Source organism: Sciurus vulgaris, assembly GCF_902686455.1.
Source record: "Sciurus vulgaris genome assembly, chromosome: 12".
Lineage (NCBI taxonomy): Eukaryota > Metazoa > Chordata > Mammalia > Rodentia > Sciuridae > Sciurus > Sciurus vulgaris.
This window is the reverse complement of record NC_136473.1, coordinates 14,491,706-14,739,189: the sequence shown is the minus strand read 5'-3', so window position 1 is coordinate 14,739,189 and position 247,484 is coordinate 14,491,706. Positions and strand designations below refer to the sequence as shown.

At 43.3% G+C, this 247,484-nt stretch overlaps 2 protein-coding genes across 2 annotated transcripts; one reads left to right on the top strand and one right to left on the bottom strand.

Annotated features, from left to right (window-relative positions):
• Positions 1 to 4,771: 4,771 nt before the first annotated feature.
• On the bottom strand, positions 4,772 to 41,344 carry ITIH2 (inter-alpha-trypsin inhibitor heavy chain 2). Its single transcript, XM_079106995.1, has 21 exons — positions 41,079 to 41,344; positions 39,807 to 39,881; positions 35,799 to 35,831; positions 34,291 to 34,460; positions 31,220 to 31,324; positions 28,681 to 28,843; positions 23,312 to 23,419; positions 22,529 to 22,657; positions 20,503 to 20,619; positions 18,912 to 19,080; positions 17,622 to 17,747; positions 16,015 to 16,196; positions 14,998 to 15,183; positions 14,535 to 14,674; positions 12,749 to 12,918; positions 10,507 to 10,644; positions 9,267 to 9,380; positions 8,382 to 8,580; positions 7,650 to 7,822; positions 6,914 to 7,025; positions 4,772 to 5,064 (listed from the first exon to the last, which is right to left on the bottom strand). The coding sequence occupies exons 1-21, from the start codon at positions 41,160 to 41,162 to the stop codon at positions 4,917 to 4,919; spliced, it is 2,841 nt and encodes a 946-aa protein (XP_078963121.1). The 5' UTR covers positions 41,163 to 41,344; the 3' UTR covers positions 4,772 to 4,916.
• Positions 41,345 to 63,908: 22,564 nt separating this feature from the next.
• On the top strand, positions 63,909 to 145,651 carry ITIH5 (inter-alpha-trypsin inhibitor heavy chain 5). The gene is made up of 14 exons (XM_079106996.1): positions 63,909 to 64,114; positions 73,131 to 73,175; positions 84,317 to 84,480; positions 85,379 to 85,480; positions 88,405 to 88,655; positions 101,989 to 102,158; positions 102,966 to 103,082; positions 126,640 to 126,808; positions 130,137 to 130,446; positions 132,888 to 133,447; positions 135,711 to 135,764; positions 137,730 to 137,846; positions 139,811 to 140,188; positions 141,659 to 145,651. Exons 1-14 carry the CDS (start codon positions 64,025 to 64,027, stop codon positions 141,958 to 141,960), a joined length of 2,829 nt encoding a protein of 942 aa, XP_078963122.1. The 5' UTR covers positions 63,909 to 64,024; the 3' UTR covers positions 141,961 to 145,651.
• The last annotated feature ends 101,833 nt before the right edge of the window (positions 145,652 to 247,484 follow it).

Below are 247,484 nucleotides of genomic sequence, written 5' to 3'. Positions count from 1 at the left end.
ATGTTTTTTTTTTCCTTTAAGTTCTTAGGCCAATAGTGGTTATATTAAGCAGTAGAACAGCAGACATCCAAAATCAGGTCTTAGGTTGGCTTTTCTTTATGAAGCATCAGAGGATATTCTCTTCCTTTAAAAAAAAAAATAGACTTTAAAGCAATGTCTATAGATTTTGACAAATGTATAATATGTATCCACTGTTACAGTGCCATACATAATACTTTCACTGTCCTAGAAAGCCTCTGTGCTCTGCCTATTCATTCCTCCCCATCCTTCAAATCCCTGCTTTTTTTACTGTCTCCATACTTTTGCTTTTTCCAGAATGTCATATAGTCAGCGTCTCAGTCTGTAGCCTTTTCAGATTGGCTTCTTTCACTTAATACACATTTAAGATTCTTCCCTGTCTTTCCATGGCCTGATACCTCATTTCTTTTTAAGGCTGAATAATAATATCAGTTGTCTGGATGTTCCATAATTTATCCATTCAGCTATTGAGGGACACCTGGTTTCTCCCAAGTTTTGTCAGTTATGAAAAAAGCTGCTATAAACATCCTGGGTGCAAGTTTTTGTGCCTATACAGCTCGTTTTTCTATATTGCTAAGAGGCAAATACTTTCGGAAGCTAATCAGGTGGCAGCTAGTAGGATAGTTGTTTGTTTCCAACTGTTCCCATTAATTTCCTTTGCTTGAAATAGAAGTGTGTTTGGTTTGTAAGAGACTACCAAACTCTCTTTCAAAGCGGTTTTACTATTTTGCATTCCCACCAGGAATAAATGAAAATTCCTGCTTTCTGTATTTACCAGCATTTGGCATTGTCCGTGTTCTGGATTTCAGCTCTTCTAATGTATTTGTAGTGGTATCTCATTGTTTTGATTTGCTGTTCCCCAATGACGTAATGTTGAGCATCTTTTCATCTGCATTTTGCCATCTGTTTATCTTCTTTGGTGAAGTATCTTTTTAGGTCCTTTGCCCGTTTATAAACTGGACCATTCATTCTCCTGTTATACTTTAAGAATTTTTTATAAGGGTCTTTTATCAGATGTCTTTTTTTTTTTTTTTTTGGTGGTACTGGGAATCGAACTCAGGGCCTTGTGTTTGCGAGGCAGGCACTCTACCAGCTGAGCTATCTCACCAGCCCTTATCAGATGTCTTTTGTAAATACTTTCTTCAGTGGCTTCATTTTCTCATTTTTGGGGGAAAATATTTTTTTCATCAGTGTTTCTGAGATTATATAAAAGTATTAGCATTGTTGCTCTGGAAGACCAAATGCCAGAATTTTCTTTATTAGAATACCATTAAATTCCATTGCCTTATTTCCCCCATTGTCTTCTGGTGTTTTCTTCCAGCCCATCCACCTATCACTTTTTGCTGACATAACAGTCATATTCATTAATTAAAACATTTACTGAGTGCCTCTAGTCGGTATGCCACTGTACTAGGTGCTAGATGTATAAGAATGAGAAGCAGGTATCCACCCAAGATACATGTTGTATAGGAATTGAGAGTGTTCAGTGATACGCAAATGAAGTGATAAGCCAATAGTAAGAAACTCTATAAGGTGGAGTACTTAGTTAAAAATCTGCCATAACTTTGCTGGGCCTAAGAGACTATTCACTGATAAAAGAAAAGTGGAAGCACAGGGTTAGAGTATAAGTCAGCCTTGATCATAAATTAGTTATTAGGTTGACTCAAGTGACCCTAGAAATATTAGCTGTATAACTGAATCATGTAGGAAAAGGGAGTATCTGTGCTTTTTCTTTCTCTTATGTGTATATTGCAGAAAAAGTCACCAAATAAATTTGGCCAGTGAAAAAGTGCTAATAAAAATGTACTTGGGGAATGGATATTGGTCAAATTGTACTTATTGTGTGCATGTATGAATATGTAACAACAAACCCCACCATTATTACAACTATAATGTACCAATAAAAATATGGAAAAAAAACCTAAATTCTTAATAGCATATAAGCATCTGCATGTTTCTAGGCAATCAGGGAATTTTTTCTTTGATTTTTACTGAATCTTTGGAGACACTTGTATCTCCTTCCATTAGGATAAGGCTGATTAAAAGATGCAGCTTCATGTATTAAGTGATCCTTAGAGCATGTAAAGTGACTCAGGTAAACCAGCAGACACAAAAGTAACTCATTTTTAGCTCATTTTTACTACACCTTGACTGTGTTGTTTTTGTTTTGTTTTTATTTGTTGCAATGCTTTTTAATTCTGTTAATAGAGTCATTTCTTTGGATTGAGTTTCCAATCCTAAAAAAAAATAATAATTTTCAGTAATTAAAAAGTACAGTAATTTAAAACTAATTAAAAAAAAAAAAAAAAAAAAAAAAAACTTTTGACCAAGGCATGATCTAAACCAGTACCCTCCTTTTTTCTGGAACATAAGTCTTGCATTTTCCTGGCAGTAAGACATATTTATTTAATTGTTTTAATGGTGACTGTGTGATTCATAACTTAGGAAAAGCTTTGAACATAGGCTACATAAGTCCTAAAGATGGTTAATATAGCTCACAAATAGCTTTGTATTAACCCAGCTGAGATTGGATGCCATTTCCCTACATAAAACTACATACTGATCCACTATTGTGAGGTGCTCCAAAGAATACACATTCTTAGGTCATTGTCACCTTCTTTTTATGTATGGGCAAATACTTTCAGTAGCTAATAAGGAGATAGCCAGTGGGATAGTTGTTTCTTTCCAACTGTTCCCATTAATTTGGTTCCTTTGTTTGAAATAAAAAGTTGACTATTCACTTAAAGTTCAAAGTTAATTATGGAGAGCTTATTTCTGGTATCAAGAGGAATACATGTGAAGTCATTAATAGGTTACTTTTACAGGCAGTGAATTTGAAAACACCAGCTATTAATGAACGTGATAATTTACATCATATATAGATTCGATTTTAAATCTAGTTTGTTATTCAAAATTCTGCAAGTAAATGTACACCCCTAAATTTTTGTCATTTTTAAAACAGCACATGTAAAATACTAGGAATCAAACTACACTTTAATGGTACGTGTTTTAAAGTCAAGATTTTTACCCAGTAGCAGAATTAATTATAAGAACCCACTTTTGAAGTTTTTATTAAATATTAGCATTTTAAGATCACTGTTTTTGAAATTGGAAATGGAAAAGATATATTGACTTTTTAAAAATGTATCATAGTTGACCATTTTCCCATTTACTTCTTCAGCACTGCCATTGTCTTTTGATTATAGAAATAATCACATTTCTTTAATATTTTACAATTACTCTAAAGATTCTCAGTTGCTTTTTCAAATATGTCCAAAGGGAGTTTTGCTTATCTAAAGTGAAAAATGAATTTTACCAATTTTCGGTTTATTATGATTTCATAAATGTACCTTTAAAAAAAGTTTAGGTACAATTTCACCAATATGGCCTTCAAGTATATACCTACTTTAGGAATTGATTTTTTTAAGGAAAGTTATGAACAAAGGAAAGAGCAGAACGACACTTATCACCCAAATCTGCAATACTAATACAGGCATAAAAAAGGCATCTGATTTCACTTCAAATTTGTTGTGTATTTATTCTGCCTTCTAAACTTATTATCCTTTAGTAAGGACATAATTTACTTTGTTTTGAAATAAAGTCTAATATGAAATTTAGAAATGAGTGCTAAGGAAGAATGATAACACTATGTTCAATTTGTATGATTCTTGATTCACAGTCAGAGGGGGCTTTCAGAGAATTTGGTACTGTGATTCTCAGAATTCATTTAGCAATGGTAATACAGTGTGATTAGCCATCTGAGATAGTATCCCAAGCCATTTTAAGTATATGAAAAATTCAGGAGTAATAGAAACTCCAAGGTGATCTGGAGACAATACCAGGAGACTGTCAGGTGGTTGTCTAAGAAAGCAGAAACCTATCCAGTTGTATTAGATCCTACTTGGAGATAGCTGTGGACAGAAAGTGGTTGATCAACTAAGTCCTTCTGATGATTAATTTTATGTCAACTTGGCTTGGCCATGGGTTCCCAGATGGTTGGCCAAACATTATTCTGGATGTTTGTGTGAGATTAGCATTTAAAGTAGTGGACTAGAGTAAAACCAAGTGTCCTCTAGTGTCTGTGGGCTTAATTTAATCAGTTAAAGACGCGCATAGACCAAAAGAGCTAATCCTCCCTCAAGTAAAAGAGGATTCTCGGTGGGCTGCCCTCAGACTTCATCTGCAGCATTGGTTCTTCCTGCCTGATCACCTCTGAACTGGAACGTCAGCTCCCCTGAGTCTTTCGTGCTGTTGGCTTGCCCTGAAGATTTTGGACTTACCAGCCTCCATAATCATGTGAGATAATTTTTCAAAATAAATTTCCTAATGAGTTTAGAATGCTGACATATCCAGACCTCATGAACTGAAAAGGACACTCAGGGCCAATACTATGGAAGGAATCCTGACAAAGTGTATCAGGTCATCTTGGCTGCCTTGATAAGACTGTACCTACCGAGAGTGACAGGGTTTTAATATAAATCTCCACAAAGCAACTATGATCAAGCAACTCCCCTATTCATTTTCCATGTTCACAAATAACCTCATAATTGAACTTCCTATGTGATTAACAGTGTAAAAATGTGCTCCATTTGCAAGGTCAAGGACCTGACATTCAATAATAGTGAAATTATCACAGTAAATGCCAAATCTAGGGCTCTGTCTAGAAGCCAGCCTGACTTGCCAAAGCAGTTTTTTGCATCACTCAATTAATAGCATCTGAAAAATGCAACCGAATCATAAAGCTTCATTGCAAAATATTTATTTTCTTCAGATGTGTTGAACAGGTTTTATAAACCTCCATGGCACCTGAGGTTGTTAACTATTCAACTGAGGAATGACTGCACAGGTGGCAAGGAAAAATGTATATTTATATATAGAATTTTCAAAGTTATAAACCTTTAAGGCCATTTAAGAATGCTATAGAGATGAGGCACGAAGTAGTCCTTGTAATGTCCATCGATGAAACCTTTTCCACTGTTGTGCACAAACCAACAGGAAACATCTGTTCCAAACACTATATCTGTTCTGTAGTCTTTCTGGAATCCTCTGAAAGGAAAATGGTATATGCACAGTTAGGGAACAGACCAGGCATGGCCAACCAGGTATAGCAGGAAACAAGACACCTCTTTTCCTTGCTGAACTTTGTGCTTTTTTATTGCCATTATCCTCCCCACCCACCCCACCATATTCCTGCTCCCCAGGTTGTGTGAAATGTCAGAATCTGGAGATTGCTGTTAGAAGGACAGAGAATAAGTAGTGTGTCCTTATTATTCAAGTAATTCTTCTACAGGTGGACCCCTAGGAACCCTTCCAGCAAGGTAAAGAGCAGTCAGTTGGTTAATGCACGTGGAAAGACAGGAATACAATACTAATGCTGTAACCTGACCTCACACATTAACTCAAGAATGCATCTGAGGGACCTTGGACTTCATGATAAATGTTTTATTTAGGAGTGATACCTGCTGCTTGGGCAAATTCATGTCCTCCACTTGAAGGACGAAGAAGCCAATGATTTGGAAAGACATACAACACATTGCTAGTAATGAGCCTTAAAAGTATCTAACTGTGCAGCCCACAGGTCAACTTATTTCAGTTACGCATCCCGAGATACTTGTAGGAGATGAAGTTGAGGCCCAGCACCAGCCTCCTGTGGTAGGGTAGATGCTCTTTTACCAAACTTCATGTGACTGACTGCGGTTACCAACTGGGGCTCACCCCTTGGCCATCATGCTTGCTGCTGCCCACTGGTAACTCACTGTTCTCTATCTAGTGAACCAAAACCCGTTGCATGGTACTTACCAAGAATCCCTGTTTAATCTACAAACTTAGTTTTGTGGTGGCACTTATAGCTTTATGGCTTAATTATTGCAATGTTTTGATTTGATTAAGTATGTGAAAGCCAACAACATTCATGTGCAGTAAGAGTCTTTTTTTTCCCTTCCTTCTACTGGGGATTGAATCCAGGGGGTGCTCTCCTACTGAGCTACATCCCCAGCTCTTTCATTTTAATTTTTTAATTTTGAGACAGGGTCTGGCTAAGTTGCCCAGGTGTTAGTGAACTTGCCATCCTCCTGCCTCAGCCTCCCAGGTAACTGTGATCACAGGCATGTACCCACAAAACAGAAATAAAGAGTCATTTCTTTTTTTTTTTTTTCGGTGCTGGGGATTGAACCCAGGGCCTTGTGCATGCAAGGCAAGCACTCTACCAACTGAACTATATCCCCAACCCTAGGAAGAGTCATTTCTAATAAAGCAAAGTTGGCTGCTTTATAAAAGCTCTAAAATGACAAAAACTGCTTTAAAATAATATCAAATTAGGCATGGGTGAGACAACTGTTAAAGATTGGGGGAAAATTATAAAGATAAGAATTTTAACACTGAATGTTTTACATGTTTTATAACTTGTAGCACTCAGAATGTTTTATACGTTCTCACTTCAAATTGAAGCATATGGATATGATTTGTGTATGAATAGCCACGCAAAAGTGAATTCAGTAAATCCATATTCCAAAAGAAGGCTTTACATAAAAATATACTTCCGTTCTCTAGCACTGTGGTTCATGAGTATTTTTATGATTTCTTCCTTTGGGTAGGTAACTTTTTCAATTATCCAACTTGTGAGCAGAGGGCTTCTAATGTGTGATGAGATGAGAACAATAGAATAATTACTTTTGGCATTTCATACTGCACACTTATATAAATAGTCATTATTGACATTTAAGGTGGGCCATCGGAAGTGCCCTTATGTAAATGTCATGTATGTGTCTATTCCTGATGCATTGTTGAGCTTGACAGAGGTAGTACTTTAAACAGATTTTCTTGGTTCTCTTTTGCTGCATAAGTTCCATCCTACAGGGAACCCTTTTCGTCACAGTCTTAGGCATCTGGGGCCTACCTGGTGACAGTCAGCTTCTGTCCTTTCACGTCCATGCTTGCCTCTGGTTTCTCAGGATCCTTTCCTGGTCTCTCACTGAAGATGCTTATCTTTGGCTCGTGCATGAACTGGCCTAGCAAAGCAAAGTCCAGACAATTATTTACATGTAATCCAAAGTTAAATAAAAAGGCCAGTTATTGGATCCAAGTGACATTTTGGTCCTCCTCCCAGAATTTCTAGGGTAGAAAGACATTAAGGGGTAAAAGTGGGGGCAATGGGAGGGAAAGGTCTTTCCTGAAAGCTGATCTCCCAGGTTTGCTTTTTACATATGAGGCTGATCTACCGGAATGCCTGTGGATGGACCACCACCTGATGGCAGAGACAGGGGTGAGGTCAGCATGGGAGAGCCTAGGTCAAACCATAGGAACACGTCTGTGATGTCATGTGCTTACATTTGAACTCTTAAAATACCAGGGAATGTTGTCCTGGATGCTCTACTTGTTATCAAAGACTTCCTAAACCAGTTCACCTCTCTTCAGGTACAAAACAATCTTCTCTTAACTTGCCCAGTTTCTAATGCTGAAACTCTAGCCTTCGATGCCCTTGTCTGTCTGGAAGGGTGAATGGTCCTGGCCATCTTAGCTCCAATCTGTGGGTTCTCTGCTCCTGAGTCCACACCTGCTACCTTCCCAACTTCTAACTACCATCATCCAAATCACTAAAGACTTAGATGCCAGATGGTTGAGAAACACTTTACCTAAAAGTCCATGTGCATTAGGGGAAAACTTATTTGTGGGGGGAATGTAGATCCCTAGAAAGTCTACGTTGATCGGATGCTTCTTCCAAACACGATGCAGTAGAACAGAAAAGGACATCTCCTTATCCAGGGTGACTGTCACAGTTTTTTCTTTCTTCACAGAGACAAGCACCCTAGTGTGAAAATCAACAAGGAACAGAGAAGGTTCCAGAACAGGCTTCTTTAGCAAGTCATTCTCAACCCCAAAACACACTCTCCATTCCTCCCAGTATGATTCCATTCGTGTTCTAAGAGCTTTACCGTGTTTTTGCTACAGAATGTTTTTCTTTTAACTGCCAGCTCTAAAATCCTGTTAATTCGCATGTTTACAGGTGAACAATCAATTAACAGATATTAATTGGAAAGATATTCTGTGTAGGATACATAGTGCTTGGAGCAGGCTCCCTGACAGAGTCAGGGGATTTCAGTTGATGACTTTGTTCACTGATCCAATACATGTATTGTGTACTTACTGTATGTCACACATTAGGCTAGACACTGAGACACAATAGTGACAAAAAGCATGGTCCCTGCTACCTGGAAGAGTGTAGTAGGTAAGAACAACTTTCCTGAGCCTTGACTTCCTTATGCTTAAAATGATTATTTTACATTCTGTGTTGATGTTGCTGTTTGGATTTATTTGTGCAGTCATGTGTCAAGGACAGGAATGGATTCAGGTGGAGCAATACTTGCCTCTGATTAACGACATGAGCTGTGTCAGACCAGGACAAGATCGATGTACGAGAACCATGGCTCAGGGTGATGGTCTCAGTGCTGATTTCTATTTTCAGGTCTTCACTTTGGAAATAAAATCCCAGTTTTCCAAAATAGGTTCTTAATTTTCCATTCTGAGGTTTCTTTGCACCAATAAGCTGACCATTCACTGAAATCCCTGCAGAAGAAAAAACATTGTTTTTTTCTTGTGGGCCTTTTTTGGGGTATGTCTGGGCACCATAATTCAAATTTTTATAAAACTTGACTATTTGAGAAAATTATTATTATTATTTTGCTTCAGAATTTATGGTTTTTTTGTTTCATTTTTTTGGTTGGTTGGTTGGTTGGTTTGGGAGTTTTTTGTGAGTTTTTTAGGTACTGGGGGATTGAACCCAGGTGTGCTCTACCACTGAGCTACATCCCAGACTTCTTATGTTGTATTTTATTTAGAGACAGGGTCTCACTGAGTTGCTTAGCACCTCGGTTTTGCTGAGGCTGGCTTTGAACTCTCAATCCTTCTGCCTAAGCCTCCCAAGCCGCTGGGATTACAGGCATGCACCACTGCACCCAGCTCAGAATTTATGATTTTTATATATCTCATTTCATAACTGATGTGTTTATTATGAAGTAATTATATGACAATAAAATAAGCTAGTTTATCCTTACAGTATAGGTTTTGAATTATAATTGTTCCAAACTCTTAAGAATGTATTGGTAATTTAATTTTTCACTAATTATCAGAGTTCTAAAAATACAGAATTTCTGTTAAGAAGAGAAAGAGAAATCCCAGGTAGTGACAGAGAAGCATGCCAATTATCCAATTATCTAATTATCTAATTCAAACATAAGTTCTTTTTATCTTACCTGATTCTGGATCAGAAACCAGATTGAGGATTTTTCCAGGTTCTGAGTCAATATTGAAACAAATATTCTTCTGGCTTTTTGGCAAGTAAATGATGAAATGTGGGTCATTTTCAACTGGAAAATATACCAGGAAAATGAAAACACAAAATGATTAAAAGAAATGATTTTGAACAGTATTTTATTCCCAAACACCTCTAATTTAATCCAAATAACCATCTATTGTGCTTCTGTTATTTTTCTGGTTCTGTTATAGGAATCAGAGATCCAATGGTTCTTACCCCATTGTCCCTTTGTCTTGGAACATCTATCACTATTTATGTTATTTTATTTTATTTATTTATTTTTTTGGTGGTGCTGGAGATTGAACCTAAGGCCTTGTGCATGCTAGGCAAGCACTCTGCCAATTGAACTATATCCCTAGTCCAGTATGTTTTTTAATAAATACAGTGGATATTTATTTTGTTCCCATCACATATGTACTAGGCTAAATACTAGAGATGAAATTGAATATGCAAGATACAAGGAATAAGAAACACACGTATAAGAAACCCATACATGTAACACACACACACGCACTAGATGTATTTTTTAAGTAAAGTAGAGATGTATTTCAAGTTGGCATATACAGTAAAGAAAAATAAAGGAGACATAAAATAGATAAGCCACAGAAGTGAGATGAGATCACTTGAAATATCCACCAAAGCCCTGACTAAATTTCCTCTGTCATGGCACCATGTCTGGTGTGTGGGAGATAATGCTCTTGAGAAATTGGTTCTGAGGATTTCTTGATTGATAGAAGAGTCTGTATTCTAGGGAATCTAGACAGCTGCTCTTTCTAGGAACAATAGGAAACCCTTCCATGAACAATTCAAAAGGCCCACATTAGGCAGGTGCTTGGGACCATCCTCTGGAGAACAGATCACAAGAGCGCCCAGCAAGATGACAGCAAGGCACAATCCAAGAAAAGGCCTCAGAATGAAACCGACCTTGCTGTGCTTTGATCTTGGACTTCCAGCCACCAGAACTGAGATAAATGGATGTGTGATTTAAACACCCCAGTCTGGTATTTTGTTCCAACAGTTCTCGCAGGCAAATGCCTGGAGCTGTCTTCTTTCAACAGGAGGCAAAGATGCCTGTAAGTCACCTCCTTCCCCAGCACACAGTGATTTTACTCAGGTACAGAAATGCACCCCAGGATTGCAATAGGTTGAGAAGGTGGAAGCAATGTTGAAGCCATTACCTCTCATCACATGTGGGGGAGGTGTGGACTCAAGCACCTGTCCCCTTACGGCACGCATGGCAGTCACTGGTGTTGGAGAAGGTTTGGCCCAAGATGGGATGGAACCTGAAGCTACTTTGCTGCCATAATACAAGGCACCTGAGTAGGGGGGGAAAAAAAAAAAGTATCCATTAGAAGTTCTTGGTGAAACTTTTATCCCTCTATTTTTTTTTTTAAATTTTCAGTGCTAGGGATTGAACTGAAGGCCTAAAGCATGCTAGACGAGTGCTCTACCACTGAACAACATCCCCAGCTCCTTCCCCCATTTTATTCCAGATGTCTCTGCTGGTTCCCTCTGGCATCACAGGAGGGGAGGCTGTGGTAGAGTTCTCCCAGAAGCTGAGGGAGGGTCTGTGATTGGAGGAACTGCTTTGCAAGGCTGGGGAAGGTCCCACGCCTTCAGCATGGGCTGGGTAGATAATGTCCCAGATGACTATAGATCTTTCTAGAACTTGCCAAACAACAAGCTGAACCAATTTCATTTTCACTTCCCAAAGAGGTCCTCTATCCATGAGAGAGACTGCATTGCAAAAAAAAGGTTCTGATATTCTGTCATTGTCCCTGCTTTGAGAAACAGGCAGTTTCCCAGTCTTAGTTTTTCCCTAGCTCAATTTAGCTGTGGGGCTTCAATCTATTGTAATCAGGGATGTCAGAAGTCAGAGTTCCACACACTCTGGAACAGTGCAATAAACTTGGTGTCCCACTTGAACAAAATTAAAAATGCAGAAAGCAATCTCTCCAGTGAATGCAGCTCATTCTCAAGACAAGGTTATAATAGGACCAGCCAATCTCTAAGAAAGAGAGCAAGGACCTAGTAAACCAGAGCCCTTTGAGCCTTGGTTATATACTCCTCAGAACTACCTGGAGACTTTCGACCAAACACAGAATGCAAGGACAGTTTTTAAGGTCATTTGTAGATTCTGAGCTTCCACATAGGGAAGAAAGGGAGAAAGCAACCCTTTCTCCTATATTATGAATGGAAGGCAATCAATTCCCCTGCCTCCCCCCACTCAAAGTCCCCAGGAACCAAAGCCTCCATTTGAATGTTGGTATAGCACTTAAAACTCAATGACTCCAATGATTGGTGACAAGTCCTTTCCCAGTAAGATGGTTTCCCATTCTTTGCTTTTAGTAAAAGTGGAGAAGGGCTCACATCGTCTCCTGATGGATCACTGAAGTTTTTTGAATGCTTAATTTGTGTTTGGGCATATACATGTGGTAGAATTCAGACAAGTGAGTGATATTTCGATAAATAAGCTCTTTCTCTTTCCATTCCTATCTAACTTATCTATGTCAACAATGTTTATCAGCCCTTATGCTGTAAAGTTGTTTTTTTAAGTAGAATTGAAGCTGAATCCTGTCTCTTTCAGTCTATGCATAAACAATACTTGTCATGAATCCCCAAAGGAAGACTCAGCTACATTTTTCTCATTAGAGATAATTTCCATCAAATTTTACTTCATATATATTTCAACATTTATATCATATTTATTTCATTTTAATCAATGTCTACCAATACTATAGTAATTTTAATAAAATCCAATCCAGAAAAAAAATTTGAATGGTCAGAATCTTTTGGTACAACTTTTTAAGTTAAAAGTTGAACAAATATAAACAAAACAAAACAAAAAGAGCAAAATAAGCAAACTTTTTCTTTCAGGGGAGCAGGGTGATTAATAAGACTTTGATGCATAAAAATATATGTGTATTCTGGGAGGGGAAGTGGAATGGAAATACAAGTCCAACTAGCAAAAAGAACAACATAAACATATTAATAATTAAAATAGAATTTGTTCATGTATTTTTTAAATGGATGATGGTATCACAATAAGTATTCTGTTTCATTAGATACATTTAAAGTGATGACATACTTTTATTTTACAGAGACTATTTACAATATGCCAGGAAAATATTTGTTGCCACTATTTAAATACAATGAAAAAACATTGAAGCTTGATTTAAAAAATGAGTGTGGGGGTTCAGAGGTTTTCAAAATTCCTTTGGGAGATGTGTGAGTAAAAATGTTCAAAAGCCACAGTGATAAACCGTCCTTAAGTCAGCTTAATATGCAATCTCAGGCCTGTAGGGCCACAGGCTGGAAGCAAGAGATGGGTTAGGGATGGGACAGAGAAGAGGCCCTAGGACGTCAGCACAGGACAAGGAGACTGTCCTGACAGTTACCCCACCAGATGCAAACACCGACCTGAACAGCAAGTATGGTCCTGCGGAGGCGAGTCGGCCAGCATGCGCTCATCCCCAGCATCGTTCTCGATCACCATCGCAGTAAGTGGGGTCACAATATGATGTTCCAGAGACATCTGCAGGATTGTTTTTGTAATTTTCCTTTTGGCTGCAGCTGTAGGAGCCAGGCTTCTGCATTCAGGAAATAGAGGCATTATAAGACACGCTGCATTGAAGGGTGCTCTCAAGTCCCATCCCCACCTACCTCCCTTCCAGTGTCCAGCCAGGACCTGGGCAGGGGCCACGGTGCACAGGACAAGAGGGAAACGGAACCCAATGACTTCAGGAAGCGACATATTTTATCAAGCTATGCAGTCCCAAGGGATTGTTCAAAAAGACTGTTTTTCAGAGCAGCTTTAGGTTCGCAGTGAAATGGAGCAGAAGGTACTGGGTTATTTCCCATGGGCCCCCTGCACTGCTATGGACATCCACCACCAGAGTGGTACATTTGTTACAACTGAAGAACAATGAATGGCTATTCATCAATTGTAATTGATTAACTTAAGTCATAAGTCAATAGTTTACCTTAGGGCTTACCCTGGATGTTTATTCTATGGTTTGGACAAATGATCAGTATGTATCCACCATAGTAATATCATACAGAATCATTTTCACTGCCCTAAAAATGTTCTATGCTCCATATATTCTTTGCTTCCCTGAACAAAATAATCACTGATCTGGGATTTTTTTTTTAAACCAATACTTAACTTCCATAGCAATTTGCTCTATGACTTTAAATATATTCAGTGTGCTTCTATCCAAGGGGCAGGGATATTTCTCAAATAGCTTACAGCCTTGTTTATTTTTTTATAATCTTATCGACATCAGGAATTTTCTCTGCAAATCCAGCTATATAATGGCATTTCATTTTTCCAACCTAGTTTAGATCACCCAACTTCATCTTCCTGGGAATCTGATCTAATGGGTGGAATGGGCTTGGGAATGGTAATTTTTATCAAAACACCCATGTAATTCTGATGCAGATAGTCAAAGAGCTGTACACTACTCTACTGATAGATATGGTTTTTGTGTTGGAGGGTTAAGATGCAGCTGAACTGAAAAGCCAGGGGTTACATAGATAAACATTAGGGAGCACTTCCTGGGGAACATTGTAATCTCGTAATTGTACATTTCTCTTTAGACAACAACCTGTTTTCAAAAGCAAATGTAAATGAACTACTTAAATACACAGCAATATGGATGACTTTCATAGATATGATACTGAAGGAAAGAAGCTGGAAACAGATTGCATGGTTATGTAACACAATAGGCAAAACTAAATGAAGGTGACAGAAATCAGGATAGTGGATGTGGAGGAAGGAGAGTAAGGGACCCCTCACTGGTTCTATATCTGGATGATGACAGGGTGATATATATTTATAAATTCATTAAGCTGCACACTTCAAATGAATGTACTTCACATACTTTATGTATGTTATACCTTAATAAAAAAGAAAGTTAACCCAGCTTTAATTGAAGTGCTGGGAACCCATGGAAGTTAATAACACAATCCTATATTAATTTGCTGCCTTTCTTGGTTGCAAACTTTTTGTGCCCAATCTCAATTTTTTTTTTTTTTTTTTTTTTTTTTTTTTTTTTTGCGGTGCTGGGGATCGAACCCAGGGCCTTGTGCTTGCAAGGCAAGCACTCTACCAACTGAGCTATCTCCCCAGCCCTCCAATCTCAAATATTGTAGGTGAACATTTCTCTTTTACAAATCCCTGTCGTGCGGACTCTTCTCTCCTTACCGCTCTGCTAGCAGTTGATTGATTGTTAGATAGGCCCATAATTTCTTGGTGAAATCGGGATCTGCGTGCTTGTCTTTTGATAGAAAGTCCTCCAAGTCATCCATCTGGGCCAGGGTTTCCAAGACCAGCTCTGTGTTAGCCTAGAGGACCAAAGGTTCAGTTGAAGGACTCCAAGGGAGCAGAATTATAGTTAATAAATCATTTGGAGTGAATCAGGGCACTATGCCTTTTGGGGGTATGCAAAAGGCATCTGTTGGGAAGGTAAGTGCCCCCCTCAATGGGACTGGGCTTGGACTTGGGTGAAAATGTGAGGATTGACTGAATCGTTGGGAAGGTGGCAGAGATCTTCTCCTGACTTCTCTTTAGTTATTGCTGCTATTCTAGATTCTGGTTGTTAACACATAGAACTGACTGTCTCCAGGGGACCAGTTAGTATCTTAGAATAAGCAGCAAGCAGTAGTACCGAAGTCGCGGTGATAATGCTCTGTACTTGCTCCAACTTATCAGGGTCAAATTTTCCTGCCACCACAATCTCTGAACCTCCAAAATAGTTGTGGAAACTGTTCTGAGTGACATCTGTTACTGACGTGTGGGGATAGTTGAACTGAACGTTCCGGAGCAGGGGAGTTGAGACTTGATTGTAGAATTTCTACCATTTATAAAAACAGAAAGAATAAAAAAGAAAAAAAGACCAGAGAAATCATTATTTTTCTAACCACTTTATAACTCGACAGCATTTTTCTCTGAGGTTTGTCACATATTTAGCAGATACTTCTTAATTTATCTCATGGATCTCTGGGACAAGAAATACACTCATGATTATTGGGTGAAAAAAACTGAAATGTGGAGACAAGAAGACTTGTTAGAAATATCAATGTTTAAGATACCCAGCTTTCTCCCACTTTCTGGTATGATCAGCATGAAAAAGTCATGAACTCTTATAATAACAAATGTTAGCTGGGTCAATACTCCCAAATTAGAACCTTTTCCCTTTCCTATCTTTGGTTTTATATATGGTGCCTGACATTGATGTCATTTTCTTAACCATTTAGTAAAATAAACAAGTAATTTGTATCTTTTGTATTTAAGGAAACTTAGAGGCCATAGTTGGATCTATTTTACACTTTAAAGGACTGGTATTCGAGGTGACAAAGCACTTCAAAGGAAAATCAGGTGGCCACCATGATAGGAAGAGCCATTGTTCAGTGGGTCTAGAGAGCCAGCAGATGCTCCTGCCTGGTGCCTCAGGAGACCTTTCTGTTTAAGGGCAGGGAGTGTGCGCTCGCATCTCACCGTTAGGGCACCCACGGGTGGAGGGGAGCATTTGAACAAAGTGCTCAATTCCTGAAGGGATCCTTCTTTGATTCTTGCAACCAAATAATGACAGTTTTAAAGTAAGTGCAACTGTCTTCTTTTAGGCATCGGACATGGGTAGCTAGGTGATTTCCAGTTAGGAGGCAGGGATGGAAAACAACGTTACCTTGAGCTGGGAGGATGTGTCCTGGTTGCCATAAATTCTTTGAGCAATTCCACGGTTTTCATTGGATAATCTCTTCAAAAAATCATAGTCAACATCAAAGCCTATCCCCAAACTGAACAAGGAGATGTTGTCTTGTATGTTCTGCTTCACGTTTTTCTGAATTTTTGACAGTTTTACCTCACCTGAAGTTGGTGATGACGGAAAAGAGGAGGGAGGAACCAATGTTAAAAAAGGTTCTGGAAAATCTAGGGAAGGTAGTTTGGTGAAATTTACCCAAATTAAAAAATGCACTTACTCTTTGAGTTAGTAATTCAACTTCTAGGAATTTTTATTACAGATGCACCCATACATGTCAAAATGAAGTATGGGCAATGGTACATGGCAACATTATTTAGGAATAGCAAACATATCAGAAACAAACTAAATGTGCACCAATAAGGACAAGTGGTGATATCACGGTATACTTAAACAGTGAAATACTATGCAGCTATTAAAAAGAACATAGCAACTCTTTTTGAATTTATGTAGAAAATTTTTAAAGACAAATTTCTTAAAAGGGAAAAAATCAAGGTAAATATGGAGGTATGTAGGAAGCATTTATATATCTACATGCAGATATACATCTATGTGTGCAAATATGTATTTAGAGTAACACGATATGCATAAACTGTCTCTGGGAACTGGGAGCCCGTGACTGACTTCAGGACGGGAACTGGATGGGTAAGGGATAGGAGTAAGAAATAGAAATTTTTAAAAATTGCATTTCTTTTCCTTCCTTACGATTTTATTCAAAACTTGAATTTTAAAAGTTATGTGATCTGAGGTGGGGGGAAACAAGGAATCCATGACAAAGACATTAACTATATGTTAGTCTCATTGCTAGTAAAATGACTGCTATTTATTTTCCAAAACTCTGGTTGCCATTGTCGTTATTGCCTGGTGTATTTTCATTCAGTGTAGCTGTGTCAGGCCCAGGTTAGAAAGGGTCCTTGTTCACATGGCAACACACCCAAGCAAGCGCAATCTGCCATTCACTCTTCCTTATGTTTGTGGGTAGGGAGACACAAGTAAAACAAATAAAAATAAACATAGATAATAGAAGTTGGGAGATGGTGGAGCCTTCTTGTGGATAGGAAAAATGGTTAACTTAAAGGTTCCATCAGCGCCGTCATTACCCCAGTTGCAACTGGGAGGAATGCGGAGAATGGAGAATATGTGACTGTGGCCTTTGGAGGTACTATTGCAGGAGCTGGGGCCAGCACACATCAGTCACAACTCACCCGCCATCTTTCCAGATCTACAATTGAGGACACAAATGCCTTTCACTAGAATGCATCAGCAAATCTTCACAATAGACTATTAGAATTCCAACTCAACTCTCTCCCTAGCGTGGAGGGGAAACCGAGGCATTCAGGAGCACCACTAAGTGTGTCTGAGGACCAGCTTAGGGTGAGTGCTTCAGGGTCGGAGCCAATCTTGAGGAAGCTGGGCTTAACATATTTTAGAAACTCGGGCCCATGTCAGTAGACTTCCCGTGTAGGGCAAAACACATTCTCCAGCAACAGCAGTGAAAATGTCTGTCATGAGAAAACTGAAGTGATACTTACCGACTGTTGGATCTCCATCAGAAACCAGAATGATCAGAGAGACCGAGTTGGGGTCCAACAATCCCAAGTTATTGGCTTCATTCAAAATAAAGATGGCCCGCAAGAGGGCTTCATTGATATTTGTGCCTGTTAAAGTAATATAATGTGCCATTGTGAACACTTCCTCTTCACACGCACTCAAATCACCTTGGGGACTCCAGTTCACCTGTCTAGTGATTTCTTATGCATAATTTATTCAATACTAAAACAATTATTTAATAATTAATAATTATCGATCATCATTAGTTATTACAATAAGCATAATTAACAATTATTTAATAATGATCAATAACATAATATTTGAATAATTATTTGATAATTATTCAAAATTAAATCATAATTTGATTGCTTTCCAAGCAATTGCAAGGTTTAGGTCTGCCTGGTCAAGGTCCCATAGCGCAGTAAATTATTTACTTTAAAGTAAACTGTCCCCTGAAGGGAGATCAGCAGAGTAGAGGAAAGGGACCAGGGGGAGGGAGGAGGAGAGGGAAAGGGGAAATACTGGGCAATGATATTGGCCAAATTATAGTTATATTTTTTGTGTGCATGTACTAATATGTAACAACAAACTCCACCATTAGGTACAACTACAATGCTCCAATAGAAATATGAAAAAAAAAATAAACTATCCCCTTAGAGGTGGATAAGCTCTTCAAAGCACCAGTCTGGCATATTGTAAAACACCCAGTTAAAGGCATGCGTATTAGCCTGGCTGAGATACGCTGAAGACTTGCATTTTACCCTGTGCAATTAAACACAAAACCCAGCATTGCTTACTGAAACTTTTTTTTTTTTTTTTTTTTTTTTTTTTGTGGTGCTGGGGATTGAACCCAGGGCCTCTGAAACTTTTTTGTAAAAGGTTGGACTTTTAAAAAACTCATCAGGCTGGATTACATGTTATACTTTACCCAGAAACAGTATTCATCATTTACCAATAAATGTATTTTATTTAGGGTAGACGTTGCAAACTGGGCAGAGACCACTATTAGAGGATAATGAGTCTTATATAAAGCAAATGAAACCAAAATAGTTTTCCTATGTAATTATATGAGCACACCATAGTGAATTAACATGTACATCCAGAAGAATGGGGTCCTAACTAGATAAGATATATTCCATGCTTGTACAATTATCTCAAAATGAATTATACTATCATGTATAACCAAAAAAGATCCACCCCCCACCCCCGCCGGAAAAAAGACTTGAAACTTAGGGAGGTTTCCCAGTAGGCTTTAGGACAAACACACTCACCTCCATTGGGTTGAATTTTCTCAATGTATCTCTTGGCATCTGCAATCTGTGCTTTAGTAGCTGAAACTAAATCATTTCTCCAGGTTCGAACATTGTGATTAAAATCAATCACAGAGAATTGGTCTTCAGCTCTTAAATCATCCAGTATGGTCTTCATTGCTTCCACGGTCTATTCCAAAATAAAATAAAGAGGGGTCTTACTACTTGAACTCTAAGCCTAAGAAACTAGGAGACCAGTCATCGATCCCAGTTATCCTTCAAGTACTGACTCAAGCACAACTTCTCCAAGAAAACCTCTTTAACCCATCTCAGTTGACACAGGTCTAGACCTTGTGTATTTTGAACATGCATTTTTAATAAGTATTAAAGTTTGTGAATACTTGCATTTTTACTGTCTTATTTTGTTATGCACAACCAGTTTGACTAGTCCTAGTTTAAGGATCACAAACTTCACGTGCCCCTTTACTGGCATCTGAAAATCAATTATATTTCTCAAGTCCATCTGCTCTCCTAATCTTTTAAGTTTATATTTCTCATCTTTTTCTTAGAAACATCCACATCCGCCTCTTTTTCTATCTCAGCTGATGACCCGATTCTTGCTCCACTGACAGCTGAAGTAATCAGAGGAAAATTTCCATGGACTCCTACCACTGTTAAACCCCAATCAGTCATGTTTGTATCTATGCACTTTTCCATCCTGCCTGGTAGTGAAGAGCAACCCTCAGTATTTCTATCTACTGCAAATTCATCTACTGCAAACTAGATTTCCTTCCACGTCATCTGCTGAAGACCATGGCTCTAGCAACTTCCCTTTGCCTCTTGACTCCTTGACTCTCACTCCTCCATTGATACACTTCCAAAAAAAAAAAAAAAAAAAAAAAAAATGCACTTCTCACCCCTTTAAAAACCTCATCTGCACTTGCTTTCTCTTTCATCATCTTCCCTAAGTCCCTGGAAAGAACTGTCTAAGCACGCTGTCTCCAAATCTTCTCTCCCCATTTTCTCTTGCACGCACTCCATCCAATGCCCATCTCCATTACTCCACTGAAGCTGCCCTTCTCAAGGTGTTCAAACTAACCACCCACTCCCTCCTCAGAACGATTTCCTCGTTTGTCTTCCAGAGTTTTTCTCCCCCTCTCATGAGTGGCTTTTTATGAGTCTCCTCTTCTGACTCTCCTCTTTCCCCCAAGTCTTTGATGTTGGAATGCTCTACGGCTCCGCTATCTGCAGAAGAACTGAAAGATGGTGCAGAAGAGTGACCAGAGGCAGAAGAGGTGATACAGAGATGAAACTGCTCAAAGAGGTGAGTTTCAAGATAATTTTGCAAAGAAATACTGGACAATAAGTAAAGGGAAGAGGAAGCAGGAACAGGGAGATGGAAGAGAAATTTACAATGAAGGAATGACTGGGGGGGTGTCCAGGAAAAACACGACAATCTCACACCCTTGGGAAGAGCTGGCGCTCTCAGTTGTGAGAGTTCCTGAGTCTTAGCCCTAAGGACGGAGTGTGAGGGGCCAATGAACTATTGCATTCAGAGGGGATCAGAGAAGGTAGGCAGTTCTGCCTGGCACTGAGAACGAGGGGTACTTACTTGTTTCATCTTAATTCCCCACATGGAGCCACTAATGTCAATGACAAAAAGGATGTTTTTGGGAATTGGGTCCAGGTTCTCAGGAGCAAAGAAGTGAACAAAATATCCATTAAATACCTGCAAAATAGAACATAGGTGTGAATCAGCTCATGACCAATATTGAGAAGGTAGGGAATGGGGGGCCTGGGGACTAGAGAGGAGAGGTGGGTGATAGGAGAAGGTGGCTTGGCGCTCTTAAAGACCAGAACAGAGCTGGATTTTGTGCACATCCACCTCCTGCTTCTGCTGCTGTTCCTCTGTGGTCCTCTCCCGGGAGGGTCCAACCTTCTCAGCAGAGTTCCACTCTACAGCACTTCACTCTGGAGCCTGTTCCAGGCGCCCTGCTACCCGGTGGTGAGTCAAGCAGACAACTTGACCTTGGGACGTTCTCAGACAGCAGAGGATACAGAGAAGTGAAGACGATTTGCAGTGCAGCGTAAGTTGCCATGACTAGGAAAGTAAAGGGCACAGATGGGGGAGGCTTTTCCAAAGAATTGGCATCTTCACTGAGACCTGGAATGAGCTTGGAATTAGCCCTGCATTGTGGGAGTTGGGCTGGGTTGGGGTGGAAATTGGGGAGAAAAATTGCAGACAGTGGTGGAGAGCTGCACTTGGGGCTCAGTAAGTAGTCCAGCAAGATGGCGCCATAGCTTCAGGGATCCAAGAAATTAGGGAGAGAGTCAGCAGAATAGGTCACAAAGGACCTTCACGTACAACTTAAGAGAATTTTGATTTTTCTTGAAGTTAGTGGGAAGCAACGAGATTCTTGCCCACCTTCTTTGTCTTCTAGTGACTGCCTTGCCTAATTCTCTATCCCCTGCCATCTGGTTGTACAGTCCCCAGCTGCAGGGTATGTGGCTCTGGTCTCCAATACACTTCTCTACCCTCCAACTATAGAGAGACTCAGAGTCTTTCGGAGGTGCTCTGGGATTCCTACCCTTAGCATGAGAGAAATGGAGACACACATCTAAGACATGACAAAAGGAGTAAGGAAAGATTTCAAGGAATCTCACAATAAATACAGTCCCTAGAATTCACCATGAGCTCCAGAGCCTTCTCTGGGCTTTGGTTATGCTTTCCTCCTAACCCCAGAATCTCTGTGTTTCTTCGATCATCTAATTGCAAGTCATCAGAGGTATCCAAAATTCCCACTTTGTAATTTTCTAGTATTTTTGTTTTGTTTTGTTTTTTGAAATTTTATTTATTTTTATTTTTACAGACTGCATTTTGATTCATTGTACACAAATGTGGTACAACTTTTCATTTCTATGGTTGTGCACAATGTGGATTGACACCATTTGTGTATCTATCAGTTTTTATAGGAGGCCTGATCATGGCTTCCTGGACTAGTGCACAATACCTCTTACAACTTGAACATGGAGAGGTCCCCAAAGGCTGGTGTGTTAAAGGCTTGTCCCTTAAGGTGGTTCTATGGGGAGGTTCTGTGGACCTTTACAAGGTGGGGTCATATGGGAGGTCCTCCTTAGGTCATAAGGAGTGTAACCTCCAGGAGGATTGTGCGAACCTAGTCCTTCCCTCTTCCACTCTTTTGTTTCCTGACCATGAGGTGAGCATTTTCTCTACCGTGTGTACCCCCATTTGCATACACGCCCTCACCAGAGGTCTAAAACCAATGGGTCTGCCTGATCACAGTCTAGAACCTCCAAAATCATGAGCCAAAGTAACTCTTTTCTCTTTAAAAGTTAATTATCTCTGGTATTTTGTTATAGTAACAGAAAGCAGGCTAACACAAGACCCAATGAAACTTTAGTTTTATGACCTAAAACTAAATAAAAGACAAATGATAAATAACTAAAAGATTTTAAAAAGACTAAGTAAAAGATAATGCTTATGGCATTTTGGAGAAATAAGATTTCAGTCCTTGTCTGTAGCCTTGACATTTGCCTTGATAGCTAGAAACGACCCACAGGCCGAGGTGTGCCTTGACTTGGGATTGGAAGTCCCACTGGAATCTGTCTGCACTCACCTCAAGCTCGCCAGCCTTCTCTTCTCTGTTCACATCGTACATCACCACCAGCTCTCCATCCACTGCAGTCTCAGAACAGTTGGAGCATTTTCTTTGCTGTGCTACTGTGGGCTTGAAGGAAACATGTGCCTGGAAGGAACAGTGACATTAAAACCCAGTCTCTGTTCCCAACCCCTTCAAGGGGAGGGCTTGACGGCTGTACCTGCTTGTGCACATGGTGGTGGGGGGTGTTGCCCAGTGGCCACAGTGCATCCAGCATCAGCAGGCCTGCTACTGGTGGAAGGGACAGAGCCAGCACTTTTTGGGGGAGTGTCTGCTGACTGTGGTCCAGTTCCCCAGGTTTCTGGCCTTTTAAAAAGACATTCAAAGAATTTCCCTCACCCACCATAGAAAAGATGGTTACCAGCTCTGGAAAGAGTGTGTAAAGGTCCTTGGAAAGATTGACCTTTTTATAGTTGCTTATCATTGACCATTAAGACAGAATTAAGCTGAGCACTTCTTGCTCTGATTCATGAAAATCCACCATATATTAGATGAAAACTATCTTTTAGTTCCTGGTCAAGTAGATGATTTTGGAGAAATGAGGCCCAGAAAGCGACGGTCACCAGTCAAAATGAGAGTTGTGTTTGATATATTTGGAAGAAAATCCTAGGCTCATTGTTCCTCTCACAGTACCCTCAGCCCAGCACCAGACCACTTCTTGTTCTCTAGCACAAGAAGGAGGGTGGAACCCCAGAACTAGTGACCACTTAGATGGCTGGCAGCAGGCAGTGCTCATGTTACCTTCTGTTGTCCTTTAGATAAGACTGGAACACCATCAAAGTGGCCTTCAAATGTATCAGGAATATGAAGAAATTTAATTCCCTGAGGTTCAATAATCCATACATCCACCTAGAGATGAGAAAGAAATTGTAGCATTAAAAGTTTTTAAAGGCTTTTTAAGCAAGAGGTGAAATATTTAAATCCTCGAATTCTTTTGCCATTTCCAAGTTGATTCTGTTATCACTTCTGAAAGTTCTTCAAGTTCCCTGGGATGGGATTCATCTCACATTGAGGCTTAACCCCTTTTTAGCAACTCAGTATGCTTTCTATTGCTTCTTTCCTTCAGGATTGATTCCCCATTGCTACAGTTAGGATATGGTTTGAGTGTGTCCCCCACGGTTCACAAGCTGGACGCTTGGTCCCAAGTGTGGCGGTGTTGAAGTGGTGGAAACTTTGAGAGGTGGGGCCTACTGCAAGGTCATTAGGTGATTAATTCTCAGAAGGGATTAATGCTGGTCTGTGGTGTTGGGGGGGAGTAGTTGCTAGGTAGCAAGGCCACACCTTATGTTTTCACCCTCTGCCATGTTGTGATGCTTCCCTTCCATGTTGTGATGTAGCCAGGATGCTGGTACCATGTTGTTTGGAGCCTCCGGCCACCAGCAGCTGAACCAAATAACCCTCGTTGCTTATAGAGTATTTGTGTTTACCCCCACAAAATGTACAAATCTACCTTTCTTCATTCTATCCTATTTTTATTTAGACACTTTCACTTTGTCAGAGAAAAAGGAAGAAGGAAAGTCATTATTAAATTATTCTGCACTTACTCCATAGATCTGTCCAATAAAGACCATTTTCCCTGTATCCTGGGCCTTTTTATTCCTTCTCTTTCTTCTTCTTTGAAAGAACTCAATAGAGAGAAATGTTTTTGGTGATTCTTGACAAAACCATAGCCAGAGCTGTATTTCCTGAATGCTCATTATATTTTAAGCATTGTGTAAACCACTTCACATGTATTAATTCATTGCACTCTCACAAATATTATTATTGTTGATTATTATTATACTTAGTATTATTTCTTCTTTTACAGCTGAAGAAACAGAGACTCAAAATGATGCAGATGCTAAGTGGTAGAACCAGGCTTCTTCCAATCCTGGGCCTGAGCTCTTAACACATTGTATACTACTTCTTAACTTCTAACAGCTCGAGTTCCATCTTTTTATTTTTTTTATTTTTATTTTTTATTTTGGTACCAGTGATTAAACTTCGGGGTGCTTTACCCCTGAGCTACATCCCCAGTTCTTAATTTTTATTTTGTGACAGAATCTGGCTAAGTTGCTGAGACTGGCCTTGAACTTGCGATCCTCCTACCTTAGCCTCCCACTTGCTGGCATTACACCTCTGTGCACCACACCTGGCCCTAGCTCCACCTTTCAATTAAAATTGTTGCATTATTCTTTAGGCCCTGTGTTACACTATTCTATTTCTTTCTTTCTTTTTTTTTCATGAGCAGCCTCCATCTTTTATACATACCCATTGAGATTTGCAGTCATCAGACAGTGCCTGGTATGCACATTGCTTTTCTTACTACCTCTTTCTCATTTGGGATTTGCAAAAGCAATGAACTGCTTCCCTTTGGAAGTCCCTACACTGGAATTATGTCTGCTTTTTTTTCTCTCAAAAAAATTTTTTAAAATGTGCTTTCCTAAGCAGGGGAATGCAAATCAAGACTACACTGAGATTTCATCTCACTCCAGGCAGAATGGTAGCCATTAAGAATACCAATAATCATAAATGCTGAGGGCTGGGATTGTGGTTCAGCGGTTGAGCACTTGTCCAGCACGTGTGAGGCACTGAGTTCAATTCTCAGCACCACATGAAAAGTAAATAAATAAAATAAAGGTATCGTGTCCATCTACAATGACACAAAGGTATTGTGTTCATCTACAATTAAAATTTTTATTAAAATAATAATAAATGCTGGGGAGAATGTGAACAAAAAAGGAACACTGTTTTGGGGATTATAAATTAGTACAACCACTGTGGAAATCAGTATGGAGGTTCCTCAAAAGACTAGAATTGGAACAACCACATGACCCAGTTATGCCACTCCTTGGTATTTATCCTGAAGAATTAAAGGCATCATACTAAGTGATACATGCACACCCATGTTTATAGCAGCACAATTCAAAATAGCCTGTCTAGGTTTCCATCAGTGGATGAATGGATAAAGCATATGTGGTATAGACCCACGATGGAGTTTTATTCAGTCAAAAGAAAAATGAAATTATGTCATTTGCAGGAAAATGTATGGAACCAAAGACCATCATGTTAAGCAAAATAAGCCAAACTCAGAAGGTCACAGAATTTCTCTCATATGTGGAAATTAGAGAGGAAAAAGGAAAAGAAAGTTTGTGTGATGAAAATCAAAGGGAGATCTGTAGAAGAAATGGACCAAGGGGATGGAAAGGGGAAATACTGGTGAGTGATACTGACCACACTGTATTGTTATATTGTGCACATGCCTAAACATGTGATAACAAATCACAGCATCATGCACAACTATAATGTACCAATAAAAATATGGAAAAATTTGCTTTCCTAAAGTCATGGGAACCAGTGTGAGCAGTTTCAATATTTTCTTCCTCGCTAATTACAAATAAGTTGTGAACTTAACTTGCCCTCTAGATTCTTGTTACCTCCTAAAAATCAACTGGTTCTCCATGTTGGCATGAGCCTTCTAGCAGAATCATGGGACCAGATGGTTCAGGAGAGTCAGACCCAGCCATCGCTGGTGGATGATGGTGCAGCTCTTGGAGGAAAGAGGAAAATGTCCAGGAAGTTGCAGAGAATGGGGGCCTCTGTTTTATTCTTCCACAACTTCCTTTCTATAATCAAGCATGGGGTCCTCAGGACAAGGTTGCCTCTTTCCATGAGATGGGGGGAAATCTCTGAAGATTGCAGAAACTCTTAGCAAGCCTGTATCCCGTGTGCTGTAGACCCAGCTCTAAAATCTAGTAGGACCACTGGGCAACTGAGCATCTGGGGACATGTGTCTGAGGCCCTGCAGTTGGCTCTGCTAAGAGGTCGGGCCAGCCCATGGTGGCCTTGAGTCACTCATCGCATTTATTGGTCTTTCTCTAAGGAACCAAATGTTAGAATAAAACTATTCCCCAAATTTGATACATCAAGAGAGTGTTTTAAAAAAAGAGATTTTATTCTCCTTGATTTCTGTGAGGGGAGTGTATTTCTAGTTCAGTGGCCCTTCTGATGGTGATTGGAAAAGCTCTTCTGGATTCAAGAACAAGGAGAAGGTCTGTAGTTTTTGTTTTCTCCTTAGCTTATCTCTGTATAAGATTAAATCTCTTGGGAAATGGACAAATGCCATAGAATGTTAGAGCTGGAAAGTACCTTAAATATCTTCCAGTCTAACCCTCTTATGTCACAGATGATAAAATAAAGTCCAGAGAATTCTACATTAAATTAAATTAACTTACTGCCCAGATACCATACCTAGTTAGTACCAATTCTGGGCCAGAAATCAGAAAACTTGCCTCTTTACCTGACTTTTTCTAAATAGCAAACCCTGTATGTCCCATTTTAAAAGGGAAGAATTCCCAAAAGCATGGAAGATTTAAGAGTGACCAAAAATTCCAGAAATGTAAGAAATGTTTATGTGCTACTTGATATATTCAATAAAAATCATTATGTGCATGCAGTCCAACTTAGAAACTTAAATTTTTGGATTTATAGCATAGAATGCATTTAACTTGTTCTTAGCTCTGTGACCTTAGGCAAGGTATTCAACTGAATCTCAGTTTCCTCATGTGTAAATTAAGGATAATGACATTTCTCTCATAAATTGTGGTGAGGATTTTAATAATATCCTAAATACCTTCCCCTGAATATTAGAGAGGGCACATGTTTTCATATCACTTACAAAGTTGTTTGTTAATATTATTTTTATCATCAACAACTTCAACAATGGCCTCATTAGTGACTAGGTGCTCATCAGATATAAGTGCTGTTTGATACTATTTACCTTGAGATTCTTAGTATTGAGTTAAAAAATGTAGGTGATGGGTGCACCCGTCACCCTAATGGAAACATGATCAGGATCACACCTTTAGTTGGGCAGGACCTCCTGACATCCTGGTGCCAGGCCATATGCCCTGGTATGTAACTGCTTTTGCCAGGAGGATGGGCATCTTCTTTTAATTCTCGCAAGGTCTAGGAATAGCCCAGAAAATAACTCAGTATCACACACCCTGATACGGAGCTGAGAGCAAACTGTGGATATTGTTTATCAGATATGCAGATTTCCAAATTAGAATCAAAATTTCACCACTGTGAATTCTTCGCCTTTCATCTTGGATGTGTATGGGCAAGTCACAACCTGTGGGCTTCGCATTCCCATCTGTCAAGGGGAAACGTGTGTCTGTGCTCTCTTAGGTCTCTTCTTGCTTCACTGCCTCTCACACAAAATGTTCACATGATGTCACAGAGAATTAAGCAAAGAAAAGAGCAAGTTCAAGTGGATAGCCGTGCTATTCAACACCAAAGGCATGGCTCTCTTGAGGTGATGGCAGTCGGGGTGACGGGGCAAGACAACGTTCACTGAGCTCCTATTCCCATAAATTCACCTCACTTACAATCATGTCCATCAATTTTTGTAAGTTCATCTCACTTCTAACTAAGAAATGCAAGTGTATTCTAGCAGCCCTTTTAAATATGAGAAAGTGGAGACTCAAGATAACTTGACCATGCAGACCAGTGGTGGGGGTTTCAGGGCAGCCCCTGAAACCTGTGATCGTGGCTTATTTGGAAAAATGGGTTTTTAAGAATGCAATTAAGTTAAGGATCTTGAGGAGAGACGAATTTGTTCTACCTGGTGAGCTCTAAATCCAAAGACAAGTGTTCTTGTAAGAGGAAGGCAGAGGGAGATGTGAGATGCCCAGAGGAGAGAGTGAAGTGACCTTGGGGAAGAAATTAAGAGTGTTATGGCCACAGGGCCACAAGTCAGGAAATGTTAGCAGCTGCAGAAGAAGCAAGGAGCAGGATTTCCCAGAGCCTCCAGAGGGAGTGTAGCTCTGCTGACACCTTCATCTCAGACTCCTTTCTTCCAGGAGTGGGAGAGAGTACACTTCTGTCATTTCAGGTCACACAGTTTGTGATAATTTGTTACAGCACCCTAAAAATTTAATACAGTTACAAAGGAGCTTAGTCGCTTTCAAAATCTGGAAGGCAGTGGTGTGGTGATTCCAAACCCAAATCTTTTCAGCACACCACAATGTACTGCAGAGCCGAGGGCACTGAATGCAAAAGTAGTGACGGAAGTTTAAGTCAGCAATAGGCACCCTAGGAGAAGGCACTTGCCACCAGCCCCGGCTCACCTCCAGGTGTTTGGCCAGTCGTCCAGGCTGCAGATGAAGCCTATGCTCATAGGACCCCAGCTTCCTCCACTTCACCTCTTGGTACTGTAGTTCAAACTGCACCTTTGCTCCGGGGAGGACGTTTACTTCCGTTTTGAAGTTCTCCATGTCAACAGTTCTGCTCCTAAATGCAGAAGCCCCCAACATAAGTCATCGCACATATGATTGAACTGCAAGAACCAGAATCTAGCCAGAGGGCATCTAGTCTTTGTCCTGGGTGATCAGACCTGCTCAGTGGTTTATGAAATAGGTATGATAGAGAAAAGTGTAACTTCTGGATAAATTTAATCCTACCAAGCATTTCTGTCTCCTCTCCTCCCTGATCTGTTGCTTCTAGAACTTCTGATTTGAATTTTGTCTGCAAAAGTGACCCTAGTCCATGCCAGGAACTTGACATATATCATCTCTGACACAGCAGTTCTGCAGGATGGACAGCATTACCCTCAGTTTTTAGATGACATAAAGTGAGACTCATGCAGATAAGTAACCCACTCAAGATCCCACAGCTAGTCTATTGTAGCTCCAAGACTCAAAGCCAAGTTTAGTTACCTCCAAAGACAGCACTTATTTCCTACAATGCATTTTGAGACCTATTCTAGGGATTCTTTATATTTTTGAAGGTATTCAAGGAGAATTCCATTATTTCATCAAATTGAATATATACTTTCAGTGTAAGGCACGTAGTATATTTAGTCACTGTACATATTGAGTCTAATGTGATTATCAATCTTGAAGTGTTTATGGTTTTAAAGAACAAACAGCAGCTTATCCATGAGGGTGATTCCAATATTAGGATTAACAGCAAATGACTCTCCCCCCCTTTTTTTTTCTCTCTTTTTCAGGGGTGGGGTAATGGGGAGTGCTCTACCATTGAGCTAAGCCAACCCTTTTTATTTTGAAACAGAGTCATGCTAAGTTGCTGAGACTGACCTTAAACTTATGATCTTCCTGCCTCAGCCTCCTGAATTACTAGGATGATAGGAGTGGACCACTGGTCCCGGTAACAATAAATGGCTTTTAAAAATGAAATTACTAAATGAACAAGGTGAACTTTTGCATTTAGAATCAGGGATGTACTGAGGCAGCTTGGGATATTGGGTAGTGGAAGAAAAAGGTGGATGTGGCCTATCGCAAAATTTTGAGGCAGAATCAACCTGGCTGGAAGAGGCCATGATTATCTGAGGAGTGGGTTAGAAGTTAAGCTCTATGTTCTCTGCTGAATCTCTAGTATGTGGGAGGAATAAATGAATGGATGAGGTAGTCTAAATCATGGGCAAAGCTGGCAAAATGACTTGTGAAGACAAAGAGCTAATTAACCCGCAGCGAAGCTGGACGTGTTCCCTCTCCTTCAAATTTCTTCTCTCCTTTCTCTACCTGACTGAATTCCATGTATCTATTTGGACTCAGATGCAGCATCAGTCTCAAGATTTTCTGGACCATCCAAACAAAACTGCACACTTGGTACTCAGACTCCCCTCTGCACCAGTATTGTTCATTGTCCACAAGGACAGCCACTGTCCTTGTCTGTCTCTTCCACAGACTGACGGTGTTTGTTTTTGTGTTGCTGCTGCTTCTAACAGAACTGGGTACAGAGTTGACAATGGATGCATTTTTTTTTTTGCTGAATAAGCAAATGCATGAATGACATGAAAAGAACTTCAACTAGAGGTACATTTAAGAACGAAGAAGAGAAGATGAGGAAGAAAAAAACATGGCAGAAGATGAAGTACACAGTGTAAGGAGTGATATGTGGAAGACTCCTTTGGAGCTTGTTGCTTGAAAGCCTGCTTTTAAAATTTTGTGTGTGTGTGTGTGTGTGTGTGTGTGTGTGTGTGGATTGAACCCAGGGCCTTGTGCTTATGAGGCAAACACTCTACCAACTGAGCTATATCCCCAGCTAAACCCTGCTTTTTTGAGGTGATTTGGCATTTCCAGTGTCTCATGTAAGACTACAAAGAAAAAAAAAAAAATCCCCAGAATCAAAGTTTAGTCCTTGATGCTTTAAGAGGCCCTATGCTGGGCTGGGGAGATAGTTGGTAGAGTACTTGCCTTGTAAGAACAAGGCCCTGGGTTCGATCCCCAGCACCAAAAACAAAAAACAAAAAACAAACAAACAAACAAAAAGAGGCCCTATGCCTTAAACATAAGGCAGAAAAACCATTACAGCCAGTTCTAATATTTTCCTTTTGTATATACTGTAAGTTTTGCTAAGAAGATCATCACTGTATTGTTTCTGTAGTTCCCTCTCTGCTCTCTTTTGGAAAGAAAAAAAAATCAGGGATGATTTATGGGATATTCATGTAAGACAAGCAATATAAGCACAACCTAAGTGAGAGTCCCAAAAACCTGTAACAGAGGCCTGTAGGGAAATAGAAATTATGATGCCCAATTACACCCTCGGACTTCTAGAGTTTCCACGTGTTTAAGTTCGGTGCCTTTCTGGAGGCCAGCTGGCCTGGGGGAATGGGATGGGAGGGAAGCCCCGTGGACCAGGTCTCACCTCACCAGGCCCGCCGTCTTGCCCTTTGCTCTGGCCTGTGCGTAGAGAGCTCGGGCCACCGTTTTCTCCTTAATGGAACTGGTGAATGTCGTGCCATCTACAGACCTAGAAAATGACAGAAGGCACTGGGTTGATCCGAGTAGTAGTCTTAGCAAAGCTAACAAGCAGCAAGCAACCCATTTAATCAGGTTGATTTAATGAAGGGGGGAAACGATTGTTCAGTATCTGGAAGAAACGAGAAGAGAGAGATTCGAGGTATCCATAGGGGGGCTCCCTTTATCTGACTGTGATTTGAGAGGGGCTAGTTAACTCCCACCCTAAAACTTTTCCTTCGTGTACTATTGTTTGCCTTTAAACTTCTTCATAGTCAAATTTTGTCCCCCGATGAAGGGTTGCTCTCTGGGTATGCCTTTGGAATGACGAATGTGACTAGGAGAGGTGACTGATAAATTGCTAATTATCTGACTTCCGTTTGGTTCGTCAGATCATTCTTCTGGGAGTCAAGAATTGGGAAGAGCCTGGGGATATGCCATGAACAGAATATTTGTGTCCCACCAAAATTCATAGGTTGATCCTACCTCCCAATATGATGGTGTTAAAAAGTGGATCCTTTAAGAGATAATGAGGTCATGAGAGTGGAGCCCTCATGAATAGAATTAGTGCCCTCATAAAAGAGAGCCCCAAGAGCTCTCTTGCCCCTTTCCACCATGTGACAACAGCAAAAAGATGGCCATCTGTGAATCCGGAAGTGAATCTTCTCTAGACACTGAATCTGCTGCAGCCTTGATCTGAGACTTCACTGTCTCTAGAACTATGAGAAGGAAGTTTTTGTTGTCTGAGTCCACTCAGTCTATGGTACTTGGTTAAGGCAAGGCCTTATGGTACTTGGTTAAGGCTTTCTTGCAAGGGCAGAAGAGACTACAAAGAGATGCAGCAAAGTGTAGGCAAATCCCTTTGCAAAGTTTGTGTTTGTCTCTATAACATCTCCCTTGAGCACCTCTGCCTTCTCTTTGCATCTCTGTCTCTCCCCATCTTTTACCTGACTAGTGCCTAATTCCTGCCAAGTGAAGGTTGGTTAGAGGAGTAGAATTACAGAATTTGAGGAGCAAGTGAGACATTTACAGTATTTAAATGATCAGTTCTCTCCCAAGGAGACATTTAGGAGTGTGTGGAGAAGTTTCTGGTTGTTATGGTGACTGGAATGTGCTTCCGACATTTATTGGGGGAGACCGAGGACACCAGACATCCCATAATGTGCGGGATAGCTGAAGAACTTTCCGCCCCACGTGCCCGGAGCACATTTCTAGGTCTTCCCCTTTAGATGAGAGAACTCAGACCCAAGGTGACAAGTAGCATACTCAAGGTCACACAACCAGTCAGAACCAAAGTGAGAGGAGAATCCACACATCCAGGCCAGCGCTCTTCCACCATGTTGCAGTGAGGCTGAGAGTCCCAAGAGGTCTTCAAGGTGACGAGACCCATCTCCCAGGGTAGGCTATTCAGGCCCTTTCTGAGTAGAAGATGTGTTTTGGTTGATATGAGCTCATTTTAAATTGTGACAGTGAAGTAGCTATTTTCCCAAGTCTTATAAATTTAGCCTTAAGTAGAGGGGACCAAAATAAATGTACATTTCACAATTCTGTCTTGTCACCTCACATCTTTTATGGGATGAGAAGGGGAAGAAGAAACAAAAAGAATGAAGGAAAACAGAAGAGATAACTAGAATGAGTTCTGATTATGTGGCTTAAACATAGGAATGTATTTAAATAGTTTTAAATGGGATTTCTAGACATGGTGTCATATAATACTACCAAAAACCTCTCCCTTCCCTTTACTTTCTAGGGATGGTTGATTTAAAAAAAAAAAAAAAAAAAGTTGTAAACTTTTAAGCCAATCATCAAAGGGTACAGATTCACATAATGCTTTTTTCCCCACCTACATTTTTTCTTCAGAAAATACCCATGAATCTGCGGTTTTTAACAACCAAAGTACTTGCTAATTGTTCATTCACAATTAGCAATGATTAAATCTTGTGTATGAAGGACACAAGCAAATGAGAAGTAATTCAACCTAATGTCCTAATGAGAAAGTTGACCACATGCAGGTATGTTCCAGAGGGACACTGACCAGTGGGAGCATTCCCTGGGAGTGGTCACCTGAATGCCAGCGGATAGAAAGTCATTCCAGTCACCTCCAATGGGATAACAGGCCTTAACTCTTTGAAAGATATTGGTGTAGTTTAAATTGTTTTAATTATGGAAATTTTCAAATATATGAAAAATTGAGAGAAAAAATATGATCGACCTTCATGAAACCATCACCCAGCTACACCAATATCAATACTTGGCCAATCTTAATTCATCTATACTTCCACACTTTCCACCTCAGTTATTTTGAAGTCAATCTCAGACAGCATATCATTTCACCCATGAGCACCTTGAAATGTATTTTTAGAGAATTTGTAAAAAAAAATCTATGAGAGTAGCCTTAGAGTCATTGGGTAGAAAATGGAAAATATTTAAATTAAGTATAAGAAATAATTCTAACAGAGCTGTCAACCACTGAGTTGATTGCCTTGGGAAGTGGTGAGTTTATCATTAAGGAAAGAGTCAAGTCAAGCCCAGATAACCCACTTGTCAGTGATATAATGGAGGAATTCAAGCACTGGATAAATGATCTGGTTTAATCAGTAGTTCTCGACTATTTTTTCCCCCATAGAGACACATATGGCAGATGACACTGACTTATAGCACACATACTCATATGTGGTTTTCTATAAGTAAGGACATCTTCATATATGTTTCTCCTCCAAAAAAAGATATTAAAATGCAAGTAAGTGGGATGTTGTTGCCATAGAGATAGCCTGAAGTTTATTTTAATTCATTAGAATGAAAAGCAAATCCTTTTGATACTTTGGACACAAACAAATTATTGGAATCCACCCCATAATGATTCTCTCAACATCCAGCAGATCCAGGAACTGGAAACTTCCAGAAGAGTTACATTCTAACTAGGAAGGCTTTTGATTCTGTGAACCATGCAATACCTGGTTCTTCCCAGAAGCTACTCACATGGTGAAGTTAGAGATGAAGGCTCCTTTGGGAATCTGAACGTCAAACACGACGTTCTGAGGTTGTGGAGAGTTGTTCACCAATTTGCTCTGAATGATGGTATTGGCCATACGAGAAGTAATGGTGGACTGGACTTTATAGCTATAAAGAGTGACTTGATCAACATTCTCCTGAAATTGTCAAGAAGGCATCATAGAAAAATCACTCTAAATGGAACTATGTAGGCACCATGAACAGCAGTGTATTTTACTTGTTATGACCAATTCTAGAGCATTTGCAAATATGTAACTTTGCTACTGTTGAGCGGTCTCCTAACTTCCCAGAACATCCCACGAGAAGAAGGGCCTTTGTTCTGAGATACTTCACAACGCCTTTTAACTCTCCGGGTTTATGAATTTTTTAAATCCAAGTAAAAAACGGTTGTGGGAGCAAAATAGGATTGACAAAGTCCAGGGCATAACTGCAAATGCAGAAACAAAGCTAGTGAAAGGAGGCTGGATCCAGGGTTGAAAGGGGACTCTGAATGTACCCAGAGTGGGGTACATTCGGGGTGCTGTGGGGTGAAGGGCTCGTGCAGCCGTCTCCAAGTCCCATGTTGCCACAGGTCTTCTTTGATGTCATCTAGTATTATTTCACAGTCAGTCCTCATATTTCCCCCCAAAATAAAACTTTGAGAACAATAAATCACTGAGAACAATGACGGTGTAGGAAGTGCATAAATACCCTGGGCAGGAAATTTTGATATAGTTATTGGCCCAATACCCATCCTTCTCTATCGATTTATGGTAGCCTTGGTATAAAAATCACTGTATGTCAGTATGCAAATTTTTCCAGGGCCTTGGCAAGTATGTGACACAGTAGATTTTGCTTTTTACTCCGAGATGAGTTATTTATTTCAATACTTGGTCTCGTCCCCCAAACTTTACTGTCCAAGATACAACCCTGTTAACACTTAGTTCATCTCAAACTAAGATAAAATTCAGGCTAATTTATTTGCTCTTTCTTCCCCTTAAGTGTTATCTTCCCACAGTATCTGTCAGTTCAGAGCAGGAAGCACAACATGAATGACTTCCTTTGGGCCTCTTCTGACCACAGAGAGGTCTACTTTGAACTTTTCAGGGAACTGAGCCATTTCATGTCTGAGAGTTCCTTTCCAGGCCACTCTTTTACTCTCCAAAGCTGTCGGATGTGATTTTAAATCGAAATTGTTAAGTAGCAATAAATGCATGTGGTTAGATGAAACCTACGTTTTTGGTGAAACTCTAGAAAATAAAGATAAAGAACAGTTTCATTCCTTGGTGGCAACTGTCCTGTCTACAAATACTGGGCTGTCTAGTGAAGAATTTTGGAAAGATTTTTCAAACAGAATTGGGCAAGTGGGTATTTCAAAAGTCAGGTAAATACTCTCAGTGACGAAGACCAGGAAAACCTCTGGATTGACTTCCAGGTAATGGTTAACGGGAAAATCATTCACACTCCAACTTATAACAAAACCAAAGCAAACATACCATCACTTCTCCCGATTCCTCAGCAAGGCTTCTCTGTGGAAGGAAGTTAGACAAGCATCCTTCAATTTCATGGTACTTATTATCTCAAGGGCAAAAACAGGTTTCTCCATCAAAAACATTATTTTTTCCTTCAGTAGGGAGCTGTAGTTCATTCATTAGAGCTGAGACATAAATATCAAATATTCTGGAAATCTCTTTTCCCACTGGTGGGATTTTCTGAACAAGTTTCTCAGCCATTTTTGTTTTAGTGCACATCCCTGCTATGACATAATGCTAAAATGAATATTTTAATTTATTTTTATTTTTTAATTAAAAATCATAAATTTACATAGGGCAATGTTGTTTGATTCATTCTGTTATTTTTTCCCTTCCCCCCACCCCTCCCACCCCTCTTTTCCCTCTATACAGTCCTTCCTTCCTCCATTCTTACCACCCTCCTTATCCTTAACCCTAAACCTAACCCTAACCCTAATGCTAACCCCTCCCACCCCCATTATATGTCCTCATCCGCTTATCAGCGAGATCATTCATCCTTTAGTTTTTTGAGATTGGTTTATCTCACTTAGCATGATATCCTCCAATTTCTAAAATGAGTATTTTTAAATGAAAATGTCCAGCCAGACCTATCCTGGTCAGTCCATATTTTCTTCACTCTGATTTTTTTTTCCTTCAGTTGAGTGGTGCTTTGGGTGCTCCATTCTGCCCTAGGGCTCTGAACACACTGCTCCCACTGTTAAAAATATTCCTGCTGCCAGCCCCCCTCTATCTGCAACTCCCCACATAGTGACCCTCTACCAATCCTTCCCATTTCAGCTTTGGTGGAATTTCCTTTGAAATTTTCTGACCGCCCCCCCCCCCACAAGGTCACCTTCCTTCACTAAGTACTTTCCAAGGAGCACATTCCTACACTCACAGCATCTGCCTATGATCCCTTCCACTTGAGAGGTGAGTTTACTAGAGTCTGTTTCCTTTTAAACTAAGCTACATGCCAGGAGGGACTTAGATGTACTTCCTCCATGATTAACCCTGGAGTTGAACACAGTGACTGGCATCTGGAAACTTCTCTGCTCTCAACCACCATGCTAGGGGATTCACCACATGAACAACTGTCCGGTGGGCGTGGAAATCGCCTTGCCTTTGGAAGGTGAATGGCTTAAGAGTAATGGAGCTCCCATCCCTATTTGCTGATGACATGATTATATACTTAGAGGAACCAGGAAATTCCACCAGAAAACTCTTAGAACTCATAAGTGAATTCAGTAAAGTAGCAGGTTACAAGATCAATGCACATAAATCCAATGCATTTTTATACATAAGTGATGAATCTTTGGAAAGAATAATCAGGAAAACTGCCCCATTCACAATAGCCTCAAAAAAAATAAAATACTTGGGAATCAACCTCACAAAAGAGGTGAAAGACCTCTACAATGAGAACTATACAACACTAAAGAAAGAAATTAAAGAACACCTCAGAAGATGGAAAGATCTTCCATGTTCTTGAATAGGAAGAATTAATATTGCCAAAATGGCCATACTACTTAAAGTGCTATACAGATTCAATGCAATTCCAATTAAAATTCCAATTACGTACCTTACAGAAATAGAAAAAGCAATTATGAAATTCATCTGGAAGAATAAGAAACCCAGAATAGCTAAAGCAATCCTTAGCAGGAAGAGTGAAGCAGGGGGTATTGCAATACCAGATCTTCAACTCTACTACAAAGCAATAGTAACAAAAACGGCATGGTATTGGTACCAAAATAGACAGGTAGATCAATGGTACAGAATAGAGGACACGGACACAAACCCAAATAAATACAATTTTCTTATACTAGACAAAGGGGCCAAAAATATGCAATGGAGAAAAGATATCCTCTTCAACAAATGGTGCTGGGAGAATTGGAAATCCATATGCAACAGAATGAAACTAAACCCATATCTCTCACCATGCACGAAACTAAACTCAAAATGGATTAAGGACCTCGGAATCAGACCAGAGACCCTGCAAATTATAGAAGAAAAAGTAGGTCCAGATCTTCAACATGTCGGCTTAGGATCAGACTTCCTTAACAGGACTCCCATAGCACAAGAAATAAAAGCAAGAATCAATAACTGGGATAGATTCAAACTAAAAAGCTTTCTCTCAGCAAAGGAAACTATCAGCAATGTGAAGAAAGAGCCTACAGAGTGGGAGAAAATCTTTGCCAATCATACTTCAGATAGAGCACTAATCTCCAGAATCTATAAAGAACTCGAAAAACTCCACACCAAGAATGCAAATAACCCAGTCGACAAATGGGCTAAGGAAATGAATAGACACTTCACAGAAGAAGATCTACAAGCAATCAACAAACATATGGAAAAATGTTCAACATCTCTAGTAATCAGAGAAATGCAAATCAAAACCACCCTAAGATTCCATCTCACCCCAATTAGAATGGTGATTATCAAGAATACAAGCAACAACAGGTGTTGGCGAGGATGTGGGGAGAAAGGTACACTCATACATTGCTAGTGGGGCTGCAAATTAGTGCAGCCACTCTGGAAAGCAGTGTGGAGATTCCTTAGAAAACTTGGAATGGAACCACCATTTGACCCAGCTATCCCACTCCTTGGCCTATACCCAAAGGATCTAAAATCAGCATACTACAGAGATACAGCCACATCAATGTTCATAGCTGCTCAATTCACAATAGCCAGATTGTGGAACCAACCTAGATGTCCTTCAATTGATGAATGGATAAAGAAACTGTGGTATATATATACAATGGAATATTATTCAGCCATAAAGAATGATAAAATTATGGCATTTGCAGGCAAATGGATGAAATTGGAGAATATCATGCTAAGTGAGATAAGCCATTCTCAAAAAACCAAAGATAGAATGATATCGCTAGTAAGTGGATGAGGACACATAATGGGGGGAGGGAAGGGTTAGTGTTAGGGTTGGAGTTAGGGTTAGGGAGGGGGGCAAGAATGGAGGAAGGAAGGTCTGTATAGAGGGAAAAGAGGTGTGGGAGGGGTGGGGGGAAGGGAAAAAATAACAGAATTAATCAAACAACAATACCCTATGTAAATTTATGATTACACAAATGGTATGCCTTTACGCCATGTACAGAGAAACAACATGTATCCCATTTGTTTACAATAAAAAAAAAAGAGTAATGTAGCGATAGGTGGGCATTTACTATCTGATGGATTATAAATGGATTATAAAGGCAAGTTTTGGATGTAGGCTCAGCTTGCCTGATTTGGGGTGACTTGAGGTTTTAGCGGGTGTTACGTGACATGGTGAGGTCAATGATCGCCCTCTCTCAGACTCCTTGAATGGAAAGCCCAGTGACTAACTTTTCTCTCCTGGCTAGATGAAGTCTCACCAGTTGGGTTTTAATATTATTGATCTACAAAAAACCTGGACTTTAGAAAGTCAAACATACCCACACAAACTAACCCTGGTCTGCTCAGGGTTGTTTCTGTAAATACCTCCTTTCTTCGCAGTGGGTTCTGTGTGGGAAAAGCCGAACCTTCCTGGAAATGGCAAAGAACTCACCGCCATTAATTACAGGATTCCACCTAGACTGCGTCTGTGATCTCCATTGTGGCCATTTCTCCTCCCCTGGTGCTCTCTGAGCTGCTTCTCATGCCAGAGTGACCAGAGGAAGGAGAATGTGTGGTCACAATGAGAAATGTCACCACTGGATTAGGAAAACCCTTCCTAAGAGGCAAATATTTCTTATAAGGCAATAAGATCATTCTATAATCTTTAATTTTGAAGAAAACTCATAGCCATGTATCCTTTAGAGGACTAAGGGGACCCTTATGAGTGGCTGCTGGAGAGCTCTACCGAGGTCTCACTTTATTTAACCTTGACAGTGTTTCCTCCTAGGTGCAAAACCCCTAAACTCACTAAGAAATGAGATCTTGAGAAAATCGGGCAAGAGGCACTATCACTTCTTCACCTATGAGCTCCTTCACCTATTTTCCCTTCGAAAGTAAAGCTTACTGTACCTGATACCTCCGGTTCGCTGGCACAAATTGAAATTTCCCTGGGGCCAGTTCCACCAGATCGCCATATTCTGCAAACTTAAAAAAGGATTTAGGATGTTTATTTCTAGAGCAATAGAGGCAGCTGGAGTAGTCGTAATATTATTTCATATTCTTTTTCCTCTGCCTCTGGACCATCTCATTATTTTATACAATGATTTTTTTTCAATATATTTTGTTTGCTTGTTAGGTCTCAGAAGTGTGTAAAAGGTAATTAACTCTGTAAATTGGTTGGCAGTGGGACTTCATTTTTGAGTCTGTGTGGAGATGATGGGACACACATGTAGTGGCCAAAGTGACCCAGTGATTAAGTGGGTACTTGGGGAATATTTGGGTAGATCTGGGGGCCTTAGCAAATGTGGGCTAGCAGATGTGATCAATTCATCTTCCCAAGTTAAAAATGTAGGTAGGAAAGGAAGACCTGGTAGAAATGACTGAAAAGGCACAAACACATATGGGCGTCTTGACTTCAGTTAGAGATTCCTAGCACATTTGATGGTTTTCCGAGCGTTAGAAAATGCAATGATTTCTAGGCAGAGGGACTTTCCCCCTGCAAACACTCCATCATATTCTCTTAAAGCAAGACCTCTGTGTTTGCTAGGACAGTCCTGTAACACATTTTGCTTTTCTGGGAAAACAGTAGCTCCTATATGACTTTCAGAAAGATTCAGTTCAAGGCTTCCCTTACATTGGGATGATCAAGGGCCCAGAAAGGAGACCTTGACCTCCCTGGGAATTATTCCTGCACTCCGCCAGCACACTTGCCATCTTCCACTTTAATAGGAAAGTTTAAAGTGTCATTATACTAAAATCAAAGTTCAGTTAGTACAAAAAGCAATAGTGCTTTGATAATGACCCCTAGGGAAAGGAGCGATGGTGACATTTCTTAATAATTGTTAGCACTCGCCAGTCCATGCACTGCAGCAGATAGTTTATGTACATCATTTAATTCCCATAGCAATCTTTTGGGTTTTTTTTAGGTAGAGAGTCAGCGGCTGTGCTCCATAAACACTATACAGTGATGCCTGACCACTGAACTTGACTTATTTCTCATGCAAAACCCGCTAATGCTTTAAGAGGTAAACACATATTCCAGTAATTATAATGGTAAACGCTTGTACCCTGATGATTGTTCTACAAGTTTCCATTCTACACAGAGCGAGGTCATTGTATAGCAATTGCGATCTGCTATTTACTGTTCAGAATAACAGCAAGGAGTCCTCTAGAAGTACTTACTTCAGGAAGTCCATTTGTGGGGATCTCAAAGGCTGGTGCTTCCAAGAGAAATAACCAGATGAGAAAGCACGTGAGTCCTTTCATTTTGCTGGCCTGTTTTGCCAAGTTCTCCAGAGCAGATGGCCTGGAGAGACTTCCACTCCTTCCTCCTGAATCAAGTTCAAAGGAACAACAGAGGCACAAAGCCTGTGTTTCAAAAAAAAAAAAAAAAAAGAAAAAAAAAAAGGAGAAAGAGAAGGACGCTCTTTAACTGTGCTCAAAATCAGGACAAATATTTGTTCGGGAGCTCCAACTTGATCTGTGGGGGTGGAAGGGACACCCAGAGGTTATCCAAACAGCAAAACCAGAAGCAGTTGCTGGGCCATGGGACAAGTCAGGGTCAGGCTCAGGGTCAGACTTTTTTTAAATTTTTTTCTCTTTTGCTGATTTCTATTGATCTTAAAGTCAGAGAAACAAAAAGATAATTTTTATCTTCTTTAAAGGATCCAATTAGGAACAATACCAAGAAACAGAGCCAGAGAGAAGAGTTAGAGTAAACAGTTTCTCTTTTTTGGGGGGGGGGGAGGAAAAAGAAGGTTTATTGCTTTGCTAGCAAAGGAGAAACAGGGGACTCTGTCACAGAGGCTGCGATTCTGTCCATCAGCAGGAACTGGGAGGGGGGGGCTTTTATGATCTCTATCCTAATTGTAATTCACTTGTTAATTTGGAAGATAGTCATTTCTGAGATCTTCTGGTGCCATCCCCAAAGACTGGATTACTTCTTTCCTATGGTGGTTGTGTACTCAAGGACAGATAACTGCCTAGGATAGGGAAGAGAGGTAACCCTGTTTCCTCTGAGATGAAGGAGGGAGAGATTAGGAAGGAGCAGGGAGAGAGGAAGAGAAAGAAACATGTCCCTTTTAAAAATAAGTTGCATAGTGAACACAATAGTATAGTTAGTTACTAAGTAAATTTAAAATATTTCACTTTTCTGAAAACAAAATTCTTTCACTGAAATTAAAGCAGGAGAAATTTAGAAAAAGTAAGAGGGAGAAACACAATGGTTTTCTGGGAAGAGAATTCATGGTTAATGTTCTCCCCCTCCGGTTGATAACTGAATACCTATTACACATAAAGAACAGGGCAAGGTGACACAGGATGCGAGGGCTCGCTCTTCAGGACAAGTGACTTCCATGAAGGCAAGTGTCCATTCTTCCTGCCCCTGCTGGTGGCTTGCCAAGTGGCACTAGGAGTTGGTTCCATCATTCTGGTGAGCCATGTGGTAAAAATATAAATTAGGAACTTTAAAATTGTTACCACATTATTTTTACGTGGGGAACAAATTTCCAGGAAGTAATAGAGAAAGAAAAATGTATGGAAGAGTTGATAGCCACGAAAGACACAAGCCCATCAACAAATGGCTAAGCAAATATTTGAGTTGGTTAATGAATCAGTTCAGGTGCCATAAACATTGATGGAGATTTCATTCCATGGCACTAGGTGCTGAAGACATTAAAGTGGGTCACAAGGAGGGACCTGCCAGTGTCCCCGTAGAGGAGTGGAGAAGGATGGACCATTCACCAGGAAGAGGCATAATGAGTCATGTCGGGTGCAGAGGTGGTACAAAGAAGGTGGCTACACTCAATTGGAGAAATGCAGGGACATTCACAGGGAAGACAGAGTGTCATTCACTGGGTCTGGACAGAGGGTGGATTTCTCCAGACTGATGGCAGAGGCTATCACTCAGGGGGCAAAGCGAGAGAGTGCAGGGCTGGCGGGACATCCAGGGAAATGGAAGTAGGTCAGTATGACGGGCGTTGGAGGGAGTGTGGGGGGCGTGGGCAGAGGGACAGAGGGCCACAGAGTACCCCAGATGCCAGGTCAGAGCAGCCTGAGCTCTGCATTCTAGGTAGTGGGGACGGGAAGGGAAGAAGGCTGACGGACAGCACTCATATCGTGTGAAGATCACGTCAGGTGCAGCTTAGACGATGGAGGAGGCAAGACAAGAAACCACGGAACTATTTAAGAGACCCTGATAGTGCAGTAGGACAGCTTATGGTCCTAGACCCAGGCCCCGGCAGTGAGGATGGCTTGAGACAGCGGGGTCACGTGGTATTCATATAAAATGCCAGGTGTTAATGGAAAAAGCAAGTATTTACTTTTGACACATAGACGTGTATGTGCAGACTGTTGCTAAGGACTGATAGCAGCGTGCAGATCAATGAGGGCAGACATTTACAGCTGTAAGAAAAATATGCAGATTGGCAAATAACCAAGGAATCGCAGTGATGAAGATGCTGTCTGGGTGGCGGACTCACGGGCACCTCATGCTTTCTGCTTTGGGATGGTGGCTCAGCCACTGGACTTAGGAGTCGGTCATCATAGGTTCATCGTCCTGTTTCTTCCACTTACTAGCTGGGAGATTTCAGACGGTCTCCTTAATCTGAGTGCCTTATTTGTGCAATGAGAATGATCTCCCGTTGCTGGGGACTGAATCGTGCCCCTCCCAAATTTATTTGCTGAGGTCCAAACTCCCAGTGTGGATGCATTTGGAGTAAAGAAGCAGTTAAGGTTAAATGGGGTCAAAGGGTGGGGTCTTGATTTAATTAATGTGCAATGAGACACAAGCACACACACACACACACACACACACACACACACACACATTTTCTCTCTTATTTTCTTTCTGTAGTGTGAGGAAATGGTGAGAAGGCACAGTGGTCTACAAATCAAGAGAGGACCCTTACCAGAAACCAAACTGGCTAGTACCTCGATCTTGCCTGAATCTTGGACTTCCCAGCCTCCTGAACTGTAAGAAATGAATTTCTGTTGTTTTAGCTGCATAATCTGTGGTGTTGTGATACAGCAGCCCGAGCTGAGATGCCTACCTACTGTTGCAGGGGTTTTAGAAGCATTAAATACGGCAACGCGTGTAAAATATTTGGTGCACATTAAGTGCTCAATAAACATTAGTCACAATTACCTTTATTATTAAAAAAGAAAGCAGATTTCTATGTGAAAACATTGAGGGCACATTAAAATAGAGCTTAATACTTGTCAACCATTTTTATCCATACAATTACTTCTGTTTTTCAGATTTGTGACAGTGAATCTTAATTCAGGACCTACCAGCATATTGTTCTGCACATTGTAGATGGTGAATTAAAGTCTGCCTAATGACTTATTGTTTCCATCATAGATTATCTTGTTCTCTTCTCCTCCCCCTTTTTCTTTCTTTCAAACAGCTTAATCATTTTAGTAGATTTCATACCCCTTTGAGTTTGCATGTTGTTTACCATCAAACTCTCCCTGTAAGACTATTCCAACATTTCAGAACAAGGAGACAGATGCACTGAAGAAATTTTACCTATTAGCCAATTCCAGTGGAATTTTATTTTCCTTGCAACAAACAAGGCCTGGAGCCTCTAGGCATGGTATTACAATAGTCATCTCATGCCCTGGGAAGATTGTGACAAGGGGAAGTGGTCTCCTGCTCAGGGACAAGTAGTCTTGGCCACCTTCTGGTGTCCTGCTGCATTTAAAGTCCAATTCATGGGGCTTATAATTGAGACCTGTCTATTTTTCTACGGAGGTTTTGTCTTCAGCCTCTGAAATTGCACAGCAGTGAATCTGTGGGAAAACAGACCTTCTGGAATAATGGAAGGGAATAAATAGGCCTTCCCCTCCCCTGTTTGGGCTGGGCTGGGTGGGCTCTGCCCAAGCCAAGTGGGTTCCAAGCTCTTATGGAAAGATCTGGCCACAACTCAGCATCCTCTGCTGAGATGGTGCTTTGGGGCACATTTTTAGAAAAAATAACTGTGTTCTTCAACATTGTATCCCCTTCCACCGATCATCTCATCTTCAATGGTTTTAATCTGATATTCAGAATTACTATGAAAGAAACAAAATTAAGGGCAGCCTGGGTTATACTTCCCTTTACATGTTGACAGCCTGTCTGGAAATCCCAAGGTCTCAGGAAAAACACTCTGTTTGCTCTCTCTTGATGTTCAGAAGCACAGGGGCTCCCATCAGGGTAGGCTGTGTGTTCAGGTCACTGGGTCCTGAACCTGTGGCCCTTCCACTCCACTTTCCCCAGACCCAGGAAGCTGTAATGTGGACCAAAAGTAGTTGCTGCTTTAAATGTTCCCGATTTATAAGATGGAAGTCACTACTGCGAAGGTCACAAGAATATCTACCTTCATGAATGTGAACATCAGTAGAAAATCTACAAGAAAAAACGTTCACAATATTTCATGATGTTTGAACAAACTAATAAGTGATCGAGTATTCACTGAGTTTTCTGACAAATACCAATGAATTTGAGATTCAACACTCTGAATGTCATTGTGATTTAGCTAACTTAAAGCTGTAGCAAGCACCCATTTAAAAAGTTCAGTTCTAGTCCTAGCATTGTGAAAGAGTATGTTTTTAAAAGTTCAAAGTCAGGCTAAGCTAACATACATATAGTTATCACTGACCCTTCCCTCCCTGTTCATTGGGTCAGATGAAGCATAATATAGAGAGTATCTGTTTTCTACACATTATGGGCTCAGATGCCATTCTTCCCACGGTAAAGTGATTATAAGATCTTTAAAGACTGCCGGGCGTGTTTGCACATGCCTGTAATCCCAGCTACTCAGGAGGCTGAGATAGGAGGATTGCAAATTTGAGGTTAGCCTCAGCAACTTAGTCAAAATAAAAATAAAGACTGGGGATGTCCCACAGTGGTAGAGCATTTACCCAGCATGTAAAAGGCCCCAAGTTCAATGTCCAGAACCGCAAAGATTAAAAAAAAAAAAGTTAGAATTTTCAAGATGACATTCTATTGCTCTGCCACATCTCTTCTCCTCCCGTAGCCTCACATAGAGCTTATTGTTAGTTGTAGCTCGAACATAAAGATATTTGGGAAGAAAATGGTTTAAAATAGAATAGACATATCACAAGCCAAAACCGTGACATAAAGCGGGTGGAGCTGTCTCATTAGCTTTTGCGTTGTGATTGCGGTTCTTTTCTGTTCTGAGTTCTCATGTGTCTGAAGTTTGACTTCACACCCATGGCCTGAGTAGAGACACGCGGGCTCAGGGGTATAAGTGACCAGCCACAACCGGGATAGGTCAGTCTCAGAGTGGCAGTGCCCGTGTTCTTCCTGGCAAGGATGGGGTCAAACCTGGAGGCCCAACAGTAAGATCCAGCTCTGGTGTGTCTATTCCAGGTAGGAGGCAACTTCGCATGAGTTACTGGGGCCATCTCCAAGGTCAAAGAGCGCCAGGAGCGTATTTGGGTATTTGTACCATGAGGGGTGCTGGAGTCAGCTACTGAACTCTCTATGTTAGAAGATGGTGGAGTTACTTAGAGTGGGTACGTCATGTGGCCAGAGTCACCCAGCTGATGGGGATGGGTATAGAACACATAGAGGGGCACAGGGAGGCAGTGGCAGTGGGGTCTGAACTAACAGGTTCCAGAGTCTCACTCTCAGTCACAAGCCTGGCCTGTCCAACTCACTAATGCCTTTACTACGGGGGCACTTCTGTGTGCCTCGACGTCGTCATTTTGAAAGACGGGGATCACAAGAAGTGCTCACCTATAAAAGTGCACAATGGACTTCAAACACTGCCTGAAACACATCAGGTGCTTACTGATTACTAACTATCATTAGCAGTATTAAAGCAAGCAAGTCCAAGTCATTCTGATCTCTGGGTGCCAAGAGCTGTTTTGATGGCAGGTCTTCTCTCAGAGTGTCCTCAGGGCATGCAAACAGAATGGATGTAGCCAAGGAGAAAGGTGGTGCCCGTGAGCCTTTTATCCACATTTACTGACTCTCACACCTGTCCCTAACTGACCCCCTGCAATTCAGTGTCACACAGTAGAACCAACTCTGTCCCTTCCTTCTCATAAGAGGAAACTGACAGGGACCTGTGAGGAGAGGTGAAGGGGTCATCCCCAAGAAGAACAGTGCCACTTGTAGGCACAGTACTGGAAGTCCAGGAGAGGACATAGACCGAGGCTGGTGACAGACACATCAAATGCACTTTAGAAACTGTGTTGGGGACGTGTGGGACACAGTTAAGGAAAAAAAAAAAAAGTAGGTCTACAGCCAGGGAAAGCTGGGTTCATATGCGCTAATAGTTTATTTAGCTTCATTTTTCCTTAGAATACGGCCATCAACCTAGAAAGAATAACACAAGCAACAGAAGGAATAAAACCCTAGAGAAACACAGAGAGGGGAAGACAGTCCTGAAATAGTTTAAGTGAATCATTTCCCAGACTAATTACACCCCAGGGCACCAAAAGAAGTTCTGAATTAAAGCAAATTTTGGCTATTAGCTTACTTCCAGTGTTCAAAAAGGAGAACATTTACATTCTGTAAGTTATGGTTTTGGGAGCTTGAAGTCAACCTGATTTTGAAAAATAAATGATATGGAACTATTAAAAAGATGGTTCGAGAACCTTTTGAAAAGGAAGCAGTTTAACAAAGGTGTGTGTGTGGTATAGACTCTGATGACCATCTAGTGAGATGTGGGGTAGGGATGAGGGGGTGGCTGGGGGTGAGGATCAACGTGGGGTTGGAGTTAGAACAAGCAGTAGGAGGATTATTCTCAAGGGTCAGGAAGCAGGGGAACCAAACCATCTTCAGGGGAGCTGAGGCTGAGCTTGTGTCCAACCAGAGATGTGGCCCATCCCCACCAAACACTGATCGGCAAACTGACTTGTCAGCAGACCCAGGGGCTGGAGACACACACAGCCTGTAAGTACTGTCCATCTGTCAGAAACGAACACTGCCCTTTGATTATTGAACTTGCAGATGGCACAGAGGCATTTACCACCAGAAGAATTAGTGATCATAGTGTTCGATTGACTATCATGTCAAATTAATTTCACTTCTTTTTCCCATACTGTCTCTTAACTGGAAGACCTAGATTGATCACAAGCACAGATTGACTGCAACATGCTTATTACAAATGAGGTAGGAAATGATAATGGAATGAATTTTCATCTGGTTAATTGTGGAACCAGTTGTTTTGACCAAAGCTCACCAGAAAAACTTTCATAGGTAGATGGATGTTAACTTGAAGGAATGAATTTAGCGGTAAGATACAGGGTCCTGTTATTCACTGAACTTATTTGAATAAAATCTACTTGAAATATGCTTGAATGACAGACAAGGAAGGCAGGCCTAGCAAATTTGCGAAGCAGTAAACTCTCTGTGCAGACTTGGAATGTTGCATTCAATTCCAAATGAAATACTGTGAAGGATTTTGATAAATTAGAGGTAAACCACTGTAGGCTAGTAGGATAGTTAGAGATTTGAAAACTGTGTCTTATGAGGATATAAAATTAAATACACAGTTCAAGAAAAAATCTTTTGAAAATGAGAAGCTGGAGTGGATATGGCAACCATCCATGTATGAGGCCAAAGAGTAGGTTATTTCGGGAGTTATTATTCTGCAGAGACTCCATGCCAGAATGGAGGAACACAGTCAGAATCCAGGAAAGGAAAGCAAAAGTGGGAAGAAGCCGGGCAGGTGGCCAGTCCATGTGGCAGAAGAATGAGCAGGCTAACACCACACAGAGAAGGCTGAGAGCAGGGGAGATCAGTGGATGGAACCAGGCCCTCTGGAATGTGTCCCACGAACACTGAGCACCTGCCGGCACAGATCCCTGAGATGTGGTTCATGGGCCCGGACATGGTAGTCAGTAGGACCAAACTACACCAAGTGGGCTTACACCGAGTGGGCTCCTGTATTTCCAGAGGTGTTACCTGGAATGTTCCAGTTATCTACTGCTGTATAACTTAGTGTTTCAAAACATCAGTTAATCTCTCTCCTGAGTCTGTGGGCTGACTGGCTTCAGAGGTGTGGTTTTTTTGCTCCATGTGGTGTTGACCGGGCCCACAGTCAATGGGTGATAACATCCAAATCACTCACCAAAGCCTGGCGGTTGGCCCTGGCTGGGGGCTGGGAGCTCAGTTAGGGCTCTGGCTGAACTGTCCCCACCTGACTCACATGGCAAGTTGGGTCTCAAGACAGGTATTCCAAAGGTACAAACACAAAGGCTGTGAGGCCCATCCTCAGATTTTATGTAGTTACATTTCTTTGGTGTGCTATTGCATAAATTAATCTCAGGGACAATCCTGACGCAAGGGGAGGGGAAATAAATTCCATCTCTGATTAGAAACGTGGTAAGGAATGTGGAACCACCTTTAAACCATCACAAGAAAATGAGGAGATGGCTTAAGGGATCAGAGTTTCAGAGGTTTTGACTCAAAAATGGAAATGACTATTAATGGAGGTTAGTATCACATATTAACCAGGATGTAGCCAAGTCCCCTTAAATAGTAGCTGCTACTAATATCAATGCTATTCTTAATTCTGTGCCTGCCATCAAAGGGTCTAAACCAAATCAGTGGCAAGACCAGATTTTAGGAAGGGCACAGAGGATTCCTGCACTACTGAATTCCAAAGGACTGTGAAGATCCCATAACTCAACAGAAAGCTAGAAAAAAGCCACTCTCCCACTTCCCCCTTGCTTCAGAGCACCTTCCTCCTCCCATCTAACTTCTTCCTTGCTTTATTTTGAGAAGAATCCTTCAGAGATTAGTTCTGGAAAGAGTGTAGGCAGTACTAATGAAGACTTAAAAGAGAAGTATTTTGGGTTAGTGGAGTTCTGGCATTGTTCGAGTTAGAGCAAACAAATAAGAAATTGGCCTTTTGAAACATATTTACCGATAAGGGCCTGGAGATGTAGCTCAGTGATAGAGCACTTGCCTAGTATGCATGAGGCCTGGGTTCAATCCCCACGCCACTGAATGCACACACACACACACACACACACACACACACACACACACCTGTATGTATGGCCTTATTTTTATACAGGACCCGATCTATATAAACAAACCTGCTATAGCTTCACTTCTCCTAGGTGGAGAGGAGGTGGTCAGTTTGCTCATTGGTACAGGAGGCTCCTACTTCTCGAGTATTCATGTATATAGATAGGGGGAAAAGTGATCCTTAAAATTCCAACTGATTGGAGCCACTTTTATCTCCAAAGGAGTACCGTACTTTCTCTTTAGAAAATGTGATTGTGCATAAGGAATATCATAGACATTCCTTCTTTCCCACGCATGGATTTCAGTTGCCATGATTTAGTTAAGTAACACTAGCCCTTCGGCAGCATGGCCCAAATTTCAACATCAGAGCACATCAGTAGGAGGGGACCACACAAAGCATATGCTTGGCTGCCAGCTCCTCGGTCCATAAGTCACACGTAATGACGGATGATGGTGACGGGTGACCAATAGCAATGCTTCCTTGCCAGCCTTTCTGTGATGGTCACTGTGTGTCTGCCCTTGAGTTCACATTGCAGACAGAAAGTGTGTGCTGTTTCCTCCTTATCATGCAACGATAAATCCCATGATGCTTTCCAAAAGTGAATGACTGAAAGTCAGAATAGGTAACAAAGATGAAAGTGCAGCAAGGAAATGGGAATTGAATATGCTGGGAAATCTGAACTACAACATAGAGAAGCAATAACTGAGCGGGGCAAGGTGCTGCAGAACATGAGAAGTTACTTTTCCGATCTGACTGCCCCCTTGGAAGAACGCATAATGTTTAGTTTTAAAGTGTTTCCTATAGTTTCAGAAACTTTTAGGGAGTGGTATTTTGGAGAATTAAAGAGGGAGCCATATTCCATGGTCGGGTCAGTGCAGCAAGAGACAGAACCACACACACACACACACTGGGAGGTGTAGTCAGTATAGGCTAGGCTATGTTTAGGTAACAAACAATGCCCAAATCTGGTGGCTTAAAACAAACCAAAATTTGCATGCTTCTTGCACATATTAGCTGTCTATTGTGGTGGGTAGAAAGCACACCTTATTCAGAGGCCCAGGCTGTAGGAAGCATGGCACATGGAGGAGAGAATGTAACAATAGGAAGAAGACATTGGCTACATGTTTCCAAGTGGAAGTGCCATGCGTCATTTCCATTCAGGGTTCCTTGGCCACAGTAAGGCACATGGCCATGCTTGGGTGGGGGGAATTACTTCTCCTCTGCCTGGAAGTAGAAAGAAACTGGACCTTGGTGTAAAGGCTACCAGAAGAAATCTCCTACTGAGATTGGGAGTTGAACATGAAGGAAAGTCAAAGTGACCATGAGAACAAGTCCCAGAGTTTGCAAGAATCCTGGAGACCAAGCTGCCAAGCATGGAACGACATGTTCAACTAGCATTTACACTAGGCGCGGAGGTGAGAGAGGAGTCAAGGGAGGGTCCTGCAAGTCAAGAAGGCAGCCCTCGGGCTCACATCCAGCCAGCAACACGGATTCTGCCAGGAGCCCCTTCCTCATACTGGGGGGAACACAAACCTCTGTGGTCAACAGAGCAGCTGAGTGTTTTCAGTAGGAAGCACTTGAGCGGAACCAGGAACAAGGTGTCACAATCCAGGAGAGTTTGGAAGGATAATGTTAGAGCAGCTGTGGACTGGGGAAGGCTTCCAGTTTTATGCAAAGTGTCTGCTGTTTACATTCACAGATCTGTCCTGTGGCTTTTGAATGTAAACAGATTGGTGTTGACATTCACTTGAAATGTTTTTTAAAACACATCTCCACTAGGTGGCGCAAGGTGCTCATCCATTTAGAGCTGATGTAAAGGACTCGTGCCGGGGAGAGGAGGCTGAGGGATGTGCGATTGGTGAATATGAGGGGCCGTGTCATACTGAAATAATGGGATGAGGGCTTTACTACGGTGGCATTAAATAAATGCACACCTAATATCACTAGTCAATTACATAGTTTTTTTCTGCTCCAAAATGTATTTAAATAGTCACGTATTAAATCTATTAATGTAGATACTGACACATATGTGTGTGTGTGTGTGTGTGTGTGTGTGTACACACACATATATATTGAATATATAAGGGTCAATCATTTATAAAGTATTATTCAGAAACTCTACTTACAAAACAGATGTAGGTGATTATTTACCATAAACTTATGGGCCAATTAACTGATATTCACTGAATCTATATGCAAGGCACATTGTTAGATTTATATGGCACAAGAGGCTGTCTGCCTGTTGGTTGAGAACACAGTCTTGGGTCCAAACAGTCTGAGTTTATTTCCTGAGTTTCTAACCACCTATGAGATATGACCCACAGCATGTTCCTTCACTTGCGTCTCAGTTTCTTTATCTGTAAAATGGAGATAATAATGTCTACTTCACAGGCTATTGAGAGAATAGTCTTTGTAAGGCATTTGAAATACTGTCTATTACACAAGTGTAAGTCATTGTTATTACTATACCAAGATTCTTCATTCAGAAAGGAGCTCACTGTGGGGTTCAACTGGACAAAGATATCTCAAGTACCTCTTATGCCCTAGGTACCATGAAGGACACCAGGTAGAAGACGGAAACTAGAGATCATTATGTTAAAGAAAAGTCAGGCACAGGAAAATAAGGACTGCGAATCTCTCCTACGTGGAATTGAAAAGGTTGCTCTTCCCCACGTTGAGAGTCGAATGGTGTTGGCCCAAGGCTGGGGAGAATAGGGGAGGAAGGGTTGGCCATGGATGGAGGCTACCATGGGGAGCAAGAAGTTCCAGGGTGTAGCATGTTCACTATAGAGAACGATGATGTACCAACTAGTTCAAAAGAGAAAAAGAAAGAATTGAATGCTTTTGCAATAAACAAATAACGAATGTTCGAGGAGATATTCTCTGATTTGAACATTACACGTGTTTACAGATATCATGATGCCCCGTGCATATGCACATTTTTTATGTTTTCATGTGTCAATCAAAAATAAACTTAAATAATAAATAAAGAACCAAAGGGCTGTAAGAATGGGTAAGGTGTGGCTCCTGCCTCAAGAAATTGAGGAATTTCATGGAAGAAGTGAGGTCGACAGGTAAATGAACAATGAAAAAGCCCAGCGGGTGATGCTAGAAGAGTGGTGACCGATAATTTGGCCAAAAGGAAGGGACAGTTGAGCAGAACTGGCCAACACGGGGAGGGGTCATTGGTGGGCGTGGGGGAGACATTCTCTGTGGAAGGAGCCACATGACCCTCTAGAGGCTCAGAAGCAGGGCCATGTGCGTGGGCACGTGCGTGGGTCTGTGGAGGCTGGAAGAAGGAAGCATGGAGACACCAGGTGAAGTGTGACTGGACAGAGGGCTGGCCTGGCGGCTGTGCAGCCATGAATGCCCTGCTGGTTTGCTTCTCAGGCAGCAGGGAGCGTGGCAGACACGCTTCTCCTCATTCAGCAACCGTCTCTCCTTGCCTTGCTCCAGATTTGTTGAAGGAGACAGGTGCCCACCTGCAGGTGACGAATCACAACTGGCCAGTGCCTGTCACCTTCACTCCATAGCACTGGGCATACGTTGAACCTCTACCCCTTGTAGCCTGGAGCAAGCCTGTGGCCACTCTGCTGGGTGGCTGCAGAGGAAGGTTTTGCTTCCCTGATAAAATGGACAGATTGAGTTGGAGACCCTCCTTCCCATCTCCAACATGATGTGATGCCTGAAGCAAGAGCAACTTTCAGGGGACCTTCTTCCTGTGACAAGCAAGAGACTGAAAGGCCAACATGAATCCGGCAGAGGAGAAGAGCGTGGGCCCTAGACGGGTGAGTTGGATCAATGATGGCAACATTTGATGTCAGAATTCCTGCTATGTGAAGAATAAAGACCATAGTAGAGGTGGCCACTGTCACGAGTGTTCTCCATGTGGCTGAACATGTCACCCTCAGGGAGTCAGAGTTCCTTAACAGTATTCTTTTCTTTCTTTTTATTGGTGTGTTTTAATCAGGCTTGTTAGTGGATTTTTTCGTTTGTTTGTTTGTTTGTTTTGGTTGCTGTGACCAAAAGACCTGACAAGAACAACATAGAGGGGGAAAAGTTTATTTGGGGCTCACAGTTTCAGAGGTCTCAGTCCATAGTTCTCCAGTGCTATTTCATTTCTCGGTGCCCAAGGTGAGGCAGAAGAGCAAGGCAGAGGAAGAAGAAGGCAGCTCAGGACTTGACAACCCAGGAGAGAGAGGGGCTGGGAGGGGGAGAGAGAGAGAGAGAGAGAGAGAGAGAGAGAGAGAGAGAGAGAGAGAGAGAGAGAGAGAGAGAGAGAGAGAGAGAGGGAGAGAGAGAGAGCGCGCTCTGCTCACCAGGGACAAAATATATACCCCAAAGGCAGACCCCTAGTGACCCACCTCCTCCAGCCACACCCTACTTGCCCACAGTCACCATACGGTCAATCCATTCAAGTAGATTAATGCATTGATTAGGTTAAGGCTTTCCTAACCTGATCACTTCACCTCTAAGCTTTCTTGCATTGTCCCACACATGAGCCTTTGGGAGACACCTCACGTCTACACTATGACATGGTGTGTTATTAGTACATACACTTGACATGATCTGCTCAACCTCCTTCCTCAGGACCTTCCCTTCCTTCCTAAAATAATAACGAGGGAAGACAAAGTGTTGTTCCATGTTCTGTGTGCTAGTTATTTTTACTATAGAAAAATATAAAACACAAGTAAGAGAAAAAGAATTAGCAGGAGTCCCTATGATGACCACTTCAATGCTCAGCAAAGTTTTGTAAATTCTTTTTTTTTCATTTTTTTTCTGGAATATTTTAAAGCACATCCCAGATATTACACCTTTATACCCATTGATGCATCAGGAGACATCCCTACTGGGAGAGCATAAAGCTATTGTCATAGTTCACATAGAACTTCCTGAATGGCACCTATTTTAAATTGTTTTTATCTTGGTTTTATAAAAAGAAGATAATTCTGTGATTCTGTGAAAAGTAAATTAGGAGAAAAATCTGATGAGAGACTTGCAAGGAGTTTATTTGTTGTAGCTGTTGCTAAAAGGTTTAGTATGGACTTTGGCATGAGGCAAAAAAAAAATTGAAAAGTAGGGAGAAACCAGGATTGGGTGGGAGGGAGTATAAAGTGGAGATGCCGGACAACTGGATAGACTTTATTAGGAATTTTATTTTTTTTTTTTGTACTGGGGATTGAACCCAGGAGCACTTAAACTCTGAGCCACACACCCAACTCATATATATATTTCAATTTCTGTGTATATATTTTTTAAAAAAATTATTTAGAGAGACAGGGTCTCGCTAAATTGTTGAGGCTGGCTTTGAACTCATGATCCTCCTGCTTCAGCTTCCAGAGCTGCTGGGATTACAGGCGTGCGCCACTGCACCAGGCCTTTACTAGTTTACTAGGAATTTAATTATATAACCCTATTTATACAGAATCAACTGGCCCATGAATTATGAGGGACATAGTCATATAAAAAAAAGATGCAAAATTTCCTGACATTACACAAAAACATACCAGGATGTACTTGTTTGCAAATATATAATTCCCAAGTCACCTCAGGTGTCAGTTCACCGTATTGGTGCTGTTGGAGTAGGAGGAAGTGAATTTTCTTGTTTTTCTTAATTGAGGTAAAATTTGCATAATATAACATTAGCTTTTGAAAGTGAATGACATGTGGCCTTTAGAACTCCCCAGTGTGGGGCCACTTATTGTCCATGTTAGAATGGAGAAGTAGAACACTGAATTCCGAATAGGTCTTGGTGTCTCCCGCAGTCCCTGGGTTCATATCCTGAAGGGTACAGGGAGAACAAAGAATACTGAGGACCAGGAGGGATAAAGACATAACCCAGCAAAGGTGCTGGGACGGTTAATTTTGTGTGTCAACTTGACCATATTTTGTATGTCAATCTCCAACCATGGAGATTTCATGAGGATGTTTTGGGATGAGATTCACATTTAAATCAGTGCATATGTAAAGCAGATTGCCCTTCCACTGTGGGTGGGCCTCATCCAAGCAGTTGAAGATCTGAAAACCACAAAGGACTGACTTCCCCTACTCAAGAAAGTATTCCCAGCAGAGGACCTTGGGACTTGCAACATCAGCTCTTCTTGCTTCTCTAGCAGAGGGTCTTTGGACTCAAAATGTTGGCTTCCCTGCATCTCCCACCTGATGGTCAGTGTGAACAATTTCTTAAAGCAACACACACACACACACACACACACACACACCCCTGTTGGTTTGTTTCTCTGGAGAAACCTGACCCCTGCAGGTGCCCTGTGAGTGGAGCTGATTCTACTTCTCCCCAGTGCAGGAACCTATCTCTAACTGCCAATCCCTTCACCCAGCCTTGTCTGTCCTGCTGCTGCTCAGAGCACCATCCCTGGGCACTAGCCTCCTGCAATCTATGCCCTCCTTTGGGATCTCTTAGGGTCACATCAAGTGCTGTCATGCAGTTCTCCTAGGTGGACAGGAGTAGCCCCATACCAGCTCCCTCCCATGATAACCAGCCCATCTGGCAATGTTCAGTTCAAGGGCGGGGGTTGGGGAGAGACATCAGAGGACACTGAACAGCCTTTTCCAAAGTCCTTCCGGAGTCTACCCTTGAAAAGGGATGGATGAAGGGACACAGAAGTGGTTTGGGGACACGCCTTCCCACCACCTGTGTGGGCAGTGAGCATGGCACCCTTTGCGATAAGGAGTGTGCCGCTTTGTTCCTGATATTTGGGATCTACAGAAAGGGGCCCCAGAGAAGATGCTTCTCTGTTCTCTCTGCCCAGAAGTGCACAGTGCAGGCCTCAGGGCAGGATACCAAGCAAGCACTCAGAGGGCGCTAGGTCAAATGACTCCCACTGAAGATGCCACACCCTGATCCTGGGACCTGTGAGGATGCTACTTTACCTGGCCAAAGGGACTTTGCAGATGTGATGAAGTCAAGGACCTTGAGATAAGTGTCCTGGGTTATCTGGGTGACCCAATGTCATCACAGGGGCCCCTGTGAGAAAGACAGAGGGCAGGAGGAGCAGAGAGGAGGTGCGATGGTGGAAGCAGAGGCTGGAGAGATGGGGCAAGAGCCAAGAACGCTGGTGGCCTGCAGAAGCTGGGTAGGTAAGGAAAGGATCCTGCCCCAGAGCCTCCTGAAAGAGCCGATCGTGCTGACCGAGTAGCCTTTGGACCTCAGCACTGTGAGGTGGTGAGTTTGTGTTGCTCAAAGCTGCTGGGTTTGTGGGTCACTATATCCACAATAGGGGGCAAATGCCCATGAGGTCTTGGACCTTTTGGCACTAATAAACACATCATTTATATATAATAGAAACATGTCATAGAAAATATTTCCTGTTGACCAAAAAATTACGTTTGCAAGACCTTTTTTTGGTCCTGGGTATTGAACTCAGGACCTCACACATGCAGCCCTGGCCATTCAAGAATCTTGATATAACAGGGACATACACTGATGTTCCTATTTAAAAGGTGGTAAAACCATGGCAAAGTGAAATTTTAAAAAATTCCATTATAAATTTAAATTACAAAATCAGTGTCATTTTCTATGATGTATTTAGTGACTTTCAGGAATCCAGAGACACTAAAGACTTGAAATAAATTATAACACAGACCTAATATTCAACAAAAGAACATCAGTCTTATGAGGAAGTAAAAGTTCCAGAGCTTTTTTTAGGTTAGGATATTCACAAATTTATTAAATCCTAGGTCCTTTGTTTACAATTGTTTCCTGGGAGAAGGTACCGAACTTCTCGGAAGCCATGTTTTCATCTATTCTGTCCAAATTATCTTTAGGACTGAATAATACATGCATGTAAAACACTTAGCACAGTATTGACAGGTGATCATATGGAGACACACTGTCTTTCCCTCTTGTGCTTATAAGTTATTTTAGAAAGTCTCTTGATGGAAGGGAGGCATGTACCAGCATTCCTATTGAAATGGTGGTAAAATCCTGACAATGTTTAAGAAAAACAGAAATTCTATTACAAGGCAAATTACATACTCAGTGGCAGAGCTGAGCAACTCTATATGGTAGGATCTCCAAGATTGACAGTCTGCTCTGATAGATACATTGTGCCTAATTGATAGAGGAAGCCTAGAAGTAATAACTTTATTGCCTATTTTGGAATCAGACAGATCAAAAGTGAAACTGGTAGTTATGGTAGAGAGAAGGTAGAAAATAACCACACACACATGCAAACACACAATCAGGTAAGCACACACATACACAAATATAAACACATATGCAAGCACACACACAACCAGGTAAATGCATACCTACGAATGCAAACACACACAAACATACTTACACACATACAAATACACACAGCTGCTGGAGAATATCAGGCATAGCAGGAAAAGACCATCCCTCAAAAAGACCTGCTCCATTACCTAATGGCATCACAGATATTAGAAGCAATCCAACAGGTGGGAAGGCAAAGAACCCTAAATCAATGAAGAAAACAATAACTTGGCTTAAAAAAAAACTCCATACTAATGGTTTCTGTGAACTGGCAAGAGGAAAGCTTGTTCTCCCAGGGATTGGGAACCCAGCCTGGAGATACCCATGAGAATCAGTTAAAGGAAAGATGCATATTCTGCTCAGCGAGTCTGTACCTGCAATCTGAACCTGTGGCAGGTGCTGCATAGAGAAGCGGCTTCCTCCCTGCCAGGAAGCAAGCCTGTCAGCGCTGCCTGAAGGACCCGAGGACACTGAGCTGTCCCGTCCTGGTTTCAACAAATACCATATCTATCTATCTATCTTGGCATCAGTCGCAAAATTAACGCCAGCCTGCTTTAGCCAAAACCCTCTCAAAGACACACCTGTGGCTTTCAGGGCAAACTCCCTGGAGATCCCCCAACATCTGTCTGAAATGCATCTGGCGGATCTTCAGTTTGAAAGCGCTCCTTGTGGATCAGCTTCAGGTTTTTCTGTCTTCTCAGTCTTCATGCCCTGGAGCCAAAGAAAGAACTGGGTGGGGAATCAATACCGGGCCAGGAGGCAGGTAGAACTGATCGTTTATCTTATTCCACGTGCCAGCAAATGCTGTGCATGGGTCCAAGTCTTCTGTGAGCCTAGGTTAAAGCCCAGAAAAGTAGGCCACCATTGGTTTCTCTAGGCATCCTTCCAAAAGAAAATGAAACTCATTCTTAACTTTGGACTAAGATTTTTTTTTTCTTTCAGCATTTAATGAGCATTTCTGTAGGGACAAAAACATTGCTCAACTGATAAATATTTCTACAGAACTACTTGCCTGGCTTTGAATTACACGTTAATGCAAATGCAGAACAGCAGTTGTGGTTATCTGCAGTGAAGACCAAAGAGCAAAGTCCTGCCTTTATTCTATTTTTTGTTCATCTTTGGGAAATAAAACAATGTTAATGTTAATGGTGACTTGATGACCTAAGTCATTTATTAAAAATATATTACTACATATTATAACCTTAAAGTTTTTCAAGAGAGAGACATGTCTTTAGCATGTGTGTTTGGAGAAGGTTGTAATAATTTTCAAGAACAGATTTTTGGGGGGAGATCCTTGAAGGGATAGGGAAATAGATGTAGGTGTAAGGGAAATGGATGGATTTGAACTCGCTTCTCCACCACATAGAATTCAGTTCTATGCAGAATCAAATTCTCTAAGAGAAGATCAAGCTTCTGATGCAGTATTATATTGAGGGTCTAAAATTCAGTTGTCTTCTTCCAGTTCTTGTAATTATAACTCCCACAAAATGAATACATAATAAAGAGGGCTAATCATTTGCCGACATATTTTTGGCAATGGCGCTGTCAATATTATGCTCCTCTTTGAAAATATTTTCCTCCAGAGAAGTAAACACTTTGTATAGGGTCTTGCATGCAGTCAGTGGCTATGCAGTCTGGTGGTGTAGAAATTTCAAGTGAAATGCACAACATAAAAAGCACACATGCCAATTGAGTCTTCCTTATTCATTCAACAAATATTTCTTTATCTTGGGTTACAGACTAGGTGCTAACAAGGGACACAGAGATGAACAGAATACAGAGCCTGTCCCCTACTAGGTTTAGTGGGAGAGACATAAACACAGAGCTAAGGGCTCTGTTAGAGTCACAAATAGCACTCATGACCCTTATGAGATCTGGGAGACACCCTGAAGGGAGTGACATCAACAGGGTTGGATGGGGAGGGACAAATGGACATTTTGGAAAGAGAAGCAAGGGGGCCAGAGAGAACAAGAGTGATCAGGAGACCGGAAGTAGGTGAGCATGGCTACCTACGTGTGCCTGTGTATATGTGTATGTGTGTATGCATGTGTATGTGTGTGGCTATATGTATGCGTATATATGTAAGTGTGTCTGTGTGTATGTGTCTGTGTATGTGTGTGGGTATATGTGTATATGTATGTGTGTACATGAGTGTTTCTCTCTGTGTGTATATGTATGTGTGTGCATGTGTGTGTATGTGTATGTGTGTGGCTATATGTATGCGTGTATGTGTGTATATGTAAGTGTGTATGTGTGTGCATGTGTGTATGTGTATGTGTCTCTGTGTATGTGTGTATGTATGTGTACGTGTGTACACACATGTGTCTTTGTGTATGTGTGCATGTGTGTATGTGTATGCATGTGTGTGTATGTGTATGTATGTGTGTGTGTTGGAAGATGTCCAAGAGGTGACGTGGGAATGGGGAGGTATTTAGCCAACAAGTCCATGAGAGGTTGTCTCATGTGAAAGGTACCCCAGATGCTAGTTCTCTACCATCATCGTTATCCTTATTTTGGTGGCTGCAGTTTTACATTACATTCTTTAATCCTGAGCATGTAGAACATTCACAGTATTCAAAAATCAAACCATGAATGTATGCAGTAAGGAAAAAATAAAGTCTTTCCCTCCCTCAGCTTTGAACCTGCCCTCTTTCCATGCCCCTCCCATCACGTGCCCCCCCAAACTCTAATTCCTTGTTCACATTTCTTAGAATTTCTTTATGCAAAGACAGGTAAATATGAGTATGTTTTTATGTTTTCTTTCTTCTTGCACGGAAGACAGCATATGCTACATACTACTCTTTGCTCTTTTTCTTAATTCTGTAATTTTGGATAGCTTTCTATATGGATATTTAGAAAGCCACTTCGTTCTTTTGTATAGCCTCACAGTAACACATGATATTTAACTAGACGACTATTAAAGAACTTTCAGTTGTTTCCAGTCTCTGGGCATGACAAACAAATTCATGTTGTAATGAATAACCTTGGTTATGTGAGCAGGTTTGTTTGTACGATACATTCCCTGGAGTGGATTTGTAGATGTGTGCATAGATTTGATAGAGATTGCTGCCAGAGACTTACATTTCTTTGACTTTCCATAGTTAGGAATCTCACATACAGAGATGTTTACCTGTGGACTGGGGTCATGGTCAGTCATTATGAGTCCTGGGTGGGGAACCTTTAGCACTGAGGTGATTAAGAGTACTGGTGTTCCACTACTCACCGTAGAGTACTGATAGTGGGAGCCAGCAGGGGAACAGAAAGAGTGATAAATAATAGTCATTGTAAGTTGAAAATTTCAAGTTGGAAATTTTTTAACATGACTAATCTACTGAACATCACACTTCAGCCTAGTCTCCCTCAAACATGCTCAGAACACTGAGATGAGCTCCTATTGGGCAAAATCAACCAACACAAAGCCTATTTTATAATCAAGTGTCGAGCACCTCATGTATACACACATGGATGGGCATTTTGTAGACATGATGAGATGCAAACACACAGAACACAATAACACAATGTCAAGACCACTGGCAACACAACATACGGTACAGTATTGTTGACTTCCCCCCACTCCCACCCCCATGGAAGAGCTGACTGGGAGTTACCTCTTGCCACTACTGCTCAGCACCACAGGAGTATCGCACAACATATTATGCCTGGGAAAGATCAAAACTCACAATCTGAAGTATGTTTTCTATTGAATACACGTTGCTCTCACATCACTGTAAAGTAGAAACACTGTAAGTCAAACCATCACAAATTGAGTAAGATCTGTAACAGAAAGTTCTAAAAGTTTCCTAAGTCTTACAGCTTGTTAGCAGCTAAGGGGATGATAGCCCAGGCTGCCCCTTTTCAGCACAGCCAGCCTCTGCCCCCAAGTCCTATGCCACCTGTCACCTAATTCCATTCATCAAAAGGTCCTTGGGACTCACTATATATTTAGCACAGTGCTGTAGGTTGAGAAAGAGGCTGTTCTCAAAGAACTTCCCAACCCCTTGGAGATACTGGCCTTTAAGCACATAGAATGCACTAGTTCCATGGCCCAGAGTAGAATCAGGGTCGTCCAGGACAAAGAAAAGAAAACTCACATTTCTTAATGGTATTACTGCAAAACCCAGTTAGTATAAAACTGGAAAAAAAGATCAGATGCAAGGGAAAAAATAGTTGAGTATGGTTCCTCCCAGCACTGCTGGGCAGAGGGATGGTGGGAAAGAGAAGACCCGACGGGGCCCTTGATCAGCTGCTGCAGCCCTGAAATAACAAGCTGTTCCTGTCCCCTTCAAATAACCTGGCTTTGTCCAGTGCAACTTTCAGGTTCACAGATAGTTATTTTTCCCTCAGGAGAAGAAACGGGCAAACTGATTTGAGACGATTTGGGACTATTTTCTTCAGTTAAAAATGAGGACAATTTGTCTGCTATGAGGTCTAAGTAGAAACTTCAACTCCATCAGCAGCTGACAAAGCTCGTTGGTTATATGCTTTTTAATTAGTCAGTGGTTAGGTTATGAAACTATTATCTGGTAATGGCAAAGATTTTCCTTTCCTTTATTGCACAGTAGCAACAAGTTTGTTTGTTTTAACCTCTCTTAATTTCCCTGCTGTGTAAGCAGCGTTTCAACAAGAGTAAATAAAATGTTTAATGAGGAGATTCCAGCTCAAAGGAGCACACTGGCTGCTGTCTTTTTTCACTTGTTTTTAGTTATGTCCGCTCACGTGTATTTTTACCTAATTACAATCATAAAAGTTGATACAGTTTTGTGATCTGATTTTTTCCTTTAGATTACACCATGAGCATTTTCCATGTTTCCCTGACTTCCAGATTATAGCGGCCACCTAACATCCCACAGGTCTGAGACCCCATTAACTGTGGTAGCCATTTAGCTGTTCTTGGCCAGTGAGACCTATCATGCACCTACCTCATCTGGTTAGATGGCATTGTCAGAGACATAGAAAATGCCTTCGAGAAATGCCTTTTGGAAGATGAAATAAACAAGTAGCCCCAACTGTATTATGTATCTACTGGACAAAAAGATGGCCCCAGACACTAAAAGTTCAGGCAGATAATAATTCTGCCTATGGCAGGTTGGAAATATGACTAAAGTTTATAAGTAAACACATGGCATTCATTTTCATGATTAATAACCAAAAAATTAAAACTACTATCCCACCATGCCAATTCTACTTTCCTCTTTTCTGTCTCCTTATGCCAGAACAGCATAAAAGGGAACAATATTGCTACTGACCTGCATCCCTTAATCTTGACTTCTAAGTGTCAGTGGCAGACGCAGAATGTGCGGTTCCCTAAGAGGAAGAAGGCCTGTGACTAAGGCCAGCAGGTGAGTCAGTGGGCACTATGTTGAGGTCAGGGTAACCTCCCCTGTCCTTCGGCACAGAGAAGCAGCTCACATCTTGCAGAAAAGAAGGCAAGTGTTAGGGTAGAGTGCTAGCAGGTGAAAACGGAGAAGGTTCCATACAGAAGTCTGGTCCTTAAAAGGGCACCAGGCACAGAACGGGAGGGCAGCGGGGAGGATGCACTGGATGGAGCAGAGGTGGTCAGGGTGGGTGCTCAGCTAAGGAAGAGGGGACTGCCCTCAGGCAGAGGGTACCCTGCTTGGACCAGGGCCAGGGGAGGCGGGGCTCGCAAGTGGTGGCTCACGGGAGGCGGGGCCCCATGTCCACAGGGGCGCGCGGGCAGGCTGGACCAGAGGGGACGCTTGGGGAGGCGGGGCGCGAGGAGGGGTCAGCGGGCGAGCGGGAGGCGGGGCCAGAGTAGGGTCGGGGGCGGGGCCCGTGGTGTCCAGGCCCGGGTCAGAGCGAGTCCAGCAGCCGCTGGAACCCCGGGATCTCCCTGCGTGTCCCGCCGGGTCCCAGTGCGGTCCCCACGCTTTCGCCCCGCCATGCTCCTGCTCTGGGGGCTGTGCTTGGGGCTGTCTCTCTGCGCGGGGTCGCAGGAAGAGTCACGGAGCTGGAGTGACACTGCGGAGCAAGTAAGTGGGAGAGCTGGAGGGAGCCGCGGGGGCGGCGGTGGCCCGGGCGCGGCTGCGGTCCCCTCCCTTAGCTCGGGCCGCGTGGCTTCTGGACCGGATTCTTAGGGCAGCTCTGTGGGTCACTTGTGGGTCGCTTCTCCATCATCCGCGGTGCCGACCCGACCCTGAGGCTCCCGCAGAGCTGTGCCTGGGACCTCCCAGCCCTGCGGAACCCAGTTATCTTCGCGGCTTCTGTTTATCTGCGCTTATTTCAGCCGGTCCTTGCTAATTTCTGAGGCTGAAACTCCTGTCCCCAATTAATCACACGGTTTCATCTTCACTGAGGGCTTGTTGTTGTTGATCCAGGGAGAAGGGACAACCTGGGGAAAGTTCCAGATTCCTGGAAGCTCAGCCTTTCCCACGTGGAAACGGGGAGAACATGACTTACCCATTCGGGTCTCAGCAATGTGTTAGCAGCTTAAAAATCTCCCGGAAACAAAGCTTTGTTCCTTTAACTGATAGTCTGTGCGTTTGCTGGAGCTTGTGCTTTAACTGGCTTAACCTCACAGGGGAATAAAACCAGCAAATACGAAACCCCAGTCCGGTGTCCAAGGACCAGGAAAGCCCTTCGGAAAGTATGTAGCGGCTTCCCACAAGTGGCAGTGTAGAGACCTGTGGGAGAAGTGACTGTCACAGTAACGTGGACCAGCTGCTCGCACACACATCATTTAAGTGACAGTCGGTCCCGCTCAAAACCTGTTTTTGCAGCATGGGGAGGCAGATGCAGGGGTACCTCTTCTCCCTTGTTCCAACCCCTCCTTTTGAAGGGCAGATCTGAAAGAGGAATCTGCCCAGTCGGTGCTAAATTTCAAGCAGACTGTCTTATGGATGCGTTTATTAATCAAGTGGAGATGTCAGTAGTTCTCTCTGCGGGTCGGGTCGTCAGGCGGAATAACCAATACAAATCCCAGGAGGCTTTGTGGTGGTGTGGGACAGGTGCAGACTTTGGATCCAGAGACAGGCTGGTCCCCTCTCTGCCATCTGCAGTGCAGTTCCTTTTGGGCATTTTGCCAAGGACTCAGCTCGTGGTAGGGACCTGGTATATAGATTCAGTATAAGGAAGATGTTTTAGTAAACGGTTAAGGGCATGTTTGCTGGGGTTTGAGTCTTGATTCCATCACTTACCATCTCTGTGACCTTGGGCAGATTACTTAGTGCCTCAATTACCACAGTAAAATGTGGGAAAATAATAGTTGTGCGTTTAAAACAGGTTTGGCACTGCATGTCAGCAATTGCTCTTGTGCAGCAGGCGAGTGGAAGCAAGGAATTTATGGTAAAGATCCTGTAACTTTTTTGTGGGGTGGAGGGAGGACAGTGGGGGAAGTACTGAGGTGGAGATTGTTTATGAACTAGGAGGACCAATTAACCCTCTAACACCCACAAGTCCAAGCAGGCTTAACATACTCTAAACTTTCCTTCTTAGGAAAACATGCATTCAGCTCATTTAGTGGTCTTTAATACATGGTAATAATTTGTCTTGAAAACGACTGAATAAAACAAATGAAAATAAAAATAAAACCTTTCAAGGTATGAAGCTCTACGAAAATTTGCAAATGTACCTTTGAGTGAAGCTCAAAAATGAGTAAGTTCTCTACATTTTTTTAATTTAGTGTTTTTTTGTTTGTTTGTTTGTTTTTTTTTTTTTAAGCAAATTTAAGAGACAGGCTCTGGCCCCAGGCTTCCTGGTTTCACATTCTGACTGTGCACTTGCTAGGGGGTTATTTAACATTTCTGAGCCTTTATGTCTCAATGAGGATGACAAAACTACTTAATTACATGGATTTCAAAGAGTGAAAGAACTGATCTACTTAAACCTTAGAACAGAACCTGGAAATGTAGTCAGTGCTCTAGACTCAGTAATTATTCTCTTCACTATTATATGTAAACAATGTTAAAGATGTATCCAGGTATGTAAATTTTATGCAAATCTTGATGTAACCGAATATGTCCATTAACCTGAATTCTTATTTGTCATTTACCTTTAATTGGAAATACACTAATAACACCTGAGATTTAAGTTCCTGCCTCCATTCCCCTCCACCCTTCTCTAAACAGTATTATTTATAGTGGAGGGATTAAGATACTACTGCTTTAACAGAATCTTGCAGAAGATTAATCTTAAAAAGGAAGTCTCTTGCTTAAAATCAGTCTGCTGATTTATTTGTTTTTTTAAGTTTTAAATTTAAATAAAGATTGGCTCTATTCCTATGATTAGAAAAGCAGTTTTAACTTTACAGAATAATAGTAGCCACCAGTTATCAAGTGTCTTCAGTCTCTCAGAGAGTTTGTTAAAGAGTTTTATGTAAAAGAAATAAGAAGCTGGGTGTGGTGGCTCACGACTGTAATCCCAGCAGCTCGGTGGCTGAGGCAGGAGGATGGCAAGTTCCAAACCAGCCTCAACAATTTAGTGAGGCCCTAAGCAAGTTAATGAGATTCTGTCTCAAAAGTTTTAAAAAGATCTGGGAGTGTGGCTTAGTGGTTAAGTGCCCCTGGGTTTAATCCCGAGTATTGACCTCCCCAAAAGAAGCAATAAAGTATTATGATTAATCCCCTTTCAGATATAATCAGACAGCATGGGTTCAAATCTGTGCACCAGTATTTCTTGACTGTGTATACTTGGGCAAGTAACTTAATCTCTCTGGGTCTCAGTTTCATCATCTGTAAGAAAGAGTTGATAATAGTTCTTGCCTCATTGGCAGGGCTGGATCTAGGTTTGGGGATGACAGTAAAGTTAGCACAATTGGCAGAGCTAATTATGAAAGAGAAAGAATATCAAATTATGACTACAAAATTAGGTGCTAAAGCGACCACTTGGAGTGACCCATCGGAACAGATCATACCTGAAAAACACCACAAATATCATCCAGTTTTAGGGGCCTCTTACAAAGGGAGGGAGCTCCAAACTTACAGTCTAAAAGTAATAATGTGTTAATAAATTGTGGTTGCCTAGCATGTCTGAGACCCTGCGTTTGATAATAAATGCACTTATATGCTTTTATGGTTGTTGGGAGGATAGTTAATTCAGGCAAAGCATTTGCCTATTATAGGCGCTAAGGTAATAGTAGCAGTTTTTAGCATTTATGTCCAGCCCCGTTAAATCTCCAGAAATTCCACTGCAAAGTCTCAGTGACCTGCTTTACCAAGGACAACCAGGAAAGGCTGCCCCAGGAGAAGTGATGCACCCAAGCTACCCAGACAGTGCCCACACCAGAACCCAGCTCTGCTGAGGACAAGGCTAGAGCTGGCCTTGACTCCTCTAGGTAGCAGCCCACTGTCATATTGACCACTGGATTTGTTTAAAAGTGATATTTGTTTGTAACTCCTGGCATATCAATAGTGTTCAATGAATGCTGATCAGAATTCCAGTATCTATTGTGATGTATTTCCTGTTCCCTGAATTTGGAAATTTCTTATAAATTTTCATTTAGGGACACATCTTTGGGCCACATTGTATTGGGGGAAAAAACAGAGAAGACAAATACACATATACATGTGGCATGTATGTGAGTATGTGTGAGTGTGCGTGTGTGTGTATACCAGTCCCAGATTGTGCAAACTGCAGGTCCCTCAATCATGCCTTGCTCATGTGCATGAATGTGATTGCTGAAATGGAATCACAGAACTGAACATGGAAGGAGGATACTGTGGGAAAAATTCCAAAGATTTGCTCACCCTCCCCCTCCCCAGCCAGCCTTATCTTGTTTCTTGGAGGTGGAAAAGAGGGTCCCGAACACTGTGTGATGAGTTGTCTGTGACTGTGTTTCTAACTAGCACTTTCTCAAAGACATGTGTGCCCAGGTTTGAGGACTCTTGCTCAGTGTGCTGTTGGAGATGCTGTTGGGAATGTGAGCGATGTTTCTGTATCCCTGGAGCTTATTCCTTATTTTTCACAAGGAAAGAAAACAGGGTGACTTGCCTTAAGGTCACTTAATTTTTTTTTCCAAATCTACCTGGAAATTGTTTGGAATTTCAGCTTACATTTGAAGTTTCTTCTTTCATTGCTGAAGTTATAGACACCCAAATTGCAAGTGACTAGTAGCTGAACAACTTGCAGCACCTTTACCCCAAAAGAAGAGTAGTTTTGTGCAGGTGACATAGAATTACCCAGCAGGGAATGCTCCCACGCCGGCTGTTCTCATACTGGTGACAAACAGCATCTCAAGTGACTTTCCATGTCTGACTTTTGTTTTGGTCCAGGTTCTATAGCAGACCTCTAAGGTCTCTAAGCTTGCCTCTTCAGTTGCTGGGTCTTAGTTTCAGTATTTTAGAAAGCCCTCAGAAGGGTGGAGACCAGCTGCTAGATGAATTCCTCACACTTATCCCTCTATGACTTTGGTTGGGGTATCTTTTGAGGCTGGCCTAAATTGGCATCTCTTAGATGTGTTAATGAGACCTAGAGTCATGGATCCAGAGATAAAGCTCAAAATAAAGGGTAGAGGATATAATCCCACCTTTGTGCTCTGTTGATTAGCCTGGGTCAGTCAAGCATCCAAACCCAAAGGGAGTGGATAGACTCTAGGTTTACGCTTTGCCTGCACTGCCCATCTGATATTCTTTCCCACTGATGGACTGTATTAATCAGCTTTGTGGTACTATAACAAATACCTGAGACAATCAATTTATCAAGATAAAAGATTTATTTTGGTCACAGTTTCAGAGGTTCCAGTCCATAATCAGTTAGGCCCATTGCTTTCAGGCCTATGGTGAGGCAGCAACATTATGGGGGAGTCACATGGCAGAGTAGAACCATTTACGACCTTGCTGGGAAATGAAATAGAGAAAGGAAGAGACCGGGGTCCTACAATCCCTTTCAAGGGCATGCGCCCAATGGCACAAAGAACTCCCACCAGGTCCTACCTTCCTAAAGTTTCTGCCACATCCAAACACCACCAAGGGTAACACGTTGGCCTTCGGGGGACACTGAAGTTCCAAAATACAGCATGAACTTGTGGAATGTTTGTTTGTTTGTTTTATGGGACTGGAGACTGAACCTGGGAAGCTTCACCACTAAACTACACCCCCATCCCTTTATTTTTTATTTTGAGACTGTGTCTCCCTAAGTTGCTTAGGCTGGCCTTGAACTTGTGATCCCTCTACCTCAGTCTCCTGGATTTCTGGCATGCACCATCACACCTGGGTCTTGGAATGTTTTAAGGACATTCTCCTTTTTTCCCTTAGCTGTGATTCAACACTGTGATAGATCCTGGAAGAAAACAGACACTCTATTATTCAAATTATAAACATGTAAGAAGCACCTGCAATTTTAAAAAATAATTATAGTTGAACTTATATTTGCACTAATTGATGATGAATGGTGCAGAGATTTTCAACTCCCCTGCCCCGATAGTGTAATACTACATGCTTGAACCTTTACCTACCCTTCAGTTTCCTGGGAGTGATGGTCTGTACAAGTTCAAGAGTCAGTGACAAATCCATGAAGCTGATTATTTCTGAGCATAGTTCCTGTATTGAACTTTAAATTCCTTTTCCCCTTTCATCCTACTCCAATTAACAAAGCTGGATCTAGCCATACCTCCATCATAAAGCCCTCCATAGTCATAGAACAGAATAATCTTCACCTTTTTCCATTCATGTTTATTTTTTTCCTTTTGTGGGGCTGGGGATTGAATCCAGGGCCTCACACATGCTTGGCAAGTGTTCTACCACTGAGCTCCATCCCCACCCCTTTTCCATTCCTTTGTATCTTATAAGCTTACCTCATGCTTATATTTTCATGGGTATAATTTTTCATTTTGGTTAGATAGTACGCCCTTGATGGTAGAGACCATGGCTTATATTATGGTCTGAACATCAGATCCTGAAGAAGTATGCTTCACTTGCTAGAACCAAAGAATCCTACTAGAACTATCTTTTTGGGGTTGCACGCAAGTTGGTGGGAACTGAGGTTACTATTTCTGGAAGTTCTTTCCATGAAGCTGAAAACCAGCAACTTCTTTGTTCCCAAGTCCTACCCCCAAATTCTTATAAGACAATGGAGAAATAAATAAGTCAAACAATAAAAAGGATCAGAAATTCCTAATTCAAAACAATATGATGGTTTTGGTGCCATTTGTACTTCCAGTCCCAGCTGGCACCAGGAATCTGTCTGTACTGGGATGTTTTGGTTCTGGGTCAATCTGAGTTGAAACTTGGACTGAACTGTAGCCATCATGATCCCCTGAGACATCAGATAGTCATCTCAAAAATGAAAAACCCACTTCTCTTGTTCTCCTTAAAGCTTGCTTATTTTCTTGAAAAACCTATTTTCAAAAGGAGGAGACTTCAAAGAAAATACTTTAGGTCAATCAGAGAACTTAATACCTGCGGGGGTGCTGGGCTTTCCTTTTGACCATAGTTATTTTAAGTGGTCCCCAGTCTATTTTGCAATTTTAGGGAGGAGAAGGCCTGAAATGAACCTGCAGAACTAGCAAATAACTTGCCCAGGATCCTCCGTATGCTCTCTTATACATCTCACCTCTTTTCAAAATCAGACACCAGCATTGTTTGGTTCCCATTTGGATTCAGGGTGGCTGTCAACCTAAATCCTGTCTTGTTTCCTCTGTATTTATGTTCTTTTGAGTAAGAAGGTGTATAGTGGCTTCTAGTGTTAATTTACAACACCACACACACACACACACACACACACACACACACACACACACTTGGGATAAAAGAGAGGATGGGGTTAAACCATTTCTGTAAAACACTCAGTTTTCAAAATGGAAATACCTTCATTGTTTTTTCTACTATGGATGGCATACCTGCTAGTTTGTCAAAACTGAAGAGATATGGAAAAGTGTTAAGAGAAAGAATTTAACCATCTCAAAGTATTCACCATTCGCATTTTGGTGCAGGTTCCATGCATAAAAACACTTAGACTTGCGAAAATGGATCTTGTTAAATGTAGTGTTCTGTTGCCTGATACAATGCTTTAAAACGTGTCATGAATAAATGTGTCAGGATAAGCTGGGTTGTGCGTGGTAGCAAGCCCCTGGTTCATTTCTTGCTTGTTCACCTTGTCTATCCTTGGTAGGCAGTAGAGTGCGTGTGTACATTGTCGCCCTTGTGAACTTGGGCCTGGTGAGCTCCTGATCCAAACACTGATAACTACTATACTGGAGGATAGAGTGTAATTTAATTCTTGGCCCAGAAGTGACAAACATTACTTGCCTTCACAACTTGTTGGTCACGGCTAGTCATGTGGGCCCACCTACCTGCAGGGGGAGAGCTAGAAAAATATTTGATGAACAGCGTTAAAGTTTAGTAACAAGAGGATTTGTTGATGCTGGTAAATATAGATCCACATTATCATTTTCAACAACTCTGTTGTAATTAGTGTATCGTGTGTGTGTGTGTGTGTGTGTGTGTGTGTGTGTTTATTTATTTATTTATTTAGATACTGGTCAGGGACACTTGACCTCTGAGCCCTATCTCTCAGGGCCTTGCTAAGTTGCTGAAGCTGGCTTTGAATTCACAATCCTCCTGCCTCAGCCTCCTGAGTTACTGGAATAACAGGTGTGCGCCGCCATGCTCGGCTCTAATTGAACCCCTTTTAAAGGATATTTTGGACAATTTCCAATTATGAACAATTGTTTTAAAAGTTGGAAAGAATTTTCTTGTGTATCTATTTTTTTCTACTGATGTGTCCCCCTTATGATAACTTTTCTATAAGTGGAATTTTCAAAGTAAAAGACATGCATTCAGGTGAGAATATAAAATGCTGTAGTCACTTTGGAAAAAACATTTTGGCAGTTTCTTAAAAGTTAAATTTGCCAGGAATTTAAGTCCTAGGAAAACAAAAGCATATCTCCAGCACAAAGGATTGGCTGTGAAAGTTCATTTAGGTTCTGAATTATTCACGATAGCCACGGGGTAGAACAACCCAAATATCCATTAGCTGGTGAGCAAATAAAATGTAGAATGTCCATACAACAGAATATCATTCAAACATAGAAAGGGATCAAGTACTGGTTGCTGCAGTGTGGACAAACCTTGAAGAAAAGTATGCTAAATGAAAAATGTCAGACACAAAAGTCTACATATTGTAAGTTTCCATTTATATGAAATGACTGAAATGAGCAAAATCACAGAGACAAATTTGGTGGTTGCAAAGGAGTGGAGACAGGGAAGTTTGAGAGGTGATGGCTAACGGAGCAGAGTTTGTTTTTAGAATAATAAAAATGTTCAAATTGATTGTGGTGGCGGTTGCACAGCCCTGTATATGGTAAAAAACATTTACTTGTGCACAAAAGGGAATTAATTTCATTTTATGTAAATTACACTTCATACAGTTTAAAGAATATGCAGCCAATCCCTGGCATATTTTTCAAGATTCGGGTCTACATTGTCAAATTGCCCTCCAGAAAGAAAACTTTATTACTCTCAGCATTTACACTGCTACTATTGAGACAGGAATTTGTCATGAGTAATGTTTGACGCTCAGCTATAATTTTCAAATCAGTCTGAAGGGCCTGTTGATTATGACTGTGATTTTTAAAGAAGGTAATTTGATTACTTTTCCACTTCCCTCTGATGCACATGAGAAAGCATGGCAAATCATCCAGAGAAAACACAGTAAGAAAATTCAGGGTAAGTTCAGTTCTCCAGAGTTTCCAGGAGTTTTAAGTTGCATAATGAGCCCCTCAGAATAAGACTGAGTAGCTTCACTCATCATAATAGGGTACAACAGCAAGGAACTCAATGTCAATGTCAAGCCCAAGGTAAAAATGAATCAGAGTACAAATATTCTAATATCATCTCTCCTCTTACAGGAAAGATCACCCAGGTGACCTGGCAGGTTAAGAGCCAACTAGATCTGTTGGCTCCAGTTCTGGCCTGGAAACAAACTGATATAGAGTCAAAACTACCTTTCCAGATGAATAGTCCTTTCGGTGAATTTGAGCGAATTTGACTTTTAACCCTCATATTTAAGGACACCCTCACAATCTTGCTCTTCCATTTCTTTTCTCTCATGCAGGTTGGACTCAGGGTCCCACGACAACTCAGGCTGCTGCAGAGGCTGGTATGTATACCCACGGCACACCTCACAAGTCACTTCTCTTTCTCTGCTGGTTCTTTTGAACCAGGTACTCACTTTGCATGCAGGTCCTCTATAGCGTCTGGGGTTGCTCATAGAAGAATTCTGACACGAGGCTGCATAGCTGAGTTCTTTATAAGTTTTCTAATTTAAGTGGATTTTTCTTTCTTGAAAGAGACTTGATTATTTCAGTAGGACTACAACAACAAAGCCTGGAGTTTCAAAGGCTTTCTTTTAAAAAGAATCTGAACATAACATTTACTTATTTCTTTTATGGCATCCTTGCCCAGGAAAGAAACACTTTGTTGTGCAGTCAACAGCTAAGGCAACCAGAGAATTCGCATTTGTAGATGAAGGCAAACTGGTAAGAATGGGCAGACTCTCACTGCATGTTGGAGGCTGGTAGGTTGGACCTTGAACAAACGTTCAGAAACTCCGAGAGTTTGTTTGAAGCAATTTCAGTTCTTCCTTATTACTGGGTATGCGGTGTGAGGACATGTCTTTAGGCTTTCCTTTTTCTGGCTGGTATTTGAATCGATTTAGATTTTCTCTTTATTAACAGTGTCACATTCCTTACCATCTTTGGACTGGGATTTTGTCTGTCTTTCTCTTTCTCAATATTTGGGGATTAAACCCAGGGGCATTCTACCACTTAGCTACTTCCTCAGCCCTTTTTATTTTATTTTGAGACAAGGTCTCACCAAGTTGTTTGGGTTGGCCTTCAACTGGTGATCCTCCTGACTCAGCCTCCCGAGTTGCTGGAAGTAATGTCATGATCCACCACACTTGGCATTCTCCTCTTTTTTTATTTTTTTGCTTGTCTTCCTCTACCTCCTTCCTTCCCATGGCCCTCCCTATTCTGCCTTCTCGTATTCCCAAATTTGTTAGTCTAGTCTTTATTTTTTTCAAGTTTTTATTAGTGTTCACATTTCATAGATTAAAGTATGTATACATAAGTATGTCCAGGATTGTGAAGTATCTGAGATTTTGCCCTGGCTTCAGGTTGGTAAGTTTGTAACTGTTTCATGGATGCTGGTAGAAAACAGGAGACTCCTGGATCAAAGACACAGGACTGTTTCTTACTCCCAGTAATGGTAATAGCTAGGGTATAGCGTTGCTCTATTCCTTGACCCCAGCCCCCAGACAAGGTGATGCAGAGAGGACCGAATGACCTCTCTGCATCACCTTGGTTACATGACAGTTGGTTACATGACAGCAAACTTAAGTTTAGGGAACATGAACTGATAATGAACTTTGAGCATTCCTGATTTTTGCCCTTGCAAGAAAATATTCTCTTTATTAATCTGGACATTAAGCCAACTTGCCCTCTGTTTTGATAGGAGATACCACCTGTCTCCCAAGGCTGTTTGCTAGACAAATATCCTTGAAAAGATAGTTCAGAACAAAGGCAGCTAGTGTCTCAGCTTTGTAAAAGTTCAGAAATTCCAGCGACTCAGGGGGAATAGTATCCCAATATTACAAACATACACATATTCATTCATCCCACAAATATTTTTTGAGTGCCTGCTACCTGCCCAACACTATTGTAGGCATAAAATTTCTTTCCTTTCACAGAGCTTGAGTTCTAAAAGTGGACAGAAATAGACAAAAAAATTGAAATGAAAATAACACCATATTAGTAATTGGGAAGATGACAAGTACCACTGACAAGACATAGCAGTGGAAGATAGAGGACCTTATTATACACTTGCCCATGAGATTTATGCTCATTGCTTTAAAACAGTGGGGACCACTGATGTTTACCAACTGCTTCCTATGTGCCAGGCATTCCTCTTAAGTTCTTTGTGTCCTGTCTCAATTATTCTCATCACGTTTCTTTTTTTTTGGGGGGGGGGGGAGGGGACAGCATTTTACAGATGAGAAAACAGAGTCCGAGAGATTAACTTTTTCAAGATGACATAACTGAGAAGAGGTGGTAGAACCAGGATTGAGTCCCAGTGATCCAGAAGCTTCTAAGTCCATGCTCTTAACTAATGCACCAAGTGCCCTCTGAATCATACATATTTTTCTATTCCTTATTATTTTAACTCCACAGTACTTTATCTGGCATAGCTCTATTCATTTTTAAATGGTGAACAATGTCGCATGTCATCGGCACATTATGATTTATTAATCGGTCTAATATTGATGAACTTTCAATTTGTTTTTAGTTTCTTCCCCCAAACAGTGCTACAAAAAACCCTCTTTTTATATTCTACTATTCACAGTGCTTTAATTCTGTGGCTTAGATATTCAGTAGAAGGATTGCTGATTCAAAGTCATATATGTTGATTTTGATAGATGTCGGATCATTTTTTGGATTCTATTACTCTTAATCCTACCTGTATTCATTCCGTTCCTGTCACCAGTGATGAATGTACACATTTCTGTCAGCAGTCAATACATCTGCTCTTTTTGATTTGCCAGTCTCTTAGATATAAGGTGATATCTCATTGTTCCTGTAACTTTCATTTCCCCGAGTATGTACACATGTGGAAATTTAAAAATAGGTTTGCTAGCCATTCAGAGTAGCTCTCTGAATTGTTTCTTTCAAGTCCTTTGCCCCATCTTTCTATTGCATTTTTATCCCGTTAATCGTCAGTGTCTCTGAGATCTTTGTATGCTATAGATATCCACTGTTTTCTGAATCTTTCCCCCATAAAGCTATTATTTGTCTATTCATTTTGCTTAGGGCATATTTACCATAGAAAAGTTTTAAGTCCCAAAGTAATAAATAAATTTATCTTTTCCTTTTAGCCTCTAGGTTTTGTTCTTGGTAACAAAGACTTGCTCGATTGGTTGGCTTAGACTCTTTGTAAAATCTCTTAGATTTTCTTGGAGACCTCTTAGAATTTCCAGTCTTATTTTTACATGTTTTATAAATTTTTAACATGAACTCTACCCATCCAACTGAAACCGGAATGATCATCTTTGCAGCAGCAGACCTGGCATATCATGCTCTTGTGTGAATGTCCTCAATGGCTCCACATCACCTGTAGGATAAACTCCAAGGACACAGGAGACCCTGCAAGGTCTGGCTCCTGCCTGTGTCTGGAGTCTCAGTTCCCTCTCTGAGTGAGTCTCCTTGTAGTCTGCACACTAGCCACCTCATACTAATTATAGTCCCCAATGTTCCACACTTTAATTAATGAATAGAATGTAGATGGCAACAGCTGGTCTTCTCCCACCCATGGCTGGGCTGCAAAGATTTACTTGATTTCTATTCTGAATTAATTAGGTACCCTTTTTATGAAGCTCCCTGGCAACGCCCTGCAACACACCCAGATTTTGAAAAGCAGGGGTTATCTTTGTGTCTGAGTTTCCACGGTGCTTTGGGATACTGGCCTAGTTTTCCTGTAATGATTCTCTGGTGTCATTTAACCCTCAGACAGCAGGGGCCCTGCCTTCATGGATCTTTGTAGCAGGGGTTCTAAAATTTGTAGCCAGGAGCTGTGTCGTTCAGGTATGGTAAGACCTGAAGAGTCAGAGTTGATTTGCTTGGAGGAAGACCTGTACTCACAGGTCTCTAGAAACAGGAACTGCTGCACCAAGGCAGGGCCATAGGTGGAAGCAGGAGGCAGGAGAGGCCGGGACAGCATGGCTCAGTGTTTATTAGGGTTTCCATGGGAAGGGGTGGGCGTGGCTGGGTGGGTCTGCTGAATAAGCTCAGGCCAGGAGAGTCTGAGTGACTCGGGGCTGTAACAGTTGTCCTGAGTTGTCCAGTACCTGGCTCTGAGTGATTTAGGGTATGCAGAGTGTTGGTGTGAGCATTTGATAGCGGAGGTGGTTGGGGCGAGGGCCCAGGATTGTTTGGTTTGTGTGCGGAAGGTGTGCTAGCAGGGCAGTCATCTGCCCTCTCTAGGAATGAGAGGAACAGTCCCTCCAGGATCAAAGCCCCAGCTGCCAGAGCATCGGGAACACAGAAACTGGCTATTGACTAGAACGCCATACGGAGTGTGATTCTGGGCCTCACTGCCTCAGGGAGGCTATCTAGGCATCTGAGTCCCTACTTCTCACTCTGGCCTTCGGGGCATATCGTTTTCAGCAGATGTATAGAATGGGTTTTTCCCCAGGTAAGATGATAATTACCCATTACGTTTCTTCTCTCAAATAAAAGGAAATACTGCTGAGTAGGATGTCTTACTGCATGTAGGCGGCTCAGAGCTGAGGCCCCTTGTATCTGCACAAGGGTGAAATTATTTCCCCAAGGTGCATTCTGGGAAGGGCCATTGCCCTGAACTTCATGTAGTAACACACGCGCTTTACTGTTTCCCTCAAAGAGGAGAGGCATGCGGGTGTAGTGAAGGTCTTCGGGCCCAGAGCGAGCCAGCTGCCATAGCCAGCCTCCTCTTCTAGGAGACGAGAGAGAATGGAGTGAGAAGATTTCTGGGGAGTCAGAGAACCCCTCAGATCGTTTCTCCTCATGGACTCTGAAGAAGGGCTAGACCAGAAGAAAACAGCAAAAGGTTAATCTAGGAAAAGGCACTGGGTCCTGGGTGTTGGCAATTGCCACACCTTCCCGTTACATTTCCAGAGGGCAGCCTGGGTAATTCAGGACATCCTCTGGGTGGCTTGATTTTGAGTGACTCACATGAGTCATATGAAAACCTTTGGTCCCGTAGGCAGCTAACTAAGACACTCCCTGCCTCAAACTACTTTTCCATCTGTTTTGATTTTGAAGGAAAAAATAATGAAGAAATTATGCTATGTCACAGGAAGATTTTTTTTTTTTTTTTTGGCTTCCAATTTTCCAGTCGACATCCCCAAACAAAATTAACTATAAATATGGAAAACATATTAGATTTTTAAAAACTGTGAACTGGGAAAACTTGAGGCAACTGTTTTATATCTTTCCTTTTATGACAAATTTTTCATGAACCTCTGCCACTCCACGTTCTGTGTTTGGTTTTAGTGTCATTTCCTATGTCACCTGCCCGGCCAACACACTTTCCACAGTGCACCCACAGCTTCTTTCAACTTCCATGTCTTGTGTTCTTAGAATTTTCTTTTGGTCCTGTTTCCTCACATACAAGTTCTTCATCTATTTTAATACTTTTTATTTTTATAAGTTTTTGTTTATTTGCAATGCTGGGATCAAACCCAGGACCTTGTGCATGGTAAGCAAGTACTCTACCATGAAGCTACACCCTGTACACTACAGCTTATCTTTCTTCAAACTCTTGAATATTTTATAGTCAAGACTCTCTCTCTGTGTGTCTGAAAATACATATATACAATCTTTTTCCCTATATCTTCCTATGTTGCTTTCCTCCCATCTCATGCCTTGAGAGAAGGAACATGTGGTATTTCTTCTCAGACCTTCATAGAGTTCATTCAATAGCAGTGCTTAATACACACTAGTTTATTACATTTCATTTTTTAGTGGCTATATATTTTTCTTTTTAATTGTTCAGAAAATTCAACTTGGTTTCATAAACATTTTTTTTCCAAGTTGTCCCCTCTGCTGAGAGCTGTGGATTGAAAAAGAAAGAAGTCATGGTTTCTGTTCTCATGCATTTACAATGTAGTAGGGGTGGGGTAAGGATTGGCTGTTAAAGACTTGCACATAATTGATTCCTGCAGATTCTAGAGCGAGCGTGCTCACTAGGGCAAGGCTGTATGGGGTGTAAGTGACAGCAGGGACTCCTGGGAAATTGGTAACTGGGCAGAGGCAGCAAGACTAAAATAGTTTCTTAAACTCTTGTCAGCTTGTCTCTTGGGCCCATAAACTATGCCTCATATTCTTGATGGAATATTGTGGAACATTACACTTCATCCATAATCTTAATTTAAGGCACGAGAAGTTATTGCAATAAACAATGTTTGTCAGGTATCTTCTAATTTTCACATTTTAAATTCAACAAAATTAAGAACAAATAAATAAGAACAAATCAACATGACATCAAAAATAGTCACAGTGTATCAAGGGAAGCAGATTTTCAATTATTTTAAAAATAGCACTGGGTAAGAATTCCCCTGAAGGAGCTAAATTTTATTCAGAATGCCTTGCAGCTAGAGTTACAAGCTTCTGTTGAACTAAGGTGTAAACCCAGTAAGTCCTCTGTACCCATGAGTATCCAACTTTTATGAAAAAGAGTTAAGTGATGAGTTGATATAGAATTTTTGGAAAATGTCAGAATATGTCAGCAGTGCAGCATGGATTCAGCCTAAAGTCCTCTCTCCAGTGTTTATAATTTAATGGATGGTAATTGAGGGTCACAAGCAACTTTTGGATCAGCAACAGAGACCAAGTTATATTTAACATATTTTGGAGTTCTGTATTTTATTGGTTATCTAACAACTATGAGTGTGAAAGCCTTAGGCAGCCAGGCAGCGGTCTGGAATCCTTTCTTCAGGGAGGCAGGATTGGAAATCAGAGGCTTTTGACTGTCTTCCTGGTGGGCTACCTCCTACCTGGGTGGCCTGGTAAAGCCACACAGTAAATGACTTTGGCCTGTATGGGAAAAGTGAAGGGATTGAGGTGACAGTCTTTTTCTGTATATTTTGTCTTTATAATTTATATAATCAACTCTTCCAAAAATATTTCAAGGGTGTTGTTGATCTGTATAAAACATGGCAAACGAAATGCCTACAGGTCAGAAACAGCTTCGAGTTTGAGGTCACTAATAAGATGACCCATTCACTAGCATGTCACACTGAAGTAGGGCGGTACATTGAAATGTCTTTAGAACCTGGTAAAGTGCTCCTGTTTTCTGTTGCTGCATAAAAATCTGCAAAACTCAGTGGTTCAAAGCATCGGCCATTGTATTTTTTGGTTCGTGGGGCAGAAATTTGGGCACGCGTGGAAGTGATTGTTTTGGCCAGTGACATTGGTGGAGGTTGCTCAGTGGTATTCAGCTGCCAGATGGGCTGATCTGGAGGGTCCTGTCCAACTTCACTCAATGCTGGGCTTGGTGGCAGGGGAGGCTGAAGCTGGGCTTGCTGCCATTGTTCACTGCATGCCTGCATGTGGCCTTGTAGTATGCATGCGTCAGGGTGGCTGGGCTTCTTACATGGTCATTCAGGACCTCAAGAGAGCGTTCCAGAAGACCTGGATTGATGTGGCTTCTTATGACCTGGCCTTGCAGCCCCAGAACATCACTTCTAGAGTGCTCTATGGGTAATGTAAATTGCTAAGGCCCAGATTCAAGGGACCTCTTTGAAGGAGGAGAAAGAATTTGTGATCATTTATTATTTTTATTGATTTTTTTTTTGTGGTGCTGGGGATCAAACCCAGAGCCTTATGTATGCCAGGCTCGGGCTGTACCACTGAGCTAGTCCATGACCCCAGTCCATGACCATTAAAATTTTTTTTTTCATTTTAATTTTTTTCTTGTGGTAAAATGCATACAATTAACATCTTAGCTCTTTTTAAGTATGTAGGTCTTTTAAGTATGTAGGTCAGCATTCATACCATTGTTCACCTATCACCACATCCAGCTCCAGAACTCTTTTTATCCTGAAAAATTGATACTCTGTCCCTATGAAGCAGTAAATCCCCATTGATTGCTTTAGCTTTCTCATGTGGGGGGAATCACATAATATTTGTCTCTCTGTGTCTGGCATGTTTCACTTAACATAGTGGCTTCAGACATTAAACATGAAGTATCTAACAGGATTTCCTTTCTTTTTTTAAGGGTGACTATTACATTGTATCATATACTACATTTTGTTTATTCATTCATCTGGTGATAGACACTTGGGTTGTTTTCACCCTGTTGTGAGTAATGCTGCTCTAAACATGGGTGTGTAGATCTTGGCCATTTTTAATCCATTTAAAATGAGTGAACTAGGATGGGGATTAAAAAAAAAAATCCTAGTGAAAACACTACAGTCTCAGCCTCAGAGTCAATGGGGCTATTGGGATTGGAGGTCTTGTGGTGAGTGGGGAAGGTGGGATATTGAATATGGGGCTGGTCTGCAAGGGTAGCACCATTACTACTGGCAGATTATGGTGCTATGGGAATGACAGCCAGAGTTTCCCCGCTATCTGTTCCAAATGAAATAGACATTCTAGATTTTTATTTAAATTTCCCAATTTTTAGATGTTGTTTTCTAAATGTGAAAATATTTTAAAAGATCACAAGTCAAATAAAATGTCTACCAGGTATATAGTTTGAGATCTCTTCTTACTAAAGCACACTGATCAATAAAGATATGTAAATGACTGATAGCAGGGCCTTATCTGTTCCAAAAGTAGAGATGAGGGTTGACAAACTTTTTCTTAAGGGAACAGATACTATTTTAGGTCTCGTAGGATCCATGGTCTCTGTTACAACAACATGGCTACTCAACTACAGGGCCATTGTAGCCCCCAAATAGCCAGAGATAATATGTAAATGAGTGGATGTGGCTGTGTCCCAATAAAGTTTTATTTACAAAAGCATGTGGCCCACCTTCCATAGTCTGCCTACCCCTGGTGTGGGCAAATTAGAGAGGAGGGGCATCCGAAGAGAGGTTCCCACTGTAATGAAAAATAATTACAAAGGATTGGTGGATGATGGGGGGATAGATAACTAAATCTAATGCATTCAGAAAATGTGATGCAACTATTTAGAAAACAATGAGTTAGATCTTTTTGTTCAGCAACAGATGGCATTTTAAAAAAATGCAGCCCTTTGACTTGCCACTTCTCATGTTAAGATAGGATGTGTTTTCCTTGCCATTGAAATTATGTTTTTGTGACTGTCTTGGCCAACAGTCTGACAGAAGTCATCCTCTGTGATTTTTGAGGCTGAAGCATACAATGGTGAGGGTACAGAGTCCACCCTCGGGAACACTACCGCGTGATCAGTGAAGCCTCTAGCTCCTACATGATCATTCCGAGGGAGCCCCTGGTCTGAGTGGGCCCATACTTAGCTCATTAGGAAGGATCACGTGGAGGGGCCCCGGGATAACATACAACAGATGCCAACCATCATGTTTTCATAACCCCAGCCACCATTTGAGTGTGCATGAGCCAGGGCCCAGCCTAGTCCTTCTGGGATCTGTGACCCACAGAAACCAGGTGAGAAAATACTGATTGCTGTTGTTTTAAGCCACCATTTTAGAGTGGTTTGTTAGGCATAATGAGATAACTGGAACGTAGGTGAAGAAAGATGAACAAACTCCTATGCCATCAGGTGAGATTAAAACAAATGAGTACAGTATATGTATAAAAGGATATACCTCACACTGTTAAATACGGCCTCTGGGGAGCAGAAATGTGAATCCAGGGTGGGAGGGAGATTCATACTTTTCATTTCACATTCAGTCTAATTTGAAGTTTTTACCATGTGCATGTGCGACTTGGTATTTTTAAAGAACTAGTTTAAATTTTAAATAAAGTGGAGAACGATAAAACTAAAATTTTCTTAGTTCACAGGATTTTTTTAAAGCACTGATTCCCATTTACTTTGCATCTACAGAAATCAGAACTATGTGCAGTATATTTTTAGACACTTTACAAATTCACAGGGTGCAGCCGGGGATCATTTTTTTTTAACACCAGCTCAGATTTAGAGATAAAAGAATAATCATGAATAATTAGAAAGAAAATCTATTTCCAGAAATAACACAGATCAAAGTCAATACTTCATCTCAATTCATGGTTTTAATTCACCTTAGGGTTTTTTTTTTTTTTTAAATGATCAGATACAAATTTTAATTTTAAAAAACCCAACAGGTTGTTAAGCTGTGGAGATCATCATCATTGTCACCCCCAGCCTGATACCCATCGTCTGAAATGCAGTGAGTGTTTTAATGACATCATTGAATAGAAACATTTGGTTAAACTTAATGGAATCTCTTTTTAATCCAAATCACTTCTGTCCTAGAGACTCTGTCCTAAAGAGACTGGATTTTCATAAAAGAGTATTGTACAATCCAATTATTTCTTAATTCAGGAGTTATTTCCTAAATCCCAAGGTTTTGCCCCACACTTTTGGCTTTGTCTTAGTTCTGTGGATCTCAGAAGTGGATGTGATTCTAGTGACATACTCAAGCCTTCTCAAGTTATAGATGAAAAACTATACAAAGAAGGTCACCTCGTTATATTACTGTATAACAGTGGTTCTCAAACTTGAGAATACACCAGGATCTCGTGGCCCCATCCTCTGGGTTTCTGATTCTGTGGCTTGGGATGGAATCTAAGAATCTACCTTTCTGTCACATTTTTCGATGCTGCTGCAGCTGGTCCGGATGCCACACTTTGAGAACCAGTTTTTAACTCACTCCTTGTTAGAACAGAACCTAGGGAGTTTCTTTTCCTGTTCTAGGTAAAATTCTTTCAAACAGGCTTTTTTTTTTTTTTTTAAACTTGATTCTTTCTTAAATGTCCTCTTCATAAATGTTTATCTTCTCTAACTTTCTAAGACACACAAGTACCCCCAATATTTTCCCTAAGCTGCTCCAATTTTGTCTCTGCATTCTCTAAGACTGGAAGTTCTGCCATAAACCATCACAGACACGAATGTTCCTGACTCTCCAACGGAGTGCTCGCCACTGCTCTGTTCTTGCTGGTGATCTTGGCTCTGATCCTTGGAGTTTACCCTCCTGGGGGTGTTTGAGTATCTTCCCGGATGGCTTTATCTGTATACCCACTTCTCTAATGCATTGTAGAAAACATCTCTTGAGCTCTTTGTCATTTGCTGGACTGACCATGGTTTTCCTCAAAGGTTTCAAGTAACTTGTTTTTAATGGAATAACCTGTGGTGACCCTTTAGAACAGGTTTGGGATGGCCCTTCCATGATGGCATCAACAGGTCATAACCTTGTATGTATTTTGAAAATGAGCCTTGGGCTATAAATAAAGCAGGTGAGGATTTAACTGCCCAGATGTTGCCCAGTAGCAGAGAGTACAACCCCATCAGGGTAAACCGACTCCATTCAACAGTTACTGGGGACCTGCTGTGTGTCACAGTCGGGGCTAGGATTTAAGCACACAAAGGTGAGTAGGCCTGTTGTCACAGAGCTCCCAGGCAGCCTCACCTAATGGTGGCAGGTGTGCACCTTGGAGCAGGTGGGATTGGGCTCAAGTCCCATCTCCATTATTTGTTGGTCCGGACAAATACGTTCCCTCACTAAGCTTGATTTTTTGCCATAAAAGCAAAAGTGAAGTACCTTCTTTGCATGTCTGTTTTCAACAGAAAACCAAGCCCTTGATGACAGAATTCTCGGTCAAGTCCACCATTATTTCTCGTTACGCCTTCACTACAGTTTCCTGCAGGATGCTGAACAGGGCTTCTGAGGACCAGGATGCTGAGTTCCAGATGCAGATTCCAGCTGCAGCTTTTATCACCAACTTCACCATGTAGGTGACACACTGGTCAGAGATGGAGGTGTCTGTGTGGGTGGTCCAGGTGAGCCTGACGTGATGTGGACCTCCCGTCAGCTCAGGCTCACCGGGGAGGAGTTGCGTCCCATTAGATGACATGTGGATCAGAAGATCAGCTCCCTTTCTTCTTTCCTTCCTGGCTTCCTGCCTGCTTGCCTTCCTCCTGTCCATTTTCCTTTCCTTTCCTCTCTGCTTCCCTCCTTCCTTTTCTTCCACTTCCTCTTTCTTTCCTTCCCTTCTTTCCTCCTGGTCCACTCTGGGCCAGGCTTTCTGGGTCAGGTGATTGATATCTTTCTATGAAAAAGACCATATTGCTCTGTTCCAGAAATTCCAGCAGGAAGAAACAGTCCACTAACAAGTAAATAGTAAATGAGATCATTTGGGGCAGTAGTGAATGTTGTAGTTTAAAGATGGCAAACAGGATCGAGAGGTGCTTCCTTAGGAAGGGAAATCAGGGAGTTAGGTGAGAGGGGCCATGGTTAGGTTGAGACCCCAGCATGAAACCTCTGATATATTGGCTGGGGTTTTTTCTGACTCAAGAAGTAAAGATAGGCAAAATAGGGGAAGTGTTGGGTTTAATTTTTGGTCTGGGCAAGATGTGAGTTGGTGAATCTTCATGGAAGTTTGAACAGACATGATTTTCTCCTGGAGAATCAGAAGCACCCTTGGTTGGGTCTGACCATTTGGACCTGTTGAAAATTGCCCCAGATTGAAATGAATGGTTTAAGGCTGGTGCCCTAGTTTGGAATGCATTCAATATGCATTTCCAAGAGGCAAATAAAAATATTTTCCAGGGTTGTCATGGTTCTAAGGACCATGTTTGGGTCTGTCTTGGAACTGCAAGCTGGTAACACAGCTGTCTCTGGTGTTTCAGGCTTATTGGAGACAAGGTGTATCAGGGTGAAATTACAGAGAAAGAGAAGAGGAATGGTGATGGGGTAAAAGAGAAAAGGAATAAAACCACAGAAGAAAATGAGTAAGTATTGTTTAATTAGGAATTTAAAATCCTGTTCTGCAAAGTATCATGTTTTCTACCCCTTGGCCTCTTTCTCTCCCATCCGCCAAATATTTTTTTTTTATTGAAGTAATAAATATATGTGATTAACAATATGGTAGATAAACATTGGTAATAAAAAAGATAACTTTGCTCCGCGATTCCTTAGTTCTTACTTCATAGAAACATCTGCTTCTCGTATTTCTGCACTGAGTTTTCTTGGTAGTTATCTCCTAACTCTAAATTGTATGATGTGTTGCCGTTTCTTGATTTCTTAATAAAAGTAAGACACTTATTTGCTGACTGTTGTGAAGAAAGGATTTAGCAAATTTACCTCAGGCCTACTTTCTCCTTGCATTCAAATATTTTATATTATTATCTTATATCTTCTTCCACTCACGAGGTGTTTCAACTACCCTAGATTATCCCTCCTATCTTTGTGTGGGGATAGACCCCAGGACCTCATGCATCCCAGGGGAGCACTGAGCGCCACTCCTGTCCCTGTTGCTGCTTCTTAAATGATAATATCCTTCTCTTACCCTTCAGTCTACCTCTCCTCATTCATTTCTTGGACTCATCTTTTGTCATGTAATCATTGGCTTTTTACATTTTCAAGGTTATTAACATTTAAATTCTGGTCCATAATGATACTTGTATGTCTATAAACTTGAAAACCAAGTATTTATTGAAAAATCAGCTATTTATTGAAAGCCAATAAATAGCCTTTGCCTTTTGATGACTATGTAAATAACATTAATAGAAGAACCACCTAGGATACACTAAAATTATATTTCCCCCTCAACCAGCCAAGCGTGAAGGCCTCTGTTCCCTTTGCAGAGAAGTGATCCAAATACCTCGATAAAATGGTATAAACTTGTAAGCCTGATTTTTTCATTAATAAAAGGACACGGCTTTGAGAAAGCTAGTTCTTTAAAATGATAAACTGTCAGAAACTTTGTTGTCATCTTGCTCTGGTCTAGAAGACCTGAGTCACTTTGATACAGAAAGCAGATGAGGTCCAGAGCTTCAGATAAGGCATTTGCACGCACGGAATTCCACATTTATCTTAAAGCTACAGTTTCCAAGGACACAGAACCTTGGGTCTCCTTCAAGTCCAGGAGGCTGACATTAATGGCTTTACAAGCACCCCCTGCTTTGCTTGGCTCCTGTCCAAATAGGGCTTCACTGACTTTTCACCTACACTCTGCCCTTCCCCCAATCCCATAATAACCTAGTTTCTGCCTTTTTTGGTGAGGTGCCTCCCAGTGCCTCTGGTATCTGGTCTCTCTTGCTGCAGCAAATTATTAAAACCTCACTTTGTGTTCTGCAGCTGTGTCCCAGGTTGTCCTTATCAAAATTGTTCAGAGTCATGCCACAGTTGACTTCAGCTGGATCATAACATAGAAGTTTCTGTTTTTCCTGGAGTTTCTAATCGCCTTCCTCTTATGAGATAGAATTTAATTTTGTTACTATTAATGTTGAGCAAGACACATCATTCATTTGAAATGAGGACAAAACGAATAACAATAACCAAGTTTATGGAAGCAGTTGTATGTATGTCACCCAGAAGACTGGCCAACAGTATTTGGAACACATTGCTGATTGGGAGGCATTCGGATTTCAGAGCCATTAAAGCATTCTGTGAAAACATGGCTGTCTCCAGATTCATGAAATATTGTTATTCCTTTGCAGCCGTCTTATAAAACATTTACCCTGGAATCACTTTTCATTTTCTTCTGGGTTAGTTTTGTTATTTCTTGTATTCCATATTTTACTCTTTCTTGGTTTTCACCTTTACTTTGCTGAAATATATTCTGAAGTGACTTCCTCAGAATGGGTGTGTGAGGGATAGAGCTTCTGAGATCCTTATCATATTGTATAACATTGTATGGAATTAAGGACAAAATGATTTTCCTTTTGCTCTTTGAGGTATTGCTTCAAGGTCTTATCACATCCAGTATCATTGCTGGTCTCTGATGTACTCCAGTATCATTCCTCTTACATGTTTTCTGTATCTGGTACTCTGATGTTTTACCATAATGGGTTTAGCTGTCAATCCTTTTTCCTTCTGCCCAGTACTCAGTGGAACTTTTCCATCTCCACAGAGCTGTCTCTTTTCACCTCTGGGAAAGAGGAGTACAAGAGGCCTATCTGCTTATTAATTCATTCATACATGTATTAGAATTATTTCCCCTTTATTTGGTCCCCTTTCTCACTCTTATTCTGTTGTGTCCTTTGGAACTCAAATTCAGCAGTCTCTCTGAGATTATTCCAAACTGATCTTTGTTTCTTTCCTTTGCTGCAGCCCCTTCCAGTATGTTCTGAGCTATATTGAATCGCCCAAGTCTTCTGGAACCTTGTTGAAATGTGTTACTACTCACCCTCCCACTCTTCATCCTTTGGTGGTCAGCCCGCCATCTTGAATCTGAGAACCCTCACTCAGAGTACTGAAAGGATTTGGAATAGTTTGTATTTTTTATAAGTTTTACAGTTCTCTATTTCACTCTAAACACATCCACCAAACTTTACCAAAGTGAAAAAACCTAATTATGAATTCATTTGTGCAATTCACAACTTGACCCCAAGGCTCCTTCTTGTAGTGGTTTGCCTACTTAAAGGTCCCCTTTCTCTTTTCGCCCTTAGGTCTGTCTCTGGGAAAGGGAAGAAAGGCCAGTTTTTGAATTCCCTCCTATTCAGCATTTGTCTTTGGTAAACTTCCTTTGGGCAGGTCTTTCCTTCTTCCAAGACTCGTTTTTATTTTTCCAGTCGAAGGACTCACCCGCCGTGCCCCCTGGTCTTCCTGGCATCCTGGTTAAGAGAGTATGGCAGGTGTCCTGAGGGCATCAGGGAAGCCTGGCTTTTTCTACTCTGAGCTCTACCTGTGGCCTCATTTTCCTTCCTGACAGGGAGCAGGGGACTGGCATATTCAGAGCCTCTCTGGTGATTCCCAGCAAGGACAAAGCCGCCTTCCTCCTGAGTTATGAAGAACTGCTGCAGAGACGACTTGGGAAGTACGAGCACGTCATCAGCGTGCGGCCCCAGCAGCTGGTTGGGAGGCTGACGGTGGAAGTGAATGTTCTGGAGAAGTCAGGCCTCACGTCCTTGGAGGTGCCACCACTTCACAACAGCAGGCAGAAGGGCAGTGGGAGGGGGGAAGGTGAGTACCGAGTGCTGCTTGTGCTCAGATCTTCTGGTCAACTCAAAGCTGCCACTTGGCACCAGAGAAGTCTGTAGAAGGAACGGCACCCCTTCCTCCAAGGCTTGAATTTTTGTGGAAATTGGAAAGATAGCAACAAAACAAAGACAATGCCGTGTACATCTTTTTTTTTTTTTTTTCTTAAAGATCTGGTCTCTATCAGGAAATTAAAAGATGTTTAAGTTATTTTTTTTGACACAATAATCCCACTCTTGGGAATCTATCCTAAGTAAAATATCCAGGATATTATTGGGCCTATCACATGCAGGAATCTGTCTGGTAACATTTATTGTAACCAAAGCATACCATCAGCCTAACTATTCAATGATAAGGAAACAATTTGTAAAATACAGTGACAGCCACAATTCAGCATGTGACGGGGGAAATGTATAAATTTGTACATGCCTCCAGGCATGGTGATGTGGGCCTTAATCCCAGAAACTCTGGAGACTAAGGCAGGAGGATCACAAGTTCAAGGCCAGCCTCAGCAATTTAGCGAGATCCTAAGCAGCTTAGTGAGATCCTGTCACATACTTAAAAGGGCTGGGGATGTGGCTCAATGATAAAGTGCCTCTGGGTTCAGTCCCTAGCACCAAAAAAAAAAAAAAGAGGAAAATTGTGCGTACTGTTAAATATGCTTTGTTAAATACAAAGTTGACTAGAAAGTTTTATAAAAAAATAGTTTTATATTAGGGACATGGGATTGTAGGGTCATTTCAAAAATCTATTTTTAAATATTCAATGATATATTATAGTTTTAAAAGATTAAATAATGAAAAATGTGTTCTGTAGATTTGGATTAAGATACAGACATGTAGGTTCATTAGCAGGACCATTCAGTTTAGGTTTTTCTCAAATTATTATTTTTTAAAATGTAGTTATTGAATTCATTATGAAAATCATTATAGTCTAGTTTTAATGACTATTAATTACAACTAATAGCTCATAAGATATTTACTGGTGTTGAGCTCTATAGTTAATATGCCAGTAACATTTAACATCAAATTGGATGATGAGACAGATATATTAAAAAAAAAATTTGCCAGGTTTGGAAAGGCAAAATTTCAGGCAACTGGGACATTGAAAATTGTGAATGTGGACTAAGAGAAGGTGGGTGTTTAACATATTGCCAAATTATTTAAGGCCTAGAGCTGGTGTGTGGAAAAACAAATAGGAAGCATGTTCCCCACCCTAGCACACAGTTTAAAGACTTTCCACTGACACATCATCCAACCTGGGGGACTGCATGCTCCCTGGCTCCGGGGAGACCTGAGTCTTTGTTGTGTGTTGACTCCAAACCCTGACCTTGACACCCCAGATCTGAGGCAGCAAAGCCATTGCCAAGGGCTCTAGCGTTCTGAAATGGATTGAGATATGACAGTCATTCACATGTCAAATGGGCAGGAGTCATGCGGCTAGTGGATTTCAGCTCAGTTTTTGACTACTCGTGGCAAAATTACTACACTTCTGTAAGCCAGCTTGCACAACTGTGCAGGGGGCCACGGTGAGGTATGAGAGCTTGTGAAGCCCCTGGTCCAGAGGAAGAGCTTGATAATTGCTCAGGATTGTTTTACTGTTGTTATTATGATCACCTTCTACTTACTGTCATTCTCTGCACCTCTTACCTCCCTGTTAAAGCTCATAGGTGGCTTTGAAGCAGGTCTGTGCGTCTCCTTGGGGGATTTAACCCAGGGCCTTGTACATAGCACATTGCTGAGTGTTCAAATCAGAGAAGAAAAACCAAGCACAAATAGCCAGGAATGGAAATCTCATTTCTCCAATCATACTTTAGAGGGAGGGACATTTTCCTTTGTACAGCCAAATGAAAGAAGCGTTTTTTTTGAGGGGGAAGAAAAATCTCTGAGTCGGTAGGATCGTGTACAGGGGGTGGAGTATCTGAAGTGCTCTGGGTGACACACAGGGTCAGTGAATGCGTCTGTAGGAGTTTCTGAGGGCAGCTGGCTGCAGTCAGGAATGTGTGTGTTTTGCCTGATTTTCTGAACCACTGTGATTCTCTATAGCTGTGTACACGTTGTAATGTATAGGTGTATGTGTGTACGTGTGTGTATGAATGTGGTAAGTGTATGTATGTGTTGTGTATATGTGCATGCATGTGTGTGTGCATTTGTTGTGTGTGTACATGTTGTGTGTGTGCGTGCATGTTGTGGTATTTGTGTGTGTTATTCTTGGAGGGGGTAATGAATTATAATTGTTGGTTAAAACGCTGCTCACTGTTTATATTCAGGCCCTGTTAGTATCTCAGAGTAGTTTTTCCAGACCACTGATCTCTTGGGATCTGTTTATTTTTAAGAAAATTGTTTTCCTAGCTCTTTGTACCCAAGCAGATACTTGGCCTTCCAGAACGTGGAGATTTCACAAGTGCATCCCAGAGCCAGGTGCAGTGGACTGATTCCCGTGTTGCTGTTGCTCATTCCCATCTTTTTGAGCTCAGCTGTTATTTTTCCCGCAAAATGGTAGCCTCAGCAGTGTGAAACACAGGATGTTGTGATTTTGTCTGGACAGCGTTGCATGTTTCCAAAATAAATCTAGGGTAGAGATCAAACTGGGGTTGGGCTGCACCAGATCATGAGCTAGCTGTAACTGTGTGAATGTGGTCCAAGCCAGGACATGACTCTTGTAGATCTGGCCATGGTTAAGAAATCAGACTCCTGCAATTTGTCTAAGCAAATCTCTGAGGGCTGCACTTTGGATGGGGATTACTGTGTGTGAGGTACTAGATTAAGCTCTTCACATATAGTGTTAGCTCATTTGGTCTTTATAAGGACCCTATTAGGTCAGGTTCTTTTAATCCTCACTTGATTTATGAAGAAATTAAGGATTAACGAGGTTCCACAATATGGACAACATCTCATATCTGATTATTCATGGAGACAGAATGTAAGCATAAATTCATCTGACTTCAGGTTCCTGCCCTTAGCCATTGTACTGTACTACCTTCTCACTGAACAGAACATTTTAAACTGCTGGGGTGTGACTCCAAATTCCAAATCTCTTCCCAGTTAAATTTTTTTAAAAAGGTTAAAAGCAAGATGATCTACTTTTGCTCAGTTTCCTTGCCAGGTAAATTGGACCCACATCTATTGAATTATATTAACAGACCCCCTTCTCAATGTAAACGTCAATTGTGTGAGATAACTTAGAAGTTAAAGCATTACAGGATTATTAAAAGAGTTAATACATGTATAAATTTTCACTTAGACAGGATCCTTAATGACTAGTGATAAAATAAATAAAGTGAAACGTAAGAGACCTTACCTGTTTTAGTCCCCATTTGGCTTTACATCAGTGATTCTCAAACCTGACTTTTTCTGGTAGTAACCTGGAGAGGTTGAAACATAAATCCAGATGGCCAAGTTCACCCCAGGCAGGTGAATTAGAGATTGATGTGCCATGGGGTGGGGGTTGCCTAGGGCACTGTATTTTTAGGTTGATAGTCTGTATGTTTGCACAAAAAACTTGAAGAATTTATACATGCTTTTAAAATTTTTAGTTATTCTTAAAGTAAAAGAATAATGCTGAATATTTTTTTTTCTGCTATTATGCAGGTATGGTCCTAATGACTTTGTCCTTTATATGCCTTCCTGTAAAATTTGTCCATTTTAAATGTAGAGTTCAGTGCTTTTTAGTACATTTGCAGGTGCATCAGCAGGTGTACAGATAAATGAAATGTGGAATGTGGACACGAGGAATATTATCCAGACATTAAAAAACGAAGAACAAATTCATGTTACAATATGGACCTTGAAAACATTATGCAGAGTGAAAGAAGCAAGATTCAAAAGGTCACAGACTGTACTATTCTGGTTATTTGAAATGTCCAGAGTAGGCAAATCCATGCACACAGAAAGCAGATGGGTGGTTGCCAGGGCTGCAGGAGGAAGGAAGGGGAACGATGGCTTAATGGCTGCAGAATTTCCTTGGTGGTGGTGGAAATGTTTGAGAACTTAATAGAGGTGGTGGATGTGTGATCTTGTGAATGTACTAAATGTCACCAAATTGTACACTTTAAAATCATTAATATTTTGTTCTGTGTGCTTCACCTGAGTTTAAATGAAAAAGTCACACTCTAGATTGTACTAACCCTGCTCTCTCCCTGCCCTGGAAGCCAGTTTCCTGTGCTCCTGGGCACTTAGCTGTGCGTCTGTTACATGCCTAGGAAAGCAAATGACCAGAGTAGGTGGAACTGGATTTGTAGCTTGCGTTTTAATTGTATCACCTCTATGTATACTTTCTATAAAATTTTGGCTTTCACACAGTCCTTAACACTGAGGAAGCTTAATTAGCAAGAAGAGAAGCACTGGAGACAGCTTCATTACTCTTTAGGTTGGAAGGTGAATGTAGACTCTACATCTGTCCCTAAGAACAGGTTCATGGCCATACTCGCTGCAAGATCAAGTCACCTCTGACCCGAGATGAAGGGTGTCTTATACTTCATAGATGCTTAATGAGGAGTTGAATAGAATCTGTTTTGAATTTTTACTTATATCTCTCTTTAATCCCTTCACATCATGACTCTGTCTTCTGCTGTCAGGGGTCTTTCAGGTCTGTATTCTTAGGTCCTTAAGTTAGCGTCTGGCATAGAATGGGTGCTTAGTAAATATTTGTTCAGTGAACTAAGGACTAAATAATTGTTGACTGTGAAAGTATTACTGGTTCTTCAACACTTTCCTGGTTTACCCTGGTGAATTTTGCCTCCTCTTAAGTCTAACTCTTATTTTGTTTTGAAGGAGGAATTAGAGGAGGGAATTAATAATTCACCTTTGGTTCTAGGAGATTCTGGTTCCAAAAATATAGATACATACTGCTTTGCTAGGATTGCCAGATAAAATGCAGGGTGCCTTGTTACATTTGAATTTCGGATAAGTAATTATGTACCATGCAGTATTCGGGACATACTGAAAAGTTACTCATTATTTGAAATTCAAATGTGACTGAACATCCTGTATTTTGATTTTCTAAATCTGGCCTCTCTCCCTTATTAAAGGGCTGCATTGTGATTCACCATTAAGGCCCTCATTCTGCGTTCCTCCCCTGGATGCAGTCTCCATGCAGCAGCTGGAAGGGCATGGCCCTGTTTGGCCTCTGAAATCTCTGTATATTTGCCAGGAAACAATCTGGTTGTTATGTGAGAGTTTCCAACATTGTTCAGCACAGAAATTATTCAGGTATGAATCATTTGGCTCCAGAGTTGGTTTTGTTTTGTTTCTCAATGTAAGTGTGCAAACCCACATTGTCTTGTGTGTTCTGACATCCACTGTGAGCACCTGTGAGCAGGATAGACCTGAGAGATTGGCACAGGGCTTTTGGCCTGATAGAGGGGAGCAGTCCTGTGAGGCTGCAGTTTTTGCTTCTTCCTGTTTCCTGTTGTCTTGACCTGGTGTATGAGGTGGATACTGTCTACCGCAGCTGTGGCTGGAGCCAGAGGTGGTCCAGGGGACATGACATGTCACCGAGAGCATCGCTATCATGGGGCTTCCATTCTCTTGAGGGGCTCCCCTGACATCTTTCCAGCTGCTTGCTGATGTGGTGGTCCCTTTCATGCTAACTGTCCAACAGGCCTGTCTTGAGCGCTTGCTGCATTCCCAGCACTGAGTCAGATGCCTGGAATCCAAGGGTGACTACGACATTGTCACTGACCTTGAAGAACGTAAAGTCAGCAATAGTATTTTTTTCCTTTTTAAGTTTCAAATTGTTATTAAAAAGCACATAACATAAAATGTGTCATCGTCACCCTTTCTCAGCGTACAATTCATTGGCACTAAGTACATTCCCATTGCTGTGCAACCAATCTCCTGAACGTCTTCATTTTTCCCAACCGAACTCTGTGTGTCTTAAACAACTCATCTCCCTGCCCTCCAGCCCCCAGTGGCCACCACTGTGCTTTCTCTCTGAATCTGACAACTTTAGATGCCTCTTCTCAGTGGAACCTCACAGTATCTGTCTTACTGTGGTTGATTTATTTCACTTGGCATGTCCTTGGTATTCATGCATGTTGTGTCAAAATTTCTTTCCTTTTAAAACATGAATTACATTTTGTTTATCCATTTGTGTTAACAGACACTTGGATTTGCTTCCATTTCTTGGATTTTTTTTTTTACTCAGGATCCAGCCCAGGGCTTCATGCATACTAGGAAAGTTCTCTACACTGAGCTACATCCCCAGCCAGCCAATAGGTCTTAGGAATAATACTGCAGTGGATGTGGGCATGCAGACATCTTTTGGAGATCCTGCTTTCAATTCTTTTGGACATACCCATAAGTGGAATTGCTAGATCGTATGGTAATTCTACCATAGGAACTGCCATACCATTTTCAATAGCAACTGCGCCTTTTTTCATTCCCATGAATAATGTACAAGTGTTCTCGTTTCTTCATATCCTCAACTCTGGTTCATTTCTGGTTTTTTTTTTTTTTTTTTTTGATAATGGCCATCCTAATGGGTGTGTAGAGTTTGCAATTTTGAATATATATATATATAAAAAAAAACCACTGTAAGATTGAATCTACAAAATGTCACCCAGTTTTTCTCAATTACTAAGTCCTGTTCTGCCTGTTTGCGAGAGGACATTGTAAAGGAATTTAACAGAAATCGCTTACATCTCATATTTCTTTGTGCTGCAGCACAGCTTTTGGGGGATTTCATCTGGCTCCACTTGAAATCCTTTGAGCAGGTACTAGGTCTTTGGTGGACATAAGATGCTCTAAGCCTGGGACAGTGCTTATTTCAGGAGTTAGCTGCCATTAGGACAGGTGCATCTGAAAAATTCGCACATGTTTTCATGCAGAGTCTGGCTTGGGAAGTTGATCAAATATGAAAGCTGAAACTTGGTAATGTATTATTTAGAAAGAAAGTACATTGAATGAATAGTGAAGAAAGCTAATATGCTAAGACATCTGGGCAAACATCACTTAATTATAAGAGTCAAATTTGAATCCTGTCAGCTATAAAATTGCATATTTATTCTACGCTATGTATGTTGCTATCATATCTACATTGATACTCCTTTCCCCAAAGCATTTAAAATACCAATAATCAATATCGGGGAGAGGTCCTTTCCAATAAGAGAACTGTATATAATAGACTTATGAAATAACCAATTTTTTTTCTCTTCTTCATTGCCTCAGTTTTACCAGTGTCTCTTCCAATATTGTGCTGGTTTGCACGAATTTTGTCTTTATTGCCTCTACCAAAGGATAGTTGCATAATTATTCACAGTACTTTTGACTGCCCTAAATTTAAGAAATTGCCTCATTGGATTCCAAGTGAGCTGGTACAAAAAACAAACATAAACAATTTAGCCTCTTTCCAAGGGGAAATGAGCAGGCACTGTTTGTTTGGAAATCCTTTTGTAAACGCCCCAGGTGTTGGCTGCCTTTCACGGAGAGTAGCCAAACTCAAGCCCACAGGAAACAGAGGCCAGGAAATCCCTCTGTCTGTCGACCCAAAGGCGCGTAGCTTCCAGCTGATGTCCTTGAGCGTGGTTCTCTGCTCCGGAATCTTTTCCCCTTCAGATATTTCACGTAGCAACTGTCTTCCTTTTATTTCCCCATCATTATCTAAGAAGAAAATATTTGTTTGTGTACAACATCCATGCTCCAGGATAAAACTAGGCTTAAACTTGTTCTCTCCAAGCCTTGTATACTATACACACACACACACACACATATATATATGCTTTGTCATTACAAGATAGAATCACAGAGATGAGTATTTAATAGCACTTATAGTTGTGATTTCTTTGGACTCCTTGGAAGATGTAGTGAAAGCTACAGAGCCTCTATTCAGAAAAAAAAAATTGCACATATGCTTCTACATGAAACATTCAGCATATCATTTCAGTTGTCTCTTGGGCAGATCTGACTCTATTAAGACCATTCTTCATGCAAACAGTATTGAATTCCCTGTCACAAATGTTTGTTATGATGTGTATGACCTGACGGATTGCTTTTACCGAGTTCTCAGTGATGTAGAGAAAACTGTTATGGTAAAACATAAACTGTGTGTCATCGAAGAGTATTTTTTCCCCGTAAGTTGCTTTTTTATGATAGACAAAGAGTACAAGAAGTGACTTCTAGGGGGTGGGATGGGACGTGTGTGTAGTGAGCAGCCATTATGTGGGGGCACCCTACTTAGCCCCTTTCCTGTGTGATCTCACTAAAACCTGACAGTGATCCCATGATTGTGGCACAACTCCAGTTAGCAGATGTGGAACAGAGGCTTGGAAGGATTAAGCCGCTCATTTGGAGTCTGTAAACTCGCAAGCCCACTTTGGTATGATGTGGTTTCCAAAGGTGACACCTCACTTCTTTCCGGAAGACTCAGCTGTCAACAGGAAGAGACCCTCACAGGACCCTGATGGCCTGAGAGTCTGAGAGGAACCAGTGGGTGGAGAAATTGGGGGTTATCTCGCATGAATCCCCAACGTCTGAATTAAAACTGGAAGATGATGTGAGACTCATCCTCCCCAAGTGGGAGCAGGGTCCATAGTTGGCTCCTTCCCCCTCAGCAAGTGGGCAAGAAGGAAAGGAAACAAAGAGAAGGGAAGAGACAGGGCACTCATTAGAAAAGTAGGTCAGAGGCTCCCCTTCTCTGGTCAGCTCTCACACTCTTACCCCCACTCCTCATTGTCTGTGGAACACGTCCCATGATGCCAAGTGCCCTGCTAACACAGCTTACTGTACCCAGGAAACGCTGTGTGGCCAACAGCAGTGTGGACCCCGTACCCACTAAGGAAGGCTAAGCAGTAGTGTTCTGCTTTGGGATTTTGGTCAGTAGCTATCAGAAGAACCTATACTAACATAATTAGCAGATTCCGACACACACACAAAGGGGGATTTTTATTTTCTAGAGATAGGACTCTGGAATTGTTCTCTGTAGATTGTTTTTAAGAGGTAATGGAAAATTCATTTGGTCACTTTTACTCACTGGGGCTTAATGGGTGGAAGCATCAGGAGCTCAGCTTCTTGGTGCGTAATCAGATCGAGAATCAACCCACTCTTCACGTAAAATAAGCCCATTGAGATGAATCTCATGAATTTTCATCATGAACGAGCAAACACCGAGGTCAATAGGAAACGAAAATAATAATACACTATCCTTTCTCACGGTCCATATCAAAGAGCCTAGTCAAATGAATTATGAAGAGAGAAATTATACTTTTTAATCCCAGTACTTTCATTGGACCATGAATGTATTAATTCAGGGCACTTGTAAGAAGCATTTTCATGAGAGATCTGAAGCAAGACAAAGTAGGTACATGCCGGCAGCATAAAGAAGAATCAAATCTAATTATTGCAGAATCTTAGAGATAATCTAACCACTGCCTAATTACATACAACAAATTTTATTGGCAATTTTTTATATGTAAGGCACACCAACTGGGTGTAAGGAACATGTCTATTTTCTAGGCAGAAACCAGAATCACTTGGAGGTCTTGTTAAAAACACACATTGCTGAGTCCCATTCCCAGCTTCTGACTCACGGTTCCCGGGGTGGGCCAAGAATTGGCACTTCTAGCAAGCTCCAGGTGGTGTGGCTGTTGCTGGTGCAAGGCTACACTGTGAGGTCCACTCTACACTGTCCTCACAGGTGATTACTGCGGGGTTTTCTTGAACACCTCTAATGAATTGAGTGGTGAGAGCTGTCTGTACCAATAGGACATCTTAGAGTTGGCCAACGCCACGCTGAAAAGTGCTGCCCTTCAAGTCGGTGCCTGGACCAATTTGTACCAGCTGGAATTACTCAGGATACACCTAGTCCCCATTTAAAGGCCTACACTAACACATTTATCCCAAGGAAAAGAGCAGATAGGGGTTTATTTGACCAATTATAATAGGTTCCATGCCTGTTCAGTCTATTCTGCTGTCCAGTTCCCAAGTTCAATTCTTAAGAAATTTGTGTTTACATAAAGTATGCAGATAGTTTGTGTACAGCTTGATGAGTGGGTGCAGGTATACATACCCATACAACTAACTCCCTTCCACATTGAGATTCAGGACACTTTCACCACCCCAGAATTTCCTTTGTGTTCTTTCCAGTTAGTATCAACCCACCAAAGGAACAACTGCTGTTCTTCAGTTGCTGTGAGTGAGCAAGCAAGTTGTGTTTGCTCTTAAACTTCATGTAAATGGAAGTGGAGAGAACACTCTGTTTTATATCTGATGCTTTCAATCAACATAACCATGAGATTCAACCCTGTTGTAAATAGCAATAATGAGCCTTTCATTTTAATTGCTGGGTAGTATCCCAAGTTTGACGTACTTTACAGTCTTATATTTAATTCCTTCTATTTTGTGTATGTTTAAGGTTGGTAATAATATTAGCTAGTGTGACTGCTTATCATGAACCAAATATGTTATGTCACTTCATCTTGTCAGTAATGTTACATGGGTGCTGCTGTTAATCCACTGTACACAGGAGAAACCAAGGCTCAGTAATGTAGAAGTAGAATCGGTATTTGAATGGGTCCTCTTGACTCATGACCCTGAGTTCTTAACTGACGTGTTGCTATGCCTCTCATTCTTGGTGTTTTACCAGTAGTCACCATTGCAACATTGACCCCAGAGAATTATAGTTTCCTATCTTCAAGGACCTTTCCATTTTCAGCCCCCTTTTTTTCAGTTGTGTGATGGTTCTGAGGCTTCTTCAGCTATGCCAGTAAAGTGAACAGGGACACTTGTCAATGTGCCATCTTGATTTTTTTTCCAACTCCTTCAAATGAGAGATTTGTTGAAAGCAGTTTCTTCTTTGTTTTTCTAAAACAAAATAATTTTTCTATTTTGCAAGCTCTCTGATCACTTCCAAAATCCCTGCCCTTGTTAAGTGCAAATAATAGAAGAATCAGTTTAATCCTGAGGTTCCTGTTAAGGTTACACCTAAATTGTCCCTGAAAAATAACTGTCTGTTCTGATGAAGGAAGTGTTTAAACTTCCTTTGACTTTGGTATTTAAAAAAGCTGTTAGCAGAAGGAAGTTTATTCTTAAATACAAATTACTGGGGCCATTTATACTTCATTTCCTTTTTTATTCTGCTAATTGCAGATGGGAAATTAGTGGTCAGCCTATTCCATGGTATCAACTTGAATAGATTTTTAAAAATAATCAGACACTTTATATCAATTTAAGCCTGTTTTGGAGTCAGTATATGGATTTAAACATAAAAAAATCTTCTGTGTGTAATTATGATTAAGAATTCTTATTTTAATTTTGACTAATAAGTCTCATTTTTATTTTCATACTACTTATGATGCATTCAGATTTCAAAATATGGATTTTTATTACTAAGTACATTGACCAGTGTTGTTTACACTTATAACTGTGGTAGTCTGCTAAGTAATTCTCATGTTCTAGTAGGAAATGAACTCAGAAGTTCAGAAGTAAAATGAAGCTCAGAAGTAAAAATGAAATTCTCCTCGTTTAGTGTCTCATTACACTAGTTTTTCATAAATTACATAAAATCCAGTCATTGATAATCTTTCTGTAGTTCTAATTTGTATCCTAAGAATCACATTAGGGAAAACTTTGGGGATTCTTTCTTAAAGAGCCATATGCCTCCTGACAAAGTGTGTATTAGGGCAACCGGTTGATTGATGAGGGGAAGGTTTTCTTTATGGACTAATTCCATATGGAAGGAATGATAGAATTTGAAGTCATCATTCTGCAGTTCTAATGAATTGGTGGACCTAGCTTTCATCAGTCATTGGTAAAAGTATCAAGTGAAATACCACTAGGGAACTTTTTAATAGGAATGAGGGGTCAGGTCAACAACACCTGCACACTGTCTTTATTAGTGCCACTAAAAGTAGACAGGGAGACATTGCTTACCTTCTAATGTGATGGAGTAGAAAGAACTTGGCATTACTTATAAGGTGTTCCCATGAAGATACTTCAGCTATGATATCTTCATCTCCTATGAAGTAGTTCAATAGCATCAAGCCTGAATCTAATCAAGCTTCCAGCTCTGACTTCCAGAACACCAGTGAACACATGGGATTGAGCTGTGGTGCTCAGACCTAACTGCACATGAGAATCACACAGGCAGTTTTTCAAAGACATAATGCCTAGTCTGCATCTCAGAATAATTCAGTGAGAGTCTCTGGGCCTAGGCATCAATATTTTTTTATAGCTCCTCCAAATATTACAATGTCAGCAGATGAGAGGAGCAAGTTCAGTGACCAAGGTATGTATGTATGTATATATGTATGTGTGTGTGTATAGTTTTAGTTAGGTTTGGCATCACTGTTATCAAAATACCCAACTAGAACAACTTAAGAAGAAGTTTATTTGGGGCTCATAGTTTCAGAGGTCTCAGTCCATAGATGTCCAACTCCATTGTTCTGGGCCTGAGGTGGGGCAGCACATCATGGTGGAAGGACATGCTGGAGGGAAGCTGCTCACCTGTCATTGCAGCAAGGAAGCAGAGAGGTGGGGTGAAGGACAGGGAAGATGCACCTTTCCTTCTAGGGCATGACCCCAGTGGCCCACCTCTGTCAGCCACGTCCCAGCTGCCTATAATTATCACTCCATCCTTTCACACTAGGATGGACTGATTAGGTTACAGCTCTGATAATCCAATCATTTACCTCTGACTATTCCTCATATCCACACCATAACACATACGTACACGCACACACATATTTAGAAAAGAAGAGGTGTAGAGGGAAGGACACTTGAGATTTAAAGATACTTTAAGAAACAAATCAAATGTGATGTGGAGATTTTGTGTTGATCCTGATTCAAACAAATCAACCATACCATGACATTTTTAAGAGAATTTTAAGACTGAGTATTAGACGATAATAAGACATCAAGCATTAACTTTGTTACTTGTGATAATGTTTTGTAATTAAGATAGAAAAATGTTCTTATGCTAGAATGCATACTGAAATATTTATGGATGGATGATGATGTCTGAGATTTGTAATGCAATAATCTAGAAAAAAGTGAAATGGAAGTAGATACAAATAATTGGCAGCATGTTGGTAATTGTTACAGTTAAGGGATAGCTATATGGGGGTTCATGTTGCTTTTCTTTCTACTTTTGTGCATTTTAACACTTTGCATAAAAGGTTAAGAAAAGAGCCATAATGGTGAAAGATGGGATAGCATATCTCATACATTGTGGTATGTTAATAACACAAAGACTCAGAAGGTTATGTGAACTGCAAACGTGTGATAAGATCAAGTCTAACCCTCTTTGTCTATACAAAAATGGTTCTTCTTTTTAAGGAAATATTTATATATTGTTATTAACGATGTTTATGTGTTATCTGCAGATGATTTGGGACCACCTCCTTCTACTGTTATCAACCAAAATGAAACTTTTGCCAAGGTCATTTTTAAGCCCAGTGTGGTCCAACAAGCCAAGATTGCCCAGAATGGAATTTTGGGAGATTTCATCATTCGATATGATGTCAATAGAGAACAGAGCATTGGGGACATCCAGGTACCAGGTTTTATGTTGCTATTTCCTATTGGTAGCTTGATACTTTTTGCTAGGCTCAGAACTGTAATTTTGACACATTAGCTAAGGGCAAAAGTTCTTTCTGGTTCTTTGTAAATTTGTTTTACCCCAGAATATGTCTTCAAAGAAACTGGAGATGATCCTTGCTGGAAGCTGAGGGTACCTATTTCCTGCTCCAGTAATCTGGACAGCTAATGAAATCTAAAATGTAATTTTCCCTGTGGTGTTTTAGATGAGGTTAGAATTTTAGTTCATCTTCAATTTTAATTAAAGGAGACTGTTCCACAGCTTATTTCCCTTTAGGTTTTATTGCTCCAGAGACAGGGTAGGAATATTAAAATATATTAATGTGCATCCAGAATGTTGACAACCTTGATGTCTCAATGCGTAAAATGCTTGGTAAAAAACAGATAATGAAAGAAGTAGGATTCTGAAGTAGCAAGGTCAGATGGGATGGATAGTTAAAGTTGAGTGGCTTGTCAGGATCAATACTTCTGTTTTTCAATGCTGGGGATTAAACCCAGGTCTCACTCATGCTAGACAAGCACTCCGTCCTTACATCCCCCCCACCCCATCAATACATTTTAAAGGGATGATTCTATCCTTATACGGATTAATTAGCAACTGGTTTCTTTGGGGCAACCACAGATAATTTTGCTCTGAGTGTGGAATGTGACCCTAGACTGTTTCATGCCGTCTCAGATCTAAAAGCTCCACAGATGAACTATTTTGGATAATTTTCTTCCCTGCGCTGGGTACTACCATTTTTACTTTGTTTACCCTTACCAGGTTCTAAATGGCTATTTTGTGCACTACTTTGCTCCTAAAGACCTTCCCCCTTTGCCCAAGAATGTGGTCTTTGTGCTTGACACCAGCGCCTCCATGGTGGGAACCAAACTCCGGCAGGTGAGTGCGTGCCGACTGCCTATTTTTTCCTGTCTCACTTTTTTCCCTGGGACAGTGATCTGCCTTGTGGATAAAATTCAGTTGCTTCCAGATGTTCACTTTATCATCCAGCTACTCCTAAGCACAGAGAACATTCCTGAATTGAAGCCATTGATATAAACCATTGTTCTAGCGTGTTGGTTTTAAGAGAGCAGAGGGACATGTTAGAGAAACACCTTGACACCGGGCACTGGCAGAGCAGATGACATGAGAGAGAAAGGAAAGACCACTCAACCACGTACCCATGGTCCACAGAATAATTCTGCTCAGCCATGATTCCTTGGAGAGTAACAGTAGGATCATTGGAAGTCCCCTTGGCATATCCTTAGAACAAAGAATTCAGGTCTCAGTAATTCAGGACTGATATTTTCACAGAATTTGCAATGAATCTTAAAATTTCAGGACTGGAAGGGATTAAGGGGACATGTAGTCTGCTGAGAAATGAAGTTATCCTGAAAATACATTTCTTTTTACAAATCATTATAAAAGGTGATTCCTTATCTTACTTTGGTATCATAAATATCATTTTGGGGATTTGTAATATATTCACAACTTTCATAAGGTGAATTGAGAACCTTAATAACTCTACATTCATTGAAAACTGAGGTCTTTATCTTTTCTTTTTAAATTCATTATGTGTGTTTTTTTTTTTTCAATCAATCATATATACACAGCTTAATGAGTAAAATAGTACCTCGAAGCTCTTAAGAATCCATATCTAGGGGCTGGGTTTGTGACTCAGCAGTAGAGCGCTTGCCTAGCCTGTGTGATGCATTGGCTTTGAGTCTCAGCACCACATATAAATAAATGAATAAAATAAAGATCTATCAAAATCTAAAAAATATTTAAGAAAAGAATCCATATCTACCTGTTTCCACCAAAGGTTCATATGCAGCTGACTCTAGTACTAGCTAATAATGTATTGCAAATATTTTCCTCAGTTGATTATTACTTTATGAATGGTTTCTTGGATCATTTGTATTCTTTGGAATCATGTAGTAAAATCTGTCAATCTTTTTTATGGCATTCAGTTTTCCTCTACCCCAGGATTGCTTAAATATTTTTTCACCAGAGTATAGCTAAATATTATTTCTAATTAAAATAGGGAGAAGATAACCTCACCCTGTAAAATAGCTCCTTATACCCCTTCAGCATCACACCTCATCCAAGTTCATTTTGCTAACTCTTCCATTTTTATTGCTTTTCCTTCTTTCCCTGAATTTTTAAAAATTTGTTCTATTAGTTATATATGACAGTAGAATGTGTTTTGACACATCATATGTAAATGGGGTATAACTTCTCATTCTTGATGTTCTGTCTCAAAGTACTTTTCTTTTTCCTGAAGGACATCCATTAATAGTGTTAAAGTCAGTTGTGGGTTTTTGTGAAGAATTCTCTCAATTTTTGTTGGCCAAAAAATTATTTACTTCACTTTATTTTTAAGTATACTTTTACTGGATATGGAATTTTAGGTTGGCCACTATTGTCTTCTGTCTTCCACATTTGCTATTGAAAAGTCAGTAAAAATTTAAACTATTTTTCCTCTGAGGGAATTTTAATTGTTGACTACTTTTAAGATTTTCCTTTGTCTTTAATTTTGTATTATTTTAACATGGTGGTTCTAGGGTGAATTTCTTTCTATTTATTCTGCCTACATTCATAGAACCTCCTGAACTTGTGGATTCATGGGTAGTTTCTTAGTCATTATCTCTGAAGTTCACTTTTCCATGTGTAACTCCAATGTCAAAACCTTTTCTTTATTCCTCTCTCTTTTCAACATTCTCTTCTCTATATTACGACTTTGCTTTTCCATGCTTCATTTTATACCTATTTTCTAGTTTGCAAATATGTTTTTCAGGTATGTCTAAGCAGTTGTTAGACTCATCCTTTGAGTTATTTTGGTTATTGTAATTTTTAGCTCTAGAAATCCCATTGTTTTCAGATCTTTCTCAAATCTGTTTAGTCATTTTTTAAAGAATTTTCAGTTATTTTACAAAGTTTTTTATAATGTTTTTAAAAATTTCCCAAATACAGTAATGTCATTAAAGTCTGTCTAATAAATCCAAATTTTGGAACCTCTTAGGGGCTGTTTTGATTGTCTCCCATCTTCTTGTCTTGTGTGACTGGATATCTTTGATTGAATGACAGACATTAAATTTTAGAAACTGTGAAAATATGTTGAAGCCTGGTATGATTGTGTGTTCTTCCACAGAAAGTTTTGGCTTATTTCTGTCAAGTTCTTAATCTGGGATTCTTTAGACCATATGCAGGGCTCAAGATTTTTCTGGGCACCCAAGTGACTCAAAGTTGGATTGCTGAGATTACTTGAAATATTTTCAAGATTAAAAAAAATACATTTTCTCTGCCTTGAGTTGTTCTCAAGATTGGGGCCAAATTGCCTATAGTTTTCTCAAGTTTTCCACAAAGTTTCAATCACACCATAGTGAAGTATTCTTTCATAGTGTGTGATTATTTATCAATGATGTATGCACTCTGTAAGGTTTTTTGCTTTTTATAATATAAGTTCTTTGCTGACCAAGTTGTTTTTGTGACTTTTGTGGGTGCATAATAAATGTGGACAGACTTCTTTTTTTTTTTTTTTTTAATTTTGTTTAGTTGTCAATGGACCTGTCTTTTACTTGTTTATTTATATGCAGGATTGAGAATTGAACCCAGTGCCTCACACGTGCTAGGCAAGTGCTCTACCTCTGAGCTACAACCCCAGCCCAACCATGGTTCCTTTTGAGGCCACTGTTGGCCACAGAATACTGTGCTAATTAGGTCTTTTGTATAATCTAGCATGACAGTCCCCACTTGTATCTTCAATCAATAAATAGTTATTAAGTAGGTGTCGTATGGTAGATTTCTCTGAGTATTTCACTTATTTCTTGTGCATTGTGTGTCTTCAGACTTTCTTTCCTCTCTCTCTTTCTGTTTAAAATATGAGTATCATGAGGACAGGTTTGAGTTTTCTCTGACCTCGTTTAACTTAATGAAGAAAGTCACTATAGTCAATCTGAATTCGTTTGCCACCATATATTTTGTATTCTGATACTTTTGTTTATCATCATATCATGAATATATCTTGTTATTAAATATTCTTTAAAAACCTCATTTTTTAATGGCCAGGGAGCAGTACTACCTAACAGAAGCTTCTGTGAGAATGGAAATACTTCACGCCTGTGCTGCCAAATATGGTAGCCACTTGTCACAGTGGCTATTGAATATGTGAGATGTGGCTACTGCAACCAAGGAACTGAATTTTTTGTTTTATTTAATTTTAATAAGTTTTAATTTGAATACCTAATGGTTACCACATGGGATAGTGTAGTTGTATAATATTACCCACCCCACACATGAGAGGCTTTTCAATTATTCTTTTTTTTTTTTTTTTTTTTTTTGCTATTACAGACACCATTGGGATGTGTCTTTGTTTAGAAATCCTTGACCACATGCCCAGTCATTTTCTTGTTAGATTCTTAGAAGTGGAATTACTGGGGCAAAGAATGCCAGCTCCTTAGTGAGTCTTGATACATATTACAAAGATGTTTTCTGTAAAGGCTGTACGAATTTATGACATTGAAACCTGTTATCAGAATAGTGATTCCAAATGGACTAAGGAGTCAAAGGTCATCAATGAACCATGCCCAAAGATATGTCTAAAAATATAGGGACATGTTTAACTGATTTTAAAGTGGTGGGGAGGCTGTTAAGCCTAAAAACAATGAAAATAATTACAAGGGGAAAAACCAAATAATTTGAGTTACGTGAAATATTAAACTGTTGTAAATTTTTTAAAAAGTCAATGAAAGATCAGGAAATTGTTATAAATTAAAAGAATAAAAGTCAATAAAAATTGGTAAGCCATATGCAGGAAAAAGACAGGAGTTGATCATTCATATAAATGAGCTGTTCTGGATCAAAAACAGGTAATCCTACATATGAAAATAAGCAAAGGGTATGAGACGATCCACGAAGAAGAAATGAGAGGATTCAGTAAGATCATGAAAAAAGGGTCAAGTGTATTACTATTTAGATCAATGCAAATGAAAAGAAGCACTATTTTTATCTTCATCATTTCTAACTGTGAATAATGTAAATTTTTAATAATGACCCTTTCAATAGTATGCATTTGTAGAATCAACACAATTATATTTGGATTATTTCTCAATAAAGCATTAAGCAATACCAAAGTGGGATGTTCCTGATGGCTGGGAGACCGTTAGTCACCCACAGGCTGAAGCCGCTGGAAGCATTCACGGCCCCCATGCCTGAGTCATTTCAGGGTCTGATCCCAAACCCAGTCCATTCCAGTGCACAAGCGTCTTCCTCCCCTTCTGACAGGACAATGATCAAGAATCTTCTTACCAAGTAACCTCCCCCCCAAAAGATAAATCCTGCCTCAAATTGTACAGAGAAAACCTATGAGCCAGGTGTGGTGGTGTATGCCTGTAATCCAAGCAACTGGGGAGGGTGAGGCAGGAGAATTGCAAGTTTGAGGCCAGCCTCAACAACTTAGTGAGCCCCTAAGCAATTTAGTCATTCTGTCTCAAAATAAAAAAATAAAAAAAGCTGGGCATGTTGCTCAGTCCTAGGTGTCCCTGGGTTTAATCCCTGGTACAGAAGCAAGCAAGCAACCAACCAACCACATCCATGAGCTAAATCAGCACCAACTAAATTTATCTCCAATCATAAAATAGTTCCAACACCTCTTACAAATAAAGCCTGGAGCATTTTCGACATGGTATTTATTATGCTGTGGTTTCACATGAATTATGTAATAAGGGAATATTTAATTTTTGTAACCATTTGCATCCCCATTGATCCTCTGGTGAAACTGAGGTTCTGCGTGGTATATGATGGGCAGCGAGCGGCAGAGTCAGGCCTCATTCCCAGGTCTGACTCTGGAGCCCATGAATCAAACCCTGATGCTGTGGGGCCTCTGGACCAGCAACGCGTCGTATGGGAGCCCTGTTGTGTGCAGCGAGAAGTGCACGTAGGTCCGAGGCCAGGCACTGTCCCCTTTCAAGACCCGGCTAAGAAGGCTGCAGTGGGCAGGAATTTCCTCGCTTTCTGTAACAGCAATGTGATGACACATACCAGATCGTTTGTCATCCTCCCCCTTCCTTCATTCCTGGATGTTAAAACCCTGCTCCCTGCTAGTCCCTGACAGTCTGGCATGTGCTGTGCTGGCTCTGAGCTGCCTGGTGGCCTCTTTCCAGGAGAACCACCCTGGGCCAGCCAAACACATGTCTGAGCGATTTCTAAAGCCCCTTGCTGCACTGAGTGGTTTTGAAAACTACCACTTTCCCAATTCTCAGCTTCTCTAAGTCCACCGCACTAAGTGAAAAGCCACCGCTGGCTCTTGGTAGAATCTTGCATGTGATGCTGTGTCTTCGGTGAAGAGGGCAGTTGCCCCAAGCACAGGGCTTTCGCACTGTGTCAGCGAACTTGGCAATGGGTGACATTTGTCACAGTCCTCCTGGATTGTATTAAGAATCATTCACTGTGATTCTGGATGTGTCGGTCCATCATCTTTGATGGGCTCGAAGGACTTTAAAGTGCTTATCACAATCTAGGCCACACAGTTGGTGTTTAATAACTACTTGAGCAATTGATTTATAAGTTGAAAGCTCGCTTAACCTTGAGGTATCCACTCGCTAAGGGCCATAGCAGCCCTGAGGAGCCCCTGAAGCCACGCACATCTGGCACTTTCTGGTTCCTGTCCTAATCCAGTGGAATGTGAGTCTGGAAGCCAGGGCTTCCCCAGCTGGGGAGCAGCGACAGTGTGCCGTGGTGGGGTTGCTGGCTCTTGGCTTTTCTTTTTCTCTCCCATGTTTTTCCAGATGACTCTGTTGAGAGGTTATGGCTCTGGCGCTGGGTCAGGTGAGATTTCTGCCTCCCTATTTGTAAAACTCAGCGGGAGCAGGAACTGAGAAGACCAGCAAAAAAGTGGGCAGGTGTGGCCAGGCAGGCTTTTCCCCTTGTTAGTTGCAGGCTGAAGGCACGGGCATTTGTAAATATGCGTGGCCTTGGGAACATCAGGAGGGACATCTTGTCTGTTAAATACATTTTTTATTGACCAAAGGCCACACTTTCTTCTCTTTTCTTTCCCTAGTCTGTGTACTTAGATCTACTACTCATGGCTTGGTATTAAGGAGCTTGGCGAAGGGACCTTTGGTAACCGTACAGTGACTGATGGATCATGTACTACGCATTGTTCATGTTATAACTTTCTCCAAGCCTGTTCCACACTCTGCCGTTCTGTACCCACCCTAGTAGCTTTGGGAAGTTCCTCTTTCTCCATTTGACTTAGTTGACAATATCAAAGGATAGAGCACAAGCACAGTGTTTCTTATCTGTCCTTGCCAAATTAAAATGAGGGCAAGTGGGAGCCAATGGATTGGAGGACGGTGATCCGTGTGCTGCCTGTACTTCATTCATGGATTCACTTTATCCTCTAGTACAGTTTCTACTTTACTGTTCAAATTTGGGATCCTAAGAGCTATCTGGATATTTTACTTGTACCGTTACAGGTGACTAGTCTGCAAGCTGCTTGGGTCTGGGAGCATCACGTGTTTGATCATTGCAGCACATTTTCCCAGCCCGTAGCACAGCACCTAACATATAGTAGGTCATGATATTTGCTGCAACTGTACCAGCACATGAACTTTAAATTTACCTTGCAATTTTTAAGGAGCAGTAAATATAATTGAGCAATCAGTACATACGAAGCACTATGAGGGTTATATACATACATACATATATATATGTGTGTGTGTGTGTGTATAATTTTTTTTTTGTAAACTCTTGGCATCCCAGTGAAGTGGTCATTGCTACCTCCATTCTCTAGGTGATGGTCAGGAAGTTGTAGCTATGCTGAAATACACAAAGTTATATGAAGTAGAAAGCCAGGATTCAGGCACAGGTCGACCCCACCCTAACGCTCTTCCCCATACTTTAGACTGGACCGTTACTTAACCTCAGACCATCTCTCAAGCTCCAAGGCTCCGCCTGCTCTTGTTGTCAAGGAACGTGAGGGAGAATGCTGTGCATCTCAGGCTTTTGCCAGCAGCTGGGTGTTACACAAAAACTAGTGGAACCGTTCTGCTCTGATCCATAGAATCAGTGAGTAGCATTTTATTATTTAATGGTGAGCACACCTGGACATTTTCAGGCTTCTTTCTCATTCACAATTTGGATGGTACAAATTGAGTCCAAGGGTGCAGACAGCAGAGATACAGAGTGAGGCTACGGGGGTGACTGCGAAGTCCAGTGATGTCCCACAGTGTGGATCATTCTAGCTATCCTCTTCAAGAATGTGTGGGCCTACCACAAGTTGAAAGGGGAGATTCTTGATGATACCAGGATGTGACAAAGTAGCTTTCATGTAGTGGTGAGTGTCCCTTAGCAGCAGGAAGAATGCTTAGCACGGGCAGTGGAATCCAGTAGGGCCTCTGGTCAGGAGGGGAGAGTTCCCAGAACAAATCGAGGCTCTCAGAAGGGGCCTGAGGGGTGTGAGTGTATACCAAATGAGATCGCTCCTCAAACACTGGAAGGCATTGAAGGCAAGCACTACGTGACTGTCCTACAAATGCAAGTCACTAGGAAGCTGCATTGCCTGTCCAGGTCCGGGACCCCGTTTTAAGCGTCTATAAACATGGCCTCAGGCAATAAAAAGAGTCTGGCTTACCTCTTTCTGGTTTGACAAACTTGCTATAAAGTAACAAATAGTAAGTCTCTTAGGGCTCTACTGGACTCAACTCCACTCTTGTACTACAAGGGCATCCATAGGTAATTTGCAAAGAAATAGCTGTGACTGTGTGCCAATAAAACTTTATTTGTTAAACATAGCAGCAGCCTGGATTCTGCTTCTGGACTATAGCTGGCTCAACCCTCGTCCAGAGCAGAGACTAATTGGCACGTGAGTAGTTTGTTTCAGTTGAAAGTACTTATTCTATTTATCAAGTGACCTTGTCAAAATATCACCACTAGGAGATGACTGTTTTAGAAATATATTACATATAGAGATCTGAGGCCTGGGGTGAGGTGCAGAAGATGGTGGGAAAACTGGTGATTTTTGTCTTTGACTCAGAACATGAAGTAATACATGTTGATCAGGGGCAAAATATTGTTTCCCCAGGTTACCAGGGAGAACTTGGATTTTTGGCTTCAAGGAAAAATTGCCCTCCCACAATACAGATAATCTCAATACATCGGAGGTACCTGATCTTGTTTAAAATAATGGTCAAGGTAATTACGATGTACCTAAATGAGATCATGCTTAGAAAGCCTTGAGTGCCTCTAAACACACGCCCTGGGTGAGCTCTCGTGTGGAGCATTAAAGGCTGCAGCCCTTCACCTGCTCATGTTGCAGGCTCCTTGAAGTCATCTGAAAGCATGGTGAAAGTGCCAGAAAAGCCTGGCTTCTCCCTTTCTCGTTTCCTGATTTTACAGTCTCCTCTCAAATTGGGATTGCCAAAATTTTCTGTAAAAGACTAGATAGAGACCGAAAGGAAACTTTGCTACAAGTAGAGATGAGATAAACTCTATGAGTCAGAGAGAATCGAATGAGATAACAAACCTGGAAGGCTTATCAGAGTGTTGGAAAGCTTGGTCATCCGGGGATTGCATAGCCTTGGCCGGCTGAAATTTCAACTGGGTAAAATTCCCAGGAGCTAACGATGCCAGAAAGCACAGCCACCGCTTCTCTTGTCCAGGACACTGGACTCTCCCCCTGATTCTTAGCTTGGCTTTGACTCTGGACTTAAGATTTTCCAAGATGAAACAAATATTGACTGTGTACTGTAGGCAAGGTGGGAGGCATAGGGGAATCAAGGATAAATAACACAGAGCCTTTGTCTCGAGGAGACCAGAGAAGAGTCAGACAAACATTATACATAAAGTACTGCATATAGTGGAGGTAAATGGAAGGCCCAGTCATTGTGCAGTGAGGTGGTGACCAGTTCTTAGGGGTGGGAGGGGGGATGCCTGTCTCTCCAGGGACATAGTTGAGCGAGTCTCAAAGGACTCTCAGAAGTTAGTCAAGTGGATGGGATGAGAGGGTGGAGAAAGGATCCACGCAGACAGAGGGATCGTATGTAATAAAAACACAGGCAGTATATTCAAGACAGGTGAGTCGCTTTAACAAAGGACTGTGGAATTTTGCTGGGGAAAACACAGAACAGTCACAATTATTCAAACGTGCTCTGCATGTAGGTAGTGGAAAGAATTTTAGGGAAGAGGAAAAGCCAAGATATCAAAAGATAGATGATGGATGCCGAATAGGCAGGAGCTGGTCTAGTCCTTGGAGATGAGATTCGGATTTCTTGTCAGAAAGGGAACAAGTGAACTTTTGGTTGAGGAAATACATGAAGAAAGATCCGAAACGAGAATGAATGTTAGAATCTGAAGGTTTGGGTAATATTTTGGATTAGATAATGTGAAAAATTGAATGAGGAAAATTCCTTGTTCCTTGAAAGGAGTCTTTTAAGAGGAGAGCTGAGCTGTAAGCAAATGAAGAACATCAGAGTCTAAGACTGGAAAGCAGTGGTGAAGAGCAGTGGTGAGCACCTTAGTTAGCGGTGTCCCCCCAGGACAGTGTCAGTCTCCACATCCCAGGCCTGGGGCGTTAAGCCCATGTGGGAACAGCAGATGAGGCCCTGGGCCTTCTGAGGTGGGAGTTGAGCCCCAGTCCCTTGCCTGGAGCTGGTTCCTTTGAAGGACCACACCCTCAGTGAAATAGTAGGCAGAAGAAACTTCACTCACTGCTGGGAGAAGGAAGAGAACCTAGCAGTTTGCCCAACTCTCTATGGGCTTAAGTGGGATGTGGGGAAAAGGACTTTCCTAAAAAAACATGGGACTCAAATTAAGTAGAACAGAACATATTCAGGGTAGTGATTGGATTTATACAATCATATAATCAAAAACCTGTCCCATAAAGGAGTGTGAGCCAGTGCTAACCCAGAGGCGCTTGTCAGAAGCTCCTGGAGGGACATGGCAGGAGTCAGGCTGCACAGGATCCCTGCCTCTCTGAGGAGGTCCTCACAGCCCCTTAGTTGGACACGTGCTGGGTGTAGAGGAACAGGAGGGTAGTGAGAAAGATTCTTTCGATTTCAGAACTGCGGATGGAAGTACAGAGTTCTAAAGGAGGAGCAGTTTTTTTTTTAAGTTTATTTTTATTGTGAACAAATGGGATACATGTTGTTTCAGTTTGTACATGGAGTAACAGCATACCATTTGCATATTCATACATTTACATCGAGTAATGATGTTTGATTCATTCCATTATTTTTTTCCTTCCCCCCCACCCCTCCCACCTCTCTTTTCCCTCTATTCAGTCCCTCCTTCCTCCATTCTTGCCCTCCTCCCACCCCCCATTAAGTGTCATCATCTGCTTATCAGTGAGATCATTCCTCTTTTGGATTTTTGAGATTGGCTTATCTCACTTAACATGATATTCTCCAATTTCATCCATTTGCCTGCAAATGCCATAATTTTATTATTCTTTATAGCTGAGGCATATTCCATTATATATATATATATATATATATATATATATATCACAGTTTCTTTATCCATTCATCAATTGAAGGACATCTAGGTTGGTTCCATAGTCTGGCTATTGTGAATTGAGCAGCTATGAACATTGATGTGGCTGTATCCCTGTAGTATGCTGATTTTAAGTCCTTTGGGTATAGGCCAAGGAGTGGGATAGCTGGGTCAAATGGTGGTTCCATTCCAAGTTTTCTGAGGATTCTCCACACTGCTTTCCAGAGTGGCTGCACTAATTTGCAGTCCCACCAACAATGTATGAGTGTACCTTTTTCCCCACATCCTCGCCAACACCTGTTGTTGCTTGTATTCTTGATAATCGCCATTCTAATTGGGGTGAGAGGAGGAGCAGATTTGAGGTGAAGAATATTATGCCCTGGGGTTTCTGCAGATCTCAATGCAAGTGATGGTACTGCAGGACGGCTGGAGAAGGAAAGCCTGGGGAGAAGTCAGTCCTGGAGACGTGAACATGGAAAAGTCCTGAATGGAAGTTGTAGCTGCCGGATGGATGAGATTCCTATAGGAAGGGAGAGGAGACTGGGCCTCGTAGGAGGAGGTCAGGAGAGGGGGAGGAGGGAGAGAGAGAGATGACGAGAAGGCAAGGATTCATGTACTGGAGGTGGAAGGGGATCACGAGCTTGTGACAGATCAGGTCTCATTAATTATGAAAAGAGATTCCAGTAAGGGTTGGAAAACCAAAGTCCCTTTGACCAGTTGAAACCGCTCCTCAGCAGTGGTGGCCTGCCTGTTGGGTGGCATTCCTCATTTGGGGATGACCATTCATGTGATCACCTGCCAGGACCTCAGGAACAGCTTCTGCATCTTGCAGAGAGTTTGGAGCATGAGGCCTGCTTGATGCTGCCTGTCTACTGTAGTGTAGTGTAGAGACCCAGAGGGAGAAAACATTAGAGGTCAGCACTACAGAGGGTCTTTGAGTTCCAGACAGCAGACCTGTATCTTCAAGCCAGCAATCCAGGGAGGACCAAGGCAAGGTCTCAGCCAGTTCCTTGGGCAGTTGTGTTATGATTTAGCAGTTGTTGGGCTCTTCTTGAGTCTGACTCAGGCAGATCTGCTTTTTAAAGCCATTGCTCCTCTGAATGAACACTTGGATTTGGCATCCTGGACTTCCAAGGATCCTCTGGGACTAGCCATCTCTCTGAGTTAGTGTGAAAAGAGAGGAAGTTCTCATATTTGTTGATTTAGACACTTTCTCTAATTCTCTGAAATTTTGCTTGGATGCAGTCATAATACAAGTTCCAACAGTCTGCCTAATGACATCAGTTGCTAATTCCTCAACAGAGGTTAGAAAGATGAATGGATGTATTTAATAGTGTTAGCGTCTGTCACAGCCTGTCCCAGTAGCTAAAAAGTACCATGGATTAGATGGTTGTAAACAATGGAAATTTATTTCCCACGGTTTGGGAGCCTGGAAGTCCAAGATCAAAGTGGCAGCAATTAGTGTCTGGTGAGGGCCCTCTTCCTGGTTCATAGACAGCACCTTCCCACTGTGGGCTCATGTGGTGGAAGAGACTAGCTTGCTGCCTGGGCTTTCTTATAAGGTCACCAGTCTGAATCATGAGGGCTCTTTTCTCATGATCTGACCACCCCCAGTACCTCCTAATACTGTCACCCTGGTATGTTGGATTTCAACATGTGGATTTGGAGGGATATGGTATGCCATTTCAAATTCTTAACTTATAGCAGTAGCATCTGGTGACCCAAACGTAAGTCAGCAAGTGCGTGGTTTACCTCTCCTTAGCACATTTGTTACTTGTAGGCCCCAAGTCTGAGTGAACAGATGACAACCAGGAGGAGGGACTGAGCTCATTTCTGGTGTGCCATGCCTGGGCTTGGCTGATAGGAGTAGGGAGCTATAGGACTGAAGACTCTGAGCTATGCAGAAGATAGGGTAGTTTGGGGGAGGTGCTGGACTGGAAGGAAATACCTGGAACAAAACAGAACCAAGTTTGTGGGGTCAGGTTGGAAAATGGAATTTCAGAGGTCAGATTAAGTCAGAGATATTGGAATTATTCCCCCCTTTGCACTTTGTCCACAGCTCAGCTTTGTGAGATGTAGAATATCTGAAACTTCCACCAACATATGGTCTAATAATTGGACGGAACTTTGTCCTGATACCCATTTTACTTTTCTTCCCCAGAGAGCTAAGCCAGATAACACAGGAAAGGATGGTTGTTTTCTCTTAGTCCTCCTTCCCCATCCACCTAAAGAAACCCCTGCCTCCTCCCCTCTGGATCCTCTAGCTCCACATCCAATCTCCTCACACAAATAAGAAAACAAGAAAAAGTAACCAGTGCCCCCAAATTAGTTTCATCTGGTTTTAAAATCCCTTCCCTCCTGCAACAAAAATTTCACTGTCCAACCTCATGATGACTTTACAGTTATGGGAAAATGAGAAGAGAAGCAGGAATACCATCACTCTCCCCGTCTGGGGGAGGGCAACTCCACTTCCTCTAAATATTTTCTTCTGTATACAATCTACATTTGCTGGTAAACTGTGTTTACTTCTTGCATAATTGTTCCACAGTTTTGCATCTATAGTGGCTTTTTCACAGTCTGTCCACATCTTTGTGTTTTATGTTCTTGATATTTGTCAGGCCATGTCCTGGGAATTCATACTGAGAGTCATGGGGTGAATGTAAGCTAGGGAGACATTAATCATGAGAACTCAGACTTAAGGGAAGGTTGAATGGGTCAAAGGGACCAAGAACTCAATCACATAGTCGGTCACTAGCATTGTCAGAACACAGGAGAGAGGACACGAGTTAAAAAGGAGATGAGTACATTGAGGTGAGCTTCCCTTGGTCAGCACCCTCTTATTTATTTACTGTAAGTGCAGGAAGCCATACCCAGGGATGACCTACAGAGAGAGGTAGGTTCTTGGTAAGGCAACCAAGTCTGTAGGGTAAGGTTATGTTCTTGATTAGAGTGAGAATTATGGGATCAACAATGATTGTAATTTCCCATAATACTAACCTACCACCATGTGAAAAGAAGTGTAAAAACAAATGAGTTTTGAGCTTTGAATTATTGATACATCAAGTATGAAAAATGGATGCGGCCAGGCACATTGTGTCTGCAATCCCAGTGACTTGGGCAGCTGAGGCAGGAGGATCTCAAGTTCAAGCCAGCTGCAGCAACTTAGTGAGACTCTGTCTGAAAATAAAGAATAAAAAGGACTGGGGATAACTCAGTCGTAAAGTGCCCCTGGGTCTAATCCTTAGCACATAAAAAAGAAAGAAAAGGGGAAGGGAAACAAAATGAATGGAAGGGAAAGGAAGGAAGAAAAATGAATGTGCCTAATATGTCATGAAGAATGAGAAATATTATTGGCAATTTTTTTTAGAAAATGTCCAGTGACATTATTAATAAATAATAAAGTAACAATAAGGTAAATGTTTGGTGGGTCAGGTATGACAAGATTTTAGAATACTTTCCTTGAAGTTGTTGAAAGATCTGAAGAGTGTAATATAAGTTGATGTATCTTTTACAGGTTAAGTTTTTGTGGTCTTGGAATACTCCAACTGAAGCATATTTTACACCCATGGACCAGTGACATTGCATGTCAAGTCATGGCTACTCTGCCATGACCCTGACCCTAAGATGTCTTGGGGCAGTGCTCTGTAAGGGTCCCTGTGGGTTGCAGGGAGGGTGATAGCTCTACCGAGATGGTGGACATTTCCTTTCTCCTCATTGTAGTCACAGACAAGTAGTTTAAGGTTGCAGTGAGAATCACAAACGTTGATGGAATCACAGGCTATTTTTTTAATTTTTGTCTGTCCCTTCTAATGGCATGAGTACAGGGCCTTCCCCACTCCAAGAGCAGGATGTCCAGGGGACTAAGGACCTCTGTTATGGTTTGGATGTGATATGTCCCCCAAAAGCTCATGTGTGAGACAATGCAGGAAGGTTTGGAGGAGAAATGAATGGGTTGTAAGAGTCTTAACCCAATCAGCAAATTAATCCCAGATGGGATTAATTGAAGTGGTAGGGTGTGGCTGAGGAGATTGGAATTGGGGCGTGGCTATGGGGTATATATTTTGTATTCTGGGGAGTGGAGTCTCTCTGCTTCCTGATGATGTGAGCTGCTTCCCTCTGCCACGCTCTTCCGCCATGATGTTCTGCCTCACCTGGAGCCCTGAGGAATGGATTTGGCCTTCTATGGACTAAGACCTCTGAAACTGAAGCCTCAGATAAACCTTTCCTCCTCTACAGTTGTGCTTGTCAGATCATTTATTCACGGCAGTGAAAAAGCTGACTAAAACAACCTCCTACCTGGAGGAAGAGGAAGGATTAATAGGCCACCAAGAGGACAATACAGACTTGCTTTCCCTCTCCACTCTGGAGTCTGCAATCACTGCCCTGCTGTGAAAGGTGAAGCCTGACCTGCAGCCACAGTTTGTCTTGGTTATATTGTTTTCTGATATTAATTCTCAGAATCTGAGGGCTCTTTTCAAGTATTTGCTGACACTATTCTCTTCCATAGCCAACAGAACTTTTAGAATGTCTTTGGTCTCTCTGTAAGATAATTTTAAGCTATGCATCTTAGAAAATCTTTCTCTCAGGCACATTCAAAAGGACCGTGTGGACTAATGAGAGGGAAAATCTCAACTCCTTGGTAAATATTTTAGAATGAGGCAAGTGATGGGACTAGGTAGGAGAACAGCACCGTCATTGTGCTGAGAATGTGGAATGGCCGATTACTAATTCCCTTGAACTTGGGTTCATCTGTGATATCATGGTCTCCCGTTGTCTCATGCCCAGCAACCTAGGGTTTGTGGTACAAAAGCCTTCTGTGTCAGAGCTGGTTTCCATCACATGTGGTTTGACGGAGACACTGAGATACTTGAGAAGAACTGCATCAATGGGTACCCTGAAGGAGGTAGGAGGGAGGAGTGGGCAGCAGCTGGGTTTGTCGTGGGCTCCACTGACTTCTGTCTCTGAGAGGCTTATTAGTACTTCGCTCCATGGGAGCTGTTCACTTGTCATTCATGACATGGTAGTTACCACAGTGGAATGCTCACTTCTTTGAGGGCTATGCCAAGAGCCTGCAGCTGCTTGGGCACAGTTTTATAGGAAAGATGGAGGAAAAGGCAAAGGAAGGGTCAGCTCAATGCAGGGCACACAGTGCTTAGGACAGAACTGTCCCTGGACATTGCCTTCCTGGGATTTGAAGAATGGAAAGGGATTGAGTGCCCAAGAGTCCAGTTCTGCATTCTACGGGCACCATCAGAGGGGACTAATTTTCTTCCCTGAGGACCCACTGGAACAAGATGGACCATTGTTAGCCAGATTGAATCGTGAAGATTCTGAAGCAGAGTTCGCTTTTATTTATTTATGTCCTGCCTTGTGCTTGGAAGAATTTAAACAGGGACTTTTAAAAGACTTACTTAAGAGTAAACCTTAAGGCAGAGCTGGAATGAACTTCTAAGACATTGCTTGTAAAGAAAATACTTTTTTCTCTTTTTAATCCAAGAAAAGTACATATAAGAAGAGAAATTCATCACCATAGAAGAGTTTTAAGCAGAGAGTAATCCCTATCCTTTGTGATTCTAAATAGCTAGGGTAGGAAGGAATCTCATCTAATGCCAATGTCCAGGCTAAGTTACGTCTTCACAGTACAAATTGTAAGAAATATATATGTCCTTTTCATTTATTAATTGCACTTGTACGTCTCTATAGTTCCCTTTATCCAAACACAATCTGGAATTTTAAAGAACTCTTCTGATTACATGGACATACCAGTGTTCACAGATCGTTTGTACATAGGGGTGTCTGTTCCATGCAGATTGATGCTCTCAGGGAAGATCTGCTGACCCTCTGGCTGATTGATCTAAAGATCCCTGTTTCCTCTTCAGCAGATTCTTAAGAGTCCCTTCTTTCTCTAAGTGCTGGCCTCTGTTTCTTGCCTCTTTGCCATCGCCTCCTGCCCCCACATCACAGGCTCAGCCCCCAGCAGTTGCTGTGCATGAGCTGAGCCTCCCTCCCTTCTGTTTTCACTCCGAACAAGCCCTTGTTCTGTCTGGGAGCACATGATGAATGAGCATGGCAGCTTGTTGGAAACGATTTTTATGACCCCAAAGAGCAAATGTAACTTTCTGATGTCAGACAGTCACCCCCCTCGCACTCATCATCCTTGGACCCCCAACTGTATTCATCTCCATGGAAACTCTATGCAATACATGAAAACATCAGTTCCATATGCCTATTTCAGAAGATCACTAAGGAAGACATCTCTTCAGTCTCCTGTGGTCACCTATTAATAAATTAATTTGGGGACATCATTATTCCAAATCACGTATTTTGGGGTTTCTCAGTGACTCTCCCATCTGTAAGGTCAGTAGAGGGAGTTCAAGGATTCCGGGGGTATCCAGGATCTTCATTCAGCCAGCTTAGCTGGAAAGGGGATGGGGAGGAGGAGGCACCTGCCTTGTTATACACCTGTGCTGCCAGTCTACAGTTCTTAGTTTTCATCTGACTGTCTCAGGTCTGGGAGGGAGTTCAGGCCCTCAGACAAGCCAGGATTACACATTCTCTGCCTCTCTGGGTTTCGTTGGTCTTTCTGGAATGTGCTAACAGAAGTATAACCCTGTTCTCTGGGCTATACTCTTAGACAGAGCCTGACTAGGTTTCTGTTCATCTTTGGCATGTAAACACTGTGCAGAAAGATCAGCGTAAGCCCACTCGCATTAACTCTGCTATGCGGCCCTCACCTTCTCCTCCCTCCCAAGCCTTGTATGGAAGGCAGAGCTGGCCAGGGATGGGGGGCAGTGGGCAATCAAAGGCAGGGAAGGAGCCTGTAAAGGGTTGAGGGAGGATGGAGGCAGGTAGCAGGGTGGCTTCTGCCTAGGCTCCTCTGGAATGAGGGCGGAAGGCCATCCAGAAAGCTCTAATGCAACTGGAAATGGAGCAACTGTGAGCCACTGGCCGCCTTCCCTGGGAGCACGCAAGGATACACTGTAGCCGAGGCCTTACAAGGTCATAAGGCATCTGCAGTCAGAGCGGAGGGGAGGAGGGTGGAGAGACTGAACAACCATTCCTACAGCAGGATATCCATCAAGACGAAAGTACTGGCATAGGAGCTAGGCCAGTCCCTCTGGGTCCCTCTTGAGGTCTTTGGCATGCTATTTTAGGATCCCAAGGGAGGCCAGCAGCTAAACAAACAGCACTCTCTGACAAGCATGCCCTCCCCCACCCTCCCTGTGCAGCCTAGCCAGCTCTGGGCCCCCGGGGCCCTGTAGGTGGGCTCCAGCAGTGCTACCTCACAGACAGGCCGCCCTCAGCCCTGGACCTTCAGACCTTCCAGAGGTCTAATGCCAAGACCATCTGATGCTCCTGCTGTGTGCACTGGATCTAAGTAGGAGGAAGAGTGAGGAGCCAGTGTGGCCAGCTCCCTGTTGATGCAGGATCACTGCACTTGATCATCAGGCCACTCTGAGCTTCCCACACATCAGCCCTCCTGGTATCAGTATTGATATCTGTCTTGAGGAGTCTGCAGTCTCTCGCATCCTTTGATTTGCTAATAGAGCTAAGACCCCTGCTATCTCTTTTCCCCCTTCTGTTTCTTTTTCTCCTCCTTGTCTCTCATTTGCTTACCAATACAAACAAAAAAAAAATAGTCATAAAATTCTAACACAACAGATATTAGTACTTTACTAAAATCCTACCCTGGGCACAATGCCATGTTGGGGAAGGGAGAGCTGTTTTGAGGAGCTTCCTATCTAGTGTGACAGGCAATTTATCAACCAGTCACTTGCTCAGGAAGCAGTTCTCAAGCATTACTTATGTGCCAGGTGTTCCTGGGTATTAAATATAGAATGAAAAAAAAAATCCAAAAAGTTCTAGCATTCAAAGGCATGGAATTGAGATGGACAGGTAATCAATGTGCAGAGAAGTGCGTTCTCCTTCGAGGGAGGGAAAGGACAGGAGCCACGCCTTAGGGAGCAGCAGGGTGGGGAGGCGAAGGAGGGCTCTCTTGGGAAGAGAATTTGTACAGAAGTGGAGGGACTAGCCACTGTGTGGACTGTGAGGAAGAGCATTCCAGGGAAGGAACAGCAGGTGCAGAGGCCCTGAAGTGGGCAGGAGCAAGAGGAAGCAATGGAGCCATGACATGGAAGGGCCACAGTGTACCTGAGAATCAGGGGTGGAGGGTCAGGGGAGGGAGTCATTGCCCCTCTCCATGGCCAGTTAGGAATGGCTTCACCAGGACGGGGCACAGGGGTGGGTCCTGAAGGAGGACCCTGGTTCCAAGGGCAGAGAAGGGGAAAGGGGAGGGAGGAGTCTGTGCAGCAGCAGGAAGTCTTGGAAGTGCCTGGCGTGGTAGGGAAGTTGTGTGCAGGGGCCTGGTGGTTGGGGCGGAGCGGGCCTCAGTGTTTATAGTGGGCGTGGTCAGCAGGAGATAAAATTAGAAGCTGGGGGGGACCATCCACTGTACGGAGGATCTCGTATCCAAAAAAAAAAGAGTTTAAACTTTGTGCTGAGGGCAGTGAAGAACCATCGAAGGGTTTTAACAGAGGGCTGAAAACCTAACTCCACAGCAAGATGTGGACATGCTCAGTCTTTCCAAAGTGCAAATCCTTTGTCACTCCAAGTTCACGTTTGGAAATTTATCCTAAGGAAGTAGTCACGGACACGAAGTCGTGAATAATGAGCTTCATAACAACAACAACAACAACAATAATACTAATATTGCTTAAATACTCAGAAATATTAAAGTATGGGTATGCATAGAGCAGAGTATGATGCTGCTGTTAAAATGATGTGACTTTCATTCATTATTGACATGAAAACTGTATATGATATAGTGAATAAAAACTTTAGTGTAATATACATATTATATGATCCTATTTTCTTTAAAATCAAATATATACATACACACATGTGCACACATGTAGATTCACACAAAAACCCCTGAAGAACATGTGGTGTACCAGTATTTTGAAAGTGGTTATCTCTAGGTGGTGAGATAATGTGAATTTTATTTTTTTCTGATCTTTTAAAAAATAATTTTTTTTTTAAATTAAGAAGAACAACAAAAGATGTACAATACTCAGATTGTGATCCTGGGGATATTTGGGGAGGGGTTGGAATTTGGGGATTGGGTGCTGAAGGAGATGAGGGTCAGGGATGGGGTGGAGAGAAGATTTGACATGATGTCCAGGTTTCTGACTTGGACCTTTGAGTGGCCAGAGGTGCCATTCACTAGGAGAGGGCAGCAGAGGGGACACAGGCTAGAGTCAGAAGGTGAAGTTCCTGTCTTTGTGGTGTTGAGTCTGAGCTGCTGGTGGACCATGCTGGGAGAAAGGCTCTAACGAGAGAAGCAAGCTCTGGAAGTGAGTCTGGAAGTTGGCAGGACAAGGACTGAAGCCCAGCAGAGCCCAGGGGAGCACTGGTCAGCTGGGGGAGACCCAGGGTATGCAGGGAAAGCCAGAGCAAGAGAAGTTTTAAGAAGGAGGGAAGGAGGGAGCCGACATCTTGGTAGAGCATCTGACAGGCACTTACATGTCTTCCAGAGAGTGCTGGCCCATTTGACGTGTGGATTTTGTTTATTGTCCCAAGACACTTGGACCCATTTCCTGAGAACGGGAGTCAGGACTGGGAGGGACCAGGGATTTCTGCTGCCAGTGAGTCCCTCGTCAGAGGAAAGCCCACGCCAGAAGGAGTGCAGAGAGAATGGAAGAGGCTTGCTAGCCCCAGGAGAGAAAAGAGCACTTCCACGACCCTCTTCTCCTGGAAGAACGGGGAGTGGGAGGCTGTCCTCTGCAGGATGAGAAGACGGATTTAATGAAATGCATTCATTGTTCTTGTCCCTGGGTGGAGGTGGAATTCATGCAGAGCCTTCTGTAAGGATGTTATAGGAGATGAATCCATTAATTGCTGCCAGAAATGAAATGAAAGAAACAAAGAAATAAACAGTGCCCAGAAACAGAACTGGAAGGAGTCCCAAAATGAGCTGCAGACTGTGAGGGCTGTAAGTCAGAGAGCGTTCACAGCCCCAGCAGGGTTGGGGCTGCAGATGCCACTGCCGTGGGTTGGCGTGTTGGTCCTGAGGTCAGTCTTCCTGTGTTCCAGTCCGGGCTCCCACGGGGCATGGTGTTGATCCCCTCGGTGCCTCAGTTGCCTCATCTGTAGAATGGGAACACTAACAGTCGCTTTACCTGAGGTGGGCTGTGAGTGTTAGAAGAGTCAGTCCCCCAACACAGGGAAGCATTTGCCCTCAGCATGACACTTGGGGAGTAGAATACCATCCTCATCATCATGTCACCGTCATCGTCATCTTCGCGCTTGTGATGGTGTCACTCACTCCACTGCTTTCTCCATCTGGGAATGAAGAAGCCATAGAGGTTGAGGAACATGACTCCAGCAGTCCCCAGGGAACATTAGGTGAGCTTTGCTCAGGCTAGACCCTCCTGGTCTGCTCGGCCCTACGGGATGGAATGGAATGTACAGTTTTAAAAGTAGACACATCCAGAATACTTTTCTAAAGTGGACCTGGAGGCTCCTATGAAATTCGAGAGTCGGGCCCTGGGATATTAGTGAGCAGGTGGCTACAGGATTGAAGGGGAAGGCAGACAAGTGAGGAAGAGGGGAAATTCAGAAGGGGAAACATAAACAGGCAGTGGTCACTGGACAAAGAGGTGGCTGCCGTAATCATGCCTGCCTGCATCTGGGGAATGAAGCACAGCCAGGAAGTCAGGGGAAAGGCCTGCGGATAGTTCACTGTCATATTGCTCTTTACTGCCAGTCATTCTGGAAATAGCCGCTCCACACTTCCTGCTTCCCTAAATTCTCCTTCCCACCAGCTGGCAAGTCACAGCAAACTTGAGGTCCCTTTCACTGTCTGCCTGACCCCGTTCTGAGCACCTTTCATCTCGCACCTGATTTGACCTTTGAGGCAAGCTGAGAGGTGGGCTCTGTCACTGTCCCAATGGGGCAACTCAGGCACAGCGAGATAGGAAAGAGTAAGAAGGAAAGATGGCGCTCACTGAATAGGGCCGCGAGAGATGATGGGGCCAGTGTCAAGGGCACACTGTCACCAGAAAGGGGTCCAGGAGGTCTCCCAGAATGGAGGAGGGTACCTCAGCTCAGCCTGGGCAGCGTCTTGACTTACACCACAGAAAGGAATCTCAGGATACATGAAAAGAGGCACAAAGATTTATCTCAGAAAGCCAAGAGCTTTATTAGGAAAGCAAGCCATGGAGCAGGGTGCTCACTCAAAAGGAGTGTGGTCCCTGAGAGAGATTTGGTGCCTTGGGCTCTTGTGTGTGTGTGTGTGTGTGTGTGTGTGTGTGTGTGTGTGTGTGTGTGTTGCTGGGACTGAACCCAGGGCCTCCTGCGTGCCAGGCAGACCCTCTACCACTGCACTCATCCCGGTCCTGGGCTTCTTCTTTGTAAAGGAATCTTCGTGAGTAGTGAACTTGAGAGGTGGGTGGGTGAGGCGGTCGCGGGCGGGGCTGGTTCTCTCAGGACTGCTTGGTGCATCACCCAATCCGTCGACAGCGTTTAGAATGCGTCCACATCATGAGATTTAAGACTGTTTCCCTTGGCTTGCTTGCTTTATTTTTTGGCAGTGGCAGGGTCAGAACCTGGGGCCATGCGCAGGCCAGCCAAGCTCTCTACCACTGAGCCATACCCCCTGCCCTCCTTTGGCTTTATTTAGTCTAAAGAAAATATATTATTTGAACCAGCCGTGTACCTGGGCATTAATCGTCTGGACTGAGAACACGCTGAGATTCAAGAGTTCTTTAAATATTCAGGCCTGGGGGAAAGCAGGGTGGGCGGCAGTGACCAGGGTGTTGGTGGAGCTTCATAGACTTAAAGTCACAGCTTCCTTTCCCCCTCCCTGTTTGTCTCCTCCTGGTCTGACCTTATTTCTTCCATCCCCCGTCTTGACCACCTGGCTCTGAAGTCTGTGACCTTCACCGCTGTAGAAAGGTGCTGGGTGTCACTGTGTAATGAAAGCCCCTAACCCGAGCTGCTGCGTCTCTCTAAGCGCCAGCAGCCTGCTGTCTGGGGAAGGTGATGTCCTTCACGGTATCTGGTGGCCTATTCCGGAAACGCCTGTCCGGGCTCTTAGAGATTTTGTGTTCGCTTCCTGAGGTTCCTTTCTGCTTTGCACGGGTCACGTCTGACCTGAGTGCGCACCTTTGCTGCCGCCAGCGTCTCCCCCATGTGCCTCTGTCCTCTTTGCTTGGCTTCCCTGCTCTTCACAGCCCCCTCCTGCTCCTCGGGGCCATCCCATCCCCTGAGCCCCATTGCTCAGATTCCATTTCTTTATAGAACCTTCTCATGTTGTTCCAGTCCATGGCCATTTCCTCATCTTTTCCATTTTGGTGGCACTTGTTGTGTATGCCTTTAACTTGGGGGTTCATTAATCATCCCTTCCGGCATTCATTCATCCACTCCTCACACCTCCCATGTTACTGGGTGAGTGAGACCACCTGCCAACAGCTTCCAATCCAGTAAGGGACAGAGGCACAGGACAAGTCATCTTCACTGTGTGGTAGGCGTTTTGTGACAGGAGTGTTCTGGGGACGGTGCCAGTCTCGAGGAGGGAATGATCAGCTCTCTGTGGACAATTTTCAAATAAAGAATTCAGCACATTTATCTGGGCCTGGAATACTGAGTAGGGGCTTGTTAGGTGAAAGACAGGAACAAAGCAGCAGGGAAGAATATTCTGGGTCAAGAGAATGGCAATTGTCACGATACCGGGGCCTGATAGACCTTGGCTGGTCACAGCATGTGACCCGTTACAGGTTAAACACGTCCTCATGTCTCGTATGCAGGGTGCCAGTGTTTAGCTAGCGACAGTTCCTTCTATTTAGCCAAGACCCCTTTACATGGCAGGTGCAATCTGAACCTGGGATGGTTCCTCATGGGCAGTGTCCAAGCCAGGGTACAAGGGGACTAATGCCATCGAGTGACTGGCTTGGCTTCTGTTTCCTAGACCAAGGATGCCCTCTTCACCATTCTGCATGACCTCCGGCCCCAGGATCGCTTCAGCATCATCGGGTTTTCCAACCGGATCAAAGTGTGGAAGGACCACCTGCTGTCAGTCACTCCCCTCAACATCAGGGACGGCAAGATTCACATTCACCACATGTCACCCAGTGGAGGTGAGAACGGCTCCTGTCTGTCACAGGGAGCTGCAGCATGCTCTAAGCTAGTTTTCTGCCTAGCAAAGAGGATTTGAGAGGTAAAGGTTCGACAGGACAGAGGGTAGCTGGTGAGGACTTTCTCAGGAGCTTGTGGTTCTCAGAACAACAGATTTGTGCATTTTCCTCCCTTAGTCCCCAAACCAAGTTGGTCAGCTCACAGGGGGAAAGTACCTGAAAGGTGGTAGGAGGGTTTCCTGACTTCTCTCTCGGATCCTGGACAAGGAAGCTCTTTCTCTACATTGTTCTTAGTGGAGAGTTAAAGCCTTCGCTTTAACTTGGTCCATTTGGATGTGGGCACCTCAAGCAGCAAGATGGCACTGCCCTGCAGAACTGGTGGACTTCAAGACAGGGCTGCTGTGCAGGGAGCAAAGTGGATCTCTGTGGCCTGGGACGTGCTGTGACTGTGAATGGGCCAGGGAGGATGCTGGGCTCTGAGTCACTGCATGGTGGCCCTGAGCATGGTGCATGTGCAGAATGTTCAGAGAGAATTCTGAGCCTGGTTTGGAGGTGCACATCTGTAATCCAGTGGCTCGAGAGGCTGAGGCAGGAGGACAGCATGTTCAAGTGCAGCCTCAACAACTCTGAGACCCCCGTCTCAATATAAAAAATAACAAAGTGCTAGGGATATGGTGCAGTAATTAGGTGCCCATAAGTTCAATCCCCAATATTAAAAAAGAAATAGAAATTTAAAAAATAAAATAAGTAGATATTTCAGAGATCAGAGACTCAGAACAGTGTCTTACTGGCCTGTGCTACATGTAAGTTTTTTCATCTCCAGACAGGGGCCTGACTCTTGCTGTGTCATGAATACTGTGGACACATGAAGAGGTGTTCAGTGCTGGAGCGTTTGGTGGGACCAAGCCGCCCCTGCTCCCTTTCTTAGAGGCCCTTTACAGAGACCCATCTTCTGAAGTCGTCACCCGGGTTAGCTCCACTTTGGTTATCTAGAAACGTACGAAACAGCTCAGTCTTCTCTCTGTGTTCATGTCTTCCTTCCATCAAAGACCAAGCCCCGATTTTCCAAACAAGCCTCTTCTGGAACTTGGCCTTGCTTGGCCAGTATCTGACTTAGCGTGGTATTTCCTACCAGCCTCCACAGCAGCGTAGTCTAGAACTGTTCTCATGTTTGATGGCAGAGGTGTAAGATTAGATTTAATCTGATGGTTTTTGTCCACAGAAGGAAATTGACAAGGTTGCGAAGTCTTTGTAGCCCTAGTACCCCGCGTGATTCCTGACCTGTACTGCATCCTCAGTGATATTTGTTAAATGAAATTCCTTTAATGGTACCTCTTACTGTTCAGATGACGTGTGTGTGTGAGAGAGGAAGGTGATAAACAATTTGGGATAACAGCTGATCTGTGGACTATGTTCCTTTCGAATCTGACCCTTAGAACCCAGTTGGTTTCCTCTACTTATTCTTTTTTTGAGGGGCGGGGAATTGAACCCAGAGGCGCTTACCCATTGAGCCACATTCCAGCCCTTTTTTGTATTTCATTTAGGGACAGGGTCTCACTAAGTTGCTTAGGGCCTTGCTAAGTTGCTAAGAGGCTGGCTTTGAATTCGCAATCCTCCTGCCTCAGCCTCCCAAGCCTCTGGGATTACAGGCATGCGTCACCCCGCCTGGCTCCTCTGCCTATTCTTGACGCTGCATTGCCCCAGACTCTTCTCATCCACAGTGGATTAATCTGTTCCTCTCTGAGAATATCCCACTCAGGACTGAGAGTGTAGATTCTGAAGCCATATAACTGTCTGGATTTGAATCCAGCTCCACTCCCTACTACCCATAGGATGTCCCTCTGCCTCAGTTTCTTTGTAATTACAGTGGGGATAATAATGGGGTTGTTATTGGGATGAGGTAAGATATTTAAGGTGCACAGAAGAGGACTGGCATGCAGGAGTCTTCTTCAAGCATCAGACGTGGCCATGAATTTTACCCACCTGAATAGCCCCCTTGCTGGTGCCCTTGGGTGCTGTGAGTTCTTTGTTGCTGAGTGAACAAGGAAGAGATGCCCCGTTTTAATGTAGATTTGATTGTGAGCCCTGCGGTTTCTTTGGCACCCAAGTGCAATCAGGAAGCCTAAATCCATGCCTTGGCCCTAGCTTTCTTTGGCTTTAAAGTGGAGAGGGAGACTTGGCATCATTGCTAAGTACAGATTAAAGCGCACACAAACACCTGCCAGTCAGTCCATGCCCACACGCCCCGAGGCCATATGAAATTACATGGACGTTACAATAGGCAAATTAGCGATCCCAAAGAGGTGTTGAAGACGGTTTCAGCTGTAACTCTCCCTTCTGTTTGGACTCTGTGTGCATCTTAGCAAGAATTATAAACGTGATTGTCATGGGCATAGACTTACCATTTTTGCCAGAAATTCTGGAGGGTATAAAGCAGTGGGAGAAGTGATCTGGTCCTTTCCAACATGGTCCATTTTGCAGGATGTTTGGAAGGTGGTTGCAGAAATTCATGACTACAAATGAGGAATTGGGTGCTTAGAATAGGAAATTTCTTTGGTATGTAAATTTTATCTCAAGCCATTCAAAAAACATCAACTAAAGGAAGTAGATGTTCATGCTACAATAAGAAATCCGTTTTCCCTGATGGTTAAACAGTGGTAGCTCAGTTGAGTGAACTTCCTGGCTAATCCGGAAACCTCATTTTAGATGATAGCTCTAACCTTAACCAACCAACCACCCATCTCTCTGCATCCACCAAGCAATTATATGTTGGGACCTACCACAGACACAGCCCCACAACTTTAATCAGACCTGTTGATGACGGGCGTCTTTCTAAAGGAGTGTTAGCAGGATCAAGAGGTACATATATGCATCGGTGCCTCTTTCCTTTGTGGCTTCTAACGAGCAGAGGTAGTCCTGAAGAGGCAGCAGGCAAGGAAAGCGAGAATGAAGCTGCCCCTTCAGCCATCTGAGGTGGTCTCCAGTTGTCCCCCACCTTCTCATTCTGTGCTCCTTTCTTCCTTCTGTGACTTTCTTCCTTCAAATCTCTGCATCTGATACCTTCTACTTCTTTGGGATGCTATTCTCAGGAATATGGAAGCCATTCATGCTGAGATAAGGACTTCTGAGCCCAGGTCTCATTGGGTACCTTAGGAAAAAGGTTTTGATGGTGGGTAACTCTGTGCTCATCTGAAGCATGGTCTCCCCACATTTGCAGGCGACTCTCCTCCCCACAGCTCAGTCCTGCGTGGCTGATTCTCTGCAGCTCTGCACGTGGGTCAGGGCCAGGGTGGATGCAGAGGTGTGAGCTGTCCTGTGTTGATCCCTACAGGCACAGACATCAACGGGGCCCTTCAGACGGCCATCGGGCTGCTCAACAACTACGTGGCCCACAACGACATCGAGGACCGGAGCGTATCCCTCATCATCTTCCTGACAGACGGGAAACCCACTGTTGGGGAGACCCACACCCTCAAGATTCTCAACAACACCAAGGAGGCCGCCCGAGGTCGGATCTGCATCTTCACCATCGGCATTGGGAACGATGTGGACTTCAAACTGCTGGAGAAACTGTCACTGGAGAACTGTGGCCTCACCCGGCGTGTGCATGAGGAGGAGGACGCCGGCTCGCAGCTCATCGGGTCAGTTGCTGGTCTTCTTGGGACAAGGAGAGGCTGAGGGAGCCCAGGGTTGGGTTCAGTGTGAAATCCAAGATGAGGGTGATCTCACACCGACTGGAAGCACTGACAGCTCCTTGCACTGGCAGATGCTGTGTGTTTTGAAATCAGGCAGGTCGAGGTCCTGTTTTGGGATCTTAGGGAAGACTTTTACGACTGGGGGTCATGGCTGGCTGACAGTTGAATGTGTAAAGTGTTAGCACAGTGTCAGATATTAGGTGTCCAGTGAGCTCCCAGGGTTATAATTACCTTCTTGATATTTTGTCTTTATTTTATAAATGGCTGTATTTTAATTTTGAAGCAAAGGACCAATTAAAACTGGTGAATATTCAGATTATTATATTGAGGTGGAAAAGAAACTAGATCTTAGGTCTTGTAACACAGAAGTACCTTCGCTCAGGCCATGTTGCCAAGCCTGGCATGTGACTTTGCTAACTGCAGTTTGAAGATGCCAACTTCAGCATCCAGTACCCTTGTCTGCATTGTGGCATATGTGATAAAGGCAAATGAGGTTGAGGTGGACGTGTGGATGTTCAGTAGCCAAAGCCAAAGAAATGTATTCATTATCAATCCTGCTGAAGGTCTCTAAGGTATGCAATAAAAACAGGTGGTTGGTGGGGACTGGCCACCATTTTTCTCCCAACATTTTTATGAAAGATTTAAATGAAAACCCAGATTGATTTCCACCATTATAAAAAATTATTCGAACAATTAGGTTCGAAGAAGGAGAATCTCATGCTCTGATGACAACTGGGATTCAGGAAGAGTTCATAGGCAAAAGCCAAAGCATTGAAGCAAGTCAACTGCACTGTCACAATTCTAAAAGTATTATTGATACCGAACATTTATGGAGAGCTCAGAACATGCCAGGCATTTCTATGTGCCTTGTTTCATGTGATCCTCACAGAAGTTCTAGGAGATAGGTATATTAGGCAGAAGCTAAGCTGCTGCACAGAGATGACAAAATGCAGAGACTCAACTCAGAAAGCTGCTCATTTCCCCCACCTCTCTGTTGGGCCAGGCGTGATTCTGCTCCATGAAGGCTTTCAGGGACCCAGGCTCCTTCCGTTTCCCGGCTTCGTTCCCCGTAGGTGTCCTAAACTGTCAGGTTGAAATGAAGTCACTATTACTTGTTTTTCCTTCCCAGAAAAGGAGAAAGAAAGGAAAGCCAACACAAGCCATTTTGTTTTTAGCCAGTGTCTTTGAAGTTTTCACAAATCACTTGTATTTATATTCCATTGATGAGATCATGGTCACATAGTCATAACTGGCCCCAGTGGAGGTTAGGATATGTTTTTTGTAGGAGGATTAACAAATGCCTAGTTAGAGCTCAATTAACACAAAAGAAGGGGAGAATGGACTTGGGGAGACAGCTGGTAGACTACCAAAGTAGTACTGTTAACATTTCAATTTTGTGGCTGAAGAAACTGAAGTTTGGAGAGGTTGAGTCACATGTCCTAAGACACACAGTAAGGAACACGTGTCCTAAGACACACAGACGGAACTTGAACTCCACAGCCTATTCTCTCTACACCTAGGGGAAAGGGATTTTAATTGTGTCCTTAGCAAAAAGCAACCATATAACAGACCCACAAGAAAAACGAATAGAAACAAATGTCACATCACACAAAAGCACCATGTTAAAAGTCAAGGTCAGATTTCTCAAGTATAACATGCTGCTTAAAATTCATCTGGAATGTGTATTTGGTTTTAAGAGCAATATTTTAAGTGACTCTTTGAGAAGCTTAGGTATATTCAAGGAAATATATCAGGAGTGCTTAGGATCTTGGAGTTGAATCACAGGAAGAATAGCCCACGAGAACTGCTCGCTTTGACAGCCCATAAGCTAAGCTTGGCACAATACAGAGTTCAGCACAACCCTTGTGCCAGGATGATACCCCAAATGGTGAAGTGTTCCATGTTCTTCAGATTATATTTTCTGCATGAGTATGCCACAGTGAAACTCACCGTTCTGTATAATTAATATGCGCCAGTTAAAAAATTGGGTGGTTGATTAGGGAGCATGAAGAGAAGACCCCAGGGAACCCTGGGCAGAGTCACTGGAGCATCTAAATGGCTTTCACGTTGAGGACAGTTGACCCTAATTCTGTCTTGCTCTAGAGGCAACACTGAGGCCTCTGGCTGGAAGTTCCAGGGGGTCTGTCTTGACCTGGTCTAAGGAGGGCTCCTCATCGTCAGAGTTGGTAAAGGGGCCAGGAAGCCTTGAGAGGGAGCGAGTGCTCTCTTGCCAGTGGTGCGCAAGCTCCCGCTGAATGGCCTCCTGGGGTCTGCTGTGCTGGGTCCAGTGTTGGACCCAGATTGCTTTTGGAGTCAGATCCTCCCCTCTGGGGTGTGGACTCCTCGCCAGGGTCAGGGCCCTGATTCTCTGTCTTCTTGGACTGCAGGTTCTACGATGAGATCAGGACACCCCTCCTTTCCGACATCCGCGTCGACTATCCTCCTGGCATAGTGGAGCATGCCACCAAAACCCTGTTCCCCAACTATTTCAATGGCTCGGAGATCATCATTGCTGGGAAGCTGGCAGACAGGAGGCTGGAGCATTTGCATGTGGAGGTCACGGCCAGCAACAGTAAGAAATTTGTTGTGCTGAAGACAGAGGTGCCTGTGGAGCCCCAGCAGGTGGGGAACGATGTCCCAGGAAGCCCCAGACCTAAAGGTGACGGCGAGGGGGACCCCAACCACGTTGAGCGTCTCTGGAGCTACCTAACCGTGAAGGAGCTGCTGAGCTCCTGGGTGCAGAGCAACGATGAGCTGGAGAAGGAGCAGCTGAGGCAGAGGGCCCAGGCTCTGGCCGTGAACTATCACTTCCTCACCCCCTTCACGTCCATGAAGCTCAAGAGGCTGGCACTCCACACAGGTGGGCTGGAGGACGTCCGTGGCATGTCTGCCGCCACCGGCCCTGAGACAGTGATGCAGAGCCTGCGAGGAGCTGGTCCACAGCCAGGTAAGGCAGCTCTGGAAATGTGAGTCCTGGCTCCTAGCGAGGCCGTGGTGACCTCAGCAAGTTTATTTTATTTTATCACACTGTAGAGTTTTATAATCAAGACCCTTGCATGTAGAGTAGTCCTCAAAGAGTATCTTTTTGATTGTCGTATTTGTGTTATAAACTGTGGCTCTCGAGAAATGAGACATAGACAACGGCGTGAGGCTGGGAAAGCTTGCCCAGTGATGTCAGCCCATCAGTCAACCATCGGTAAGTCGAGGACCACCACACACAGCCTTTCCTGGAGGCCCCGAGATGAACACACAGTCAAATGTGTTCCGTCTGAGTGCCTTCCTATGTTCTGAAACACATCAGAGTTGTGTTATTGTGTGCGAGTGATCGATTTCGTTTTCTTGAGAGTTTGTGAACAACCAAGCTATGGAGTCTTGAGAGAATTCACCCCGGACACACCTGCCACTCAGAATCCAGCAGAAGCTGTCATGCTCGGTCAGCACACCAGTGGACAAAGGGGACTTAGCAGAGATGGTCACTGGAGAAAGAAAAAGCAGTAAAACCAAATCTTAGGGTGATCGTCTGGGTCCTGTCCACTGGTGGAAAGTGAAGCATGGGTTGCGGGTGGCATTGTCATTAGGCCCCTGTGGAGTTGCCCTGTCCTTGGAAAGGGGGCTGAAGTTAACCAGCCCTGGTTGACTGCTGTCTCAGTGCTTCCTCACACTCTGAGCTCTGAGAAGCACCTGGGTGTGGTGAGAGAAGGAAGCCAGGATCCACCGACCTCCTGACCTGCTGTGAGATCCCCAGGCAGGTTCCAGACGCGCTGAGCCTCCCTTTCCTTGTTGGGAATTCGGGGTGGTAACAGGTTCCCTGAGGGCTGCCGTGAGGATCACGCACAGAGTCTTGGGCACGTGACTGGTGTTGTGCAGATCTTAGCCCTCCTCTCCACAAGGCCCGTCGGGCGAGAGACTCCTGGAGAAGTTCAGACCCTGACAGGCAGGCGACACCCAGCTGTGGCCGTGTTCGAAAGACTGGCGCCTGGGCCGTTTTCATTCTGATAAAAGGCAAGCTGCAGGACACTGTTCCTTCACATGCACAAGACCTGTCCCATGTCCAGGAAAAATGGTTATTTGAGTAATAAAGATCTTACATTAACCACTCAAATCTCAGTGGCTTCAGGAGAGATCAGAGACAGATGACACAAGACCCAGAGGACCAGGAACACAGACGAGGAAATAACCAACTGATGGTTCAAAAGAGAGTTTTGGAATAAGCTTTTCCTGAAGCGTCAGTGATTTTGTAAGACAATCTTCCTGTCCTTAAAGCTCTGATGATGTTTTAATATTAACTTTTTTAAGTGCCTGTGGCAATCATCAGGGCCTAAGAACTTCCCCCTCCTTCCTGGTCCATCTGTGCTCTGCCCACATCATGCTCTCCAGGGACCAGAATTAGGAAGGGGTTCTTAAAACCCATGTAGATATTTTGATCTTTAATTTCCTTTTCCTTTTTGTGTACTGGGGATGGAACCCAGGGCCTTAGGCATGCTAGGCAAGTCCTCTGCCACTGAACTACTTCCCCAACACTGTTGACCTTTAATTTCTATGAGGGGCAAAAATGAGCAGAGGATCATAATTTTGCTAATGTGCCATATGATGTTGGTTTATTTATAGAAATTAATTTACTTTTAGGTTATCATTTAATTGAATATTTTTTCCAAGGTACACTTTGAATCCTTGGTGTTTCAAAATGCTTTCTGAACTATGCTTATACACATAGCTCTGGACCCTGGAAAATAACTCTCTCCTTTATTTTTATTGCAGTAAAAACTACATAACATAAAATTTACCATCTTAACCATTTTATGTGTACAGTTCAGTAGTGTTGGCTACATTCTCATTGTACTGAAATACAGCTCCAGAAAGTGTTTCATCTTGCGGAACTGAAACTCTGTATTCCCTGAACAATTACCCCCTCTCTCCCTTTCCCCAGAACCGTATGGTAAGTGGGGTAGACTGTTTCCCCCTATGATGTAAACAGAGATCACCGAAAAGAAAAATCCTGGTTGCTTAGACAATAACACCATCAACCATCCTCACTTGTCTTTTGAGGCCAGGCTTCCCCTTTCAAATAGATGATGTTTGGAAGTTTCTATTCTTTGTTAAAAATGTATCTGAAACCTCAGTATTTCTCATCTCAGCCTGCTTCTTGGGGACCTCTCCCGGCCTCCTCTTTGATGAATAATGGCAGTATTCTCTTCCCTCTTCTTTTTTAGGGCCTACTCTGAAGAAACTGTATGACCCAAGAATCAAAATCTCTAAAACATCAGGTAAAGAGAAGGAGGGGGTTTGGTGGCTGAGTTGGGAGCAAGGGAAGTTTGAACAGGGCCACCAGGAATTCTCTGAAGCCAGTTAAATTAGCAGCTCATAGGACAAGGCATCTGACCATATTTATTTAGCTCAGGCCAGCAGAGTGAGTGCCGAGAACCAGGACCATCATGAAGCCATTACATCAACACCTGCCAACACAGCCCCCAGGAAGCCTGGCAAGCACTCTGGTGGAAGAAGAGACGCATAACAAAGACACCTTCTGAACCTCGTTGGGTTTTAAGGGGTCTGAAGTGTGTGTCCTTCCAGCCTCTGATGCCATGAATACAGAAACGTCTGTAGAGGCAGGTGGGATTGTGCTGTTATTGTGGTCTTGTAATTCTAAACTTTAGAAGGAAAACAGATTAAAGACGTCATACGGTTTCCTTTTGGCAGCTTTTGGAATTATGATAAAAATGGAAAAGCAGCCTTAGGGGCACTGGTTTTGTTTTCCAGCGTACACATCTTCCCTTCTGAGTCTCCTGATCGCCTCTGCTGATGTGCTGTACGTGCAGGTTCATAAAGCCAGGGACATCCTAGGGATTAGCTATGGGGATGAAATGCGTAGTCTCTCATGGACGGAATGCAGTTCCTTGACGACATGTGCTTTGTGGAATGCAAGAAAACCTTCCTCTTGGATGCTGCCTGCGTACTGATTTTTGGACTCCTCTCCTCTTTATTTGCAACAACCAATATCTTTTCTTGTAAAGGGATTTGAATGGTTTGAGTAGAACTGATGTTGTAGGTGTGTACAGAAAGTCTCAAAGTACTATCAGATAAGTCATATTCATATCCAAGAGTGCCAAAAAATGTGGATGAGAACTTTTGTTTCCTCTGGGTGTCATTTTTACTCCCCCCACCATCCAAAGACAGATTCTTTGTATTTCTTTATATATTGCCATTCACAGGGGACTTGAGGCGCTTCACAGTGAGAGTAGCTCTCCAGAGCTCTTCTGAGCGATGCTGGAGGCAGCGAGGAGTTTTTCTGTAGGTATAAGGAGGACAGGAAGTTGCCTGCAGCTTGAAAAGACAGGACTCCTCCTGACCCAGGCTCCCCTGTATCCAGGCACATTCTCATACACGTACACATGCGTGAGAAGCACAGAGGTGTAATGAAACATGCTGTATCTGGCGTGTAAGTTAGAAAGTACATCTCCAGTCCAGTGAAAGGAGAGGATTCATGCAGACTCTTGAGAAACATTTGGTCTGTACAGCAAGAAACAAGGCTGCTTATTTGGCAGAGGTGAAAAGGGATAGAAATGGATAAGGAACAGGGCCAGCTAAACTTCATCTGTGGACAAAAATTTGAGAGCAGTCAAGTCAATATGACCCCTAGGAGTGATTTCTGCCCTCTTCACTGTCACTGCCCAACTTAGTGACTCTGCTTCATTTGTCACTGCCCATAAATTGGACTTGGCCGTTAGGGCTTGCATGCTAGGGTTGCATACAGCTGGTACTGGGAGTGTGTGAGTCAGGCTGGGCTTCCGGGAGAAGTGCCAGGGAACTCTGGCCGTAGACAGGAATGGTCCGCGTTCTTCATATGGGCAGTGAGAGGACAGCACGTGACCCGGGGAAACCCACCCAGGACTTTGAGGACTATGCAGGTGGTTGTTGAGAGGGGGTGGTGACATCTCTCCACCCCCTGCTGCCTCTCAAAGCCTAGTTGTCCGCACTTAACTAGGCCTGGCGAACGGAGCGCTGGATTTGGGTTTGGGAGACCTGAAGTCAGTATTTACTTTACCATGAACTCACTGGGAGACTTCGGAGAGTCTCTTCTCCCCCTTGTTTAGACATTGAGGAAAATTCTTCCAGCACTGTCGTTGGGAGTAAATAAATGATTCGTGAGAAAATATAAAGTAGTACTTAGCACATGGAAGACAGCCAGTAAACATCTGTCTTTCTCTCTCCTTTTTCTCCCATCTTGGCAGTGGATGGTGACCCCCATTTTGTTGTGGATTTCCCCCTGAGCAAACTCACCGTCTGCTTCAACATTGATGGGCAACCCGGGGACATCCTCCGGCTAGTCTCTGATCACATGGACTCTGGTGAGTACTGCTCTCCCTGGTGGCATCAAGGCAAGGGCCTGGGAGGGGCTGCATCCTTCTCTGTTCTTCAGGTGAATGGCCAGTTAAGTAAGGAACACATGGTGCATGCTCAGCGGGAGCTACTGATAGATGACGGGAAGTGGACATTGTTCCTGGACTTGGCCAGACATTCAGACCCACGCTTAATGACTTGTGTGGCCTTGGACTGCAGTTGTCTCCCTTGGGAAATAGAGACTGTGATGCTCTGCTGGCCCTTCAGGGCAGTTATGAAATGGATCAACTAAATAGTGGACATGAAGTGACTTCATAAATGCTCCAGTGCTGCAGAAACTCATGATGTTGTCATTGTCACAATGTCTTTTCATGGAAAAACCGTGATGGTGGAAAGGCCAGTGGCCTAAACTCATCTATCTCAGTTCCATGGTGACTCAGATGAGAAGCCCAGAGGTTAACCACACAGCCCTGTGTGCCGCGAGCAGGGATGTAAAGGGAACTCTGGTCTCCTGGGCTGGGTAGAGGTACTGGGTAAAAGAAGTTGGCACAGAAAAAGCTTTTGGAGTTCAGTGCAGGTAGCCATGCTTGGGGACAACCATGTGGACAGCCACACAGCATGGCTTTGTGAGGAAGCTTGGGAGTGGACTTTCTGGTATTTGTCAGTGGTGAGAAAATGAAAGTTTTGTAAGGTCAGAGTACAGAGGTCCTTGCTGGGTGATAGGCATGCGCAATTAAGTAGTTCGATCCTGAGTCTCCTTGATCACATTGTTCTCTTGCAGGTCTTTCTAGTCTCAGAGCTAAATTTCTAATGTTTTCCATTTCAAAGGATGCAGGAGTAAGATCAGGGCCTAACTGCAGCCCTTCCTGGAAGTGTTCCCTCTCTTTGGAACAATTCCATGGTTTCTGTATTCTGCCCAAGACGGGAACTCAGCCTGAAGATGTTTAAAGTATGGAGGCCAAAGATCAGGGGCTCTGCTCAGGCAGGGATTTCTGTGCCCCCAGACCCCACAAACCCCCCACCCCAACACACACACACACACACACACACACACACACTCCTTGTCCCAGGGAAAACACTTTTCTCCTTTAGTACCTAAGAAGTTACAGTCAAAATTTACTGGGAAGATGATCCCCAAAGTAGAGAACACAAGTTAATTATATAGAAATCTTTTATTATTGAAAATTGCCTCTTTGCATGAAGGCAAAGCCCATGTAGCACACCTCACTTAATTCATTCCAAGCATCTTCTGTGCAATTGCATCTGTTTGTTATTCAGCCAGACAACAGGGAGTCCTGGGAGCTGGCTGCCAGCCTAGCTCAAGTCCAGAAAAGCTTGCGTTCGTAGAGGCAAGGAATAAACACAGGATCTATATTTGATGGCCACTGACAACTTACACATATGCTTCCTTTGCAACCCTTGCAAAACTTCAGTTAGTGTCTGTATCTTCCCCATTTTACATGATGAGGGAATTGAGGTTGAACTTTTTCAATGGCTTATCTAAGGACGAACACCTTGGACATGGAAGAACTTGAGTTTTTGGACTGAAAAACATTCTAGCTTTGCATTCTACCAACTGCTCAGAAGCATCAGGGGTCTCAGAATTAGGATCTGTGGCTACTGGTGGACACAAAATATGCATCAGAACCACAGAACCTTTCTGTCCTACACCCAGGCTGGTATGAAGGCACACGAACACGCAATCCCCTTCTGTGATCTTGACCCTGTCCTGCATCCTTCTTCCCTTGCTCCAAGATGCTGGTCAGATGTGGGGGAGGAAGCTCGCCCATAGCTGCCTGCCGTCCATCTGCACCCATTCACTCATTCAGCCAGCACTGAGCAGCCCCTAAGGGGAGTCAGCTGCGGGAGCTAGAGATACAAAGACCAGGAGGAGGAAGGAAATTCTGACCAAGAGGCCTTTAGGGATGGGGATCCTGTTTCTAACCATTGTCCTCTTCCCCTGGACTTCCAGGTGTGACGGTGAATGGAGAGTTAATCGGGGCCCCCGCGCCACCCAGTGGTCACAAGAAACAGCGCACCTACTTTCGCACCATCACCATCCTCATCAACAAGCCCAAGAGATCGTACCTGGAGATCACGCCCAACAGGGTCATCCTGGACGGCGGAGACAGACTGGTCCTCCCCTGCAACCAGAGCGTGGTGGTGGGCAGCCGGGGGCTGGAGGTGTCGGTGTCCGCCAACGCCAACGTCACTGTCACCATCCAGGGCACCATTGCCTTTGTTATCCTCATTCACCTCTACAAAAAGCCGGCGCCCTTCCAGAGAAACCACCTGGGCTTCTACATCGCCAACAGCCGGGGCCTTTCCAGCAACTGCCATGGCCTCTTAGGTGGGCAGCCGCTCAGCTGTATGTGGGGTTTGTAGGATGGAATTAGATTCTCAAAGAGCAGCCCGTGATGCCAATCTCTTCAGCTTGATTGGGAAATTCAATGGGAATGTGGTTCTCATGTATATAGCTGTCCCTTGGCATCCACCAGGCACTGGTTCCAGGATCCCATGAGGATACCAAAATCTGAGGCTGCTCAAGTCCCTTATATAAAATGTCCCACCTAAGCCAGTAGAGGTGGCACCCACCTGTAATCCCAGCCACTCAGGAAGCTAAGGCAGGGAGGATGGCAAGTTCAAGGTCAGCTTGGGCAACCTAGTGAGGGACTGAAGATATCACTCAATGGTATTCACAGTACAGCAATAAAATAAAATAGCTTAGTACTTGTGTAAAACCAACACCCATCCTTCCATGTGCTTTCGATCATTTCTAGATTACTTATCATACTTCATAGAAAGCCAATGCAGTATGAATAGCTGATATGCTGAATTGGGTAAGGAATAATATCGAGGAAAAAGTAGGTATATGCCCAATACAGATGCATTTTTTTCCAAATATGTTTGGTCCACAGTTGATTGAATCCAAAGGTGTACAATCTGTGGCTATGGAGTGCTGACTGTTTATAATATGAAAACTGTATTGTTGGCTTCTGATGAATAGGAGTAGGTGTTGCAAACCAGCTCTCACTAGTCTCTGGGAGAGCAAAGCAGTGAAGGGTAATCGTCTAAGGTCTGAGTCCTTGTTTCTCTGCAAGGAGACACAGAAAAGTGGCCCACCGCCCTCCCAGCACAAGACAGTTGCTTTTCAAAGGAGTTACCCCATTGCTGCCGTGAGCAGCAGGCAGGCCGCTCTGGCCAGCATCCTTCAACGTGCAATTTCATGTGGGCTCCTGGCCCAAAAATGAAGGGTGAGTCATTGCCAGGGCTCAGTTTAGAAAGCAGGATTTCCTGGCACTTGAGCTGGACGTGTTTTGCCATACCTGGCTGCCAAGCATGCACCCCGTCTCACAGATGCAGATCGGTGTCCAACGGGCCTGAGCAGTGCCCTCGCCTGACCTGGAGAATTCTGAGAACAAGTGTCAGGAGTGAAGTAACTGCTTTCCATACCCCACCCGGGTGCACCGGCTACTTGCCTTGTCTGGAGGGGGACCTATAACAGGCAGGCAAGGGAAGACCTGACCCTTTGCCCAAATTCCTTGTCTTGTCCTCACAGTTCAGAGACTGTTGTTGTCTCCAGTTGTTGTTTAGGCAACATCTCGATGTTTAGCAACTGGGCAGCTTCCACATGTGGCAGGTCACTATGAGCAGCAGCTCAGCTCTCTCTTATTATGCTCCCGAACACTGGGCTGGACAATGTATGCACGCAGTCCACCTGGGGACATAACCTGCCCCCATATCATTGACTTATATCTATTGTGCCTGTTGTCTGCATTCAGCATACAGTGATGCTTTTTATTTATTTTTGTCTTCTCAGGTCAGTTCCTGAACCAGGATGCCAAACTCACGGAGGAACCTGCAGGGCACGGCAAGAATCTTACCAATTCTCCACTCCTGCCCGCAGGAGCAACTTCTGAGACCATCCTAAAGGTGAAAGGGCACCGAGTCCCAGTGGTGTGGAAACAAAGGAAGATTTACAATGGGGAGGAGCAGATAGACTGCTGGTTTGCCAGGAACAATGCTGCCAAACTGATTGATGGGGAGTATAAAGATTACCTGGCATCTCATCCGTTTGACACAGAGACGACATTGGGATCTGAATCCAGCCGCCTTAATTAAGAAAAGCGCATGAAAGGAAAGTGACTCTGGGGGACTCGGTGGGGCAGCCCTTCTTGATGCTTGTGCATGCTGCCTCTTGCAATGAGCTGCGCTCCAGAGCCTAGGCCTGCTGGAGTCGAGGTCTGGTGTCTGCTTGGGCAAAGGGTAGGGCCAGGAAGCTCTAGAGAAAATACTGTTTGCTTCTCTTTCCTCTTCCTCCCCCACCCCCACCCTCATCTACAGTAGAGAAAAATGGTAGCAACAAGGGGAGGAAGGTCATATTCAAAAGCAAGAAAGTTTGTATGGTATATCATCTGGCTTGTCCAACTTGTAGCTGACCATAAAGTAACCTTTTCTGATGATGCAAGGTTGCTGTGAAACCGTGTTCTCTGTAGAAGCAGCCAAGCATGGGCCCTCTGCTTTTAGCCTTATATTATTCATGCTTAGAAATCTCTTCCCTGGGGGGCCCCCCGTTGACCTTGGGCCACAGGCCATACAGACAGCACATACGTTGGATCATTATAAATAATTAAATCTTGTTTTAGGAGGGGATTTTCCTCTGCTATGGAATCTTGCCCTTACAAATTAATTTTTGTTTTTAACATTATTTTTTAAAATTAAAAAAAATATATTTTTAAAATGTAGAAACATGTACATCCCAGATACTGATCTCTTTCCTCATAGGCTTTCCAGATCACTTGATTTTGCTGGTGGATATTGTGCAATTTATTCCAATAAGCTAAGTGCTTTTAATAAACAGGGCAGCCCCCACATGGATGGTGTTTATTGGCCTGTCTTGGTGCTGGGGAGTTGGCCAGTTGAAAGGCAAATTGTTAGCTTGGAACTCTTCAGTCTTGGTCAGGATTTCTGGGCCATTTCACCCTCCAGGAGCTGATGGAGGACTCTGGCATGGTGCTAGCCTGCAAGGTAGAGTAGCCTCAGAGTGAGCCCACAGCCTGTGTGTAGGAAGAAGCAGCTTGCATGCTGTCGGCAGGAAGGGCATACACGCTTAGAAAATCTGAAAGGACTTCCCACTTCTTACATGGGCAAAAGCCAGGAAACCAGCCTGAGTAGCCGGTATTGGTTCCGGAACTTGGGCAAACCTGATTCCCTAAGGAAGGTGTTAAAATCAGAGGGGCTGCAAAAAGTCACTGCATGTTACCTTTTCCTTCTGAAGGTGTAAGCCTGGTCATATCACCAAGGGCCACCAGGTGTGATGGCCCGAGAGCCTTTGCCCCTCCCCACGACAGCACTCTGCTGGGCTTGGTCTTCTCGGAGCCACTGGTTGGAAGCAGATGGACGCAGGGGGCAATGGAGCCCAACAGCAGAGAGAGAAAGACTGTGGTCAGGGAAACAGCATGTTTTGATGTGGGCCAGAGCGAAAGGCTTTGTGTGGGCTTACATGGGGTTTCCTCCGACCGGCCTGGTGCCAGGGCAGCCTCTGCATGGACCGGGAAGGCATGCGCAGCACTTGAGAGCCAGCGCTGAGAAAATCGTTGATCATATTTACCTTCCCGTGGGAAACATCGGAGCAGTAAAATGACATCCGCATGTTCCTGTCAGAGGCTGTGGCTTCAGGGGCCAGTTAGCACTGACTATACTGTCCCTCTCATGGCCCGCTTCCCTCTGCACTTGACCATGGCCTGACAGCTGTGCTATTTATCTGGCTCCCATCTTCCCAAACTCAGCTGCCTGTTTTCCTGCCAGAGGTGCAAAGAGGAGCAGCCCATATGGCTGACAGATGCTTCCACCTTTTAGAGCTCAGAAAGAGAGGAGGAACTCCAGCCAGGGCTGGCCAGTGCCGTCCTGGTCAGACTCCCCGGGACCTTCCATTATGTAAATCCCAGCTGAGCAGACAGCCCTGGTGCCAAGAGGCCCAGGCCCCTGCTCTGCACGTGGAGCAATGGCATGTTGTTCCAGGTGTTGGCCTCACACTGGGGAGAGGAGGATGTTACTAGGCAAGCCCGGTCACTACTATTCAGTGGACACCTTGTCTAAAAGCAGAGAATCATATTCCAATGAGAGACCTGTCACTAACCGTCCTGCTCAGGAAAAAAAAAAAATTTTTTTTTTTACAGCTTTTAAAGTTATGTTTTTACTTTAGACAAACCCACTCTTCTTTCTCTTAGTTGTAGATCACTTTTTATTTGCAGAAGGCATTGATCATTAAATTTTCTGTTGGACCTGGAAATTCGTATCTGTGAGTCCAAAACCTCACACCAGTATACTATGGAGGACCTTTAAATTTGGTTGAAAAATGTGTGTGTGTATGTGTGTGTGTGTGTGTGTGTGTGTGTGTGTGTGTGTGTGTTATTGGCCACATGTGTTGTAAATGACGAGCTCTTTAAAACAAATGCAGGGCTGGGGGGAATTCTCAGACAGGGAAACTGAGGCAGGGTGCTGTTGAGTGATTTCTGCCAAGTTAAATAAAAGACTTAGAGCAGGGGTAAGCTGAACTGCCTGAGTTCACTTTGTTAGCTTTGACATTTTTTTCACCATCTGGTCAATCGTTTTTCCTAAAACTTTTTTAAAAAAATAGTGGGAGGTTATTAAATGAGTAATTGAATGGGACTGAGAAAAATGTTGAAGTTAGAGGAGATAAATCTCACTGTTATCGTAACAGCTAATGTTAATGAGTCATAATGGGCTAACTGGGATCTTGAGCAAGTCCACATCTCTGGATTCCAATCTCTTCCTCCTCTGACAGAAGACCCCGAGTGGGTCATCTTTAGGGGTCTACTAACTTAGAGTTTCATATTCCTCACATAAAACGGGCTGAGCCTTCCTTGCTTGCCCATGCCTGGTGCCTTATCTTCCTGTATGACTTGGTTATGATTTTCCCCTCCAGACCAGAGGGTGGGGGTGTTGGGAGGAAAAAGCATTGCAACACTCCATCAGAGCCAGCCAGCTGTGATGGACGATGCTGGGGACTGAGGATGCAGGGGACTTGGGGAGATCTCCTCTGTGGTCCCATCAGAAGGGACCACGATATTTACTTGAATCGTGTGTCTTTGTAGGTGGATTAAGAACAGGATTCTTTATCTTTTGGCTTAACTGAATCCTGTAAACCAAATGCCTGTGTTTTTCCAAAATTCATATGTTAAAGCCAAAATTCTCAATGTGATGGTCCTCGAGGGTGGGTTCTTTCAGAAGTGATCAGGTCCTGAGGACAGAGCCCGCATGAATGGGATTAAAGCCTTTCTAAGAAGAGACAGGAGGGATCATCTCTCTTGCCTCCACCGTGTATGAATAGAATGTTTGTAGACCAGGAAGAGAACCCTCACCAGACACCAAATCTGCTGACACCTTGATCTTGGCCTTCCCAACCTCCAGACCTGGGAGAAATAAATGCTTATTGTGTAAACCACCCAGTCTAGGGTATTCTTGTTATAGCAGTCCAGGCTGAGGAAGACACTAAATCATTATGCATTCTTTTTCCTTTCTCTGCGCTACCCAGAATGTACACAAACAGTGCTATTATTAAAATTTGAAAGACTCTTAGAACCATAAGAATACCATCTAGCTAAAATAGACAGAAAATAAAATAACACAGCTAAGTAAATACTTAGAAGTATAATTTTAAATATTTATTTTAACCCATTTTAAATAATAAGGAGGGTACAAGATAGTTCACATTTCAAGAAACATTTTTCTTAAACAAAAATTTGTGAAAAAAAATGATGTCTAGAAATAAGTAATCAGGTGTTTTGTTTTTTAAGGGAAAATGGAATCAGGGCTATTGGGGATAAAGCAATCATCCTGACTGTGCTGCTTGTACGTAGGACTTTCTGAATTGCAGTCATGAGCTGCATAATGAAGTTTTGGTCTACAGTGGATGGCATGTTAGGACAGTGGTCCCATCAGAGTTTAATGGAGCTGAGAATTTTCTGCTGTCTAATATTTTTACTGTACCTTTTAGATGTGTTTATATCCATAAGTACTTTCCATTTTATTTGCTGACAGAATCCAGTACAGTAACGTGTTGTTCAGGCTGGTAGCCCAGGACCATGGGATATACCATACAGTAGGAGCATAATAAACTAGGCCATCCGGGCGTCTGTGAGTGTACTTTATGATGCTCTCACAATGGCAGAGTAGCCTGTGGCACATTTCTCAGAACGTATTCCTGTCATTAAGCAATGCGTGACTGTACGTAATGATATGAGAATGGAAGTAACACACTATCGCACAGCAATACACAGCGAATTTATGGTGGCCATTCCTGTGTTCTTGTAAAACTGTCCAATACTTGAGGTGTCTTAACCGCCCCGCTGCCCACCCCCACAGTGCACTATTGTGGGGGGACTCTGGCATCCCAAGCTCTTATCACTCATTTGCATACCATTTGCCCACCATCTTGCAGGATGCTTCTTCCGTTTGGCTCGTGGTCATTGCCAAGCTAGGTACCATTTCTAGCTTTTTCTGACATCTTACCTCCAGTTCTCCTGTGCTCCTGTCACATCTTGATTAGATTTTTTTTTTTTTTTTTTTTTTTTGGAGGTGCTGGGGATTGAACCCAGGGCCTTGTGCTTGCAAGGCAAGCACTCTACCAACTGAGCTGTCTCCCCAGCCCTCGATTAGATTTAGATTGAACCATGTTGAATTCTGAATAAAACGACACCTGACTAAACCAAAACAACCGTGAAACACAAGGGAGACATCACTGGCAGACTGCGTTAAATAGAAAACAAGCAAACAATCCATTATCAAGGACTTCAAGTCAACCTCTTTGGGCTTTGGCTACTTTAGCTAGATGAAGAAGGAACTGGAGGAGATAACTTCTGAGATCCTCTGATCTTTATCTTTTACCTTCAGCTGAAAACACTTCCTGAACCACCACATGATAAGAAAGTATTCATTCAGGGACCCCAGTGAATTTTGAGTTGCAGCGTACCAGGCCCAGGGATCCAGAGAACAAAGTTCCTGCCTTCACAGAGATCACAGGAATGGAGGGCGTGCAAAGGTGGAAGGAGAGTGTGATGAATACTACAGGAGAACTTTGCAGAGGGGCTGTTATCTGAGCATAGTAGAAGGGCAACTCTGAAGGTAAGAGGGAGGTCAGGAAAACTGTTCTGGGGACAGAGCTTTGGCCTAAGCTGCAAGGAAGGAGAGGATATAAAAAAGCAACCCCACAAGACATGTTTTCTATAATGTTAGGCAACTGGTAGCACCTTCCAAATGGAAGCAAGCTTCTCATTGCATTCAGGTGCAAATAAAGCACTGTTTTTTCTTTATTTTTATTATTATTTTTTTGTGGTGCTGGGGATTGAACCCAGGGCCTTGTGCTTGCAAGGCAAGCACTCTACCAACTGAGCTATCTCCCCAGCCTGAAGCACTGTTGATTGCATGGTTTCTGAGAACTCACACTAGAGAAGATGCTTGGTGGAATCCTAGGTTCCTTGCTCCCTGGACCCCATCCCCGTGCATGGGTCTCCAACCACGTCCACATCATCTGTTTCCTTCACTCCCACTCCTGGGATACAGGTAACACCTAGGGAAGGTTCCAGAACTCTACCGTGGGTCCATGTAGTCAATGGGCTCCTGCTGGCTTGATTTTTTCTTTAAGTATATTGACCTTAATGACCTTCCTATTTTCAGTTTCAGCCGTCACAATACCCTGCAGCTTTCCATGGCCCTTCTGCCTCCAGTGCTGATGAGATAACTGAGGAGGGACTCAGCACCCCTTCATTTACTCCCTCTTACCAAAGGGATTCTCTCTTCACATGGCTTCGTCATCTTGGTACCGCCCTTCATTCCAAGTGTGACCGTCCACCTGTGTTCCAGATCCCTTCTCACTTCCTCTGGGTGGTCGCCTTAGCCATTCCCTTCAACTCTTGTTCCCCACCAGGTCCCTCCCTCCTGATTTCAAATGCAAGCGGGCTATCCCTTCTCCAAAATGCTTGGGACCAGAAAGATTTTGGATTTCTGAGTTTTTTGGATTTCAGCATCTTTGCATAGACTTTACAATCATGTCAGTATTCAAGAAGTTTCACATTTCAAGCATTTCGGGTTTTGGATTTTCTGATCAAGGACGCTCAACCTGTATCATCCCAAAATAGTTTCATTTTACTCTGAAATGATTGTCCCTGGATTGGGTTCCCTGGCAGCTTCTATTTTGTTTTACATATCTGTCAACTTTGCTCTAGTGGATGGTATTTGACTCCTCTTTTTTCTCACCTCCTAGTCAGTTGCTTAAATCTCAGATTCAGTGTCTGCCTTCATCATGTTCATGGAAACTGTATCTCAGACATCCTGTTACATTTTCTGCTTCCAATTCCAACATTCAGCATCTTCAGCATGATTCTGGTGGCCTCTTCCCCTTTTTTTAAAATGCTGGATCCATTTGCTTCTTTTATGTGAATCTTTTCTAGCCTCGTTTGATGAAATTTCTGTCCTTCTATCAACCTATGGACTTACCCTGAGGTTCTTCCATGGTCCCTGTCATGGATTGAGTCTGAAATGTCCCCCAGAGTCTCGTGTTGAAAGCATGGGCCCCCAATGCAGCAAGTTTCAGAGGCAGGGCTTAGGCAGTGACTGGACAATGAGATCTCTGACCTCATCAGTTTGCTTCAGATTAATCCATTCATGACGGAATGAACTACTGGCAGGTGGGACCTAGTCAGGGAAGTAGGTCACTGGGGCTATGCCCTGGAAGAGATTTTCTTTTCTTCTCCCCAGTCCCTTCCATATTCGTATTCTCTCTCTCTCTCTCTCTCTCTCTCTCTCTCTCTCTCTCTCTCTCTCTCTCTCTCTCTCTCTCTCTCTCTCTCCTTTCTGGCTATCAAGAGCTGAGCAATCTGCGTGCCCTTCCACCATGCTGTCTCACCTCAGGCCCAGAGCAGTGGAACCAGCTGATCATGGACAGAATCCTCTAAAACCTTGAGCCAAAATAAATCTTTCCTCCTCTGAGTTGTTCTTTGTCAGTGTTTTGGTCAGTGACCAAAAGCAGAGTAATGTAGTCCCCTACACTCCCTCTGTTAGTGACCTCATGCACTTCACAGTTTCCACAGGTGGCTTTGCATACATGGATGGCTCCACATATAAATCTGCAGTGTGAACTTTTCTCTTCTGACTTCACTTCCCTTCGGTTATTCTCCAGCTAAACTAAATTCCATCTTCAAAGTGTCTACATTCATAATGTGGGTTGGTATTTGGGGTTGGAGACCGAGAAGAAAAGGAAGGAAAAATTCCAGTCCCATCCTTTGCTATTTTTGATATTGCAAATAAAGGTAGAAATATATGTTTATGTGCTGGGTGAATTTCATAGAAGCAACCCCAAATTAATTTTTATTGACACAGCATTCTTCCTGAAAATTCTTGGTTAATCATATTATTTTCTCAAAACAACAGCTGTGTTTGTGTAAGAAAAGATCCAATGTTCTGTGGCTCACTGGGAATTTCTGGTTATATAAATTGAAAATCACATGTGTGAAGTTTATTGACATGCCCATTACATGACTTCATTGAACTATGAGTGTAAAATTTGTTGTAAATACATTTTAGTATGCTTTTCTAAAATAAATTTTACTTGAAATATATAAGAGCAATGTATAAAATATAATGCTCCAGATTCTTGAGTGTGAATGAAGGCCTGAATGCTACACAAATATACATTCATCCTGTTAAATTTCCATCTGGAAGTCTGCCTCATTTTTCTATGATCTTTCAGCCATGAAGTTAGCATACGCACTATAAATGTTAAAAACAAGAGATCACACAGTGCTGAAGTCCAGCTTCTATTCTGAAGGCCAACAGGGAAGGTTACAGAGGAAACAGACCTTCCACTGGAGGGCAAAAAAAGTGAGTCAGTTCCAAGGTGAAATGTATTTGATTTTGAAGAAGGCTAGTGCCCAGGAATATTCTAGAAACTGAAAGTTCTAGAACTTGTAGGTAACTACTTATCCTTTCAATCTCTTCACATGTGTGCCTAGAAAACTAAAGTAGATACTTAGAGAATGTATAATGAAGAAAATAGGATAAAACTTTGTATATTATTGAATGACAATAATGTTCTAAATTATTCATGAAATTTGTCCAGCAGATAGAGGAAATGCTTCAAAACAGATGCATGCACTTGTTCTTTCATTCAGAAATAATGTTTAGTGAACCCTAAGTATGTGTAGGGCTACAGCCTCCCTCCCATGCAGCCCTTGTGATAATGTTTCATGTAATTAGTATGAAAGATAGACAGCAGTCTGTCTTTCAGAGATTCAGAGAAAACAGGGCTAAAAAGAGGGATCCATAGGGACTTAAAAGGTTTTCCACCTGGGATAAAAGAAGAGCCGGCATTTGATTTAGATCTGACAGAACTGGTCAGGTTCAGAGGGGCAAAAAGATACTGGTCACATTTTATATAACAATTGATGTGTTCTAAATAAAACACTATAAGTAAGAGGGAAATATATTGTTTAGAAGTAAAATTTCTGGGAGATATTATGACTTGCTCTTGCCACAGGGCCGGTTCTGGGGGTCAGGCTGGCCTGGCTGCAATGTTCTTCCTCCTTTTGGGACTCTGGAATTCTGTGGACAAAACAAAAGCAGCTTCCACTGCCATGCCATGAGTTGCTGGGCCCCAAGACCAGGAGGCCACCTGTATCCAGCCAATGCATCACAGGCCTGAGGGGATGAGAAAGATGGCGGGGGTCTTGCTTATGCCTCCCAACGTCAGAGATTTCAAAATCATATTGCCTTTTTCATCTAAGAGCAGTGTCCATTGTACAGAGTGTTCTGCTGCCTTTGCCACTGGCCAGGGTGGCAGTGGACAGGGAGTTCTGAGGGATGGTTCTGATGGGTGGGCATGATTCCAGGTTTCCTTTGTCATCAGCAGCCTTCTGAACCAAATCACTGTTGGAAGGATGTTGAGAAGGGGAAGGGAGTTGAGCAGGGAGCATGGAGAGCCAACTGGGGTTTAGATACACAGAACTTGAAAGACAGAACTCCTATGTATATGGAGTGGCCCTTAAAAGGTCACTTGTCTTCTTGGGAGAGGCCTATACAAGGCAGCTATTGACATGATTAATGAGCAGGATGGGCAGGCAGAGCGCTTCCGGCTGAGAAGGTGGAAGCAGCAGGAACTTCTGCCAGACTCCTAGTGGCAGTGCTGGGGCGGCGCCCTAGTTTCTGCTGAGGAGGTCAGCAAGCCCCAGGAGTTCTGCAGAGAGCAAGAAAGGAAGGAGGTCAACAAGGACTTGAGATGGGAGCCACAGGCAAATGAGAGCATGAGTTCCTAATAACCGGTGAGAGGGGAGCCGGGCAGGACCTGAATACTACAACCCAAAGGTAAAACCCTAAATAAAAAGTTGCCTGTGTCGTTGCCCAATCTCCTTGAACATCCTTGCTCACCAAAGCTTACTAAGATGAATGATGCAAAATCAAAGTGGAAATCCACCTGTCGGAAGGTAACAGGTTCCTGAGGATCTGCTGGAAAGTCCTTGAACTTGGTTTCCTGTTTAGGTCAGTGCTTTCTCCATCTGTCCCCTCCGCCTTCCTTTTATACCCCTGGGCTGGGAGACAGTTCCAGCTCAATCCGCATTGGGTCTGGTTTGCTCATTCACATCCAGCAGGTCTGGCTATTTCCACTCCTGGCACCACAGCCCTGGAGTTTGGAGGGAAAGGAGAAGGGCAAAGAAGTAAGAAGCTATTTTCTGGGAGGTAGGGAGAGGAGCTCAAAGGGACTTTGACAGATCACCAGGTGATGCTTAATGCCTTTCTGTCCTGTGTGCTTGGATCAGGTGATGAAATATGAAATCTAGGGACTCTCTCCAAGAAGAAAGGAGGAGGAAAAAGCAGAAGCTATTAGCTCTGAGATCTCTCAGTAAAGCTATCCCAGTAGAAAGTGCTTTGTCGCCAATCTGGGGGCGGCCAAAGCACACCATGTCCCTGGGCTGTGATTTCAGCGTCATTCACTCTGGAGGGTCCCTGAATGATCTCTCTATTCTGTTTACTCCCAACTGCCAACCCTTTCAGCAAACAGCGTCTAATTCCAGGCACAGCACCTAGGACAGTTTGGGTTTGGGTCGTCTGTCCCCTGCAGTTCTTCCACCCGCCAGCTGCCCCCAAGCCTGCGCTTCAACATTTAGACCAAGGCTGTTTCCAAGACCTCCCAGTGAGGTCAGGGCGAGGAGAGCCTATTCTTTCTGGCTTATGGGGTCACAGCGGGGCTCACACCCCGTGACCTGCAGATGACCACACAGTGAGTGCAAAGCGAGGTCTGAGTCCCCGCCCGCTCCCAGCTCGCCTCGCTTAGTGCCTCCCCGGGCGGCAAACGCCTCGGCGCCCCTCTTTGGCCAAGTCTGCTAGGATTACAGCTGAATGCCCTGGTTAGCAAGGAAGAAAGAAAATCCCGCCAGTTCAGGAGAGTCAATTCCTGTCCCCACACGGTGGGTCCCGGGCGGCTGTCGCTGGCGAGCTTGCCGGGGGAAGAAAGGAGCTTATTATGTGCGGGCGGGGAGGGGGGCCGGGAGGTGTTAAGCAGAGAAAACGGGTTGAAATTCAAGTCCAGGCGATGCTGGCAGCCCGGCGCCTGCTGTTAGACAGTCCGATGAACTCTGATAAACCCAGAGGCGCTTTCCCGCACCCCTGATGCAGCCCGGAAACTTTAGCACCCGTGGAGGGGAGGCCCGGGAGGAGGGTGCGGGCGGCGCAGGAGCGGGAGAGGCCAGCTGCGCTTGGGGCCCCCAGGTCGGCCCGTCGGCTCCTGGCTCTCGCTTGACAGGGTCTGCACGCGAGGGCCCTGCGGCAGCAGCAGGGACCCGCGTCTAAGAGGCTGCGGATGGAGCCACTTAAGGGCGACACCAGGGCCTGGAGACGGACCCCTTTCTGGGACACTGTGGTCTGCACGATCCTCCCAGAGCAGCTGGAGAGGAGCCCAGCCAGCCTCACACATACCCCACATTTCCCCTTGCAGTCCCGGATACGGGGGTTGGGGGTGGGGGCAACCACCCTTCTCGGCCAAATTCGGACTTCTGTGGTTAATCTCAGGCCACAGTGTCCCTGCACAACAATATGAATGTGCTTAACGCCACCAAATCACGTGCTTAACGACAGTTGAATCAGGGTCTTGAAGAGAGATCTGCACATCCAAGTCCGTAGCAGCATTATTCCAATAACCAAAGGTGGAAGCAGCCCCAAGTCCATGGAAGGATGATTACAATGTGTATATATGTACAGTCTCAGGAAGGAAGGACACGGACACAGACACCTGCGTGAACCCAGAGGACTTGACCCCAGGTGAAATGAGCCACACAGAAAGACCAAGATGGTAGACTCCACTCACATGAGGTACCAGGGTAGGACCAGACACAGGGGATGGAGTGGTTGGAGGAATGGGGAAGCTCAGCCAGGACGGACTTCAGGGCTTCAAGATGAAAAGGTTCTGGAGCTCTGTGGCACAGCTGTCCTGAATGTGCTCAATGCCACAGAATTGTGTGCTGGAAAATGGCTAAAATGGTAAATTTTACATTATGTGGTTTTTACCATAACAAAATAGTGGTGGGACAATAAGCACAGTCGTGACAATAAAGCTTGACAGATTGCACAGTGAGAGAAAAATATAGATAAAACTAATTTATGAATATTTATACAACATTTTTAGATATTTTTAGCAGAATCTCACTACTAAAGAATAACGCACAAAAATAGTTAAAATGCTAAATTTTATGTTATGTATATTTTGCTACAATTTTTAAAAAATCTTCTGAGTCCTTTACCTTCTACCCAAAATCCTTAAGGGCTGATCAGGACTTGAGAGTGAAGAAGGTGATCTGGCCGTGGGGACCAAGCCAAAGGCCACAGGCTGCCTTAGAACCTGAGACGTCCCAGGCAGGACTGCCAGAACCATCCAGAACCTTCCATCAGTGGGGTGGCAGGGTGAGGGGACCCCAGAACTTCACATGCTACTAGGATGTTGGTGACTCACGGTTTGGCTTGGCATGGGCAGAGACCATCTGCCCAGGCTGTCTGTGAGCAAAAGGGGACTCTAGGTTCCTTAGAGCCTTAGACAGAAAAATATTATAGACGAAGTTCCTTGAGGGGCAGGGGGCAAAGTAAAAATGCAGAAATGGACCGCAGAGCAAATACACTTTGCAATTCTAAAAGGAAATGTTTGCTCCTCTGCAGGGCGGGTAGGGGAGCTCCTCTCCTTCTCGTCCTCATAGGCGATGCTCCTTATGAAATGCTCACAGGCAGCATCTGCTCCTGTCCTTCTTAAGTTACTCAACTGCTGGTGCAGAAGCCCTATAGCATCATGTTTCAAATTTCCGCTTTTCTGATCTAGTCCGAGGGGCACAACTGGGTAGGCACACTGGGGTGAAAGCACAGTTTCCATGAGTTTGTGTTGATGTGAACAAGACCTGGTGTCCCTGAGACCTCCTCTTACTGCCTACAACCCAGGACACTATGACCTATCTCTTGGACAGAAAGATGAAAAGCTTTTAATGATTGGTGTTTGTCATAATTCAAAATCATCAAAATGAACCACTGTTCACATCATTGTTGTAACTATTTTTATCTTATTTTTTTTCCAAGCTAGGAGGGTCCTGGGTCAACATGGGTCTGTGAAATGAGAATCACAAGATACTGCTGCTTCTCAAGTTGCTCCTGAAGTAATACTAGAAATGTTTTCTGCTTTCCATTCTAATATTTCGATTTACTGACTATCGAAAAGGACTTCGGTTTCATTTGTGAGTAAGCAACAAGAGATAATATCTGTGAAAGTGCTTTGTTCCTTGTTTGGAAGAAATGCCATTAATGTTAGCATCCTACCTGAGCATTTCATAAAGTAGCTGTCCCAAGAAATGTAGCAGGTGGGGAGCCAATTCTGAAATGCTGCTTCTTTCCCACTGGAGGCTGGGCTGATAGCCCTCCAGTTTTAGTTACAAACAAAACAGTTTGTATCTGATGGCAAATTAATACATATTCATTGTTGAAGAAAATAAAACCTTGGAAAATACAGAAGACCACAAAGAATTGATTTCTTTTTAATTTGATCTTTTTTTTCCTCTCTCTTCAAGGAAAAAAAAAAAAAAGTTTCAGTAGAGCCTATTTCCAGAAGATTATCTATCTGAAATAGAACACCTCACTTTATAGTTTGAGTAAGCCACGCCAGTAAACTTCAAGAAATGGATTCTCAAAAGTGAGATTGCAGGCTGGGGGTGTAGTTCATGACTTGCCTAGCATGCACAGGCCCTGGGTTTGATCTCCAAGGCCAGGAAAAAGAGAGGGAGGGAGGGAGGGAAGAAGAAAGAATGGAAGGAAGGAAGGGAAGGAGAAAACCAGCTCGGTTGATTCAGGACATTCGCCAAAATGGAGAAAAATAATTTTTTCCCAACCATCCAGTAATATTGGATTTTCTGTTTGTCACAAAAAGTTGGATTCTGTTCTTCACTGTGAATATCTGTCTGACCTCAGGAGAGACAATATGGCCTTATATTGACAAGAGTACTCAATGAGCATAAAGGACCAGCATCCTAATCCTACCTGGGCAATATCCCACCATGTGTCCGGGGAAGGTGACTTAATAACTCAAAAGCATCCGCATCTGAAAATTAGAGTTGCTCATGATTATGCCCCATTGAGGAGAAAAATCAATAAGTTAATTGAAGAAAGAAATTGGTGCTGTATCTAGCATATACTAAGCACTCAAAAAAAAAAAAAAAAAAATCCGCCTTTTCAACACATGTCCAAGAAGTCAAATTTCTCTTCAAAGCAAACTGTGTCAAATACTCCTTGAGTGATCACTAAAGCCTCTGGGTAATTCTGAAAAATGTGGCATTATAAAAGGGTGATCAGTTCACTTCTGGACGCTCCTTTTCCCCCCACCCCTCTGATGCCATGAGCCTGCCTCAAGCTCTATCAGACTCTTGGGACACCAGGACAGAGTGACTTGTGGGTATGTGAAGGGAACCTCATGAGGTTTCCATCTTTCTGTCCTGCTGGGCGGGAAGTGCATGACTCCCTGGACCATATGCCAGGAAGAGTGAGGATGTGCCTCTTGTAAGGTTGGGAATGACTGTTTCCCTGCTGCACTGCGTTCTGTGAAAGATACTTTATCCCCACACTTTGTTCCAAATGATACTGCTGTCAGCAGGAGACAGCAAGATCCAGTGACAGGACTGAATAGACTCTGTCTGCCAATCGGCAAGGAAGGAACCAATCTAGCCTGACACTTGCTGTAACTGAAGGAATGGCTAGGAAGCAGAGCACGGAGAGATGAACTGCAACCTAATTTTGGAAAGCAGGACTCATTATTTGGGCAAACATTCCTTCCTCATCATTACTAAGCCTCTTCCATCTCACCCTGGGCTCCATAGTGCAGCACCCACTAGACAGAATCATACCCAGCAAAATGGACACTCTATGCACTGACAGTGGGAGGGAAAATTGGCACCATCTGTCTGAACATGTGTGTACTTACGCCCTGCCTCAAGGAATGCAGTCTCCAAGAATCCTCAAAATGAGGGCCAAAGGCTTATGTACAGGGATTTAGCCAGAGCAGAAACAGCTCAAGTAACTAACCAAAGAGGACTGGACCCTTTAATGATAGTGTATGCATACGGAGGTATCTGGTTATGTGAGAATATTTAACAACACGGGAAAATGTTCATATATGCTGATTGGAAAGAAAGTGACATGAAAATGATAGAAGACTGGAAAAAGTGTGCCAAAATACTAATAGTGATTACCTCTGGGTGGTAGGGTTATAGATGACTTTTATTTCCTTTTTTTTTTTATATTTAGCAGTATCCAAATTTTCTACCATCAGCTTAGAGTACTCTTATAAGTGGAGATACACACATGCAAATACATGTATGTATCTCTTCTGTAATAAGTGATACAGATATAATTGTACCCCTTTTGTACCCAGATGTACAACTTAATACATATTGACTCAGCCTAAGGCATCATGATTCAAGTAGCTAGTCTACCTGATAGTCTTCTTGGTTGGTGACTTCTAGACTGTCCACTCTTACTTGCACTGAAGATTGTCACCACTGTCTCAATTCTGTTTGCATTTCCTCTTGATCAAGTTATCTATTACTTAGAACATGATGGGCTCAAGAAGGTAATAAGACATGCAAATTATTATTATTATTATTATTATTATTATTATTATTAGAGGGAAAATGATCTTGTTAAAACCTTGAACGGTACTGTGAAAAACAGTGAAGCACATTTTCTATCCTAAAGTCTTGGTAAGGGCAGGAGGTACAAAGGGGGATTTTGTTGGGTGTGTCTCTAGGGCTCTATCATATCACCAGACTGATTTCTCAGCCCCCAACCACTTGTTCCTGTCCATCTGATGATGTATCTCTGCTGAAGGAAGAGCCTAGTAGCTAGAGGAGGTGAGGACATCACTTGGGGAGCAATATTTATGATGAAAACTACTTGTGAATACAGGGGATGATGGCAGGCAAAGATCATGAACCAAAAATATCTCAATGTTCTGAGAAACTAAGGGATCATTCCATTTCCTACAATTGACGCATTTGGGGTTTAAATACAGACAGACTGTTTTCCATTTCCTGTCCATTGACTGAACTAAGCCAATGACAGTAACTAGCCTTCTAGTCTAAACTTCCCTTCATGCCTCTTTTATTTTATTTGGAGGCTGAGTCTGACAGGAAGTATCAGGACAGCCGTCAGAGTCATTTGTTCTCATATTATTCACAGAAAACTGAGACAAACCTATAACCCAAAAAGAATACTCTAAAAAAGAAGCAAAGCAAAGCTCAGGTATGGAGGTGTGAGGGGCGCACCCCTCCTGGGCTCTACCTTGTGGACGTGTCCAGCGGTCCTCTTTTAATTTGAAGTATATATTATTTTATTGCTTCAAGGATTTCTTGAAGAAAGTCAAATCCTTGAGAGAACTGGTCTTTGCAAAGGACACGTGGGGATTCTTTTGCCCCCACACATGCTGAGCTTCTGAGAGAACTCCAAGCCCAGTTTCCAGCCCTGGCTCACGTGCCTGGCTCTGTCCTCCATTTTGTTCTCAGAAACCGCTTTCAATGCACTCACAGGGATAGCGAGGGGCATGCTACACATCCCTAGGGTCAGCTCCAACTGAGGGTCTAGGATGTAGTCCAACAAAACCTCCTGAAGCAATGAGGAATGGGGACAATCATCACTCAACAGAATAGAATCAATCCTGGGCTCTTGGTTCTCAACAGCTGGTAGTCTCTCACTGTGGACTTCAGGTCCCCTTGTCAGGAAATACCAGGGACATAACTTTTAAGCATGGAGCTCAAAATTAAGTTTGGTGGATGGAAGAACCAAATGGTGGATGGCGCTTTGGGACAGTTAATGAAATGAAGTAGAAGGAATTCTCAATTATTGACAGCCATGGAAGTACAGAGGTAAGTCTTGAAGCCCATGGATCCCCCTAGCCCCAGGGAGCATTAGTGAGGTCTCATTTCCTGCCCTAATATGTGTCTAGCCAATGGCTTCACGAAGAACAATGTAAGTTGGCTTATGTTCCCCTATAGGGCAAGAGAAATGGTTCAAATGTCAGCACCAGGTTAAACGCATGTAACCTGTGCTTGCATCGCCAGAGTTGGCCAGATCCAAGCCTTCTCCTGGCTCTGAACCTCACCGCCCTCTTGAACATGGACCTACAGAACCGGCAGAAATGTTATCCACATTCTTGCTGTGCCATGGCGTGGGATAAGCATGGTAGCCATGGGATAAGGCTAGTGGACATCTTCTCAAACCCTGCTTAACTCAACTTGCAGTCACGGAGCGGGAGTCACCGGTGAATGTCCACTCTGTGGCCACCCATCGGCATCATAGTGGCTTATTCAGTGAAACTGGAGAGTCAAAGCTCAGCTTGTCATTGAAACTCCACTGCTTCTGGGCTGCGGGACCTGAGCCATCAATACCATCTTGTGCTGAGCATGGTCCCTTCCAATGGTTGACAACACACAATGAGATTGGGAACAATGCTTTGTCTAGAAAGTTAGCGTTGCTGTGACATTGTATGCTATTCCCCAAACGTGCTGCTTCGATTGTCATTAATTTCCCTTCACCCCGAAATAAGAAGATTCCATTATGGTGAGAACCACTTTCTCCAAGAAGCCTCCACTACTGCTTCAGAAGTTGATTCAAGTGACTTCCTCTCGGGCCCCGGCTCACCACCTGCTGGCTGTTTCCTGACTCATAAACTAGACAAGGACCTCAAGGACAGCAATTATTTGCTCATGGCTCTAGGGTAGTGCAGAGTCTCTAATGGATCTAATGGATGAAATCACCTTGGATGATTAAGAGACTGGCGTCGGGCTGACTTTTGCTCTCATTATTTTTCTTTTCAAAACCATCTTGGACAATAGAGAAGTCCTACTTCAATTCGCAGCCTGCTTGCTCTTTCTTCTTTGTCTCCTGCTTACTCCACCTTCCACAAACCTCCCTTTACATAATCTTTCAGCACAATCCCCACATAGTTTTAGGCACAGATTATATTATTGCTTTCCAAATAGTGAAGCATATAGCACCATTTCTTAAGTCGCATACAGACACAGAATTCAATAATGTGGATCTTGCAGTGTTAACCTTATTCCCTGTTCAAATCTTTTTCAATCCTTTAGATTCTGATAAGGAAAAAGAGAAGGTCCCAGATCATGCGTCTGTGCCTTAGCATCTCTTGAAGATCCACTTAAAGAAATCACAGAGTCCACACTTCAAAACCATCAGCAGGCAACAAAATTCATCGCAACTGAAAGATGGTCTGTTTTCAAAACAGTAGGATTAATCGGTTTACTATAGTGATTTAAGTCTCCTTTGCAAAATAAACTTACGAAGTTACCCAAGTCAGCTTTGAGGAAAATAGTAAGCAAATAATTGCCAAGGTAGTATAAATTTGTGGCGAGAAGAAGAGGAAGAGTAGGGGGAGGAATAGGCATGATTTAAGTTTGGGAACACATACAGAATCAGGCAGACATCTTCTGGGTCTCCGCCCTGCCCACTGCACACCCACGCTGGCTTGCTGCTCTTGGACTTGCTTGACCAACAGAGAAAGGTCAAAGCGGAGCTGGGCATTGCTCCTTCAGATCCTTCTCCCGTCAACCCACTATATCTGCATCGTATCTTTGCGCTGACAAGGCCAATCTGTGGACCTCAGTGAAAATCTCAAGCCCTAATTAGTTTTCCCTGGGGCTTCCTCACTTTGCAATGAAATTCATGAGCCCAGCTCGGCTCCATGGAATCTCATTCATCAGAAATCCCTTCAAGGCTAAGAGGGCCTCTGCCCAGGCCACATGTGGGCAGATCAGATATCTGGTGGCTGCTGATGTGGGGGAGCATCAGCACAGAGAGACATGTGGTGACTAAAGGTCTCGGGAAAGAACCAGGGCTTTCCATTATCCTCGGCTTCCTGGGTAATGCAATCTGAAAATCAATTCTCATTAAACACAAGTGATACTAATACCTCTGACAGGTTACATCTTAAGTAATAATTAAAAGCACATTTCCTGACGCTTAGCTGCTATGAAATGCATCCCTAGTTACACCACAGAGGAGGTCTCATGCTAGGGCCCAGCGGATTGCCATTGTCTCCCCCAGGAAGCCTCAGAGTTCCTGGGTTGTCATTCATTATTTTAATCTGATTTTCTTTGCTCAAGTGAAATGGAACCTGGCATTGGCACTTTCCCTTTCCAACTCCAAGGAACGAAGACTTCATTTTAAACCAGCACAGTGTACAGTTCTTTCTGGGGATGGAGTTTATTAATCATCAAACACATCCCATTACGTTTTATGAAATTCCATCATTCAGGGAGAGACATGGTAGCTAAGAGGTCACATTCTTCATTTGGGTGTCATGGTGGAAGGAACCTCAGTGGTAGGGCCATGAAGTGGGAAGTGGGCAGTGGGAGCTTCCAGGACACAGACTTGCAGAAAAGGAGGAGGATATTTACAACAGTGACAGTTACTGATGTGGCACCTTCAGTATCAAGATCTCAATTTTTTTTTTTTTTTTTTTTTTGCGGTGCTGGGGATTGAACTCAGGGCCTTGTGCTTGCAAGGCAAGCACTCTACCAACTGAGCTATCTCCCCAGCCCAAGATGTCAATTTTTAATCTCAAAAACACTTTGTTGGGAATAAGGGAAATATTTAACACCTCCTTTTTACTAAACTGGATTTACTGATGGTTAAAACCCATCATTAAAACGCAGGAATAAGCAACCAGAGCAAAAGAACAAACAAGCGTCCATTATATATTCACTTTGCTGCCGTAAAAGTACCACAGACAGGGCAGCTTACCATAAAAGAAACGGGCGGCCTCACGGTTCTGGAGGCCAGACGTCTGAGACCGAGGTGTGACAGGGCCAGGCTCCTTCTGAAGCCTCTGGGAGGGACCCTCCCTGCCTCCCCGGAGTCATAGGCCACTGCTGCTTCTGCCTTCTGGTGGCTGACCTTCCTGTGTGTTCCTGTCTCTTCTTACAAAGCCACTGTAGTTACACCATGTTAGGGGTCTACCTCACTGCTGTATGACTTCATCTTACCAAGTACATTATAACAATGCGGTTTTAAATAAAGTCATATTGTGAGGTATTGGAGGTTAAGACATCAGTACATCTGCTGGGGTGACACAATTCAATATTTAAGACACGTGAGAAGAGATTAGCCAAAAAATGATTTTGGTACAAGTGACTCTTTAATTAGTGGGGGAATGAATGTTTAATTCCTGACCCCAGTCTTTCCCGATCAAGTTATTTTTTTTTTCTATTAGAGCATTATAATTATACACAGCAGTCGTATGTATTATAAAAATCATCATGCAGGGAATTTTATTTCAATCCCTTTTCCCCTGCCCCACTTTCCTCCTTCCTCCCTCTATTCTCCCCCCTCTACTAGGGATCTTCCTTTCACTCTTTTATTTATTTTTGATTGGTACTTTCTACAAATACATAAAGGTGAAATTCCCTTAGATACTTTTATATATGCATATAATGTGATTTTGTTAAATCCATTCCATATCTCCTCCCCTTTCCTGTCTCTCCTCCTTCCCTAACCCACATTCTCCTTCCTCGATTCCACTGATCTATCTTTTATCTTTTCATCTGATCTCCGACCCACATCCTTTCTCTCTTTTGCTCTAGCTTCCAAATTCGAGAGAAAACATTCAGTGCTGCGTATTCTGAGTCTGGCTTATTTCACTTAACACGATGTTCCCCATTTCCATCCATTTGCCAGCAAATGCCATTATTTCATTCATCTTTATGACTGAATAAGACTCCATTGTGTATATGTACCACATTTTCTTGGACCAAGATTTTAAATATGAAAAATCATTAACAGAAAGTTAAATCATTAAACACAAACATGAAAAATCATTAACTTATTAGAGTATTGGCCAAGACATAAAACTTATTTGCAGTCATGATTTGAAAGTGATTCATACAACTCAAAATTGAATCCTCACAATGACCCCATTGTTATCTCCATTTTACAGTCAAGGAAACTGAAGCAGGGAGAAGTTAAGTAATTTTTCCAAGATCACACAGCTAGTAAGTGCAAGAGCTGGGGTTCAGACTCTGAAGTGTTTTTTTTTTTTTTTTTTTTTCCAGATTCTGTGCCTGTAATCAGTTTTCTGTGATTATTACAAACTTGGAGGAAGATTCATGTCCAAGATTTACTTTATTTTCTTATGCGCCATTTGTCATTTTATAATGGATGTGGATTATTTTAAAATTAGCAAGAAAACAATTGATAGCCTCTTTCTTTCCTCTGGCTCCCACCCACCACTGCCCTCCTTGCACATGTCCCCCACCAGGCCAGGGTCTAATCAGATTTAGAATTTCTACAGTGAAATTCTGCATTGGAATTACAAACTTATTTCTACATCCTTCTGGAATTTTCTGTCTTTGGTGGGATGAGCCAGGTAACTGGCTCTGATTTAGTCAAGTACATACCTCCTCATGGTTCTGAGACTGCTGCTTGGGCTTTTCTGCAAACCAGTCCTCTCAAAATTTGAAGCACTTACATCACATGGGGAACAGGTTAAAGTTGGGGGCAGGGAGGGATGGAACAGAGAGTCTCCACTTACAGGAAGCTGCCCGGTAAGGACCACACTTTGAGTGGAAACGGCTAGACCTGGTCCTCTCCATAAACTGTATCACATGCTTCTATGTCCCCCTGACAATTGAGACTGCAGAAGTCCAACCGAAAGACCAAAAAGGACCAAGGCCGAATCCTCTCCTACATCTAAATTCACCAAAACCCTTCTCTGAGGGTGTTCCCTGGGGGTGAAGAAAAATGAGGACGGAACAGGGAGCTTTCTGATTCAACTCTTCCTGAGAAATAAACTCTCTACCACAAGGGAAGCAGGACACAGAAAGTGGGGAAGTGCCCCAAAGTTGGCCATGTGCCCCAAGGGCCAGATGTCCAATAAAATGACATGCTGCTAGACTGCTTGTTGGGGACTTTGTCTGGTTTGTTCACTCGGGCCTGCTGAGTGTGAGTCCCTGCACCAGACAAACATTTGCTGGTAACGGAGAAATGGTCTAGGGGCTTCAAGCTCGCTATCTTCCTGAGATCACAGAGTGATTTAAAAATAGTGTCTGAACTCTCTGAAAGAAATAGCTGATCACTTCCTCATAATAGATAAAAGAAACTGGCAGATTTCCTGATGACCCCCTAAGTGAGGTGGCAATAACCAAGGATCCAGGCTTCCAGTGCTTGGTGCTATGTGCTCACTGGAGGGAGAGGAGAGGTGGGGCACTTACGGAACCCCCACCACGCTCCAAGCTCTTGGTCAGCCCTTGGTTAGGGATCACTTCAGGGCAAGTAGGTGACCACGATCAAGCTGTTCATCAGATCTACAAACTCTCCAGGTAAGCATAGATCACAGATTTTAAAAAGCATTGTCCTAGATATCATATGAAGTAAGTTGAGTGTTGTGGCAGAAAGATATCATCTATATGGTCACCACAAAATTCCTGGCAGGTTAAGGAATTCCAAAATGGCATTGTTGCCTGGTGGCTGATACTTGGTGGGTATATATCCACTGTGCAAACACTGAGAGATTTAATTCACGCTATTGAAATAGATTCTTGCTGTGTACTCATTATGTAAGCATAAAACCTGGTAGGGGATACAAAGGCAGACAGGAATGATGTCTGTCCTCAAGGAACTTAGTGCTGGAGAGAGGACAAGAAAGGCAAATACATAATTGTTTCAGACTCTATTAGATGGAAACATTTGAAAAAAAAATGAATATCCTCTCTGTTTTAAGAATCAGGATAGATGGCAGAGTCAACCTGGATGAGGGAGGAGTAGTGAGAGGGTTCTGCTGGGGAATAGGTCACCTCTCACCCAGGAGAAGGGAGAGCATACCTGAGACAGCAACCGTGGGATACTGGCCACACCCTGACCTGGGCTTGGAGAAGCCCTGTCCCTGCGAGTGGACCCGCAGGCAGCCAGAAGACTCCTCTGTGTTTTCTGGTTCTAAGTAAAGCCCAGTAGTAAACCTTGTTCCCTGGTGATTTGGGGCTCCAAGAACTGCTGGTTAACTTGAGGCATCAGCTCAGTGTGGATGATAAGCCAGGCTTACCCCACTGGGCTCATGGCAGGAGGGGACACTCTTAGAAGATGTTTATATGACCCAGATGGTGGAGTGATGTGCCCCTGCCAAGAAATAAAAGATCCCCTTAAACTCAAGTTCAAGTTAAGTTGCCCAATTCTTTTGTGCCTTTGGGACTCAGGGAGAGAAAGAAAATTTGCAAATCACTTTCTAAGTCTTGAACTACAAAGGTCAGCCTGTCCCCTGTCCACTGGTCATGAGCTCACTGCCTCCTCTCTTCCATTCCACTCCCGACAGCTACTCAGACCTCAGAGACACTAGAGTCTGCAGGGCCCAGACACGCAGAACACCCGGCCCCTCACCACAGCCCAACGGAAAGGAAAGGAGGTAGAGCACATTCGGTACTTGTCTTTTTAGATCTTGGGTCTGTGCTGTGCACATGCCTGGTTTCAGCCAGAGTTAAACTTTCACACACAAAAAACAGAATGTCAATCCCAAAGGGTCCTTGATCACTTTCCAGCCCGACTAGCATCATGCAGGCCACCAGTCCAAGTTGGCTCGGGAGCATGTGGGAAGGCCGTGTTATGGAAACACTGCATGGTGCCATAGCAACGGCACTGAGCACACCCCACCTCCACAGCTGGCAGAACCATGCACCCAGGACCCGACCGCAGAGGACCGACCACAGGCAGAATCCACCTTATGTTATCAAGGAGCGATCCTCCGTGTCCTCTGGGCAGTGGATGGACGCTGCAGATTCCAAGAGAAGTAAGGACAAGAGCCATGGCTGGTTTCAGTTCCCTCTCCACCTGAACAAAATACGTATTTACATTTCTTGAATGAGCAAGAGAAGCTATGTCAAACTTTCATCTTGTTCTTTGTATGTAACTTTATTGACTCCTTGCCACCCGCACACCTGCTATAGGCATGGTGCTGTGTGACATGCCTTGGAATTTTCTTCTGAGAGTCTGAATGTCTCTGCTTTCGAGGACTTTACCTTCAAAAGTGAAGAGTACCAAATGAGGCTTCTTCTTGTTCTTCAAATCTTTGTTTTAACAGTATGGAGGGAGGGAAGTGGTGTACCTAATGTGCCAGAATAAAAATTTTGCCCCTTCAAATCAATCACATCGTGCTTATTTGCCAACTAAGTCTACAAAAAAAAAAAAAAAAAAAAAAAGTAAAATAAAATAAAATCTGTAATCTGTGAATGGATTCCTAACGACCAATCGCTGGTGGTATAAACTGGCATCTCTCCTAAACCTAACATACGTCCAAAGTGCATCTCCTTGCTACAAATCGGCATGTACTTTAGACAATGCAAATAAATTGTAATATCAAATGACGAAAACACAGATTGAAAAGGAAAACTTGGCATGAAATTAGCTTGCCACATTCTAAACCATTTATCCCTGGGGCCACAGCTGCTGAGCACACCTCATGGTCTGCTTCACCCCTCCTATCGGGGTACATTCTTCAACTTCGGAGAGTAGTGTTCTTAACCAAAGAAAGAGGAGGAGAACAAATCCTCTTCACATTGGGCTGTTCAGAGTAAGAAAGACACATACTCTTCAATCCACAGAGAAAACAGAGCCTTAGTAAGTCAAAGGAAATTGCCCGTGACATATCAGAGGAATTGCATTAGACGGAGCTGGAGGACTTTGTTGGAAGGACTTTTAAACTCCTTCCAAGAAATAAATGCCAAGGTCAAGGTTCACCCTCATTCACTTTGCTAACTCCAACCAGTATTAACTTGACCTGATAGTGACTTTATTCCCACCCATTCCAAGTGTTTGGAGCAAATTGAAATAGCTATTCTGTCTACCCTCCCACCATCTGTTTTTCTCCCACACAAAGGAGAAAATGAGGAGCACACCAACCAGATTCCATCAATTCTGACCCTTCCCTGTTTCTTTCCTTTCTACCACCCCCAGAGCTAAATATCACCATGTGTTTTATGCTTAACTCTAAGCAATTATTAAATGATCCAATTTTTCCCCTCCCCAGAGGTACAAAGCCCTGATTGCACAAGATCAAAAACCAAGAAGACAAAATTTGGTGTTTATTTTCCTGTCCTTGAAAGGCGACTGAGCACGCAAGTGAGATGCCACACTTTTCTAATAAGTCACGGCGGAACTGCCGTTTTCTTCCGTGTTGTTATGTAACCCAGGGAGGCTAACTTCACGATGCTGTAATGAATGTATTCTCCAACCAACAACCACGGACTGAATGCCCACTCTGTGCAAGGCATTGTGGGGGATGCCGAGGCCTTATTATTTAATCAAGAGGTGAAGTTGTGTGCAAGAAAATTGCCTTATAATAGAAGGAAGCATAGTAGGGCTCTGTCAGTGGTACAGAGAGTGAATGTTCAGAGAAGGGAAGGGAATTTGTGAACTAGTACAGCCAGAGGAGGCATGGCGGGTGGTGTGATTGAGCCTTGAAAGATGTTGGATAGCAGAAGAGAGGGGAGCCAGGGATGCCCCACCACTGTGAGATGTGAGAAGATAGCCTTTCCTGAAACAGACAGAGGGTTGATGTTGGAAGGTGGTGGGATATTATATCATGGTGCCAAAGGTTATCTGGTATTCAGAGTGCCCCACTTTACCAAGGAATAAGGCCCTTCCATACAGGTTTTATTTCCCCAAAATGGGCACAGCAGTATTTCTACACCTACATGTTTTTCTAGAACCTTTTTTACTGCTTTCATCAAGAGGTCGAGTCTACTTTCCCTTGAATTTGAGTGGACCATCATGGTTGCCTTACTGAAGAGAGTGTGGTGGAAATGATGCTGTGTGACCCCTGAGGCTGGGTCATGAACAGGGATATCAGGATATGACTTCTATCTCCCTCCGAGGGCACTCGCCTCTGGAAACCACCTGCCATGTTGTGAGGAAGGCCAACCCTCATGGCGAGGCCACGTGTGGTTGTTAAGCAGACAAGCCAGCTTATGCTCCATCCAACAGCCAGGATGGATCACCATCCGTATGAGTGAATGAGCTTCCAGGTGATTCCAGCCCCAGCCTTTAAGTGCCCCAGTTGACACTGAGTGAAGCAGAGATGGGGTATGCCTGCTGACCCCTGCCTGAACTGCAGAGCCAAGAGCAACATGAATGTTTTTGTTTGTTTGTTTTTGTTTGAGCCTCTATGTTTTGGAGTACTTGATAAATGGATAAACAGAACAGCTCCTTAACTGCCTTGGTCCAACTAAAATTCAGCAGGAATTTTCAGAGTATCTAAAAATTCAGCTAGAGTGACATTATGAGTACATATCACCTTTCATTTCAATGATACCAATAAACTTATCTTTCAGGTTAAATTTTCCACTTATGCTGCATTAAGAACAGTGGTCTACATCCTCATCTAAATTGTCCTTCCTCTTCCTGCAGCTCCCAGGATGAGTGGTGAGATTAGAACTTGCTCTGATAAGCCAATCTCAAAAAGACAAGGGACGAATGATATCCCTAATAAGTGGAGGATGACACATAATGGGGGGGAGGAAAGGGTTAGTGTTAGGGTTAGAGTTAGGGTTAGGGAGGGGGGGCAAGTATGGAGGAAGAAAGTACTGTATAGAGGGTAAAGAGGGGTGGGAGGGGTGGGGGGAAGGGGAAAAATAACAGAATGAATCAAACAACATTACTGTATGTGGATTTATGATTACACAAATGGTATGCCTTTGAGCCATGTACAAACAGAGAGGCAACATGTATCCCATTTGTTTACAATAAAAAAAAAAAAAAGAGACAGTTTTCCTAAAAAAAAGAAAAAAAAAAAAAAGAACTTGCTCTGCATTTCTGTTATGAACTGTCCAACAAGCCAGTTGTGTTAGACATGTCTTGGGAGGAAAAGACAGGAGTCTTCATTTAAAAACAGAACCAGAAAGTTCTTCCAGTTCTTATCTAAGCCTCCATGTGTTCTTCCATTTTTCTGATAGCTGATGTCGTGACCAGTTGCAAATAGTTATTACCTTGCTTGCTTCATGTAAGTAAAGCTGTCATTTAAAAAAAATCAGCAAGGTCAAAACTGGGGACATGGCAAAGTGTCCTAGAACTATTCATGATTGTTAATGCCTGCAAGGGGCTGGACATTAACTCACATTCAGTGCTCACCTAACATAATGGCCAGAATTATGGTCAGATTCTCCTTCCCTTTGGACAGACTTCCCAGCATGCAATTCACTGAGGGACCTGGTGGGTCTCCTGTGTTTTTAGAGTACTACAATTGTGTGTGTGTGCATGTGTGAGTGTGTGTGTGTGTGTGTGTGTGTGTGTGGTGGTGGGGGGGCGTCATTCTGTTCTCTTGACTTCATAACTGAAAGGGTAACACACTCCAAAAGAAAGTTAAAGGAAACTTGAATGACTTGAATGAATACCCTCAAGTTGGGTATGGCCAGAGCTGAGGCCCTAGGCTACAGACCCCTCAGCTTTAGCCTGCTCTCCTTAACCACTGGGCCATCCCAGCCCTTATCTAGAAATTGACTTGAAGGTGTTCATTCAAGTTTTCTTTAGCTTTCTTTTGGAGTATGTTGCCCCTTTCTGTTAGTGAAGAGGATGAAAAGACCACACCAAAAAAAAAAAAAAAAAAAAAAGTAGGAGACTTACCAAGTCCCTCAATGAATTGCATGCTGGGAAGTCTATCCAAATGGAAGGGGATTCTGGCCATTATATTAGGTGAGTACTGAATGTGAACCCATTCCAGCCCCACACAGGCACTAACAATCATGAATCGTTCCATGACACTTTGCCGTGTCTCCAGGTTCAACCTTGCTGACTTTGTAAAATGATAGTTTTATTTACACGATGCAAGGTAACGACTGTTTGCATTTGGTCACGACATCAGCCATCAGTACCCCCTGGCCTGGGAAAACCCACCTGCCTTCACCATTAGATGGGGAATAAGGCAACTGGCCCCACTGGACTGTGGGCAGCTTAAATGAGAAAACAGGGCATGGCAGTCACGAGGTCTGGCAGTGGAGGTCAGCACGGATCATTTCTAACTGGAAAGAAGCCACTGGGATTTTTTTAAGTCTTTTGTAACTTTCCAGAAACTCATTTTAATATTCAGAAAAACCAGTGCAATGAGGGGTGAGAGGGCACTGTTGTACCTCAGGACTCCATCACAGCTTAGATGAGTCCCAGTCAGCGGGCAGAGTTGGAAATACTCTCCGAAAGTTCTTTCTAGGGCAAGTAGGGTGGCAGTGCTCCCCTGGAGGGGACTGAAGTGAAGAATAGACTCGTCTTTCTCTCTTAGTGCAAAGCTTATTGCCAGGAAGAACAACAGCCAAGAAAACTCAAGCGATTTTCAAGCCCTTGAAACTGAGTAGTATGGGTCTCTTGGCCTCCAGGCTTAGGAAAGGCCCTTGGTGTTTCACCAAGGGGACGCCTGGCCCCACTTGAGAGCCGCTGGATCCAGCCACGAGGCCCAGACATTAACATTATCTTAGACTCCAGAGACGACCCACGCTGCTGATGGCTGTTTCAGGATCTCTAAGAAGGTTCGTAGAGGCGGTAAGATAGGAAACGAGTCTGCGCCCAGCACCAAAGGGAAAGGTAAGGCTTTGAGAGATAAGCGTTCCTTCCTGGGGTGAAAAGAAATGGCCGCTGGGCTCAAGGGCCAGGTTCCTTCTGCTTCGTCTCCCCTGGAGAGTATCCTCATTCATTCATCTATGTTCCACAAGTGTTTGAGCAACTACTTTGAGGACAACTCCTCTATCACATAGGCACTAAGATGATCCCATTCTACAGTATTTACGTGGAATGCAAAGAAATATATGGCATGGTCCCTTCCTCAAAGGAGACTTCCACATTAAATAAACATTATTCTGTCCTTAGCCATCAGGTTGTTCTGCCCCGGATGCCATGAGGCGTAGCTGTGGGCTATGTTAAAATTTGTGAAGGATCTGATGAACATCGAAGGGACCGAACTATAATACAATACCAGAAAACCCCAACAACAGGACAGACTCGAGAAATCAGGGGTGAGGGAATAAACTTGAACATCTAGCAAATACTCTTCATGGGAAAACAGTTCAAACTAAAGGGTTATGGAATTTTTACCAAGCTATAGCAAATTCTCTTGAATTTTTATTATAAAAATCATAAATATTAAGTCTGGTTATGAATAAAGAATGTTTAATGAAGTCCTGAGAAAGATGGTGCTGAACTTTGAAGCCATTCCGAGAACTCTTGTTGCCCCCTTGTGGGACTCTGAGAAACATGAAAACAGAACGAGGTTTTATCTCAAATATATTTTCAATAAGAATCCATTGAAATGAACTTTTGGTTAAGTTCACAACCCATTTGAGTTACCGCAAAGGGAATGCCACAAACTAAGTCAGAGAACTGTGGAAGACGTGGTGTCTTACTGGTAATCTTGTAACCTAAAATTATGCAACTTTTGTAGGAACAAAATCTAGGGAATGTGAGCTGTGGAAGGAAAGAGATCAAACTGGGCTTGAGAGAGGAAAATGAGCTTGACTGATCTCCAGGTCTCGCAGGTGGTAGGTGAGCACCCTACCACAGAGATGCCTCCCTAGTCCTTTTTATTTTATTTTGAGACAAGGTTTCACTAAGGCACATAGGCTTTGAACCTGTGATCCTCCTGCCTCAGCCTCCGAGGCCCTGGGATTACAGGTGGGCTCCACCAAGCCTGGCTATCTTGTATATTGAAATTAGTGCCTAAAGAGCCTGAAGCTATTCAATGGTTAAGATGGAAGCATTTACAGTTGGTTTACTCAGTTCTAGTAGGAGGGTTTGTGGTCCTCTCTCAAATGGCTTTTGGCTGACATTTGGAGAGAAAGTTGGAAGTTGATCACTTTATACTACTATTGGAAAATGGACATAAGTGAGAGTTTTGCATTATTTATAAGGAAAGATAGGAATATAGAATCATAGTCTTGATTAGCCTCTGATCTTGCTTTTGTAATACTAAGCAGTCATGTTCACGATGAAGATATTCTTTCCCCACACCTAGAATAGAACTTTAAATGGAATGGTTTGCCTTCCGTTAAGGCTACATACTAGCTGGGCATGGTAGTGTATGCCTGTAATCCCAGCTACTGGGGAGGCTGAGGTAGGAGGATCTCAAGTTTAAAGTCAGCCTCAGCAACTTAGAGAAACCCTATCTCAAAATAAAAGTTTTAAAGAAAGAACTGGGGCAGGCTGGGGATATAGTAGAGCCCTGGCCTAGCTTGGGCAAGGCCCTGGGTTGGATCCCTAGCACCACAAACACAAAACAAAAACATCAACAACCAAAAACGGTAATAATGGGAGAGACCAAAACTACAAGTGATACTTTGATCTTCAATCTTCAAGAAGATTCCATGAATAAATGTTTCTAGAAGAATTATTCTAATTCCACCAGGATGTCTCCGTAGACATTTGGCAGAAACTGCACGTCTGCCATGGCTCAGTGCACCATCTGCAGATGCTGTCCAGGGTGACATCCCATACTGTGTGTGTGTTTGGGGAGGGGCATTGAGACATTTGCTAGACTCCCTTGTTGCTGGGCATGTGGCAGTTAGTTTTATGAGTCAGTTTGGCTGGGCCACAGTGCCTGACATGTGGTCGATCATCATTTGGGATATTTCTGGGAGGGCGTTTCTGGATGAGATTGACATATAAATCAGTGGACTCTGAGGGAAGCAGATTGCCTTCCAAATGGTGGGTAGACTTCATCCATCAGTTGAAGACCCGAATAGACAAGAGACTGGTTCCTCCAAGTAAGAAAGGCCTCTGCCAGCAGATGGCCTTGGGATTGGAACAGACCATCAGCTCTCCAGTTCTCCAGACTGCCCATCCACTCTGCAAGATTTTGGACTTGCCAAGCCAATATAGCTCCTTCTGATAAAAATATATGTCCCTCCCCCATTGGCTATATTTTTCTGGAGAACCCTAATAGAGGGTATTTAACATGATTTATATTCCATCCTCAAAAGCAGTTGCTTTCAATTTGCATTCTGAACTGACTTAGAGAAGAGAGAGGCAGGGAGCAAGCCATCCATTGTGTGGGTATAGACAGCAGAAATAGTGGCATCTGAGAGCACCTGCAATGGCAGGTCACGTTCTGATGGTGACAGTCACAGTGCTTTGGTGGCCCATTTCTGTAGTGCTGAATTTCTCCAGTTTTCTCCCTCCCAAGGGTGGTCCTGGAGTTTTGGAGTTTGGAGCGCCTGTAGTCAACCCTTCTCTGCTTAAACCAGCAGAGCGGACTCCACTCTCCGCAAGTGAACCAGGATGAGCCCAGGACGCTGGCCATTTTAGCTCCTGAAGCTCCTATTGTGAGCCGAACATGGGGGTGGCAGCGTTCCCACAAAGGACCTTTTGTGAAGGCCGGCCCGCCATGTGAGAAATGAAGCGGAAGCCCCAAGTCAACAGAAACTCCACACCACTCCCTCCTGTGACACAAAGACTACCGTCACCCATCCTGGATTTCCTGTTGCTGCCCGTGCTGGCCACACCAGGAAGGAATCATTCCAACGCCCCCTACCCAGGACACTGACTTCACTCCAGGTGTGTGGGTAGCATTCCTGAAGTCACAGGCAAGACAGAAGTCACCCAGTGACTAAGCTAAGAACCTCCTCGGGCAAGGCGTCCTTTTAGGTGTCCCTTGCCTGGCAGCCAGAGAGATTTTTCAATTGAAGTCAGGGCATGTGGCCACGTCACCCGCTGCAACTCCAGCTCCTCTTTCTTCTCCTGTCCCAGCTCTCGCCCCAGCTCCCTACCTCATTCTCAGCTGAGGGGTGGGGAGTGCTTCCCTCCCTCTCCTTTTCCCTTCCAGGAGTGTCCCCTGCCCCGGCACCACCACTGGACACATGGCCCCCACCCGTGTCTCGTCATGGTGCCATTTCACATGTGGCCATGAGGACTCCTTGATTGTGGCAGGAACCAGGTGTGGTTTTGCTCCCTGTTTTACACCAGCTGGAATCCCGCACCCTGCCCGGCACATAGGAGGTACTAAGTACAGATTTACTGAAGGACTTAATTCATAAATTTTAAAAGGCAAGAGTGTTGAGGAATTAACTCTTTGTACAAATACACAGAAAAGGATGGAGCCCAGCCTCCAACAGGACAGAAGAATCGACATCTGTATTTTGCTCAAAGCTGGAAGACCGGGCAGAGACTATAACTTTTATCCCAGCGAGGATTTGCTAAAGAGTGGCAGTTACCACCCATATATGTTGAATCCAATGCCAGGGTGCCACCTCATCTCATTTCTGAAAAAGACCCTCTCTCCAATCACCTCACAAGAAAGTGGCCCATCGATTTTCACAGATCAAAGGCAAAACGGAACGCAGCATAAGCAGTGAAAACAAATTGAGCTGTTTTCCCAAAGACACGTTCATTTAATATTAAATGCTATTAGTCAAATAAGGGTCGAAGAGAAGGAAAAGCTTATCACTGTGACATCAGAGTGTCCAACTTCAAAAATGCCACGGTGCCAAGGAAAGACTGAATTTCAATCGCAGATTCACTCAGTACTGCTAACTGCTGCCTTGAGCCAATTTTCTGCTCTAGAGTAATGAATGAAGATTAAATCGATTACACATGTTTACGTACATGGAAATTACACTTAATTTTGGTTACAGAGCAATGGATGTTTTAGAAAGAGATTATATACACGGTTCCATAAGAGGTGACAGGTGGATGCTAGTGAAGTTTCAAGGTCTCATAGAACCTAGAAATAGGTTTCTCAGTACTTTAATTTTATGACTTTATCAAATATCTGCAAATGCATTCAATTCAGTACCACTCACAGGGGCAAGCATTCAGAGATGAATGAGACAGCCGTAAAACATACACCTTACAGTTCTCTACCTGGTAAGAATTTTGTCTATCAAAATGACTTCTCTGGAGAAAGTTAATTGAGGTATTTATATTTTATTCAATTTTTTATAACAACTTTGATCATAATGCCATTTTATTTTCACAAAATGAGGAAACTGAGGTGGAGAAGGTTTAAGAAACCTTTTAGATGAACCAGAAACATTCATGTACCCAAAGCAATGACATAAAAAAAAAAAAAAAAAACAAGCTGAAGCTAAAGACAATAAGTAAATATTTTGGAAATCATTTTATACTTTTGTAAATACCAGGTTTATCCCATTTGACCTTCATGTGTGGTGTGTAACAGGAAACAGAACAATTTATTTGTGTGTTAAGGGTATTTTATAATCTAAAAAAAAAAAAAAAAAGCACTTCCTCCCCCAAGGTGTCATGCTGGGGACAGTCATTGGACTACAATTGGACCCAAGTCATCACTGGGAAAGAAATTCTGGAAACTGGTAAAGCCTTTCCATTTTCTTCAGTTCCAGATATTGAAAAAGTGGTCAAATCTAACCAGATTCTCCAAGGATATCTTTCTTCCTTTGGTCCCTTAATACATTTTACTACAAGAGGAGGAAAAAGATAAATCAGAATCTCACAAGTATGTTTTCAGATTTATTGCAGAGGAAAAAGTCGCAGTGAAGGGTGTAAAAAAAGAAAGAGCCGAGCCCAAGCCCTGGACCTCTGTGGAGCCGTTCCCCCTCCGTAAGCACGAGGCTGAACCTTTGAAGCCATCTCCCTTTCCTCCCGAGGGACTTCTCCACAGCCTCCCTTGTTGCCGGCTCACCCTGTGGCCTGATCGGTTTCAGTAAAAATATTTGAAGCATGTGGCATTGTAATCAAGTGAGCCCATTGTGTTTAAACAAATCCATGAAGCAACAAATCGGTTGTTGGGGGTCCTTTTCAAAGAGCAGAGGGGCTGAGTGGACCTAGTCTTAATTAATCATCATTTTTGAAGTGGCTTATTGGGGGCAAGTTCAGGAAACTTAGGGCAACATAAATGACAGCAAGGCCGAAGACCTTGAGGAAAATTTACCCAGAGTATTTTCTAATGTGACTTTAGGTAGAGTATATTAACTTGTGCACCAAAAGGCCCAGGCTCCATCAGCAGAGCCCTTGGGGGTCAGCATTGCTGAAAGGGGGTCCTTGGAGTTATGCTGACATTAAACTTGTCTCTCCAAGGATCCCTTGGACGGGAGACACACAGTGGCCCAGGAGGTCTCTTAGGACAGACTCTGCCATTTAAAAGCAGAATAAGCGCTGCCGTTATCTTTCCCTAAATTCCTACTCTGCTTTGTCCAAATAGTTGGCAGAGAAAAGCCAGTTGCTCCCCTCAGCCACGGACTTCTCCCACGGGCTGCTCTGGTGGCGGGCACCAGGCTTCCACCAGGGCCTAGCACCTGGCCGGTGAGCTCACTTTCCGAAAAGATACTTCTCTATGAAATAAACGTATAAATTACATTTGCCTTTCTTCAAGTTGTTCTTACAGTTGTAGTTATAAAACTGGAGTGTAAAGCCTAGCTGCTCATTACTATCATCCATTAGCTTTACCATCCGTCTCATTATGTACCTATTGTGCATCTGTATCACCTACTTATTATCCTGATCTCTCATCTATTATCTTCTATCAATCGGCTATCAATCTATCATCATCTACCTGTCATCAGGCTGTCTATGACCCTATATGCATCATCCATCTGTCCATCATCTATCTATCTATCTATCTATCTATCTATCTATCTATCTATCTATCTATCTATCTGTTCTATCTACCTATCAATCATTTGTTTTGTTAAATAAAAAGAGCACACTTGTCTCTTCCCATGACTCAGACTGGAAAATGGCACCCTGTGTTTCAGAGGCTGCACACACTCGTTCCTACTTCTCCACCCCTTTCCATCTTCTACAACCTAAAAAAAAGTGAAGCCAACTTGGGAAAGCAACCTAAAGATGCCCTCAGGAGCTTGAGGCAATCTGCCTCAGGAACGTAACCCACCTTCAAAGGCGCCTCTCCCAGATGCAAGAAGGGAGCGCGAGGAGCCGCCACAGGCATGGGGCCGGCTTCTTGTGGGGGCCACACAGGAAGAGGGGTGGGTGGATTCCTCTCCTCCATGTGCCCGAGTCCCTTTCCCAAGGGACCATCGCCACCATAACGTTGACGTTAATCCAAGTTGACACGCGTCGGGGTGGTCTGGGGAAAGTCGTCACCTGCATCTCATCAGCCTGGTATAGAGCATGAGGGTGGCCCCCTTCCTCAGCCTCGGTGGCGTCCCCGTCCCCACATCCAGGTTAAAGGTGGTCACAGGCACCAAAGGCTGGGAACAAGCAGGGTCTCCCTGAATCAGAAATAACTATTCTCTGTCTTTTTCTCTCTATTATATATATAAGATATAATATATAAGATTTAAACAAATTATATATATATAGAATACATATATACATATAATTTGTTAAGATCTTAGAGGAAAATTTGATAGGCACAAAACGAAGACTATAAAATCTTCATTTATGAAGTGCCAGGCTGTCCTGGGCAGAGGTCAGAAGATGGGTGTTAGTGAGGACCCGATGCAGAGGAAGGGGACAAAGGTGCCGGCAGACGCGCATGGAGAGCAGCCGGGGTCCAGCAGGAGGGCGCCAACAGCAGGGCCACACTTGTCATGAGGCCAAAGCTGCCCGGACAGCAAACACGACTCTGTGCCAGCCCCAGCCCTCGAGTTCAGACCCCCAGGAGAGACCTGGAAACATGACCACGGGTCACCAGAAGTGACAGCAAATGCTTCCGAGAGGGGCTTTTATGACTTCCAGATGACAGATGACGAATTTCTCCCAGACTCGCAGAAGTAGGTCTTCCCTCTGCTCTGGCCCACAGAGGGAAGGCAGGAGATGCCCCTACTCGGGGGAACCCTCTCTTCACTAAAGGTCACCGGGGAAGATCCAAGGCGCGTTTCCCAGGCAACAGCAAAACAATGAAAACTGCGGGGGGTTTTCCACGGAAACTTCTTTCCTTGATGATTTCTAACTCACCTGGACAAATCATTGCCCGTGAATTTCGCAAAATCGTCTCTCATCTCTGGTTTCCTTGCTGCAAGCCAAGCCTTGCCCCTCATTTCATAAATGTTTTTTTTTTTTTTCTTCAAAGAGACTTACAAAGACTTTTTTCGTTTAAATTTGATAAGTTATTTCTAAGGAAATCTTGCCCTCTAGCTTTCAAGTCTCAAAATTGAGTTTAAAAGAGCCCAAGAGCGTCTGAGTGGCAGATTAGCGGATGGATAGCACCATCTAGTGGACAATTGTGAAAGGGCACCCTCACGAACAGAAAAACTAAGCACCAAAGGATTCTTTTCATGTCCTAATGCTGAGGGACAGATTTTTTTCACCATGTGTAAGATCTTCCATTACACTTACTTGTTTCATGTACATTTACAATCTCTCTCCATAAAAGAGGAGGGCTCAGAGTGCATCCCATTACCAGACATTCAGATTACATGATAGAGCTCTAACTGATTTTTAAGAACCATACATTTGTGATAAAATTACAAAGCAGCAAATTTACATCCTCAATTCCCACTAGAAGTACAGAAGACCAGAGATTGCAGAGAGGGCACCTGCTTCAGATATGGGCCAAGTTTAGTTAACCAGTTTCCCAACCAGTGGGGGTAGCAGAAGCAGAAACAGGCTGTTAGGAACAATGACTGCCAGGCTGCGGGCAGTGGATGGAAAGGCAAGCAAGCAGCTCAGCCTCAGAAAGACTGTCCTGCCCACTGTGGATTTGACTCGCCCTGGCTCAATCATTGACTAATAATTCAGAGGCTGCAGGGCAGGAGTTGGAAAACTGCAACAATTTTATAGCCCAGCTGGGAAGTGCTGTGGTTTGAAGTTCCCCTCTGAAGATTGTTGAAGTTTAATTGCAACTGTAGCAGTACAAAGAGGTGGGGCTTTTAAGAAGTGGTCAATGGGGCTGGCTCTGGTTTGGGACTGACTCTGGTTTGATCCCAGCACCTGGGAACAGGGAGGAAGTCATTAGGGCCTGGGTGTCATGGTATATGCCTGTAATCCCAGTGACCCAGGAGGCTGAGACAGGAGGATTACAAATTGGAGGCCAGCCTCAGCAATTTAGTGAAAGCCTAAGCAAATTAGTGAGATCTTGTCTCAAAATAAAATGGGTTGAAGATGTATTACAGTGGCAAAGCAGCCCTGGGTTCCATCACCAGAACCAATGGGGAGAAATGTGCTTAGGCTATGGGTTAGGGGCTCTGCTCTCATACATGGATTGCTGCTGTTTGGGGAGCAGGCTGTTGTAGAGTCTGGACCCTCGTGTTTTGCTCTTTTGCTGCTCTTGATTGCCTGTCTACCCTTCTTCCACAGGAAGACACAGCACAAAGGTCCTACCTGATGTGGCCCCTTGATTTTGGACTTCCCAGCCTCCAGAGCCATGAGGGAAAAGTCCTTCCATCATTATAAACTACCCAGTCTGGGCTGTTGTTATAGCAACAGAAACAGCCAAGACAGGGATGAACCGTGAAGATGAGTGGAACCTGCTCTCCTTCAAAACTGAAGAACAGCGCCTACTAATGGGGGAAGCCTAGTTGATACCCTCTTATCTACTGTAGAAAGTTGAGTCATGTAAATGTGTCACTGGGGATTGAACTCAGCGGCACTCGGCTACTGAGCCACCTCCCCAGCCCTATTTTGTACTTTATTTAGAGACAGGGTCTCACTGAGTTGCTTAGTGCCTTGCTTCTGCTGAGACTGGCTTCGAACTCATGATCCTCCTGCCTCAGCCTCCGGAGACGCTGGGATGACAGGCTTGCGCCACCGCGCTCACCCGGCTGTATTATGGATTTTTAAAAAGAAGAAAGATACTGCCATATGACAGGGGCTTGGCATCCTTTGTTGGAAAAAAGAGGATTAAGGAATAAACATTTGAATTCAGTAAGAAGGACCCGCGGCTGCCTGTGTTGAAGAGGCCATGCTGGCTGTTGAGGGAGGAACTCGGCCAAGGACCTGAGATCTCTCACCCTGAATGGAGGACCTGCTGGGTGTGGAAGAAAGTCAAGGAGGTGCCCAGCACCAGGCACTCAGGGAAGGGGCTGCTAAGCCCTGCTCATTCAGTGCAGAGATCTGTGCTAAGTGTCACCTGGTGCCAGGTGCCATGCTGAGCACTGTGGATTACAGGAGAAGGGGACACAAGGGGCTCCGGTCACCAGGGAGTCAACCACAGAAGGTACAGCGTTCCTGGGAATCTCCTCAGGCAGCACTTCTCAACTGATCGGCTCTCCTTAGGTGAGTGTCCTGGGGACAGGGTGTAAATTAATCAATTATAATACTAACTTTGGGCTCCGTGGTTTCGATCCGAAGTGGTGAGCAGAGAAACAGAGCTCCTGTACTCAACGCCAGGGAGAACGCCAGGCCTGGTGGCGCACGCCCATCATCCCAGCTTCTCAGGAGGCTGAGGCAAGAGGCTTGCCAAGTTTGAGGTCAGCTTCAGCAATTTAGCTACACCTGTTTGAAGAAACATCAGGGGAACAGGGCAGGCAGCTCACCTCTCACTTTCCTCATCAATGGGGAACAGAAAATTCCAGGTCAGAGGGAAACAGACAAGAAACTAAGCACTCCAGGAAAACAGCTGGGTACTTTTTGTGGCAATGAAAAAAACAAAAACAAAAACAAAACAAAACAGATGTGGCTTTTCTGGGGAGCCCAGCAACACTCTTCATTGTGTTTTCAACGGTTTACAAAGCACTCAGTTCCTGTGCATGACCCTCTCCCCGGGGCCTCTCTCTGAGATAAGAAAGGGAGTTTGGTGATTCTAATCCAGTGATCTTCCCAGTTCTTGAGGCACGGTTTATGAATATCTATTATAAACTGATTGGAACTCACCAGATGATAATCTGAAAAAGAGATGACAAATGATTTGACCTTATATTTTCCAAAAGCAAAGAGGTCTGTGGTGCTCAGATTGAAATTGACCTGTTAAAAATACATGCTTGAGATTTATTTCCTTTTTTCATCTCTCTCTCTCCCCCTCCATCTCCCTCTCTCACAGGACAGGACTGAACCCAGGGGTGCTCTACCACTGATCTACATTCTCTCCCCTTTAATTTTACTTTTATTTTCCTTTTGAGACAAGTTCTTCCAAGTTGCCTAGGTTGGCCTTGAACTCGGGATCCTCCTGCCCCAGCCTCCCAGGTCGCTGTGATTATAGGTGTGCGCCACCACACCTGGCTTAAGATCAATTCCAAACCTTTAGCAGTGATCCTAATGCAATGGAAGACTTGACTGTGATTTACTTCTGAATTTCATTTACAGGAACAGCCATCGCTATGCACTTGGCTATGAGGGAGGAAGCAAAGGTGTGAAAGGGGGCAGAGGAAGGGATGGGTCTTGCATGAAATTGCGGCTTTCCTCGTCATTCAGACAGAAAAGAACTTTTTTTTTTTTCCATTTAGAACACCTCTTCCTATTACAAGCAATTCTCCTGGGAAATTGAACCAAAATCAGTATTGATATTTCCAATAGCAATGTTCCAGTCAGTGTTTAGAGGTCTCATTTATGTCTTCCTCAGGCCCCTCTGAGTTAGAGATGGGCCACAGGTCTATGTTTGGCTGAGTGGCGATGCTGACAAAGGAACTTGAACTTGAACTCGGGCTTCTGGCCCAGATCTGCGCTCGTAGCCCGCCACACCCTGTTCTCAGGTGGACCCCAGTGGTGATTCTCTTCCTCGCTGTTCGTACCCGTTCCCGGTAAGGGCCCCCTGAATTTAGAACTTGACCTTGACCCCACGGTGACGTGCCAGGCTCTGTCCTGGGTGCTGAGAACACAGAAGGAAGAGGGGGTTGCTTCTGTCTCCTTCCCCTTGCACCAAGCCACAGTCCCGGGTCATTCCACACAGGTGCTGATGGCTGCCTCCCTCTTTGGGCTGGGCGCTCCTCCAGGACAGAGGCTGTCCCAGGCCACAGGCCACCAAGCTGGCTGCTGGAACATGGGCAGATACCAAAGCATAAGTCCTAAAGACGCTTGAAAGTCTTGGGGCAATACAACAGGAAGTGCTATAGTTGCACAGAGCGTGGGGGAAAGAAGAGACTTAAAGAAACTGATTTTTAAATAATACCTTGACCCTGTGTTACTTATACCCTGACTCATCCCCAAAATAGACTAGAGGGAATGACCTTACCTTTAGTGTGAGGGCAATGTGAATGGTAACACAGGTAGCAATTACCTATCTTAACTCTCAAGAGTTACCCTTAGAAATACATCGGTACTCCTGCCGTTTTGGATAAAGCGATAGGTCCAGAGAGGTTAACTGGTTTGCCCAAAGCCACACAGGTGCTGAAGAGCGCGCTCGACTGACCCAGGGTCTTCTGACTACACTCAGTGCTCATGGCGTTTCTTCTCCTCCGCTGTGTAGACAGGGACTTCTGAGGCACAACACTGCCACCCCCAAGTGACCAGATCCACAGGCAGGGGAAGAGAAAGCAGTGACAATGGAGCTCATCACTAAACAGAAAGTGGGAAACTCAGTGAATCGAGAGGTCCCTTTAACCGGGACGGTGGGCAGGATTAAACGCAGGTGGCGAGTGGCCCTTGGACATTTATTAAGTACCGACGCTAACTGGCCCGACAGCGGGTCACCTCACATGGCTCTGTGTGGCAAGTGACAGGTTGTGTCTCTGGCGGGTGATAGAGTAATTGAGTGTGATAAGATGACAAATAAAGAGGCAAGAAGTTAATGACGTGTCACCGTGTCAGGCATTGCTTGCCACGCCTCATTAGATCTGAAAGAGTTATCTGAGTCAGAGTCATTATTGGAGACAGTAAAACTGTTGTATTAAAAGATAAAAAAGCCAGTATCAAAGAGAAATAATTAACTGCTTAATAGGGCAGCGGGGGAGCGGCTTGGTCCAGGAATCAGACTCCGAGAGGCTGCGTGGGGGGAGCCTCGGCGGTCAGGAGGGCGGGGCCCCAGGACGTTATGGTTGAACTTGGAGGTCTGTGGGGATCAGAGGTAAGGAATCCACATGAAAAAGACCATGGTCATCCTGCATGAATTATACTGATGGAGCCGGGCGTGGTGGTGCACGTCTGTAATCCCAGCAGCTCTGGAGGCTGAGGCAGGAGGATGGTGAATGCCAAGCCAGCCTCAGCGATTTAAGGCCCTGAGCAACTTGGTAAGACCCTGTCTCTAAATAAAACACAAAAAAGGGCCCTGGATGTGGCTCAGTGGTTAAGCACCCCTGGGTTCAGTCTCTGGGACCAAATGAAATAAAATGAACACCATTATACTGGGGGAAACTCTTGATTGTCTTCCATCCATGTATTTCGTGGTAACCTCTCGAATGAGGGGTGAGCAAAAAGTTCTCCGTCACAAGGAGGAGACTGGTCCCGAGGGGCTGAGTACCACCATGGGAGCTGCGTTTGTCACCTGGGAGGCCACCCACCAGAGCACCGAGCTGGGTGGCTCCAGGGAGGCCCAGGTCACGCAGCTGATGGAATGAAGCCAGGGCCATTCACTTCTGCCCCTTCTCATCCCCCGCTTCCGGGTCCTCCTCCCGGTCCCCTTCCCTCTGCATCATTTCCCCTCGGCTATTGCTCCCGTCCCAGTCTTCTGTCAGTTCTGGATGCTGGTGGATCCTGGAGGCAGCTGAAGGTCCTCCTGCTGGGACTGCATCTTCCCCGTCCTCGGTATCAGCAGCCACCGCACAGCAAGGACAGAGGCAGCCCTGCTGCAGCAGCCCCTGGCTCACCCACCATCCACCCAGCCTTCCCTCATGCTCTTCCAGGTGGATTCTATTCCTTCCTTTGTGGCCTCTGGCTGACCTGAGGACAGTCTCTGCTGTGTTGTTGCCCCAGCTTCTCCATCTCTTGCGTCTCATCCAAATGCATTTTTAGAAATCTGTCTGTAGCCATGCACAGCTACTCAGGAGGCTGGGGCAGGAGGATTATAAGTGGAGGCCAGCCTCAGCAACCTAAGGAAACCTGTCTCAAAATGAAAAAAAAAAAGGGGGGGGGGGTTTGAGGATGTGTGTCAGTGGTAGTGCATCCCTGGGTTCAATCCCCAGTCCATAAATAAATAAATAGAATTTTTTCTGTAACTGTTTCTGTGCCCCTGATTCAGTCTTTTTCTGATTTCCTGCAGAACTACTTGAGTGTTGTTTTAAAGCAGAATGGTATACATACTATTTTCTTGGTGTTTCATGGGCACAAATCTCATCTACTCAGTGTGATTGAAGGTCCTTAGGATCAAGTTCTCGGGTGGGGGGAAGGAAAAAAAATAACAGAATGAATCAAAAACTATGACCCCAGGTAAATGTATGATTACACAAATGGTATGCCTCTACTTCATGTACAAACAGAGAAACAAGATGTATCCCATTTGTTTACAGTAAAAATGAATTTAAAAAATAAATAAATTTATTTTGAGACAAAAAAAAAAAAAAAAGATCAAGTTCTCCAGCATGTCCTTACTGGTCTTTCCCATGGTGTTGTTCATTTGGGAAATAACCAATGAATGCATGAATGAAACCAACTGATGTTTCCATCAATGTAGTTTGTACAGGATGACCTTGATTTTTTTTTCAAGTGGACCTGTTATAAATCCCAATATACACTTGGAGTCCATTAAAAGTTATTGTCCAAATTGCCGAATGCAGTTATCCTAAGCACGACTTATTTTGTGGATTGTAGACAAAGATGAAGCTTCCTGAGATAGATTACAGGTTGTATTTTAGAGACCAGATTATTTCATTATAACTCTTTCTGTTTACTTAATTTTCGCTGACATTTTTCCTAGAGGCAACATTTTATCCATTTAACCTCAGTCAAAATTCAAAAACCGAAGAGAAACAAGAGAAAGGGAGAGAAACGCTGGCATAAATATATTGCACTAAGAGATGAGATGTGGTAGCTCAGTCGCAGAAAGGAAAGGAGGGCTTATAGCCTTTCTGTTTCCTTGCTTGGTCAAGAAAGAAGGAACATGTAACTATGTTCCCATAAGAGGAGTAATTCAGAAAGGAGAGCTCAAGGCCCCGGATGTGCCCGGTCTGTGTAGATTTGTTTCACTGAAGACCAAGGAAGGCAGCATGTTGACATCTGCCAAATGGGTCACAAGAGACACTTAGTACAAAAGTTCTTAGAATTTCCAGAGCCTGGCAAAGCTTCTAATATACAAAGTTGACATTTCAGAAATTTGAGTATTTTTCTAAGCTGAGGCAAACTGCAGTTCAAATGAAGACCTTCACTCAACTCAAATATCCAACTCAAAGAGTAGGGGAAATGAAAGAAAGAAATGGTATATTCTTAACAAGTCAATTCCTATATTAATACCGAGGAGAGCAATTTTTATTCTTTTGGGTACTATTCTTATTCATGATCACCTCTAAGAATAGGATATCTTAAAATTTCTGAGAAAAAAAAATTGGAAATCTCTGCCTATGTAAAAATATTCTAGGTGTTGACATACACATGAAGTCTTTTTAACTCTATTTAGAGAATTCAAAAACATCTTATACCGTTCAGGAGAGATATGGGGATCATACCTAGGTGAGTCTAGGAACCTCGGTTAAGAAATGTTACTCTAGAAAGATCCTGGAAGAAGAAGGAATCCATGCTTCCTTGTGCTGCTTGAAATTCACCAGTAGTTGAACACAAAGAAGGAGAGGGAAGATTTTATTTAAAGCAAAATTAATTTAATTTATTCATCCCAGAACCGGTTTGCTGAATTTTCATCTTTGGGTAGATAAAATCATTTGATTTTTGAGGCAGAACAAATGAGTGGGAATGTCTGTCTCATAAACAAAAAAGAAAGCTGCTCCAATTTTAACTCTGTCTGTCTCATGTTTTGGAAATAATAGCTTGAAAAACTAGAAGCACCGAGTCTACAAATGGGCCATCTGAAAATTGGCCCCCTTCCTCCCTCGTCTCCTGTCCGTGAAACTGGCAAGGAAGGGTCACATGTCGCAGATGGGAATGTGACAAAGGTGCTGAGCTTGTGGATAAAGCTGTCGAGAGCTGTATATTTTGGTGACCCCAACACAGTATTCCTTATGAATCTACTTAGCCCACATTTTCCTCCTATTGCAAATTATAACATTTTGGGAAAAAGTGTTTTATTTTAAATTTACGCTGCTTGTCCTGTGGGAAAGGAGACTAGAAATCAGAAAATTTTAACACCCTAAAGTCCTCCACATGTAATTCAACCTCCCCTGTCTCCGCCATGCTAGGGTTCAAACCTGGAGCTTCCCACATATTAGGAAAGCGGTCTGCCATCAATCTCTTCTTTTTTAAATTTAATTTTATTTATTACTTATTTATTTGTTGGTTCTTTTTAGATATACATGACAGAAGAGTGTATTTTGACATATTCTACATACATGGAGTATAACTTATTCTATTAGGATCCCATTCTGTGGTTATAAGTGATGTGGAGTTTCACTGAAGATAGGAAAGTCATGTCTGATTCATTCTACTGTCTTCCTGATCCCATTTCCCCTCCCTTCCCTTCATTTCCCCCCAATGAACTTTTATTCTTCTCTCCCCCTACTTTATTATGTGTTAGCATCCATATATCAGAGAGAATGTTCTGCCTTTGATTTTTTGGGGACTGCTTATTTTACTTAGCATGATATTCTCCAGTTCCATCCATTTACCAAATGCCATAATTTCATTCTTCTTTATAGCTGAGTAATATTCCATTGTGTATCTACACCACATTTTCTTTATCCATTTATCTGTCATTAACCTCTTCTTAAAGATGAGGAAAGCAGAGAAGAATGATTTGCTCCAGATCTTCAGCTACCTCGTGTCAGAACTGAGATTCAAATCCAAGGTGGCCCCTGCATTCTGTACTGTTCTCACAGATGCACTGGACCTTGCTCCTGGCAGTGGTCAGGGAAATGGATTCCAAATACGAAGTTCGTGGCTTTCAAAAAAAGTCTATCTCTTTGTGCCTTAGTCCATACCAAATGAGAACCTAGACAATGACCAGGGTCACAGAACGAGGTGACTTGCGATGCTCACTGGGCAACAGCTGTACTTTTAATTGCTGATGAGAAGCCATTTGGCAAGCCTTCTTGGGTACCACTGTCCTGAGTCCGGTGAACGTCTGAGGATGAGAAGGAAGCATTCACAAGCTGGCCAAGACAGGGGGAAGCCCAGAAGCCCGAGGAAACGGGATGTGAGGGTAATTATGTGAATCTCATTTTCCCAGTCATACCAGGCAGTTCCTAGAGTTTCTCTGAAGGTCTTAGTCCTTTGACATTTGTAGAAATCAGGCTGGAGGAAAAGAGGAAAGGACTAGATGTTTCTCAGAACTGAGGAAGGGCTTGTGCAGCATCCCACAGCGTAAAGAACTTGGGATCTGGGGTGCCCATGGAAGAATTTCCCTTTACTTCCTGATACAGAACTAACCCTGCATTTCTCACCCTAAATCGCATCCTCATCCTGAACTCACCGGGAGCCCCTGATGGAGGGCGGGTGCAGCGCCCTGGCTCACAGAGCAAAGGACAGCGTATGATAGAAATGCGCCTGAGCTGCCATCGGCTGCGGAACCAATTAAACCCCCAGCACTGGCCAGTGTCCTTTGTCTTGGCTGGCTTTCTATTTAAGATCGTGAAGAAATGGGTTTGGGGAAGAGTTATCAGTCCCGCCTCCCTGGAGACACCAATATTGACTAAGACTGAAAAAGCAAACAGTATCAGATAACCTACTAAAATAAAGCAGGAAAGTCATTATACTTTTACTTTATTGATCCAGTCCCTGTCTGCATGGGGAAAAAGAGAAACAACGTACATTGTTGAAGCTGCAAATCTCTAAGGCTACAACAACATGCTGTTAAAAAGAGGGGCATTTATCTGCACACAGGAAACAAGACAGCAGGGGCCTCTGCCGGGTAGTCCAGGGATGTGTTCAACACCCGGCAAACAATGCCCAGCTAGGCAAGATGGGGAGACCACAGCGCGGGAATGGTAGACGAGCAATTCTTTTAATCAGTCCACAGCCTTTCTGAATAGATGGAATGCACATCAAATGCCTTCTTTGATCTTGCATTAATTACTTCCAATACATTTTTATAATAACAACATCCTCTAAGTAGATCTTAAGAATAGGGTCTGTGCCAGTTTAGTCCACAACTGTGTGCTAGGCTCATTATTTGTGAGTAAATGAGTGGTATCCATTAAGATAACATGTACTGTTAGCATGTTTAACTTTGATACTGTACCAATTTATAAATCGTTGCTATGTGCAAGGAAAACATCAACAGTTGCAAGGATCAAACACACATACACACATTCATGTATATACACCTACATGGGTACGTGTCTGCACACCCATTTACACACACAAAAGCAAACACACCTTGATTGAATGACCTCCAACTTGCACATTTGACATTTGTCATTTAAAAAAAAAAAAAAAAAAAACTTGGGTTCAGCTGCTTTGATAGTCATGGATTCCTCTGTGGTATTTAAAATCATGATCATACAAATTTTTTTCACAGGTTAGCAGTTACTTACACGTTCTTTTCCATGATAACTTTTCTAATCAGTTAATGAGCAAGTATTTGTTAAACTGTTGAGGTCTGTAGTAAAAGCAGAATGGAAGACAAAGAACTAGTGATGTTGTCCCTACCACCAAGAAACATGGTTGGGTAGGGGAGACAGTCATCTTGTCAGTTGGTGCTTTAGCGTCATGTGACAATCCAGTGGCACTTGAATGAAGAAGAGAAGCGTTGCCCTGGGAGTGGAGACGCAGCTCAAGTCACTGGCTGTAAGTGGAGTGTTCGAGACCTTGAGCTGTGAGCAGACTCTGGACATATGCAGAGGCAGGGCCCAGAGGGATGTGGCCAAGGGCTTTCATTCACTGGGAAGGGTTTGGGGAACTACTGCTATAGGGTTATCACCAGACAGACTCCTAATCTCAGAGATAATTAGACCATGCAGGCTGGCTTCCCTGCAGAAGGAATCCTGCTTTGGTGTTATGCCCTTGACTAACCTGGAGGTCGTCTTCCAGAAAAAACTGCTTGAAAACAACCAAAACACTTCACTAGTATTTTCAAGAAATGGTGCTTGAACAACTGGAAACTGGAATCTTCATGTTAAAAAAAAAATCTAGATACAGAATTTAAACCCCTTGCCAAAATGAAATCAAAATGGATCATAGATCTAAATGTAAAAAGCAAAACCGAAAACATGGGAGAAACTCTAGATGACCTTGGACTTGGTAATGACTTTTAGATGCAGTGACAAAATTATGATCTATGAAAGAAATATAAACTAGATTTCATTAAAAGTTTTCTCTTTGAAAAAGTCATCAGCACTACCAAAAACAAAACAAAACAAAACAAAAACAAAAACAAAACAAACAACAACAACAACAAAAACAAGAAAAAGATGCTGTCAAGAGAGTGAGAAAACAGCCAGTGGCAAACACCTGTAATCCCAGGGGCTCAGGAGGCTGAGGCAAGAGGATCATGAGTTCAAAGCCAGCCTCAGCAAAAGTGAGGCACTAAGCCAACTCTGTGAGACCCTGTCTCTAAATAAAATACAAAATAGGGCTGGGGATGTGGCTCAGTGGTTGAGTGCCCCTGAGTTCAATCCCTGGTACAAAAACAAACACCAACAACAAAAAGAGTGTGAGAAAACAAACTGCAGACCAGGAGAAACTATTTGTAAAAGCACGTCTGATAAAGGACTACTCTCCAAAACATACAAATAATTTGTATAATTTGGTAACAAAAAAAATAAACAATTAGATTTTAAATTGATCCCCCAAATCCTACTAGACACTTACCCAGGACAATACACAGAAGGCGAAGAAAAATATAAAAAGGTATTCAACATTGTGTGTCATCAGAGAAACACAAATTAAGAAGAGATCACCACTACACATCTACAAGAATAGCCCACATCTCAACACTGACCATGTACACTGCTGGTGAGCTCTCATTCATTGCTGGTGGGAATGTGAGATGCCACCCCTACGTTGGAAGACGGTGTGGCACTTTGTACAAAGCTAAATGTACATTTACCATGCAAATACAGAATCGTACTTTGTATTTAGCAAATGAGTTGAAAATGTATGTCCGTACAAAAACCTGCATATGGATATTGACGGCAGTGTTTTATATAATTGCTAAAACATGGAGACAGTCAACATGCCCTTCAGTAAGTGAATGGATAGAGAAGCTGCACTTCATCAGACAAAAGAATGATTACTCAGTGCTGTAAAGAAATCAACTCTCGAGCCATCAAAAGACATGGAGGAAACGTAAATGCACATTACTCAGTGAAAGAAGCTTATCCAAAAGACTGCATACTTATAATTCTAACTACAGAACATTCTGGAAAAGACAAAACTACAGAAACAGTAAAAAAGATAAGTGGTTGCCAGGAGCAAAGGGAACTGGAGGGGTGAACAGGTAAAGCATAAAGGATTTTTTTGGGTAGGGAAACTCTTCAGTATGATATTATAATGTTGAATACCTATCATTGAATATTCGTGCAAACCCACAGAGTGTACACCACCAAGAGTGAACCCTAGCCCGGTGTGGTGCTGCACACCTGTAATCCCAAGGCTTGGGAGGCTGAGGCAGGAGGATTGCAAATTCAAAGCTAGTCTCAACAAATTAGGCAGGACCCAAGCAACTTAGCAAGACCCTGTCTTAAAATAAAAAATGAAGAAAGGACGGGGATGTAGCTCAGTGTTTAAATACCCCTGGGTAATCCCTGGTACCAAAGGGGGGGAAGAAGAAGAAGAAGAAGTGAACCCTAATGTCTATTATGAACTTGAGCTGATATCAATGTGTCAGTGTAGGGTCATGGACTGTAACAAATGTACCCATTTGTGCAGACTGGGGGGAGGAGGACATGGAGAATCCTTCCTGTGAGCCTAAAACTGCTCCGAAAACTAAAGCCTGCTTTTTAAAAGGTCATGAAAATACAGGAGCTGAAATGGTCCGCATGGCAGGAGTCGAGGGCCATGGAAAGAGCCCTGAACCCCTGGCGGTGGGGTCTGGATTGAACCCTCAAGCCGCCTTTTACCTCGTCCCTGGTTGTTGACCTCCCGGAGCCTGTTTGCTCTCTGTGATGCAGACCACGATCGCTTTACGGCAATGGTTTCTCTGTGGATTAAACTGCACAGAGGAGCTTTGATGGAATATTTTTCTCCAAACCCCAGCACCACCTCACTGTGACTAACTCTAGAGCTGTTGGTGGGGACATTGTCCACTGCATGGTGTGGAGTCTTTTAATTCTTTAAAATGCAGCACCAGCAAAATGAGTTTTCTCTTTGGGGTAACTGAGGCAGTTTGTCTTATGGTCAGCTAGACATTTCAGCTCCTTGGTCACAGGATGGATAAACCCAAGCATGTAGCCTGTGACCTTATTACAGCATGACAGTAAGTATCTGAGGATTTGCTTGTCCTCTTTTTTAAATTTCTTTTTTCTCCTTTCTTTGACCTCATTGTGAATATTCTTAGATTCCGTCCAGTGTTCTGGTGTCAGCGGAACCCACCATCTATGGAGACCTTTGCTTTATTCTTATTTCCAAACCCCTTTCTCTCTTCATTTCCTATGTTTGTTTGTTTGGTTTTGAGGCAGGGACTGGGCTCAAGAGATCTTCCTGCTTCAACCTCCGGAGTAGCTGGGGCTAGAGGCACCTGGCTTCTCCATTTCCTTTGATTTCTAGTGTAGATTTCACCACCCACCACTTCAGCTGCTCTCTCAAACTCCCTGTAACTCTCTTCTGCCTTTGCCTGTATTTCTACCTGTAAAGCTTGGCTCTGCCTGTGCTCTCTGCCCCAAGGGGCTGAGCACCTTTGAAAGAACCCCATGCAGTTCTGATCTGTGTCTCTCTGCTCCTCTGGGCTGTCCACCGCCCCCTGTCTGTGTCCATGCTCAGTTCTCTTTCTTCTTCCCTCTCCACAGGCCTCCAGCCACGCCCCCAGACCCCTCTTGCTTTCCGTTGACAGTCTTGATTTCTACTTTGCAGAGGAAAAGCAGACAGGAGATGCCACCAGCTTTCTCCAGTGACACCAGCATGCTTGCAGCTCATCTTCCGGGGTGTCCCTTCTCCCTCAGATGATCCCTTACACCTGTGTCCTGGGCTCTTCATCCTGCATCAGGGACCTGCTCTTTACCAGTGTCACCTCTGCCCCCTCCACCGCCATCTTTTCATTACCTCTTAAAACATTCGAGTCTCTTTTGCTCTTAAAAAAAAATATGCCCCTCAACCCCACCTCAGCCTCCGTTTACCACAGGTCTGTGTTCTGCTTCCTGGGCAGACTCTGCGTTTTGTCTCCACGATCTTCTTCTGTGTCCTCCACAATCTGGCCTCTTCCCCAACCTCCCAACCTCCATCCCCTCTTCTTCATGGAAACTTCTTTGGCTCGGGTGTTAATGACCACCTCAGTATTTTTCAGCCCAGATCTTACCTTCTCTATTGGAGGTACACGCTGTGACACAGTTAAACTTCATTCTCTTCCCAGGACATGAAGGATTTTTCCTAACTACTCTATCAATCTGTGTTCAATAACTCAGGTGGGTTTTCTGCCTTCATCTATTTCTTAAATCCGGGTGTCCTTTAGGTCCCATCTAAGTAGTATCTTTTCCTTCCTACAGACACTCTCAGAACCCATCAAACCCAGCGCTTCAAGGATCACCCTGGTGGCTCCTGACACACCCCAGCTCTCTCATGAGCTCCACATTCTTATATCCAACTGCCTCATGGATAATTCTGGTTGGATGTCTCAGAGACCCCCTCAAACTCAACACACACAATATCAAGCTCATCCCTCCATTTCCCCAAGCCTCCTTTTCCTTTAATGTTTCATCTCAATAAATGGCACTCCCAGTCAATCTTCCCAGGCCCGAGACCTGGAAATCATTCCTGACTCCTGTCTCTACTGACGTCAGCACCCTCGTCCCACGGTGTCCAGCCCGGTCTCTTCTACCTCTGGACTGTTTTTCAAACTTACTTTCTTTCCCCCATGTTGCCTGCTCTTACCTCGGAGTGGGCCGCTGTCACCTCTTATGCACTTTACTGCAGTGTGAACCTTCTGTCTGTTCTTTCTCTTTCCCCTCTGCCTTTCTTCAGGTTTACCCACCACCACACTCTGGCCAGGCCAACCCTTCATGAAATGCAAAATGTCATCTGTCACTTCCTTGCTGAAAGAACTTTAACGGCTTTATGCTGCCTCGTAGGATAGATCCACAATTGTTGTGTTAGTAAGCTTTTTGTGACTGTGACCAAAATATCTGACAAGAACAACTTAAAGGAGAAATAGTTTCTTTTGGCTCATGGTTTCAGAGGTTCAGCACACGGCGGGTGGACTCCATTGCTCTAGGCCTAAGGCGAGTCAGAGCATCATGGCAGACGGGTGTGATGAAGGGGTGCTGCTTTTCTCACCGTGGCCGCAGTGGTGAGGGGATGGGGTCACAGGGAACATGAACACTTCCGGGGCATGCCCCCCCCCCCCCCCGTAACCCACTTCCTCCAGCCATGCCCCACCTGCCCACATTCACCACCCAGTTAGTCCATTCAAACTAGGATGGACTGCTTAGGTTACGGTTCTCACGATCCAATCGTTCCATCTCTGAACATCACAGGAACTTTGGTGTGGGGGGGTACTTCACATCCACAAGTAACACTAGTTCACTTGGCTTGCACACCTTTCATGATCTAAGCCTTGATTTCTGGCTTGCAGGTGGGCTCCATGCCTTAGCACACTCCATTTCCCTGGCTAGGCAGGGCTTCCCATTTTCTTTCCATGGACCCCCGTCACTCCTCAGACCTCAGTTTTCTATCGTTTCCCCCGGGAAGCTTTCCCTGGCTGAGATCTCTTGATCTCAGAGGACAGCCCTCTTCAAGAATGATGGACAACTTCACTTTAATCAACCTGTCCACAAGTAGCAACAATGGTACATTGAATAAAATATTTTAAAAAAGAAACTAAGAGATAACCAGACAACGAAAATGGCCAGATCAATGGTGAAGGAGAAAACAGTATCGGCAGTTTCTAGTGTCTTAGATTTCAGCCAAATGGGAGTTTGCTTCATGATATTTCATTAAACTAGATCTTTGTGTTTTATGCACTTTTATGCCTAGGTATTATATTTCATAACAAAAAACAAACACAACATCAAGTAAACAAAATCAGAAATTACAATAATCTCCGGTGCTGTCTTTTGTTTTCTGTCCAGCTTCTCTTGGACACCAGGACACCCATCTCTAGTGAGAGTGCCTGCAAACCCTTGTCAGTGGAAAGGGGTGTTGTTGGACAAAGACTCCTTCCTCCAGGATACACCCCTGGTACCCTTAGAGGGAAGATAAAGGAAAGGTTTGATAGAATGTGCTTGATACCTCTCCTACCACATCTGGAAAGACAAAATCTTGGACAGGTTCCTCTTCCTGGAAATTTAAAAGGAAAAGATGAACCTATTTGGAATGGATGGAGGAGTGATGCTTATTTATTCAAACGAAGGTAGCCTTGTGGCGATTTGGGCTAGGGATCTGCTAGGGAAAGGGGGAAGGGAGGGAAGGAAAGGTGGGGAACAAGGGAAGACAGAAACGGACAAGCAAAGATCACAGCCAATCCTCCATCCAGGCGAGGACAATAAACAAGGTTCCACGGCTCCTGGCTTCCCTGATTAGGGAGAACTTGCTTTCCCTGAGTGACATCATCGCAAGAGAAAGACTTCCAGAGAAAAAGGAAAAAGAGACAAAGCAGAAGGGAATGAAACCATAGAGGAGGAGGTGAAGAAGGAGATGGAGCGGGAGGAGGAGGAGGATTGCTTTGGTAACTTCCTGGGAAGGTTTCCTTGCTGACCCCGTCTCCCAAAGAGATTTAGGAACCTTGGTTTAAGGAGCAGAGGGAGGGAGAAAGAAAAAAGGAGCGTCACAAACACAGACTGAGGGCGCATTGGTTGAAAATGAGCTGCTGGTTGCTGTGTGGGCCACAGAGAAGCCCATGGTGCCCTTCATTCTTAGGTCACAGGACTGTGGGATGCTGGGGACGTGGGAAGGCTCTGCTGGGCAGGCTTCTTAACTGAGGAGCTCCCGATCTCCAGGACATGTTTGTCTGGTGTGGGGTCCAGTCTTTTGGAATCCCTGCAAGATTTTGCTAGTGTGGTCTTGAGAGCAGGCTCCACCCTGGTGACTCTGAGAGCTGAAGGCAAGGGTGTTTGTGCATTCCTACTGCCTCCGGTTATTCCTTCTAGAACAATCTCTCACTGCTCTGTGAAACACAGTTTGCATATAAAAGTAGATTTAAAAAAATCATTTTAAAGTCAGTATTTTAAACACTCTTAACTAACCGTTTAGTTCATGAAACCCTATGAATTTATGAAGTTTTAATCTCATTACCACTCAGATGACTCACCATCGTACCTTCTAATTACAGTATATGGGACTCTGTCAAGCAATTATATCCATGAGTCCCTTCTTAGAAAAATTTTATAATCTGTACAAAATAGGTTATTCTGCATCCAGTTTATTACCACAAAGGCTGGTATGCAAGATAATCTTTATATGCTGATGAAATATTAGCAAGAAATAAGTTTGCTGAGATGTTATAAAAGTCACATTAGGAAATTAATGTGAGCTAATCAGCTATAGCTATCTCAAAATTACAAAAAATTTAAATGATTGAAATTACACCAGATGAGTTAAATAGACCCTTTAGCAGTATAATAAAAATATCTGGGTCATTACCTTTAGGTTTAAATCCTAATTCCTCCTTGTCTGAATCAATTAGAGCACCAGTTGCTTCACCTGTGACAATGTGATAAGTACAGTGACCTTCCACACAAGGGGACTGTAACGACCCAATGATATCTGTTGTCAATGCATCATTACTATTATTTGTAGAGAAAATAAAACTTTTGACACTCTTAGCATTAACAAGGGGTCAGAGTTAGCAAATGTTTGACAAACATTCAATTTCATTTTCCTGAGCATGACTTTGGATACACTGAACAGGGAAGCATTTTGTTAGAGCAAGTCACTTGGCTGGTGAGAGATCTTAGCAGGTAGTTTAGCATGCAGCTTGGCTTTAATTTTAATTCATGCATTCACTTAATAAATATTTACTTAAACATTTTTCTGTAGGTCAGGCACTGTGCTAGGTGCAGGACATGCAAGAGTAAAAAAAAAAAAAAAAAAAAAAAATAAGAAGAAGAACCAGGATAACTCTTTCATTAAGTCAGCCAGTGTAGTAGGAACTGCTGATCACCCGTGAAAACCCATCCTCTCTACTAACAGCACTAAGGTCAAGGCTGTGCACATGACTGCCCAGTTAGTGGCTGAATTGCCTATCCTCTTTCAGAGCCAGGAGTGCTGAGTTATCACCAATAAAATATGAGCAGAGGTGAGGTGAGCCATCACAGCTGGCTTCCTACCTGAGCTATGTGTTCACTTCTGTGAATAAGGAAGCAACTTCTGCTCCAGCTTGAACTGTGCAGTGGGAGCCTGCAGGCCAAAGCCAACACACTCATCCTTCTTACAAATCAAGCGTGTGTATCATACAGCTGCTTTTGGGCTGCAAAAGCAAAGCCGAGTAATTGTTTTGAGAGAGACCATATGACCTACAGAGCCAGAAAATACGGGGTGGCTGCTTAGATCAAACATTTCCAAAAGCCTGTCCCACAAGGGGGTGGAGTAGCAGAGGTGGAGCTGTGTTCCTGAATGACCATGTGGAGCAGAGACTAGGTGGAGCTGTGTTCCTGAATGACCATGTGGAGCAGAGATTAGGTGAGCTGTGTGCTTGAATGACCACATGGAGCAGAGATTCCTCAGTAGACTGAACCTGTCACCTTGGAATGACTGGACGAAGGAGAAATAAACATCAATATCTTTCAAGTTGAAATTTTTAGGGACTCTGTTCTCCCAAACAAAAGTCCGCTGCTCTTTCTGGTGAGATGTTCCTATGGAGACATTTACATTTTTGGAGATTGGTAAGGATCCCAGGAAACAAACCAAATTTGAATCTGTTTAGCACTAATCTGTAATCTTTTGGAAGTAAAACAATTTAAAATTCTCATTTAGATAAGATTATAACAAGGAAAAATTATATGGGTAAGGTCAAGATGGGAAAAATGGATTATTTTATTCTATTGTATTTAAGAAAATAGTACAATTACAATATTTATCCCCTTTTTAAATTTTATGACCTGATTTATAAAATAAAAAGTTAAAAAAATTATCTTAGTTTTACTTCTTCCTCATTATTAATATAATTTTTCTAATCCTCTTAAAATTCTCTTTTAAAGACATTTAGTGTCAGCTCAAGTTCTTGGACATTATAAAAAAGTGAAAATATTAAAAGGTAAAATCTGTATTACTAACACATTGATAGTATGGGGAGAACACTAATAAATAGTTCTGAATCTTTTGTGATCAATTTCTCAGTTGAATTTTCTTATACTATCTTTTTTTTTTTTTTTTTTTTTTTTTTTTTTTTGCAGTACTGGGGATTGAACCCAGGGCCTTGAACTTCTTATGCTTTTTGTTGCTGCTGTTAACCTACTGGAACTCACAGAATGAAACCAGGCTCATTTGGACACCCTGCTACTCTTTTGAGTATATATCTCCTTCCTAGCACTAACAAAAGACAAAGATGGCTTGCAAATTCCTTCTGCGCCTCTTGGGTTTTGTGTAGACCATCCTTCAGGTTTCTGTCAATTTGTGTCTTACTTTTGTGATTTCTTTTCAAGGGTGCAGGGGGTTGTTGTTGTCCAGGGCCCGTTAGAAAAGACCTCCAACAGGGCTGGGGATATAGCTCAGTTGGTAGAGTGCTTGCCTTGCAAGCACAAGGCCCTGGGGTCAATCCCCAGCACTGAAAAAAAAAAAAAAAAGACCTCCAACAGAACCTCCTCTCCAGGAGAGTGTTGCTGGGCACGGTGCAGAGACAGAAGCCAGGATTCAGTGGTGCTGTTGGTGTGGGTGATGGTGTCCGTGATGGGAATGTCAAAGAGTCACTGGAAGCCAGAAGCAAGGGGACCCGAGAATGGCAGTTCTTGGTGAAGCTTCCTTGTGAGTTACAAGGGACATTTTGGGAAACAAAGCAAGAGTGAGGTTTGTGGTGTTGAAGTATCAGGAACCAGAGATGGTAAACATTGTAGAATCATTGTAGAATTTATAGACAGTGCAGGTTTAAGGATAGTAGACAATAGTTAGTGAGCGTTGAGAAAGCTCTCCAGAAGCTACCCTTGAGGAAAATAAGTACCCCGTTTGCACCTGTGTTTTCTGGTTAAAACAGATCAGATTTTTTTTTTTTTCTGATCACCGGGTCTTCCTGAACCACCCCTCTGAGGTCTGTGCAGTTCCTATATCTGCAAGTCTGGAGGACAGAAACACAAGCATGCAGGCCGTGGAGAAAGCACTCCTTGATCTTCAGGGTTAGAGCAAGGAGGAGCAGAATTCCAAGAGTAAGAGCCCACATGGATTTGTTTATTTTCAAGACAAAGCTCTGACTATTATTCCCAATGTCCTACCATCACCCTTAGGTGGAAGGCACCATCTTCAACCACGCTGTTTAGTTTATTTTTCAGGGATTGAGGCAGAACCACTGGAAATCATGCCTGGCAGGCAAATTGATGGGAGAATATGGAAACCATTGTTTTATGGTGAGTTAAGGATGGAAACCAGCTGGAGACATGCGTGAGTTGAGCTTCTAGAGCACAGATAGACCATGCCACAGTGCCAGGATGGCCATGAAGGCGCAGCTGCCCACAGAATGGACGTTGCTATGGGGATGCAGAGGACCGCACCATCGGCCAGTCCAAAAGCACAGCTCTTACCTAGGACTGCGCCTCCAGGAAGATGCAAAAAGTTACCATGGGAGGATCTGGCCTGCTCTGGGCTATTCTACCGCTCCACTCCTGTCAGAATTTGCTCCCTTATGGAAATCTCATTTCCCCCACCGTAAGCCAAGGTTCTGATTCTGAGTTGGGAGATTATTTCTACAATGCTGAGTGTTAAAGGGCTTCTGATTGTCACTTACCAGTGGATGGAACACTGGCTTCCTAGTTCAGTTCTCTGTACCTTGATTCACTGGCCTACCCTGAGGCAAGGTAGATCCAACAGTAGCCTGTTTCCCATCTTCCAGACTTTCTGTCACTGGGGAGATAGGAGAATGTATTCTACTCACCCACAGACTATCAAATTCCTTATTTCACGAGGATGAGAGGTGGAAGAGACTGTGTTGACTGCTCCCAGTCATTAACAATTAAAAGAGACATCATGATTCCTGACATCAATGAACTAATAAACCATGCAATTGGAGGAAGCACCAGTTTCTTACTCATGCTGGAGGCTCTGTGCTGGTGCTGGCAAAAGAAGCATCCCACCCTTGAAAAGTTTGCAACATACTGAACCCAAGATAAAACATAAATGAAGTCAATATGTATCTTCTCGAAAAAGAAGATGGATTTGAGCCAAACAGAAGACTTTCTGGGTCCAACAGGAGTAAAACTGATATCACACTTTGGAAATACATGATTTTATTGAATTATCAGTTCAGAATGATGCTGCTCTTCTCACCAACAGTGCTGCAAGGTGGCTATGCCTATGGAGGGGTACTGTCCTGAGATAGGTATTATGGTTTGGATTTGAGGTGTCCCCCAAAATCTCATGCATGAGACAATGCAAGAAGATTCAGAGGAGAAATGATTGGGTTCTGAGAGTCTTAGCTCAATCAGTGAATTCATTCCCTGATAGGGATTAACTGAGTGGTACCTGAAGGTGGGTAGGGTGTGGCTGGAGGAGGTATGGGGCCTTGGGGGCGTGGCTTTGGGGTGTATATTTTATATCTAGCCAGTGGACACTGTCTCCCTCTGCTTCCCAATCATCATGTGAGCTGCTTCCCTCTGCCACACTCTTCCATCATGATGTTCTGCCTCACCTCAAGCCCTGAGGAATGGAGCCGGCTGTCTATGGACTGAGACCTCTGAAACCGTGACCCCCCTAAAATAACTTTTCCTCCTTACAATTGTTTTGGTTGGGTATTTTAGTCACAGCAGTGAGAAAGCATACTAAAACAGCAGGTGTCAACAGAAAGTTTCTATAGCTTCAAAACAACTCTGCACCCACAGTCCTATACCCAACTGCTCTCTGGGCTTCCTACTCTGCAATCCAGGGCCTCAGAGTGGTGTCCTGTGGGGGAGACCTGGGAAATCTGGTGTGTCACTTTGACATTTTTTGGGATGAATACCGTGATCACCTGTCATGCAAGCCTATCACATAAGAGAAAGAGAGGCACGTTCCCTGGTGAATCTTCTCTTTCTTCTTTTCTTTTTGAAGCGTTCCTTCATTGCACAAGTTTTCGATTTCTTGCCCCAGCCATTTAATAAAGTCTTTTGAGAAGCAAGCAGGTGAGAAGCAGGGGGACACATTCCCCAATGCCACTTAGCCCACTTCCCTCCAGCCGTGTGTTCCAGGTCCACTGTCCCTGTGGTGTCACCTGGCCTCTTGCTTGATCTCCATTCTCAGGCCAGTTTTCAATTTTCAGCTCGTCTTCCCCTTCTACAAAGACAACAGGACAGTTAACTTCTAACCATGTCCTGCTTCCTTCCACTTCAGATGAAAGGACAAAATTCCTCTTCATCTCTAGAAAAGTTGAGTTGTATCCAACCAATATTTCGTCACCTATTTAGCCTCCGGAGAATAAAATCACTTCTTGGCTTTTCTTTTCAAAAAAGACCTCTCAGATGGATTAATAATCATAGATTGGGACGGACTGGTACATATTAAGCCACTGGCATTCAGTCCTAGTTTTTAAAATATTTTATTCACAATTTTGGAGAAATAATGTTACTGACCTAGAAATCACGGTTTTTAAGAACAAGAGATGTAAATTTCCACAACAACACATGCAATTAGATGTATTCATCCTGGTCTAACTGGAAGCGCTCATCTCTAGAAAGGAAATCATCCCCCTCAATTTAGGACTGACCCAAGGACCACAAACCCATGGTCCCACGATCCTGGCAATAGTAATTTCTCCATTCACATCACAAGCCAGCTGGTGGCTTTAAGATCCCGGAAGAGAAGTCAGCATACTTCCCTCTGCCAGAAACCTAAAGGGGCCAAGTCCCTTCTGGTTCTTACATTGTCACCGTTTCACAAATCCAGCAGAGGGAAACTTGCCAAGCAGCACTGTACTGTCCCTACATGCCGCTGACACAGATGCCACCTCACTATCTTCCTAATCCGAAAACAAATCGGAACCCATAACTTGCCAAGCACTTGGGAACATGTTAGCAGAAAGCCCAAGTCTAGGTCAAACTCATAGTGATCTTGTAGATCACTTTTCTAGAGTGGGGGTCTTAAACAGGTCTCCCCTCAGGGCAAAGAAGGAACATGGAAGCTCTCTACTTATACATCAAGGTTCTCCAGTAGTCAGCACCAGGAGCACTTGCAAGATGGCCCCAGATTGGTCCAACCATATACCATGGTTGCAGACTTGGTGTGGGGACTTAGGGGTTGGTATTTGCCTTCATGGGGGACAGGGGCATAGAAAGGGGATCTCCATTGCGTTCACTGAGAACACAGACTGTGGATCCAGAAAGAGGTCGGGGAGACCGCCCCCTGGGCCTCAAGGACACCCAGGCCTGTGCTTAGACAGTGGGATACAGAGATTGGGTCTTGGGACATCCTTCTCCAACTCACTCACAGAGAGCAAGTGAACTCTGAGGTGAAGGAACCAAGAGATTGACCATAGAGGGTTGCTGGGGCACCCTGACAGTCATGGAAATTCATAAAGAGCTGCAGGGGGAAATCTCCAAATGCTGAGGAAAGTCCTAGGACCCCACTATAAGGGGGTTCCACAATATACTCTTTTAGAGTCCTTTCCTTCTAACCCAAAATCCTATTTTGGGAATCTGTACTAAGCAAAAATAGACACAATAATTTATGACTTTTTTTTTTTTTAAAAGGAAATAACCAAAATACCACAGGGCAATAAGTTATAGCATATGAAAGGTGTAAAATGCTTTGCAAAATTTTTAGCAACATAGGAGGAGAAATTGCAACATGATAGTAAGTGAAAAGGGTTAGCTCACTCAAGTACAAAGTGAGATGACAATAATGGGACTTTGAAAAGAAGACCGTGTGAGAAGTGAAGCACAAATTTCCCAGTATTCCACCAGCTAAGGGCTACAGCAGGTATAAGGGATTTTTTTTTGTTTTGTTTTGTTATATTCTGGATTCTCCACAGTATAGTTATAACTGGAAAATAGCATGTTTAAACTCATTCTGATTATATCATCCTTATCAACTTCATCAAAACTTGTAATTTGCAAAAATTAACTTTGTTACTAAGGAACTTCAACGTTCATTACTGCACTTATACACAAGGGCTACAGTGTAAACCAGACAGATGTCATAGGATATCAGATTCTTAGCAGCCCAAATTATGGTCTATCTCATGACACTGCATTTGAATTCTTGGTGCGATAAATCAAGGCAGTTTTACACAAACTCTGCAGAAAAAATACTTATGAATTCCATTTGTGATAATTATAATATCACTGAAATGTGAATAGCATACACTTTTGTTCCTGTGGTACCTTCACTATCATAAAGCCAAGTAAATTATAAATTCACTATGAAGAAAACTGTAAAAATGAACAAGGAAACTGAGCTAGAATTCCAGCTTTGTCACTTCTGGTTGGTGACCTTCTGCATGTTGCTTATGCACTTTCAAACTCAGTTTCTTTCTTATCAAATGACATTAATAATAGTATCAAGCACATATTTTGAAGGTTCAATGCTATTTTTTGGTGTCGTAATTATTCATTATTGCTCTGGGGAACATCCAATGCTGGACACCGAAAGAGGAGAAATTTCTCAGGCCTTTCCCCTCCTATTCCTGAAGGGTGAGTCTTAATCTCTGCACTGAGACACTCAGCTCACTTTCTGTTGCTTTACTTAAAAAAAAAGCAGAAGCTGGTACTTACAGAGGACAGAAGTTTATCTAGCTATGGTCCTGGAGGCTCCAGGGAATGGCAGCAGCAGGCCACTGGGCTCCGGTGAGGGCCCCTGGCTACATCACAACATGGCGGAAGGCATTGTGGCAGGAGCATGTGTGAGAAGGGGAGGTCACGTGGCAAGACAGGAAGTCAGAAGGATTCGGGAGCCAGGCTTGCTCTTTTCATAACACTCTCTCTCAGGAAACTAACCAGAATCCCATGAGAACAACATGAACCCCTTCCAGGAGTAATAACCCAGTGACCTAATTGCCTCCCACAAGACCCTGCCTCTTAAAGGTTCCTCCATCTTAACACTGCTGCACTGAGGACCAGGCTTTCAGCACATGAACCTTTTGGGGACAACTCAAATCATATCCAAGCCGTAGCAGTAGGGCATGACCTTCTCGGAATTCAAAGTGTTGTTAAATTTCAACCAAAATGAAATTTTGTGTGTACTAAGGGAAGCTCAAGCCATCTTCCTTTTTTGACCTTGTGCTTATGTTGTCCTCCTTTGTCCTGGCTTAGAATCTAATGGTTTCAGTTTTGCTTCTCTTCTCAGGAGTTCCCCTAGAGACTGCAAATTGTCGTTAATCAAATACTGCCTGAGGAGGATGCTGGCAGGGTGGAGAAAGAGAAGCAGAGAGTTTTGCATGGGTCTTATTAGGGTCTTCCTAATGGAGCTATGAAAACAGTTGCCAAGCTGTGAACTATGAGCCCTGTCACTGCCCACTGCTGCCTTGCCAAAGGCACTGCGCCCCAGCAGGCAGAAAGCCCTCCTCACCTTTGTGCCCCAGCCCGTGCTCAGCTGAGGCCTCACCGAGTCCCACTCAGTGCCATGAGACATACGAGCATATATAAAAGTCTGTGCTCCAATTCATGGCAGAATAAAGCAAAAAGGAGTTCATAGGTCAAAGGCATTTATCCAGTGTCTTAAAAAAGTATACAAACCCATTCCAACATAACAAGGAAAAATTTAAACAAAGAACGTTAGAAGAGAACAAAGAAAGATATGAGTTTAGATGTAAAAATGAGGGGGGAAAAAAAAACCAGAAAAGACTAAGAGACGGAAATAACCCATTGTATTTTAAACTTTGAGCTTTACAAATTTTTTTCAAACTAATCCCTCCATCCATACCACATGAAATGGTGAATTCAGTTGAGCAGGAATTTCCATCTCCAATCCTCATCTCTGAGGTGTCAAGAGGTGAAATCACGAGACATGGTCAACCCCACATTCTCACTCACACACACACACAGGGCCACCAGAATGATCCTTGAAGTCAGGGTCTCGGTACTAACGTGCTTCATAAGAGTGAAGAACCAACTTGGAAGGAAACAGAGAAAAGGGTTTTCTGAAAGGTCTCACAGGGTGTGTGTTGAGTCCATGCAGATTTAACCCTCTATGGCTGACACAGACATAAAGGTTCATGCTGTATTACAGCTTTCTCCCTAGACCTACCAAAATCCCTTGGTCTTTGTGGATAAGCATGCGCTCATTTACGTACCCAAGTTTCCTGGGTTGCCTGGGCACTTTATTAACTATTTGAGATGTTTCCAAAGGTTTGCTTTCAAGCCATAGACCAGCAATTACATTATGTGTGCAATCATTTATTTTGCTTAAAAAATACTTATTGGATGCCTAACACATGCACTGCTCTATCCAGGTGTATAATGAGGAAACAAGACGATTCACTTCCCACTGTGACATAGTGGGGCTGAGCGTATTTGTCACTCTTCAAAGGGAGTGGTGTTAAGGGCTCCTCCCAAGCCAGGTTCCTTGTTCCATTGCTCTGGTCATCCAGAATGGCTGGCAGTCCCCAACCCACCCTCCTTAGGTAGAACTTACGATCTTTTTCTAAAGCAGTAACGCCGTCACCCCTGTTTTGTGGATAGCACGAGGAGGCTTCAGCAGGGAGATTAGCAAGTGGGATCCCTCCTCACTCCTGCACCCAGAATTATGTGTCCATCTCCATCTCTCCAGGAAGGCAGTTCTAAGGGATGGAGTCCTTCCCCACCCCACTGTGACCTAGAAGTTGTCCCACTAAGGATGGTAGCCAAAGCACTTAAAAAGAATCTTCTGGTCTTATAGCTGCCAAATCCCACATGATGCTAACCTGCTTGATTCCCCTTTTCTCCATCACTAACTGAAATGATGGAAGTATGGGAAGGAGAAAACTGGAGGTTGAGGATCGTGTGACGCTGTAGATTTCTTCTTCCAAGGTTAAATGCTGACCTGGTCATTTGCTAGGAGGCCTTTGGTGGGTCCTGGAGAAGTGGGAAAATTGGATGATAGGGCATGCCAAGGTCACAGCCGCGAAGGCTCTCTCCTCCCCTCCACAGCCCGTTCCTCGAAGACAGATGATGCTATTCATGGTGAAGAGTCCTGAGATAAATCCTGTTGGTATTGAAAGGCATTAAGAGGGACCAGGAAGAGCTTCTCTGTAAGGATGCAAGCTGGGTCACACTGGTTTGGTGCCAGGATGATTGTTTAGGGTCCCAAGGGAGAACAAATGTAAGTATTCATGTTATTCACTGGAGCCACGGCCCAGGCAAAAGCTTTAATAAATACCTTCCAGGTGTCAAGTACTACGCCAGGTACCGTGAATGCCAAGAGTAATAAGACATAACCTCCCTATTGAGGGCTTGAAATTCGGCTCTGGTTCTGGGGAACAGCATCCATGATGGAAAAACCAATAAATATTTGAAGAGTTCTTTCAGTAAAATTGCTATAAAGTTATTTAATATATTGAAAACACAAGCCCTCCTTGTTGGGGGAACGTACTGCAGGACCTCCGGTAGGTAGCTACAAAGGATGCATTTGGAACCCACAGCAGTGTGGGGAACCAGAGGCCAGGGAAGCTGCTGCCTCACCAGCACCAGGAGCAGAAGTCACTCAGTGATAGTTCCAGAAGCCAGAGGGCAAGAGAGGAAAGTGACCAGCGGAGGAGAATGGGGTCAGACCCCTCATGCGACCCTCCTCTTGGGAGGCGTTTCCTTTGCTTGGTAATTGGAGTGGCAAACTACAGAGAGCACGCGGGAAAAGAAGTGAGCATTTTCATCAAGTAAATCTTAAAGTGAAGTGTCTACGTCTACTTCGTGATACACGAGGTGCCACACTTTACATGAGTAACTATAAATGTTAAGTCATGGACATTCACTTGGGGTCATTTGGAGGGCGAAAGGGAGTGGATTTCTTAGTTATATAGAATTATATTTGGTCACACGCAGAACAGAAAATCGTAAAATAACTGTCGCCTAGGCAAGGTGGCTCACTTCTCTGATGTCTATACCATCTGTACTTCTGCAGGTGGGCAGAACAGGCTGGTAACGTTCTTGTAGACACCACACTCTGATCTTTCCACTCTGACATATTCAGTGCATAGAAGACTTTTATTTCTAAAGCCACTTTATAGTCCAAAATAGCTTCTGGGGCTCCAGCCATCCCATCTTTAAGAAAAGAAAGAGAAAGAGGAAGACCGTAAGTGCAAAAAGGACTCTTCCTGGCAGTCCACAGAAAGCTTCCTGGAAGTCCCAGTCAACATCCTCATTTATATCTTGTTGACTACAACTTAGTCACAGGGTCACATCAAACTGAGAGGCCAGGAAACATAGTGTGAAGTGCCCAGGTGAAAAGAGAAGTTTAGTCTTTGAGGGGAAATGGATGGATTTGGGGTAATACTGGCAGTCTCTACTACAATGTCTTCTTTTCTCTTCTCCTTATTCTTCCATATGGAAGCCAAGAAGTCCCACTTGCATAATAACCTGGAGGCCCAGCAGGGCTGATGGTGTCGTTCAATCCAAATCGGAAGTCCCAAGAACCAGGGGATCAATAGTGTCAATCACTCACTGAGGGCAGGATAAGATGAGATGAGAGGTCCCAGATCACGCAGTGAATCTGAAAGGGAAAAGGGCCATTTCTTTCCTCCTTCAGCTCCTCAGTGGATGGGATGGAGCCCACCAAGACTGGGGGGAGGGACACTTTGTGTCCCTTGTTCTCAGGGTCATGGTCAACACCGTGGGAGAGAATCCTGCCCACCGACATGAGAGTATCTGGAAAGCCTTGGTACCATCCATAATTTTTCTTGACACAATGGTCACTTAACAAGGAGGGAGCCCGTCTCATCTCTTTTCTCCCCTCTTACTTTCTCCTCCCAAGAAGCAGAGAGGAGAGAACTGAATTGGAGTTGTTGGAATATTCAACTGTCCAATCTGCTCTTACTATGTTAATGGAAGCATTGGTACCTGGACAGCGTCCAAGAAAAATTACAAATAGATGAAGTTCATCTCCACTGCCTCTGGAGTTTGCCTCTGCTGCCTCCCCTTTCCTAGACGGGCACATATTCACTCCCTGGGCTGGTTCGTCGGTGGGGTGCCTGGGGGAGACATGGAGCCTGGAGCTTCCTTTCTCCTCGTGCTGAGGTGCCTGAGCGGAAGTGGGGAGGGGGGCAGTGCGCCACCTTGGCACAGAGCCAAGATGCACAGAACGCTGCTTCCTGAGGTGCTCCAAGCCTTTCCCTGGCTGCCACTGGGACTCAGTCTGGTTGTTCAAGGGAGAAACCTCATTCTACTTGGAGGACTCCCATGACAGCACTTCTTTCCTTTCTTTTCTTTTGTGGTGCTAGGGATGAAACCCAGGACCTCACACCTGCACAGGCTAGGCAAGGTCTCTGCCACAGAGCCACACCCCAGTCCCTCCCTTCTTTAAACTAGTCATGCTTCAGGCAAAACAGGGTTGCTGACATTCCTCCACCCCCAACGAGTTCCCTACAATTACCTTCTTCTGCAAAGGAATGAATTATTTTTTTTGGACTTTTTAATAAAATTTTGAATCCTCCACAAGAATAAGTAGGAATAATTAATTGGTAGGTCCTGGTCATTCCAAGCAATAATAGTCCATACCTAAGAATGAAAAGAAAAAACAAAGAGCCTAAGAGGGAAAGAGAACAGGCAACGGTGGGTTTTATTAAGAAGTCTGGGGCCAAGCATGGTGGCGCATGCCTGTAATCCCAGCAGCTCAGGAGGATCTCGAGTTCAAAGCCAGCCTCAGCAAAAGCAAGGTGCTAAGCAACTCAGTAAGATCCTGTCTCTAAATAAAATACAAAACAGGGCTGGGGAAGTGGCTCAGTGATTGAGTGACCCTGAGTACAATTCCTGGTACCTAAAAAAAAAGTCTAGGACTGGGGATGTGGCTCAGAGGTAGGGTGTTTGCTTAGCATGCATGAAGCACTGGGTTCAATCCTCAAGCACCACACAAAAAAGTCTGTACATTGAATCAAGCCTTTTCCAAAAAAGAAAACATACAATGTTTTTAAACTTGTAGAGAGCACACAAAGCAGAAAGTAATCATACTTTACACAACCTACATACTAATAATTCTCAGATTATTTTCTATCATGATTAGAAAAAAATCAATACAAGCACTAAGACACAGAGGAGGATTTCTTGTGCCCACAGGTCGAAACCAAGATGTGACTTCACTATGGCCTTTTCTAGTTGGCTCCTGGTGGAAGATCGGGTGAAAGACCATACTCCTCAGAACATTTCCGTGTTAGATTTCCCTCATACTACCCCCAAACCCCAAATGACTTTTGCACTGACCCTAAGCACTTGTGGTTCAGTGATGCCATAGGTTCCTCTGCCATCGAGAAAATTCTCTGCCATAGAAAGACACGAGCTGACCAAGCGCTACCAGCCCAGAGCCAGGAAGTCGGGCAATCTGTGTTCTACCACTAGCAGGTTCATGGCTGTGGTGGCTGTCATAGGAGGAACCTGGAGCAGAGAGATCTCTCAGGTCTCTTTGTGATGGCTGCTCTCCTCTCCTACCAGAAATTCTGCCTGCTAAGGTTTAGGAATGAGGAGGCCCCCAAAAGCTCATGTGTGAGACAATGCAATAAAGTTTAGAGGTGACATGGTTGGGTTACGGGAGCCTTAACCTAATCAGTGTATGGATCCCCTCGAACCAATTAACTGGGTGGTGACTGTAGGCAGGTAGGGTGCAGCTGGAGGAAGGAGGTCACTGGGGTTTATATTTTTTCCGGGAGAGGAGAGCTCTCTCTCTGCTTCCTAGTGGCTGTGTCCTGAGCTGCTTTCCTCTGCCCGGCCCTTTTGCCATGCTGTTCTGCTGACTCACCTTGGGCACAGAGGCACAGAGGTGGTCATCTGTGGACTGAGACCTCTGAGACCATGAGCCCTTCCTCCTTTAAAATTGTTCTTGCCTGGTCTTTTGGTGACAGCAGGAAAAAAATGGTGCTTTATGTCGTTTTCCTATCTTCACTTCTGGTTTAAATGTGAATACCCACGAGAGGGCCAGAATAGTAATGGTTTTTAATAGTTTACATTTTGGTGTGAATTATTTTTAGATTCATGATAAACAAAGGTGTACATTTTTAATTTACTATTTTGGTGCTGGGGACTGAACCCAGGGCCAAAGCTCTAAAATTCTAATTTTAGCCTTATCACGGATCATCTGGGTAAGTTTGCAAAGGCTGGTTGATTGTTTATTGGTTCGGTTTCTTCAATCTTTCATAAAGTGAGAATTCTCCTTCAAACTATTCTCCTTCAAAACTATTGCTCTGCATAGTTTTTCACAGTCTAATTGCTTCAGAAATGGTGTCATATAATTACCAGCTCTTCTGTGTTTTCTCTGATTTTAGTCTTGGTTCCCGTGTAGACTGATTTCAAAGTAAGCCTTTGAAGATTAATCTCTTCCACTGAGCCACAGTTAGAAAACAAGATTATGGCGTCAGCAGCCAAAGGAACAGCTGGTTTTTTGTTTTTATAAGTGCTACAAATTGCTATATTGTACTTCTTAATAGAAAATCCCCACATTTGAGCTCTTGTTGTATTGTCTTTGGTATCTTGGAAATCCTCTTGGGGATGAGTCATCTGAAATTTCCTGTTCCTCTCAAGTTTCAAAATAATGATACTTGGAAGGTGCTTTGCAGGAGTGCCAAGTCAAGGTCACCACATCTGAGCTTTGTGCTGTTGGTCAGAAAGCACCAGTGGCCACCTGCCAATAGACTTGGGCTGTTCACCTTTTGCACTCACCGCCCTGGAAACTCAGAAGTCCCTTCTTCATTGGTTTTCTAAATATCCACCCCCCTGCCTATGTGAATGGTTTGCCCTGGTTAGTAAGCTGCAGGGCCTTTGATTTCCTGGATAGTAATAATTAACACACAAGTGTTGAGGGTAAGTCAATACAAGTCACAAAAACACATAATCCTGCCTCTCTTATGGCACTATATAGGAAAATAAATGCTGGCTTTAGAATTATACCCTTCACTTGCCAGATGGCTTTGGGCAAGTCATGGTACCTATCTGAAACTCATTTCTCTTTTGTAAACCAACAATGCAAATATTTACTTCGTGGGTTTGTTGTGTTGTTTGTTTATAGAAAATATGTGTCTGAAGTGCAAAAACATTTTTTTAATCATCCCCCTGTTGTTAGAGACTTTAGTTGTTTTGTTGATTCATTATTACATAGTGTTAGCTTAACTGTCTCACAGTGGAAAGTGTAAGAAACCCACAAAAACCACGCCGGACACGGGAAATCACATAAGGGAGTTTATTAAGCAAACAGAGTGTCTCCCTGAAGGGTAGGAAAGAAAATGAGAGGAAAAGAGAAGGGCACGAGCTAGAGAGAGTGGAAAAGCGAAGAGGAGAGAGAAAGCAAGTGAGTAGGAGAGAGAAAGCAAGAGAGAAGATGGCGGGGTAGCTATTCTTAAGCAGGTGAATTCCGCAGGGCTAACTGGACCAATAGAAGAAGGATACTTGCAAGCTGACTGATGAACCAATAGCTAGCTAGGATGTTCACAGACTGACAAGTAGTTGGGAGGGGGGAAATGGCTGCAGCGGAAAGGGCGGGAGAGCAGCTTTCAGACTGACAAGCTAGGTTGTGATGCAACGTAAAGGGCAGGGGAGCAGCTTTGTATTATAGAAAAGTTTTTCCATGCAAAGGCACTGGGGTCATCTTAGGTCCTATCGGACCTAGGCCCTCAGAATTTTACCTTCTACAGTATCCATCAGGGTCTTTCCCCTTCAGTTATGTATATTATATAACAACTACAGTGTGCAGGGATGTGGGGAGAGGAAAGCACTTACGGGACCATCCAGGGTCTGGTCACAGAACATGGATCCTGCATGCGGTGATTGGCAAGGTCCACTTATAAGAGGCATCTCTACTCTTGTGTTTTCCATTCAAGGACCTGACTTTAACATCAGTAGCCTCCCACAAACAACTGACCACACTATAGTCTGAGTTTTTTATGAGTCTTCGTGTCCCTCCATTTCTAGTCTCGCAGACCTGCTGTTGTCCCTGGAGAAGGAGCTACATGAAGCTTGGGATCCTGTACCCAGTCTCATCAGTCCTGTGAGAGGGGAAGGGAATCCACGGCAAGCGGATGGAAGGAGATCCGAGGATGCCAGGGACCAGAGAGCGCAAGACCTGATGGGAGCAAACTAAGCAAGCAAACTAGCAAGGAACCCGAAACAAAACCCAGTATCAACTCCAGGGAAAACAGAAATCGTGACGGAAAGAAAAGGTAACCATAGTTTACCGCTTGTCTCAGTAATGAATGGCATGTACGTTTTCACAAATAACACCAAATCTAAATGAAATTAGGATAGAACTACACTGGGAAGATGGGGAAACGGAAATTGAAAGAGAAAGAGACAGAAAGGAAGAGAATACTAAGTAAATACCAAGTTTCCAGGGTAAGAAATGAAGCAAAATCTGAAAAATCAGGAAGCAGCAGTTGAAGCATTTTATTGGAAACCTGAAACTAACTCCAAAAGAAACAGCTAAAAAGGGTTGACAGTACTTGTTTCTACAGAGTAGGATACTCTAAGTTATTTGCATGTATAATTTTAATGAAAATTAGAATCACAGGAAAAAAGCAGCCAAGTGAGAAATATTAATTATAATACTTCTCCAGGAAACATCTTTAAAAAAAAAAACAAGACTGTTTTTAAAAATTAAGCTGCATTTTACTTATGTGACATGAATTTCCTTCCCTGTTAAAAAGCGATTCTCAGCAGGAGATGATATTCTTACTCATAAAAATAATACAACTAAGCCAAAGTTGAATAAACTACGATGTACACTAATGGCTTTGCTTTCTTTACTGAGGTGTAATTTGCATACAATGAAATGCATCCATTAAATGGCATTTCGATTTGCATCTGTGAAACCTCTACCACAATCAAGGTGTAGATAATGGGATGACTCCATTGTCCCCCAAAGCTCTGTTTGCCCATCTCAAACTGTCCCCACTTGCAACCCTAGGCAATAACCTCTGACCACCTTCTGTTGCTTTATATTAGGTTTATCTTCTCTAGAGTTTCATCAAAACAAAGTGAAAGGCGTAGTCGCACATTCTCCTTTGTGTCTGGCTTCTTTTCTCGTGCTTTTGAGTTTCATCTGTGTGGCTTTGGTATTGACTAGTATTCTATCGCATCGTGCAATAATAATCCAAGATAAAAGTTTCTGACAACTCTTGGGAGAGTTCATTTTTTTTTTAATTATCCCTCAAGTCTCTTGCTTACGTGCTTTGCTCCCTACCAGGCAATCTCTCTCCGTGGTCAATTATCAAAAAGGAGAGAAGGAACGGAGTGGAGCCGGCTCCTTCTGGGTAACCCAGCTCGGTTGCTTAGCAACAAACAGAATAACTGTATTGGTTTAGTGGATTCTGAACAAAAAGGTAATCATCTTTTATCCCCAGATAGACAGAAGATGATGTTATTCCAAGCAAAAGGGGGGAAAAAATAAAAACCACGAAAATGGAAAGAAAACACATCCAGGAAGTAAAGATACACCACCCCTCTGGGTCCCAGCCAGTGCTAAGACGGAGGAATCTTCATTTATATTGAATACCACAGAGTGAGACACTGGTGTGTAGGATCTTTTAAAAGGCACAAATAATTGATGCCAGAAATTATTAGCAATTCATGGTGGAAATAAAGAGAAACATATTAACCTTTGTTAGAACAACTACTGTAAAGAATTGACCTGGCAGGAGTGGGAAACTTTGTCCCATCTGTGTACTGCTTCCAAATAAAAGACAAGACAGGTGGATGCCATTCTTCCACTTATCAAACTGAGTAGCCACTTTCCATTTTGAAGGCCACTGACTTACGTTTCACCCCATACCTTAATTTCAAAGAGAATGACGCCCATTTCTTAGCAAGGTTCCTGATGGAAGTTTCTGGGTGTTTTTTTTTTTTTTTTTAACTTTCTCAGGTTTTGCCAACTTGCTATCACTTTCTTCTCATTATCCGTGCTCTCCTCCAGCACCCAGGAATATAATCCAGCAGAAATAGCTTGGCCAAGAATTGTGAATTTAATGAGGAGAATATCCTGCAGCCATTTAATGCCAAGTGTTTAATAATCTTGCATTCTGAACTGACTTAGAGAAGAGAGAGGCAGGGAGCAAGCCATCCATTGTGTGGGTATAGACAGCAGAAATAGTGGCATCTGAGAGCACCTGCAATGGCAGGTCACGTTCTGATGGTGACAGTCACAGTGCTTTGGTGGCCCATTTCTGTAGTGCTGAATTCTCCAGTTTTCTCCCTCCCAAGGGTGGTCCTGGAGTTTTGGAGTTTGGAGCGCCTGTAGTCAACCCTTCTCTGCTTAAACCAGCAGAGGGACTCCACTCTCCGCAAGTGAACCAGGATGAGCCCAGGACGCTGGCCATTTTAGCTCCTGAAGCTCCTATTGTGAGCCGAACATGGGGGTGGCAGCGTTCCCACAAAGGACCTTTTGTGAAGGCCGCCCGCCATGTGAGAAATGAAGCGGAAGCCCCAAGTCAACAGAAACTCCACACCACTCCCTCCTGTGACACAAAGACTACCGTCACCCATCCTGGATTTCCTGTTGCTGCCCGTGCTGGCCACACCAGGAAGGAATCATTCCAACGCCCCCTACCCAGGACACTGACTTCACTCCAGGTGTGTGGGTAGCATTCCTGAAGTCACAGGCAAGACAGAAGTCACCCAGTGACTAAGCTAAGAACCTCCTCGGGCAAGGCGTCCTTTTAGGTGTCCCTTGCCTGGCAGCCAGAGAGATTTTTCAATTGAAGTCAGGGCATGTGGCCACGTCACCCGCTGCAACTCCAGCTCCTCTTTCTTCTCCTGTCCCAGCTCTCGCCCCAGCTCCCTACCTCATTCTCAGCTGAGGGGTGGGGAGTGCTTCCCTCCCTCTCCTTTTCCCTTCCAGGAGTGTCCCCTGCCCCGGCACCACCACTGGACACATGGCCCCCACCCGTGTCTCGTCATGGTGCCATTTCACATGTGGCCATGAGGACTCCTTGATTGTGGCAGGAACCAGGTGTGGTTTTGCTCCCTGTTTTACACCAGCTGGAATCCCGCACCCTGCCCGGCACATAGGAGGTACTAAGTACAGATTTACTGAAGGACTTAATTCATAAATTTTAAAAGGCAAGAGTGTTGAGGAATTAACTCTTTGTACAAATACACAGAAAAGGATGGAGCCCAGCCTCCAACAGGACAGAAGAATCGACATCTGTATTTTGCTCAAAGCTGGAAGACCGGGCAGAGACTATAACTTTTATCCCAGCGAGGATTTGCTAAAGAGTGGCAGTTACCACCCATATATGTTGAATCCAATGCCAGGGTGCCACCTCATCTCATTTCTGAAAAAGACCCTCTCTCCAATCACCTCACAAGAAAGTGGCCCATCGATTTTCACAGATCAAAGGCAAAACGGAACGCAGCATAAGCAGTGAAAACAAATTGAGCTGTTTTCCCAAAGACACGTTCATTTAATATTAAATGCTATTAGTCAAATAAGGGTCGAAGAGAAGGAAAAGCTTATCACTGTGACATCAGAGTGTCCAACTTCAAAAATGCCACGGTGCCAAGGAAAGACTGAATTTCAATCGCAGATTCACTCAGTACTGCTAACTGCTGCCTTGAGCCAATTTTCTGCTCTAGAGTAATGAATGAAGATTAAATCGATTACACATGTTTACGTACATGGAAATTACACTTAATTTTGGTTACAGAGCAATGGATGTTTTAGAAAGAGATTATATACACGGTTCCATAAGAGGTGACAGGTGGATGCTAGTGAAGTTTCAAGGTCTCATAGAACCTAGAAATAGGTTTCTCAGTACTTTAATTTTATGACTTTATCAAATATCTGCAAATGCATTCAATTCAGTACCACTCACAGGGGCAAGCATTCAGAGATGAATGAGACAGCCGTAAAACATACACCTTACAGTTCTCTACCTGGTAAGAATTTTGTCTATCAAAATGACTTCTCTGGAGAAAGTTAATTGAGGTATTTATATTTTATTCAATTTTTTATAACAACTTTGATCATAATGCCATTTTATTTTCACAAAATGAGGAAACTGAGGTGGAGAAGGTTTAAGAAACCTTTTAGATGAACCAGAAACATTCATGTACCCAAAGCAATGACATAAAAAAAAAAAAAAAAAACAAGCTGAAGCTAAAGACAATAAGTAAATATTTTGGAAATCATTTTATACTTTTTGTAAATACCAGGTTTATCCCATTTGACCTTCATGTGTGTGTGTAACAGGAAACAGAACAATTTATTTGTGTGTTAAGGGTATTTTATAATCTAAAAAAAAAAAAAAAAAGCACTTCCTCCCCCAAGGTGTCATGCTGGGGACAGTCATTGGACTACAATTGGACCCAAGTCATCACTGGGAAAGAAATTCTGGAAACTGGTAAAGCCTTTCCATTTTCTTCAGTTCCAGATATTGAAAAAGTGGTCAAATCTAACCAGATTCTCCAAGGATATCTTTCTTCCTTTGGTCCCTTAATACATTTTACTACAAGAGAGGAAAAAGATAAATCAGAATCTCACAAGTATGTTTTCAGATTTATTGCAGAGGAAAAAGTCGCAGTGAAGGGTGTAAAAAAGAAAGAGCCGAGCCCAAGCCCTGGACCTCTGTGGAGCCGTTCCCCCTCCGTAAGCACGAGGCTGAACCTTTGAAGCCATCTCCCTTTCCTCCCGAGGGACTTCTCCACAGCCTCCCTTGTTGCCGGCTCACCCTGTGGCCTGATCGGTTTCAGTAAAAATATTTGAAGCATGTGGCATTGTAATCAAGTGAGCCCATTGTGTTTAAACAAATCCATGAAGCAACAAATCGGTTGTTGGGGGTCCTTTTCAAAGAGCAGAGGGGCTGAGTGGACCTAGTCTTAATTAATCATCATTTTTGAAGTGGCTTATTGGGGGCAAGTTCAGGAAACTTAGGGCAACATAAATGACAGCAAGGCCGAAGACCTTGAGGAAAATTTACCCAGAGTATTTTCTAATGTGACTTTAGGTAGAGTATATTAACTTGTGCACCAAAAGGCCCAGGCTCCATCAGCAGAGCCCTTGGGGGTCAGCATTGCTGAAAGGGGGTCCTTGGAGTTATGCTGACATTAAACTTGTCTCTCCAAGGATCCCTTGGACGGGAGACACACAGTGGCCCAGGAGGTCTCTTAGGACAGACTCTGCCATTTAAAAGCAGAATAAGCGCTGCCGTTATCTTTCCCTAAATTCCTACTCTGCTTTGTCCAAATAGTTGGCAGAGAAAAGCCAGTTGCTCCCCTCAGCCACGGACTTCTCCCACGGGCTGCTCTGGTGGCGGGCACCAGGCTTCCACCAGGGCCTAGCACCTGGCCGGTGAGCTCACTTTCCGAAAAGATACTTCTCTATGAAATAAACGTATAAATTACATTTGCCTTTCTTCAAGTTGTTCTTACAGTTGTAGTTATAAAACTGGAGTGTAAAGCCTAGCTGCTCATTACTATCATCCATTAGCTTTACCATCCGTCTCATTATGTACCTATATCTGTATCACCTACTTATTATCCTGATCTCTCATCTATTATCTTCTATCAATCGCTATCAATCTATCATCATCTACCTGTCATCAGGCTGTCTATGACCCTATATGCATCATCCATCTGTCCATCATCTATCTATCTATCTATCTATCTATCTATCTATCTATCTATCTATCTATCTATCTGTTCTATCTACCTATCAATCATTTGTTTTGTTAAATAAAAAGAGCACACTTGTCTCTTCCCATGACTCAGACTGGAAAATGGCACCCTGTGTTTCAGAGGCTGCACACACTCGTTCCTACTTCTCCACCCCTTTCCATCTTCTACAACCTAAAAAAAGTGAAGCCAACTTGGGAAAGCAACCTAAAGATGCCCTCAGGAGCTTGAGGCAATCTGCCTCAGGAACGTAACCCACCTTCAAAGGCGCCTCTCCCAGATGCAAGAAGGGAGCGCGAGGAGCCGCCACAGGCATGGGGCCGGCTTCTTGTGGGGGCCACACAGGAAGAGGGGTGGGTGGATTCCTCTCCTCCATGTGCCCGAGTCCCTTTCCCAAGGGACCATCGCCACCATAACGTTGACGTTAATCCAAGTTGACACGCGTCGGGGTGGTCTGGGGAAAGTCGTCACCTGCATCTCATCAGCCTGGTATAGAGCATGAGGGTGGCCCCCTTCCTCAGCCTCGGTGGCGTCCCCGTCCCCACATCCAGGTTAAAGGTGGTCACAGGCACCAAAGGCTGGGAACAAGCAGGGTCTCCCTGAATCAGAAATAACTATTCTCTGTCTTTTTCTCTCTATTATATATATAAGATATAATATATAAGATTTAAACAAATTATATATAATAGAATACAATATACATATAATTTGTTAAGATCTTAGAGGAAAATTTGATAGGCACAAAACGAAGACTATAAAATCTTCATTTATGAAGTGCCAGGCTGTCCTGGGCAGAGGTCAGAAGATGGGTGTTAGTGAGGACCCGATGCAGAGGAAGGGGACAAAGGTGCCGGCAGACGCGCATGGAGAGCAGCCGGGGTCCAGCAGGAGGGCGCCAACAGCAGGGCCACACTTGTCATGAGGCCAAAGCTGCCCGGACAGCAACACGACTCTGTGCCAGCCCCAGCCCTCGAGTTCAGACCCCCAGGAGAGACCTGAGAACATGACCACGGGTCACCAGAAGTGACAGCAAATGCTTCCGAGAGGGCTTTTATGACTTCCAGATGACAGATGACGAATTTCTCCCAGACTCGCAGAAGTAGGTCTTCCCTCTGCTGGCCCACAGAGGGAAGGCAGGAGATGCCCTACTCGGGGGAACCTCTTCTTCACTAAAGGTCACCGGGGAAGATCCAAGGCGCGTTTCCCAGGCAACAGCAAAACAATGAAAACTGCGGGGGGTTTTCCACGGAAACTTCTTTCCTTGATGATTTCTAACTCACCTGGACAAATCATTGCCCGTGAATTTCGCAAAATCGTCTCTCATCTCTGGTTCCTTGCTGCAAGCCAACCTTGCCCCTCATTTCATAAATGTTTTTTTTTTTTTTCTTCAAAGAGACTTACAAAGACTTTTTTCGTTAAATTTGATAAGTTATTTCTAAGGAAATCTTGCCCTCTAGCTTTCAAGTCTCAAAATTGAGTTTAAAAAGAGCCCAGAGCGTCTGAGTGGCAGATTAGCGGATGGATGCACCATCTAGTGGACAATGTGAAAGGGCACCCTCACGAACAGAAAAACTAAGCACCAAAGGATTCTTTTCATGTCCTAATGCTGAGGGACAGATTTTTTTCACCATGTGTAAGATCTTCCATTACACTTACTTGTTTCATGTACATTTACAATCTCTCTCCATAAAAGAGGAGGGCTCGAGTGCATCCCATTACCAGACATTCAGATTACATGATAGAGCTCTACTGATTTTTAAGAACCATACATTTGTGATAAAATTACAAAGCAGCAAATTACATCCTCAATTCCCACTAGAAGTACAGAAGACCAGAGATTGCAGAGAGGGCACCTGCTTCAGATATGGGCCAAGTTTAGTTAACCAGTTTCCCAACCAGTGGGGGTAGCAGACGCAGAAACAGGCTGTTAGGAACAATGACTGCCAGGCTGCGGGCAGTGGATGGAAAGGCAAGCAAGCAGCTCAGCCTCAGAAAGACTGTCCTGCCCACTGTGGATTTTGACTCGCCCTGGCTCAATCATTGACTAATAATTCAGAGGCTGCAGGGCAGGAGTTGGAAAACTGCAACAATTTTTATAGCCCAGCTGGGAAGTGCTGTGGTTTGAAGTTCCCCTCTGAAGATTGTGAAGTTTAATTGCAACTGTAGCAGTACAAAGAGGTGGGGCTTTTAAGAAGTGGTCAATGGGGCTGCTCTGGTTTGGGACTGACTCTGGTTTGATCCCAGCACCTGGGAACAGGGAGGAAGTCATTAGGGCCTGGGTGTCATGGTATATGCCTGTAATCCCAGTGACCCAGGAGGCTGAGACAGGAGGATTACAAATTGGAGGCCAGCCTCAGCAATTTAGTGAAAGCCTAAGCAAATTAGTGAGATCTTGTCTCAAAATAAAATGGGTTGAAGATGTATTACAGTGGCAAAGCAGCCCTGGGTTCCATCACCAGAACCAATGGGGAGAAATGTGCTTAGGCTATGGGTTAGGGGCTCTGCTCTCATACATGGATTGCTGCTGTTGGGGAGCAGGCTGTTGTAGAGTCTGGACCCTCGTGTTTTGCTCTTTTGCTGCTCTTGATTGCCTGTCTACCCTTCTTCCACAGGAAGACACAGCACAAAGGTCCTACCTGATGTGGCCCCTTGATTTTGGACTTCCCAGCCTCCAGAGCCATGAGGGAAAAGTCCTTCCATCATTATAAACTACCCAGTCTGGGCTGTTGTTATAGCAACAGAAACAGCCAAGACAGGGATGAACCGTGAAGATGAGTGGAACCTGCTCTCCTTCAAAACTGAAGAAACAGCGCCTACTAATGGGGGAAGCCTAGTTGATACCCTCTATCTACTGTAGAAAGTTGAGTCATGTAAATGTGTCACTGGGATTGAACTCAGCGGCACTCGGCTACTGAGCCACCTCCCCAGCCCTATTTTGTACTTTATTTAGAGACAGGGGTCTCACTGAGTTGCTTAGTGCCTTGCTTCTGCTGAGACTGGCTTCGAACTCATGATCCTCCTGCCTCAGCCTCCGGAGACGCTGGGATGACAGGCTTGCGCCACCGCGCTCACCCGGCTGTATTATGGATTTTTAAAAAGAAGAAAGATACTGCCATATGACAGGGGCTTGGCATCCTTTGTTGGAAAAAAGAGGATTAAGGAATAAACATTTGAATTCAGTAAGAAGGACCCGCGGCTGCCTGTGTTGAAGAGGCCATGCTGGCTGTTGAGGGAGGAACTCGGCCAAGGACCTGAGATCTCTCACCCTGAATGGAGGACCTGCTGGGTGTGGAAGAAAGTCAAGGAGGTGCCCAGCACCAGGCACTCAGGGAAGGGGCTGCTAAGCCCTGCTCATTCAGTGCAGAGATCTGTGCTAAGTGTCACCTGGTGCCAGGTGCCATGCTGAGCACTGTGGATTACAGGAGAAGGGGACACAAGGGGCTCCGGTCACCAGGGAGTCAACCACAGAAGGTACAGCGTTCCTGGGAATCTCCTCAGGCAGCACTTCTCAACTGATCGGCTCTCCTTAGGTGAGTGTCCTGGGGACAAGGGTGTAAATTAATCAATTATAATACTAACTTTGGGCTCCGTGGTTTCGATCCGAAGTGGTGAGCAGAGAAACAGAGCTCCTGTACTCAACGCCAGGGAGAACGCCAGGCCTGGTGGCGCACGCCCATCATCCCAGCTTCTCAGGAGGCTGAGGCAAGAGGCTTGCCAAGTTTGAGGTCAGCTTCAGCAATTTAGCTACACCTGTTTGAAGAAACATCAGGGGAACAGGGCAGGCAGCTCACCTCTCACTTTCCTCATCAATGGGGAACAGAAAATTCCAGGTCAGAGGGAACAGACAAGAAACTAAGCACTCCAGGAAAACAGCTGGGTACTTTTTGTGGCAATGAAAAAAACAAAAACAAAAACAAAAACAAAACAGATGTGGCTTTTCTGGGGAGCCCAGCAACACTCTTCATTGTGTTTTCAACGGTTTACAAAGCACTCAGTTCCTGTGCATGACCCTCTCCCCGGGGCCTCTCTCTGAGATAAGAAAGGGAGTTTGGTGATTCTAATCCAGTGATCTTCCCAGTTCTTGAGGCACGGTTTATGAATATCTATTATAAACTGATTGGAACTCACCAGATGATAATCTGAAAAAGAGATGACAAATGATTTGACCTTATATTTTCCAAAAGCAAAAGAGGTCTGTGGTGCTCAGATTGAAATTGACCTGTTAAAAATACATGCTTGAGATTTATTTCCTTTTTTCATCTCTCTCTCTCCCCCTCCATCTCCCTCTCTCACAGGACAGGACTGAACCCAGGGGTGCTCTACCACTGATCTACATTCTCTCCCCTTTTAATTTTTACTTTTATTTTCCTTTTGAGACAAGTTCTTCCCAAGTTGCCTAGGTTGGCCTTGAACTCGGGATCCTCCTGCCCCAGCCTCCCAGGTCGCTGTGATTATAGGTGTGCGCCACCACACCTGGCTTAAGATCAATTCCAAACCTTTAGCAGTGATCCTAATGCAATGGAAGACTTGACTGTGATTTTACTTCTGAATTTCATTTACAGGAACAGCCATCGCTATGCACTTGGCTATGAGGGAGGAAGCAAGGTGTGAAAGGGGGCAGAGGAAGGGATGGGTCTTTGCATGAAATTGCGGCTTTCCTCGTCATTCAGACAGAAAAAGAACTTTTTTTTTTTTTCCATTTAGAACACCTCTTCCTATTACAAGCAATTCTCCTGGGAAATTGAACCAAAATCAGTATTGATATTTCCAATAGCAATGTTCCAGTCAGTGTTTAGAGGTCTCATTTATGTCTTCCTCAGGCCCCTCTGAGTTAGAGATGGGCCACAGGTCTATGTTTGGCTGAGTGGCGATGCTGACAAAGGAACTTGAACTTGAACTCGGGCTTCTGGCCCAGATCTGCGCTCGTCAGCCCGCCACACCCTGTTCTCAGGGTGGACCCCAGTGGTGATTCTCTTCCTCGCTGTTCGTACCCGTTCCCGGTAAGGGCCCCCTGAATTTAGAACTTGACCTTGACCCACGGTGGACGTGCCAGGCTCTGTCCTGGGTGCTGAGAACACAGAAGGAAGAGGGGGTTGCTTCTGTCTCCTTCCCCTTGCACCAAGCCACAGTCCCGGGTCATTCCACACAGGTGCTGATGGCTGCCTCCCTCTTTGGGCTGGGCGCTCCTCCAGGACAGAGGCTGTCCCCAGGCCACAGGCCACCAAGCTGGCTGCTGGAACATGGGCAGATACCAAAGCATAAGTCCTAAAGACGCTTGAAAGTCTTGGGTGCAATACAACAGGAAGTGCTATAGTTGCACAGAGCGTGGGGGAAAGAAGAGACTTAAAGAAACTGATTTTTAAATAATACCTTGACCCTGTGTTACTTATACCCTGACTCATCCCCAAAATAGACTAGAGGGAATGACCTTACCTTTAGTGTGAGGGCAATGTGAATGGTAACACAGGTAGCAATTACCTATCTTAACTCTCAAGAGTTACCCTTAGAAATACATCGGTACTCCTGCCGTTTTGGATAAAGCGATAGGTCCAGAGAGGTTAACTGGTTTGCCCAAAGCCACACAGGTGCTGAAGAGCTCGCTCGACTGACCCAGGGTCTTCTGACTACACTCAGTGCTCATGGCGTTTCTTCTCCTCCGCTGTGTAGACAGGGACTTCTGAGGCACAACACTGCCACCCCCAAGTGACCAGATCCACAGGCAGGGGAAGAGAAAGCAGTGACAATGGAGCTCATCACTAAACAGAAAGTGGGAAACTCAGTGAATCGAGAGGTCCCTTTAACCGGGACGGTGGGCAGGATTAAACGCAGGTGGCGAGTGGCCCTTGGACATTTATTAAGTACCGACGCTAACTGGCCCGACAGCGGGTCACCTCACATGGCTCTGTGTGGCAAGTGACAGGTTGTGTCTCTGGCGGGTGATAGAGTAATTGAGTGTGATAAGATGACAAATAAAGAGGCAAGAAGTTAATGACGTGTCACCGTGTCAGGCATTGCTTGCCACGCCTCATTAGATCTGAAAGAGTTATCTGAGTCAGAGTCATTATTGGAGACAGTAAAACTGTTGTATTAAAAGATAAAAAAGCCAGTATCAAAGAGAAATAATTAACTGCTTAATAGGGCAGCGGGGGAGCGGCTTGGTCCAGGAATCAGACTCCGAGAGGCTGCGTGGGGGGAGCCTCGGCGGTCAGGAGGGCGGGGCCCCCAGGACGTTATGGTTGAACTTGGAGGTCTGTGGGGATCAGAGGTAAGGAATCCACATGAAAAAGACCATGGTCATCCTGCATGAATTATACTGATGGAGCCGGGCGTGGTGGTGCACGTCTGTAATCCCAGCAGCTCTGGAGGCTGAGGCAGGAGGATGGTGAATGCCAAGCCAGCCTCAGCGATTTAAGGCCCTGAGCAACTTGGTAAGACCCTGTCTCTAAATAAAACACAAAAAAGGGCCCTGGATGTGGCTCAGTGGTTAAGCACCCCTGGGTTCAGTCTCTGGGACCAAATGAAATAAAATGACACCATTATACTGGGGGAAACTCTGATTGTCTTCCATCCATGTATTTCGTGGTAACCTCTCGAATGAGGGGTGAGCAAAAAGTTCTCCGTCACAAGGAGGAGACTGGTCCCGAGGGGCTGAGTACCACCATGGGAGCTGCGTTTGTCACCTGGGAGGCCACCCACCAGAGCACCGAGCTGGGGTGGCTCCAGGAGGCCCAGGTCACGCAGCTGATGGAATGAAGCAGGGCCATTCACTTCTGCCCCTTCTCATCCCCCGCTTCCGGGTTCCTCCCTCCCGGTCCCCTTCCCTCTGCATCATTTCCCCTCGGCTATTGCTCCCGTCCCAGTCTTCTGTCAGTTCTGGATGCTGGTGGATCCTGGAGGCAGCTGAAGGTCCTCCTGCTGGGACTGCATCTTCCCCGTCCTCGGTATCAGCAGCCACCGCACAGCAAGGACAGAGGCAGCCCTGCTGCAGCAGCCCCTGGCTCACCCACCATCCACCCAGCCTTCCCTCATGCTCTTCCAGGTGGATTCTATTCCTTCCTTTGTGGCCTCTGGCTGACCTGAGGACAGTCTCTGCTGTGTTGTTGCCCCAGCTTCTCCATCTCTTGCGTCTCATCCAAATGCATTTTTAGAAATCTGTCTGTAGCCATGCACAGCTACTCAGGAGGCTGGGGCAGGAGGATTATAAGTTGGAGGCCAGCCTCAGCAACCTAAGGAAAACCTGTCTCAAAATGAAAAAAAAAAAGGGGGGGGGGGTTTGAGGATGTGTGTCAGTGGTAGTGCATCCCTGGGTTCAATCCCCAGTCCATAATAAATAATAGAATTTTTTCTGTAACTGTTTCTGTGCCCCTGATTCAGTCTTTTTCTGATTTCCTGCAGAACTACTTGAGTGTTGTTTTAAAGCAGAATGGTATACATACTATTTTCTTGGTGTTTCATGGGCACAAATCTCATCTACTCAGTGTGATTGAAGGTCCTTAGGATCAAGTTCTCGGGTGGGGGGAAGGAAAAAAAATAACAGAATGAATCAAAAACTATGACCCCAGGTAAATGTATGATTACACAAATGGTATGCCTCTACTTCATGTACAAACAGAGAAACAAGATGTATCCCATTTGTTTACAGTAAAATGAATTTAAAAAATAAATAAATTTATTTGAGACAAAAAAAAAAAAAAAGATCAAGTTCTCCAGCATGTCCTTACTGGTCTTTCCCATGGTGTTGTTCATTTGGGAAATAACCAATGAATGCATGAATGAAACCAACTGATGTTTCCATCAATGTAGTTTGTACAGGATGACCTTGATTTTTTTTTCAAGTGGACCTGTTATTAAATCCCAATATACACTTGGAGTCCATTTAAAAGTTATTGTCCAAATTGCCGAATGCAGTTATCCTAAGCACGACTTATTTTGTGGATTGTAGACAAAGATGAAGCTTCCTGAGATAGATTACAGGTTGTATTTTAGAGACCAGATTATTTCATTATAACTCTTTCTGTTTACTTAATTTTCGCTGACATTTTTCCTAGAGGCAACATTTTATCCATTTAACCTCAGTCAAAATTCAAAACCGAAGAGAAACAAGAGAAAGGGAGAGAAACGCTGGCATAAATATATTGCACTAAAGAGATGAGATGTGGTAGCTCAGTCGCAGAAAGGAAAGGAGGGCTTATAGCCTTTCTGTTTCCTTGCTTGGTCAAGAAAGAAGGAACATGTAACTATGTTCCCATAAGAGGAGTAATTCAGAAAGGAGAGCTCAAGGCCCCGGATGTGCCCGGTCTGGTGTAGATTTGTTTCACTGAAGACCAAGGAAGGCAGCATGTTGACATCTGCCAAATGGGTCACAAGAGACACTTAGTACAAAAGTTCTTAGAATTTCCAGAGCCTGGCAAAGCTTCTAATATACAAAGTTGACATTTCAGAAATTTGAGTATTTTTCTAAGCTGAGGCAAACTGCAGTTCAAATGAAGACCTTCACTCAACTCAAATAATCCAACTCAAAGAGTAGGGGAAATGAAAGAAAGAAATGGTATATTCTTAACAAGTCAATTCCTATATTAATACCGAGGAGAGCAATTTTTATTCTTTTGGGTACTATTCTTATTCATGATCACCTCTAAGAATAGGATATCTTAAAATTTCTGAGAAAAAAAATTGGAAATCTCTGCCTATGTAAAAATATTCTAGGTGTTGACATACACATGAAGTCTTTTTAACTCTATTTAGAGAATTCAAAAACATCTTATACCGTTCAGGAGAGATATGGGGATCATACCTAGGTGAGTCTAGGAACCTCGGTTAAGAAATGTTACTCTAGAAAGATCCTGGAAGAAGAAGGAATCCATGCTTCCTTGTGCTGCTTGAAATTCACCAGTAGTTGAACACAAAGAAGGAGAGGGAAGATTTTATTTAAAGCAAAATTAATTTAATTTATTCATCCAGAACCGGTTTGCTGAATTTTTCATCTTTGGGTAGATAAAATCATGTGATTTTTGAGGCAGAACAAATGAGTGGGAATGTCTGTCTCATAAACAAAAAAGAAAGCTGCTCCAATTTATAACTCTGTCTGTCTCATGTTTTGGAAATAATAGCTTGAAAAACTAGAAGCACCGAGGTCAACAAATGGGCCATCTGAAAATTGGCCCCCCTTCCTCCCTCGTCTCCTGTCCGTGATGAACTGGCAAGGAAGGGTCACATGTCGCAGATGGGAATGTGACAAAGGTGCTGAGCTTGTGGATAAAGCTGTCGAGAGCTGTATATTTTTGGTGACCCCAACACAGTATTCCTTATGAATCTACTTAGCCCCACATTTTCCTCCTATTGCAAATTATAAACTTTTGGGAAAAAGTGTTTTATTTTAAATTTACGCTGCTTGTCCTGTGGGAAAGGAGACTAGAAATCAGAAAATTTTAACACCCTAAGTCCTCCACATGTAATTCAACCTCCCCTGTCTCCGCCATGCTAGGGTTCAAACCTGGAGCTTCCCACATATAGGAAATCGGTCTGCCATCAATCTCTTCTTTTTTAAATTTAATTTTATTTATTACTTATTTATTTGTTGGTTCTTTTTAGATATACATGACAGAAGAGTGTATTTTGACATATTCTACATACATGGAGTTATAACTTATTCTAATTAGGATCCCATTCTTTGTGGTTATAAGTGATGTGGAGTTTCACTGAAGATAGGAAAGTCATGTCTGATTCATTCTACTGTCTTCCTGATCCCATTTCCCCTCCCTTCCCTTCATTTCCCCCCAATGAACTTTTATTCTTCTCTCCCCCTACTTTATTATGTGTTAGCATCCATATATCAGAGAGAATGTTCTGCCTTTGATTTTTTGGGGACTGCTTATTTTACTTAGCATGATATTCTCCAGTTCCATCCATTTACCAAATGCCATAATTTCATTCTTCTTTATAGCTGAGTAATATTCCATTGTGTATCTACACCACATTTTCTTTATCCATTTATCTGTCATTAACCTCTTCTTAAAGATGAGGAAAGAAGCAGAGAAGAATGATTTGCTCCAGATCTTCAGCTACCTCGTGTCAGAACTGAGATTCAAATCCAAGGTGGCCCCTGCATTCTGCTACTGTTCTCACAGATGCACTGGACCTTGCTCCCTGGCAGTGGTCAGGGAAATGGATTCCAAATACGAAGTTCGTGGCTTTCAAAAAAAGTCTATCTCTTTGTGCCTTAGTCCATACCAAATGAGAACCTAGACAATGACCAGTGGTCACAGAACGAGGTGACTTGCGATGCTCACTGGGCAACAGCTGTACTTTTAATTGCTGATGAGAAGCCATTTGGCAAGCCTTCTTGGGTACCACTGTCCTGAGTCCGGTGAACGTCTGAGGATGAGAAGGAAGCATTCACAAGCTGGCCAAGACAGGGGGAAGCCCAGAAGCCCGAGGAAACGGGATGTGAGGGTAATTATGTGAATCTCATTTTCCCAGTCATACCAGGCAGTTCCTAGAGTTTCTCTGAAGGTCTTAGTCCTTTGACATTTGTAGAAATCAGGCTGGAGGAAAAGAGGAAAGGACTAGATGTTTCTCAGAACTGAGGAAGGGCTTGTGCAGCATCCCACAGCGTAAAGAACTTGGGATCTGGGGTGCCCATGGAAGAATTTCCCTTTACTTCCTGAATACAGAAAACTAACCCTGCATTTCTCACCCTAAATCGCATCCTCATCCTGAACTCACCGGGAGCCCCTGATGGAGGGCGGGTGCAGCGCCCTGGCTCACAGAGCAAAGGACAGCGTATGATAGAAATGCGCCTGAGCTGCCATCGGCTGCGGAACCAATTAAACCCCCAGCACTGGCCAGTGTCCTTTGTCTTGGCTGGCTTTCTATTAAGATCCGTGAAGAAATGGGTTTGGGGAAGAGTTATCAGTCCCGCCTCCCTGGAGACACCAATATTGACCTAAGACTGAAAAGCAAACAGTATCAGATAACCTACTAAAATAAAGCCAGGAAAGTCATTATACTTTTACTTTATTGATCCAGTCCCTGTCTGCATGGGGAAAAAGAGAAACAACGTACATTGTTGAAGCTGCAAATCTCTAAGGCTACAACAACATGCTGTAAAAAGAGGGGCATTTATCTGCACACAGGAAACAAGACAGCAGGGGCCTCTGCCGGGTAGTCCAGGGATGTGTTCAACACCCGGCAAACAATGCCCAGCTAGGCAAGATGGGGAGACCACAGCGCGGGAATGGTAGACGAGCAATTCTTTTAATCAGTCCACAGCCTTCTGAATAGATGGAATGCACATCAAATGCCTTCTTTGATCTTGCAATTAATTACTTCCAATACATTTTTATAATAACAACATCCTCTAAGTAGATCTTAAGAATAGGGTCTGTGCCAGTTTAGTCCACAACTGTGTGCTAGGCTCATTATTTGTGAGTAAATGAGTGGTATCCATTAAGATAACATGTACTGTTAGCATGTTTAACTTTGATACTGTACCAATTTATAAATCGTTGCTATGTGCAAGGAAAACATCAACAGTTGCACGGATCAAACACACATACACACATTCATGTATATAACCTACATGGGTACGTGTCTGCACACCCATTACACACACAAAAGCAAAACACACCTTGATTGAATGACCTCCAAACTTGCACATTTGACATTTGTCATTTAAAAAAAAAAAAAAAAAAAACTTGGGTTCAGCTGCTTTGATAGTCATGGATTCCTCTGTGGTATTTAAAATCATGATCATACAAATTTTTTTCACAGGTTAGCAGTTACTTACACGTTCTTTTCCATGATAACTTTTCTAATCAGTTAATGAGCAGTATTTGTTAAACTGTTGAGGTCTGTAGTAAAAGCAGAATGGAAGACAAAGAACTAGTGATGTTGTCCCTACCACCAAGAAACATGGTTGGGTAGGGGAGACAGTCATCTTGTCAGTTGGTGGCTTTAGCGTCATGTGACAATCCAGTGGCACTTGAATGAAGAAGAGAAGCGTTGCCCTGGGAGTGGAGACGCAGCTCAAGTCACTGGCGTAAGTGGAGTGTTCGAGACCTTGAGCGTGAGCAGACTCTGGACATATGCAGAGGCAGGGCCCAGATGGATGTGGCCCAAGGGCTTTCATTCACTGGGAAGGGTTTGGGGAACTACTGCTATAGGGTTATCACCAGACAGACTCCTAATCTCAGAGATAATTAGACCATGCAGGCTGGCTTCCCTGCAGAAAGGAATCCTGCTTTGGTGTTATAGCCCTTGACTAACCTGGAGGTCGTCTTCCAGAAAAAACTGCTTGAAAACAACCAAAACACTTCACTAGTATTTTCAAGAAATGGTGCTTGAACAACTGGAAACTGGAATTTTCATGTTAAAAAAAAAATCTAGATACAGAATTTAAACCCCTTGCCAAAATGAAATCAAAATGGATCATAGATCTAAATGTAAAAAGCAAAACCGAAAACATGGGAGAAACTCTAGATGACCTTGGACTTGGTAATGACTTTTAGATGCAGTGACAAAATTATGATCTATGAAAGAAATATAAACTAGATTTCATTAAAAGTTTTCTCTTTGAAAAAGTCATCAGCACTACCAAAAACAAAACAAAACAAAACAAAAACAAAAACAAAACAAACAACAACAACAACAAAACAAGAAAAAGATGCTGTCAAGAGAGTGAGAAAAACAGCCAGTGGCAAACACCTGTAATCCCAGGGCTCAGGAGGCTGAGGCAAGAGGATCATGAGTTCAAAGCCAGCCTCAGCAAAAGTGAGGCACTAAGCCAACTCTGTGAGACCCTGTCTCTAAATAAAATACCAAATAGGGCTGGGGATGTGGCTCAGTGGTTGAGTGCCCCTGAGTTCAATCCCTGGTACAAAAAACAAACACCAACAACAAAAGAGTGTGAGAAAACAAACTGCAGACCAGGAGAAACTATTTGTAAAAGCACGTCTGATAAAGGACTACTCTCCAAAACATACAATAATTTGTTATAATTTGGTAACAAAAAAAATAAACAATTAGATTTTAAATTGATCCCCCAAATCCTACTAGACCTTACCCAGGACAATACACAGAAGGCGAAGAAAAATATAAAAAGGTATTCAACATTGTGTGTCATCAGAGAAACACAAATTAAGAAGAGATCACCACTACACATCTACAAGAATAGCCCACATCTCAACACTGACCATGTAACACTGCTGGTGAGCTCTCATTCATTGCTGGTGGGAATGTGAGATGCCCACCCCTACGTTGGAAGACGGTGGTGGCACTTTGTACAAAGCTAATGTACATTTACCATGCAAATACAGAATCGTACTTTGTATTTAGCAAATGAGTTGAAAATGTATGTCCGTACAAAAACCTGCATATGGATATTGACGGCAGTGTTTTATATAATTGCTAAAACATGGGAGACAGTCAACATGCCCTTCAGTAAGTGAATGGATAGAGAAGCTGCACTTCATCAGACAAAAGAATGATTACTCAGTGCTGTAAAGAAATCAACTCTCGAGCCATCAAAAGACATGGAGGAAACGTAAATGCACATTACTCAGTGAAAGAAGCTTATCCAAAAAGACTGCATACTTATAATTCTAACTACAGAACATTCTGGAAAAGACAAAACTACAGAAACAGTAAAAAGATAAGTGGTTGCCAGGAGCAAAGGGAACTGGAGGGGTGAACAGGTAAGCATAAAGGATTTTTTTGGGTAGGGAAACTCTTCAGTATGATATTATAATGTTGAATACCTATCATTGAATATTCGTGCAAACCCACAGAGTGTACACCACCAAGAGTGAACCCTAGCCCGGTGTGGTGCTGCACACCTGTAATCCCAAGGCTTGGGAGGCTGAGGGCAGGAGGATTGCAAATTCAAGCTAGTCTCAACAAATTAGGCAGGACCCAAGCAACTTAGCAAGACCCTGTCTTAAAATAAAAAATGAAGAAAGGACGGGGATGTAGCTCAGTGTTTAAATACCCCTGGGTAATCCCTGGTACCAAAGGGGGGAAGAAGAAGAAGAAGAAGTGAACCCTAATGTCTATTATGAACTTGAGCTGATATCAATGTGTCAGTGTAGGGTCATGGACTGTAACAAATGTACCCATTTGTGCAGACTGGGGGGAGGAGGACATGGAGAATCCTTCCTGTGAGCCTAAAACTGCTCCGAAAACTAAAGCCTGCTTTTTATAAAAGTCATGAAAATACAGGAGCTGAAATGGTCCGCATGGCAGGAGTCGAGGGCCATGGAAAGAGCCCTGAACCCCTGGCGGTGGGTCTGGATTGAACCCTCAAGCCGCCTTTTACCTCGTCCCTGGTTGTTGACCTCCCGGAGCCTGTTTGCTCTCTGTGATGCAGACCACGATCGCTTTACGGCAATGGTTTCTCTGTGGATTAAACTGCACAGAGGAGCTTTGATGGAATATTTTTCTCAAACCCCAGCACCACCTCACTGTGACTAACTCTAGAGCTGTTGGTGGGGACATTGTCCACTGCATGGTGTGGAGTCTTTTAATTCTTTAAAATGCAGCACCAGCAAAATGAGTTTTCTCTTTGGGGTAACTGAGGCAGTTTGTCTTATGGTCAGCTAGACATTTCAGCTCCTTGGTCACAGGATGGATAAACCCAAGCATGTAGCCTGTGACCTTATTACAGCATGACAGTAAGTATCTGAGGATTTGCTTGTCCTCTTTTTTAAATTTCTTTTTCTCCTTTCTTTGACCTCATTGTGAATATTCTTAGATTCCGTCCAGTGTTCTGGTGTCAGCGGAACCCACCATCTATGGAGACCTTTGCTTTATTCTTATTTCCAAACCCCTTTCTCTCTTCATTTCCTATGTTTGTTTGTTTGGTTTTGAGGCAGGGACTGGGCTCAAGAGATCTTCCTGCTTCAACCTCCGGAGTAGCTGGGGCTAGAGGCACCTGGCTTCTCCATTTCCTTTGATTTCTAGTGTAGATTTCACCACCCACCACTTCAGCTGCTCTCTCAAACTCCCTGTAACTCTCTTCTGCCTGTGCCTGTATTTCTACCTGTAAGCTTGGCTCTGCCTGTGCTCTCTGCCCCAAGGGGCTGAGCACCTTTGAAAAGAACCCCATGCAGTTCTGATCTGTGTCTCTCTGCTCCTCTGGGCTGTCCACCGCCCCCTGTCTGTGTCCATGCTCAGTTCTCTTTCTTCTTCCCTCTCCACAGGCCTCCAGCCACGCCCCCAGACCCCTCTTGCTTTCCGTTGACAGTCTTGATTTCTACTTTGCAGAGGAAAAGCAGACAGGAGATGCCACCAGCTTTCTCCAGTGACACCAGCATGCTTGCAGCTCATCTTCCGGGGTGTCCCTTCTCCCTCAGATGATCCCTTACACCTGTGTCCTGGGCTCTTCATACCTGCATCAGGGACCTGCTCTTTACCAGTGTCACCTCTGCCCCCTCCACCGCCATCTTTTCATTACCTCTTAAAACATTCGAGTCTCTTTTGCTCTTAAAAAAAAATATGCCCCTCAACCCCACCTCAGCCTCCGTTTACCACAGGTCTGTGTTCTGCTTCCTGGGCAGACTCTGCGTTTTGTCTCCACGATCTTCTTCTGTGTCCTCCACAATCTGGCCTCTTCCCCAACCTCCCAACCTCCATCCCCTCTTCTTCATGGAAACTTCTTTGGCTCGGGTGTTAATGACCACCTCAGTATTTTTCAGCCCAGATCTTACCTTCTCTATTGGAGGTACACGCTGTGACACAGTTAAACTTCATTCTCTTCCCAGGACATGAAGGATTTTTCCTAACTACTCTATCAATCTGTGTTCAATAACTCAGGTGGGTTTTCTGCCTTCATCTATTTCTTAAATCCGGGTGTCCTTTAGGTCCCATCTAAGTAGTATCTTTTCCTTCCTACAGACACTCTCAGAACCCATCAAACCCAGCGCTTCAAGGATCACCCTGGTGGCTCCTGACACACCCCAGCTCTCTCATGAGCTCCACATTCTTATATCCAACTGCCTCATGGATAATTCTGGTTGGATGTCTCAGAGACCCCCTCAAACTCAACACACACAATATCAAGCTCATCCCTCCATTTCCCCAAGCCTCCTTTTCCTTTAATGTTTCATCTCAATAAATGGCACTCCCAGTCAATCTTCCCAGGCCCGAGACCTGGAAATCATTCCTGACTCCGTCTCTACTGACGTCAGCACCCTCGTCCCACGGTGTCCAGCCCGGTCTCTTCTACCTCTGGACTGTTTTTCAAACTTACTTTCTTTCCCCCATGTTGCCTGCTCTTACCTCGGAGTGGGCCGCTGTCACCTCTTATGCACTTTACTGCAGTGTGAACCTTCTGTCTGTTCTTTCTCTTTCCCCTCTGCCTTTCTTCAGGTTTACCCACCACCACACTCTGGCCAGGCCAACCCTTCATGAAATGCAAAATGTCATCTGTCACTTCCTTGCTGAAAGAACTTTAACGGCTTTATGCTGCCTCGTAGGATAGATCCACAATTGTTGTGTTAGTAAGCTTTTTGTGACTGTGACCAAAATATCTGACAAGAACAACTTAAAGGAGAAATAGTTTCTTTTGGCTCATGGTTTCAGAGGTCAGCACACGGCGGGTGGACTCCATTGCTCTAGGCCTAAGGCGAGTCAGAGCATCATGGCAGACGGGTGTGATGAGGGGTGCTGCTTTTCTCACCGTGGCCGCAGTGGTGAGGGGATGGGGTCACAGGGAACATGAACACTTCCGGGGCAATGCCCCCCCCCCCCCCGTAACCCACTTCCTCCAGCCATGCCCCACCTGCCCACATTCACCACCCAGTTAGTCCATTCAAACTAGGATGGACTGCTTAGGTTACGGTTCTCACGATCCAATCGTTCCATCTCTGAACATCACAGGAACTTTGGTGTGGGGGGTACTTCACATCCACAAGTAACACTAGTTCACTTGGCTTTGCACACCTTTCATGATCTAAGCCTTGATTTCTGGCTTGCAGGTGGGCTCCATGCCTTAGCACACTCCATTTCCCTGGCTAGGCAGGGCTTCCCATTTTCTTTCCATGGACCCCCGTCACTCCTCAGACCTCAGTTTTCTATCGTTTCCCCCGGGAAGCTTTCCCTGGCTGAGATCTCTTGATCTCAGAGGACAGCCCTCTTCAAGACATGATGGACAACTTCACTTTAATCAACCTGTCCACAAGTAGCAACAATGGTACATTGAATAAAATATTTTAAAAAAGAAACTAAGAGATAACCAGACAACGAAAATGGCCAGATCAATGGTGAAGGAGGAAAACAGTATCGGCAGTTTCTAGTGTCTTAGATTTTCAGCCAAATGGGAGTTTGCTTCATGATATTTCATTAACTAGATCTTTGTGTTTTATGCACTTTATGCCTAGGTATTATATTTCATAACAAAAACAAACACAACATCAAGTAAACAAAATCAGAAATTACAATAATCTCCGGTGCTGTCTTTTGTTTTCTGTCCAGCTTCTCTTGGACACCAGGACACCCATCTCTAGTGAGAGTGCCTGCAAACCCTTGTCAGTGGAAAGGGGTGTTGTGGACAAAGACTCCTTCCTCCAGGATACACCCCCTGGTACCCTTAGAGGGAAGATAAAGGAAAGTGTTTGATAGAATGTGCTTGATACCTCTCCTACCCACATCTGGAAGACAAAATCTTGGACAGGTTCCTCTTCCTGGAAATTTAAAAGGAAAAGATGAACCATTTGGAATGGATGGAGGAGTGATGCTTATTTATTCAAACGAAGGTAGCCTTGTGGCGATTTGGCTAGGGATCTGCTAGGGAAAGGGGGAAGGAGGAAGGAAAGGTGGGGACAAGGGAAGACAGAAACGGACAAGCAAAGATCACAGCCAATCCTCCATCCAGGCGAGGACATAAACAAGGTTCCACGGCTCCTGGCTTCCCTGATTAGGGAGAACTTGCTTTCCCTGAGTGACATCATCGCAAGAGAAAAGACTTCCAGAGAAAAGGAAAAAGAGACAAAGCAGAAGGGAATGAAACCATAGAGGAGGAGGTGAAGAAGAAGGAGATGGAGCGGGAGGAGGAGGAGGATTGCTTTGGTAACTTCCTGGGAAGGTTTCCTTGCTGACCCCGTCTCCCAAAGAGATTTAGGAACCTTGGTTTAAGGAGCAGAGGGAGGGAGAAAGAAAAAAGGAGCGTCACAAACACAGACTGAGGGCGCATTGGTTGAAAATGAGCTGCTGGTTGCTGTGTGGGCCACAGAGAAGCCCATGGTGCCCTTCATTCTTAGGTCACAGGACTGTGGGATGCTGGGGACGTGGGAAGGCTCTGCTGGGCAGGCTTCTTAACTGAGGAGCTCCCGATCTCCAGGACATGTTTTGTCTGGTGTGGGGTCCAGTCTTTTGGAATCCCTGCAAGATTTTGCTAGTGTGGTCTTGAGAGCAGGCTCCACCCTGGTGACTCTGAGAGCTGAAGGCAAGGGTGTTTGTGCATTCCTACTGCCTCCGGTTATTCCTTCTAGAACAATCTCTCACTGCTCTGTGAAACACAGTTTGCATATAAAAGTAGATTTAAAAAAATCATTTTAAAGTCAGTATTTTAAACACTCTTAACTAACCGTTTAGTTCATGAAACCCTATGAATTTATGAAGTTTTAATCTCATTACCACTCAGATGACTCACCATCGTACCTTCTAATTACAGTATATGGGACTCTGTCAAGCAATTATATCCATGAGTCCCTTCTTAGAAAAATTTTATAATCTGTACAAAATAGGTTATTCTGCATCCAGTTTATTACCACAAAGGCTGGTATGCAAGATAATCTTTATATGCTGATGAAATATTAGCAAGAAATAAGTTTGCTGAGATGTTATAAAAGTCACATTAGGAAATTAATGGAGCTAATCAGCTATAGCTATCTCAAAATTACAAAAAATTTAAATGATTGAAATTACACCAGATGAGTTAATAGACCCTTTAGCAGTATAATAAAATATCTGGGTCATTACCTTTAGGTTTTAAATCCTAATTCCTCCTTGTCTGAATCAATTAGAGCACCAGTTGCTTCACCTGTGACAATGTGATAAGTACAGTGACCTTCCACACAAGGGGACTGTAACGACCCCAATGATATCTGTTGTCAATGCATCATTACTATATTTGTAGAGAAAATAAACTTTTGACACTCTTAGCATTAACAAGGGGTCAGAGTTAGCAAATGTTTGAACAAACATTCAATTTCATTTTCCTGAGCATGACTTTGGATACACTGAACAGGGAAGCATTTTTGTTTAGAGCAAGTCAACTTGGCTGGTGGAGAGATCTTAGCAGGTAGTTAGCATGCAGCTTGGCTTTAATTTTAATTCATGCATTCACTTAATAAATATGACTTAAACATTTTTCTGTAGGTCAGGCACTGTGCTAGGTGCAGGACATGCAAGAGTTAAAAAAAAAAAAAAAAAACAAATAAGAAGAAGAACCAGGATAACTCTTTCATTAAGTCAGCCAGTGTAGTAGGAACTGCTGATCACCCGTGAAAACCACTCCTCTTACTAACAGCACTAAGGGTCAAGGCTGTGCACATGACTGCCCCAGTTAGTGGCTGAATTGCCTATCCTCTTTCAGAGCCAGGAGTGCTGAGTTATCACCAATAAAATATGAGCAGAGGTGAGGTGAGCCCATCACAGCTGGTTTCCTACCTGAGCTATGTGTTCACTTCTGTGAATAAGGAAGCAACTTCTGCTCCAGCTTGAACTGTGCAGTGGGAGCCTGCAGGCCAAAGCCAACACACTCATCCTTCTTACAATCAAGCGTTGTGTATCCATACAGCTGCTTTTGGGCTGCAAAAGCAAAGCCGAGTAATTGTTTTTGAGAGAGACCATATGACCTACAGAGCCAGAAAATACGGGGTGGCTGCTTAGATCAAACATTTCCAAAGCCTGTCCCACAAGGGGGTGGAGTAGCAGAGGTGGAGCTGTGTTCCTGAATGACCATGTGGAGCAGAGGACTAGGTGGAGCTGTGTTCCTGAATGACCATGTGGAGCAGAGATTAGGTGAGCTGTGTGCTTGAATGACCACATGGAGCAGAGATCCTCAGTAGACTGAACCTGTCACCTTGGAATGACTGGACGAAGGAGAAATAAACATCAATATCTTTCAAGTTGAAATTTTTAGGGACTCTGTTCTCCCAAACAAAAGTCCGCTGCTCTTTCTGGTGAGATGTTCCTATGGAGACATTTACATTTTTGGAGATTGGTAAGGATCCCAGGAAACAAACCAAATTTGAATCTGTTTAGCACTAATCTGTAATCTTTTGGAAGTAAAACAATTTAAAATTCTCATTTAGATAAGATTATAACAAGGAAAATTATATGGGTAAGGTCAAGATGGGAAAAAGTGGATTATTTTATTCTATTGTATTTAAGAAATAGTACAATTACAATATTTATCCCCTTTTTAAATTTTATGACCTGATTTATAAAATAAAAAGTTAAAAAAATTATCTTAGTTTTACTTCTTCCTCATTATTAATATAATTTTTTCTAATCCTCTTAAAATTCTCTTTTAAAGACATTTAGTGTCAGCTCAAGTTCTTGGACATTATAAAAAGTGAAAATATTTAAAGGTAAAATCTTGTATTACTAACACATTGATAGTATGGGGAGAACACTAATAAATAGTTCTGAATCTTTTGTGATCAATTTCTCAGTTGAATTTTCTTATACTATCTTTTTTTTTTTTTTTTTTTTTTTTTTTTTTTTTTGCAGTACTGGGGATTGAACCCAGGGCCTTGAACTTCTTATGCTTTTTGTTGCTGCTGTTAACCTACTGGAACTCACAGAATGAACCAGGCTCATTTGGACACCCTGCTACTCTTTTGAGTATATATCTCCTTCCTAGCACTAACAAAGACAAAGATGGCTTTTGCAAATTCCTTCTGCGCCTCTTGGGTTTTGTGTTAGACATCCTTCAGGTTTCTGTCAATTTGGTCTTACTTTTGTGATTTCTTTTTCAAGGGTGCAGGGTGTGGTTTTGTTGTCCAGGGCCGTTAGAAAGACCTCCAACAGGGCTGGGGATATAGCTCAGTTGGTAGAGTGCTTGCCTTGCAAGCACAAGGCCCTGGGGTCAATCCCCAGCACTGAAAAAAAAAAAAAAGACCTCCAACAGAACCTCCTCCTCCAGGAGAGAGTGTTGCTGGGCACGGTGCAGAGACAGAAGCCAGGATCAGTGGTGCTGTTGGTGTGGGTGATGGTGTCCGTGATGGGAATGTCAAAGAGTCACTGGAAGCCAGAAGCAAGGGGACCCGAGAATGGCAGTTCTTGGTGAAGCTTCCTTGTGAGTTACAAGGGACATTTGGGAAACAAAGCAAGAGTGAGGTTTGTGGTGTTGAAGTAATCAGGAACCAGAGATGGTTAAACATTGTAGAATCATTGTAGAATTTATAGACAGTGCAGGTTTAAGGATAGTAGACAATAGTTAGTGAGCGTTGAGAAAGCTCTCCTAGAAGCTACCCTTGAGGAAAATAAGTACCCCGTTTGCACCTGTGTTTTCTGGTTAAAACAGATCAGATTTTTTTTTTTTCTGATCACCGGGTCTTCCTGAACCACCCCTCTGAGGTCTGTGCAGTTCCTATATCTGCAAGTCTGGAGGACAGAAACACAAGCATGCAGGCCGTGGAGAAAGCACTCCTTGATCCTTCAGGGTTAGAGCAAGGAGGAGCAGAATTCCAAGAGTAAGAGCCCCATGGATTTGTTTATTTTCAAGACAAAGCTCTGACTATTATTCCCAATGTCCCTACCATCACCTTAGGTGGAAGGCACCATCTTCAACCACGCTGTTTAGTTATTTTTTTCAGGATTGAGGCAGAACCACCTTGGAAATCATGCCTGGCATGGCAAATGATGGGAGATATGGAAACCATTGTTTTATGGTGAGTTACGGATGGAAAACCAGCTGGAGACATGCAGTGAGTTGAGCTTCTAGAGCACAGATAGACCATGCCACAGTGCCAGGTGGCCATGAAGGCGCAGCTGCCACACGACTGGACGTTGCTATGGGGATGCAGAGGATCCGCACCATCGGCCAGTCCAAAAGCACAGCTCTTACCTAGGACTGCGCCTCCAGGAAGATGCAAAAAGTTACCATGGGAGGATCTGGCCTGCTCTGGGCTATTCTACCGCTCCACTCCTGTCAGAATTTGCTCCCTTATGGAAATCTCATTTCCCCCACCGCTAAGCCAAGGTTCTGATTCTGAGTTGGGAGATTATTTCTACAATGCTGAGTTTAAAGGGCTTCTGATTGTCACTTACCAGTGGATGGAACACCTGGCTTCCTAGTTCAGTTCTCTGTACCTTGATTCACTGGCCTACCCTGAGGCAAGTAGATCAACAGTAGCCTGTTTCCCATCTTCCAGACTTTCTGTCACTGGGGAGATAGGAGAATGTATTCTACTCACCCACAGACTATCAAATTCCTTATTTCACGAGGATGAGAGGTGGAAGAGGACTGTGTTGACTGCTCCCAGTCATTAACAATTAAAAGAGACATCATGATTCCTGACATACAATGAACTAATAACCATGCAATTGGAGGAAGCACCAGTTTCTTACTCATGCTGGAGGCTCTGTGCTGGTGCTGGCAAAAGAAGCATCCCACCCTTGAAAGTTTGCAACCTACTGAACCCAAGATAAAACATAAATGAAGTCAATATGTATTCTTCTCGAAAAAGAAGATGGATTTGAGCCAAAACAGAAGACCTTTCTGGGTACACAACAGGAGTAAAACTGATATCACACTTTGGAATACATGATTTTATTGAATTATCAGTTCAGAATGATGCTGCTCTTCTCACCAACCAGTGCTGCAAGGTGGCTATGCCTATGGAGGGGTACTGTCCTGAGATAGGTATTATGGTTTGGATTTGAGGTGTCCCCCAAAATCTCATGCATGTAGACAATGCAAGAAGATTCAGAGGAGAAATGATTGGGTTTCTGAGAGTCTTAGCTCAATCAGTGAATTCATTCCCTGATAGGGATTAACTGAGTGGTACCTGAAGGTGGGTTAGGGTGTGGCTGGAGGAGGTATGGGGCCTTGGGGGCGTGGCTTTGGGGTGTATATTTTATATCTAGCCAGTGGACACTGTCTCCCTCTGCTTCCCAATCATCATGTGAGCTGCTTCCCCTCTGCCACACTCTTCCATCATGATGTTCTGGCCTCACCTCAAGCCCTGAGGAATGGAGCCGGCTTGTCTATGGACTGAGACCTCTGAAACCGTGGACCCCCTAAAATAACTTTGTCCTCCTTACAATGTTTTGGTTGGGTATTTTAGTCACAGCAGTGAGAAAGCATACTAAAACAGCAGGTGTCAACAGAAAGTTTCTATAGCTTCAAAACAACTCTGCACCCCACAGTCCTATACCCAACTGCTCTCTGGGCTTCCTACTCTGCAATCCAGGGCCTCAGAGTGGTGTCCTGTGGGGAGACCTGGAAATCTGGTGTGTCACTTGACATTTTTGGGATGAATACCGTGTATCACCTGTCATGCAAGCCTATCACATAAGAGAAAGAGAGGCACGTTCCCTGGTGAATCTTCTCTTTCTTCTTTTCTTTTTGAAGCGTTCCTTCATTGCACAATGTTTTCGATTTCTTGCCCCAGCCATTTATAAAGTCTTTTGAGAAGCAAGCAGGTGAGAAGCAGGGGGACACATTCCCCAATGCCACTTCGCCCACTTCCCTCCAGCCGTGTGTTCCAGGTCCACTGTCCCGTGGTGTCACCTGGCCTATTGCTTGATCTCCATTCTCAGGCCAGTTTTCAATTTTCAGCGTCGTCTTCCCCCTTCTACAAAGACAACCAGGACAGTTAACTTCTAACCATGTCCTGCTTCCTTCCACTTCAGATGAAAAGGACAAAATTCCTCTTAATCTCTAGAAAGTTGAGTGTATCCAACCAAATATTTCGTCACCTATTTAGCCTCCGGAGAATAAAATCACTTCTTGCTTTTCTTTCAAAAAGACCTCTCAGATGGATTAATAATCATTAGACTTGGAGACGGTACATATTAAGCACTGGCATTCAGTCCTATTTTTTAAAATATTTTATTCACAATTGGAGGAAATAATGTTACTGACCTAGAAAATCACGGGTTTAAGAACAAGAGATGTAAATTTCCACAACAACACATGCAATTAGATGTATTCATCTGGTTCTAACTGGAAGCGCTCATCTCTAGAAAGGAAATCATCCCCCTCAATTTAGGACTGACCCAAGGACCACAAACCCATGGTCCCACGATCCTGGCAATAGTAATTTCTCCATTCACATCACAAGCCAGCTGGTGGCTTTAAGATCCCGGAAGAGAAGTCAGCATACTTCCCTCTGCCAGAAACCTAAAGGGGCCAAGTCCCTTCTGGTTCTTACATTGTCACCGTTTTCACAAATCCAGCAGAGGGAAACTTGCCAAGCAGCACTGTACTGTCCCTACATGCGCTGACACAGATGCCACCTCACTATCTTCCTAATCCGAAAACAAATCGGAACCCATAACTTGCCAAGCCACTTGGGAACATGTTAGCAGAAAGCCCAATGTCTAGGTCAAACTCATAGTGATCTTGTAGATCACTTTTCTAGAGTGGGGGTCTTAAACAGGTCTCCCCTCAGGGCAAAGAAGGAACATGGAAGCTCTCTACTTATACATCAAGGTTCTCCAGTAGTCAGCACCAGGAGCACTTGCAAGATGGCCCCAGATTGGTCCAACCATATACCATGGTTGCAGACTTGGTGTGGGGACTTAGGGGTTGGTATTTGCCTTCATGGGGGACAGGGGCATAGAAAGGGGATCTCCATGCGTTCACTGAGAACACAGACTGTGGATCCAGAAAGAGGTCGGGGAGACCGCCCCCTGGGCCTCAAGGACACCCAGGCCTGTGCTTAGACAGTGGGATACAGAGATTGGGTCTTGGGACATCCTTCTCCAACTCACTCACAGAGAGCAAGTGAACTCTGAGGTGAAGGAACCAAGAGATGACCATAGAGGGTTGCTGGGGCACCCTGACAGTCATGGAAATTCATAAAGAGCTGCAGGGGGAAATCTCCAAATGCTGAGGAAGTCCTAGGACCCCACTATAAGGGGGTCCACAATATACTCTTTTAGAGTCCTTTCCTTCTAACCCAAAATCCTATTTTGGGAATCTGTACTAAGCAAAAATAGACACAATAATTTATGACTTTTTTTTTTTTTAAAAGGAAATAACCAAAATACCACAGGGCAATAAGTTATAGCATATTGAAAGGTGTAAAATGCTTTTGCAAAATTTTTAGCAACATAGGAGGAAATTGCAACATGATAGTAAGTGAAAAGGGTAGCTCACTCAAGTACAAAGTGAGATGACAATAATGGACTTTGAAAAGAAGACCGTGGAGAAGTGAAGCACAAATTTCCCAGTATTCCACCAGCTAAGGGCTACAGCAGGTATAAGGGATTTTTTTTTGTTTTGTTTTGTTATATTCTGGATTCTCCACAGTATAGTTATAACTGGAAAATAGCATGTTTAAACTCATTCTGATTATATCATCCTTATCAACTTCATCAAAACTTGTAATTTGCAAAAATTAACTTTGTTACTAAGGAACTTCAACGTTCATTACTGCACTTATACACAAGGGCTACAGTGTAAACCAGACAGATGTCATAGGATATCAGATTCTTAGCAGCCCAAATTATGGTCTATCTCATGACACCTGCATTTGAATTCTTGGTGCGATAAATCAAGGCAGTTTTACACAAACTCTGCAGAAAAAATACTTATGAATTCCATTTGTGATAATTATAATATCACTGAAATGTGAATAGCATACACTTTTGTTCCTGTGGTACCTTCACTATCATAAAGCCAAGTAAATTTATAAATTCACTATGAAGAAAACTGTAAAAATGAACAAGGAAACTGAGCTAGAATTCCAGCTTTGTCACTTCTGGTTGGTGACCTTCTGCATGTTGCTTATGCACTTTCAAACTCAGTTTCTTTCTTATCAAATGACATTAATAATAGTATCAAGCACATATTTTGAAGGTTCAATGCTATTTTTTGGTGTCGTAATTATTCATTATTGCTCTGGGGAACATCCAATGCTGGACACCGAAAGAGGAGAAATTTCTCAGCCTTTCCCTCCTATTCCTGAAGGGTGAGTCTTAATCTCTGCACTGAGACACTCAGCTCACTTTCTGTTGCTTTACTTAAAAAAAAGCAGAAGCTGGTACTTACAGAGGACAGAAGTTTATCTAGCTATGGTCCTGGAGGCTCCAGGGAATGGCAGCAGCAGCCACTGGGCTCCGGTGAGGGCCCCTGGCTACATCACAACATGGCGGAAGGCATTGTGGCAGGAGCATGTGTGAGAAGGGGAGGTCACGTGGCAAGACAGGAAGTCAGAAGGATTCGGGAGCCAGGCTTGCTCTTTTCATAACACTCTCTCTCAGGAACTAACCAGAATCCCATGAGAACAACATGAACCCCTTCCAGGAGTAATAACCCAGTGACCTAATTGCCTCCCACAAGACCCTGCCTCTTAAAGGTTCCTCCATCTTTAACACTGCTGCACTGAGGACCAGGCTTTCAGCACATGAACCTTTTGGGGACAACTCAAATCATATCCAAGCCGTAGCAGTAGGGCATGACCTTCTCGGAATTCAAAGTGTTGTTAAATTTCAACCAAAATGAAATTTTGTGTGTACTAAGGGAAGCTCAAGCCATCTTCCTTTTTTGACCTTGTGCTTATGTTGTCCTCCTTTGTCCTGGCTTAGAATCTATGGTTTCAGTTTTGCTTCTCTTCTCAGGAGTTCCCCTAGAGACTGCAAATTGTCGTTAATCAAATACTGCCTGAGGAGGATGCTGGCAGGGTGGAGAAAGAGAAGCAGAGAGTTTTGCATGGGTCTTATTAGGGTCTTCCTAATGGAGCTATGAAAACAGTTGCCAAGCTGTGAACTATGAGCCCTGTCACTGCCCACTGCTGCCTTGCCAAAGGCACTGCGCCCCAGCAGGCAGAAGCCCTCCTCACCTTTGTGCCCCAGCCCGTGCCTCCAGCTGAGGCCTCACCGAGTCCCACTCAGTGCCATGAGACATACCGAGCATATATAAAAAGTCTGTGCTCAATTTCATGGCAGATAAAGCAAAAAGGAGTTCATAGGTCAAAGGCATTTATCCAGTGTCTTAAAAAAGTATACAAACCCATTCCAACATAACAAGGAAAAATTTAAACAAAGAACGTTAGAAGAGAACAAAGAAAGATATGAGTTTAGATGTAAAAAATGAGGGGGGAAAAAAAAACCAGAAAAGACTAAGAGACGGAAATAACCCATTGTATTTTAAACTTTGAGCTTTACAAATTTTTTCAAACTAATCCCTCCATTCCATACCACATGAAATGGTGAATTCAGTTGAGCAGGAATTTCCATCTCCCAAATCCTCATCTCTGAGGTGTCAAGAGGTGAAATCACGAGACATGGTCAACCCCACATTCTCACTCACACACACACACAGGGCCACCAGAACTGATCCTTGAAGTCAGGGTCTCGGTACTAACGTGCTTCATAAGAGTGAAGAACCAACTTGGAAGGAAACAGAGAAAAGGGTTTCTGAAAGTCTCACAGGTTGTGTGTGAGTCCATGCAGATTTAACCCTCTATGGCTGACACAGACATAAAGGTTCATGCTGTATTACAGCTTTCTCCCTAGACCTACCAAAATCCCTTGGTCTTTGTGGATAAGCATGCGCTCATTTACGTACCCAAGTTTCCTGGGTTGCCTGGGCACTTTATTAACTATTTGAGATGTTTCCAAAGGTTTGCTTTCAAGCCATAGACCAGCAATTACATTATGTGTGCAATCATTTATTTTTGCTTAAAAAATACTTATTGGATGCCTAACACATGCACTGCTCTATCCAGGTGTATAATGAGGAAACAAGACGATTCACTTCCCACTGTGACATAGTGGGGCTGAGCGTATTGTCACTCTTCAAAGGGAGTGGTGTTAAGGGCTCCTCCCAAGCCAGGTTCCTTGTTCCATTGCTCTGGTCATCCAGAATGGCTGCAGTCCCAACCCACCCTCCTTAGGTAGAACTTACGATCTTTTTCTAAAGCAGTAACGCCGTCACCCCTGTTTTGTGGATAGCACAGAGGAGGCTTCAGCAGGAGATTAGCAAGTGGGATCCCTCCTCACTCCTGCACCCAGAATTATGTGTCCATCTCCATCTCTCCAGGAAGGCAGTTCTAAGGGATGGAGTCCTTCCCCACCCCACTGTGACCTAGAAGTTGTCCCACTAAGGATGGTAGCCAAAGCACTTAAAAAGAATCTTCTGGTCTTATAGCTGCCAAATCCCACATGATGCTAACCTGCTTGATTCCCCTTTTCTCCATCACTAACTGAAATGATGGAAGTATGGGAAGGAGAAAACTGGAGGTTGAGGATCGTGTGACGCTGTAGATTTCTTCTTCCAAGGTTAAATGCTGACCTGGTCATTTGCTAGGAGGCCTTTGGTGGGTCCTGGAGAAGTGGGAAAATTGGATGATAGGGCATGCCAAGGTCACAGCCGCGAAGGCTCTCTCCTCCCCTCCACAGCCCGTTCCTCGAAGACAGATGATGCTATTCATGGTGAAGAGTCCTGAGATAAATCCTGTTGGTATTGAAAGGCATTAAGAGGGACCAGGAAGAGCTTCTCTGTAAGGATGCAAGCTGGGTCACACTGGTTTGGTGCCAGGATGATTGTTTAGGGTCCCAAGGGAGAACAAATGTAAGTATTCATGTTATTCACTGGAGCCACGGCCCAGGCAAAAGCTTTAATAAATACCTTCCAGGTGTCAAGTACTACGCCAGGTACCGTGAATGCCAAGAGTAATAAGACATAACCTCCCTATTGAGGGCTTGAAATTCGGCTCTGGTTCTGGGGAACAGCATCCATGATGGAAAAACCAATAAATATTTGAAGAGTTCTTTCAGTAAAATTGCTATAAAGTTATTTAATATATTGAAAACACAAGCCCTCCTTGTTGGGGGAACGTACTGCAGGACCTCCGGTAGGTAGCTACAAAGGATGCATTTGGAACCCACAGCAGTGTGGGGAACCAGAGGCCAGGGAAGCTGCTGCCTCACCAGCACCAGGAGCAGAAGTCACTCAGTGATAGTTCCAGAAGCCAGAGGGCAAGAGAGGAAAGTGACCAGCGGAGGAGAATGGGGTCAGACCCCTCATGCGACCCTCCTCTTGGGAGGCGTTTCCTTTGCTTGGTAATTGGAGTGGCAAACTACAGAGAGCACGCGGGGAAAAGAAGTGAGCATTTTCATCAAGTAAATCTTAAAGTGAAGTGTCTACGTCTACTTCGTGATACACGAGGTGCCACACTTTACATGAGTAACTATAAATGTTAAGTCATGGACATTCACTTGGGGTCATTTGGAGGGCGAAAGGGAGTGGATTTCTTAGTTATATAGAATTATATTTGGTCACACGCAGAACAGAAAATCGTAAAATAACTGTCGCCTAGGCAAGGTGGCTCACTTCTCTGATGTCTATACCATCTGTACTTCTGCAGGTGGGCAGAACAGGCTGGTAACGTTCTTGTAGACACCACACTCTGATCTTTCCACTCTGACATATTCAGTGCATAGAAGACTTTTATTTCTAAAGCCACTTTATAGTCCAAAATAGCTTCTGGGGCTCCAGCCATCCCATCTTTAAGAAAAGAAAGAGAAAGAGGAAGACCGTAAGTGCAAAAAGGACTCTTCCTGGCAGTCCACAGAAAGCTTCCTGGAAGTCCCAGTCAACATCCTCATTTATATCTTGTTGACTACAACTTAGTCACAGGGTCACATCAAACTGAGAGGCCAGGAAACATAGTGTGAAGTGCCCAGGTGAAAAGAGAAGTTTAGTCTTTGAGGGGAAATGGATGGATTTGGGGTAATACTGGCAGTCTCTACTACAATGTCTTCTTTTCTCTTCTCCCTTATTCTTCCATATGGAAGCCAAGAAGTCCCACTTGCATAATAACCTGGAGGCCCAGCAGGGCTGATGGTGTCGTTCAATCCAAATCGGAAGTCCCAAGAACCAGGGGATCAATAGTGTCAATCACTCACTGAGGGCAGGATAAGATGAGATGAGAGGTCCCAGATCACGCAGTGAATCTGAAAGGGAAAAGGGCCATTTCTTTCCTCCTTCAGCTCCTCAGTGGATGGGATGGAGCCCACCAAGACTGGGGGGGAGGGCCACTTTGTGTCCCTTGTTCTCAGGGTCATGGTCAACACCGTGGGAGAGAATCCTGCCCACCGACATGAGAGTATCTGGAAAGCCTTGGTACCATCCATAATTTTTCTTGACACAATGGTCACTTAACAAGGAGGGAGCCCGTCTCATCTCTTTTCTCCCCTCTTACTTTCTCCTCCCAAGAAGCAGAGGAGGAGAGAACTGAATTGGAGTTGTTGGAATACTTCAACTGTCCAATCTGCTCTTACTATGTTAATGGAAGCATTGGTACCTGGACAGCGTCCAAGAAAAATTACAAATAGATGAAGTTCATCTCCACTGCCTCTGGAGTTTGCCTCTGCTGCCTCCCCTTTCCTAGACGGGCACATATTCACTCCCTGGGCTGGTTCATCGGTGGGGTGCCTGGGGGAGACGTGGAGCCTGGAGCTTCCTTTTTCCTCGTGCTGAGGTGCCTGAGCGGAAGTGGGGAGGGGGGCAGTGCGCCACCTTGGCACAGAGCCAAGATGCACAGAACGCTGCTTCCTGAGGTGCTCCAAGCCTTTCCCTGGCTGCCACTGGGACTCAGTCTGGTTGTTCAAGGGAGAAACCTCATTCTACTTGGAGGACTCCCATGACAGCACTTCTTTCCTTTCTTTTCTTTTGTGGTGCTAGGGATGAAACCCAGGACCTCACACCTGCACAGGCTAGGCAAGGTCTCTGCCACAGAGCCACACCCCAGTCCCTCCCTTCTTTAAACTAGTCATGCTTCAGGCAAAACAGGGTTGCTGACATTCCTCCACCCCCAACGAGTTCCCTACAATTACCTTCTTCTGCAAAGGAATGAATTATTTTTTTTGGACTTTTTAATAAAATTTTGAATCCTCCACAAGAATAAGTAGGAATAATTAATTGGTAGGTCCTGGTCATTCCAAGCAATAATAGTCCATACCTAAGAATGAAAAGAAAAAACAAAGAGACTAAGAGGGAAAGAGAACAGGCAATGGTGGGTTTTATTAAGAAGTCTGGGGCCAAGCATGGTGGCGCATGCCTGTAATCCCAGCAGCTCAGGAGGATCT

Coding starts and splice junctions, on each gene's coding strand:
- ITIH2 (XM_079106995.1), bottom strand. CDS start 41,162: ATGAAAGGACTCACGTGCTTTCTCATCTGGTTATTTCTCTTGGAAGCA. Junction 22,658..23,311: donor TATCTAAAGGACAACAGAAG/GTAACATGAGCA, acceptor TGTTCCTTCCAG/GCACATGTTTCCTTCAAGCC. Junction 15,184..16,014: donor ACACATCCTCCCAGCTCAAG/GTAACGTTGTTT, acceptor TATAAATGGTAG/AAATTCTACAATCAAGTCTC.
- ITIH5 (XM_079106996.1), top strand. CDS start 64,025: ATGCTCCTGCTCTGGGGGCTGTGCTTGGGGCTGTCTCTCTGCGCGGGG. Junction 126,809..130,136: donor CCACATGTCACCCAGTGGAG/GTGAGAACGGCT, acceptor TGATCCCTACAG/GCACAGACATCAACGGGGCC. Junction 137,847..139,810: donor CTCTGATCACATGGACTCTG/GTGAGTACTGCT, acceptor CTGGACTTCCAG/GTGTGACGGTGAATGGAGAG.